The 258,085-nt window shown below is 43.9% G+C and overlaps 3 protein-coding genes across 10 annotated transcripts; 1 reads left to right on the top strand and 2 right to left on the bottom strand.

Moving 5' to 3' along the window:
* The first annotated feature begins 6,273 nt into the window (after nucleotides 1-6,273).
* Nucleotides 6,274-19,484, top strand: LOC129832456 (guanylate cyclase soluble subunit beta-2-like). Its single transcript, XM_055896533.1, has 16 exons — nucleotides 6,274-6,554; nucleotides 6,835-6,908; nucleotides 7,180-7,274; nucleotides 7,696-7,856; nucleotides 8,061-8,160; nucleotides 8,312-8,541; nucleotides 8,851-8,950; nucleotides 9,105-9,208; nucleotides 10,762-10,978; nucleotides 11,250-11,570; nucleotides 12,366-12,514; nucleotides 12,685-12,831; nucleotides 13,184-13,338; nucleotides 13,627-13,835; nucleotides 14,146-14,277; nucleotides 14,529-19,484. The coding sequence occupies exons 1-16, from the start codon at nucleotides 6,462-6,464 to the stop codon at nucleotides 14,696-14,698; spliced, it is 2,457 nt and encodes an 818-aa protein (XP_055752508.1). The 5' UTR covers nucleotides 6,274-6,461; the 3' UTR covers nucleotides 14,699-19,484.
* On the bottom strand, nucleotides 19,409-22,104 carry LOC129832457 (uncharacterized). 2 transcript variants are annotated; one of them, XM_055896535.1, is made up of 3 exons: nucleotides 21,284-22,104; nucleotides 20,884-21,109; nucleotides 19,409-20,736 (listed from the first exon to the last, which is right to left on the bottom strand). In XM_055896535.1, exons 1-3 carry the CDS (start codon nucleotides 21,834-21,836, stop codon nucleotides 20,622-20,624), a joined length of 894 nt encoding a protein of 297 aa, XP_055752510.1. In that variant the 5' UTR covers nucleotides 21,837-22,104; the 3' UTR covers nucleotides 19,409-20,621. The 2 variants fall into 2 exon arrangements, with proteins under 2 accessions (XP_055752510.1, XP_055752509.1); XM_055896534.1 differs by having other exon boundaries at nucleotides 20,851-21,109; nucleotides 21,284-22,100.
* A 35,366-nt stretch (nucleotides 22,105-57,470) lies between these two features.
* dock10 (dedicator of cytokinesis 10) lies at nucleotides 57,471-230,566 on the bottom strand. Of its 7 annotated transcripts, none has more exons than XM_055896528.1 (56): nucleotides 229,957-230,566; nucleotides 159,345-159,464; nucleotides 158,015-158,104; nucleotides 153,403-153,485; nucleotides 132,359-132,431; nucleotides 131,662-131,784; nucleotides 130,296-130,430; nucleotides 129,601-129,799; nucleotides 125,987-126,072; nucleotides 125,775-125,858; nucleotides 124,358-124,516; nucleotides 122,144-122,377; nucleotides 121,688-121,810; nucleotides 119,006-119,088; nucleotides 118,616-118,738; nucleotides 118,225-118,304; nucleotides 117,731-117,918; nucleotides 117,062-117,127; nucleotides 116,868-116,960; nucleotides 116,274-116,397; nucleotides 115,623-115,744; nucleotides 115,225-115,308; nucleotides 114,808-114,900; nucleotides 113,505-113,623; nucleotides 113,261-113,330; nucleotides 111,771-111,884; nucleotides 111,122-111,193; nucleotides 109,761-109,907; nucleotides 108,980-109,063; nucleotides 108,249-108,345; nucleotides 108,082-108,114; nucleotides 107,457-107,635; nucleotides 105,455-105,571; nucleotides 102,202-102,319; nucleotides 101,927-102,042; nucleotides 101,560-101,674; nucleotides 100,257-100,323; nucleotides 93,862-93,909; nucleotides 89,283-89,387; nucleotides 84,921-85,030; nucleotides 84,480-84,595; nucleotides 83,572-83,709; nucleotides 83,077-83,259; nucleotides 82,579-82,689; nucleotides 80,385-80,600; nucleotides 76,534-76,591; nucleotides 75,521-75,619; nucleotides 74,523-74,629; nucleotides 74,197-74,319; nucleotides 73,984-74,097; nucleotides 70,304-70,450; nucleotides 67,413-67,623; nucleotides 65,503-65,693; nucleotides 59,765-59,865; nucleotides 59,312-59,450; nucleotides 57,471-58,597 (listed from the first exon to the last, which is right to left on the bottom strand). In XM_055896528.1, exons 1-56 carry the CDS (start codon nucleotides 230,062-230,064, stop codon nucleotides 58,550-58,552), a joined length of 6,486 nt encoding a protein of 2,161 aa, XP_055752503.1. In that variant the 5' UTR covers nucleotides 230,065-230,566; the 3' UTR covers nucleotides 57,471-58,549. The 7 variants fall into 7 exon arrangements, with proteins under 7 accessions (XP_055752503.1, XP_055752504.1, XP_055752501.1 ...); XM_055896529.1 differs by having other exon boundaries at nucleotides 159,345-159,461; XM_055896526.1 differs by lacking the exon at nucleotides 229,957-230,566 and adding an exon at nucleotides 180,483-180,948.
* Between the last annotated feature and the right edge of the window lie 27,519 nt (nucleotides 230,567-258,085).

The raw sequence follows: 258,085 nt of genomic DNA, 5'->3' as shown, positions 1-258,085 counted from the left end.
CGCACTTCTGTATGTTGTAAAAGAGTTACATGGTCACTGCCCATATCACTGCATAATGAGGAAAATACACGAGAGTTCAGGGGCCTTGCTTTAACAAAGTTAACTATTTTCACTGTAGTGTCCAAAACGTCTTTCAAGCTGTCAGGCATTCCCTTGGCAGCATGAGCCTCTCGGTGGATGCTGCTGTGTACCCAAGTGGAGTAGGGAGCAACTGCTTGCACCCATGTTACCACTCCACTATGTCTCCCTGTCATGGCTTTTGCGCCATCAGTACAGATACAAACACATCTTGACCACCAAAGTCCGTTTGGTGTCACAAAGCTGTCCAGTACTTTAAAAATATCCTCGCCTGTTGTCCTGGTTTCTAGTGGTTTGCAGAAGATGATGTCCTCCTTAATAGCCCCCCCCCCCCCCTATAAATGTAACGGACATATACCAGAAGCTGTGCTAGGCCCGCCAAGTCTGTTGACTCATCTAGCTGTAACACATAGAATTCACTAGCTTGTATGTGAAGCAGTAATTGTTTCAAAACATCTCTTGCCATGTCACTGATGCGTCGTGTTGTTTGATGACGGCATTTTGGCCTTTTCACCCAGCATTGTCCAACCCATATCCGCGGCAGCAGGAAGAATTAAGTCCTCCACAATAGTACGGGGCTTGCCTGTCCTAGCCACTCGGTAGCTCACCATACAGTGGGGAGAACAAGTATTTGACACACTGCCAATTTTGCAGGTTTTCCTACTTACAAAGCATGTAGAGGTCTGTAATTTTTTATCATAGGTACACTTCAACTGTGAGAGACGGAATCTAAAACAAAAATCCGGAAAATCAAATTGTATGATTTTTATTAATTTGCATTTTATTGCATGACATAAGTATATGATACATCAGAAAAGCAGAACTTAATATTTGGTACAGAAACCTTTGTTTGCAATTACAGAGATCATACGTTTCCTGTAGTTCTTGACCATGTTTGCACACACTGCAGCAGGGATTTTGGCCCACTCCTCCATACAGACCTTCTCCAGATCCTTCAGGTTTCGGGGCTGTCGCTGGGCAATACGGACTTTCAGCTCCCTCCAAAGATTTTCTATTGGGTTCAGCTCTGGAGACTGGCTAGGCCACTCCAGGACTTTGAGATCCTTCTTACGGAGCCACTCCTTAGTTGCCCTGGCTGTGTGTTTCGGGTCGTTGTCATGCTGGAAGACTCCAGCCACGACCCATCTTCAATGCTCTTACTGAGGGAAGGAGGTTGTTGGCCAAGATCTCGCGATACATGGCCCCATCCATCCTCCCCTCAATACGGTGCAGTCATCCTGTCCCCTTTGCAGAAAAGCATCCCCAAAGAATGATGTTTCCACCTCCGTGCTTCACGGTTGGGATGGTGTTCTTGGGGTTGTACTCATCCTTCTTCTTCCTCCAAACACGGCGAGTGGAGTTTAGACCAAAAAGCTATATTTTTGTCTCATCAGACCACATGACCTTCTCCCATTCCTTCTCTGGATCATCCAGATGGTCATTGGCAAACTTCAGACGGGCCTGGACATGCGCTGGCTTGAGCAGGGGGACCTTGCGTGCGCTGCAGGATTTTAATCCATGACGGCGTAGTGTGTTACTAATGGTTTTCTTTGAGACTGTGTTCCCAGCTCTCTTCAGGTCATTGACCAGGTCCTGCCGTGTAGTTCTGGGCTGATCCCTCACCTTCCTCTATCATTGATTCCCCACGATGTGAGATCTTGCATGGAGCCCCAGACCGAGGGTGATTGACCGTCATCTTGAACTTCTTCCATTTTCTAATAATTGCGCCAACAGTTGTTGCCTTCTCACCAAGCTGCTTGCCTATTGTCCTGTAGCCCATCCCAGCCATGTGCAGGTCTACAATTTTATCCCTGATGTCCTTACACAGCTCTCTGGTCTTGGCCATTGTGGAGAGGTTGGAGTCTGTTTGATTGAGTGTGTGGACAGGTGTCTTTTATACAGGTAACGAGTTCAAACTGGTGCAGTTAATACAGGTAATGAGTGGAGAACAGGAGGGCTTCTTAAAGAAAAACTAACAGGTCTGTGAGAGCCGGAATTCTTACTGGTTGGTAGGTGATCAAATACTTATGTCATGCAAATTAATTACTTAAAAATCATACAATGTGATTTTCTGGATTTGTGTTTTAGATTCCGTCTCTCACAGTTGAAGTGTAGCTATGATACAAATTACAGACCTCTACATGCTTTGTAAGTAGGAAAACCTGCAAAATCGATAGTGTATCAAATACTTGTTCTCCCCACTGTATAAGACGCTTCTAGCCCCTTCTTATTAATGGTATCTGTTGCTTTTATACATGTCTTATTATTCGAAAGTCGTCTTAAAAAAATGTGACTGTTTCGTTTCTAAATATCTGCGCAAAAGTGAAGGTTTCCCGCGATAGAGTAACGGTTAATGTGATTTTAATGTGATTGGATGTTAATTATTTGACCAGACTACCTGTATTTGACTTTGTGTTGTTATTTCGCTGAACACTGCATGGTTTAATTTTATTTTTTGGGCAGTGAAACGAGGCTACTCAGACGAGAGAAAAAAAACAAATCAGTCGACGTTCCTTCATGTCCTAGACTATGGCGACATCATCTACATCGGCTATTTCCCCGCCGGGGGTACGCCAAATAAAAATGTGATTCACATTTCAAAGCAGTCCATTTAGATTTTCCAACGGGGCAATACATTTGAGTGAACTGCATTCTACTATTTAGTGAGAGGCTTAACCTACAGCGCCTTCAGAAAGTATTTACTTGACTTTTTCCACATTTTGTTGTGTTACAGCCTGAATTTAAAATTGTTTCAATTGAGATTTTGTGTCACTGACCTACACATGTCAAAGTGGATTTAAAAAAAAAAATTAATAAAAAATGAGAAGCTGAAATCTCTTGAGTCAATAGGTATTCAACACCTTTGTCATGGCAAGCCTAAATAAGTTCAGGAATAAAATGTGCCTAACAAATCACATAATAAATTGCATGGAGTTATTTTGTGTTCGATAATAGTGGTTAACATAATTTTTGAATGGCTACCCCATCTCTGTACCCCACACATACAATTGTCTGTAAGGTCTCACAATCGAGCAGTGAATTTTAAGCACAGATTAAACCACAAAGACATGAAAACCCCACAACCATGGGTGAATGAGGAGACTCCAGGAGCAGAAACTGCATAGACTCACTGTGGTTTTCTGACACTCGCAGGTGGATATGAACGGTATTGTGGGTGACTGCCGATAGAGCGCCCATCCAGCGCTCTGACGTCTATCCGGATGGAATGGGGTTGAGTCGAGATACCCAGCTCCGACACCAAGGTAGTGGCCCCAGAGTCAATGAGCACCCAGATGGATTTAGACTGGCCTTCGCACAACAGGGTAGCATAGATAGGGTTACGAGTAGTGCGAGATTGAAAACTCCCCGTACGGCTCACCAGTCTACTCGTACCAACTGATGAGCCTGGTCTTTTAATGGGCAGGTAGTTAAGAAATGTCCCGTAGCTCCACAATACAGACAGCTCTTGATGTCTGTATTGTGGAGGTGATTAAAGACGAGCTCGCAGCCCGGGACACTTACATGAATTAAAACTGATTAAAATCGTTGAAATTGTTGCATGTTACGTTAATATTTTTGTTCAGTATATTTCCTTTAACATCCTGTGTCGTGTGATAATTATTTTAAGATTGATAAATTCTACGATATTTTGAGACCTTTAAGGAGCATCAGGACTACTGCTGGAGTGTCTACCAATGGCATGTCCATCCTTTTGTTAAAAAATACACTGGTCACACTTTAGATGAGTCCACGCAAAAAGACTTAACTAATGATTAGTAAATAGTTTATAGGGACCTATATTAAACAGCTTATGAATGGAGTAATGATTAGTAAATACAATATTTACTAATCCATTATAAATGCTTTATTACGCAGAGTTATCATAAATTGCTACCCCAATTGAGTACCTTACTGAGATTATTTTTTGACCATTTTAAATCAAAACAAACAAAATAGCTTCTTAGCAAGAGTAATTTCTCAAGCAAAAATTTAGGACTGTCTGGGAGTGGTCTGAGTAGGTAGGGGAAAACTGGCTACTAGCTGTTATTGATGGAGAGGTTTGGAAATCTCTTTCATCTCTCTGTTAACAAATTTACGGCCTGGTGATGTCACCAGGCAGGCCAAAATTCCATCCCACCAAAACAGGCTGAAATTTCAGGTGGTCTTTTCAAACAGCTCTTACAATAAAAGGGCATTATCATAATTTAACAATTTCACAGATTTATTCCAATCTCATAGTGTGGAAATATATACAGTTTAAAACACATTATTTTGCTGGTGTGTGTGTGTGTGTGTGTGTGGTGGGTTTTGGAAGGGGGGGTAATGAGGTGGGATCATGTAGATTAATCTGATAATAGTCAATTGATATTGCGTATTATATTGAAATGGCACTCAACCATGAAACCGGGGCCCTTTGTACACCGATATGATTTTCTGACAACAACATTGGTGTGAACATATGCCTATTTAACTTTTCAAATAAAGTCACTTATGAACCTTTTTTTTAAGATGTTTGTACTACGCTGTTGGTGAGCATGACAGGTGTGGCATATGAAGAAGCTTATTAAACAACATTACGCAGGTGCACCTTGTGCTGGGGGCAATGAAAGACCACTCTAAAATGTGCTGTTTTGTCACAAAACAAAATGCAACAGATGTCTCAAGTTTTGAGGGAGCATACAATTGGCATGCTGACTGCAATAATGTTAACCAGAGCTGTTGCCAGAGAATTTAATGTTAATTTATCTTCCATAAGCTTCCTCCAACTTCGTTTTAGAGAATTTGGCAGTGCGTCCAACCGGCATCACAACCGCAGACCACGTGTAACCACGCCAGCCCAGGACATCCGGCTTCTACACCTGCAGGATCGTCTGAGACCAGCTGATGAAACTGTGGGTTTGCACAACCAAAAGATTTCTGCACAAGCTGTCAGAAGCCGTCTCAGAGAAAGTTATCTGCGTGCTTATCGTCCTCACCAGGGTCTTGACCTGACTGCAGTTTGGCGTAACCAACTAAAGTGGGCAAATGCTCACTTTCGATGACCACTGGCACGTTGGAGAAGGGTGCTCTTCAAGGATTCATCCCTGTTTCAACTGTACCAGGCAGATGGCATACAACTTGTATGGTGTCGTGTGGGAGAGCAGTTTGCTGATGTCAACGTTGTGAACAGAGTGCCCCATGGTGGCGGTGGGGTTATGGTATGGGCATAAGCTACGGATAACGAATACAATTCCATTTTATCGATGGCAATTTGAATGCACAGAGATACCGTGACAAGATCCTGAGGACCATTGTTGTACCATTCATCTGCCGGCATCACCTCATGTTTCAGCAAGATAATGCACAACCCCATGTCGCAAGGATCTGTACACAATTCCTGGAAGCTGAAAATGTCCCAGTTCTTCCATGGCCTGCATACCCACCAGACATGTCAACCATTGAGCCTGTTTGGGATGCTCTGGATCGACGATTTCCACAGTCTGTTCCAGTTCCCGCCAATATCCAGCAACTTCGCGCAGCCATTGAAGAGGATTGGGACAACATTCCAGAGGCCACAATCAACAGCCTGATCAACTCTATGCAAAGGAGATGTGTCGCGCTGCATGAGGCAAATGGTGGTCCCACCAGATAATGAATGGTATTCTGATCCATGCCCCTACCTTTTTTTAAGGTATCTGTGAACAATGCATATGTGTATTCACAGTCATGTGAAATCCATAGATTAGTGCCTAATTAATTTATTTCAATTGACTGCTTTCCTTATATGAACTGTAACTCAGTAAAATCTTTTGACATTTTTGCATGTTCTGTTTTATATTTTTGTTCAGTGTATTTGGTTGTTTGTATTTTTTTTTTTTTTTTTTTACAATTATTAGTTGTTATTGTAATTATTCCTGCTTTTTTTGTGTGAAAAGTTTGTGACGCTAAATGTTTTCATCTATCTGCCTAGGGTCTTGCTGGCTAAATCCAGCACATTTACAGAAATGTTAATTGATAATGTTCTCCCTACCAAATAAATCAATTAGTCGTTTTATTTAAAATATTTAATCTAAACCATTTGTTGAACGTCACATTGGTAGCCTAATGCGAATTAGAATTTCTGCACCTAGATGCCCCTGCGTGTACGGAGTTGAGCTCAGCACATCTATCGCCTGAACAGCGCCTTTGACGCTCATCTGTACCGCACCGCGCACCAACGCTCTCGCCAACAGCTGGAGATGGGTGAACCGCTTTCTTCAGTCACTGTTCGATGCGCAGCGGCAGAAGTGACGGAATAAGGAGCTGAAGCTTTTGTGTATATACAGGATATAGGCCTAGGCATATCACTTTAATGAAATATTTTCAGACAGGCTGTCGACTGAGATAATGTTGTGCGTTAGAGTATGTGGTCAATTTGGGGTCGTGTTCGTGCAAGGATACATTGGGAATTAAGGTTTTTAAACAAAGTGTCGGCAGAATTCAAACCAAAAGAGATGGTAAGTTGTGTGTCGACCCATAAATGAACTCATAGTGATAGATAGTCTAAACTGATATGTTACAGTATAGGCAAGCATATGTTGTATGGGTCACTGGACTGAACTGATCGAAAATTATGACTCAATGTGTATACAGCCTGTAGGCCTACTCATTAGGCTTATTAGGCCACATGGACGATTCAATAGGCTGTGTCACTCTTACATATATAAATATAGCCTATATTTTATGAATGGCATCAAAATCAAAAATGCTGCTAAATTTGCAATGCTCTCTCTGCAGTATGGATTTATCAACACCTGTTTGAAGTCGCTGGTTGTTGACAAGTTTGGCGAGGAGACATGGATGAAGCTCAGGTAACAATGTTATTAATTAACAGTGGACTCACTAACATCATATTAGACGACATGAATATCTCCTGATAATTGAATCATTGTAATAATATGTTGCGTAATTCCAGAAGGTGGCGTTAAAGGCTAGCATTGAGCCCGGCCCCTCAGCGTGAACCTATATGCTAGCTAATTGATGGATTCATTCACTGCTTTCTGTTTATTGGTCATCAATGGTATGTGTAACCTGCTGAAATGAGCTCATCGTCATCATCATCATCCTCATAATTATATGCAGAGATGAGGCCGGGGTTCAAGATACATTCTTGACATATGAAGTGTACAAAGACGACATCACCATGCAACTGGTGGCTGCGGCCTGCAAGCTACTGGGTAGGCTAATTTATCACTATTTGATCAATAACCTGCGACATCATATCAATGTAGCTCTGGACCAGTAACGATCTGCACCGGAGCTAATATATATTCTGAGAGGTGTTATAAAAGCGTACATGTCCATGCCAATCACGGTTACTTCCAGATCATGAATTATAATTCAAGTCATGGATTGAGAAATAGCTACAAAAGAATTAGGATTCATTTTAGAATAGTGAATTTCATGCACTGCATGGCTTGATTTGAAATGGAATCGAAACTCTGTTGCTGACAGGCAAAATACATGACTCAAGATGATGATACAAGTACATATAATGAATATTACATGATAGAACAAAATGTGTTTTATGTGATGTTTTACGTACATGTTGGTATTAACCTATATATTCATTAGGCCTACTTTCTTTTCTGTTCGAAGATGTTAAACCAGAGGTGGTGTTGAGACAATTTGGGGAATACTTTTTTGACTTCTGTAAACGATCTGGATACGACCACATGTTACGGACTCTGGGAGGTAACCTGTTCGAGTTTATCGAGAATCTGGATGCACTGCACAGCTACCTCGCCCTTTCTTACAAGGTATAATGTGTGTGTGGGGGGGGGGGGGGGGGGGGGGGGGTTCAAATGATTCGGTCAAGGCCTATATTATATAAGAAATCTATAGCCTACTCTATTGATATAGGTCTATATATGATAATCGATCTATAAATAGTGGACAATGGACACACGTCATATTTTGGACAGAAAAGAACTGTGTCAAATGATTTGGAAATATGCTTGCAGGAGATGAACGCGCCGTCATTTCGAGCGGAGAGGAACGGTGACGGCACGATGTTTCTTCACTATTACTCCGACCGCCAAGGCCTATGCCAAATTGTACCCGGTAATTATGCTGAATGCTGATAGATTAAATTATTGACGTTAAGAACAAATGTGTTAAACAACTTAATATACTCAATATCGTGAGATTTTAGCGTGCGTAAAAGTAGGGGCTTTGTGCGTAAAAGTGAAACGACTGTTTCCCATTTCCACAGGTATCATTGAAGCTGTAGCAAAAGACTTCTTCAACAGCGAGATAACGATGGAAATCGTCAACCAAATAGAGGAAGTAGAGAGGACAGGAAAGAAGGAGCATGTAGTATTCCTCGTCACTCAGAAACCGACATTTTCGAATGTAATGTGCAGTAACACGCTCTCACAGACACCGCCATGTTTGTCCAGAGGCCCCAGGCGCAACGCAATGCACTGGAACCCAAACAAGGAGGTAAAATCCGGGTCAGGACAGCAGATGACCCACAAATCATTGGCTTGCATCCTAAATGGCACCCTATTCTCTTGATAGTACACCACTTTTGACCAGGGCTAGGTAATAGGGTGCTATTTGCGATGCACACATAGGCTACAGAAACAAGCAGATGCCATCTCTGAGGATCTCCAAAGAATTGTCCCAAAACTATCTCAATAACCCAACCCAACACAGCCAATTTTTCCATATGGTTTAAAAGTGAACCTTTTTATGCAATTTAACCATAACACAAATTTCCTCCAATGTGTCCCTCGCCCCATCTATCAGGACATACAGAAATCTTTGCAGAGGAAACTCCAATCTCGGGGATTTTCCATGTGTAGGAACCACTGGGAGACTGTGAGGGGGCTGGTCCAGCTTGGGAATGGTAAAGCCCAAACATCTCTTATCATTCCTTTTCTAATGGATTGGCTCAGTCCGCCTCAGATATCGATAAAGCCTGTCTATTCCATCTTGCTTGTCTTGACATCTCTAAGCTTGATGTCCTTACTATCATTAATAGATGTTTACTTCAATCATAGGCAAACTCTTGAGAGGATTTGAGCCAGTCTACCCGAAGAACCTTTGCATCGACCTGAAGACATTTTGCAATGCCTTTCCCTTCCATATAGTGTTCGACAAGGAGGTACAAAAGTATTATCTCCCAGATTCCCTCTTAATACCAAGAGGGAATCTGGGAGATAATACAGAAACACACACATCCCCCCTCCATATATATATATATTTGGATCAGCCTAAAAAAAAATTAATTTTTTTTTGTAAATTTGTTTGGTTTTCTCAATTGAAAAAAAAACAACATTTGTTGAAACCAAATATATTATTCAATGCCAACTGTTACAAATTTTCCCCCATTGGTTTAAGCCGAATATATAACATAAATACAAACTAAATGGCTACAACCCATTTTTTTATGTTGTACCAAGTGGATTTTTCACTTTGGAGTTACCTATCCATATGTCTTCAATTGGGTTACAATTAAATCAGTTTCCTGTTAATCAAGATATCAAGATGGTTCCATAACATGAAATAATGACTCCAAAACACTTTCTTTCCGTAAGAATTTCACATGAACTGGTTACCAATATTGTAACCAAATGGTGACCGTCTCATCAATTGAAACCTTTCCAGGCTCTTTAGAGTCACAGTACTTACATAGATATCATAGAAAGAGAAGTGTCAACATTGTTCAACTTCATATTCATCATCTCCAGCACCACCCCAACATGTGAAAACAGCACGATTTTATATTTTGTAGTGAAAAAAAATATAGGAAGTTGAGTGTTTCCAATAATGTCATCGGTGTGCATCATGGGATTTTAACCAATCATGAGGAGGCATTGCCTACTTATTGCCTGTTAATTGTCTACTAATTGGTTGATGATGTCATTGGAAACACTTACCTTCTATCTTTTTAACTTCAAAACATAGAAATGTGCCATTTTCACATATGTTGATGTTGGGGTGGTCCTGGAGATGATGAATATGAAGTTACATTTTTTTTTCCTTTAAGATTCAGTGCTGGCAGTGAACATATAATCATAAAAAAAATTGGAATGACATTCACTCTCACAGGTGGCCAAAAATAACAAACTGAAAGCCACGCCCCCAGTAGGCCATTCCTCCAACTCTTCTGATAGGCTGCCACTGCTACATTGCACCCACCGCTATGTGGTGTTGATAGCAATTTATAAGCTTTCATTAAAAAAAATAAAAAATCACATAATCTGTCAAATCCCTTATTTGATTCATACAAATTGAATAGAACAGGTTGAACGAACCAAAGCGCAATTTTGGATCATGTCAATCAGAAAAAGCACTTCAGATGAACAACAGTGCCGTCCCACTTTTTAGAGCGTGGTTTAGTAATGCCAGATAATCACTGGGATGTTTTCCTGGACACAGATTAGGCCTAGTCATGGGCTAAAAAGCATTCTCAATGGGGAATCTCAATTAGAAGTGCTTCTTAGTCCAGGACTGAGTTTAATATGTGTCCAGAAACGGACCCTTTATGTAGATATGAATTGTAATCTTAATACCTGGAGTAAGGCTGCTGAAGTGCACTGCTTTTGACCAGAGCCCTATTGACCCTTGTTAAATGTAGTGCACTGCAGTATATAGGGAGTATGGTGACATTTGGGACCCAGCCTGAATCTCTGCTCCCTGGTCCGACCCCTGCAGCTGATGGTGAGACAGGCAGGGGTGAACATCCAGAAGATCGTCCCCGGGCTGCAGACCATGAGCATTCACCTGGACCAGTACTTCAGTATCGTCCACCCCGAGGTCACCTTCACCATCTCCAGCATCAGGAAGTTCATCAACAGCCACTTTGTCCTGCAGACGCGACGGGACATGATGCCCGAGGCCTGGAGGGATAGACCCATGCTGGAGCTCAGAGGTGGAATGAATGAACGAACGGATGAATTAATGAATGAGCGGATGAATGAGCGGAGGAAGTAATGAAAAAATGGATGGATGAACGGATGAATGCATGGATGGATAATAGAAGGAAGGAAGAAATACATGAATGCTTTATTTGCAATTGAGTCATGCCACTTATGCAACCTATCCCACCATAACCATTTAACAGAAACACACACATCCCCCCCTCCATTTAATTTCCCCCCATTCACTCTCTTTATCTCCACCCCTTACTCCCCTGTTCCCAGGTCAGATGTTGTGGATGGAGTCTCTGCAGTGCATGCTGTACCAGGCCTCCCCTTTGCTGCGAAGCCTCCACGAGCTGGAGGAGCGGAGCATGCACATCTCTGACATCGCCCCTCACGACGTCACGCGGGACCTCATCCTGCTCAACCAGCAGCGGCTGGCCGAGATGGAGCTCTCCAACCAGCTGGAGAGGAAGAAGGAGGAGCTCCGACATCTGTCCCAGCATCTGGAGGAGGAGAGGACCAAGACGGAGAACCTGCTGTACGCCATGCTGCCCAAACATGTGGCCAACCAGCTGAAGGAGGGGAAGAGAGTGGAAGCAGGTGAATGACACAGGGAGAGGAGAGATGGGGAGAGTAGAATAGAGGAGAGGAAAGGTGCAGAGACGCGAGTTGAGGAGAGAAGAGGAAAGGAGGGGTGGGGGGAGGGAAGAAGTGGAGAGGAGATATGGGGAGAGGAGAGGAGAGTAGGGGAGAAAAGGTGAGGAAAGGAGAGAAGGGAAGAAAGTAGAGAAGATGAGAGTAAAAAAGAGGAGTGAAAAGAAAATAATTGGTGAGAGGATTGGTGGTGTGTGAAATGTCCTAGTAGGGCCAAAAACCCCTTTGCCAATTCCTGTACACAGTAGCCTATGCCTCCCTTGCTCTAACACACAACAGACAGTAGAGATGTACAGAGTGGAATTGGGGGGGGGGGGGGTTTGAAGGATATTTCCCTGCCTTGCTGCAGTGTATTACATATTTAATGACGGCATGAATTACAGATTGAAACAGCACCACGACAGACACAGCCAGCGGCTCCCAGACACATCTGTCTTTGAAGCACAGACCACAGACAGACAGACAAACAAACATAGGCGCAGACAGACGGACACAGCCAGCCAGAATGACAGACAGACATACAGAGATACAAACAGACAAACTCCCCAGCATGAACAGCACACACACATGCGCACACACATAATTGATTGATACGAATCAACAGGCCCCGCTACACGTGGTTTAAGTATTAAGCAGAATAACTCGTTTTCACTATTGTTCTCGACATTGTTAAAGGACTGAAACAGTGGTATATTTATGGAAATGGCCATATGGTCGGTTGTGGTTATGTTTGCTCTGAAGGAGAGTTCAAGGAGTGTACCATCCTCTTCAGTGATGTGGTCACCTTCACCGACATCTGCTCGGAGTGTGAGCCCATCCAGATCGTCAACATGCTCAACTCCATGTACCTCAAGTTCGACCGGCTCACCACAGTACACACAGTTTACAAGGTAACATGACATTTGTCAGATAGGCTAAACATTTATCATTCATCATTGAAACATCGTGCAAATTATTCTACATATCCATCTACTCATCCATCTAGACCAGGCAGCCTGGGATAGCCATTCCAGTACTTTACTCATCGATATCAATCTGCCTGTGGTTGTGTCTGCATCAGGTGGAGACCATAGGTGATGCCTACATGGTGGTAGGTGGCGTGCCCATCCCGGTGTCCAGCCATGCTGAGAGGGTGGCCAACTTTGCCCTGGGCATGATCATAGCAGCTCGGGAGGTCATCAACCCCATCACAGGGGGGCCTATCCAGGTGAGACTCACAGATGGCTGGTGTGTTTGAATGCTGGATTGACTTTCCCCAATATTTTTGTAACATCATTGATCCAAATCTAAAGGGTTGTATTTCCCTGCCCCTGTCTTTCTTTTTTGAGCTGATCTTTCTCAGTTCTCCTGATAGTTTATTATCACAATACCTCTCTCTGTGTCTGAGACTGGTCTAGTGGGTAACGCAGCTGCCAGCAGCACATAAAGGTAGAAGTCCCCCAGTGTGGATACGAATCCTTCCACTACTCAATGCTCATTTCCACCTATTTCTGTCTCAATAAAGTAGAAATATCCCACAAAATATATTTTAAAAAACAAACAATACCTCTCTGCTGTAGATCCGGGTGGGTGTACACAGCGGGCCGGTTCTAGCTGGTGTGGTGGGGGAGAAGATGCCTCGGTACTGCCTGTTCGGAGACACAGTAAACACGGCGTCTCGCATGGAGAGCCACGGCCTCCCCAACAAGATCCACCTCAGCCCCAGTGTTTACCTGTAAGACCTCAGCTCATGTCACATGACTGAACTGCAGGGAATGAAATCAATCAAGCAGTCGATCAAGAAAGCAAGCCAGCAATTTTATTTAGAAAGCCCTTTTTACATCAACTGTTGTCAAAAGTGCTTGATTATTGGTTGGTCAGTTGGTTGGATGATGGATTGATTTATTAATTGAGTGCTTGGTTGGTTGAGCCCATAGGGCTCTGTTCAAAAGTAGTGCACTATATAAGGAAAAGGGTTCCATTTGGGATGCAGGCTTTGTTTTTATATGTCTTCCTCCTCCAGGGTTCTGAAAGACAAGGGCTTCATGTTCCAGGAGCGAGGGGAGATCGATGTGAAGGGGAAAGGCAGGATGTCCACCTACTTCCTGGAAGGGAACCTGACCGTCACGGAGCACGAGCTCATGGGCCGTTCAGTTAAGGAGGCCGACTCGGGCCGTGCGTCTGTCCAGTCGGCACGGGACTGCAACACAGAGGCAGCCCTGTACAGACCGGGTAAACAAGGTTCACCTGTCTGTCTGCCTCTCAGCTACTAAAAATACACAGTACACCTGAGAAAATGTCTTAGATGTGTGTCTCACCTTGTTGCACCTTAATTCTGTGTCTAATTCTTTGAGGTAGCTCAGCCTCAGTGTGCATTATCTCAACAGGTTTTCTGTTCCCCGATATATTTATGGCGCATTTAGCCATAATCACCACAGAGACAAACACTAACCCCATTCTAGCGTCCCTCTCATGGCTGTGCTATATTGTTAATGCCTCACTCTAAAGCTAGACCTCTTTGTTGTACTCTATAATCCCACAGCCATCCAGAGGGTGCAAAGTGAGGACAGGAATCCTGCAGTGCCCATGGAGTATGGAGACGGCCTGACCGACCCGCCGCCCTCAGTCCAGCTCACTGACCCCCAGCCACAAGCCAGAGCCAAGAGCCTCAAAGGTGCCTCCTCCTCTTTCTTTTATTCGATCATTCGTTCCTTCTTTCTTTCTTTTTATTGAATGATATTCTTTAATATGTACATTTTATTTAAGTATTATATTCGTAGTATCTTGCATTCTTTATCTTTTTCTAAGATGATCTTTAAGTCACAGGTAAAAGACATTTCTTTTACATTTCTCCTATTCGTTACCTCCATTGCCTTCCACTCAAGCCTGCAGTGGTGACTCTCGGGAGGTGTGTGTGTTTCACAGGAAAACCTCGGGACTCAGAGAGCTACGGCAGTCTCTACAGTGACAACAAGTCAGTGGAGGGAGGTCTCCTCAACCCAGACCACCAGCTGTCCCAGAGTCCCACTCCCATAGAGGCTGAGGCTCCTCCTTCCACCAAACACATCCGGACCAGTTTCTGTGTTGTCCTCTGAGCTGTTGTAGTACTATCCAGACTAGTCACTGTAGACCCGTTTATACCTGGTGCTAACACATACGTCCTTGCTCCTGATCTTGTCATCATTCTGATTGTGCCCACATTTTAGCTGTTGCATCTACACATGATAAGAGACACATAGTAAAATGTGTCTCTTGTCCTTGTGACCAGATTTCCTGGTCCCTCCCGGTATGCAATACAATAATTTAAGACACATGTTGATAAGTCAATGGTGCCAACTGTCAATGATATTAGAGGGAGGGATAATGATGATTTAATACGTTTTACTGTCCAGATCCGCCTAAGATATTCATACACAATGCATCCCTAACTACCTCCAGAGGTTGTCAGGAGCATCAGATCACAATACATATTCTAATCGTCTACACCTGTCTAAAAAGGCGGGCACAATTCGAATGTGGACAAGATCTGGCAAAGGACGCATGTTAGCACCAGGTATAAACTGAGCTCAAGTGACCCACCCATTCAATTGGATCATAACTGCTGGAAAATAGGACATTCAATTAAATTGGACTCTCTCTGCTGATGAGCCTATACTCTGAGACTACAGTGTTTTATGAATATTGAAATTACAGTGTCTATGGTCATCTTGCTAATGTTTCATTGAATGTGATCTCTCCCCCAGAGCACTGCTATCTATGTGATATATAGAAGTCAACTGTAACCAGACTAGTACCTCTGGTCCAGGGCACTATGAACCAAGATGGCGGAGCAGTAAGACGTGTTTGTCAGACAAGTACCTCTGGTCCAGGGCACTATGAACCAAGATGGCAGAGCAGTAAGACGTGTTTGTCAGACAAGTACCTCTGGTCCAGGGCACTATGAACCAAGATGGCGGAGCAGTAAGACGTGTTTGTCAGACTAGTACCTCTGGTCCAGGGCACTATGAACCAAGACGGCGGAGCAGTAAGACGTGTTTGTTTCCGTCCTTGTAAATATTGTCTTTTTCTTTCTTTTTTTTGGTATATATTTCATTATATTTCAATCTCTTTTTTCCATTTTTTTCGAATTAAATATACCTTCTTGCAACCCGCCTCACCCAATGTGGTACGGATCTGCTAATTTTTAGACCTTATAACTGGAACCTTCATCAGCAGCCAGCAAGTTAATAAGCTACTAGCTTTTTAGTCATTGTTAGCCACTGCTAGCGGTCATTATCTTTAGCTCGGACTCCAGCCGCTTTAGCCCGGATAGCCTGGATAATACCTGCCAGTCTGCACAGCACGATATCAGCCCTGAGCACATCGGACTGCTTTTTTCCTTCACTACATCACCGGATTCCTGCCGCAAGCTCTGGACTATTACACCGGATCTTCGCAGCTAGCTAGTTGTTACCGAGTGGCTATTGTGGCTAACGCCCTTTTCCAGAAGCATGCACCAGCTAGCCTCGAGCTAGTCTCGAGCTAGGCCCATGTCCCGGCTAACAAACGAAGTACACCAACTACAATACCTCTCTTGCCAATTGGCCTGGACCCTTTGTCCAAGCCCCGCCGATCCGTCACGACTGGTCTGCTGACGTAATTCGGCCGATGTGCTCTCAACCGGCCTCTGTGTCGTGGATGTTGGTGTTGATCTATCTGCTAGCCCCGACCTGCTAGCTTCCTGAACGCCGTGTCTCCCACACGCCTTGCGTAGGAATCTACTACCGAACGACTTCCTGTTTCATCTTTGCTGCTCATTGGACCCTATGATCACTCGGCTACACAGCTGATGTCTACTGGACTGTTCATTAACACGATACTTCATTTTGTTTATCTGTCGGCCCTAGCCTCGAACTCAGGCTCTGTATGTAGCTAACTGACACTCTCTGCCCATTCATCGCCATTTACCCGTTGTTGTTGTCCTAGCTGTTTACCCGTTGTTGTCTTAGCTCTCCCAATCAACACATGTGATTGCTTTATGCCTTTCTCTAATGTCAATATGCCGTGTATACTGTTGTTTAGGGCAGCGCTCATTGTTTTATTTTACTGCGGAGCCCCTAGTCCTGCTCAACATGCCTCAGATAGCCCCCTTGTCTCACCCCCCACACAAGAGGAGACCGCACCTAGCTTAACTGACGCCTCCAGAGATGAAACCATTGTCACTCAGTGCCTAGGTTTACCCCCCACTGTACTCACACCCTAACATACCCTTGTCTGTACACTATGCCCTGAATCTATTCTACCACGCCCAGCAATCTGCTCCTTTTATTCTCTGTTCCCAAAGCACTAGACTGCCAGTTCTTATAGCCTTTAGCCGTACCCTCATCCCAGTCCTCTTCTGTTCCTCTGGTGATGTAGAGGTTAACTCAGGCCCTGTGTGTCCCCAGGCGCTCTCATTTGTTGACTTCTGCAACCGTAAAAGCCTTGGATTCATGCATGTTAACATCAGGAGCCTCCTCCCTAAGTTTGCTTTATTCACTGCTTTAGCACACTCCGCCAACCCTGATGTCCTAGCCATGTCTGAATCCTGGCTTAGGAAGGCCACCAAAAATTCTGAAATTTCCATCCCCAATTACAACATTTTACGTCAAGACAGAACTGCTGAAGGGGGCGGAAATGCAATCTACTGTAGAGATAGCCTGCAGAGTTCTGTCATACTATCCAGGTCTATGCCCAAACAGTTCAAGCTTCTACTTTTAAAGATCCGTCTCTCCAGAAATAAGTCCCTCACTGTTGCCGCTTGTTATAGACCCCCCACAGCTCCCAGCTGTGCCCTGGACACCATATGTGACATCAGCTGATGTAAGAAGGGCTTTATAAATAAATTTGATTGACATGTGAATTGATTGCCATCCCATCTATCGTCAGAGTTCATACTGCTAGGTGACCTAAATTGGGATATGCTTAACACCCCGGCCGTCCTACAATCTAAACTAGATGCCCCCAATCTCACACAAATTATCAAGGAACCTACCAGGTACAACCCCAAATCCGTAAACATGAGCACCCTCATAGATATTATCCTGACCAACCTGTTTTCTCATTACACCTCTGCTGTTTTCAACCAGGATCTCAGCAATCACTACCTCATTGCGTGCGTCCGTTATGGGTCTGCGGTCAAAAGACCACCCCTCATCACTGTCAATCACTCCCTAAAAGACTTCTGCGAGCAGGCCTTTCTAATCGACCTGGCCCGGGTATCCTGAAAGGATATTGACCTCATCCCGTCAGTAGAGGATGCCTGGTTATTCTTTAAAAGTGCTTTCCTCACCATCTTAAATAAGCATGCCCCTTTCAAAAAATGTAGAACTATGAACAGATATAGCCATTGGTTCACTCCGGACTTGACTGCCTTTGACCAGCACAAAAACACCCTGAGGTGTACTGCACTAGCTTCGAATAGTCCCCACGAAATGCAACTTTTCAGGGTAGTCAAGAACCAATACACACAGTCAGTTAGGAAAGCAAAGGCAGCTTTTTCAAACAGAAATGTGCATCCTGCAGCACTAATTCCAAAAAGTTTTGGGACACTGTAAAGTCCATGGAGAATAAGAGTACCTCCTCCCAGCTGCCCACTGCACTGAGACTAGAAAACACTGTTACCACCGATAAATCCATGATAATCGAGAATTTCAATAAGCATTTCTCTATGGCTGGCCATGTTCTCCACCTGGCTACCCCAACCCCTGCCAACAGCTCTGCACCCCCCGCAGCAACTGGTAGGTATATTTCACTGGTCATCCCCAAAGCCAACACCTACTTTGGCCGCCTTTCCTTCCAGTTCTCTGCTGCCAATGACTGGAACGAATTGCAAAAATCACTGAAGTTGGAGACTTACATCTCCCTCACTAACGTTAAGCATCAGCTGTCAAAGCAGTTTACCGATCGCTGCAGCTGCACACAGCCCATCTGTAAATAGCCCATCCAACCAACTACCTACCTCATCCCCATATTTGTTTTTCTGATCTTTTGCACACCAGTATTTCTACTTGCACATCCTCAATCTGCACATATATCACTCCAGTGTAAATTGCTAAATTGTAATTATTTCCCCACTACGGCCTATTTATTGCCTTACCTCCCTAATCTTACTTCATTTGCACACACTGTATACAGATTTTTCTATTGTGCTATTTACTGTACGTTTGTTTATCCATGTGTAACTGTGTTGTTGTTTTGTCACACTGCTTTGCTTCATCTTGACCAGGTCACAGTTGTAAATGAGAACTTGTTCTCAACTGGCCTACCTGGTTAAATAAAGGTGAAATAAAAATAAAAAAAATAGTGTGCATAGGTAACTCGTTGTCGTTGTGTGATGGGACCAGAGCTACCAGACTGCAGGGTGAACGTATACCAGACCTGTGTTCAAATAATATTTAAGGCATTTCAATTACTTTCAAAGACATTTCAAAGTGAGTATTTTATAATTTATTTTAATTTTCAATACAAATAGTTGAATATTGGAATGAATATGGAAATGCTGGAAATACACATGGCATGTATTTGAAAAATACTCAAATATTCAAATCCATGCAAATCCACTCGGGAGCCCCTATTTATAGGAAGTTATTTGAAAATACTTCAATTAGAAGTAGCTGATTTGGCAACATTTTTTAAAAAATACTAAAATGCACAGAAAATTAGTATTTAAATAACAAAGAGTGTGCAAAGCTGTCATCAAGGCAAAGGGTGGCTACTTTGAAGAATCTAAAATCTATTTTGATTTGTTTAACACTTTTTTGGTTACTACATGATTCCATATGTGTAATGTCATAGTTTGATGTCTTCACTATTATTATACCGTGTAGAAAATAGTCAAAATAAAGAAAACCTTTGAATGAGTAGGTGTGTCCAAACTTTTGACTCGTACTGTGTATATATATATATATGAGTAATAGACATACTACGGTTGTCCATTTACATACATATCATTTGTATTTCCTGATGAGGTATTTGACAGTCCTGTGCCAATATTATATTGTCTATGAAGTTTTAATGCGTTAAAAAAGAAATGTAGCCTCCTATTAATGTTTTTTTAAACAGTTGAAGACTATGTTTAAGCCTAAAATATTAAAATACCCAAGCAATAAGATTATATTATGAAAAAGTCAATCATGTGTGTAAATATTATATCTAGAAAAAGAATGAACAAACCTTAACATTTATAATAAGACTGAAATATTTAATAAAGACAAAAGGATATTTAAAGTTAGACAAAATAAGTAAGTACTTATTGACTATTTACAAATGAGATAATGTATGATATAGTCCTACTTTTCATTTCAGCAGAACCAAAGCAGATAAAATAACTTGCACTGGGAATTAATTTACTTCATTTACTGTACATGAATACCAAGGAAAAGAAGGGACAATATTAATTTTGAGAGAATAAAATAATATCTGTAAAAAGGAACAGCCTGGTTCTAATGAATTTGTGTTCTCTCTGTCTTGACCCAATGCAAAATATTGATAGGCCAATAGATTTTTTTCTCAAAGGCACCCTACATTACATAGTTAAGAAGGACAAGTGATGACCCTGAAATTCACCAAGAGGCTGCATGCCCATTGTTCTGGAAAAAAGAGACCACACTGTCACTAAAACGATCGTCACCTGCAGCGTTCTCAAGGTTCCGATTGACACGATGGGCTGCAGGGCCGGACATCTGATCCGCGGAGGGAGTGTTGTGTTTGTGTTGCAACAGAGGGAGCGCTGGCGGCTCATCACTGACTACCGGGCGTTGGATCACCTCCGCCGTATGGAAACGACACCTGTAACCGGAGTCTCCGTGTGTGGAGTTCGGGTCAGGTGCGATAAAATCAATCTTCTGGCTGACCTAAAAAAACATGTTAGCTGACACTCTGCCTTAGATACTGTTTGTGTGACAGGCCCATTTATATAGGCCTAACTCCCTGCTCTTCACATATTGATGGGCTATAGATTAAATATTGTCCCGCCACCTGTCGCCATCCATCTTCACTTTACGAATCCGTCTCCGCAATCGCATCCACATCTGGCAGATGGTTGGCCAGAACTGGTCGGTTGGTGTAGATGTTATCCACGGGCAGAAGAAATGTGACCGTCTTTACTTTGGTCCTGCAAAATAAGAGGGAATGAATAGCAACCTAAGCGATATTCTACATTTAGTTTTAAATTAGGTTATATAAAGTTCTGGTGAGGTTGGATGAGAAGGCCCACTGGGCCTCTCACCTGTTTTTGTGCACATATTCTTGGAGAAATAACCTGTTGGTTAACTTCTTTGCAGTGGTGCTGAACTCGTCTCGCGTGGAATTCCCGAAGACGGATGGGGCCCTTCCATGGACTTCCTCGTGAAGTTGACCCCAACTTGAGTTACTTCCTTTCGCAACCTCTCTATTCTTCGACACCCTATCTTCGCTCTCACTCTTCCTGATTACACTTGGCATGTTGGAGGCGATTGAGTATCTCCGGACAGTCATTACAATGTTCTCTGTGAAATAAATAAACCAAATTGATCAGATTATTTTGTTCAAACTAGGCCCATCTTTATTAAATAGCCTAATTTCAAACAATGTTGATATATTACAATTGTTTGCTTTATCTTGCTGCTAAAAACGAAAAAAAAATGCCGTTACAACATAATAGCCTAATAGTGCGACTTTACCCTTGTATTGCCGCTCGAGTGCGGGCGCGGACGCATTTCGTCTCAGGTTCATGTGGGATGGGTTGTCGTCAGCCCCGGTCCTGGGCTGTCCTGCCGGTGAATACGGATTCGGTTCCCCTTGCTCAGTCCCAATCGTCGGCTGACCGATTTCCCCCCTTAGCACACTGTTCTCGGTCTCGAGCTTCTTGATTTCGTTGCTCATCTCCATGATCACCCGCGCGAGGCTCCGGCTGCTCTCCATGGTGCTGGAATTCCGCTGCCAGAACCACGGCTTCCCATACAACCGCGACTCGTGCAAGAGGAGCTCGCTTTGCTGGGGTTTTAACATGCTGTCTGTACTAGCTCTCTGCCAGTCTCTGTCTGTGTCTCTTAATCTCAATCTAGATCTTGTGCAAAAACGATTATGTCGCCTTTCACCACATATACAGCCGAAAGGGCTCGGGTGATCAGCCATCTGCAATGTTTTATTAATTGGCGCGGGGTGTCGTGTTTCAGGAAAAGCATGCTGCGGAATGAACAATGGACAAGGAGGTGAAATCCTTGGTCCGAACATTTCAGCAAAGCAGGTAAACTATAATATCCTGTTGTCTTGAATTAAACGTAGGCTAGACCATTGTGTGAATCTGATCACGAGGCAGATTACAATTGTACCCTGGGGCAAATTATGTGTATATCCTTCCCACCACCCACAACACCTAAAATATTAATTAGCTCTGTCAACAAATAGCAACTATTAATCTAGGGTGGAAAAATAACCTGCAGACACGTTATAGTTGCTCTCTTTTATTGAATGAAACGCCTCAATAAAAAGTTGTCATAAATGGACGAGAAGGTTCTATTAGGCTACTATAGGTTTTGATGGGTTTAGGTCGGATGACATCAGGTTCTTTTACCTGTTACCAGAGAGACTGCAGTCGCCAGAACCAAACGAAACATTACACGTTTACACATTGCAGCACGTGCACAGCAAAGTAGACACATGCTCATGTGATATCGCTCACAACAGGTTGGTTGTCACAGGTTGGTTGGGTCCCATTGTGATAATAAATATGAAACAAAAAATACACGGTTATCACTCACGTTCATTAATAGCCTGAGAAGTCGCCCGACGACCTTTTTAGGCTGCTCAAGTACTTTATATATATTGTTTCTGATATTGCTATGTAGCCCAGGCTGTTGTCTCTTCCCTACTATATACGACGTGTGAATTAAAACATTTTTATGCTCTTTTATATATTCCTATGGGTTGCCTTCCTATTCGCCAGGCTCTAATTAACTATCTGCTACATGACTTCAAGAAGGCATAAGGCCGAAAGTATGCTCAGTTTATCTTCTTTTTTTTAAATCAGCACCTTGCACTTTCTTTTTTTGTATTCTTATGAGCATTGACTACATTAATTATATTATTTTTGTATTTCGGCCTCCTTTGGTCTAATTTATTTATTTCAATTGACTGATTTCCTTATATTAACTGTAACTCCGTGAAATTGTTGGAATTGTTGCATGTTGCGTTTATATTTTTTGTTCAGTGTATTTGCTATTTTCTCATCCAATGTGAGAAAAGTGCACGGATCTTTATTACATGGTCCCAGCCATTAACAGGTGAGAGACAGTAGCTGTGCGTGGGTAAAATCACTGGGGAGCCAGAAAAAAAGCCCTATTATAACCTATTTGGTGTGATAATTGCGTTGTTTGCTCTACAACCTGTTCATTCATATGCCTTGCGACGGTGATGTATAGGCCTAAAGGCCGAGACGATGCGATGACACAGTGGCAGAATAAATTCACAAAACCGGATAGCAGCCTCTGTCAGGTTCAGTCCACAAACCATATTGCATGTAACAGACATTAGCATTCTACTAGCTACATATTGAACTTCCATCCTCTCAGGCCAGGGGCACTAAAATGTATGAATTAATGGCTGGATCAGAATGGCCTTTATAATCATTGATCAGTACGGAGAATTAAGTAAAACCAAATATCTATCTTCATCCGTGGCTAATTTAGGAAAGGGCCAACTTTAGGTAGCTAGCTAGCCACCGGAGGACAACAAAAACACAATGAGACACAACAATTCAAGTCGTTTCTGTCAATGATGTATGCTAGTGCTCTCAATGCTTTTTGATAGGAGTGACGCTGGCTTCCCTTGACGAATTTTTAGGGTTTACAAGGACCTTCACACTTTTTGGGGCTTGCTCAGTTTAGCCATTTTTGAAATATTTGTTTTTATCAAGGGAGGCCAAATGCTAGCTGGCTTCCCTTGCGTCCCATTCAATTCTACTGGTGGCAACAATGTCATACTCGTTTGGACCAGACAGCATCATATTGACGGCCTACATGTAGAGACGGAGGGGCGCTGTTTCACTCGCTTGAATGCTTTCTCTGGTGAGATACATTCAGCCTCTTGCCAATTGAAGGAAAATTCTTCTTCATCTTTTTTTTCTTGGTATTATTATTATATTTTTTTAATTGGTATAGAATTAGATTGATCCCCTCTGTCGAAGACGCTTGGACCTTTTAAAAATAGATAATTTTTTTGGGAAGCCCGGCTTCCCATGGCATTCATGAATACACGCCACTGGTGAAGGATTGTTTTTGTTGTTGTAGGCAACAATTTTCCTTGAAACAGACCGACAGGTCAATATTGTTTCAAAAAAATCTTACTACCACTATGGTATCAGATATTCTAGAATTTTGGCAACATCATGGACACAAGCTGGTTGAAGCTGTCTCCACGTTATTTTAACTCAGGCTATTGGACTTGCAACCAAAAATTCATTTTGAATACATTTGAGTTGATAACAAATCAAATAATCAAACTGATTCCCAGTGGGATGACGACACACAAACGCTCCAAAGCAATTTTTGTGCAATCCGAAGTAAAATGGTAGGATAGCGCAGTAAATGCATAATCTATTTAATCAAATTGGCAGGCATCTTTCAGCATAACCATTTAATTGAAAATGTCAATTTTGTTTGTTTTCTAGCCATGCAGCTCAAACATTGGAGGAAGGAAGAAAAGGTAGGATAGCCTAAACAATGCTGAGCTAAATTACAACGCTGTAATGAGCTAGGCTATTACATGTAGGTCTATCCATATAAGATAGGGTGCCTTTAGAAAGTATTCAGACCCCTTGACTTTTTCCACATTTTGTTACGTTACAGACAGAATTGAACATTTATTAAATTGAGATTTTGTGGGACTGGCCTACGCACAATACCCAATGATGTTTTTGGAAATGTTTACACATTAATAAAAAATGAAAAACGGAAATGTCATAAGTCAATAAGTATTCAACCCCTTTGTTATGACAAGCCTAAATAAGTCCAGGAGTAAAAATGTGCTTAACAAGTCACATAATAAGTTGCATGGACTCACTGTGTGAAACAATAGTGTTTAGCGTGATTTTTGATTGACTACCTCATCTCTGTACCACACACATACAATAATCTGCAAGGTCCCTCAGTCGAGAAGTGAATTTCAAACACAGATTCAACCACAAAGAACAGTGAGGTAGATGGGTAAAACATTTAAAAATCGGACTTTGAATATCCCTTTGAGCATAGTGAAGTTGTTAATTACACTTTGGATGGTGTATCAATACATCCAGTCACTACAAAGGTACAGGCGTCCTTCTTAACAGTTGAATGGCTGTGATAGGAGAAAACTAAACTGAGGATGGATCAGCAGTGTAGTTACTCCACAATACTAACCTAAAATGACAGAGTGAAAAGAAGGAAGTCTGTACCTAATAAAAAAATATTCCAAAACATGCATCCTGGTTGCAATTAGGCAAAACTGCAAAAAAATGAGGCAAAGAAATTAACTTTATGTCCTGAATAGAAAGCATTATGTTTGGGGAAAATCCAACACAACAAATCACTGAGTACCACTCTTCATATTTTCAAGCACGGTGTGTGGCTGCGTCATGTTATGGGTATGGGATAAAAATGAATGGAATAGCGCTAAGCACAGGCAAAATCCTAGAGGAAAACCTGGTTCAGTCTGCTTTCCAACACAACAGACACTGGGAGACAAATTCACCTTTCAGCAGGACAATAACCTAAAACACAAGGCCAAATCTACATTAGACTTGCTTACCGAGACGACATTGAATGTTTGTGGCCTAGTTGAACTTACAATAGCTAGCCCAAAGTTGTTGTATTTTTTATTGTGCTTTATGCTCTTTGCCTCGTGACTCCTGCGTGCTTTGTTGATTATGAACTTGCTTGTTAAATCTTCTTATGGCTTGGGGGCAGCATTTTGACGTCTGGATGACACGCGTGCCCAAAGTAAACTGCCTATTACTCAGACCCAGAAGCTAGGATATGCATATAATTGGTAGATTTGGATTGAAAACACTCTAAAGTTTCCCAAACTGTTAAAATAATGTCTGTGAGTATAACAAAACGGATATGGCAGGCGAAAACCTGAGAAAATCCATCCAGGAAGTGGGATTCTTTTGATGTGGGTAGTTTTCAATTGAATGCCTATTGAGTATCTAATGGGTTAGGACCCAGATTGCAGTTCCCATGGCTTCCACTAGATGTCAACAGTCTTTAGACATTGTTTCAGGCTTGTTTTCTGAAAAATGAAGAAGAATGAGACCTTTGTCAGTGGACTGAGGAAGCATGCAGTCCAGGTTTGCGCGTGTGACCGTGTGCACGCCCTTCGTTGTTTTTCCTTTCTATTGAATACGCTATTGTCCGGTTGAAATATTATCGATTATTTAGACAATTGACAACCTGAGGATCAATTATGAACATCGTTTGACATGTTGAGAAACTTTACCGGTACAATTGGATGTATTCGTCTGCATGTTATGACCGCCTTTGAGCCAGTGGATTACTGAACAAAACACGCCAACAGAACAGAGTTTTAGGGATATAAAGAGGAACTTTATCGAACAAAACAAACATTTATTGTATAGCTGGGACTCTTGTGACTGCCACCAGATGAAGATCTTCAAAGGTAAGTGATTAATTTTATCGCTATTTCTGACTTTTGTGACTCCTCTACTTGGTTGGAAAATGTTTGTATGCTTTTGTAAGCGGGGCACTGTCCTCAGATAATCGCATGGTATGCTTTCGCCGTAAAGCCTTTTTGAAATCTGAAAAAGCGGCTGGATTAACAAGAAATGAATCTTTAAGCCAATATATAACACTTGTATTTTTATGAATGTTTATTATGACTTTCTCTGTATTTTGAATTTGGCGTTCTGCAATTTCACCGGATGTTGTCGAGGTGGGTCGCTAGTGGCACGCCTGCGCCAGAGAGGTTAACCCGACCATGGGACAGACTATGTTTTTTACCACACTAGGGACTCTGACTCTCTATTGGTTAAATGGACTCTCCCATCCTATTCGAACCACCTCTCGACGGCTTTGTATTCATGTTACCTGATGAAATTGCTGTACAATATGATCTTGTTGCCCTCTGATGCATATTCAAATGTTCAAAAAAAATCAGCGCTGCAGATGTCTCCCTGTCCTCAGCCGTGCCCTGATTGTATTTGTTACGGCAGATTTCCTCCTCTTTGTCTGAAGAGGAGGTGTAGGGATCGGACCAAAACGCAGAGTAGAAAGTGTCCATGTTTTATTAACGAATACTGAACACTACACGAAACAAAATAACAAAAGATAATCTAACCGACAAACAGTCCCGTGTGGCACAACTACGGACACGGAAAACAAACACCCACAAACCACACGTGAAACCCCGGCTGCCTAAGTATGATTCTCAATCAGGGACAACGATTGACAGCTGCCTCTGAGAATCATACCCGGCCGAACACAAAAAACCCAAAATAGAAAACACACATAGACAACCCACCCCAACTCACGCCCTGACCATACTAAATAAATACAAAACAAGGGAAAATAAGGTCAGGAACGTGACAGTATTACTGCTGATGATATCTGGAAATGTGCATGTACACCCTGGCCCATCTACTGTTGCTAGCCTCAATTCTGACTTGTACTCTGATATCTGTTTCACTGATTTCTGCTCTCATAAAAGCCTGTGTTTTCTGCACGTTAACACTAGAAGCTTATTACCTAAAATTGATACATTTCAAGTGTGGGTTCACAAGTCCAATCCAGATGTGTTGGTCATTACTGAGACGTGGTTAAAAAAATTGTGTTTTGAACACTGATGTTAACCTTTCTGGTTATAACCTTTTTCGGCAAGACATATCTTCCAAAGGTGGTGGAGTGGCAATCTTCATCAAGGAACACCTTCAGTGCTCGGTTGTCTCCACCAAGTCTGTCCCCAAACAATTTGATTTGCTGGTTTTAAGCATTAAACATTCAAAACGTTCTTTGTTGACTGTTTCTGGGTGTAATCGTCCACCATCAGCACCGGCCTGTACTCTACCACTAAGTCTGAATTTGTCCTGATTGGTGACCTAAACTGGGACATGCTTAAACCACCTGACTAAGTCAGATTATTACCAATCCCACAAGGTATGACTCCATACACCCAGACAAGGCTACTCTCCTTGATGTTATCCTCACAAATAATCCTGATAGGTATCAGTCTGGTGTTTTCTGTAATGACCTTAGTGATCACTGTTTTACAGCCTGCGTTCATAATGGCTGCTCAGTGAAACGTCATGACCTGATTTGTCATAGACGCTTGCTAAAAAACTTTAATAAGCAAGCCTTCCTTCATGACTTGGCCTCTGTAAATTGGTATAGAATTAGATTGATCCCCTCTGTCGAAGACGCTTGGACCTTGTAAAAATAGATATTTTTAGTGGTATTGTTAACAAACACGCCCACATAAAGAAAATGAGAATTAAAAACAGATTCAGCCCCTGGTTCGACCATGATCTGGCTCTCATTCAGGCAAATGACAAATAAGTGCACTCAGGCTATCCGGACGGCCTAAGTTAATTACTTTAAGGAGCAGTTCTCTCTGAGGATCTAACCCCAAGAAGTTCTGGAAAACGATAAAAGACCTGGAGAATAAACCGTCCTCCTCACAGTTGCCCATGTCCCTTAATGTTGATGATGGGGTTTTTACTAACAAGGAGCACATGGCTGAGCTCTCTAGTCACCACTTCATTAAGTCAGGATTCCTATTTGACTCAGTCATGCCTCATTGCCCGTCCAACATTTCCTCCTCTCCCACCCCTGTTAATGCGACTAGCCCCGATTCTCTTCCCTCTTTTTCCCCTGCCCCAACACAAAGTTTCTCCCTGCAGGCAGTTACTGAGTCTGAGGTGCTAAAGTACCTCCTTAAACTTGACCACAAAAAAACATCTGGGTCAGATGGTTTAGGTCCTTTCTTCTTTAAGGTTGCAGCCCCTGTCATCGCCAAGCCGATCTCTGACCTTTTAACCCTGTCTCTCTTCTCTGGGGAGGTTCCCAATGCTTGGAAGGCAGCCACGGTGCATCCTTTATTTAAAGGGGGAGATCAAGCTGATCCTAACTGTTATAGGCCAATTTCTATTTTGCCCTGTTTATCAAAGGTGTTGGAAAAAAGTGTCTACAATCAACTGACTGGCTTTCTTGATGTCTATAGTATTCTTTCTGGTATGCAATCTGGTTTCTGCTCAGGTGATGGATGTGTCACCGCAAGGTTAATGGTCCTAAATGATGTCACCATTGCCCTTGATTCTAAGCAATGTTGTGGTGCCATTTTTATTGACTTGGCCAAAGCTTTTGATCCGGTAGACCATTCCGTTCTTGTGGGCCGGCTAAGGAGTGTTTGTGTCTATGAGGGGTCTTCGGCCTGGTTTTCTAACTACCTCTCTCAAGAGTGCAGTTTATAAAGTCAGAACATCTTCTGTCTCAGCCACTGCCTGTCACCAACGGAGTACCCCAAGGCTCGATCCTAGGCCCCACGCTCTTCTCAATTTACATCAACAACATAGCTCAGGCAGTACGAAGCTCTTTCATCCATTTATATGCAGATGATACAGTCTTATACTAAGCTGGCATATCCACGGAGTTTGTGTTAAACGTTCTACAACAAAGCTTTCTTAGTGACCAACAATTTTGCTCTACCCTTAAACCTTTTTCTGAACACCTCCAAAACAAAGGTAATGTGGTTTGGTAAGAAGAATGCCCCCCCCCCCCCCCACCGGTGTGATTACTACCTCTGAGGGTTTAGAGCTTGAGGTAGTCACCTCATACAAGTACTTGGGAGTATGGCTAGATGGTACACTGTCCTTCTCTCAGCACATATGAAAGCTGCAGGCTAAAGTTAAATCTAGACTTTGTTTCCTCTATCATAATCGCTCCTCTTTCACCCCTGTTGCTAAACTAACCCTGATTCAGATGACCCTCCTACCCATGCTAGATTACGGAGACCTAACTTATAGATCGGCAGTTAAGGGTGCTCTCGAGCGGCTAGATGCTCTTTACCATTCGGCCATCAGATTTGCCACCAATGCTCCTTACAGGACACATCACTGCACTCTATACTCTTCTGTAAACTGGTCATCTTTGTATACCCGTTGCAAGACACACTGGTTGATGCTTATTTATAAAACCCTCTTAGGCCCCACTCGCCCCTATCTGAGATACCTACTACAGCCCTCATCCTCCACATACAACACAGGTTTTGCCAGTCACATTCTGTTAAAGGTCCCCAAAGCACACAAATCCCTGGGTTGCTCCTCTTTTCAGTTTGCTGCAGCTAGCAACTGGAACAAGCTGCAAAAAACACTCAAGTTGGACAGTCTTCATTCAAAGACTGAATCATTGACACTCTTACTGACATTTGTGGCTGCTTCGCGTGATGTATTGTTGTCTCTACCGTCATGCATTTGTGCTGTTGTCTATGCCCAATAATATTTGTACCATGTTTTGTGCTACTACCATGTTGTGCTCCTGCCATGTTGTGTTGCTACCATGTTGTGTTGCTACCATGTTGTTGTCATGTGGTGTTGCTACCTTGTCATGTGTTGCTGCCATGCAATGTTGTTGTCTTCGGTCTCTCTTTATGTAGTGCTGTGGTGTCTCTCTTGTCGTGATGCGTGTTTTGTCTTATATTTGAATTTTTAATCCCAGCCCCCGTCCCTGCAGGAGGCCTTCTGCCTTTTGGTAAGCCGTCATTGTAAATTTGAATTTGTTCTTAACTAACTTGTCTAGTTAAATAAAGGTTAAATATATATATATTTTTTTATATAGTTTGGACATAAATTGATTTGAAAATCTATGGCAAGACTGGAAAATGCAGTGATCAACAACCAAGTTGACAGAGCATAAAGAATAAAAAAAGAAATAATGTTCAAATATTGTGCAATCCAGGTGTACAAAGCTCTTAGAGACTCAGAGCTGTAATCACTGCCATAGGTGATTCTAACAGGTATTGACTCAGGGGTGTGAATACTTATGTAAATTAGATATTTAGGTATTTAATTTTCAATACATTTGCAAAAAAAATCTAAAACATGTTTTCACTTTGTCATTATGGGGTATTGTGTGTAGACGGATGAGAAAAAAAATATTTTTGCAATTTTAAAATCAGACTGTAAAACAACAAAATGTGGAATAAGTCAAGGGTTATGACTATTTTCTGAAGGCACCGTAAGAAGCTGATCATGATCATTACACAGGTGCACCTTCTTGGGGACAACAAAAGGCCACTAAAATGTGCAGTACTGTCACAACACAATGCCACAGATATCTCAAGATGAGGGAGCTTGCAATTGGCATGCTGACTGCAGCAATGTCCACCAGAGCTGTTGCCGGATAATTGAATGTTAATTTCTCAACCATAAGCCGCCTCCGTCGTTTTAGAGCATTTCGCAGGGAGTCCAACCGGCCGCTGACCACGTGTACGGTATCTTGTGGGCGAGCGGTTTGCTGATGTCAACATCGTGAAAGAGTGCCCCATGGTGGTGGAAGGGCTATGGTATGGGCAGGAATAATCTATGGACAAAGAACACAATTGCATTTTATCGATGGCAATTTGAATGCACAGAGATTCCATGACGACATCCTGAGGACCATTGTCGTGCCATTCATCTGCCACCATCCCCTCGTGTTTCAGCAAGATAATGCACAGGCCCATGTTGCAAGGATCTGTACACAATTTCTGGAGTCTGAAAATGTCCCAGTTCTTCCATACTCAGACATGTTACACATCGAGCATGTTTGGGATGCTCTGGATTGATGTGTACAACAGCATGTGCCAGTTCCCACCAATATCCAGCAACTTCGCACAGCCATTGAAGAGGAGTGGGATAACATGCCACAATCAGCTGATGTGAAGGAGATGTGTCATGCTGCATTAGGCAAAATGGTGGTCACACCAGATACTGAATGGTTTTCTGATCCACGGCCCTAACTTTATTTTAAAGGTACAGTAGCTGTGATCAACAGATGCATATCTGTATTCCCAGTCATGTGAAATCCATAGATAAGGGCCTAATCAATTTATTTCTGTAACATATACACTGGGAGTCAGAAAGTGCAGGTGGTGAGTTTAATAATAAACGGAACACCGAACAACAAACCCGAGTAGCATATAGAAATGAAACACATAAATTATACTGACTGGGGAAAGACCCAAAGGGAGTGCCAGATATAGGGAAGGTAATAAGTGAGGTAATGGAGTCCAGGTGTGTCTGATGATGATGTGCAGGTGCGTGTAATGATTGATGCCAGGTGTGCATAATGATGGATAGTATACAGGCGACGTTGAACGCCAGAGGGGAGGAGCGGGAGTAGACATTAATTTAAATGAACTGATTTCCTTATATGAACTGTAACTCAGTTAAATCTTTGAAATTGTTGCATGTGGTGTTAATATTTTTGTTCATTATAAGTTTGGCTAGACAATGACGACAAGGGAGTAGACAAGACCACAAACAGATCTGGGACCAGGCTAGCAAAAGAGCTGTTCATCACGTGTGGCAATTGCAAAGGTTGGATATTGAGTGAATATAAATGGAAGCTTGCTGCCCTGTTCCAAGATGGCGTAGCAGTGCAGACGTTGTTTGTCGTTCTCCCGTGTAAATTTTCTTTTTTTTCTTTTTTGGATATATTTCAATATATTTTCAATCTCTTTTTCCATTTTTTTTAATTAAATATACCTTCCGGCAACCCGCCTCACCCAAAGTGATATGGATCTGCTATTTTTAGACCTTATAGCCAGAACCTCCATCAGAAGCTAGCCATCAGAAGCTAACCAGCTAATTAGCTGCTAGCTATTTAGTCATTGTTAGCCACTGCTAGCAGCCTTTACCTTTAGCACAGACACCAGCCGCTTTTAGCCTGGATAATACTTGCCTGCCTGCCAGTCTGCATATTGGACTGTTTTTCTCCACTACAACACCGAATTCCTGCCGTAAGCCCTGGACCATTACTCCAGATCATCGCAGCTAGCTAGCTGTCACCGAGTGGCCCAGCCTCGAAGCTAGCCTTGAGCCAGGCCCATGTCCCGGCTTGCTCAGTGGACCCTATGATCACTCGGCTACACAGCTGATGCTTCCCGGACTCTTCACTAACACGACTAGAATCCACTAGACCACCGGATACCTGCCGTAAGCTCTGGACGTTTGCATCGGATCATCGCTAATGCCCTTGTTCCGAAGCTAGCACCAGTTAGCCACGAGCCAGGTGAATCTCCCGGCTAGCAAACAAAATTACTCCAGCTACAATACCTCTTTTGACAACTGGCCTGGACCCTTTGTCTACACGGACATTCAACGCCATTTTACCTGTTGTTGTCTTAGCTGATTAGCTGCTGTTGTCTTAACCGTTATTGTCTTAGCTAGCTCTCCCAATCAACACCTGTGATTGCTTTATGTCTCGCTTTGTCTCTCTCTAATGTTAATATGCCTTGTATACTGTTGTTTAGGATAGTTATCATTGTTTTAGTTCACTGCGGAGCCCCTACTCCCACTCAACATGCCTCAGATACCTCTTTTGTCTGGGTGGCCTCACCCAGCATAACTAGTACGTCCAGAGATGCAACCTCTCTTATCGTCACTCAATGCCTAGGTTTACCGCCACTGTACCCGCACCCTACCATACCCCTGCCTGTACATTATGCCCTGAATCTATCCTACCACGCCCAGAAATCTGCTCCTCTGTCCCCAACGCACTAGACAACCAGTTTTGATAGCCTTTAGCCATACCCTTATCCTACTTCTCCTCTGTTCCTCGGGTGATGTGGAGGTTATCCCAGGCCCTGCGTGTCCCCAGGCGCTCTCATTTGTTGACTTCTGTAACCGTAAAAGCCTTGGTTTCATGCCTGTCAACATCAGAAGCCTCCTCCCTAAGTTTGTTTTACTCACTGCTTTAGCACACTCCACCAACTCTGATGTCCTAGCCATGTCTGAATCCTGGCTTAGGAAGGCCACCATAAATTCTGAAATTTCCATCCCCAACTACAACTTTTCCATCAAGATAGAACTGCCAAAGGGGGAGGAGTTGCAATCTACTGCAGCGATAGCCTGCAAAGTTCTGTCAAACTTTCCAGGTCTATGCCCAAACAGTTCGAGCTTCTAATTTAAAAAATGTATCTCTCCAGAAATAAGTCTCCCACTGTTGCCGCCTGTTATAGACCCCCTTCAGCTCCCAGCTGTGCCCTGGACACCATATGTGAACTGATTGCCCCCCATGCTTAACACCCCAGCATCAGCTATCTGAGCAGCTTACAGATCGCTGCAGCTGTACATAGCCCATCTGTAAATAGCCCATCCAATCTACCTACCTCCCCATATGGTTTTTATTTACTTTTTGCTCTTTTGCACACCAGTATTTCTACTTGAACATCATTATCTGCACATCTATCACTCCAGTGTTAATTTGCTGAATTGTAATTACTTCGCTACTATGGCCTATTTACTGCCTTACCTCCTCACGCCATTTTCACACACTGTGTATAGACTTTTTCTATTGTGTTATTGACTGTACATTTGTTTAGTCCATGTGTAACTCTGTGTTGTTGTTTGTGTCGCACTTCTTTGCTTTATCTTGGCCAGGTCGCAGTTGTAAATGAGAACTTGTTCTCAACTGGCCTACCTGGTTAAATATCAAATCTCTATCAAATCAGCCGCTGGTCCAAAATGTTCACAAGCTCTCTCTTTTCTTCTCTTATTTACTTTAGCTTTTTTGTACAATTAAGATAATGGAATTATAGCAATTGGCCTAAATTGATTGGCCATGTTTGGTCAAAACAAAACCCAGCAATGAAAGTAAGTAGTTAGATCCATCCAATCATCTAATCAGAGGCTGTGCTATCAGGTGGGTGTAATTAGGGTCCATGTATGGGCCGGGGGCGTTGCTATTATGTTCTTATGATGTTCTATTATGTTGTACTGATAGTTCAGTTCTATGGTCCTGGCTTTTGAATATGCATGTCCCAACTATATAAAGCCAGGGGTCAGGGGTCAGCCCAATGATTACAGACAGCGTATGCCAAAATACATACAAAATTAAACTGGGCTTTTGATAAAAACAAGAAAACAAATCCTGGTGATAAACATCAAATAAAAGCACACTGCAAAACACACAAAGGAGAAAATTACAGGTAATTACACTAATATGCATAGTCTCTGAATCACGGTTTCCCCGTGCAGTGATAGAAGTTGTGTGGTCAGGTATTGTAATGCAGGTCATGTGGTCAGTAGCTCAAACAACCAGTGAGAAATCATGACCATGGTAACTGCTCATTTGATTTATCTATTGATCGTTACAAGACACATTTAGGTTTAACGATGGTAACAAACCATATAACACAAAAATCATGCAGTACTGAAATTGTGCAAAACAACATGTGTCAGACTTTGTACTACTACACCAGTCACACATAGCAGTATAATGATTTCGATGAATATGATCGGTAGTTAGTTTACTAGCCACGGCTGCATCCCAAATGGCACCCTTCTCTCTATATAGTGCACTATTTTTGACCAGGGCCCATAGAATAGGCTGCCATTTGGCATTCAACTCAGTTCTGCTGGCTCAGAGCAATCAAACCCCCCTGCTTGTGCCTGCAGAGTCCAGGCCAGTGTGTGAATCATACATGAGCCTGTCTGTGTGGGAGAGAAACCCAATCGCTTTTACACAGACTGACTGACTGCCTGCCACTCAGACCTATGGACACAGGAGACAAGGAGGGGTGGAAGGGAGGGAAGGATTTTGTGACACCCCTATGATTCATTTCAGCCTCTCTCTCCCTCCATCCACCCCACTCAGGGCCCTTATCGCTAAGCCACGGAGACACTTAACCCTGTTTTCATGTGTGCTGCTCGAGCATGAGGCTTAGCGTTAATAAGTAAAGAGGCACTCTGCTCCTCGTCTTTCCATGGGCAGTAATTATACTTGCAGCCAGATGGAAAATATTAGGTCTGTGTCCAAAATGGCACCCTAATTCCAGTCTAGGACTGTTACTTTAAGACTAAATGCTACTGTATCATAGATAATCGAAAATGAAGAGTTTATCATTTAAGAGTAAAATTACAATAATGTCTAGGTGTATCACATTCAGACACATTACATGTCTTCAGACATAGTTCGTTTCAACACTCCAGTTCACCCTCTCTTGGATTAAAGCATTGCTCCGGAAATGAGCCCACACAACAAATAGAGATGACCACTGAATAATTGAGGACTCATCTTCATATTCTTGTTGAAGTATTAGTCTGGTGGATAAATGTTTTAAGAGCCTGGCACACTGATGCAGTGATGACATCCCTAATGATGATCCTTATCTTCCCTTTGAGCCTGGCAACCATTGACAGAGACAGAGACAGAGACAGAGACAGAGACAGAGACAGACAGACAGACAGACAGACAGACAGACAGACAGACAGACAGACAGACAGACAGACAGACAGACGAGAGCGACACAGTATCAAACCCACATACTTACAGAGAAAGAAAGAGAGAATCAAAGGAAACATTCACAGTAACCACTCCATATGTCAGCTTAATTTAATTTTAAATGCCCTTTAAATAGTGCATCGACAAAGCACGACACACACTTAATCTACACATTTTTTCATCTTTGTAGTTATATTTAGATAATTCTAATACGAGTTCATTCAACAAGCTTCAAACACACATGTTTTAAGTCCTTTAACAATGTGATTAGGTGTGGAGCGAGGAAAGACAGTACAGGAGAAATACAGAGAGAGAGAGAGCAATGGATTGGGCCTTTGGGCTCTCACATCTCTCTCCAGAACGGCTCAGTCCTAATTGAATGTGGTCTCTGACTTTGTTCTACTTTGAAGTGGAAATCAATCAGAAAGCTAACCTCAGAGAGACTGCCCCCCCATCCCCTCTCCAACCTCCCCCTGTCTCTCCAGGACACACCACTGAAATATACTTAATACATATAGTCAGGTCTAAAAAGTTTTCTATGGGGTTCAAGAATGGAGACTGAGATGGCCATTGCAAAATGTTGATTTGTGGTCAATTAACAGTTTCTTTAGGGATTTTGGGGTCATTTTTAAAAAAAAAAGTAATTTATTTTTATCCTATTTTCTCCCCAATTTTCGTGGTATCCAATCGCTAGTAATTACTACCTTGTCTCATCGCTACAACTCCCGTACGGGCTCGGGAGAGACGAAGGTCGAAAGCCATGCGTCCTCCGAAGCACAACCCAACCAGCCGTAATGATTCTTAACACAGCGCGCCTCCAACCCGGAAGCCAGCCGCACCAATGTGTCGGAGGAAACACCGTGTACCTGGCCCCCTTGGCTGGCGCGCACTGCGCCCGGCCCGCCACAGGAGTCGCTGGAGCGCGATGAGACAAGGATATCCCTACCGGCCAAACCCTCCCTACCCCGGACGACGCTATGCCAATTGTGCGTCGCCCCACGGACCTCCCGGTCGCGGCCGGCTGCGACAGAGCCTGGGCGTGAACCCAGAGACTCTGGTGGCGCAGTTAGCACTGCGATGCAGTGCCCTAGACCACTGCGCCACCCGGGAGGCCCCCTTGGGGTCATTTTCTGTCTGGAAGATCCACTTGCGGCCAAGTTTCAGTCTCCTGGCAGAAGCAAGCAGGTCTTTAGCTAAAATGTCCTGGTACTGGGTAAAGTTCATGATGCCAGTGACCGTAACGAGGGCCCCAGGACCAGTGGAAGCAAAATAGCCCCTTAACATCAAAGATCCACCACCATATTGAGGACATTTCCATACATTTTAACGTGGATCTTCCGCAAGATTAAATCTAGCCCTAAATCTAGTCCTGCAATAGCACGCTCAATAGGGATTCTCCATTGAATATGCTTTTTAGTCCAGGACTAGGCTTGACTATGTCTGAGAAACCAGTCTATAGAGTCTGCATACGATATAAGGGGTAGGGTTGCAAAATGTCGGTATCTTTGCCTAAATTCCCAGAGATCCCTGTTGGAATATTAGTGAAATCGAGGGATTAAGCAGGAAATCTAGGAATCCTCAAAACGGGATTTATGGAAAACCTCATTGTCTTACGTCAGATAGCACGCGACAAGCCGTCTGAGGGACAAGCGTTGCGTAGGAGTGACGCCATCTGACATCAGACAACGGGAAAGCCGACGTTCACAGTGCACAGCTTTCCTTAAGCCTGCTGCCCATCACCGCCCAAATCAAAGGACTCCGAAAAATGTCCCTTTCAAAGGAAAATAGATCAATAGAGACAAACACGGCAAAGGAGGAAAAGTGTCCAAATCACTTCAGCTCAAAGATTTCATACATCATATTATCTTTCCACTTTCACACATGGAAAGTATTGCCAGACTCAGGGCGCGCCGCACACTCCAGCGGCTGTGAGAAGAGACTATACAAGTACACTGACTTTCTTATGCCCACTTGTCAGCCAATCAGTAGGGGAGAGTGGGGTAAGTTGAGCCATTTTTTTACATTCAGTGTCACTCCGTCAAGGGAAATATAGTATTCTTTCTAACAAAGACATTGTGAGGGTTCAGTGAACAGCCGGAGGGAGACGACGCGACAGAACCCTCCTCGTGGGATCGGGACTCAGTGTAAAGCCAATTAGTACACAGCTGGGCCCACTAATTGGCTTGGTGTTTCCCTCTATATAGGTGTGCCAGGAGGTGAGTTCGAGGGGGGATTGGGAGCGGACACTGTGACCTGTGAGGATGTCGGACATGACTACCTCAGAGAAAATGACTTTATACTTGGGGTCTGAAATGTACGCTGTGGCATGTATGGGCTTCAGGCAGAAGTCTTCATGCTTTTTGATCTATTTCAGAACTGCAGTTTCCTCTGCTTGGAGCAACAGTGACTCTGCAAGCAGAGTCTGAACAGGGTCTGAACAGGATGGCAGAGTCAGACAGGATGGCATTGTCTCCCTCAATCTGTGCAATGGCTACTGCTATAGGTTTCAGGATGCTTACCACTCTCTCCCAAAATACATCACCCAGGAGGATCCTTGTTACGCACGCCTCTGAGAAGAGGGAACGCAACTCCCTGCTATAACTCAACTCTCTGAAGTGCAAGAGGTATGGACTGTAGGTGCGAGTAAGGATGACACAAAAGCAGAATTTACCGTTTACTAGAATTTATTTTCTTACACGGTAATATGGGGAAAAGGGGCTGGACGGAACCAAAGCAAAGAAAGTAAATATCAAAGTTCCCCCTCTCCTATCTAACCTGCCTACCCACTTAACTTACCTAACTTAGCACCGTCTGGTGCCCTAACCAAAATACAGGGGGTGGTCCGCCCAGGTCTTACCTAGTGTGCCTAGACAGTAAATATACTACGGGTATATGTATGCCCTCGGGCCTCTTGCCTAAGCACTCCCAAAGTGCCTTCTCCTTCCCCCCTGGGAACAAATGAATCAGAGTAATTATTAATGATTTCACAAACACAGGACTTAGCAAAACTGCTACCAACAACAACAGTACATACCACACTTTCTGATACACAACCCACACTATATCACAATCTAACTTTTCTTTCTCTCAATCTCCAAATCTCTACTCCTTATCTCATCTCTCTCATCTCTCTCCTCTCTCTCAATCTCCAAATCTCTACTCCTTATCTCATCTCTCTCCTCTCTCTCAATCTTCACTCTCTTGGGCAGAACACTGGCTTTTATCTTCAGGTGGCAATGGTGATTAGAGTCAGCTGCTTCTTGACGAGGGGGCGGGGTCAGCTCCAATCACCAATTAGCCTGGGGTTGACCAATCAGCTGGTTGGGGAGTACTTCAGGAAGCCATCTCCTGAAACACACACTCAAATACAAAACAGAACACAGAAACTGGGGAACGTAACAATCCTCTTGATGGGGCTCTCCATATCGGCAGACTGTGATATGGCCATTTCTTGGAGAGACTCCTTCCCCTCCAGGAGACTGTCAAACATGATGACAACACCACCCCAACGGGTGTTTCTGTGCAGCTTCAATGTGGTGCTCTTATTCTTCTCACTTTGCTTGGTGAGGTAGATTGCTACTATAACTTGATGACCCTTCACATACCTAACCATTTCCTTGGCTCTCTTGTAGAGTGTATCCATTGTTTTCAGTGCAATGATGTCCTTTAGGAGCAGATTCAATGCATGAGCAGCACAGCCAATGGGTGTGATGTGAGGGTAGGACTCCTCCTTAGACCAAGCAGCCTTCATGTTCGCAGCATTGTCTGTCACCAGGGCAAATACCTCCTGGGGTCCAAGGTCATTGATGACTGCCTTCAGTTCATCTGCAATGTAGAGACCGGTATGTCTGTTGTCCCTACTCTTGTGTCTGTGCTCTTGTAGAATACTGGTTGAGGGGTGGAGATGATGTAGTTAATTATTCCTTGCCCACTAACATTCGACCACCCATCAGAGTTGATTGCAATACAGACTGCTTTCTCTATGATTTGCTTGACCTTCACTTGAACTCTGCATCCAGCAAATGAGTAGATAAAGCATGTCTGGTTGGAGGGGTGTATGCTGGGCAAAGAACATTCAGAAATCTCTTCCAATACACATTGCCTGTGAGCATCAGAGGTGAACCAGTTGCATATACAGCTCGAGCAAGACATTCATCTGCATTTCTCTGACTATGTTCCTACAACTTCTGATTCCAGGAGGACCATGAGCTGTTGCTATCAATAAGGTGTCTGATTCATCATTTTCACCTTGAATAGAAGTAGAGGGACTTTTGTCAGAGGTTGCTTGTTGTGAGCGCTGAGGGAACTTTATGCACTTGGCCAGATGATTCTGCATCTCTGTTGCATTCTTCACATATGATTTCCCACAGTATTTGCAAATATACACAGTTTTTCCTTCTACATTAGCTGTAGTGAAATGTCTCCACACATCAGGTAGTGCCCGTAGCATTTTCCTGTAAAGATTAGGAAAAAAATACAATTTCATGTACAGATAAATAGTTAAGCAGTTAGATTAAACAACTCCATTGTAAGATACATGTTTTAAAATGAAGCATGTATGGAAACAGGTGAATTAACACTCCTTCTCCTCAGTTAGCAAGCTAAAACCCACATGGTAGCAAAAACTAACTAACAGAAATTGTTAATAAGTTAGAAATTATTTAAACACACTTTGCTGTAGGCTACTATTTACTAACAAAAAATAATGTCATATAAAATATATTCACCCCACCCAGTATTGTAATCAAAACTTACTAGAAACATGTAGTCCTTGGCTCAGACAATGTAGTAGTGTGGGCTCAATAAAGGTTCCAAGATGGCTTAGCAGTTCAGACGTCATTTCTGTTTCGTATTGTCGTGTCCTGTATATATATATATATTTACACCTTTCTTCGCATATCTTTTATATATTTTATTATCCAAGAACTCAACTACAAAAGCTTTCCTGCAAAAGCTTTCCTGCAACCCGCTTCACCAATTACAAAAAAGTATTATTTACCTCAAATCTGAAAATCCACCGTGGAAGCTAGCCAGGGGCTAATTCAGAAGCTAGCCAGAAAGCTAACCAGAAGCTATCCGATAGCTAGCCAGAAGCTAATCTGTAGCTGCCCAGAAATTAGCCGGTCTGCTGGCTAGCGTTGGTGTTTCAGCTGCCCACGTTTTGGGGTCATCAGCTATTCCTTTAGCTCGATAATCTACCGGCACCTTTGTGCAACGCGACTCGGACCGGAGCATTCCGGGACTTTTTTTCTCTCAGTTTCCCCGGATTTCAGCCGCAGGCTCTGGACATTTGCAGCTAGCTAGCTGCAAACCGTGTGACTATTGGCTTACGTCGATCCCGGAGCAAACTCAAATCATTCCGGAGCTAGCCAGCTGAGGAGTTCCATCAGCCATTCCTGGGCTACAGTCACCTATCCGGACCCGTTTTTTTTGTTTTTGTTTTGTTGTTGCTGCAGATACGGAGCCCCACCGGGCCTTCACGACTGACTGCCGACGTTATCTGCCCGAGGGAGTTATCCAACTGGCACCTCCGTCCCGACGTTACCTGAACGCTCATCTGGGGCCCGCTAACCGTTAGCTGTCTTATCGGCTGCTATCTGAATAAGTATATCGGACAATTATTATTATTATTTATTTATTTATGTATTTATTTATCATTATTATTTTTTTTTCTTGGGTCACTATATCTATTTTGCCAATTTGGATCGATCCCCTCTACCACACGGAACCCCACTAACCTACCGACGGAAACGCACGAGGTATCTACAAATAGACTTCCATACTATGCTATCTTGCTACCGATAGCCATCTACCCGGCCAGCTGTCTGGATCGCCATGACCCCAACCAACCTCTACTCACTGGACCCTTATTGATCACTCGATTAAGCATGCCTCTCCTTAATGTAAATATGCCTTGTCCATTGCTGTTCTGGTTAGTGTTTATTGGCTTATTTCACTGTAGAGCCTCTAGCCCTGCTCACTATACCATATCCAACCTCACAGTTCCACCACCCACATATGTGATGACATCACCTGGTTTCAATGATGTTTCTAGAGACAATATCTCTCTCATCATCACTCAATACCTAGGTTTACCTCCACTGTATTCACATCCTACCATACCTTTGTCTGTACATTATTCCTTTAAGCTATTTTATCGCCCCCAGAAACTTCCTTTTACTCTCTGCTCTAGAAGTTCTAGACGACCAATTCTCATAGCTTTTAGCCGTACCCTTATCCTACTCCTCCTCTGTTCCTCTGGTGATGTAGAGGTGAATCCAGGCCCTGCAGTACCTAGCTCCACTCCTATTCCCCAGGCGTTCTCTTTTGATGACTTCTGTAACCGTAATAGCCTTGGCTTCATGCATGTTAACATTAGAAGCCTCCTCCCTAAGTTTGTTTTGTTCACTGCTTTAGCACACTCTGCCAACCCGGATGTTTTAGCCGTGTCTGAATCCTGGCTTAGAAAGACCACCAAAAATTCTGACATTTTCATCACCAACTACAAGATTTTCAGACAAGATAGAATGGCCAAAGGGGGCGGTGTTGCAATCTATTGCAAAGATTGCCTGCAGAGTTCTGTTTTACTATCCAGGTCTGTTCCCAAACAATTTGAACTTCTACTTTTAAAAATCCACCTCTCTAAAAACAAGTCTCTCACCGTTGCCGCCTGCTATAGACCACCCTCTGCCCCCAGCTGTGCTCTGGACACTATATGTGAACTGATTGCCCCCCATCTATCTTCAGAGCTCGTGCTGCTAGGCGACCTAAATTTTAACATGCTTAACACCCCAGCCACCCTACAATCTAAGCTTGATGCCCTCAATCTCACACAAATTATCAATGAACCTACCAGGTACCACCCCAATTCCGTAAACACGGGTACCCTCATAGATATCATCCTAACAAACTTGCCCTCCAAATACACCTCTGCTGTTTTCAACCAAGATCTCAGCGATCACTGCCTCATTGCCTGCATCCGTAATGGGTCAGCGGTCAAACGACCTCCACTCATCACTGTCAAACGCTCCCTGAAACACTTCAGCGAGCAGGCCTTTCTAATCGACCTGGCCGAGGTATCCTGGAAGGATATTGATCTCATCCCGTCAGTAGAGGATGCCTGGACATTTTTTTTAAATGCCTTCCTCACCATCTTGAATAAGCATGCCCCATTCAAGAAATTTAGAACCAGGAACAGATATAGCCCTTGGTTCTCTCCTGACCTGACTGCCCTTAACCAACAGAAAAACATCCTATGGCGTTCTGCATTAGCATCGAACAGCCCCCGTGATATGCAACTTTTCAGGGAAGCTAGAAACCAGTATACACAGGCAGTTAGAAAAGCCAAGGCTAGCTTTTTCAAGCAGAAATTTGCTTCCTGCAACACAAATTCAAAAAAGTTCTGGGACACTGTAAAGTCCATGGAGAATAAGAACACCTCCTCCCAGCTTCCAACTGCTCTGAAGATAGGAAACACTGTCACCTCCGACAAATCCACTATAATTGAGAATTTCAATAAGCATTTTTCTACGGCTGGCCATGCTTTCCACCTGGCTACCCCTACCCCGGACAACAGTACTGCCCTCCCCTCTGCTACTTGCCCAAGCCTTCCCCATTTCTCTTTCTCCCAAATACAGTCAGCTGATGTTCTAAAAGAGCTGCAAAATCTGGACCCTTACAAATCAGCCGGGCTAGATACTCTGGACCCTTTCTTTCTAAAACTATCTGCTGAAATTGTTGCCACCCCTATTACTAGCCATTTCAACCTCTCTTTCGTGTCGTCTGAGATTCCCAAAGATTGGAAAGCAGCTGCGGTTATCCCCCTCTTCAAAGGGGGGGACACTCTTGACCCTAACAGCTACAGACCTATATCTATCCTACCCTGCCTTTCTAAGGTCTTCGAAAGCCAAGTCAACAAACAGATTACCGACCATTTCGAATCCCACCATACCTTCTCCGCTATGCAATCTGGTTTCAGAGCTGGTCATGGGTGCACCTCAGCCACGCTCAAGGTCATAAACGATATCTTAACCGCCATCGATAGGAAACAATACTGTGCAGCCGTATTCATTGACCTGGCCAAGGCTTTTGACTCTGTCAATCACCACATCCTCATCGGCAGACTCGACAGCCTTGGTTTCTCTAATGATTGCCTCGCCTGGTTCACCAACTACTTCTCTGATCGAGTTCAGTGTGTCAAATCGGAGGGTCTGTTGTCCGGGCCTCTGGCAGTCTCCATGGGGGTGCCACAGGGTTCAATTCTTGGACCGACTCTCTTCTCTGTATACATCAATGATGTCGCTCTTGCTGCTGGTGATTCCCTGATCCACCTCTACGCAGACGACACTATTCTGTATACTTCTGGCCCTTCTTTTGACACTGTGTTAACCTGTTGAGGCTGGGGGCGCTGTTGTCACTATTTATGGTAATCGTGTAATTTTTGAAACGGCTTCCTACAAAATTCTTGATCGTACAATATGCATATTATTATTATTATTGGATAGAAAACAGTCTATAGTTTCTATAGGAGTTGAAATTTTGTCTCTAAGTGGAACAGAACCCATTCTACAGCAATTTCCCTGACATGGAGTCAGATTTCAGAAATTTTGGCCACTGTTCTGGAGTCAGTTTTAAAGCCAATGTTATTCCTATGAGTATACGGACACTGCTTACGTCTTCCCCTGGATGCCTTTACGTGATGACGATTTGAATGGGGTCGATTGCGCGTTTACAGGCACTATAAATTAAAAAACCCTGTAGCTAGTCACTCTTTTGGAGCTGCGTCATGCGCCTGGAGGACACCGACCCGCACCTGTTCCAAGCATTAGTGTTGGGAGTAATCTTTCTCCGGTCATGTTAAGACTCGTTATAGGAGTTAAAAACATCATAAGGTAGTTAATTTAAAGCGTTTTATAGCAATTTATATCCGTTTAGTGCGATTTTGGGACATTTATTTCTGAAACGCTGTGAATCGCTGGGCACGCTTCCAGTTCATGCTGAACGCAGTTGGCATTTCCACATGGCAAGAGGACAGCTTTCCACCAAAAGACGATTAGACCCAAGAAAGGATCCTTTGCCCAAGATACTGATGGAAGAACAGCTCAAAGTAGGACATTTTTATTATGATAAATCGTGTTTCTGTCGAAAAATGTTAGTGGCTTAGGACGCCATGTTTTTTGACGTAGCTTCGCTTGGCGCAAACTGTATTGAAAAGTAAGGATAATTTAAAAAATGTAATTCCGCGATTGTATTAAGAATTAAATTGTCTATCAATCGCTGTCCACCCTATATTTTTTAGTCACGTTTATGAGTATTTATGTATACGAGTAGATCACTGTCTAATATGGAGCACAGACATTTTCTCACCAGCTGGGCTACTTTCCCCATTGTCTAACCATGATTTTGGTGGCTAAATATGCACATTTTCGAACAAACTGTATATGCATGTTGTAATGTGATGTTACAGGGGTGTCATCTGAAGAATTCTGAGAAGGTTAGTGAAAAAAATAATATATTTTGGCGATGTTTACGTTATCGCTCACTTTGGCTAGAATTAATGCTGGGGTAATGTTTGCACATGTGCTATGCTAATATAAAGATTTATTGTGTTTTCGCTGTAAGACACTTAGAAAATCTGAAATATTGTCTGTATTCACAGGATCTGTGTCTTTCGATTAGTGTATGCTGTGTATTTTTACGAAATGTTTGATGATTAGTAAGTAGGTAAACACGTTGCTCTATGTAGTTATTCTAGTCCATTTGTGACGGTGGGTGCAATTGTAACCTATGCCATCTACCTGAAATATGCACATTTTTCTAACAAAACCTATCCCATACCATAAATATGTTATCAGACTGTCATCTGATGAGTTTTTTTCTTGGTTAGGGGCTATAAATATCTTAGTTTAGCCGAATTAGTGATAGCTACTGTTGTTGGTGGACAAAGAAAAATGGTGGATTATGCTAATGAGTTTTTAGCTAATAGATTTACATCTTTACATATTGTGTCTTCCCTGTAAAACATTTTAAAAATCGGACATGTTGGCTGGATTCACAAGATCTGTGTCTTTCATTAGCTGTATTGGACTTTAATGTGTGAAAGTTAAATATTTAAAAAATATATTTTTTTTGAATTTCGCGGCTCTGCCTTTTCAGTGGGGGTGGGGGGGGAGTGCCGCTAGCGGCACCCTCATCCTAGACAGGTTAACAACCCTCCAGGCGAGCTTCAATGCCATACAACTCTCCTTCCGTGGCCTCCAATTGCTCTTAAATACAAGTAAAACTAAATGCATGCTCTTCAACCGATCGCTGCCTGCACCTGCCCGCCTGTCCAACATCACTACTCTGGACGGCTCTGACTTAGAATATGTGGACAACTACAAATACCTAGGTGTCTGGTTAGACTGTAAACTCTCCTTCCAGACTCACATCAAACACCTCCAATCCAAAGTTAAATCTAGAATTGGCTTCCTATTCCGCAACAAAGCATCCTTCACTCATGCTGCCAAACATACCCTTGTAAAACTGACCATCCTACCAATCCTCGACTTCGGTGATGTCATTTACAAAATAGCCTCCAAAACCCTACTCAATAAATTGGATGCAGTCTATCACAGTGCCATCCGTTTTGTCACCAAAGCCCCATATACTACCCACCACTGCGACCTGTACACTCTCGTTGGCTGGCCCTCGCTTCATACTCGTCGCCAAACCCACTGGTTCCAGGTCATCTACAAGACCCTGCTAGGTAAAGTCCCCCCTTATCTCAGCTCGCTGGTCACCATAGCAACACCTACCTGTAGCACGCGCTCCAGCAGGTTTATCTCTCTGGTCACCCCCAAAACCAATTCTTCCTTTGGCCGCCTCTCCTTCCAGTTCTCTGCTGCCAATGACTGGAACGAACTACAAAAATCTCTGAAACTGGAAACACTTATCTCCCTCACTCGCTTTAAGCACCAGCTGTCAGAGCAGCTCATAGATTACTGCACCTGTACATAGCCCATCTATAATTTAGCCCAAACAACTACCTCTTTACCTACTGTATTTATTTATTTATTTTGCTCCTTTGCACCCCATTATTTCTGTCTCTACTTTGCGCTTTCTTCCACTGCAAACCAACCATTCCAGTGTTTTTATTTTTTATTTTACTTGCTGTGTTGTATTTACTTCGCCACCATGGCCTTTTTATATTTTTATTTATTTATACATATATTTGTTTGCCTTCACCTCCCTTATCTCACCTCACTTGCTCACATTGTATATAGACTTATTTTTTTTTTTCACTGTATCATTGACTATAAGTTTGTTTTACTCCATGTGTAACTATGTGTTGTTGTATGTGTCGAACTGCTTTGCTTTATCTTGGCCAGGTCGCAATTGTAAATGAGAACGTGTTCTCAATTTGCCTACCTGGTTAAATAAAGGTTAAATAAATAAATAAATAAATAAAAATCTCAATAGTGTGCAAGATCTTGAGAATCAGCTGTACATGTGATGGAAGAATGCACTGTGCATGCAGAGGGTTGTAATTCCATTGAATTGGGGATAGTTTAACCAAAATATTCCACAAGACCTAGATTTGCCATGTGTATCCCACAAAAAAGGTTCACTGTTATAAGCTAACTTTTTAAATGAATTTTAGCAAAATTCTGAGCTTAACTTCCCATGGAAATTTACCGGAAAGTTGGCAGCTTTACGACTCTTGGGTAGCGGAATGACTTTGGCTTCGCTCCAGGCCTGAGGACAAAGACTTTCCTTTAGGCTCAGATGAACGATATGACAGATAGGAGTGGCTATAGAGTCAGCTACCATCCTCAGTAGCTTTCCATCTAAGTTGTCAATGCCAGGATGTCTGTCATTATTGATCGATAACAGTAATTTCCCCCTCTCCCACACTAACTTTACAAAATTGCTTTTCTTACATTATTAGTTTTTTTTATGCATGAGTAGGTTGGCTCACTGTTCGTTGTTGACATTTTTTGACTAAGTTTTCCCACTTTGCCAATGAAGCAATCATTAAAATAATTGCCAACGTCAAATGGTTTTTTAAAGAAAAAGCCATCTCATTTGAAGTACTCAAGTTGTTTCCATCCTTCTTTATATCATTGACCTTGGCTTCATAATACAGTTTCTTCTTTTTGTTGAGTTTAGTCACATCATTTCTCAATTTGCAGTAAGTCAGCCAGTCAGATGTGCAGCCAGACTTATTAGTCACTCCTTTTGCCCCATCTCTTTCAGTCATACAGTTTATACATTTCTCACCAATCCATGGAGCCTTAACAGTTCTAACAGTCTATTTCTTAACAGGTGCATGTTTATCAATAATTGGAAGAACAAAATTCCATAAATTCATCAAGTGCAGCATCTAGATGTTCCTTATTAAACACATCAGACCAACAAATATTTTTAACATCCACATAAGAGTCACAGCAAAATCTTTTTTATGATCTCTTATACACTATTTTAAGCCAAGTTTTTGGAACTTTGGCTTTCTTGGATATAGCCACTATATTGTGATTACTGCATCCAATGGGTACGAATAAAGCTTTAGAACAGAGTTCTACAGTATTAGTAAAAATATGATCAATACATGTGGATGATCTTGTTCCTTTAGTGTTTGTTAACACCCTGGTAGGTTGATGAGTAACCTGAACAAGCCTGAACCTGAACAGGCACTGGTTACAGTGAGAAGTGTTCCTCTTGAGCGGACAACTTGATGAAAACCAGTCAATAGTCAGGTCCCCAAGAAAGTAGACATCTGTTTACATACAATTTGTGCACAAAAGTTGAGAGAAATAAGCTTTTTGTGTGTATGGAACATTTCTGGAATCTTTTATTTCAGCTCATGAAACATGGGACCAACAGTTTACATGTTGCTTTTATATTTTTGATAAGTGTATTGTTAGTAAGACAAAATCAAATCTGAAATTTCAAAGTGGAAATTACAAAACTTCAGAAGCCTTTTTATACCTCAAATACACTACAAGGTTTAAATTTCCTGCATTGCATAAAAGTTAACCTGGAACAGGGTGACCACTTTTTCCATGTGATTTCTTCCTTCACAGACCATGAAATAATCACCTCTTCCTAAATATTTGGTAAAATTATAAATTTTGTGTATGGTTTCCCAGAAACAAGGGTGGCTCAACTTACCCCACTCTCCCCTAACCGTCAGGAAGCAAAAGAGTGGTTGTTCCTTTGACAGAGAGACCCCCCTATTCCCTATTTAGGGCACTACTTTTGACCTGGGCCAATAGGGTGGGAATAGGGTGCCATTTGGGACACATCCAGAGAGACAGAGTGCACGCACACGCACACACACACACCTGAATTCACAGTGTCCTCTCTTCCTCTATCAATGAAAGGTCAGTGAGAACTCTGCAGCACGTCCATTCCTCCAGGTCAGTCTGACATCCAGCAAGCTAACACCATCTCTTCCTCTGCATCACGATACAATACAGTCCCTCTTCTCCAGGACTCAGACCTATGAAAAAGGGGGGTATTGGAGAAAGAGGGACTTGGATAGCTAATGTTTTCTGGAGGAGATTTTCAACACTGCTAATTGTCATCAATGTTCAGCTACGTGTGAATTGTTCAGTGAAATCCCGGCCCACTTCTTCCTGACCAGTTCTGTTCAGAGAGCAGAATAGATTTGTAGTGTTGTTTCTGCAGCAGCCGTGCGGATAAGTGAGAGTGAGAAAGAGTGAGAGAGAAAGTGTGTCAGAGAGAGAAGAGAGAGAGAACAGGGAGAGAGAGCAGAGAAACCTCATTGTTGTCTTGTTTCTCAGAGGCTCTAGCAGTCAGATAGCATAAAAGGAGGTTTTCTGATCACACGCTCCCCACTTCACACGCATCCCTCCCTTGATACAGGTGAAGGCCCTGCAATTATCTACTGTATAATGACGGTGCGGCCCTGTCTCCTCACACACTCAACGAAAAGGAAATGAGGGCGTTGTCCCAAATGGCACCCTATTATAGTGCACTACTTTTGACCAGAGTCAAAATCAGTGTACTTTATATGGAATAGGCTGCCATACGGGACGCAGTCGAGGAGCGGAGCAGGCAGCGGCGCAGCTGGGAGAGTGCAGCTGGCTCAGTCCTCCTCTCATTCTCACAGAACAACAGGACAGAATGTGTTGCCTCCGATAGTGTTGTGAATGCAAATGACCGTTGGACGAATGAAGAACCCCATTCTGAGGTGAGATCAGAAAGGAGGAGGTGGTGAAGGAGAGAACGAATGAGAGAAGGAGGGAGGGTGTGAGGTAGGGAAGGTGGGCTTGTAAATGCATTGGGTACATCAAAACTCTCTAACTTCTTGCTTGGCTAATCCTAAAGTTTAGCTTTATCGTAATTGTGGTACTGTAATCGTTTGTATTTGTATTTATTAAGGATCTCCATTAGCTACTCTTCCTGAGGTCCATCAAAATTAAGGCAGTTATATTTTTTTAAAACATTACAATACATTTTACAACACATTACGTGTATGCCCTCAGGCCACTACTCTACAACGCAAAATCAATGTGTGTGTTTAGTGAGTATGTTATCATGTATCTATCTTTCTTTCCAAGATGGCGTAGCAGTCGGACGTGTGTTTGTCTTGTCCCGTCTTGTCCCGCGTAAATAGTCCTCGTATTTTTCGTATACATTTCGTATATATTTTAATTTCACTTTCCATCTAGGAACTGAATATACATTCCTGCAACCCGCCTCACCCAATGTGGTACGGATCTGCTATTTTTTATACTTTAGAACCGTAACCCCAATCAGAAGCTAGCCAGATAACTAGCTACTAGCTAGTAGTCAGTTAGCCACTGCTGCGGTCTTCACCCTTAACTCGGACACCAGCCAGCTTCAGCTCGGGCCAATACCTGCCAGTCTGCAGGCGCGATATCAACCCAGAGCATATAGGACTGCTTTTTCTCTACCACATCACCGGATTCCTGACGCAAGCTCTGGACAATTACACCGGATCATCGTAGCTAGCTAGCTGCAACCGAGTGGCTACTACTGGCTAACACCTCTGTCCCGAAACAAGCACCAGTTAGCCTTGAGCTAGCCTCAAGCTAGGCCCATCTGCCGGCTAGCCGAAGAGGTCTACCAGCGAATTCTTGGGCTACAATACCTCTTTTGCCAATTGGACTGGACCCTTTATTGCCGACACGGAGCCCCGCCGATCCATCACGACTAGTCTGCCGACGTAATTGTCCGAGGTGGTTTCAACAGGCTTTTCCATTGCGACGTTTCTGAATACCCATCTGCTAATTATTAGCTGTCTTATCGGCTGCTATCTAAATAAGTATACCGGACAATTTTTTTCTTTTTTTTCTTGGGTCACTATATCTATTTTGCCAATTGGATCGATCCCCTCTACCACACGGAACCCCACTAATCTACCGACGGAAACGCACGAGGTGACAAAAAATAAAAATAAAAATACACCTCCATCCTATGTTATCTTGCTACCGATAGCCAGCTACCCGGCCAGCTGTCTGGATCGCCGTGACCCCAACCAACCTCTACTCACTGGACCCTTATGATCACTCGATTAAGCATGCCTCTCCTTAATGTAAATATGCCTTGTCCATTGCTGTTCTGGTTAGTGTTTATTGGCTTATTTCACTGTAGAGCCTCTAGCCCTGCTCACTATATATCCAACCTTTCAGTTCCACCACCCACATATGCGATGACATCACCTGGTTTCAATGATGTTTCTAGAGACATAATCTCTCTCATCATCACTCATTACCTAGGTTTACCTCCACTCTATTCACATCCTACCATACCTTTGTCTGTACATTATTCCTTGAAGCTATTTTATCGCCCCCAGAAACTTCCTTTTACTCTCTGTTCTAGACGTTCTAGACGACCAATTCTCATAGCTTTTAGCCGTACCCTTATCCTACTCCTCCTCTGTTCCTCTGGTGATGTAGAGGTGAATCCAGGCCCTGCAGTACCTAGCTCCACTCCTATTCCCCAGGCGCTCTCTTTTGATGACTTCTGTAACCGTAACAGCCTTGGTTTCATGCATGTTAACATTAGAAGCCTCCTCCCTAAGTTTGTTTTGTTCACTGCTTTAGCACACTCTGCCAACCCAGATGTTTTAGCCGTGTCTGAATCCTGGCTTAGGAAGACCACCAAAAATTCTGACATTTTCATCCCTAACTACAAGATTTTCAGACAAGATAGAACGGCCAAAGGGGGCGGTGTTGCAATCTACTGCAAGGATTGCCTGCAGAGTTCTGTTTTACTATCCAGGTCTGTTCCCAAACAATTTGAACTTCTACTATTAAAAATCCACCTCTCTAAAAACAAGTCTCTCACTGTTGCCGCCTGCTATAGACCACCCTCTGCCCCCAGCTGTGCTCTGGACACCATATGTGAACTGATTGCCCCCCATCTATCTTCAGAGCTTGTGCTGCTAGGCGACCTAAATTGGAACATGCTTAACACCCCAGCCATCCTACAATCTAAGCTTGATGCCCTCAATCTCACACAAATTATCAATGAACCTACCAGGTACCATCCCAATTCCGTAAACACGGGTACCCTCATAGATATCATCCTAACCAACTTGCCCTCCAAATACACCTCTGCTGTTTTCAACCAAGATCTCAGCGATCACTGCCTCATTGCCTGTATCCGTAATGGGTCAGCTATCAAACGACCTCCACTCATCACTGTCAAACGCTCCCTGAAACACTTCAGCGAGCAGGCCTTTCTAATCGACCTGGCCGAGGTATCCTGGAAGGATATTGATCTCATCCCGTCAGTAGAGGATGCCTGGATATTTAAAAAAAATGCCTTCCTCACCATCTTGAATAAGCATGCCCCATTCAAGAAATTTAGAACCAGGAACAGATATAGCCCTTGGTTCTCTCCTGACCTGACTGCCCTTAACCAACAGAAAAACATCCTATGGCGTTCTGCATTAGCATCGAACAGCCCCCGTGATATGCAACTTTTCAGGGAAGCTAGAAACCAGTATACATAGGCAGTTAGAAAAGCCAAGGCTAGCTTTTTCAAGCAGAAATTTGCTTCCTGCAACACAAACTCAAAAAAGTTCTGGGACACTGTAAAGTCCATGGAGAATAAGAACACCTCCACCCAGCTTCCAACTGCACTGAAGATAGGAAACACTGTCACCACCGACAAATCCACTATAATTGAGAATTCCAACAAGCATTTTTCTACGGCTGGCCATGCTTTCCACCTGGCTACCCCTACCCCGGTCAACAGCACTGCCCTCCCCTCTGCTACTCGCCCACGCCTTCCCCATTTCTCTTTCTCCCAAATACAGTCAGCTGATGTTCTGAAAGAGCTGCAAAATCTGGACCCTTACAAATCAGCCGGGCTAGATAATCTGGACCCTTTCTTTCTAAAACTATCTGCTGAAATTGTTGCCACCCCTATTACCAGCCTTTTCAACCTCTCTTTCGTGTCGTCTGAGATCCCCAAAGATTGGAAAGCAGCTGCGGTTATCCCCCTCTTCAAAGGGGGGGACACTCTTGACCCAAACAGCTACAGACCTATATCTATCCTACCCTGCCTTTCTAAGGTCTTCGAAAGCCAAGTCAACAAACAGATTACCGACCATTTCGAATCCCACCATACCTTCTCCGCTATGCAATCTGGTTTCAGAGCTGGTCATGGGTGCACCTCAGCCACGCTCAAGGTCATAAACGATATCTTAACCGCTGTCGATAGGAAACAGTACTGTGCAGCCATATTCATTGACCTGGCCAAGGCTTTTGACTCTGTCAATCACCACATCCTCATCGGCAGACTCGACAGCCTTGGTTTCTCTAATGATTGCCTTGCCTGGTTCACCAACTACTTCTCTGATCGAGTTCAGTGTGTCAAATCGGAGGGTCTGTTGTCCGGACCTCTGGCAGTCTCTATGGGGGTGCCACAGGGTTCAATTCTTGGACCGACTCTCTTCTCTGTATACATCAATGATGTTGCTCTTGCTGCTGGTGAGTCTCTGATCCACCTCTACGCAGACGACACTATTCTGTATACTTCTGGCCCTTCTTTTGACACTGTGTTAACAACCCTCCAGGCGAGCTTCAATGCCATACAACTCTCCTTCCGTGGCCTCCAATTGCTCTTAAATGCAAGTAAAACTAAATGCATGCTCTTCAACCGATCGCTGCCTGCACCTGCCCGCCTGTCCAACATCACTACTCTGGACGGCTCTGACTTAGAATATGTGGACAACTACAAATACCTAGGTGTCTGGTTAGACTGTAAACTCTCCTTCCAGACTCACATCAAACATCTCCAATCCAAAGTTAAATCTAGAATCGGCTTCCTATTCCGCAACAAAGCATCCTTCACTCATGCTGCCAAACATACCCTTGTAAAACTGACCATCCTACCAATCCTCGACTTCGGTGATGTCATTTACAAAATAGCCTCCAAAACCCTACTCAATAAATTGGATGCAGTCTATCACAGTGCCATCCGTTTTGTCACCAAAGCCCCATATACTACCCACCACTGCGACCTGTACGCTCTCGTTGGCTGGCCCTCGCTTCACACTCGTCGCCAAACCCACTGGCTCCAGGTCATCTACAAAACCCAGCTATGTAAAGTCCCCCCTTATCTCAGCTCGCTGGTCACCATAGCAGCACCTACCTGTAGCACGCGCTCAAGCAGGTATATCTCTCTGGTCACCCCCAAAACCAATTCTTCCTTTGGCCGCCTCTCCTTCCAGTTCTCGGCTGCCAATGACTGGAACGAACTACAAAAATCTCTGAAACTGGAAACACTTATCTCCCTCACTCGCTTTAAGCACCAGCTGTCAGAGCAGCTCATAGATTACTGCACCTGCACATAGCCCATCTATAATTTAGCCCAAACAACTACCTCTTTACCTACTGTATTTATTTATTTTGCTCCTTTGCACCCCATTATTTCTATCTCTACTTTGCACCTTCTTCCACTGCAAACCAACCATTCCAGTGTTTTTTTACTTGCTATATTGTATTTACTTCGCCACCATGGCCTTTTTTATATTTTTATTTATTAATATATTTTATTTGCCTTCACCTCCCTTATCTCACCTCACTTGCTCACATTGTATATAGACTTATTTTTCACTGTATTATTGACTGTATGTTTGTTATACTCCATGTGTAACTATGTGTTGTTGTATGTGTCGAACTGCTTTGCTTTATCTTGGCCAGGTCGCAATTGTAAATGAGAACGTGTTCTCAATTTGCCTACCTGGTTAAATAAAGGTGAAATAAAAATAAAATAAATCAAAATGTGTGCGTGTATGAATGTGTATGTGCCTCAGATTTGACTGCTTACATGAGTTACTTGATGTCGAATTGAGTTACATGTAGTCATGGTTCTATGTAGTACTGTGCGCCTCCCATAGTCTGTTCTGGACTTGGGGACTGTGAACAGATTTCTGGTAGCATGTCTTGTGGGGTATGCATGGGTGTCTGAGCTGTGTGCTAGTAGTTTAAACACACAGATCGGTGGATTCAACATGTCAATACTTCTCTCAAAAAAAGTAATGATGAATTCAATCTCTCCTCTACTTTGAGCCAGGAGAAACTGACATGCATATTATTAATGTTAGCTGTCCGTGTACATTTAAGGGCCAGCCGTGCTGCCCTGTTCTGGGTCAATTGTAATTATATATATTTTTGGCACCTGACCACACGACTAGACAGCAGTCCAGGTGCGAAAAAACTAGGTCCTGTAGGACCTGCCTTGTTCATAGTGTTGTTAAGAAGGCAGAGCAGTGCTTTATTATGGACAGACCTCTCCCCAACTTAGCTACTGTTGCATCAATATGTTTTGACCATGAGAGTTTACAATCCAGGGTTACTCCAAGCAGTGTAGTCTCCTCAACTTGCTAAATTTCCCCATTATTCATTACAAGATTTAGTTGAGGTTTAGGGTTTGTGAATGATTTGTCCCAAATACAATGCTTTTAGTTTTTGAAATATTTAGGACTAACTTATTTCTTGCCACCCATTCTGAAACTGACTGCAGCTTTTTGTTAAGTGTTACAGTGATTCACTTGCTGTGGAAGCTGACGTACATAGACACTCGGGCTTTACTCTGAGTCAGTGGCAGGTCATTAGTAAGGACCGAAAAATTTAAGGGGCCTAGACAGCTTCCCTGGGGAATGCCTGGCTACCTGGATTATGTTGGAGAGGCTTCCATTAAAGAACACCCTCTGTGTTCTGTTAGATGGGTAACTCTCAATCCACACAATAGCAGAGGATGTAAACCCATAACACATACAAGACCAGTCAAAAGCTTGTACACACCTACTCATTCCAGGGTTTTTCTTTATTTTTACTATTTTCTACATTGCAGAATAATAGTGAAGACATCAAAACTAAATACAGAAAAACCCTTGAATGAGTAGGTGTGTCCAAACCTTTGACTGGTACTGTACATTTTTCCAGCAGCAGATTATGATCAATAATATCAAAAGCCACACTGAAGTCTAACAAAACAGCTCCTACAATCTTTTTATTATCAATTTCTCTCAGCCAATCATCGGTCATTTGTGTAAGTGCCATACATGTTAAATGCCCTTCCCTATAAGCGTGCTGAAAATCTGTTAATTTGTTTACTGTGAAATAGCACTACTAAAGGGTTGGTAACAGGCTGATTGGTCGACTGTTTGAGCCAGTAAAGGGTGCTTTGCTATTCTTCGGTAGCAGAATGACTTTTGCTTCCCTCCAGGCCTCAGGTCACACACTTTCCTGTAGGCTTAGCTGGAAAATAAGAGTGACAATATCGTCCGCTATCATCCTCAGTCATTTTCCATCCAAGTTGTCAGACCCAGGTGGCTTGTCATTGTTGACAGACAAAACTCACTTTACGGAATTCAAAATTACAATACGTGTCTTTCATAATTTAGTCAGTTATGCATGGATGTGTAGATTCAGAATTTGTTTTTGGTATGTCATGCCTAAGTTTGCTAATCTTGCCAATGAAAAAAGTATTGAAGTAGTTGGCAATATCAGGTTTTTTTGTGATAAATGAGCCATCTTATTCATTGAATAATGGAGCTGAGTTTGCCTTTTTGCCCAAAATGTAATTTAAGGTGCTCTAAAGCTTTTTAATATCATTCTTTATATAATTTATCTTTGCTTCATATTACAGCTTCTTATTTTTGTGCAGCCAAACTTATTGCATTAATTAAGTTGGTCTTCTACCCGTGCATTAACACTGTAATTACTCTAGTAACATTGTATTGACACATTGTTAACTTCAGTAATTGCATAGTATTGGAGTTCAACTGTTATTCTCAAAGGGGAATAAGGAACAGTTCCTATATATACATATATGTAGCCCCTATGTATGTTTGTACCGGTATGTAAAGAAAAATATTTCTAGAGAGAAATGGGCACTTACCCTGTGGTTTATGGACGTTAACAAATTTTATTTAAATGTTATACATAAAACTTTAGTTTGTTCATTCTTTTTTTTATTTAGCCAAACAAAAAATCATATATTTTTTTAAATATTAATTCTTATTTACAATTTAAAACAGTACAGTAAATAATAACAACATTATCAATAATAAAAATGTTATAAAACATAAACTTTCCATTTGAAAATTTGTGAGCTGGGAATTCCAGAATGTTAGGATACAAAGTAGCTATACGAGAGTTGTTCTACATTCAAACAGGAACTAGAGGTGTGTTCAATCAAATAAGAATTCGGCTACATGTCAATCTGTTCAGCAGGACACAACGATGTGGAACATTCTGATAGAAATAAATGATGTGGAACAAACATGACTCTCTGCCTTATAGAGGAAGTAATCATGTTGGCTGTATTCATGCTATTTCTATCTGCAACATTCAACAATGTTTGACTACTGAATGTGACCCTAATTTCCTTTATAGAATTCCTTGAACTGTCATTTTACAATACCTTTTGGAATTGCTAACCACACAGGTGGCAAACATTTGCGGCATAAAGATAACCAACAGAATATGGACAAATTATGATCGACATGGTTGTGGCCAGAATTACAACCAAACGTTTGCTCTGTTGAACGCACCTCGAGCTCATTAAGGTCACCATTTTCTAAAGGAACGGGGCTGGGGAGAGAAGGCGTGTGTTGTCTGTGTGTGTATGTGTACAGAGTAAGGAGATGAGACGGTCGGCAGGGGAGCGAAAACATGGATTGAGCAAAAACAAAACAAAGTAACAGTACAGCAACCTGGTCTACTGGACATCATCATCATCATCATCACCAGGACTGGACGCCATACTACCACAACTCCAGACTACCATGATCAAAGTCTGCAGACTTCTGGACTTCCCCATCCAATTCCCGTTTTTCCAGGTCCCATAAAGTCACAGTTCCAGTCCCCTGCTCTTTCCTGTATAATTCCTGGCAGGAGGAAGAACGACATCTGTCATCAGGAGCCATTTTGGGGAAACGTGTCCTCCTGGGCATTGGCAGATTCCAGCATGCCTACTGGCTGCTCAGAAGGCGCTGTGTCGTTCTGTTCCTGGTGGTCTTGTGTGAGGGATCTTGGCATGGAGGAGAGACATAGATAGTAATTTCATGTTTCAAATCACACAAAAAGACATTTTATGAATGTATGATGCGATCACACACGCAGGCACACACACACAAATATATATGCTGAGAGGTTAGTATAATGCACAGCACAGTGCCACTTGCTCCAAAATGGTAAAGTGGGGGGGGGGGGGGGGGGGGGGATTGTGTGACGTACTAGTCTTAGAAATGATAGTGAGGGAGATGTTAAAAAGAGAGGAGCAGAAACTGAATGAGAGGATGTGTCTATGCAGCTGAGATCCAATGAAAGAACAAATGAACAAAGAGAACAACACAAAGAGATGAGACAATGAGACAAAACTCTGGTTAGTCCAGAAATAGATCATGCGTAAAAATAAATATTGAAACAATGATATCAGATCAAGTAATGACGGATTAAAAAGAGTGTACCACACGAAAGTGAACAAAAACATTGATGAGATGAGTGTGAAGGATAGTACTGTAAGTAGCTGGCGTGATACATGCAGCCCAATGACCACATGTATCAAGTTTCTCACAATAAGAGTTCTGATATAGGGTCTTTGAATTTTTTTAAATTAACATCACAATGAATAAGGTGACAAAGGGGGGGTAGCACTCCTGTTTTGAGACATTTGATGCATACAGCCTCAGTTCTCTAAAGAAACAGCAGTTTCTACGTTTTCTGGGCTTGTGTTTTCACAGACCTGCTCGTTCATGACAGTGGAGAGCTCGGTGAGCATGTCCCTGTAGTGGGCCCTCATCTCCTCCTGGTACTCCAGCTGGTCCTCCTTGATCAGCCGCTCGTTGACGTCCAGCGCCTGGCCGCACGCCTCCGCAAACTGCCTGCAGGGCCAGACAGAGATTGTTAGGGCACTAAAAGGGCCAAGAGTTTTCCCTGTCCTGACCATGTGACCTGATCTGGAAAAACTCTGGGTTGACCCCAACCCTTTTGCTTAAGATGTATCAAATGCATCATCGATCTCTGTGTGGCGCAGTTGGTAAGAGCGTGGCTCTAGCAACGCCAAGGTCGTGGATTCAATTCCCACAGGGGTCACATACACATACTAAAAATTTTCTTTTTGGATAAAAGCATCGGCTAAGTGGTGCATGAAGGTATTTTCTTTCATTCAGGTCATGCAAAGTGTTGTGAAGAATACCTGAAAATCTCCTTGAGCAGTTTGACTTGGTTGTCAGGGTATTTCTTGGCATTTTTCTCTTCCAGGAAGGCTCGGGCATAGGCCATGGGCCCTGCATTCACCTGTAAAGTAAGTTCATGGTTATTCACCTGCATCATTTTCAACAGACAGCACAGTATGGAGAAATTAGTATTGAGGGTAAGGCTAATAATACTAGTGATGGAAGAGGCTAATGCTAAAGATGCAAGACGCTAATGATAATAGTGACGTTTGAGGCTAATGCTAATTCCGTGGTTGCCATGGCGCCATGAGGTCACTTAGGCAGAGAGCTCCTGTACATTTTGTATATAATTAATACATTTCCCTGCAAATCTTTTGTTTAAAGAATGAACAATTAATATACCCAATTTTTTTAACATTTATTTAACTAGGCAAGTCAGTTCTTATTTACAATGACGGCCTTCCGAGGAACAGTGCCTTGTTCAGGGGCAGAACGACAGACTTTTACCTTGTCAGCTCGGGGATTCGATCCAGCAACCTTTCAGTTACTGGCCCAACGCTCTAACCACTAGGTTACCTGCCGCCCCAGAACCCACCACAGACTTTTAAAACTGAAGCTGGCTAGTCATTTGTTTGTTGTATTTAATGTCAGCTAGCTAGCTGGTAATTCTTTTGATTCGAATGCCAGCCATGTGTCCGGAGGTTGAGGTTGGAGAGAATCCTGAATGCAATACGGCTGAGGTATGCAATGATGAGGATCGTATAAGGAGGACAAGGTTACAAGGCTACTTTTGAAATATTATTGAAATGTGGTGTGCTTTCTGGCGCCATGTAACTGCCGTATTAGCTTCACCCAAGTGGGTGCTTCATTTTGGTAGTCGTGAAGGACTAGATAGCTAGCTACACCAACTATAGAGTCCATGAACTGCAGTGGCTGAGCTCAAACTTCATCCGAGTCCTACTATGGAGAAGCCAAACAGACGGCAAGGATGGCGAGACACCTTGATGACACCGTGCTGCCTGCCTGCCTGCCCCCGGACTTGCTCCAGAGACTATCTTTGCTTGCTCTCCCCCTTTGACCACCTCCCTCCAATGACCACTCAAGCCATGAATTTTCTGACCCTCTCATGACCTTCCCTTTCATGACTGATGATCAAATTAAATCAAATTGTATTAGTCACATGCGCAGAATACAACATGTGTAGACCTTACCGTGAAATGCTTACCTACAAGCCCTTAACCAACAGTGCAGTTCAAGAAAGAGTTAAGAAAATATTTACCAAATAAACTAAGGTAAAAGAATTATAAAATGTAATACAATAAAATAACAATATACAGGGGGTAGCGGTACCGAGTCAATGAGTCAATGTGCGGGGGTACAGTTTAGTTGAGGTAATTTGTACATGTAGATAGGGGTGAAGGGACTATGCATCGATAATGAGTAGCAGCAGTGTAAAATAATCATTTAGGCAGATTACCGTCGCTTCCTTGGGCACAGGGTCTGCTTGAAACATGTAGGTATTACAGACTCGGTCAGGAAGAGGTTGAAAATTTCAGTGAAGACACTTGCCAGTTGGTCCGCAAATGCTTTGAGTACACGTCCTGGTAATCCGTCTCGCCCCGCGGCTTTGTGAATGTTGACCTGTTTAAAGGTCTTGCTAACATCAGCTACCGAGAGCGTTATCACACAGTCATCCAGAACAGCTGGTGCTCTCATGCATGCTTCAGTGTTGCTTGCCTCGAAGGCATTTACAGTTGAAGTCGGAAGTTTACATGCACTTAGGTTGGAGTCACCAAAACTCGTTTTTCAACCACTCCACAAACTTCTTGTTAACAAACTATAGTTTTGGCAAGTCGGTTAGGACTACTTTGTGCATGACAAGTCATTTTTCCAACAATTGTTTACAGACAGATTATTTCACTTATAATGCACTTACAATTCACAATTTCAGTGGGTCAGAAGTTTACATACACTAAGTTGACTGAAAATTCCAGAAAATGATGTCATGGCTTAGAATCTTCTGATAGGCTAATTGACATCATTTGAGTCAATTGGAGGTGTACCTGTGGATGTATTTCAAGGCCTACTTTCACACTCAGTGCCTCGTTGCTTGACATCATGGGAAAATCATAACAAATCAGCCAAGACCTCAGAAAAACATTTGTAGACCTCCACAAGTCTGGTTCATCTTTGGGAACAATTTCCAAATGCCTGAAGGTACCACGCTCATCTGTACAAACAATAGTACGCAAGTATAAACACAACGGGACCACGCAGCCATCATACCGCTCAGGAAGGCGACGCGTTCTGTCTCCTAGTGATGAACGTACTTTGGTGTGAAAAGTGCATATCAATCCCAGAACAACAGCAAAGGACCTTGTGAAGGTGCTGGAGGAAACAGGTACAAAAGTATCTATATCCACAGTAAAACAAGTCCTATATCAACGAGTTCTTTACCGCTCAGCAAGGAAGAACCCACCGCTCCAAAAAAAGCCAGACTACGGTTCGCAACTGCACATGGGGACAAAGATCGTACTTTTTGTAGAAACGTCCTCTGGTCTGATGAAACAAAAATAGAACTGTTTGGCCATAATGACCATCGTTATGTTTGGAGGAAAAAAGGGGAGGCTTGCAAGCCGAAGAACACCATCCCAACCGTGAAGCACGAGGGTGGCAGCACATGTTGTGGGGGTGCTTTGCTGCAGGAGGGACTGGTGCACTTCACAAAATAGATGGCATCATGAGGCAGGAAAATTATGTGGATATATTGAAGCAATATCTCAAGACATCACTCAGGAAGTTAAAGCTTGGTCACAAATGGGTCTTCCAAATGGATAATGACCCCAAGCATACTTCCAAAGTTGTGGAAAAATGGCTTAAGGACAACAAAGTCAAGGTATTGGAGTGGCCATCACAAAGGCCTGACATCAATCCTATAGAAAATTTGTGGGCAGAACTGAGAGAGCGTGTGCGAGCAAGGAGGCCTACAAACCTGACTCAGTTACACCAGCTCTGTCAGGAGGAATGGTCCAAAAATTCACCCAACTTATTGTGGGAAGCTTGTGCAAGGCTATCCGAAACATTTGACCCAAGTTAAACAATTTAAAGGCAATGCTACCAAATACAAATTTAGTGTATGTAAACTTCTGACACACTGGGAATGTGATGAAAGAAATTAAAGCTGAAATAATAATAATAATAGAGAGAATGATTTATGACATTTGACATACTTAAAATAAAGTGGTGATCCTAACTGACCTAAGACAGGGATTTTTTACTAGAATTAAATGTCAGGAATTGTGAAAAACTGAGTTTAAATGTATTTGGCTAAGGTGTATGTAAACTTCCGACTTCTACTGTAGCTCGTCTGGCAGTTTCGCTTCACTGGGCAGCTTGCGGCTGGGTTTCCCTTTGTAGTCTAATAGTTTTCCAGCCCTGCCACATCCGATGAGCGTCAGAGCCGGTATAGTAGGTTTGAATCTTAATTCTGTATTGACGCTTTGCTTGTTTGATGGTTCGTCAGAGAGCATAGCGGGATTTCTTATAAGAACACGGATTATTGTCCTGCTCCTTGAAAGTGGCAGCACAAGCCTTTAGCTCGATGCGGATGTTGCCTGTAATCCATGGCTTCTGGTTGGGAGATATACGTACGGTCACTGTGGGGACGACGTCGTCAATGCACTTATTGATAAAGCCGATGACTGAGGTGGTATACTCCTCAACATGTTGTTGTTGTTTTCTAATTTGCTCGTCTTTTTTGTGTTACTTTAAAGCGCTTTGAGATTCTTTATGTAATGAATAGTGCTATAAAAGTTTAATAAATTATGAATATTATTAGAGGCTAATGCTAAAGATGCAAGAGGATAATTCTAAATAATCTAGAGGCTAATGCTAGAGATAGAGGGCTACATAGAGGAAGCATGCGATGATAGACATTAAGTATCTTGTGCCGCTTCACCATGACAGATAATCCAATATCTCTCTCTGTTACCGCAACAGCGTATTACGTTTAGCCTGCATCATGCTGTCACTCTGAGCCGAGCTGTTTTCACACATTTCACTGTATTTACAGGGGATTAGGGCTGGGAAAAGCCTGAGAAGAGGCAGGATTATGGAGAGCATTGGTCTCAGCATAGACTGTTTGGTAATAATATACCACGTGTGGATAAGTGCAAGCGTGTGTGTGCGTTCGTGTTAGTGTGTGACCAGTGCCATGGGGCAGTTTTATGAGCAGTGCTTAATTTGAGACGGATCCTGATGGAACTTTTGGGTGTTGGGTCGGGGGGGAGGGGGTTTGTGGTTTGCTCAACATTGTAGCCTAGAGACCAACGCATTGTTCTTGCTGTGGTGAGAGAGAGAAGCATACCTGCAGCCTATCTATCACAGGCCTTTTTAAAAACGTTGTATTATCTCCCTCGCTCTGCTCTGATAGACATGAGCCTGCAACTATTATCTCTCCAGCGTTGCAATTCATCATCATCATCATCATAGAATCATAGCGGCGGAAAAGGGTACTGCAGCACCCCTGACAAATTTCAATACATTTGCCAAAGTTATGTAATTACTGCTGTCTGTTCAGAAATAAATGTAATAATTCAGAATACTACACCAGGAGTAGGCCTATTATCTAGCCACAGCCACATTTGTATTGCCTAGCTGTGGATTGTGTATAGCCCAATTACAATGCACAGCCTACAGTCCGGAATGTGCGTCAAGTCTGTCAGTGAACAGGCTTTTCCCAATATTTATAATGCAATTGTGGGAAAACATAGGTTGGAAAGCAAATGGCTCTTGTTGAAAAAAGAAGCCTCTAGTCTGTCTGTAGAGGCTAACAAAATGTTCTATCAACTTCCAAACAGGTATATTGAGCGAGCAACATTGTTTTACAAAGTAGGCCTAAAAAAAAGGGGAGAGATATGCTTTTGGCTCGAGCGTGTCGGCCTTGTTCCGTTGCGTGAGCGAGTCAGTGAAACTGGAACGACTTTTTTAGAACTATAATTTCTTCCTCATATCGTACAATATGCGTGTCTCCACACACCCGCTGTAGGCCTAGGGTGTTGATGGATTCAAGACAAGGTCTTTTCTATTGATCTTATATTCTCAGTTTGTCAGTGTCAAAGTAGCCTGCCATTTTAATCATATGTACGGTATTAAACAATATTACGCTAAAGTCTCCAGTCGTTATAAAATGCTTTTATAAAAGCAACACTTTCCTCATGTGTTCAACTTCTGCGAGCACCTCTACTCAACTGCTCTATGCCACTATGCAAATGCGATGATATTATTATTATTATAAAGGTGTTTTTTTCATGCGTTCTTGTACCTCAGAGCCCCCCAGGACACCCCACTCCCCACTCACACTTAGGAAAACAGCTAACTTCCTACACGTTTTGCCATTGCAATTTCATAGCTGCCAATTATTTTGGTTTGGGGGGTGCATCCTACGCCAGGGTGTGTGACTGTGTGTGTGTGTGTGTGTGTGTGTGTGTGTGTGTGTGTGTGTGTGTGTGTGTGTGTGTGTGTGTGTGTGACTGTGTGTGTCAGCTCAGCTATGTCTGAACTCACTTATGAGTGTATGCGTGTTGTTGTGTGTGAGTGTGTCTGTCTGTCAGTTGTGTCTGACTGTCAGCTCAACCCACCTGAGTGGTGGAGTGTGTGCTTGCGCGTGTGTTTGTCTGTACAGTATGTGCACGTCTTCTCAACTCAACCCTTCTGTGTGTCTCTCTACATCTTTCTCCTCCTCCACCCCTACCCTTACCTTGACGCTGACGCTACCCTGCAGTTTGAGCTGCAGCCGGATCATGTCCACCTCTGCCATGGCACACAGCTGGTTGAGCTCGGACACCTTGCAGGACATCTCGTCGATGGCCACCTCGATGGGGTTCATCTCCGTGCTCTGCTGCTCCACCACCTGGATACGCTTTTTCAGGTAGGGGAAGGTGGAGTTCGCTGGGTGGGGGGACAGAAAGGGGGGAGTAGACACAGGGCATGAGGAACCAATTGGTTAAACCTTGTGGTCCTGGGTGGCTCAGGCATGAGTAGGGAGCCAGGACTGGGTTTGATGCCCGCTGGGGCTACCAATATGAAAAAAATGTATGCATACACTACTGTAATAACTCGCTTTGGATAAAAGTGTCTGCTAGATGGGATATCTTTTATTGTATTAATCCAGAACTGTTGGGTTTGTTTGGGAATTGTTGTCCGATCTTTCTTTCATTTTGAAGGGAAAACCATTGCACCTACACCATAACTTTACTGATCAGAATAGGTCACCAATTACAGCACTGGTCAGTATACTAGTCATTCAGACAGTTACGGCTCAGTATTTACTGGTTATTCAGACACTTCCTAGCTAGTATAGTATACTACCATAAAAGCTAATGGCTCAGTGACTATTTCAGCCACACCCGTTTCTGACAGGTGTATAAAATCAAGCACACAGCCATGCAATCTCCAGAGACAAACATTGGCAGTAGAATGGCCCGTACTGAAGAGCTCAGTGACTTTCAATGTGGTACCATCATAATGGCCCGTACTGAAGAGCTCAGTGACTTTCAATGTGGTACCATCATAGGATGCCACCTTTCCAACAAGTCAGTTCATAAAATTTCTGCCCTACTAGAGCTGCCTCGGTCAACGGTACGTGCGGTTATTATGAAGTGGAAACGTCTAGGAGCAACAATGACTCAGCCACGAAGTGGTAGGCCACACATGCTCACAGAACGAGACACCCGAGTGCTGAAGCGCTTAGCATGTAAAAATCGCCTGTCCTCGGTTGAAACACTCACTACCGAGTTCCAAACTGCCTCTGGAAGCAACATCAGCACAATAACTGTTCGTCGGGAGCTTCATGAAATGGCTTTCCAAGCCTAAGATCACCATGCGCAATGGCAAGCGTCGGGTGGAGTGGTGTTAAGATCGCCGCCTTTGGACTCCGGAGCAGTGGAAACGCGTTCTCTGGAGTGATGCATCACGCTTCACCATGTGGCAGTCGGACAGACGAATCTGGGTTTGGCGGATGCCAGGAGAACGCCACCTGCCCCAATGTATAGTGCCAACTGTAAAGTTTGGTGGAGGAGGAATAATGGCCTGGGGCTGTTTTTCATGTTTCGGACTAGGCCCCTTAGTTCCAGTGAAGGAAAATCTTAATGCTACATTATATAATGATTTTCTAGACGATTCTGTGCTACCAACTTTGTGGCAACAGTTTGGGGAAGGCCCTTTCCTGTTTCAGCATGACAATGCCACGGTGCACAAAGTGAGGTCCATATAGAAATAGTTTGTTGAGATCTGTGTGGAAGAACTTGACTGGCCTGCAGAAAGTCCTGACCTCAACCCCATCGAACACCTTTGGGATGAATTGGAACACTGAATGCGAGCCAGGCCTAATCGCCCAATATCAGTGCCCCACCTCACTAATGCTCTTGTGGCTAAATGGAAGCCCATGCAGCAATGTTCCAACATCTAGTGGAAAGCCTTCCCAGAAGGGTGGAGGCTGTTATAGCAGCAAAGGGGGGACCAACTCAATATTAATGCCCATGATTTTGGAATGAGAAGTCCGACGAACACGTGTCCACATACCTTTGGCCATGTAGTGTATTGTGACAGTAAGTGTTGACAGTTCTTTGGATACAAATATTAGCAAAAATTATATTTTTAATAACTCACTGGTTAGTATGGTACGTCTCTTGCACTGCTCCTCCACGTCGCCATGTTTCTTCCCCAACAGAGTGAACGGCGTCTCAAACACGAAGCGATTGATGTTGTGATGTCGCTCGAAGTCCGTCTTCTTCTCCTGCTGCTCCTTGTCGTCAAAGTAGGGCACTACGTAGGTCACCTGGATGTAGGCGTACTTGGGGTCCAGGTCTTTAGGGTTTACCTGGTGGGTTATATCAAACAGCACAATCAGTTCACAGTCTGGGTCCTATTCTTTCGTTCACTACGTAGAAAACCATGGCAAAACATTTTTGCAATGGAAAAAGAGAGAGTTACTTATTGGACAAATTCAGGTAGTCTCTCCCCATTTTGGTCCGTTTTCTACCATTTGGTGTCGAACAACGCTGCTCTCTTAAAAAAAAAATCTGTCAAACGAATTGTGTTGGTCTTTTTAGTCTTGTTGAGTCAGTCTCATAGTCAGTCAGCTGTATTCTTGCTCTACCTTGAAGCCTGGCATGCAAGGCTACTGCCTACTGGCTGTAATCACTGCCAAAGGTGCTTCAACAAAGTACTGAGTAAAGAGTCTGAATACTTCTGTAAATGTGATATTTGAAATATTTATTTGTTATAAATTTGCAAAAAAATCTCTAATCCTGTTTTTGCTTTGCCGTTATGGGGTATTGTCTGTAGATTGATGAGGGGGGAAAAACGATTTAATCCATTTTAGAATAAGGCTGTAATGTAAGAAAATGTGGAAAAAGTCAAGAGGTATGAATAGTTTCCGAATGCACTGATATATGGTGAACGATGGAGTGTATATATAGATTTTATTAGGATCTCCATTAGCCGACGCCAATAGAGACAGCTAGTCTTACTGGGGTCCGACACATAACGAAAAAGACATTACAGACAAAATACTTTACAATTTAAATACATTAACATGTAGTGTGTGTGTGTATGTACAGTATGCATCTATCAGTTACACATACATGTCAGTACATACAGATGTCGTATCTTAATTTGATCATCCTGTTGTTGCAGGAATTTTCGTGCACCACTGAACACGCACATTTGTAGTGTATTTGAGGTTTAAAAGGCTTCTGAAGTTTGTCATTTCCACTTGAACATTTCAGACTTGATTTGCCCTAACGAAAAAATGTATCAACCCCTACACATAAAAAAAAAAGATAAAACACACAATAATTGACATCTCCTGTTGCTGCAGGATTATTATCCTGCTGTAGCGAATTGCCTCAAATGAAGATCCTACATAGGTGTTGCTTTATTCGTTTTTTGAAAACAGGTTCTGGAGACTGTCAAAAGGTCGCTGGTGCCATGTCTGGTGGGGTAAGTGTGTGTGTCAGTGTGTAAGTTGACTATGCAAACAATTCCTGTTTCTTATAAGAAGAAGTGACGAAGTCAGTCGTTCCTCAACTGTTAGCCAAGAGAGACTGGCATGCACAGTATTGATATCAGCCCTCTGATTACAATGAAGGGCAAAACGTGCCGTTCTGTTCTGGGCCAGCTGCAGCTTAACTAGGTCCTTCTTTGCAGGTCTTGACCATATAATAATATATAATTGTAATTGTTTTTTATTTCACTCGGTCCCCGCACCACCTCAACAGTCTTTATTCTGGAAAATTATTTATTAAATCACTGCTACAGTTATGATGTATATAGTGCTATTTCTGATTGATTTTCTAATACCATTTTCATTATTTTATTTCACTTGCCCTGCATGTTGGAGCTCGGAGCCTAAGATTTTTTTACCGTACCCTGCAATCACACCTGCAACCCCTGTACATGTGACCTTTAAAAAACACTCTGAATCATATGACTGAATCATATGAATAATCCAGATAAGATTCAACTAAAGCCTGCAGGACTTGCTTTGTGGAGCGTGGTGTCAAAAAAGCTAAACATCTCTTTACCACGGATCTTTACAACCATTGAATCTACAGTATATGTTTTGACCATGATCATTTACAATCTAAGGTAACACAAAGTCATTTAGTCTCCTCAACTTTGTACCAAATACAATGGTATTATTTTTTTTAGAGATGTTCAGGACCAGTTTATTACTGGCCACCTTTTTTAAAACTGACTGCAACTCTTTGTTCAGGGTTGCAGTGACCTTACTAGCTGTGGTTGCTGATGTGTATATGCCTGGAAGAATTTAGATTTTTGAGTGTAATGCTCCATTAATTGCACATCTGACCCTTTAATTGCGCATCTAGCGAGTGAGGAATGTACAGTCTAATGTGCTGGTCTAGCGATGCTGCCGATGCTCATTTCATAGAAAAGTTAGCAAAGAACAAATAAAAGATACAAATTAAATACTTCTGCCAGGTAAACCTACCTTGCAGTTAACATTTCATTTAAAGGGTTATCACATCAACTGCCTACACAAGGAGAGATAGACCAACGCGCGCACCACACGGACAGACTGGGGCAATATTGCTGGAAATTAATTAGCAGATATTGTGTTAGGTTTGGTTTTTTAAGCCAATAGTTGCTAACCAGGGGTGGAATAATGTCAAGTCGCGTTGATTACATAGCAGCTGGGAGATTGCGGTGTCTGATACTTGTGAGATTTGTTTATGGCAGTTTGCGATGGAAAACGTGAAAATTGCATATACTTTCAGAATTGTTTGGCGCGCAATAGACCTGTTGGAGACCCATGGTCTAAATGAATCACTACTTCACTGGCTGCTTTTCTATGGAGAAAGATTGCTGCCCAAATGTAGTAGTACATGAATTCATTTACAACATTTTGACAGCAATCTTTCTATGAAAGTCACAGAGGCAAGGACTAAAGAGGCCCGATACACTTTCAATAATACTGTCTATGAAACATATAGATGTGACAGTGTTTGGAAGCTGGGGGGAGGTAGTAGACTGACCTTGTTGGAGTCCTGGATCATCTTGATGTTGTCGGCCCCAAACTTGTCCGAGTAGAGTTTGAGGAGCCTCTGGGAGATCTCGGACAGCCCTGTCAGCTTGGGCTCCTTATAGATGAACTCTTTACTCTCCTCCTCCTCAAAGAAACCCTGTTACAGAAACACCATGTTACCCAACCACCTGTGTGTGTGTGTGTGTGTGTGTGTGTTTCTGACTAAGTCACTCTGAATAAGAACTTCTGTTATATGACCAATCTGTAAAATGCAATGCCTGCTTCAATACTTTTGACGAGTATGTATATGTGCGTGTATTGTTTACAACTGTGGCCCATTGATTTCTGTTTCCATCCCTTAGCTGAATACGAATAATCCTTAGCTGGAAAATCTAGGCTCACATCACCCCCTAGTGGTTTACTACGCTTCCCTATCAGTCTAGTCGTGTGTTTCTTAGTGTTAGGTCAGCTTGTTAGAACACATTCGTAATCATAAAAGGCACTGGCAAAATTGTAATGTTATGTTCTGGATGAAACAGAGGCCATTCAGATGTCAGAGGTCATTCTCAAAGCACCGTTGGGTCAAAGGGCAATGAGGATTATTTTCGGACAGTGTGCTCTTTCCTTAAGAATCAACTCCTTGGCTCTGTCTCGATGAGTCTTTCTTCGATTCCTTGCATCCTATGTCCTCGTCTCTTTCTCAACCGTAGCGGAGGAAAAGGTCCAAGGTGGGAACCCGGTTAGCGAGATTTACCGCCCAAAACCACTCCCTTTTCCCGGGATAAATAACAGCGGAAAACCGGTAAATTACAATAAATGATTTATATCAACAGCATGACGTGAAATGGAGCAGTCTTCCCCTCTCGCTCATCAATTCCATTAAAATTGCATCCAAAATAGATAATCCTGTTCAAGATTGATATACAGCTCTGGAACAAATTAAGAGACCACTGCAAAATGATCAGTTTCTCTGGTTTTACTATTTATAGGTCTGTGTTTGGGTAAAATGAAAATGTTTGTTTTATTCTATAAACTACTGACAACATTTCTCCCAAATCCCCCCCCAAAATATTGTCATTTAGAGCATTTATTTGCAGAAAATGACAACTGGTCAAAAATAACAGGAGTGGCATAAAGTCACTCAACATCAATGTGAAAGACTGGTGGAGAGCACGCCAAGACGCATGAAAGCTGGGATTGACAATCAGGGTTATTCCACCAAATATTGATTTCAAAACTCTTCCTAAGTTAAACCATTAGTATTGTGTTGTTTAAAAATGAATATGAACTTATTTTCTTTGTATTATTCGAGGTCTGACAACACTGCATCTTTTTTTGTCATTTTCTGCAAATAAATGCTCTAAATGACAATATTTGTATTTGGAATTTGGGAGAAATGTTGTCAGTAGTTTATAGAATAAAACAAAAATTTTCATTTTACCCAAACCAAATTCACGGCACCAGAATCACGTGTTCTCTCAGCTTTATCATGGTTTGAACAAGATGTGTAATTCCAGTCCAATAATACAATACAGTACAGTAATACAGTTGGCACTCAAAAATATTTGCCTACTGGAGCTAGTTTCATTTATTTACCCAAGAGAGCATATTGGTAGCTACTTCTATGGGATTTCATGTTTTTGTTGTTGTGTGTAAGTAGCCTATATATCATATATGTATTGGATAACAGCACAATCATTTGGGCTTTTTTGGGCTAGGGCTCATAAAATGTCTTTAATGTATGGCTCATACATGAAATACATTTTATGAGCCCAAGCCCAAAAAAGGCCAAATGATTGTGCCGTTATCCAGCATCAGGCTTGAATTTTCGATCAAAGCTCTAATAAAAACCAGATATAGGCCATTTATATGCTTTATATGCATTTTTTTTTTTAAATGTCCCCTCTTTCTCCCCAATTTTGTGGTATCCAATCGGTAGTTGGTCTGCAACTCCCTTACGGACTCGGGAGAGGCGAACGTTGAGAGCCGCGCATCCTCCGAAACATGACCTTGCCTCTTGACACAATGCCCACTTATCCAGGAAGCCAGCCACACCAATGTGTCGGAGGAAACACCGTACACCCGGGGACCTTGTCAACGGACATCCCGGCCGTTCAAACCCTCCCCTAACCTGGACGACGCTGGGCCAATTGTGCGCCGCACCATGGGTCTCCCGGTGGCGACCGGCTGAGACAGAGCCTGGACTCGAACCAGGATCTCTAGTGGCACAGCTAGCACTGCGATGAGGTTCCTTAGACCTCTGCGCCACTCAGGAGGCCCTGCTTTATGTGCTTTTGAATGACACTTCCGGTTTTGGCAGGAAATACTGGGATACCCGGGAAGAAAGTGATTTACTCTAGGGATGGAACATTTGTAAAATCCCGGGAATATATTCAAACCCTAGTCCAAGTTCCCTCCACTCGGACTCTAGGTTTGGAGAAGGAGGCTGCGAGGAGAGGGGATGCGAGGAATCGAGGAGAGATGAATTGAGAAAGAGCCCTCCATTCCAGCATTCATTACCAGGGCCGTATTCATAAAGTGTCTCAGAGTAGAAGTGCTGATCTAGGATCAGGTCGCCCCTCTAATTCATTATGACTTAAGAGATCCTAAAAGCAGCAGTCCTACTCTGAGATGCTTTGTGAATACAGGCCCTGGTCTGGCCTGCCTGCATGTATGCTGCTATGTCATCTTGACACCAACTGTTCTAAGATCTGTTCACAGGAGCTAGAGATTAGAGATTGGGATCGTTGAAGGGAAAAAATATTACTGAAGATTATAGGATGTGGGTATCGGGGTAGGTATCAGGGTTGGGATAAATTCTATTTAAACTCCTTCAACTCAGGAAGTAAACTGACATTCCAATTCCCTTATTCATTTCCTCATTTATTTTCAACGAGGGACATTTTCATTCCGCTTTATTCTGAATTGATATAGAATCAACCCCAAACCCCGGTAGGTATACATATCATATAGAAGATCATATCAATATGTATACAGCATATATTTTAGAAGACAGGTTAGAGAAGTTACTACAGGTGAAGGGAGAAGAGAGAAGGCAGGAAACAAAAAGAGAGACAAAAACTTACCGCAATCTTGATACAGAAAAACCAAAAGGAAGAAAAGAAAAAGAGCAGATGGAGGAATTAAAGAGACCGACTAGAGACAAGTTGTGATCCACCCCTCTCCCCATTCACCAAAGATTAAATGTCTAAAGGATTCAGGCTCTTCTAAGATGAGTCCAACCAGCTTACTGAATGTAGGAGTTATGCGACAGAAGACAGATACTCGGTGAGAATACCTATGGGACTGGGTTTGTACCAGAGGGCTATAGCTATAGCATGTATGCTGCAGATGTGGAGGCTATCAAGCTCGTCAACGCTAGTAGAAGCTAGTTGAAGCTAGTAGAAGCTAGTTGAAGCTAGTTGAAGCTAGTTTAGCATTGCGGTGTGACGTCATTTCTCCTCCCGAGACCTGAAAGATTGAATCCCGGAGCAGGGATGGTACACGCTAGCCTGAGTGCCAGTCTGTGTGCGCGATCCAGATCGATGCCAAACATGACAATGAGTAACAAGGAGTTTGTATGATAGCACAAACAGACTGGCACTCAGGCTAGGAACATGGTAAACACACACCTTTCTATAAGGTGTGTTTGTCATTGTCATTGTTTTCCGTAGCTCTGATGGCACTTACCAGTCCATAGAACGCCACGCGGTAGTATCGGCCAAAAAGACGCTTCTCAGAGTTCACGACCTCTGTCACCTTCAGGTAGGAGCGGTGGATGTCGTAGTACAGCTCCGATAGCCTCTGTGGATCACACACAAAATGTCAATCACAACTATCCCCTCCCTGTCCGAGTGTCTCTGGCCTGGTAAAGAAACAACCCTGTCCGATCCACCCAGTCACCTTGAAATCTCGTCTCTTCTCAAAGACGGCAATGACGGGCTTGTTGATATCGGCGATGAGCTCGTGCCTCTCAGACTTCCACAGGTAGTCCACACACAGCTCCAGCTGCTCCACTAGAGTGTCCTACATACACAGGAAGTATAGGGCGCAAGTTACAGAGAAGAAAAGTAGATAGATAAATCTATACAAGAAACTACATGGACGGACCTCAAATATCATCCTTCTCTTGTCAGGTTCTGCATTGTATTGTCATTGAATGAGCTTTCAAATCTGAGCTGAAAAATATATACAATTCTTTGTACTGGACCCAGTAGGGGTGAGGGTACCTCAGTGTAGGGGGTATCTTGAGTCCCTGTGTCCTCTTTCATGGCCCCCTCTTCCTTCACGTTCGGTGAGATGCACAGGAAGGCCGCCCAGCCCATGGAGAACGACGCTGAGGTTTAGACACAGGATATGACATCAGAGAAGGAGGGACACCACGGAGCGAGAGCTCAAAGGAACAACATGTTGTCACTCTTCTTTATGCATGTGTGCATGTTAGCATCCGATGGTATGAACCCATACACCAGACACTCTCGCTAACACACACACACACACACACACACACACACACACACACACACACACACACACACACACACACACACACACACACACACAACAAACACACACACACTATGACTGTGGTACTTAACATTTCTTGTGTTCCATATCAACAAACCTCAAACAAAGAGCAGTAACTCCATTGATTGTGAACGTGCTTTCTTTACACATATCAAGTGAAACTTGGGTGGACATCAATATAGGCATCTCTCAAAAGGCAAGGTAGACCACAGACATCCAGACATCTTTCAATAGCAAATTCAAAATCAGTGGACTTCAAAACATTATACCTGCCTGTACTCCATTCTGTTAGTCTTTTGAGTCATAGTGTTTGTTCAGCATACCACTTAGAATACATGTCCAATACATTGCTTCATTCTAAGTGGTATTGCAAAGCCATTTCAGTGGACTTCAAAACATTACACTGTGCACCTGTAAAAATGTGGACTCCATTCTGCTAGTTGCAGTCAAAGATTGGTCCTAGTGTTTTTAAGTAAACTAGTTTTCACTATCTACACTGTATACTGTATGTAGATTATGTGTACGTTCTATATACTCTGTTTATTGCTGTCAGCACCATTTCACAACGTTAAATTCCTGGTAGATGTAAATGTACTTGGCGAAGAAAGTTCTGATTCTGGAGTAATCGTAGCTTGAATCCCCCCCACCCTTTGCGCATCCCTGTTCCATGCATGGCCGGCCCCAGGGTCGGCACACTCACTTTCTCCATCTCGGGGGGTTAGTAAGGGGCTACAGTTATTGACATTGGGCTCCTCAGGAACCACACTTGACATCCTGGCCTTGTCAGGTTTCCAGTAGCCTGCGTTATAAGGAGGAATATAGGAGTTTACTCGACACAATTTAACTTTCCACTTGCTGTTCTGACCTCTCTTCACTTCACGACAAGCCAGTGCTTTACAGGGCATGCTTTCCACACACGGCGAGCGGCGACGGAAAGCAAGAGATGGCGGCTCATGCTCTGGAACGGTGAAGCGCGGGCTAGGAAACACACACACACGTGCAGATGGAGACACCGCGTCCCCATGTCGTAGTAGTGCATACTAGACATGAGAGGAGGGGAAGTCGCACTCACAGCAGCAGACGCTGGCTACGTCCCAAATGCCACCCTATCCACTCTTTACCCGCTCGTAGTCTGCGTCCCATTAGAGCACCCTATGTTTGTGTACGAGAGAGTAAAGAGTAGATGGCCAGTACTGTGGCACATAGAGGTCTCTGTGCGCTGATTGGACGATGTCATTGTTTTCCAGACAGTGGGGTTGTGACACACAAAAACTCAGCTCTGACTAACCTCTCTTCTCACACCCAAATAAGTCATATGCCAACACACAAAAGCATGCACAGTGTATAACAAATCCACAAGCGTATACATGCGTACACACACCCGCGCACGGGACACAAGCATGCCCGCACAGGCACACGAGCACACACACATCGACCCACTCGCACCATTTCCACCCCTACACGCGCAGACAAAGGCGTTAGGAACAAATGTTTGTGCAGAGAGGCGACAGTAGCCGTATGCACACGGTGCTGAATGATGATGTCACACATGCTGTCCAGCCAATCGGTGGGCAGAGGGGCCAGAAGACTCACAAGCAGTGGTTAGAGGTTGTCCACACGCACACGCTAGAGAGCAGACACACGCGCACACACACATCTGCAGAAGCTTGTCAGCAGCACTGGCATGTTGGCGGCCCACCGGGCTGTGCTCACCTCTCCTCTTGAGGGACTCAGCGATCAGGGCGGAGATGTGGATGTAACACATGGCCGCCTGAGGGACAGAGGAACAGGAGGAAAAGAGGTGAACAGTTTAATCACAGATACCAACACATCAGTAACGAGGTGTCCCATAGTAGGAGTGCTGATCTAGGATCAGTTCTAACTTTGAGATCAAAATTAATAAGATTACATGAACAGGGGAGAGATGATTCTAGATCAGTACTCGTACTCTGAGATGCTCTGATATGGCCCCTGAACACTATCACAGTTTAACAACCCTAGTCTTGGCAAGTGCATTATAAACACTGTGGCAGTCTCAAGTAGTTTGAATTACCCCCTAAAAACGTTTCAATGTTGTTAGAGGTGGGTTGGTACAGTGGGTATCATAAGTATCTACCCCACTTAGATTTCTTAACATTTTCTTGTATTACAAAGTGGGCTGTGAAGGAAAATGTTATGTTTGTGCTTTTCTAATAACCAATTTGACTGGGTTCATGCAAGTGACTTTGGGAGGAAGCCTCACTGTCAGTATAAGCAATTTGGCTGTATGCCCAGAACATTGCACTGAGAACGAATAGGGATATCTCAGTTTTAAGATGAAGTCACATGCATGAACCAAAAGTTAATGATGAATTCATTATGAATAATGAATCATGTAAATCATGTAAATATAACTTAAGCTTACTGTGTAAGCAGTATATAACTAACAGGACTGCCCCGACGGAGCTCCCGACTAACATGTACTATGGTGCATTAAGTTTCTCCAGCTTGCTGATAATAAAGAATGATTCATTTAATATTGACTTCAGGTGTCCCTGGTGGTAATTTCCACGACAGAGCTTAAAATTGATTTAATTATTTAAAAAATTGGCAGCGATCTACACAAAATACTCTTTAATGTCAAAGTACAGAAAAAATTCTAACATTTCTTAAAAAGTAATGAAAAATTAAACACTAATATTGCTTGATTAGATCAGTATTCACCCCCGAGTCAATACATGTTAGAAACACCTTTGGCACCGATTACAATTGTGAGTCTTCCTGGGTTAGTCTTTACACCTGGATAGTGCAATATTTGCCCATTATTATTTTCTAAATTCTTCAAGCTCTTGTCAAGGTTGTTGGGGGTCATGGCTACAGCAATTTTCAAGTCTTGCCATAGATTCTCAAGCAGATTGAATTCAAAACTGTAACTTGGCACATTCACTGTCTGCTTGGTAAGCAACCCTAGTGTAGATTTGGCCTTGTGTTGTAGCGTATTGTCCTGCTGAAAGGTGAATTTGTCTCCCAGTGTCTGGTGGAAAGCATCCTCTAGGATTATGCCTGTGTTTAGCTCCATCTTTTTTCTTTTTATCCTGGTCCCCGCATGCATGAGCGCACCAGCTGTTCAGGATGACTGTGTGATAACGTTCTCGGTAGCTGATGTGAGCAAGACCATTAAACAGGTTAACATTCCCAAAGCCGCGGGGCCAAACGGATTACCAGGACGTGTACTCAAAGCATGCGCGGACCAACTGGCAAGTGTCTTCACTGACATTTTCAACCTCTCCCTGACTGAGTCTGTAATACCTACATGCTTAAAGCAGACCACCATAGTCCATGTGCCCAAACAAGCGAAGGTAACCTGCCTAAATGATTACCGCCCCGCAGCACTCACGTCGGTAGCCATGAAGTGTTTAGAAAGGCTGGTCATGGCTCACATCAACAGCATCCTCCCGGATATCCTAGACCCATTCCGAATTCGCATACCACCCCAACAGATCCACAGATGACGCAATCTCAATTGCACTCCACACTGCCCTTTCCCACCTGGACAAAAGGAACACTTATGTGAGAATGCTGTTCGTTGACTACAGCTCAGCGTTCAACACCATAGTGCCCTCAAAGCTCATCACTAAGCTAAGGACCACGGGACTAAACACCTCCCTCTGCAACTGGATATTATTATTTGACCATGCTGGTCATTTATGAACATTTGAACATCTTGGCCATGTTCTGTTTTAATCTCCACCCGGCACAGCCAGAAGAGGACTGGCCACCCCTCATAGCCTGGTTCCTCTCTAGGTTTCTTCCTAGGTTTTGGCCTTTCTAGGGAGGTTTTCCTAGCCACCGTGCTTCTACACCTGCATTGCTTGCTGTTTGGGGTTTTAGGCTGGGTTTCTGTACAGCACTTTGAGATATCAGCTGATGTAAGAAGGGCTATATAAATACATTTGATTTGATCCTGGACTTCCTGACGGGCCGCCCCAGGTGGTAAGGGTAGGCAACAACACATCTGCCATGCTGATCCTCAACACTGGGGCCCTTAGGGGTGTGTACTTAGTCCTCTGTAGTGGAGCGGGTCGAGAGTTTCAAGTTCCTTGGTGTACACATCACCAACAATATATCATGGTCCAAACACACCAAGACAGTTGTGAAGAGGGCACGACAAAACCTTTTCCCCCTCAGGAGACTGAAAATAATTGGCATGGGTCCTCAGATCCTCAAAAAGTTCTACAGCTCCACCATCGAGAGCATCCTGACCAGGTGCATCACAGATCGGTATGGCAACTGCTCGGCATCTGACCGTAAGGCACTACAGAAGGTAGTGCCTATGGCCCAGTACATCACTGGGGCCAAGCTTCCTGCAATCCAGGACCTACATAAAAGGCGGTGTCAGAGGAAAGTCCATCAAATTGTCAGACTCCAGTCACCCAAGTCATAGACTGTTTCTGTGCTACTGCACGGCAAGCGGTACCAGAGCACCAAGTCTAGGACCAAAAGGCTCCTTAACAGCTTCTACCCCCAAGCCATAAGGCTGCTGAACAATTAATCAAATGGACACCGGACTATTTACATTGACACCCCCCCATTTGTTTTGTACACTGCTGCTACTCACTGTTTATTATCTGGAGAAGTTTCAACTGTGCCGGACAGATGGCGTTGTGCGGGCAAGCGGTTTGTTAATGTCAACATTGTGAACAGAGTGCCCCATGGTGGCGGTTGGGTTATGATATGGGCAGGCATAAGCTAAGGACAACGAACACAATTGCATTTTATCGATGGCAATTCGAATGCACAGATATACCGTGAAGAGATCCTGAGGCCCATTGTCGTGCCATTCATCTGCTACCATCACCTCATGTTTCAGCATGATAATACATCAAGGATCTGTACACAACTCCTGGACGCTGAAACTGTCCCAGTTCTGCCATGGCCTGCATACTCACCAAACATATCACCCATTGAGCATGTTTAGGATGCTCTGGATCAACGTGTACAACAGTGTGTTCCAGTCCCTGCCCATATCCAGCAACTTCTCACAGCCATTGACGAGGAGTGGCACAACATTCCACAGTCCACAATCAACAGCCTGATCAACTCTATGTGAAGGAGATGTGTCGTGCTGCATGAGGCAAATGGTGGTCTGATCCACGCCCCTACCGATCATTACGGTATCTGTGAACAACAGGTGCATGCATATCTGTATTCACAGTCATGTGAAATCCACAGACTATGGCCTAATTTATTTATTTAAATTGACTAATTTCCTTATATGAACTGTAACTCAGTAAAATCTTTGAAATTGTTGCACACTGCGTTTATCTTTTTGTTCAGTGAATACTTATGCTACGCCTATATTTTTGTTATTTAATTTGTAAACATTTGTAGAATTTACTTTTCACTTTCACATTATGGAGTATTTTGTGTAGATTATGAGAAAAAATAAAGCAACAAAATGTGAAAAGGGGGGGGGTGACTACTTATGATACCCACTGTACACATCTCTGCACCCTATACATAACATAACATAACATCACATAACATAACCTATAACATATCCCAGTAACCCAGTCGTACTGTACCTCGGAGAGGTCTCCGTTGCGGACGTGTATCTTGGCCATGCTCTCCAGCCAGGTGCGCCGGAGCTCAGGCGTGCTGGCGTAGGAGTTGGCCAGGCTGTACTGCAGGTCCACCAGCATCTCCGGGTCCTTCTCGTGCTCCTTCATCTGGGACGTGGCCATCAACACCGTGCGGATCCGCTTGGTCAAGTCTTTCACCTCGGCAGGGAACGGTGTGTTCTGGGAGTGCGGATGGATCATACTGACATCACACTTCAAAAAAGGTTGATTATTCTTTTCGTGGTAATCAAGGACAAAGGGTTTTTGGCTTCTGTGAGGCTCAGTTACAGACACAATGTACATGACGTCACATCAGATCAAACACGGGCAGTATGCACAATCGCAGCATATACAAACATTATTAGTCACTAGAGGGAGTTAAGAGAGGAATCAATATATGCAACAATGCAGGTTCTACAAGCCCTGTCTTTATTTCGCGCCTGGACTACTGTTCAGTCGTGTGGTCAGGTGCCACAAAGAGGGACTTTGGAAATTTGCAGTTGGCTCAGAACAGTTGGTTCAGAACAGTTGGCTCAGAACAGGGCCGGACGGCTGGCCCTTAAAAGTACACGGAGCGCTAACATTAATGACATGCATGTCAATCTCTCATGGCTCAGAGTGGAGGAGAGATTGACTTCCTCATTACTTGTTCCTGTAAGAGGTGTTGAGAAGCTGAAGGTACCGAGCTGTATGTTTAAAATACTAGCACACAGCTCGGACACCCATGCATACCCCACAAGACATGCCAGAGGTCTCTTCACAGTCCCCAAGTCCAGAACAGACTATGGGAGACGCAAAGTACTACATAGAGCCATGACTACATGGAACTCTATTCCACATCAGGTAACTGATGCAAGCAGTAGAATCAGATTTAAAAAGCAGGTAAAAATACACCTTATGGAACAGCGGGGACTGTGAAGTAACACAAACATAGGCACAGACACATGAATAGACACACATGAGAACACGCACTATACACACAAGTACACATGGATTTTGCATTGTAGATATGTGGTAGTGGAGTATTGGCCTGAGGGTAGACAGTGTGTTGTGAATGCTGTAATGAATGCATTGTAATGTTTTTAAAATTGTATAACTGCCTTAATTTTGCCGGACCCCAGGAAGAGTAGCTTGGCAGCAGCTAATTTGGATCCATAAGAAATTCAAGTACAAATATATGCAGTGTCAGAGGAAGGTGGTAAAAATTGTCAAAGACACGCGAGTTATAGACTGTTCCCTCTGCTACTGCACGAACTCTTTTGACTCATCACATACGCTGCTGTTACTGTTTATTATCTATCCTGTTGCCTAGTCACTTTATCCCTACCTATATCTACCTACAGTATCTACCTCAATTACCTAATAGTCCTGCACATCAACTCGGTACTGGTACCCTGTGTATATAGCCAAGTTATCGTTACTCATTGTGTTTTTATTCCTCGTGTTATTATCTTTCAATTTTTCCAGGTTTTTTCTCTTTGCATTGTTGGGAAGTAAGTAAGCATTTCACTGTTTGTCTACACCTGTTGTTTATGAAACATGTGACAAATACAATTACATTTTTTTGCCATGGGGCGGAGAGGAAGATTTGCAGTTTACAACAGATTTATAGCAATTCTACACATTTTGCCATAGGAGGGAGAGAATATTTTGCTTTTTTAAAGCTAGTTTGCTGCAATTCTACACATTTTTCCATGGTGCGGAGAGAAGATTTAGCAATTGTATAACTCATTTCATGCACTATTTTTAGTTTTAGAGTTCATTTCTTCCAATTTGACTAATTATGCCATCGGGTGGAAAGAAATGTGTGCATTTTTTAAATATGATATCTGAGTGAGACTGACTACTAATTGGACCTTGGTTACTACAAGTTAAGATAGCTGGCCGCTAGACTAACTTACCAATCAAATTTTTATGTTGCTGACGTGGGCTAATTGAGTGACTATCAATGACTGACATAAGAGAAAAACTGCTGAACAACCAAATTTAGAAATTGCACCTTGTGTATTCTACTATTCTACCTCGGAACAGTAAGTTGAGACCCCGACTGAGATCCCCCGCCAGTTGCCCACCCCTGATTTATACAGTAGTGGATTATAAAGGGAATAGGGTGCCATTTAGGACGCAACACAATTCTCAGTCCAGTCCCTGTTCTCACCTTGAGAGGAGCATCTCCGTTGGCAAAGTTATTGATGATGGCCAACGACTGTTGGAAGCGTGAGCCCCCGATGCCAGCATCCGCTATCAGCTGACTCACTGCCTTGATCAACTGAAAGGACGGAGAAGCGAGAGGAGAGAAAGAGAGTGAAGGGGACGCTAATCACAACCGCTCTGAAACAGGGTGGCGACGGGTGTGCGTGGTCTCTGATCGGCTGCTAAACAGTCTGTTTCAGAGGTAAACGCAGCCATAGAAACATCCCGGCCTTTATCTATCTAGGCCCTGTGTTCACCGCACAAAACAGTGAAAATAAAGATCTGGTGCGCGCGCACACACACACACACACACACACACACACACACACACACACACACACACACACACACACACACACACACACACACACACACACACACAGATACCGCCTCCCCACCCCCACCCACCTCCACCCCAAGAACCACAGCCCACATGCACATCCCCCCACCCCCGCTGGCTGACCTGTAGGTGGGAGCGGACGATGGACTTCCCCTTGGTGAACTCAACGTTTTTCCTCATGAAGAAGTAGAGGAGTGCGGAGGCCTCAGTCTGGGTGGAGCTGGAGCGGTGGTTACAACACTTCAGGATCTCGTAGCACAGGCCGCCACACAGGTCCGCTTTACCCTGGAAGAACGCAGAGGGGAACTAGAGCGAGAGAGAGAGAGGGGGCGCAAGGAAAGAGACAGAGAAGAGATGAGGAAGAAAGAGAAAAAGCAAGAGGGAATAAGTAGGGAGAGAGAGAGAGAGAGTGGGGGGAATAGGGAGGGAGGGAAAGGAAGAGAACGAGTGAGAAAGAGCGAGAGACAAGGAGAGAGAAGAGAGAGACGAGGAGAGAGAGAGCTCAGCATCAGTAATGTACTATGAATACATTCTGTGTCCATAAATTCAGTTAGTGTGTGTGTGCACATGTGTATGAGTGCGTGTATGTGTGTGAGAGCTATCAGCTACTGCAGAGACCTTCTGTATGAAGAGGCGCAGGGCAGCAAAGACGTGTCTCAGGGTGCTGGTGGACTGATTGATCTGGAAGAACAGGAGGTAGGTGTCGAACACCTTCTTCATCAGCAGGTTCTGACCCTCGTCCTGCAGCAACTGTTTCTGTGGGAGAGAAAGAACAACAATCAACATATGTCCTTCCCAAATGGCATCCGCTTCCTAATCTCGTCCACCAGATGGCGCTGCGGTACAAATTGAGTCTGGGGACAAGGTTACCCTATTCCCTATATAGTGCACTATTTTTGACCAGGGCATATAGTGCTCTTGTCAAAAGTAGTGCACTATATAGAGAACATGGTGCCATTTGGGATGCGACCATAATATGATTTACAAATGGCTCCGGTCAAAAGACAGACAAAACAGCATGTCTGGGTTGCTTTACAGAGTATAGCAATTGTAGGAATTCTGGGGCAGCCAACTTGAGAATTGAGGAGTGCACAGTAACCTACAAGAACAACAGAAGATAAAATCACCAACTTGGAATACAAACTGAATATCTCGGATTGAGTGAAGTGAAACAATAATGATTAGTGAAACAGAGCGGTATTTAGTGTGGATTCCATGTGGAAAAGTCACTGTAGTTCTTAGTAATAATCACAAGGTGGCAGTGGCGTATTAAAATAGGCTCTCATGATTGGCCGGTCTAGGATTGCAAAATTCCCCCACAATTCCCAGGTTTTCCAGAAATCCCGGTTGGAGGACTCACAGACTTCCTGTTTATTCCCTCGTGATTCCATTAATCTTCCAACTGGAATTTCTGGGAAACCTGAGAATTTTGAGAAAGTGTCCAGAATTGAGCAGCCGTATCATGTCTCTAGGTTGTAGAGATCGGTGTTGGACCATTCAGACAGTGGTCAGTGTTGTCGTCTGACCTTGTGGTGATGGACAAAGAGGCCCAGAACATCCAGTACGATGAGGGCCACCTCGGTGGACAGATTGGCCTCGATGTCCGTCGGGCTCAGGTGGTCACCCTCTGGGATGTTCCCATCTGAGGGAAGGACAGGAAAGGGGCAATGATACAGCAGCACAGCAAGAAACAACACAAAATCCTAACCCTAGCAGTAACCCTCACACACCTAACAACAGAACAGTAATAGCTAAGTACTGTTAGCACTGTAATGGCTGAGAAATAGCACAATTGACAGTTGGTAAGAATAAAAACGCTATTGGCCTAGGACAACAAAAGCTAACTAACTAACCACATTAGTGTGAACTATGTGAATTAAACAGTTTTAAAATGGGACCGGGGTGGCAGTGCCCAGTGATGTTGGGTGAGTGGACGTAATTGGGGGGGGGGGGGGGGGGCAAATTACCTGTCTCCATCATCTGCAGCAGCTTGGGGTTGGTCAGGGCGTTCTTGGCCCGGATGATGGGCATGGTCTGGGAGCGTGCGTGCCGATGGCCGTCCTGTCCTGACATCATCCTGGTGACCAGAAGGTCAGGGGTTAGAGGTCAGAGGGTCAACACATGACTCTCAACCTCGCAAGTCGGGGTGGTGTTCAGCAGGGATGAAACGGGTGCAAGTGGTTTGAAACGAAGGAGATACTCTGTGAACTTGACCAATATGAACGCTCATTTTATACGTTTTATCCGCCTTGAAAACATCCTGTAATTCTGCACTGCGGTCTAATCCCAAATGGACCCCTAGACCCTACGACCTGTGCTCTTGTCATCACTTGTCATCTGAGAGGATGTGATTGGTAGAAACAATCCACTTAACCTCTCAAAGGGCAAGTAGGAGCACGTATTGATAGCACCTGTCAAATCCAAATCAGACCTCCACAAGTGCATAGGATGTAGTCCAGGGGTCCATTTGGGATTGGTCCTAAGTGTGTGAAAATGTCTAAGGAAACATTATCACCTGTAACGTGACAACAAACAGGTTAATGCAACCATATAGTTAAAAGGGATTGCTGTTAAGACAGGGATTCTATTTTTAATGGGGGAGGATTTGCAGACAAAGGACTAGCCAATTACACCACGCCACACGTATGGTAGACACTGAGGGGCATGATGAGAAAACAGAGTGGCCGCCACACTATCACATGACACACTCACAATGTCCACCATGGATGGTCACGTGTTCAGGACCATGAAGACGACACTGATGAACAGCAATGATGAACTGAACTCATAACAGGACGAATGGTGAACACAAACTCAGCTGTTTTAAGTCCTACTTATAGTTCACTGGACTAAAAATGTATAGTTTACTGGAGACATTATTTATATATTACTGGACAAAAAAGTCAAGTTCTAAATAAATCCTTTCCATCTCCATCACTCAACTCCATGTTAAAACCACCTGGCTACTGTTACATACAGTTCCTATAGAAAGTCTTGAACTTTTTTCACCTTTTGTTGCTTTACAAAGTGGGATAAAATTGATTTAACAGTATTTTTTTCCCATCAATCTACACAAATTACTCTAATGTCAAAGACAAATGTTTAAAAAAACGTTTTGATTCATGACAAATAAAACACAGTTGAAGTCAGAAGTTTACATACACTTAGGTTGGAGTCATTAAAACGTGTTTTTCAACCACTCCACAAATTTCTTGGTAACAAACTATAGTTTTGACAAGTCGGTTAGGACATTTACTTTGTGCATGACACAAGTCATTTTTCCAACAATTGTTTACAGACAGATTATTTCACGTATAATTCACTGTATCACAATTCCAGTGGGTCAGAAGTTTACATACGCTAAGTTGACTGTGCCTTTAAACAGCGTGGAAAATTTCAAAAAATGATGTCATGGCTTTAGAAGCTTCTGATAGGCTAATTGACATAATTTGAGTCAATTGGAGGTGTACCTGTGGATGTATTTCAAGGCTTACCTTCAAACTCAGTGCCTCGTTGCTTGACATCATGGGAAAATCAAAAGAAATCAGCCAAGACCTCAGAAAAACAATTGTAGACCTCCACAAGTCTGGTTCATCCTTAAGGAGCAATTTCCAAACGCCTGAAGGTACCACGTTCATCTGTACAAACAATAGTACGGAAGTATAAACACCATGGGACCACGCAGCTGTCATACCGCTCAGGAAGGAGACGCGTTCTGTCTCCTAGAGATGAACGTACTTTGGTGCGAAAAGTGCAAATCAATCCCAGAACAGCAGCAAGGGACCTTGTGAAGATGCTGGAGGAAACAGGTACAAAAGTATCTATAGCCACAGTAAAACGAGTCCTATATCGACATAACCTGAAAGGCCGCTCAGCAAGGAAGAAGCCACTGCTCCAAAACCGCCATCAAAAAGCCAGACTACGGTTTGCAACTGCACATGGGGACAAAGATCATACTTTTTGGAGAAATGTCCTCTGGTCTGATGAAACAAAAATAGAACTGTTTGGCCATAATGACCATCGTTATGCTTGGAGGAAAAAGGGGGAGGCTTGCAAGCCGAAGAACACCATTCCAACCGTGAAGCACGGGGGTGGCAGCATCATGTTGTGGGGGTGCTTTGCTGCAGGAGGGACACTCTTTCTCTTCCTTTCTCTCCCTCCCTATTCCCCCCACTCTCTCTCTCTCCCTACTTACTACCTATTTCTCTCTCTTGCTTTTTCTCTCTTTCTTCCTCCCCCATCTCTTCTCTCTATCTCTTTCCTTACACCCTCTCTCTCTCTCTAGTTCCCCTCTGCATACTTCCAGGGTAAAGCGGACCTAAAGGCAATTTAAAGGCAATGCTACCAAACACTAATTGAGTGTATGTAAACTTCTGACCCACTGGGAATGTGATGAAAGAAATAAAAGCTGAAATAAATAATTCTCTCTACTATTATTCTGACAATTCACATTTTTAAAATAAAGTGGTGATCCTAACTGACATAAGACAGGGAATTTTTACTAGGACTAAATGTCAGGAATTGCGAAAAACTGAGTTTGAATGTATTTGGCTAAGGTGTATGTAAACTTCCGACTTCAACAGTACCTTGATTAGATAAGTATTCACCCCCCTGTGTCAATACATGTTGGAAACACGTTTGGCAACAGTTACAGCTGTGAATCTTCCTATGTAAGCTTCTTAAGAACTTTGCACACCTACTTGTATTGTCCATTATTCTTTAAAAAAATTCTTCAAGCTCTGTCAAGGTGTTGGGGATCATGGCTAGACAGCAATTTTCAAGTCTTGCTATATATTTTCAAGCATATTTAAGTAAAAATGGCAGTTTGGCCATTCAGGAACATTCACTGCCTTCTTGGTAAGAAACTCCAATGTAGATTTGGCTTTGTGTAGGTTATTGTCATGCTGAAAAGTGAATTCCTCTTCCAGTCAGTGTCTGGTGTAAAGCAGACTGAAGCAGGTTTTCCTATTCTTAGCACCATCCCATTTCTTTTCATCCTGAAAAACTCCACAGTCTTTGCTGATGTCAAGAATACTCATACCACGATGCAGCCACCACAATGCTTGAAAAAAGGAGGTAGTTACTCAGTGATGTGTTTTGTTGGATTTTCTCCAAACATAAGGCTTTGCATTTTGGCCAAAAAGTGTATTCCTTTGCCATTTTCGCTTCTTCTTCAGTATTACTTTAGTGCCTTGTTGCATGGAATATTTGTATTATGTATATTTGTATTCTTCTATTCACTCTGTCATTTAGGTCATTATTGTAGAGTCACTACAATGTTGTTGATCCATCCTCAGTTGTCTCCCATCCCAGCCATTGAACTCTTGCCCTTTAACACATCATCCACAGCATAATTATTAACTTGACTGTGCTTAAAGATCTGTGCTTGAAATTCAATACTTGACTGAGGGACCATATAGATATTGTATGGGGGACAGAGGATGGGGGGGTAATCATTCAAAAATCATGTCAACCCCTGTTATTTCACACAGAGTGAGTCCATGTAAGTGATTATGTGATTTGTTAAGCCAAATTTGACTTCTGAAGTAATTTAGACTTGCCTAAACAACGTGGGTGAATACTCATGCAACGACTATATTTTAGTTATTTAATTATTTGTAAAAATGCGTAGAATGTCCTTTTCACTTTGACATTATGGAGTATTTTGTGTAGATCAAAATTACAATGAAATCAATTTTAATCCCACTTTGTAACGCAACAAAATGTTTAAAAAAAAAAAAAAGTTGAAGGGGATATAGACTTTCTATAGGCACTGTAAATAATATTTCTAGTATTACTGTAAGTCCAGTGATCCTTATCTGACATGCATAAGAACATGTAGTTCACAACTAAATTGCAGTTTTCTGAACTACTCTACACAGCTCACTCAGTGTTTTACGACGTAATTACCCACCTAATTATGATGAACAATTACAATTAATAAAACACATCTGTATATTATTACCTTTTCACACTATCGTACCAACCTGAACTATATTGTACTGGCTCGGATACTCTCTTTTCACATTGTCCTCTCCAGCACGGTTCCAGCAACTATCGTGGACGCGTAACCAGGCCAGCGGAGTACAGCGCATGTGTGTGAGTTGTGTGTGAGTGTGTGTGTGTGTGTGAGTTCGTGTCGGACGCTGTGTGGCGCTCCGAGGTGAAGTTTCCCCTAGGTACAGATCTAGGATCAGCCTCCCTGCCCCCAATCCTAACCATAACCATTAGTTGGGCAAATGTTAAACTGATCCAAGATCAGGGTGTAGGGGAAACTTCACCTTGCTCCCTGTGTGGAGGGAGCGCACAGGTGGCGACTGTGCGTTTACCATTGAGGGAGCAGGCCTGAGGAGGACTGGGTGGAATGGTTAGAGCCCTTCAGGGTGCCATTGTTCTGGGTGGCCTGGGCCAGCTTTACCGCGGCTGCTAGCTTCCTGTTCACAAGCCAATGACACCAGCGTTAAGTCACACCACCGTCACCATTATCATCATACTCCTCCTCCTCGTTGTCGAAACTGAACATCACTGCCCGTATTCATCCAGCGTCTCAGAGTGTGAGTGCTGATCTAGGATCAGTTTATCCTTTTATATCGTAATCAATCCGAATATTATGGACAGGGGGGGTCCTGATCCGAGATCAGCACTCCTACTCTGAAACGCTTTTGATAAATACGGGCTCAGGTGGGCTAAAGGCATCAAGCCAAGCAGACAGAGGAGGGGGTCATTTCAGCATGGGACACAGCCATAGCGAAGTAGCGGGGTTAGTAGTGTTACATAAAGAAAAATAATATTTTTTCCAATGTTAGGTTGACGTTGCCGTTAGTGTGGAAGTATTTATGGGCTATAGAGAGCATTAGTTGGAAGTAAGGGGTCAGAGAGCTTTAGTAAATGCCACCTGTATTAGCAACAAGCAAACTAGTAGCCACTGTATGTGGTGACAGAGATTAACGTGAATTGAGCTAAATGCTTGGCCTAACCATACCAGCTAATGCTATATCAACGAGCAGATTTCTTAGCGGTCAGGTCACTGATTCTACTACGGCCAGTAAATCCCAGAGAATGTAGAGCAGCGGGCGGGTGGATGGACGAACGGCGGGATGACGGATGGAGAGGAAGATGGCCGCCATGCTACATGATCATTAGCTTACATGTGACAGCAGCAAAAGCCATGCAGTAGCTACACACACACACACACACACATCACAGCAAAAGTTTCAGGGTTAAAAACAGTACGAAATCAGTCCAAATTCATCACACGTGTGGCCATCAATAAATGTGCAGTCACATGGACCTCTATTAACACGTCAATTACACACATCAGTACATGGAGTAGACAACACACAGGGGGAGGCAAGACACACAGGGGGAGGCAAGACACACAGGGGGAGGCAAGACACACAGGCACACGTTCCAGTGTGATCAGTCTGTTAACATGTCATATCATTGTTTACGGGTGTGTTTAATGGTTAATATTACAGATTGCAGTAGAAAACAGCCGTTCAGTGGATGCCTTTCCAAATGGCACCCTATTCCCTTTGTCAAATCACATCAAAGTTAATTGGCCGCGTAGACAGATTTGCAGGTGTTATAGCGGGTGCAGCGAAATGCTTACGTTTCTAGCTCCAACAGTACAGTAGAATGTCTCGCAAATACAATACAAATAAACAATCAAGAAACAAAAAAATCTAATTAAGATATCAAGAAATGACAGAACTGGTCCAATTAATAATCCAGGGGTTAAAGATATTCGAGTGAGCCTGTGTCAGGATCTAGAATATAAATACATGTGTGTATAGACAGTGTATCATTTGGAAAGAAAATGGTATGTATTGGCCTCCCGAGTGGCGCAGTGGTCTAAGGCACTGCATCGCAGTGTTGCGGCGTCACTACAGCCTGGGGTTCGATCCGTGACCGGTAGTCCCATAGGGCGGCGTACAATTGGCCCAGCATTGTCCGGGTTAGGGGAGGGTTTGGCCGGGGGGGGCTTTACTTGGCTCATCACGCTCTAGTGACTCTTTGTGGTGGGCCGGGCGCCTGCAAGCTGACTTCGGTTGTCAGTTGAACGGTGTTTCCTCTGAAACATTGGTGCAGCTGGCTTCCAGGTTAAGCAAGCGGGTGTTAAAAAGCGTGGCTTGGTGGGTCATGTTTCGGAAGGATGCACGACTCGACCTTCGCCTCTCCCAAGCATGTCGGGGAGTTGCAGCGATGAGACAAGATTGTAACAGGATTTCATGAAATTGGGGGCGAACAAGGGGGGTAAAATTATAAAAAATGAATAAGAAAATGGTATGTACAGTAGAAGCTAGGTATATTAGGATAGGCTATGTCGAGAATACAGTATACATAGAGTGAGTAAACAACAGTATATAAACAGAATATGAGGTATATGGGGCATTAGTCTCAAGGTGCAAGGCAGAGTACTGGCCAGGTAGCTGACTAGTGATGGCTGTTCAACAGTCCGAGGGCCTGGAGATAGAAGCTGTTTTTCAGTCTCTCGGTCCCGGCTTTGATGCACCTGTATCGTCTCGGTCTGCCAGAAGGAAGCAGCTCAGATGGCTAAGGTCCTTGATGATCTTCTTGGCCTTCCTTTAACACTGAGTCCTGAAGGGCAGGCAGCGTGTCGCCGGTGATGCGATAGGCTAATGGCACCACCCTCCGGGTTGAGGGCAGTGCAGTTGCCATACGAGGCGGTGACGCAGCCCGACAGAATACTCTCAGTGGTGCATCTGTAGAAATGCGTCAGGGTCTCTAGGGGCCATGCTGAATGTCTTCAGCCACCTGAGGTTGTAGAGGCGCTGTTGTGCCTTCTTCGCCACGGTGTCGGTGTGGTGAGACCATTTCAGGTGCTCGGTGATGTGCATCGCCAGGGACCTTGAAGCTTTTGACCCTCTCCACTTCGGCCCCGCTGAGTGAATGGGGGCGTGCTCCCTCTGCTGTCTCCTGTAGTCCACGACCAGCTCCAGTTGCACAGGGAGGAGTTCAGACCAAGGGCCCTGAGCTTAGTGACAAGCTTGGAGGGCACTATGGTGTTGAAAGCAGAGCTGTAGTCAATGAACAGCATTCTCACATAGGGATCCTCTTGTCCAGGTGGGATAGGGCGGTGTGCCCTACTACTTTTGCCGTACTACTGCCCATAGGGTTCTGGTCAAAAGTAGCGCACTATAAAGGGAATACATCTTGGCCAAAGGTAGTGCACTATAAATGGAATAGGAGCAGGGGCCATAGGGCTCTGGTCAAAAGCAGTGCACTATAAAGTGAATATGATGCTATTTGGGACACAACCAGTGTTACAGGTGTGCTGTGTGTTAATGCATCACTGTATGTATTGCTCCTGCTAGGCTGTATCCACTCAACAGAGAGATCTGCTGGATGAGGTTAAAAGAGGGAAATAAAAATCAATGAGGCGCAATTGAAACAGAATACATTATAGGAATGTCTCGGTCGAAACCTTCAAACGGCGATGTGGATGCACAGCGTGCGAGTCATCGGAGTACTTCAAAAAAGAGCTCACACTCGGTTCAGACAGGCATCAAAGGCTTGGCACCTCGTAGAAGGAGAGAGAGAGCGAGAGAGAGAGCGTATTCAAATCCCCCAGCAGCCTCTCGGATTAAGGTTGCATGTTACTTACCAGCCCCAGACAACGTCTGTGACCCAAATGGCACCCTATTCCCTTTATAGTTCCCTTACGGGCTCTGGTCAAAAGGAGTGCACTAGGCTGCCATTTGGGACACACTCACAACATCTTCCAGTCCCTTCGTGTTTATTCTACTAATGCCTGACGTAGCTAAACAAACCACATTCCCAGCCTTTTGTTGGTTCCGACAAAAAGAGAACAAGAAGAAAAAATAAACGTCACTGCTTCTTCTTCTTCACACTGAAGAGGAAATAAAGACTAATTAAATTAGCGGAGAGGAATTCAAATCCAGGCGAAGAGAAAAAGTCTGTCTGGGAAAGCCATTGGCTCTGCTCCAGGATCCACGTACACACACACACACACAGAGAAAACATGCATACACACACACACAGAGAAAACATGCGTACACACACACACACACACACACACACACACACACACACACACACACACACACACACACACACACACACACACACACACACACACACACACACAAAGTGTACACCAATACCTAAGGTGTGTTGGTTTGAGCTCACCAGAGTATATCCAGGTGATCAGGCTCGTCACCAACAAACAGACAGACACACCATTACTAAACTACCCCCCCCCCCCTCAACTACCATACTCTTGGCAACCACGACAGTGAGAAACATCCCAGTTCGCACACCTCGCAGTCAACATCTTTGTGTGTCTGCCATTAATAATATTTTCCCCCTTGTCTCCGCCCTCTCTCTCTTCTCCCTCTCTCGACTGCAGCAGGATAACTATGGTGTTGGCAGGGGATCCACCCTCGTTCTTGTCTCCCCAGTAGACGCAGACAGACAGAGACAGACAGACACACACACACACACACACAGCGGCAGCTGGGGAGAAAGTCAGAGAGCCCCACCCTGCACCCTGGGAGCAGCCTGGGTGTGTGTGCATACTCATACACGACACATATTACGTTTGTGTGTTTGTGTGTGACCGAAGTTTGCGTGCGCCTTCATTATGCACATCAAGTGTGTGTGTGACTGTGTGTCAGTAGGGGGGGAGGGTAGTTGAACATGTGTGTGTGTGTGTGTGTGTGTGTGTGTGTGTGTGTGTGTATCTGGCTGTTGAGCAAACATTACATTTCACACCATCTGAAAGAAGGTTCTGTTGCATGTCTATCATTGGTAAAAAAACAAAACAATGAACACACACGGACGCACAACCTCTGAGTGGGATAGGAGGAACAGAAGCAGGTACATAGTATCAGGGAAAAGCCCCTGTGGAAGGCTAACACTGACCTGGCTATGTGGCGCTTCCCCAGGAATCTGAAGTGCTGGAGACACAGCCTGAATAGAGGAAGATGAGAGAGTGTGTATTAGGGGTGTGTGTGTTCGTGTTGTGCGTGCCGTCACGATGCATGTATGTGTTTGTGCAATCACGATGTGTGTATGGATGGATGTATATGTGTGTGTGTGTGTGTGTGTGTGTGTGTGTCCACTGTGAGCTGAGGACAAGTACTACAGTACTGTGTGTCTTGGAGCAGTGTGTTCTAATAACAGAAGCTCCAGCAGAGACAGGAAACACAGTGAATTTACTGCAGAGCTGAGTGGAGGCTAGGGGAGAACAGTTGGGGCCTATCCCTCTATAAATCTCAGCAGTTTTACAGCCATACTCCCTCTCACTTTCTTTCTTTTTCTCTCTCTATTTTATCGGTCTCATCCGTTCCCCTCTGCCAAGTCTCCCATCATTCCCTTTCTCTTCTGTCTCTTTTCTGCTATGCCTACCTCCCTCCCTGTAATGAGAGGACAACGTTTATAGTTGAACTAATAAAGTTCGAGTTAGGTCGATTCAATCCGGACTGCGCGATTGACTTTTAAAGGCAATGTTATTCGCTGCATATGTCGCTGCATATGTCGTCTCAATCGGAAATGGCGCTCAAATGTAAATTGTGCTATAACGCAGATCTTCCGCGGTCCGGATTGAATATAGGCCTAAGACTACAAAAGTTCAACAACAACAAAAATACAATGTTGGGGGATCTCCCGAGTGGTACTGCATCGCAGTGCTAGAGGCATCTCTACAGACCCGGGTTCGATCCCGGACTGTATCACAACCGGCCGTGATCGGGGAGTCGCATAGGGCGGCGCATAATTGGCCCAGCATCGTCCGGGTTAGGGGAGGGTTTGGCCAGGGGGGCTTTACTTAGCTCATTGCACTATAGCGACTCCTTGTGTTGGGATGGGCGCCTGCAGGCTGACCTCGGTCATCAGTCGAACGGTGTTTCCTCCGACACATTGGTGCGGCTGGCTTCCAGGTTAAGCGGACAGGTTGGCGGGTCATGTTTCGGAGGACGCATGACTTGACCATCGCCTCCCGAGCCCGTTGGGGAGTTGCAGCGATGAGACAAGATCAAAATTGAGGAGAAAAAGGGGGTAAAATGAAAATATTAAATACAGTACCAGTCAAAAGTTTGGACACAACTACTCATTCCCAGGTTTTTCTTTATTTGAACTATTTTCTACATTTTAGCATAATAGTGAAGGCATCAAAACTATGAAATAACACATATGGAATCATGTAGTAACCAAAAAAGTGTTAAACACATCAAAATATATTTTATATTTGAGATTCTTAAAAGTAGCCGCCTTGATGACAGCTTTGCAGACTCTTGGCATTCTCTCAACCAGCTTCACCTGGAATGGTTTTCCAACAGTCTTCAAGGAGTTCCCACATATGCTGAGCACTTGTTGGCTGCTTTTCCTTCACTCTGCGGTCCAACTCATCCCAAACCATCTCAATTGTATTGAGGTCGGGTGATTGTGGAGGCCAGGTCATCTAATGCAGCACACAATCACTCTCCTTCTTGGTCAAATAGCCCTTACACAGCCTGGAGGTGTGTTAAGTCATTGTCCTGTAGAAAAACAAATGACAGTCCCACTAAGCGCAAACCAGATGGGATGGTGTATCGCTGCAGAATGCTGTGGTAGCCATGCTGGTTAAGTGTGCCTTGAATTCTAAATAAATCACTGACAGTGTCACCAGCAAAGCACCCCCACACCATCACACCTCCTTCTCCATGCTTCACGGTGGGAACCACAAATGTGGAGATCATCCGTTCACCTACTCTGTCTCACAAAGACATGGCGGTTGGAACCAAAAAAGCTCAAATTTGGACACATCAAACCATAAGGACAGATATCCACCGGTCTAATGTCCTTCGCGCGTGTTTCTTGGCCCAAGCAAGTCTCTTCTTATTGATGTCCTTTAGTATTGGTTTCTTTGCAGAAATTCAATCATGAAGGTATGATTCACACAGTCTCCTCTGAACAGTTGATGTTGAGATGTGTCTGTTACTTGAACTCAATTTTTGCAATTTCTGAGGCTGGTAATGATGGACTATCGTTTCTCTTTGCTTATTTAAGATGTTCTTGCCACAATATGGACTTGGTATTTTACCAAATAGGGCTATCTTCTGAATACCACCCCTACCTTGTCACAACACAACTGATTGGCTAAAACGCATTAAAAAGGAAAGAAATTCCACAAATTAACAAGGAACACCTGTTCATTGAAATGCATTCCAGGTGACTACCTCATGAAGCTGGTTGAGAGAATGCCAAGCAAAGCTGTCATCAAGGAAAATGGTGACTACTTTGAAGAATCTCAAATATAAAATATATTTTTTGGTTACTACATGATTCCTTATGTGTTATTTCATAGTATTCAGACCCCTTCCCTTTTTCCACATTTTGTTATAGCCTTATTTTAAATTGATAAAAAACAAACATTTGCTCATCAATCTATACACAATACCCCATAATGACAAAGCAAAAACAGGTTTTTATACATTTTGGCAAATTTATAACAAATAAAAAACAGAACTACCTTATTTACATAAGTATTCTGACCCTTTGCTATGAGATTTGAAATTGAGCTCAGGTGCATCCTGTTTCCATTGATCATCCTTGAGAAGTTTCTACAACTTAATTGGAGTCCACCTGTGGTAAATTCAATCAATTGGACATGATTTTGAAAAGGCACAGACCTGTCTATATTAGAGGTCGACCGATTATGATTTTTCAACGCCGATACCGATTATTGGAGGACCCAAAAAAACGATACCGATTAATCGGCCGATTTTTATATAAATATATATATATTTGTAAATGACAATTACACCAATACTGAATGAACAATGAACACTTATTTTAACTTAATATAATACATAAATAAAATCTATTTAGTCTCAAATAAATAATGAAACATGCTCAATTTGGTTTAAATAATGCAAAACACAGTGTTGGAGAAGAAAGTAAAAGTGCAATATGTGCCATGTAAGAAAGATAACGTTTAAGTTCCTTGCTCAGAACATGAGAACATATGAAAGCTGGTGGTTCAATATTCCCAGTTCTTCAATATTCCCAGTTAACTTCTCTGGGATATAGGGGGTGCTGTTTCGACTTAGGGAAAATTGGTCTCCAAATTAAACTGCCTAGTACTCAATTCTTGCTCATACAATATGCATATTATTGTTATTATTGGATAGAAAACACTCTCTAGTTTCTATAACCGTTGGAATTTTGTCTCTGAGTGAAACAGAACTCATTCTACAGCACTTTTCCTGCCAGGGAGTGAGATTTCAGAAATCTTGGCCCCTGCTCCCAGGTCAGTTCATAAGTCCCTGTGAATGCTATGATGCTACAAACACTGCCTACGCCTTCCTCTAGATGTCAGTAAGCGGGGAGATCTTGAATGGAGTGGATTGCGCAATCCGGGCTCTATAAATAGACCCTGGAGCGGAAAGAACGCGCTTTTCAACAGTGCGCTCGACGCAGAGTGGTCGTCGGACTGGCCTCCTTCCAAGCTTTGGTTTAGCCACTTATATATCGCCGGTCATGTTTTTATTCGTTATAGGTGTTAAAGACATCATAAGGTAGTTAATTTAAACCGTTTTATAGCAATTTATATCCGTTTAGTGCGATTTTGAGGCATTTCTTTGTGATGCACTTGGAAGCGCTGGGCATGTTTCCAGTACCGGTCGAACGTTAGTGGCCATTTCGACAGGACAAGAGGACATCTTTCGACCAAAAGACGATTAGACCGGAGAAAGGATACATTGCCCAAGATTCTGATTGAAGATCAGCTCATAGTAAGAACAATTTTTGATGATAAATCGTTATTCTGTTAAAATGTCAAACGCATAAGCCGCAGTTTTGTTTTGTGTAGCTTCGCTTGGCGAACCCTGTATTGCACAGTAAGGATAATTTTAGAAATGTAATTCAGCGATTGCATTAAGAACTAATTTGTCTTTCGATTGCTGTCCACCCTATATTTTTTAGTAAAGTTTATGATTAGTTATTCATTACGCTAGATCACTGTCCAAAATGGCGCCCGACATTTTCAGCCCAGGTTGGCTACTATTCTCATTGTATAACCACGTTTTTTTGTGGCTAAATATGCACATTTTCGAACAAACTCTATCTGTATGTTGTAATATGATGTTACAGGAGTGTCATCGGAAGAATTCTGAGAAGGTTAGTGAAAAAATTAATATATTTTGGCGATGATAACGATATCGCTCTCTTTGGCTTGAATCAATGCTCGGGTAACGTTTGCATATGTGGTATGCTAATATAACGATTTATTGTGTTTTCGCTGTAAAACACTTAGAACATCTGAAATATTGTCTGAATTCACAAGATCTGTGTCTTTCCATTGCTGTGAGCTGTGTATTTTTAAGAAATGTTTTATGATTAGTAATTAGGTAATACACGTTGCTCTCTGTATTTATTCTAGTCGAGTTGTGATGGTGGGTGCAATTGTAAACTATGATTTCTACCTGAAATATGCACATTTTTCTAACAAAACCTATCCTATACAATAAATATGTTATCAGACTGTCATCTGATGAGGTTTTTTCTTGGTTAGTGGCTATCAATATCTTTATTTGGCCGAATTGGTGATAGCTACTGGTGGAGAAAAAAAAAGGTGGACAAAGAAAAATGGTGTCTTTTGCTAACGTGGTTAGCTAATAGATTTACATATTTTGTCTTCCCTGTAAAACATTTTAAAAATCTGAAATGGTGGCTTTATTCACAAGATCTGTATCTTTCATTTGGTGTCTTGGACTTGTGATTTAATGATATTTAGATGCTACTATTTAATTGTGACGCGATGCTAATCAGTGAGGGGGGGGTTGGGGGTGCTTGTCAGTTGGGACGCTAGCGTCCCAACTATCCCAGAGAAGTTAAGAAGTTTTAGGTTGTAGTTATTATAGGAATTATGACGCGTCAACTATTTCTCTCTATACCATTTGTATTTTATATACCTTTGACTATTGGATGTTCTAATAGGCACTTTAGTATTGCCAGGCTAATCTCAGGAGTTGATAGGCTTGAAGTCATAAACAGAGTGCTGCAGTGCGGCTTTGTTGGGTTGTGCCTCGGAGGACGCATGGCTTTCGACCTTCGTCTCTCCCGAGCCAGTACGGGAGTTGTAGCGATGAGACAAGATAATAATTACTAGCGATTGGATACCACGAAAATTGGGGAGAAAAGGGGAGAAAAAAAACAACAACAAAAAAGTAAATAAAAAATACAGAGTGCTGGCAAACGCAGTATAGTTTGAATGAATGCTTATGAGCCTGCTACCTCTACCACCACTCAGTCAGACTGCTCTATCAAATATCAAATCATTATAATATAATAAACACAGAAATACAAGCCTTTGGTCATTAATGTGGTCAAATCCGGAAACTATCATTTCGAAAACAAAACGTTTATTCTTTCAGTGAAATACGGAACCGTTCCGTATTTTATCGAACGGGTGGCATCCCTAAGTCTAAATATTGCTGATACATTGCACAACCTTCAATGTTATGTCATAAATATGTAAAATTATGGCAAATTAGTATGCAACGAGCCAGGTGGCCCAAACTGTTAAATCCGTGTGCAATCAATGCAAGAGAAGTGACACAATTTCCCTAGTTAATATTACCTGCTAACATAAATTTATTTTAACTAAATATGCAGGTTTAAAAAAATATACTTCTGTGTATTGATTTTAAGAAAGGCATTGATGTTTATGGTTAGGTACATTCGTGCAAAGATTGTTCAGGCTGTGATACAATGATAAATTAACAGGCACCGCATTGATTATACGCAACGCAGGACAAGCTAGTTAACCTAGTAATATCATCAACCATGTGTAGTTAACTAGTGATTATGGGAAGATTAACGGTTTTTGATATGATAAGTTTAATGCTAGTTAGCAACTTACCGTGGCTCCTTGCTGCACTCGCGTAACAGGTGGTCAGCCTGCCACGCAGTTTCCTCGTGGAATGCAATATAATCGGCGTCCAAAAATGCCTATTACTGATTGTTATGAAAATGTGAAATCGGCCCTAATTAATCGGCCATGTGTGGGTGGTTTGCGTGCATATACATCTGCGTGTTTGTGCGGTATGTTCAGACATATGTAATCATTTCTTCTCTTCCTCCACAACCAAGGTCAAAAGGGATGTCCCACTTCTGTTACACCATGTACAACAACGACTTATTTTAAAGTCTGATATGCGTAGCTGTGTCTTTGAAAATCAATGCAATGAATGTAATAAACCTAATGTATCCATCTACATATAGTGTCTGTCCATGCACACAGGCACAGAGGAACGGCTAACACTGAGGACACTCACTCCAGGATGTTGAAGAAGTCGGAGATCTCCTGGTGTATGGCTCGGTGCCAGTAGGAAACCATCACCTCTGGGGGGGGGGAAAAAATAAAAAATGTATTTTAAAAAAGGCAGTGTCCTTATCACATAAACCTGCACCACTTCACTGTGCAACTTGCAAGGACGTGACTAACAGTGCATACCAGTATCGCGATACGCTGAAGTATCATGGCAAGCAAACAAAACATGAAGCGGACCTAAACGTCTTGAGGAAAACAGTCCAAATGGTGGAAACAAACAAACAAACAACCTTATGTCGTCATCCTGAGTCACGGCTGTTTACTTCCCAAGCGTTAGCACAAACTATTTCACACGGCGCATAGTTCAGACTTCTTCCTTTTTTTCTTTCTGCCATGGAATGTTGAGTATCGTAACAACCCTACTGTAGGCTACGGTCCGGTATGGAAGAGGTTAACACCAAGGAATTGGCTAACGGGTACTAGCTACCCGGCTACTGTAGTGTAGGCCTAGCATATGGTCCGATTGATACCAGGCCATTGTACTGTTGCCATGCTCCGGTAGTGAAGGGGTTAACCATAGAATTTCACAAAGAACACATACACACTGCAGTCCAAAAGTATTGGGAAACATTTGGTGTTGTTTTGGCTCTATATTCCAGCACTTTGGATGTGGAATGATACAACGACTGTGACTTTAAAGTGCAGATGATATTTGTGCTTCTGTAACTTCCTCACTCATCAGTATTCACGATTCATTCAGGATTATCCGTAATCGTGGTAGAATCCACATTAATGTAGAAGTGTTTAGAAACATATTCTATTCTTATTTAAAATAAAAGTGACTTCAAAATGACACAACAAATTTTGTACCATTCATTTCTATTGGTCCCAAAATCATTTGAAACACAACCAAAACAAACAGCAAATGCATCCAACCAATTTGTAGACTCACAAGCTTGATGTAGTCATTGCGTGCTAAGAATATGGGGCCAAATACTGTGCCTAACTTTTGACTACTTTAATACATATATAAGTGAATTTGTCCCAATTCTTTTGGTCCCCTAAAATGGGGGGACGATGTACAAAAGGTGGTGTAATTTCTAAACGGTTCACCCAATATGAATGTAAATACCCTCAAATTAAAGTGGACAATCTTCACTTTAACATCGTGGTCATTGTATCATTTCAAATCCAAAGTGCTGGAATACAGAGACAAAACAACAATAAATGTGTCACTGTCCCAATATTTTTGGAGTTTACTGTAGTGAATTATAGGATCTGCATGGAGGTAACACTATGTGTCTCACCCTCAGATATGGTCTTCATGATGTGGAGGAAACACATGAGCAGACTGCGCGTCTCGGCCTGGTCCAGCTTGTCAAAGCGAGATCCAAAGCCTATCAGAGACTGAGGCCGGGCAAACTGACGACAGAGAGAGTGAGGGAAGGAAGGATGAGAGAGAAAAAGCGGGAGTTAGGGAGAGGGGGAGGGGAGGGGAGAGAGAGGTGGGAGGTAGAGTGAGGGGGGGGGGGGGGTTGGCAGAGAGAGAAGGAGAAAGACACACGCATTCTTCTTCATGCAATAGTGATAATATTTTTGTTCTTTCTTTAAGCCAGCACAGTCTGCACAACATTTCCGGATATGACATTCCGCTGAGTGAGTCATCTTTCACACCTTTTCACATCCGTCCATCTTCTCGCTGTTCCTGTCGCTGGGGTTGGACTCTATGCTAATCAGAGAACCCCGCGAGTCGGCATGGTTACCGGTGGAAACAGCCAGGGAGGAGAAGGCTGGGGGCAGGAGAAGCGTTAGAGGTTATGGTGCAGACACAGTTGCAAACACGCACACACACACACACACACACACACACACACACACACACACACACACACACACACACACACACACACACACACACACACTCACACACACACACACACACACACTACCTGTGATGGAGTTGAGCACTTCTTTAGAGAAGGAGGCATCCACCGAGTTACCATGGCGAATGACGTGAGCCACAGGACCTGCCACACCCCCTCCCACACTCAGGTCATCTCTTGAACCCTGGAGAGTAGGAAAGAGTTTACTGGAACACCACTAGGCTAGAGGGATACATTTCAGTGCGACACCACTAGACTAGAGGGATTCATTTCACTGTAGCCTTTTCTCATTTGGGCAAAAGTCCGTGCTCCACCCTCTCTCCTCCGTGTTACCTGGAACCCGATAAGTGGTCGAGGAGATGTCAATTCATTTGTCGACGAACTAAAGACTGTCCTACCCTCCTCGATAGCCACCTTTCATCGAGGATAGTCATGTGTATCCTACCCGAGTCCTTCGCTGAAGAGTTTGAAATCTGCCATACCCCCTCTGAATCAGCTTTGGTTTTGTCAGAGGAGAAAAGCAAGCACACGTTTAAAAACAATATGCTATCCCTTTAGGGCTGACCCCAATTAGGTGACTGGTCGATTGTTTGGTCGATAGACTGCAAGTTGGTCGACCAAGATTTTTTGGGTCGAGCAGTAGCATATATACATACACACAGTTGAAGTCGGAAGTTTACATACACTTAGGTTTGGAGTCATTAAAACTCGTTTTTCAACCACTCCAATTTCTTGTAAACAAACTATAGTTTTGGCAGGTCGGTTAGGACATCTACTTTGTGCATGACACAAGTACATTTTCCAACAATTGTTTACATTAAATAAACTCTGTTTTTCACAATTCCTGACATTTAATCCTAGCAAAAATTCCCTGTTGTAGGTCAGTTAGGATCACCACTTTATTTTAAGAATGTGAAATGTCAGAATAAATAAATGATTTATTTCAGCTTTTATTTCTTTCATCACATTCCCAGTGGGTCAGAAGTTTACATACACTCAATTAGTATTTGGTAGCATTGCCTTTAAATTGTTTAACTTGGGTCAAACGTTTCGGGCATCCTTCCACAAGCTTCCCACAATAAGTTGGGTGAATTTTGGCCCATTCCTCCTGACAGAGCTGGTGTAACTGAGTCAGGTTTTAAAGGCCTCCTTGCTCGCACACGCTTTTTCAGTTCTGCCCTCAAATTGTCTGTAGGATTGAGGTCAGGGCCTTGTGATGGCCACTCCAATACCTTGACTTTGTTGTCTTTAAGCCATTTTGCCACAACTTTGGAAGTATGCTTGGGGTCATTGTCCATTTGAAAGACCCATTTGCGACCAAGATTTAACTTCCTGACTGATGTCTTGAGATGTTGCTACAATATATTCACATAATTTTCCTGCCTCATGATGCCATCTATTTTGTGAAGTGCACCAGTCCCTCCTGCAGCAAAGCACCCCCACAACATGATGCTGCCACCCCCGTGCTTCACGGTTGGGATGGTGTTCTTCGGCTTGCAAGCCTCCCCCTGTTTCCTCCAAACATAACGATGGTCATTATGGCCAAACATCAGACCAGAGGATATTTCTCCAAAAAGTATGATCTTTGTCCCCATGTGCAGTTGCAAACCGTAGTCTGGCTTTTTGATGGCGGTGTTGGAGCAGTGTCTTCTTCCTTGCTGAGCGGCCTTTCAGGTTATGTCGATATAGGACTCGTTTTACTGTGGATATAGATACTTTTGTACCTGTTTCCTCCAGCATCTTCACAAGGTCCTTTGCTGTTGTTCTGCGATTGATTTGCACTTTTTGCACCAAAGTACATTCATCTCAAGGAGACAGAACGCGTCTCCTTCCTGGGCGATATGACGGCTGCGTGGTCCCATGGTGTTTATACTTGCGTACTATTGTTCGTACAGATGAACGTGGTACCTTCAGGCGTTTGGAAATTGCTCCCAAGGATGAACCAGACTTGTGGAGGTCTACAATTGTTTTTCTGAGGTCTTGGCTGATTTCTTTTGATTTTGCCATGATGTCAAGCAAAGAGGCACTGAGTTTGAAGGTAGGCCTTGAAATACATCCACAGGTACACCTCCAATTGACTCAAATTATGTCAATTACCCTATCAGAACCTTCTAAAGCCATGACATCATTTTCTGGAATTTTCCAAGCTGTTTAAAGGCACAGTCAACTTAGCGTATGTAAACTTCTGACCCACTGGAATTGTGATACAGTGAATTATACGTGAAATAATCTGTCTCTAAACAATTGTTGGAAAAATGACTTGTGTCATGCACAAAGTAAATGTCCTAACCGACTTGCCAAAACTATAGTTTGTTAACATGAAATTTGTGGAGTGGTTGACGCAATTGCGGAGCCTCCGGAGCCATGCAGAGGCCAAATCAAGCTCCGTACCTAGTCGCCGTGCGCCTCTCAAATTGTGTAAGGAATAGCTCCGCATTGACTGGTTGACGGTAGGTGGGGGCGGCACGTCCAGTATAAACACAAACTCACTTCCTTGACAACTTCCTTCACAATGGCTCTGCTCTGCTCCGTTAAGCGCAAGAAGTTTGAAAGCCCAGACGTTTGCGGAGGCTGCATTGCAGTAAACGATGCTGTACGACCACTTCAGACCCCTGATTGACCATGCAGAGCCTTTAACACAACTGGTCCAGAGGCATACATTTCACTGTGACATTACTATGCTAGAGGGAAACATTTCACCTTGACACCACTAGGCCAGAGGGAAACATCTCACTGTGACACCACTAGCACAGAGGGAAAAAATTCACTGACACCACTAGGCTAGAGGGAAACATTATACTGTAACACCACTGGGCCAGAGGGAAACATTTCACTTTGACTCCACTGGCCCAGAGGGACACAGTTCACTGCAACACCAGTGAGCAAGATATTGGAGTCTGAGAGTCTAGAGAGAGTCTGCCTGGGTAAAGCTCGATTCCACTACCTGTCAATGATGAATATAAAAACAAAACATTTCCCTTCCAGGTTCTCCCGAGGCACGTCTAATATAAATGGGAACCATAAATGCAGGTTTCCCTTATTAAAGCTTAATTACCGTTTCCTGTGTTTAAAAGTAACATTAGCGGCTGTGCCTGTGTAAACGTTTATCCCTGCCCTTCCTCTCTCTCTCTCTCCCCCTCCCTCCACCGCTCCCTCCCTAGCCTCTGTGAACGGTGCTGTGACTGGACATACATGACCCTAAAGTAGCACTGCGGGCCGCGCCAAACTATGACATCACTACAACAACAGTGGCTTTGTGGCACTTTGCTTGGTCGTGGGCAGGGCTGCAGTCAATCAGGGCTGCAGCGGAGGCTCTTACTTGGTCACTGGAGGTGAAGTAGATGGGGAAGAGGTCTCGGAGGAAGAAGCGAGGCATGTTGTCCAGGATGAGGCCGTACAGAGGCAGGTAGAGGGACGCTATTCTCGCCTGCTTATCCTGGAGAATATGACGAGAGAGGGAGGAGAGAGAGGGGGAGGGGCAGAGGGAGGAAAGAGAGCGGTGGCAGAGAGAGAGAGGAGAGAGAAATAGAGAATGGGAGGAGAGAGAGAGAGAAGTTTGAGGGTGAGGGAGAAAGGCAGGGAAGAGAGAGAGAGAGACAGAGAGAGAGAGAATTTGAGACAGACAGAGAGACAAAGAGAGAGAGAATTTGAGACAGAGAGCGAGAGAGGAGATAGAATGAGACAGACAGAGAGACAAAGAGAGAGAGAAAGACCGATAGTGAGCAACAGACCTACAGAGAGTAACTATCAGGGGTTTTAAACTCTACGTGATTGAGAGAGCGAGAAACAGAGATCTGTCAACAGTTGTACAGTGTTGGGTTTGGCAGGCTCCTAATCTCAGATGGGATCTGGCTGTCTGGGGATGAGTCCAAAATGGCACCCTATTCCCTACATGGTGCACTACTCTTGACCAGAGCCCTATAGGAACTATAGGGAATAGGGCGCCATTTGGGACGCAACCTGGATCCTTCCCAGCACCACTCTCCAAGCCACCTTCTCTCCTCGAGTGCTCAGAGGTCCCAGTGGGAATGGCGCATTACATAGTCTGCTTCCTGTACACAGGACCGCAGGATAGGGTGTGTGTGTGTCAGAGAGCGTGTGTGCCCAGTTTAATGATTTCCTGCTGTTTCAAATCCTCATAGCCATCACTGTAATGTGCCTCTCGCTCCTAACACACACACACACACCACACACTCACACACACACACACACACACACACACACACGCTTTAAGTCAACCCAATATCTGTGAGAAAATCTTGACACCGAAAACACTCCTGGAAGTGTGAAGTGATGACAGGCAAATATCTAAAAATGTATTTTACTGTGAATATGTTTCAGTCAGCTATAGTACATCGTACACTGTCCAATCAAAATATTTCAGTTTCCTGTGTGGAACATCAATATTGGAACAGTCTGGTCCCAGAACTGTTTGCGCTTCAGCCAACTCACCATTTTTTTTATTTCACCTTTATTTAACCAGGTCAACTGTCAACGGTAATCAGAGGAGTTGGCTAAACTAAAACATGTCTGGAACCAGGCTAATATTGCTACAAGACCCTAGCTTACATTCACATCTCTTTCTTACAGACATACACTTTGTAAGTGTAGTCGGACTGCCAGACGGTCCGTCGGACTGCCAGACGGTGAAGCGTGACTCATCACTTCAGAGAACGCGTTGCCACTGCTCCAGAGTCCAATGGAGGTGAGCTTTACACCATTCCAGCCAAGCACTTGGCATTGTGCATGGTGATCTTAGGCTTGAGTGCGGCTGCTCGGCCATGGAAACCCATTTTATGAAACTCCCGACGGACAGTTCTTGTGCAGACGTTGCTTCCAGAGGCAGTTTGGAACTCGGTAGTAAGTGTTGCTAGTAAGTGTTGCAACCGAGGACAGATTATTTTTTACGCGCCTCAGCACTCGCCGGTCCCGTTCTGTGAGCTTGTGTGGCCTATCACTTCGCGGCTGAGCCGTTGTTACTACTAGACGTTTCCACTTAACAGTTGACCGAGGCAGCTCTAACAGGGAAGAAATTTGTCGAACTGACTTGTTGGAAAGGCCATTCTATTGCTAATGTTTGTCTATGGAGATTGCATGGCGGTGTGCTCAATTTTATACACCTGTCAGCAATGGGTGCGGCTGAAATAGCCAAATCCACTCATTTGAAGGGGTGTCCATATACTCTTGTATATACAGTGTACTTCTAGGCTATAGGGCTCTGGTCAAAACTAGTGCACGATACAGAAAATACGGTCCCATTAGGGACACATGTTATATTATCATCTGGTGCCCGCTACATGGTGCTGGCGTGCGTGGCGTACCTTCATGGCGTAGCGGGCGTCCAGCGAGTGCTTGGCCATCAGGTTCTTGAGGCTGGCGAGGGCCAGGTGGCGCAGGTCCTGCTCATCCTGCAACGCCAGGCCCAGCTCCCGTAGCAACAAGCCCGTCAGGAAGTGCTTCCGGCAGAACTCGCCCGTCAGGCTGTACTCCGGCACATCCACTAGGGTGGAGAGTAAGGAGGGAGAGAGAGGGGTTTGGGGGGGAAGAAAGGGGGAGAGAAAGAGGCAGAGAGAGAGAGGGGGATGAAGAGAGATAGAGTTCGAGAGAGAGATATGGAGAGGGGGTTGTGGGCGGCAGAGCGAGAGAAAGAGAGAGAGAGAGAGAGAGAGCTCAGTGCCCTAAAAGCATCCAAGTCTCATTTACCAGTGTTTCTCAACTTGCTTTATAGCAGAGACCAGACAGCTGTGGTTCTTCCTTCTTGGAGGAATCCTTACATGAAAACTAACACTTTAGAATTGACTACATTCATGTCACCTAATCATTTTAGGGACCGGTTGGCAACATCTCAGGGACCAGAGCTGGTCCTCGTACCTAGTACCACTACACTAAACTAAATGATGGTTTGTGAATATCACAAAATATCATAAAAAGGGGACCGATAGTTACCCTGAGCACTTTGCGTTTCTTGTGATGCGTTGTCTGAAATGGACAGGAAAGAGAAAGAACAGAAAAGAAAAGTGTTAAGCGGTGCAATGAATGAAGATGAATGCAACGGTGTTAATACCTAAGACGCACTTCGATTGGGTCCCTGTGAACCCTAGATGACTTCTGACCTGTGATGCGAGCGGAGGGGAGGGGCAGACTGAGAGGGATGTAGTGCTCGTGGTTGCACACCTCTCGCAGGAACTCAAACTTAAACTCACACAGCACCTGTTGAGAGAAACGTCGGGGTCACAACCTGATTGACTGAATAAAAACACCACAACATATCTGAAGTACATTGTTTTCTATTCTAGTATCTATTTCATTGTTTTCTATTCTAGTATCTATTTCATTGTTTTCTAGTCTAGTATCTATTTCATTGTTTTCTATTCTAGTATCTATTTCATTGTTTTCTATTCTAGTATCTATTTCAGTGTTTTCTATTCTAGTATCTATTTCAGTGTTTTCTATTCTAGTATCTATTTCAGTGTTTTCTATTCTAGTATCTATTTCAGTGTTTTCTATTCTAGTATCTATTTCACTGTTTTCTATTCTAGTATCTATTTCAGTGTTTTCTATTCTAGTATCTATTTCATCGTTTTCTATTCTAGTATCTATTTCAGTGTTTTCTATTCTAGTATCTATTTCATTGTTTTCTATTCTAGTATCTATTTCAGTGTTTTCTATTCTAGTATCTATTTCAGTGTTTTCTAATGCTTTCTATTCTACAGTGAGTGACATTGGCTGTTACACCGACGGATAAGCAAATGCTTTATGCACACAATTCTGTGAATGAGAGACAGAATGAGAAGAACGTGTGTATGTGTGTGTGTTTGTACGTGTATGTGAGTGTGTGTGCAACCTTGTTGTCAGTGGCTGTGATCATGTTGACATAGTTGCTGATCAGCTTGAAGGTGAACCCTCGGTCCATGAGGGTGAAGCAACGCTGGAGGGACGGAGGAAAAGAGGGAGGGGAGAGGGGGAGGGAGATAGGGAGGAGAGTAGGGAGGTAGGGAAAGAGGGAGTGATGGATGGAGAAAGGGAGAGATGGAGAGTCGGGGTCAGCATTAGTTAATGAAGAACATGAAAGAGAGAGACCATTTCATAATTTCACAACACAGTTAAAAACATGCTCCGGAATTTTGGAGACTTCTAAGTATCTTTTAAACCTCCGGCTTTCGGCTAGATGAGTCAACATGTAGTTCATCCATGCATAATCTATAAGCAGAATTACTGTTTTACCTCCCTAGCAATTCAAGTTCTAGCCAATGAGCTTCAGCCCCTCGCATTTGAGTGACATCTAGCAAGAGGCACATCATGCACCCAGAGCAGACAGAGAGAGAGCAATGAAGTGGTGCACATATGTGACGTACTATGCAATTTTCGGGGACCACTTGTGGCTCACGAGTCTACAAAAGTACACAAAATACCGGAGAATCTCTTTAAGGAAATCAATATCGAACAATAGTTAGCAGCGGAAGACATTTTCAATTTACAGTTAGCTTAATTGCGTTCATCTCCGCTTCATTAGTCAGGGAACACAAATGTATTACCATTGGCAGCATTGGAGCTCGATCTCGACAAGTGATAAGGACAGCTCCCTAAGCATGTACTGTGTGTGTGTGTCAGTGTATGATGCTCACCTTGACAAAGGCTGCCACGGCCAGGTTTGCACTGCGGGTCTCCTCTGCCAGCTCCTTGTTCTTCCAGAAGATGTGGTCGGACACGGTCATGACTAGGCTCTCCAGACGACTCAGGTAGGTTGAAGGGAACCTCTGTGGTCGAGGGAGCTGAGGCACACGTAACATGGAACTTAACATATAAGCCTAATGTATAAGTTCCATTAGCAACACTAAGGTCGTAGGTTCAATTCCAGCAGGGATCGTATGTACATACTACAAAATGTATGCAGTAACAGCACTGAATGGTACAGTGGGACATAAGACAGATGCAGGCCCAATATATGGTTCGGACGGTAGGAGAGAATCTGAATTTATGAGACTTGAGTACTAACTTGAGTACTAACTTTTTTTTTGTATCGTACTGTAAGTCGCTTTGGATAAAAGTGTCTGGTAAGTGGCATATACACACACTGGCCAGTTTATTAAGTACACCCCCCCCCCCCCCCCCCCCCACCCCCCGTTCATGAAAATGGATCGCTCCTACAGACAGTGAGTCATGCGGCCGTGGTTTGCTATATAAAGCAGCCACCAACGTTAGAATGGGCAAAACAAGTGACCTAAGAGACTTTAAGCGTGGCATGATCGTTGGTGCCGGGCGCGCCGGATCCAGTATCTCAGAAACGGCCGTCCTCCTGGGCTTTTCACGCACGACCGTGTCTAGGGTTTACCGAGAAGGGAGCGACAAACAACAAACATCCAGTTAGCGGCAGTTCTCTGGGCGAAAACAGCTCGTTGACGAGAGAGGTCAAAAGGAGAATGGCAAGAATCGTGCAAGCTAACACTCGGGCCACAAACAGACACATAACAGAGCCGTTACAACAGTGGTGTGCAGAACAGCATCTCGCAATGCACAACTTGTCGATCCTTGTCACGGATGGGCTATTGCAGCAGACGACTACACTGGGTTCCACTCCTATCAGCTAAAAACAAGAAGAAGCGGCTCCAGTGGGCACGCGATCACCAACACTGGACAATTGAGGAGTGGACATCACCTGGAACATGACAGCGAGTTCAGTTTACTTTAGTGTCCTGGTCAGTGCCCAGACCTCAACCCAATAGAACATCTTTGGGATGAGATGGAACAGGCGGTTCGCAGCATGAATGTACCGCCGTCCAATCTGCAGCAACTGTGTGATGCCATCGCGTCAGCATGGACCAACATCCCTGTGGAACGTTTCCGAAACATTATAGAATGCCCCGAAGAATTCAGGCTGTTCAGAAGGCAAATGGGGGTCCGACCTACTACTAGTTGGGTGTACCTAATAAACTGGCCGGTGAGTGTATATGTACATATTATACCTTCATATGTTATGTTTCTATACCTTGACATTGTCTGAATCCATTAGATGCTGGGCCATGGACTTGACAATGAGTTCGAAGAAGAACCAGGAAAACTGCAGCAGACAGGGGTAAAAGGTCAAACAGGGGTCAGATTATGCGGGTCACGTTCAGTTAAGCACTCAGGGTCACATTCAACGGCACAATGAAATATATAATGTAGAGCATACAGACTGCTTTGCTATGTAAGATAAGGCATCCTATCATGTCTATGCATGACATTTCTACGTATGACTTTATTTGGATAGTCCCAAATAGGTTTGTAGATGTTCAGTAGATGTCCAACTAACTCTCAACATTTCAATTAACTATTCACTAACACTAACACTAGACCTAACCCTTAACCCTTACTCTAACCCTAAACCTAACCTTAACCCTAGGCCTAACCCTTACTCTAACCCTAAACCTAACCGTAACCCTAGCAAGCAGTTGCATGTCAACAGAGTTGCAGTTGACAGTTTGTTGATCGTGTGAGCATCTGTAGATCATGGGACTATCCACCCTATTCCCTTTACAGTGCACTTTTCACAGACCAGAGCCCTGTGGTTTCCTTCATGGGAATAGGGTGTCACTTGGGACTGGGTGTCATTAGGGTGTCATTCGGGGCTGGGCGTGGCGGCCATCTAGGCTCACCCTGAGGATGTTCCTGACGGCCGGCTGCTCGTTGCTCTTCAGGTCAGAGGTCATGCCCTTGGCCAGCTCCTCGTGGACCGTCCGGAAGCCGTGCGACTCCGCCTTGAACACAAACTGACCACCGCAGAGGAGAGAACAAGGTCAGTGAGACAGACGGCCAGACACACAGAGAGTCCGACAGAGACAGACACAGAGACAGACATAGAGACAAACAGACAGAGACAGACACACCTTTTCTCTCTCTCTACTGTACACGCATTACTAGCATCAAGGGAACCAAACATGCAACATGCTTGGCTCTGCATTTAATTAAACCTACATATTAACATAACAACACCGAGTAAGGTTGATGTAATCAGAGTTATGAGGAATAAGAAAAAGTTGAGTCGGACAAAATTAGCTTATTTTGGCAATCAATCTCTTTTTCTCTTTTTGTGAGAAATGTTCCACCCACACTGTATGTGTGTGACACACACCTCATTACCACTGACGTCACCCAATTGAGTTTGGTAATGAACTATGGTAACCACACACACATGCACACACACACATTTGCATCGACGCACGCACACATGCACACACACTTCTGTGCACCCAGGCACACACCCACACGGCGAGAAAGCACTGGCCGAAAATTGCTTGCTGCTAGCCCCCACCCCCGAGCAGCATGCCAATCAGTTGCCATAGTAACAGCAGTTCCATTACAGTGGCCCTCCCATTCTTTCCCCTCCTCCTCCTCCTCTCCTTCCACCCTCCCTCCATTTCTCTTTCTGTCCCTCTGCCCCTCTTAAAGATCAATTGCAGGATTCTCGTTTTCTTTCTACCAGACATGAAAAAGCTGGTGGTAAACTGGTTCTATTCTCCATTTCCCTTTCTCACTTTCAGTCTCTTCCTCTCTCTCTCTCTCTCTCCGTCTGTCGGTCTCTCTCTCTCTATCGCTCTCTTCTTAACAAGCATGCCTTGCTTCTTTTTATTGAAAAGGCTCGGTGTCCTTGTTTGCCTTCCACCAGACACCCCCCTTTTCTCTTCCCCACAGCCATGCTTATCTGTGTGTTAGCTGAGAGCCGTGTGTGTGTGGCAGACTCTCTCTTCTCTCTGTGTCCACAGTGTTCTGGGCACATTACCCTAGCCCCTCAGCCACGCTCCTGCACTCACCACACCCCAAAGCCCCCACCTCTGCCCACACACACACACACCACGTACGTACACACGCACACACACTCTCACGTGTAAACGTGCACACACACAACGCCTCCTTCTCTGCCTTCACAAATGAAGCTGTCTGTGTGCTACTCTCTTCCCCTCCCCTCTGCTCTCCTCTCATGCCATCCCTTCTCTTCTCCTCTCCTCTCCTTTCCCCTTCTCTCCTCTCCTCTCATCCCAACCCCTCTCCTCCACCCTATGACACTACCCGGCTAAACAACTGCAGAATCGGAGCCTCGCTCTTCCTGCAAGACAGGGCTAACATCCCAATGAAATGAGCACCATACCTTTATGTAGGAGTGCAGGTAGTGGTCTAGGTTTTCTTCATGGCACTTAGCAACAATGTGGACCAGCACCCTGGTGAAACACATGCCAACAAGGTGGTCACTCAGTCGTCATCATTATCTGGCAACATTCATAACCTGGCAACATTAATAGCTAATCTGGCAATATTCATGATCTGGCAACATGTATCCCTGCAGGATCCTGTAGCAGTGAGAGTGGTCTGTGGCCTGCAGTGCCCCATCCTACCTGGTGGTGGTGGTGGTGACTTCGTCGTTGTCGTTCTGGGTGAGGACCTTGAACAGCTGGTTGAAGAGCACCGGCAGGAAACGAATTATCACTGGAATCTTCTCAATGCTCAGTAAGCCCTGTGGGAGAGAGAGAAGGAAGAGAAAGAGAAACAGAGACAGCCATAGACAGAGAGAGCGATAGAGAGATAGCCATAGACAGAGAGAGCGATAGAGAGATAGCCATAGACAGAGAGAGTGATAGCCATAGACAGAGAGAGTGATAGCCATAGACAGAGAGAGCGATAGAGAGATAGCCATAGACAGAGAGAGAGATAGCCATAGACAGAGAGAGAGATAGCCGTAGACAGAGAGAGAGATAGAGAGATAGCCATAGACAGAGAGAGAGATAGCCATAGACAGAGAGAGAGATAGCCGTAGACAGAGAGAGAGATAGCCATAGACAGAGAGATAGAGAGATAGCCATAGACAGAGAGAGAGATAGCCGTAGACAGAGAGCGAGATAGCCATAGACAGAGAGCGAGATAGCCATAGACAGAGAGCGAGATAGCCATAGACAGAGAGCGAGATAGCCATAGACAGAGAGCGAGATAGCCATAGACAGAGAGCGAGATAGCCATAGACAGAGAGCGAGATAGCCATAGACAGAGAGCGAGAGATAGAGAGATAGCCATAGACAGAGAGAGAGATAGAGAGATAGCCATAGACAGAGAGAGCGATAGAGAGATAGCCATAGACAGAGAGAGAGATAGCCATAGACAGAGAGAGAGATAGCCATAGACAGAGAGAGAGATAGCCATAGACAGAGATATAGATAGAGAGATAGCCATAGACAGAGAGAGATAGCCATAGACAGAGATATAGCCATTGACAGAGAAAGAGATAGCCATAGACAGAGAGAGAGGTAGCCATAGACAGAGAGAGATAGAGAGATAGCCATAGACAGAGAGAGATAGAGAGATAGCCATAGACAGATATAGATAGAGAGATAGCCATAGACAGATATAGATAGAGATAGCCATAGACAGAGATATAGCCATAGACAGAGAGAGAGATAGCCATAGACAGAGAGAGAGGTAGCCATAGACAGAGAGAGAGGTAACCATAGACAGAGAGATAGCCATAGATATAGAGATAGCCAGACAGAGATAGAGAGATAGCCATAGACAGAGAGAGAGATAGAGAGAGGGAGGGAGCGAGAGAGAAAGACAGTCAGTGATGGGGTGTATAGTATGGGAGCAGAATGCAGAGATGTGAAGTCATCCATCTATCCTCCCTCCCTTCCTTCATTAATTTCTCCAAACCTTCAGGCAGTTGAGGAAGTTTGAGGTAGGTGATTGGGAGAGGTCCGTCTCTCGTTTTTGGCACTGCTGGAAGAAGCGATTCAGGTGGGGCTCCTGGCGATCAAAGAGAGAAGACACGGTCACAACCAGAACCAGAACCAGCATCACTGAGTGGAGATGAGGACTAATTGAATCTGCATCCCAAACGGAACTCTACAAAGTGCACTAGTTTTGACCAGAGCCCTATGGTCAAAAGTAGTGCTCTAAATAGGGGATAGGGTTCCCTTTGGGGCACAATCCTAAAATCACGATGGGATAACAAGGATTGCCTTGCTGGAGTTGAGACCCGTTAATGTTCGGTTAAGTACACTTTTTTATTTCAAGAACAAAGTTGACTTGTGGCGCTTCCAAGGAGTGGCAGGGTGAAGCCAGACTTACCTGAGTGTAGACTGTGGAGAGGACGTTGGTGGAGACCTTGAATATGGGCTTACCTCCGTCCACCCACTTCAGATCTGAGCCGTTCTGGGGGGAGAGAGGGAGGAAGGGTCACTGAGCACCAGGGTGCTTGCTTCACACTTTACTGTTGTTCCCTTGGGTGTGCTCTCTTCATACCTCTCTCTCTCTCTCTCTCTATCAATTCAATTTTATGACATGACAAAACTCACATTTGCATTAACAAAGCAAAAATGCCTTCTCTTTCAATTACTGTATCTCCTTCCATGCAAATATTCTCTTTCTACTTTCCCCCCTATTTTCTCTATTAACTCCCTCCCTCCCCCCTCGCTCGCTCCCTTCCATTCATCTCACCCTCCCTCCCCGTCTCCCCCCTCCTATACCTTAGTAGATCCGGGTTCTTTGACGAGCAGGTATCCAGGGGGCAGGCTACAGGACACAGGGATGTTGAACTCCTGTGAGGCCAGGCGACCCTCTCTGAGCAGAGGCAGCCACGAGTAGCCCACTGCAGTCACACACACGCACACACACACACAATGCACAGGGCGTACACACACACACACAGGCGAAAGAACACATGGGAAAACACTATACTGTATGTAATGTGTAAATCAATCAATCAGATGTATTAATAAAGGCCTTGTTATATCCGCAGTTGCCACAAAGTCCTTTTACAACCTGGCCCAGATGCCAAAGAGCAAGCAAAGCAAGAGCACGGTAGTAATGGCCTGTAGATGTAGCATGCGCCACCACACTCCTGGATTCGCTAACACAATCAAAACAGTATCCCCTACCGCGAGGCGATGTTGCTGCACAGTGATAGGCCTACGCCGACTAGCCAGCATCCACTGCATTGACAGACTTGCCTCAAAGGCAGTATTAATACATGCCACCTAACAGATGCTTTTATACAAGCATATCTTTTCAGACTGCTGGCCCCAGCGGGAGTCAAACCCACGACCCTGGCGTGTCGCAAACGCCACGCTCTACCAAGTGAGCCACCCAGGACCACAGTATTTCTCCTTCCTCCCTACCTGGGGTCTCCAGGGCCTCCTTCTTCTTGGAGTTGGTCTTGGCGTTGATGTCACAGGTCACATGGTAGAAGGAGAAGAGTAGATGGTGCTTCTCGTGGAGCTGGGTGGGCAACTCAATCTTCACCTGGCACGCAGAGGATGAAACAAAGGGACCATTTCACAAACAGGCACAGAAATCAAATCAAATCACAATTTATCGTGCGTTAAAACAAACGCCTCAATACGTAAAAAAAGAAGATGAATTGACAACTGGTGTCACAGTGGTGAACAATCAACTGAGCCACTAAATTCCAGGGTGAAGGTTCCCCTGGGTACAGATCTAGGATCAGCTTCCCCTTCTGGGGGCAACTTTATCCTATACCAGCCACTACACGGTGAGGGCTCTAGCCTGGTACGCACATGTCTGATTGTGCTTCAACCCCTCTCATTCATGATAATGAGCATCAGAGGAGTTGGCCTAAGCACAAACAAAACCGGCTGCCAGGCAATAAGAGCCCTGCGCGCACCCCGTCCAATCAATCTCTTCCCGTGCCTCTCCCCCTCTCCTTCCATCTCTAGCCATATACCTCTTCAACCGTCTCCTTCCGCACTCACCTCATCATAGAAGTCTGGGTTCTGGGAGTGGTGAAGGACTATGGAACAGGCTGCTGTGGTGTAAACTGGACCCCCAGGCTTGCCGTATATGCACTGAGGCAGCAAGTAAAAAAAAAAAAAGAGAGAAAGTGAAGTTTTTCCAACAATCCACCATGATACTCTAAATGCTATCAATGACAGAGGAGATACTACACCTTCAAAGGTTTGGCAACTTCCTCATCCGAACTCCGAAACTCCACATAGACTGCAAGGTTACGAGCCTGTGAACGAAAATAACATTGTGACATTTGTGGGCATACAGTGTTTCACGCGTGTCTGCAAAGAGGTCCCATGTAAGTCAAATCTAATCAAATTGTATTGGTCACATACACATATTTTGCAGATAATATTGCGGGTGTAGCGGTATCTAACAATTCACAACAATACACACCGATATAAAAGTAAAATAATGGAATTAAAAAATAGATAAATATTAGGAAGAGCAATTTCTGAGTGACGTTGCCTAAAATACAGTAGAATAGAGTATATACATATGAAATGTACAGTGTGACTTGTGTATCTACTACATGTTCTTTCCTTAGTATCTAGAAGAGTTTTCACAATACCAGTATCACAACACTACATTATTCCATGGCAAAAAAAAAACATTTAGTAAACCTGCTTTATGTCAAATATTGTGTGCTATAGCTGGGAGGGTAAACAAACGTGACTCTGGGTGACAACATATGGCTTTTTCCTTTCCAACATGAGGTCGGTTTTCCTCAAAATTAAGTTTGCTTCAAATTTTGCTTCCTTGCCATGATATTTCTGAGTATATCTAGTGTACATTACATGCGATGTGTGGGTTTGGGTGTGTACGGTACCTTGGCGAAGCTCTTCTGGCTGTCGTATTTGAGGTGTCGGGGGTAGACGTAGACGTGGTTCTTGTAGACGCGGTGTGGCTGGGTGAACTTGGTGGAGTCCTGGACAAACTCCTCCACCTCCACGGTGGCCTGGTGCTGGCTGCAGTCCTCGAAGGGCTTGACCGGCACGTAGGATGACGTCACACAGTCTGCAGGCAGACAGGCAGACGTCTTTAGTATTTGGGGAATTTATGTGAGTGTAATGTTTACTGTTAATTTTGTATTGTTTATTTTATTTGTGTGTATTATCTATTTCACTTGCTTTGGCAATGTAAACATATGTTTCCCATGCCAATAAAGCCCTTAAATTGAATTGGAGAGAGATAGAGATGGAGAGAGAGAGGGGTAGAAAGAGAGATAGAGGGGGAAGAGCTAGAGAGAGGGAAAGAGAAAATAAAGAGAGAGGAGAGACATGAGGGGTGTCGAAAGAAAGAGAAAAGAGTGTTCCGACTTACTTGGATGCTCCATAGGGACATAGTCCACAGTGATGTCCAGGTTCCCTGGAATGGTCTGCAGTTTACTGGTCTTCTCAGCCCTGCAAAGACACAGAGAGAGCCAAGGAATTGGGTGAGCAGTGAGCACCATACATTCACTATGACTAGGGCCAGGAGTTTTCCAGGTCGGGTTAGATGGCCATGACAAACTCTATGACTCTGACCTAAAAAAGGGATCTGGACCATGGGGTCGAACTGACATGATTTGGCCTGTATCCCAAATGGCAACCTATTTCCCATATAGTGCTCTACTTTCAACTCGAGCCCTATGGGACCTGGTCAAAAGTTGTGCACTAAATAGGGAATTGGGTGCCATTTGGGATGCAGCCTTGATATCCTTTCGGTGGCCTACCTCCTGTACTCAGACACCAGCTTGATGAGATCTTCGGTGGAGATCTTGTTGCTCTCCTGTTTGAAGAGGGGCGAGAAGCGAGACTCCCGGTCCACTGTCCCCTGATTGTCCTTAAACACAGACCTGAGACAGACAGCAAGGCAAGACAGATAGACAGACGGGCAGGCAGGCAGGCAGAACAGACGAGGCAGACAGACGGACGGATGCACAGACAAGACAGACAGGACAATAGATTTGAGTGTAAGATACAGTGAAAAGTGATCAATTACCTTTATAGACATTCCTTGCGATGCAGTAACGGCAGTTTGATCATTAAAGGAGAAAAGGTCAATAAAAGGATATGGAGTGAGTAGGATACCAGAAAACACAGTGTGCCTCAGTGTCCCTCACCTGATGGACCAGGCAAATGGCATGTGGTACTTCCCCAGTTTACTGCAGAACTGCTTGTTGGATTTCAGCATCTTTTGAACCGTCTTCAAAGGGACAGGAAGTGAAAGAGAGAGGGAGAGAGAGAAAGGGGGGCAGAGAGAGAGGGAGAGAGAGGGGGGGGGCAGAGAGAGAGAGACAGAGAAGGAAACATTACTTATAAAAGGGGCCGCATAGTTGATATTTTTTAAGTCTGCCGGCGGGTTTCAGAAAACACACAAATAAATGATCCTTGACGTAAGATAAATCTAAATCAACAGGGGTGTCAGGAACCTGGCAGGAGGCGCAGCGCTCCCCGTCTGCTCATCTACTCAACTTGAGTAGCCAGGATTTCAGAATCCCACTCTGAATTCTGTGGGGGCATCTTGGACAAAAAATATCTACAGTATGAGGAGAAATGACTTCCCTGTGTGATTAAGGGGCATTTAAATAGAGCTTGACATGAAATCTCACTGGAAAGACCCTGTAAAGGATGTGCATACCGCTGTTTTACTACTAAGGGCTTGGGAAAAACAAGCTGTGTTTTACTGTACATTGTTCTACACATTAACTCCCGTCCCCTTACGCGACATAGATTTTCAGAGACATAAGTCTTCCTGGTTGGAGGATTCACAAATTGGATTTGCAGTTTTTATTAGTTTTAAGTCAATAAGTAATTTTAAAAAAAATCGCTGTTAATGTAAGTAAAAAAAAAAAAAAAAACATGATTTAATTATTATTATTATTATTATTATTATATAATTACTACTACACAGTTATTATTATTATTATTATTATAATTACTACTACACAGTAGTTGCCATATTATTCTTGTTTCTAAGTATTCTTATATATATATATATATATATATATATATATATATATATATCTCAAGTGCCTCCCCCAAAAATGCATTTATATATATATATATATATATATATATATATATATATATATATATATATATATATATATATATATAAATTGAAAATGAGATGGTGCATCTCAAGATATTTCATCCTACAAAACTAAACTCAGCAAAAAAAGAAACGTCATCTCACTGTCAACTGCGTTTATTTTCAGCAAACTTAACGTATAAATATTTGTATGAACATACCAAGATTCAACAACTGAGACATAAACTGAACAAGTTCCACAGATATGTGACTAACAGGAATTAAATAATGTGTCCCTGAACAAAGGGGGGGTCAAAATCAAAAGTAACCGTCAGTATCTGGTGTGGCCACTAGCTGCATTAAGTACTGCAGTGCATCTCCTCCTCATGGACTGCACCAGATTTGCCAGTTCTTGCTGTGAGATGTTACCCCACTCTTCCACCAAGGCACCTGCAAGTTCCCGGACATTTCTGGTGGGAACGGCCCTAGCCATCACCCTCTAATCCAACAGGTCACAGACGTGCTCAATGGGATTGAGATCCGGGCTCTTCGCTGGCCATGGCAGAACACTGACATGCCTGTCTTGCAGGAAATCACGCATACAACGAGCAGTATGGCTGGTGGCATTGTCATACTGGAGGGTCATGTCAGGATGAGCCTGCAGGAAGGGTACCACATGAGGGAGGAGGATGTCTTCCCTGTAACGCACAGCGTTGAGATTGCCTGACAATGACAACTATCTCAGTCCGATGATGCTGTGAAACACCGCCCCAGACCATGACAGACCCTCCACCTCCAAATCGATCCCGCTCCAGAGTACAGGCCTCGGTGTAACGCTCATTCCTTCAATGATTAACGCAAATCCGACCATTATCCCTGGTGAGACAAAACCGTGTAGAGCACTTTTTGCCAGTCATGTCTGGTCCAGCGACGGTGGGTTTGTGCCCATAGGCGACATTGTTGCCGGTGATGTCTGGTGAGGACCTGCCTCACAACAGGCCTACAAGCGCTCAGTCCAGCCTCTCTTAGCCTATTGCGGATCACTGATGGAGGGATTGTGCGTTCCTAGTGTAACTCGGACAGTTTTTGTTGCCATCCTGTACCTGTCCCACAGGTGTGATGTTCGGATGTACCGATCCTGTGCACGTGTTGTTACACGTGGTCTGCCACTGCAAGGACGATCGGCTGTCTGTCCTGTCTCCCTGTAGCGCTGTCTTCGGCGTCTCACAGTACGGACATTTCAATTTATTGCCCTGGCCACATCTGCAGTCCTCATGCCTCCTTGCAGCATGCCTAAGGCATGTTCACGCAGATGAGCAGGGACCCTTGTCATCTTTCTTTTGGTGTTTTTCAGAGTCAGTAAAAAGGCCTCTTTAGTGTCCTAAGTTTTCATAACTGTGACCTTAATTGCCTACCATCTGTAAGCTGATAGTGTCTTAACGACCGTACCACAGGTGCATGTTCATTAATTGTTTATGGTTCATTGAACAAGCATGGGAAACAGTGTTTAAACCCTTTACAATGAAGATCTGTGAAGTTATTTGGATTTTTACGAATTATCTTTGAAAGAAGGGGTCCTGAAAAAAGGACGTTTCTTTTTTTGCTGAGTTTACATGCATTTCTGGAAAACCTGGGAATTTTGGGAAAGTTGCCAGAATTTTGCAACCCTATCCATAGGTAATAGGCTATAAAGGGAAACCATACATTTTCATGCTATAAGGTGAGGGGTGGTAGTTAGAGTGAATTTAACGGTGTTGTAGAGTTGCGTCACCTTGCTGGAGTCTGTGTTTTTGATGTACGGCTCTGTTCCCGCGGCAATATTTCCCATCAGCACCTTCTCCACCCTCACCAAGAGAACAATGTCCGTGTGGGGATTCGTCACTGAGAAGATGGCCTGCGCACACACACACACACACACACACACACACACACACACACACACACACACACACACACAGGAAAGGAGTAAGTATGCCATCTCTCTTTTGACACTTCTCCCTATGACATTCCCAGTTTTGCCCCACCCCTCTGTGTGTTTCTGTACCCAATAGAAATAGAATGAGTAAAACGGATGCATGGGTACACTTGGCTGATTCAACTTCTATGACTGATCTTGAGTCAGTTTTGCATGTTCCCCACTAATGGTCAAGGTTAAGATCGGGGGAGGGGAACTGACCCTAGATCTGCCCCTTGGGGAAACTTCCTCCGGAGCGTTGCTGTAGCCTACCTGTTTGGGGAAGCGGAGCCAGTCGTCCAGGTCCAGGCTGAGGTGACAGTCTCCAGGTCTCTTCTCTGCAGGGGAGCTCAGTCCATTCTCCTGCCCCGCCCCGGGCCCACCCGACCCAGCCCCACCCAGCATCTGACGCACCGTCTCGTGGTTCAGGTCAACATGGAAGTCGGCCGACACCTTCCTCCCCTCACGCACATCCAGCAGGGCCAAAGTCACAAAGAAGGGCTCAATCTGATGGGAATACGTTACACGTGATGAGCACCGTAAAGCCTAATTTAACCAAGGGATTCATCAAGGTTTTCCAGCACACAGCTTTGACATGCTTGCTATGTTGTTCTACAATATGTAGGCAGGTTGATTAGGATTCAAACCTTCTCTTATTCCTACTCTCGTAAGCGTTCGCATAAGTATTGCACCAAGCAAATCATTCGAAAGATTAACACTATTCAATTTCCAGTGACCACTGCACTCATTAGCTGATGTAGGATCAGCCACTGCAGCAGAGTAAACAACAGAGTGATAAGTGTAGTGACCACTGCACTCATTAGCTGATGTAGGATCAGCCACTGCAGCAGAGTAAACAACAGAGTGATAAGTGTAGTGACCACTGCACTCATTAGCTGATGTAGGATCAGCCACTGCAGCAGAGTAAACAACAGAGTGATAAGTGTAGTGACCACTGCACTCATTAGCTGATGTAGGATCAGCCACTGCAGCAGAGTAAACAACAGAGTGATAAGTGTAGTGACCACTGCACTCATTAGCTGATGTAGGATCAGCCACTGCAGCACAGTAAACAACAGAGTGATAAGTGTAGTGACCACTGCACTCATTAGCTGATGTAGGATCAGCCACTGCAGCACAGTAAACAACAGAGTGATAAGTGTAGTGACCACTGCACTCATTAGCTGATGTAGGATCAGCCACTGCAGCACAGTAAACAACAGAGTGATAAGTGTAGTGACCACTGCACTCATTAGCTGATGTAGGATCAGCCACTGCAGCAGAGTAAACAACAGAGTGATAAGAGTAGTGACCACTGCACTCATTAGCTGATGTAGGATCAGCCACTGCAGCACAGTAAACAACAGAGTGATAAGTGTAGTGACCACTGCACTCATTAGCTGATGTAGGATCAGCCACTGCAGCAGAGTAAACAACAGAGTGATAAGAGTAGTGACCACTGCACTCATTAGCTGATGTAGGATCAGCCACTGCAGCACAGTAAACAACAGAGTGATAAGTGTAGTGACCACTGCACTCATTAGCTGATGTAGGATCAGCCACTGCAGCAGAGTAAACAACAGAGTGATAAGAGTAGTGACCACTGCACTCATTAGCTGATGTAGGATCAGCCACTGCAGCAGAGTAAACAACAGAGTGATAAGTGTAGTGACCAGTGCACTCAAAAGCTGATGTAGGATCAGCCACTGCAGCAGAGTAAACAACAGAGTGATAAGAGTAGTGACCACTGCACTCATTAGCTGATGTAGGATCAGCCACTGCAGCAGAGTAAACAACAGAGTGATAAGTGTAGTGACCACTGCACTCATTAGCTGATGTAGGATCAGCCACTGCAGCAGAGTAAACAACAGAGTGATAAGAGTAGTGACCACTGCACTCATTAGTTGATGTAGGATCAGCCACTGCAGCAGAGTAAACAACAGAGTGATAAGAGTAGTGACCACTGCACTCATTAGCTGATGTAGGATCAGCCACTGCAGCAGAGTAAACAACAGAGTGATAAGTGTAGTGACCAGTGCACTCAAAAGCTGATGTAGGATCAGCTACTGCAGCAGAGTAAACAACATTAGAGTGATAAGTGTAGTGAACATTGAGCACCATCAGTTATGTAATGCATGTTAAAAAATGGTTGTTTCTGAACCCTAACCACACCCAATGAGACGTGTATGTGTGGTTTTAAAGGTAGACTCAGCCGTATGACGTTGAATGCACAAAGTACACACAGTGGGTCAATTTCCGCAACAGCTAAGTGTGTTGAAGAGCGAGCCTAAACCTTTCCCCTGTTTTGGTCCAGTAGTGACTATTTTGTTGCAGCGTGAAGCACAGATACCCTGCATGATTGTGTGATAGCAAAGTATGGCATCGAGCTCACCTCAATATCATGCGGCGCTGTTCATTGAAACGTCATCACGGTAAGTCTACCTTTAAGCTTGTGTGTTTGTACTTGTTGTTTTAAGGGGGTCTTACGTTGGTGACCGGACCAGTCTCGGTCTCATTGATGCAGCCCTGCAGCGTCAGGTTGAGGGATCGACAGGCGATCATCAGCCTCCTCCCCAGCTTCTCCTCGAAGGGACGGACTGGGTGGCCTTCACCCCTAGGGTGCTCGCCCCGCGGACTCCTCAACACCTGACACACGAACAGACAACATCAGAGGGGCACACAATTGGACTATCTATCGGTGGGCTGAAGTTGAATGTGATGTGTAAGCACTGGTCTGGACCAGAAGCCTAAAGACACAGAGGCCCTCCTGGGACAGAGATGCCCATCCCTTACCTAACAGTACTTAATTAACAGGTGAACTGTGCAGTAGCAACAACTGTTCTGCACAAGGTGTGTTAACACACCCTGATAACCCCTACAGGGGACCTACATGGGTGTCAGGGTGTGTTAACCCCTACAGGGGACCTGCATGGGTGTCAGGGTGTGTTAACCCCTACAGGGGACCTACATGGGTGTCAGGGTGTGTTAACCCCTACAGGGGACCTACATGGGTGTCAGGGTGTGTTAACCCCTACAGGGGACCTACATGGGTGTCAGGGTGTGTTAACCCCTACAGGGGACCTACATGGGTGTCAGGGTGTGTTAACCCCTACAGGGGACCTACATGGGTGTCAGGGTGTGTTAACCCCTACATGGGACTTACAGGGTATCAGGGTGTGTTAACCCCTACATGGGACTTACAGGGTATCAGGGTGTGTTAACCCCTACAGGGGACCTACATGGGTATCAGGGTGTGTTAACCCCTACAGGGGACCTATATGGGTGTCAGGGTGTGTTAACCCCTACAGGGGACCTACATGGGTGTCAGGGTGTGTTAACCCCTACAGGGGACCTACATGGGTGTCAGGGTGTGTTAACCCCTACAGGGGACCTACATGGGTGTCAGGGTGTGTTAACCCCTACATGGGACTTACAGGGGTACCAGGGGGTGTGTTAACCCCTCTACAGGGGACTTACAGGGGTATCAGGGTGTGTTAACCCCTACAGGGGACCTACATGGGTATCAGGGTGTGTTAACCCCTACAGGGGACCTACATGGGTAACAGTGTATTAACCTCTACAGGGAACTTACATGGGTATCCGGGTGTGTTAACCATTACAGGGGACCTACATGGGTATCAGGATGTGTGGTAACCCCCACAGGGGACCTACATTGGTATCAGGGTGTGTTAACCCCTACAGGGGACTTACAGGGGTATCAGGGTGTGTTAACCCCTACAGGGGACTTACAGGGGTAACAGGGTGTGTTAACCCCTACAGGGGACTTACAGGGGTAACAGGGTGTGTTAACCCCTACAGGGGACTTACAGGGGTAACAGGGTGTGTTAACCCCTACAGGGGACTTACAGGGGAGTCAGTGTATTAACCCCTAAAGAGTACCTACCGGGGTGTCAGGGTCCAGGGAGAACAGGTTGAGCCTCTCTTCTCTTCTGGCCGATCGGACCACCTCCTCAGTTTCAGAGATATACTGAGAGAGAGAAAGAGAGAAGACATAATAAAATACAGAATATGCATTAAATGAGCACAATACAAGTAAAAGCACTGATCATTTTTTAATGGGTAATTGTAGAGCAAACTACATCTCCACACACCCACCTTAGCCAGCTCAGGGTTGATGCCACTCTCTGTCGTCTCTTCATTCTCAGGTAAACACACGTCGCTTATAGACAGATCACACACGTCTGGTGGGGAAAGAGACAGACAGTTACAGTCAATATCTCCGGTGAAATTCATGTCTACCAGTCCTGTTTTTAGTATTGGCTTATTTCCTCTGGTCTTCAGTGACGGCTATAGTATGAGAGGGAGACTGCAAGGCTGGTTGTCATGGAAGCAGCTATACCTGAGTGTGTTCTGAGTGGGGTAGAGGTGGGGAGGAGAGGGGGAGTAGGGGAGCGCTTTCTCTCTCTCTCACACTGGCCTTTTCCTGGCCTCTAATGGAGCTTACTGTACGTGTTTATCCTTTCACTGCCATCCCTCCATTTAGCCAGTGTAGGTCAACCTTTTATGTGGTACTGTAAAAGAGGCCCCACACAAAGAGAGGGATGGAAATAGACAGCTGTATTTCTTTCACAGAGAACGTGAGAGAGCGGGTGGGGGAGAAAGGGAGGGAGAGAGAGCGGGTGGGAGAGAGGGAGGAGGGGAATAGAGAAAGAGAGAAAGAAAGAAAGAGAAAGCGAGAGGGTGGGAGAGAGGGAGGGAGTGAAAGAGGGGGGAAGAGAGAGAGAGAGGGAGAAAGAGAGAAAGAGAGAAAGAGAGAGAGAGCAGAACTAGTGCAGAGGCCTGAATGTGTATTAGTGCTCTGAGGTCTGCTGATCTGGTCTGCTGATGCTGCTCCTCCTCTCCTCTCATTGCATGGTTAACCAGAACAAATACGACCTACGAAGATCGATCGGGATGGCGAAAGGCAAGTATTGGGACAAAGTGGAAGAGCAATTCAGCGGGTCGGATACTAGGCATATGTGGCAGGGGTTTCTAACGATCACGGATGACAAAAAGAAAGCCAGTCACGTCACGGACACCAACGCCGCCCTACTGGATGAGCTTCCTTTATCTCATGCTTCGTGCAAAACAACTCTGAGCTGCCGAGGAGAGCTCCCGGGGACAACGAGGGCTACGTGTTTACGGTCTCCAAGGAGGTCATTCATTGTTTACCCTCACAAGGCTGGCGGCCAGACGGCATCCCTTAGCCGCGCCCTCAGAGAATGTGCAGACCAGCAAGCTGTTGTGTTTTTGGACATTTTCAATCTCTCTCTAGCTCAGGCCGTTATCCCCACCTGATTCAAGATGTCAGCTATCATCCCTGTGCCCAAGAAAGGGAAAGTAACTGAACTGAATGATTACCGACCCATAGCACTCACTTCCGTGAGCATAAAGTGCTTCGAGAGGCTAGAAAAAGACTACATCACCTTCTCCAATTCGCCTACCGCCCCAAAAAGATCCACGGACGACGCGAATCGCCATTGCACTGCCCTCACCCATCTGGACATGAGTACTGATGTTAGAAGCATGAGAAGATAGAGAGAGGTTTTTATTAGCTAGAGAAGAATGGATTCACTTTTGCAATGCTAGTTAAGGATACTATTGGACTAGTTATCAAAATCAAATAAAATTTTATTTGTCGCATCCGCCGAATACAACAGGTGTAGACATTACAGTTAAATGCTTACTTACAAGTCCTGAACCAACAATGCAGTTAAGAAAATACCTAAAAAAAAGTAAGCGATAAGAATAACAAATAATTAAAGAGCAGCAGCAAAATAACAATAGCGAGTCTATATACAGGGTGTACCGGTACAGAGTCAATGTGCGGGGGCACCGGTGTCGAGGTAATTGAGTTAATATGTACATGTAGGTAGAGTTATTAAATTGACTATGCATAGATAATAACAGAGAGAGCAGCAGCGTAGAAGAGGGGGTGGGGGTCAATGTAAATAGTCTGTGTAGCCATTTGATTAAATGTTCAGGAGTCTTATGGCTTGGGGGTAGAAGCTAGACTTGTCGGACCTAGACTTGTCGCTCCGGTACCGCTTGCCGTGCGGTAGCAGAGAGAATAGTATATGACTAGGGCCTTCCTCTGACAACGCCTGGTATAGAGGTCCTGGATGGCAGGAAGCTTAGCCCCAGTGATGTACTGGGCCGTACAGTTATCATGTTTATCGTTGGACGTATTACCTACAAAAAGGTAAGATGGGATTTTAATTCTGGTGCCGCTCTACACACACAAGCTTGTTAGCTTGAGAGCTCAAGATGCCTAGGGCTTCAAGCCTGCTCCTCAACCGTCTCTCTCTCTCTCCCCACCCGTAACATTTCAGTTACATCTTGCGCCATAGGCTACACTTGTCTGTCCGTCACACATGTAAACAACTAGCTTGCCTGCTCTAGCCGTACTGATTGGCGAAGTAATTTCATGAGCTAAATGTAAAAACAGTAGATTACTTTTTTTGGGTTGAAACCATTTCAGAACTTTATTTTTCTGGTTGGAACAGTGGAACGGAATGAAAAAAAGTGTGATTCTATTCAGAACGAAACGATTAGAAAATTATTTTGGTTCAAACCCCAAACCCCTCAACACAGGGGACCAACAAGGCTGCGTACTCAGCCCCCTTCTGTACTCCCTGTATAACCACGAATGCGTAGCCTCAGGTGATATTATATGGCAGTTAATGGCTAATAAGGGTCAGGTCAGTTCGTACACGCACTTGATTTAGCACCATGTTAGTACAGCAACACAGAACCATGATGACTATGGCTCTTACAGCATTCGTAGTCATTTTTACAACCGCAATTCTCCACGGTCCAGGGTGGTGTGTGCAATTTGTTTGGTTATATTCCACACGGAGGCTTTTTTACTACGTTTAATCTCTAAAAACCAAGGTGGAGTGTTTTGCCTTGTATCCGGTCTAATTTCCTGCACGGTCTAATTTCCTGGTGGAACACTGACAATGAGGATCAAGTCATCGCACATTAAGTCTCCCATTAGCCATGGCAGAATATCCTACAACCATTATGAATACCAGACTCCGATTACAGCAAATGTGCTCTGCCACTTCGTTAAGTCTGTTGTTATTTCATTGTTATGGTTCTGTAATCAACCCTAGGGTTCTGGTAGCCTGGTCCCAGGTCTGTTTGTGCTGTCTTGCCAACTCCTATTGGTTGTTGTCATCCCGAATACATAAGATGTTGGCTAGACAGCACAAACAGATCTGGAACCAGGCTAGGGTTCTGGTGGACACATTTGAATCTCTATTCTAAGCTCTCCTACTCTTTCCTCTCCCGCTCGGGGGCTATGAGGCTTAGGTGTCAAAGATCTAAGTTAAAACTTAAGACTCATCATTTGCTGCTCCCATAAGTTATTTTTAAGGAAACTCAGTGATACTCCATTAAAAATCCCTTTTGGGAGAACATCTTCATTAAGTTGTTGTTTTCGGGCCACATTCGGATGTGTGTGTCTCTTATGATCATAAGGTTCGTGTTCAGTAGGCACATGAAATTAAAAAACAATTCAAAATGCAGTGAGGTACGATCTGGGCTGGTCCAACAAGACACTGTGCTCTAATGAACAGGAACCAGGTCCGGAGTAGGTGTAGGGTGAAGTTGCCTCTAGACGCTGTTCTTGGGTGAGTTTAGCATTTTCCCCACTGATGGTTGCGGTTAGGATTGGGGGAGGGGAAGCTGATCCTGAATCTGTACAATAGGTCCAGAGTGCTCACCCTGCCGTGTGTCGGTAAGGTCTACACTCTTGCGGTCCAGCTGCGTCAGCGGGGCGGGCCCGTCGTGGGGGCTGATCTGGAGGATCCGGGTCAAGGTACTGATCCACTCCTCCATGTCCTGCTCGCTCTCCGCCGCCAGCACGAAGTACGTCACCTCGTTCATCTTCAGCTCAAAGGCATGCTTCCTCAGACGGTTGTTCTAGAGGGGGTGTTTTCGTTAGTGTTAGTGTGCACAGAAATCTGAGACTAGCCAGCGAATTTGTGAATGTTGTGCATTTGAGTAGTGCACTCACTAACAGGGATGTAAACAAATTTGTGCACGACATTTGAGAGAAATACGCTTTTTGGGCTGGGATTTTTTAAATTTCAGCTCATGAAACATGGGACCAACTCTTTTTATGTTGTGTTTATATTTTTGTTCCGTGTATTTCCTCTCAAGTGTCTTAGCCAGGGAAATTTTCAACACGCCGAGCTCCTCAATCGGATAGTCTATCGGCAACTGGTTTTGATGTGTGCCAGAGGCGTTTTACAGCTGAACATCAGCAAGTGTGTTTATCTATATGTGTGGTGTGTGTGAATGTGTGTGTGTGTGTGTGTGTGTGTGTGTGTGTGTGTGTATTTGTGCATGCGCGCACGCATGCTTGAGTGTAAAACACATTTCACAGTACATTGGTACTCCATCATCCTCTACTCACCTGAACCACACCGGTACACGAGTCCAGGAAGATGCAGCCCTTGGGCTCTTTGGAGATCTTCTCATCTTTGTAAAAGTTCATGATGTAGGAGTTATCAGTCAGCTGCGTCAGCTGGAAGTACCTCCTCTTGAACGACTACAGGGACGTCAAGATAAAAATACAACCCCATCAAAATCAATTACAGGCAATGAAGACGTAGTCACCCTAACCCGGACAATAACACCCTCCGTTCATCACTGAACGTGTCACTACACTACGTGATGGCACCCTATTCCCTATAAATTACACTTCTTTTGACCAGGGCCCTATAGGTAGGGCTCTGTATAAAGGTAAGTACTAGTGCACTATATAGGGGGGAAAGTAGTGCAAAAGTAGTGCTCTACATAGGGAAAAGGATGTAAATTGGGACGCAGCCCTGACTATGTGACCTGTGTGACAGCAAATTGGTAGCGGCCTGGGCCAGTGGCGCTCTACATTACCACAAGGTCTCCGTAGAAGAGACAGGCCATAACTTAAAGAGAGCCAGAACCCTACAGGGCCGGTCTGACTAAGAGTCTGCATTGTTAGAAGACAGGATGGGAGGGAAAGGCTGGGAGGGAGACCAGGAAAAGAGTGAGATGATAGAGAGAAGACAGAGAGTCAAGAAATGTGTGTGTGTGTGTGTGTGTGTGTGTGTGTGTGTGTGTGTGTGTGTGTGTGTGTGTGTGTGTGTGTGTGTGTGTGTGTGTGTGTGTGTGTGTGTGTGTGTGTGTGTGTGAGAGAGAAGTAAGGAATGTAGTAGAAAACAGCACTACGACGCAAGGTAAAAAAATATTGTGGAGAGAGGGGAAGAAACGTAAAAAAGATAGGAATACAGACATCAGAAAGAGAGTGAGTGACAGAGAGGTAGAGAGAGGAAAACAAGCATTAAAGAGAGCGCGAGAGACAGACCCAAAGAATTGGAAAACAAATCCAATTTTAATAAACTCCCATATCTACTGGGTGAAATACCACAGTGTGCCATCACAGCAGCAAGATGTGTGACCTGTTGCCACAAGAAAATGGGAACCAGTGAAGAACAAACACCACTGTAAAAACATATTTATGTTGATTCATTTTCCCTTTTGCACTTTAACCATTTGCACATCATTATAACACTGTACATAGCCATAATATGACATTTGAAATGTCTCTATTCCTCTGAAACATTTGTTAGTGTAATGTTTACTGTTCATTTTTGATTGTTTATTTCCCATTTGTTCATGATCTATTTCACTTGCTTTGGCAATGTAAACATATGTTTCCCATGCCAATAAAGCCCTTGGAATTGGAGAGAGAGAGAGAAAAAGTAGGGGATTGTGGGGGAGTCTGTGGCACACTTCCTCACCCGAACAGTGATGCTGTTGTTGACAGTGCTATTGAAGTTCCCTTTATAGAGCCACCCCGATCGGAACACACCGATCCCTCCTCCTCCTCCCCCTCCTTTAGAAGAGGACAAAGACGTTGTGTCCTGCAAAAACCAAAACGGACATCTTTAAATCAGGCTCGATGGCTACGTCCCAAATGGCAACCTATTCCCTTGAAAATGCACTACATTTAGGGAATAGAACTCAAAAGTAGTGCACTACAAAGGAAATAGAGTGCCATTTGGAACTAACCCATGTCTCAATAACCAAGGTCTAAATATGTCTGCCATTGAGATACAATGTGATACTTTGTTCTGTTTCATTCTATGATGCCTGATTTGTCATGAACATACACCTGTAGTAACAGAGCCGTGACCTGGATGAGCCTTAGAGGATACTGTTTTTGGAGAGTCATTGATTTTTTCTCAGTTGAACTCAATTGAATTAAGCTTGTATTCAATGGCCCTCGACCAAAAACAACAGAGTAGAAATATGTGAGCAGACGTGCATTATGACAGTTTAACAGTAGGGCTAATCAATGGCCTCATCATACTCAGGCTACGTCCCAAACGGCACCCTATTCCCTACATAGTACACTACTATTGACCAGAGCCATATGGGCCCTGGTCAAAAGTAGTGCACTTTTAAAGGGAATAGAATCCATGAAACAGGCCTGACCTCATCCTTGTCCGCGTCCTCATTGTCAATCTCAAAGGAGTGGGAGGGCAACTTCTCCGCCTTGTACAGCTTCCTGTGAGGGAGAGAGAGATTTGATATGTTTCTTTATGTTTGCTTTGGCAATGTGATTAACACTTTCTGTTATGTCTTGCTTCATAACCACATCTTTATAACAATTCAATAATGATGAAACGGGAGACAGGGAACAGCTCCAGTGGTATAAAGTAAGTAGGTAAAAATACTTATGTCATTTTTTGGGGTGTCTCTACTTTATTTTACTATTTATATTTGACTACTTTTACTCCACTACATTCCTAAAGAACATATGTACTTTTTACTCCCGTACATTTTCCTTGACACCCAGAAGTACTAGCTACATTTCGATTGCTCAGGCAGGACAGCAATATGATTCAATTCACGCACCTATCAATATAACACGCTGACATCCCCATTGCCTCTGATCTGGCGGACTCACTAAACACAAATACTAGGTTTGTAAATTATGTCTGAGTGTTGCAGTATGCCCCTGGCTGTCCGCAGACGCAAGATTATACGGAATTTGACGTATTTACTTTTACTCAAGTACTTTTTCCACCACAGTACTTAAGTACATTTAAAACCAAATACTTCTACTCAAGTAGTATTTTACTCAGTGACTTTCACTTTCAATTAAGTCATTTTCTATTTAAGTATCTTTACTTTTACTAAAGTATGACAATTAAGTACTTTTTCCACCACTGATCAGTTCAACCATTTATCTGAACGCGCTCATCCACAACATTCAACACCCATGATGCTTTGCGCATACAACTAAGGTAAGTACGGCAGTACGGAAGGTACAACCTTCATATACAACATCTCCTCCCCTCTTACACGAATTGTCCCCATTATGAACAGTCCTTCTGCAGTCTGAACCCACTCCAATTTGCATACCGCCACAACAGATCCACAGATGATGCAGTCTCTATTGCACTCCACACTGCCCTTTCCCACCTGGACAAAAGGAACACCTATGTGAGAATGCTATTCATTGATTACAGCTCAGCGTTCAACACCATAGTGCCCTCAAAGCTCAACAATAAGCTAAGGACCCTGGGACAAAACACCTCCCTCTGCAACTGGATCCTGGACTGCCTGACGGGCCGCCCCCAGGTGGTAAGGGTAGGTAACAACACATCCGCCACGCTGATCCTCAACACAGGGGCCCCTCGGGGGTGCATGCTCAGCCCCCTCCTGTACTCTCTGTTCACTCATGACTGCATGGCCAGGCACGACTCCAATACCATCATTAAATTTGCCGATGACACAACAGTGGTAGGCCTGATCACTGACAACAACGAGACAGCCTATAGGGAGGAGGTCAGACACCTGGCCGTGTGGTGCCAGGACAACAACCTCTCCCTCAACGTGATCAAGACAAAGGAGATGATTGTGGACTACAGGAAAAAGAGGACCGAGCACGCCCCCCATTCTCATCAACGGGGCTGCAGTGGAGCATGTTGAGAGCTTCAAGTTCCTTGGTGTCCGCATCACCAACAAACTAACATGGTCCAAGCACACTATGACAGTAGTGAAGCGGGCACGACAAAACCTATTCCCCCTCAGGAGACTGAAAAGATTTGGCATGGGTCCTCAGATCCTCAAAAGGTTCTACAGCTGTACAATTGAGAACATCCTGACTGGATGCACCACTGCCTGATATGGCAACTGCTTGGCCTCCAACGGCAAGGCACTACAGAGGGTAGTGCGAACGGCCCAGTACATCCCTGGGGCCAAGCTTCCTGTCATCCAGGTCCTCTATACCAGGCGGTGTCAGAGGAAGACACAAAAAATTGTCAAAGACTCCAGCCACTCTAGTCATAGACTGTTCTCTCTGCTACCACACGGCAAGCGGTACCGGAGCGCCAAGTCTAGGTCCAAGAGGCTTCTGAACAGCTTCTACCCCCAAGCCATAAGACTCCTGAACATCTAGTTAAATGGCTACCCAGACTACTCGCATTGCCTCCCCCCTCCCCTCCCCTCTCTACATCACTGCCACTCTCTGTTGTCATCTATGCATAGTCACTTTAATTAACTCTACCTACATGTACATACTGCCTCAACTAACCGGTGCCCCTGCACATTGACTCTGTACTGGCACCCCCCTATATATATTGTTATTTTTTACTGCTGCTCTTTAATTACTTGGTACTTTTTCTCTTATTCTTAGGTAAGTAGGTAGGATTGGGTTATGAACAGATAGTTCAGAACTTCTGCTCTTTTCTATAACCTGTAGGGAACACAATAAACAGTGCCTTCAGAAAGTACTTAGACCCTTTGACTTTTTCCACATTTTGTTACATTACAGCCTTATTCTAAAATGCATTGTCCCCCCCCCCCCCCTCATCAATCTACACACAATACACCATAATGACAAAGCAAAAACTGTTTTTTTATTTGTGCAAATGTATTACAAATAAAAACGCCTCTTTTCCGGTCAATCCCATGGATGAAGGTACTTTGCAAACCTTCTGACATAATGAACATGTTTTCGCTTTCACATCAATGCTTCCATCCAATCCGGTACACCAGAAGTAGCTTTGTGCAAATTATTCCACAATGACCTGCGTGTAGCTTTTGCAACACTGGTTTCCTCAGTGAAGGCAGAATGATAAATCTCCTCCCCCACAGCAAACAACCGTACTGTACTGACAGCTCAGTTCTCCTGGAAAGTTAAGGTTTCAGTTTCGGAAGCATCTCCCGTACCTTTGATGATGATTGTCCATCACTTCAGATAACACTAGGTCCTTTCTGGTGTTTCTCCGCACTTGTGTTGAAGTGACGGGTGCGTTTTCCACTTGTCTGAAGTACAAGATGTCCACTTGACGTGACTGGCTTGACCACAGGTAGTGCCAACCTGGAGAGTCCATCTGTGTTGTAGTGAAGTTCTGACTTGCGGTACTTGATGTCATAGGTGTGTTGACAACAACAAAGCCCAACTTTCCATTCTGCTTGCAGCAAGTGACGGAATCCCAGTATGCGGTCCAAAGATGCTCGTCAGCAGATGATGATCTGTAAGAAGGGTGAATATCCGCCCGCACAGGTACTGGTAAAACGCCAAAATCTATGCCTCGGGCTTCTCGCTCTATTGGTGCGTAGTTACTTTCAATGTCCTCGACGCGAAAGTGATCAGCTTCCCTTCACCTGAAGGCATGATATGGGCCACGACTGCTGCCACACCATATGGACTAGCATCACAACCTAGTTGGAGGGGCAATGACGGGTCAAAGTGTGTGCCTCAGATTTCAGGAGTGTTCCCTTAGTTTTCATGAATGCTTCCTCACATTATTCTGTCCATTTCCATGTTTTATCCTAACAAAGCAACTGGTGCAGTGGCTTCAACTTCGTAGCTAAGCTCGGGATAAAGCATCCACAGTAATTTAGTAACTCCAGCAGAGAAAGTAGTTTTCCTCACGTTCTGAGGAGCTGGGGTGCCCAGGATAGCATTGACCTTGAACGGATCCTTGTGGAGGCCCGTAGCGTCGATGACGTGTCCAAGGTATTCAACCAATGGTTGGAAGTATGCACCTTTGGCCTTGTGAACTCACAGTCCATAGTCCTTCAATCTCTGTAAGGTCACATCCAAAATGTGGAGATGGTCCTCTTCGTCCTTTCCAGTAACGAGGATGTCATCCAGGTAGCATTGTACTCCTCGCAATCCACTCAAGATCTGGTCCATCGCCCTCTGGAAGAGCGCTGGCACACTTGTGGTTCAGCTCCTTTGACTTTTCATCCATTTGAAAGTAGACTTGGCATATTTTGCAGATTTTTTTTACCCCCGGCTAAACTCGCAAAAGGGTCTTTGATGTGTGGTAGGGGATACTGCTCAGCGGACGACACAGGGTTAACTGTGACTGTAGCCATTTCCTGCAGTCAAATGACCAAATCTCCCTCTATGGCCGCACGAGTGGAGTGTTATTAATATTTTTCATAATTAATAAATGTTTTTTTTTTTTTACCAGATGAAAATCCGTTGTTTCTATGTGAAACAGTTTTGTTATATTTCAGTCTTCTGTGATGTATATGCAGTGCAATATTGGGATGCAAACTCAAAAGTGAATACATTTGAACTCTATATCTGACATGGTACAGGTGTCTGTAACTGTCACGCCCTGGCCTTAGTATTCTTTGTTTTCTTTATTATTTTAGTTAGGTCAGGGTGTGACATGGGGAATGTTTGTGTTTTGTCGGTTTTGGGTGATTATATGGTAAAGGGGGTGTTGGGTGTAGTGTATGGGTTTGTGTTGAGTGCATGTGTCTAGCTGTGTCTATGTTGGTTTAGTTGTCTAGGAGAGTCTATGGTTGCCTGAATGAGTTCCCAATTAGAGACAGCTGATTTCTGTTGTCTCTGATTGGGAGCCATATTTAGGGTAGCCATAGGCTTTCATTTGATGTGGGTAATTGTCTATGTTATACGTTTGTAGCCTGTGTGTGCACTTCGTTCATAGCTTCACGATCGTTTTCTTGTTTTGTTTAGTGTGTAAGTGTTTTTGTTTCGTTTTGCCTTCGTCATCAAATAAATTAAGATGGCTTATTTTCCTCATGCTGCGTGTTGGTCCGTCTCTCCTCCACACGATCGTGACAGAATTACCCACCAATACAGGACCAAGTGGCATGTAAAGCGGCAACAGGACCCACCTACACAGGATTCTTGGACATGGGAGGAGATACTGGATGGTAAGGGGCCGTGGGCACAACCGGGAGAATATCGCCTCCCTCGTGAAGAGCTGGAGGCAGCGAAAGCCGAGAGGAGGCGATATGAGGAGGCAGCACGGAAGCAAGGCTGGAGACCCGTGAGTAATACCCAAAAATTTCTTGGGGAGGGGCTCATGGGGAGTGTGGCGAGTCCAGATGGGAGAACTGCGTCAACTTCCCGTGCTACCCGTGAGGACTCTAAGAGGGAACCTGAGCCAGTCGGGCTGATATTGGAGGTGAGCAATGGGAATGATACAGAGACTGTTAAGGATTTATTGGGGAGGTTGGAAGAGAGTGAAATGAGGGAGCTGCTGTGTTGGTGCGTGAGGCACAAGATCCACCCGACAGAGCGTGTGCGGGATGTGAGGTTACCTGAGTCAGCTCTCCATGCTCGTCCTGATGTGAATGCTAACCGTCTGGGAATGACAGTCCCACGAACCAGGCCTCCTGTACGCCTCCCTAGTCCTGCACCTCCTATATTAGCCCCACGTACTAACTCTCCTGTGACAGTCCCCAGCCCAGTACAACCAGTGCCTCCTCCACGCACTAGCCCTATGGTGCGTGTCTCCAGCCCTTTACCACCAGTGCCTAAATCACGCACCAAGCCTCCTGTGTGTCCCCAGAGTCCTGTGCGTCCTGTTGCTGCTCCCCGCACTAGCCCTGAGATGCGTGTCCCCAGTCCGGTACCACCAGTTCCGGCACCACGCACTAGGCCTAATGTGCGCTCCCAGGGTCCAGTATGCCCTGTTCCTTATCCCCGCACTAGCCCTGAGATGCGTGTCCCCAGCCCGGTATCACCAGTTCCGGCACCACGCACCAGGCCTACAGTGTGCCTCAGCCGGTCAGAGTCTGCCGTCTGCACAGCGATGCCTGAACTGCCCGTCTACCCAGCGCCATCTGAGCCATCCGTCTACCCAGCGCCATCTGAGCCATCCGTCTACCCAGCGCCATCTGAGCCATCCGTCTACTCAGCGCCATCTGAGCCATCCGTCTACCCAGCGCCATCAGAGCCATCCGTCTACCCAGCGCCATCAGAGCCATCCGTCTGCCCCGAGCCATTAGAGCCGCCCGTCTGTCCCGAGCCGTCAGAGCCGTTCGTCAGTCAGGAGCCGCCAGAGCCATTCGTCAGACAGGATCTGCCAGAGCCGCCAACCAGACAGGATCTGCCAGAGCCGCCAACCAGACAGGATCTGCCAGAGCCGCCAACCAGACAGGATCTGCCAGAGCCGCCAACCAGACAGGATCTGCCAGAGCCGCCAACCAGACAGGATCTGCCAGATCCGCCAACCAGACAGGAGCAGCCAGATCCGTCAGCCAGCCATGAGCAGCCAGATCCGTCAGCCAGCCATGAGCAGCCAGATCCGTCAGCCAGCCATGAGCAGCCAGATCCGTCAGCCAGCCATGAGCAGCCAGATCCGTCAGCCAGCCATGAGCAGCCAGATCCGTCAGCCAGCCATGAGCAGCCAGATCCGTCAGCCAGCCATGAGCAGCCAGATCCGTCAGCCAGCCATGAGCAGCCAGATCCGTCAGCCAGCCATGAGCAGCCAGATCCGTCAGCCAGCCATGAGCAGCCAGATCTGTCAGCCAGCCATGGGCCGTCCCTCAGTCCGGAGCTGCAGTCCCTCAGTCCGGAGCTGCCGTTCCTCAGTCCGGAGCTGCCCCTTATCCTGGTGCTGCCCCTTATCCTGGTGCTCTCCCTTATCCTGGTGCTGCCGTTCCTCAGTCCGGAGCTGCCCCTTATCCTGGTGCTGCCCCTTATCCTGGTGCTCTCCCTTATCCTGGTGCTCTCCCTTATCCTGGTGCTGCCCCTTATCCTGGTACTGCCCCTTAGTCCGGAGCTGCCCCTTAGTCCGGAGCTGCCCCTTAGTCCGGAGCTGCCCCTTAGTCCGGAGCTGCCCCTTAGTCCGGAGCTGCCCCTTAGTCCGGAGCTGCCCCTTAGTCCGGAGCTGCCCCTTAGTCCGGAGCTGCCCCTTAATTCAGTGGGGTTAATGTGGAGGGGGGTCATTTGGAGGAAGCTACGGAGGCGGTTAGTGACTGTGGTGGGGTGGGGACCACGACCAGTGCCGGAGCCACCACCGTGGAAGGAAGCCCACCCAGACCCTCCCCTAGACTGTGTGCTGGTGCGCTCGGAGTTCGCACCTTAAGGGGGGGGGTTATGTCACGCCCTGGCCTTAGTATTCTTTGTTTTCTTTATTATTTTAGTTAGGTCAGGGTGTGACATGGGGAATGTTTGTGTTTTGTCGGTTTTGGGTGATTATATGGTAAAGGGGGTGTTGGGTGTAGTGTATGGGTTTGTGTTGAGTGCATGTGTCTAGCTGTGTCTATGTTGGTTTAGTTGTCTAGGAGAGTCTATGGTTGCCTGAATGAGTTCCCAATTAGAGACAGCTGATTTCTGTTGTCTCTGATTGGGAGCCATATTTAGGGTAGCCATAGGCTTTCATTTGATGTGGGTAATTGTCTATGTTATACGTTTGTAGCCTGTTTGTGCACTTCATTCATAGCTTCACGATCGTTTTCTTGTTTTGTTTAGTGTGTAAGTGTTTTTGTTTCGTTTTGCCTTCGTCATCAAATAAATTAAGATGGCTTATTTTCCTCATGCTGCGTGTTGGTCCGTCTCTCCTCCACACGATCGTGACAGTAACACCATGTGTTTCAAAGTAGATTTGTTTAAGACGACCAAGAAACACCGTGTGACGTTTACAAACATATATTTTTATAGATAGAATTAAAAGTTCTGTCTCATTATGGTAAGTGGTGAAATAAGTATAGCCAGTTACAACTGTAATGGCTTAGCAGATAATAAGACGATCAGTATTTACCTGGCTAATAGAGAAGGAATATAATAACTCATTTAACAATTTTAGATGAAGTTTTGTGGAAAAAGGACTGGGGGGGTGAAATATATTTCTCCCATGGGCAAAGAAATTCAAAAGGGGTGATGGTTTTAAATAACAGTAATTTCGATCTAAATGTGCAAATTGTACAAACAGATCATCAAGGTAGCCAGCAGCATACCACCCTGCATACCACTGCTGGCTTGCTTCTGAAGCTAAGCAGGGTTGGTCCTGGTCAGTCCCTGGATGGGAGACCAGATGCTGCTGGAAGTGGTGTTGGAGGGCCAGTAGGAGGCACTCTTTCCTCTGGTCTAAAAAAATATCCCAATGCCCCAGGGCAGTGATTGGGGACACTGCCCTGTGTAGGGTGCCGTCTTTCGGATGGGACATTAAACGGGTGTCCTGACTCTCTGAGGTCATTAAAGATCCCATGGCACTTATCGTAAGAGTAGGGGTGTTAACCCCGGTGTCCTGGCTAAATTCCCAATCTGGCCCTCAAACCATCATGGTCACCTAATAATCCCCAGTTTACAATTGGCTCATTCATCCCCCTCCTCTCCCCTGTAACTATTCCCCAGGTCGTTGCTGCAAATGAGAACGTGTTCTCAGTCAACTTACCTGGTAAAAAAATAACGGTAAAGGTAGATGGATTATTTTAAATATGTTATTGGACAATAAACAGATATGGCTTATTAACCTATACGGTCCAAATAATAATGATCCAAGCTTCTTTGAAAATATATATATAAGAATTTATCAACTCTACAAGCAACACTAGACTCTATTATTATGGTGGGAGAATTTAATACCGTCTTAAAATACCTCTATGGATCGGAAAGGAAATCACACTACAAACTATCACCCTCAGGCACTTAAGGAAATCATGAATGTTATGGATATATTGGAATTAGTGGATATATGGAGACTTAAATACCTTGACCTAGTGAGATATACATGGCGGAGGATTAATCAAGCTAGTTGTCTTGACTACTTTCTTATGCCATTCTCTCTGGCACCAAAAGTTTAAAAAGTGTTGATAGGGGACAGAATGCGGTCGGATCATCACATAATTGGCATATATATTACTCTTACAGAATTTCCACGTAAGCGAGGATATTGGAAATTTTATCAAAGTCTACTAGATGATAAATTGTTTAGAACTAGGACAGAAGAATTTATAACTGACTTTTTCAGACATAACATAGGTACAGCAGATTCCCTTATTGTATGGGACACTTTTAAATGTGCCTTAGAGGCCATGCAATTCAGTATTCATCTATAAAACAATAGCAATTTAGATCAAAAGAGTCCATATTAACAAAGGAAATTGAAGGACTAACAGTACAGTTAGATAGCAGTAAAAACTGTACCATAGAGGCACAGAATAAGTTAGAGGATAAACAAAAAGAAATGGAGGAACTTATTCAAGAAAGATCCAGTGTAATATATTATAAAAATAAAGCGAACTGGATGGAATATGTGGAAAAATGCACCAAATTATTTTTCAATCTTCAATATGGAAATGCTAACAAAACAATGCATTGTTACAAATGGAGTCACGCATGATTCACCGAATTATATTTTGAAAGAGGAAGGAAACTTTAAGAATATGTTTTCGTTTCAGTCTCCTCCATCTCCACTAACTGAAACTAATTGTATGGATTTTTTCCCCTAATAATAATGTAAAATTGACATCTGTACAGAAAGACTCATGTGAAGGCCAAATTACAGAGGAGGAACTTCTTGATGCAATCAAAGACTTGGCTGGGAAAACTCCAGGGCTGGGTGGCATACCAGTGGAAGTATACAAAACTTTTTTATATATACTCAGAGGACCATTATTAGCAAGTTTGAACCACTCCAATATAAATGGTAGATTATCAGACACGCAACAAGAAGGCCTGATATCATTATTACTAAAACAGGACTCAAGTGGTATATATAAAGATCCAGTCCATTTAAAAAAATTGGAGAACTAGCAAAATGCTTGTCGCATAGAATTAAAAAAATATTGTCAGATATTATTCATCCTAATCAGACAGGTTTTTTACATGGACGATACATTGGAGATAATATAAGACAAGTACTGGAAACAATAGAATACTATGAAATATCGGGGACTTTGAAATGGCTTTTGATAAAGTACGACTGGAGTTTATATATAAATGCCTAGAATATTTCAATTTTGGGGAATCTCTTATAAAATGGGTTAAGGTTATGTATAGTTACCCTAGGTGTAAAATAATAAATAATGGCTACATCTCAGAAAGTTTAAAACTATCTAGAGGAGTAAAACAAGGTTGTCCACTATCGGCATATCTATTTATTATTGCCATCGAAATGTTAGCTGTTAAAATTTTATCAAACAATAATATTAAGGGATTAGCAATCCGTGGCTTAAAAACTAAGGTGTCATTGTACGCTGATGATTCATGTTTTCTTTTAAAACCACAATTAGAATCTCTCCACAGCCTCATAGATGATCTAGACACTTTTGCTATACTCTCTAGATTAAAACCAAATTATGATACGTGTACTATATTACATATTGGATCACAAAAAAATGCTAATTTTACATTACCATGTAGTTGACCAATTAAATGGTCTGACGGAGATGTGGACATACTCAGTATACAAATCCCAAAAGAAAGAAATGATCTCACTCCAAAAATGTTTTTATAGAAAGTTGGTAGCAAAAGGAAAATACCTGTCTATTTGTGGAAATATCACCCTGATTAACTCTTTAGTCATATCACAGTTTACCTATTTGCTTATGGTTTTGCCTATACCTAGTGTCCTGCTTTTTAAATGATATGAACAAAAAATATTCAATTTTATTTGGAATGGCAAGCCAGACAAAATTAAAAGGGGCTATTTATATAACGGATATGAATTCGGAGGGCAAAAATTATTAAATATTAAAGCATTAGACCTCTTACTAAAGGCATCAGTCATACAAAAGGTATCCTTAAATCCAAACTGGTTCTCTAGTAAATTGGTAGGAATGTCTCATCCTATGTTCAAGAATGGCCTTTTTCCCTTTATTCAGATTACACCTGCTCACTTTCGGTTGTTTGAAAAGGAAATAATCTCCAAAATATTGTTATTTTCTAAACAAGCCTTAGAAAGTTGGTTGCAATTTCAGTTTAATCCACCAGAAAAGACAGAACAAATAATACAACAAATATTGTGGTTAAACTCAAATATACTAATTGATTTAAAAAAACATATTTTTCTAAGAAAAAAAAAGAAAAAAGTATACTTTTTGTGAATGATATCATAAATAGGACTGGTGGAGTTATGTCACACATGCAGCTAACGCAGACATATGGAAATGTCTGCTCTTCCCAAAATTACAACCAACTAATTGCAGCATTACCACAAAAATGGAAGAGGCAAGAGGGAAAAAGTAAAGAACTTGTATGTAGGCCTTATATTAAAGAACATGAATGGTTAAAGAAAAGTGTGATAAATAAAACAAATACCAATTTCATTTAAGGACCAAAAAACTGACAGGTGTGCCATATAAACTGCAAAATAGTTGGGAAGAGATCTTCGATGTACCCATTCCATGGCACATGGTTTATGAATTGATACGCAAAACAACGCCGGATTCAAAACTTTGAATTTTTCTATTTAAATTACTACACAACCAATATAATGTTATATATATGGGGGATACAATCTTCCCAGCTCTGCATATTTTGCTATGAGGAGGTAGAGTCATTAGATCATTTATTTTGGTATTGTCCATATGTAGCTCGTTTTTGGTCACAGGTCCAGGAATGGCTGAAGAGTTGCAACATTTGCCTAGAACTAACGCTGCAGATAGCAATACTGGGTGATTTAAAAAGCCATAGTCAATCAATCAATATTATAGAAAATGATTTTAGCAAAACATTTTTCTTTAAATTTACAATCTGTCGACGCTATGAGAATAGAAAGGTTCAGTACTTCTGTCAAGCATCACAGTTGAAAAATATATGGTAGATTATAAGAAGCATCTCAAGGTCCTGGAGTGGCCTAGCCAGTCTCCAGACCTGAACCCAATAGAAAATCTTTGGAGGGAGCTGAATGTCCGTATTGCCCAGCGACAGCCCCGAAACCTGAAGGATCTGGAGAAGGTCTGTATGGAGGAGTGGGCCAAAATCCCTGCTGCAGCGTGTACAAACCTGGTCAAGAACTACAGGAAACGTATGATCTCTGTAATTGCAAACAAAGGTTTCTGTACCAAATATTAAGTTCTGCTTTTCTGATGTATCAAATACTTATGTCATGCAATAAAATGCAAATTAATTACTTAAAAATCATACAATGTGATTTTCTGGATTTCTGTTTTAGATTCCGTCTCTCACAGTTGAAGTGTACCTATGATAAAAATGACAGACCTCTACATGCTTTGTAAGTAGGAAAACCTGCAAAATCGGCAGTGTATCAAATACTTGTTCTCCCCACTGTATATAGGTAGGATATACAGAATGTCGTTTTGATGAGGTTGGACATTTACAAGCGAAGGTGAATGAGAGACATTATGCAAATGAACAAAGTTTTGATGCATGCTTGTCTTAAGGAAGAACAGTGCTGGCTCTGGAGCAGCATGTGTACAGTTGTGTCTGTGTGGAGTCTAGAGTCGCTAGGGCAATGGGCCTGCCTGCTCTGCTCGGTGAAGATGGGGGAGGAGCAGATGGGCCAAGAACGAAGAGGTGAAAAAAACGCAAGGAAATCAAGATAGCACTGGCAGCTATACAGATAACTCATCCAAAGGGCTTTAGCTTTCTGCTTTGTTTGAAAAGACAACACAATAGGATGCCCTGTCACCTTATTAATTCAGCCACTTACTTAGATAACTAGCAAGTTAAACATAAGGGTTGAGTTAGCGCAGAACTCTGCGTAACAAGTCTCTTGCTGCGTTTTGTAAATGCAGATCTAAAATGCTTCTTATTGCAATTTCTGCTAGGCATCAGACTATTTGTGACTCGTTTCAAGAAACTAGGTGAATGTCGCACGTCACTACTTCACAGGAGAGGCATTTGAACGTAAACATGAATTTTTATCAAATTAGCTTTTTTGCAGAAATGCCTTCTGGAACATGTGAACTTTCATGTGTCTTAATAAGAGACGTGTATTCCATCCGTAAATACAAATAAAATTGTTAAATTACGAGCTTAGTTGGTTTAGCCACGGAAAAAGCAGGCAAACTTCCCGCTAGCCATGACTGGCTGAGATAATGTATGGGCTGGACTTGCCGAGAGATGAGTTTGGATTGGTCTGCCATGTAGCATGCTTCTGTCTATACCGTGAGCTGCTCAGTATGTGTTGATAGTCCTTTCTACTGCACCGTTTTTGAAAGATATAAAGTTAACCATCAAGAACTACAAATCTTTTGCTACTTCTCAACAAAATTTAAGCCCTGAATTTAGCAGGCGCTATAGACAGATCTGTTGGAAAAAGTGATGGGCTACTTTCTGCACACGCCACCGTCAGTGTGAACCAGAGTGACTTGACACCATGCTGACCAAACAAGATGTAGCTACAAACAAAACGGAGTTAAATGGTTCCAGTCTGCCGTGAAGCGTTCACCCATGTATATGGGTAAAAGTCGAGCTACATTTTCAGATATTATATGTTTCAAATTTTCTCAGAAAGTAGTTTTTTATTGCAAGTTCAAGCTTACTGTTAGCTAGATATATAGATCTCCCAGTATCTCTACTTGCACATTCATCTTCTGCATCTATCACCCCAGTGTGTCACGTTCCTGACCTTATTTTCCTTTGTTTAACTTTGTTTAGTTGGTCAGGACGTGAACTGGGTGGGTAGTCTATGTTATGTGTTTCTATGTTGGGTTCAATGTGTTGCCTGATATGGTTCTCAATTAGGGGCAGGTGTTTGACGTTTCCTCTGATTGAGAACCATATTAAGGTAGGCTGTTCACACCGTTTGTTTGTGGGTGAGTGTGTTCCTGTGTCAGTGTTTGTGCCACACGGGACTGTTTCGTTTGTGAGTTTGTTCCTGTTCGTGCGTTCTTCGTTGTCTGTAAGTTCTCATGTTCAGGTCTGTTTACGTCGTTTGTTATTTTGTAGTTGTTCAAGTGTGCTTCGTGTTCGTCTTTCTTTATTAAACGGATTATGTATTCAACCCACGCTGCATTTTGGTCCGATCCTTGCTGCTCCTCAGACGAGGAGGAGAACATTCGTTACACAGTGTTTAATTGCTATATATTGTAATTATTTTACCTTACCTATTCATTGCCTTACCTCCCTTATTTGCACACACTGTATATAGACTTTTTCTATTGTATTATTGACTGTATGTTTGATTATTCCATGTGTAACTCTGTGTTGTTTGTGTCGCACTGCTTTGCTTTATCTTGGCCAGGTCACAGTTGTAAATGAGAACTTGTTTGCAACTAGCCTACCTGGTTAAATAAAGGTGAAATAAAATAAAATAAATAAAATAGATAGCAAATGTTAGCTTGCTAGCTGACATTATGCGTATGATCTGTGTATTAATATTATTCAAATCAGACATCCATTTGCATTGCTAGTTTTAGCTAGCTAACATTGAACCTAGTTAGCATTAGCTACCTGCAGATTCATACTACAGCTATGACAATGTTTGTATTGGTAGTAGTCATTGTTCATTGGTCATTGTTTAGCTAACTAGCTACATATCTAAACAAAAGACTCTACTTCGCCAGATGATTACATGACCCATCAAATTAGCCAGGTGTGTCTGGGGGTGATTACAGCCATCTATTGTATTTTATGTATCTAGACAATAGTGACCCATCCACTTAGCTAGTTGTGGCTGGGTGGTGGTTATAGCATTTCCTTCACATGACCCATCAATTTAGACAAGTGTGTCGGGTAAGAATCATCTAATAGTTATAAAATATTTTATCTGGACACTTTCTATTTTTGATATTGAGACTATGCAAGTAACCATTTCACTGTACCGTTTACACCTTCTGTATCCTGTGCATGTGACAAATAAACTTTTCATATAGTGTGTGTTTACCAGAGACAGTAATGTGAAGAACAACATGACCTGCACCAAAGTCAGATTAGGATATAAGCCAAGGACTAGTGTATTTTTACCTGGAGTTTCCCTTATTGTAGGCTTCTACTTTAACCACTTTTAGCCTTGAAATCTTTGGTTGTTTACTAAACCACTCACTCTGTTTAGCACATGGCCTCACATGTGAATCCTTAAAGAGATGAGTGGGGCTAAGGCTTAAGGGGGCGCTGTTGTGACTATTTATGCTAATCGTGTAATTTTTGAAACGGCTTCCCACAAAATCCTTGATCGTACAATATGCATATTATTATTATTATTGGATAGAAAACAGTCTATAGTTTCTATAGGAGTTGAAATTTTGTCTCTAAGTGGAACAGAGCCCATTCTACAGCAATTTCCCTGACATGGAGTCAGATTTCAGAAATTTTGGCCACTGTTCTGGAGTCAGTTAAAAGGGCACTGTTATTGCTATGACTATACGGACACTGCTTACGTCTTCCCCTGGATGCCTTTACGTGATGACGATTTCAATGGGGTCGATTGCGCGTTCACAGGCACTATAAATTAAAAAACCCTGTAGCTAGCAAGTCTTTTCTTGGTGCGTAACGCGCGTGGAGGACACCGACCCGCTCCTGTTCCAAGCGTTAGTTTAGCCTGTTATATTTCTCCGGTCATCTTTTTACTCGTTATAGGAGTTAAAAACATCATAAGGTAGTTAATTTAAAGCGTTTTATAGCAATTTATATCCGTTTAGTGCGATTTTGGGACATTTATTTTTGAAACGCTGTGAATAGCTGGGCACGCTTTTCAGTTCATCCCGAACGCAGTTGGCATTTCCACATGGCAAGAGGACAGCTTTCCACCAAAAGACGATTACTCCCAAGAAAGGATCCTTTGCCCAAGATACTGATGGAAGAACAGCTCAAAGTAGGACATTTTTATTATGATAAATCGTGTTTCTGTCGAAAAATGTTAGTGGCTTAGGACGCCATGTTTTTTGACGTAGCTTCGCTTGGCGCAAACTGTATTGAAAAGTAAGGATAATTTAAAAAATGTAATTCCGCAATTGTATTAAGAATTAAATTGTCTATCAATCCCTGTCCACCCTATATTTTTTAGTCACGTTTATGAGTATTTATGTATAAGAGTAGATCACTGTCTAAGTGGCGCAAGGACATTTTCTGACCAGCTGAGCTACATTTCACATTGTCTAACCATGATTTTGGTGGCTAAATATAAACATTTTCGATCAAACTCTATATGGATTGTGTAATATGATGTTACAGGAGTGTCATCTGAAGAATTCTGAGAAGGTTAGTGAAAAAATTAATATATTTTTGGCGATGTTGACGTTATCGCCCACTTTGGCTAGAATCAATGCTGGGCTGCTATGTGCTATGTGCTATGCTAATATAACGATTTATTGTGTTTTCGCTGTAAGACACTTAGAAAATCTGAAATATTGACTGTATTCACAGGATCTGTGTCTTTCGATTAGTGTATGCTGTGTATTTTTACGAAATGTTTGATGATTAGTAGTTAGGTAAACACGTTGCTCATTGTAATTATTCTAGTCCATTTGTGACGGTGGGTGCAATTGTAACCTATGCCATCTACCTGAAATATGCACTTTTTTCTAACAAAACCTATCCCATACCATAAATATGTTATCAGACTGTCATCTGATGAGTTTTTTTGTTGGTTAGGGGCTATAAATATCTTAGTTTAGCCGAATTGGTGATAGCTACTGGTGTTGGTGGACAAATAAAAGATGGTGGATTATGCTAATGTGTTTTTAGGTAATAGATGTACATCTTTACATATTGTGTCTTCCCTGTAAAACATTTTAAAAATCGGACATGTTGGCTGGATTCACAAGATCTGTGTCTTTCATTAGCTGTATTGGACTTTAATGTGTGAAAGTTAAATATTTAAAAAAAATATATTTTTTTAATTTCGCGGCACTGGTTTTTCAGTGGGGGGGGGGGGGGGGTGTGCCGCTAGCGGGGTGTGCCGCTAGCGGCACGCTCATCCTAGACAGGTTAAGAGGGTGTGAACGATGCTTAACGGGTGTTGACAAAAACGAGCTCTCTAGTAGGTGTACCAAAACATTCAAGGGCCATTTTCTCAAAAGTGGGGTTTATCAACTTTCAAAGCAGAATTACTTTCCCATTGTTCCTCAACTGCAGTGTATGATATACAGTACATTTTTTTTTTTAGCTCTGAGTCTCTACTTTTATCCAATGTAAAAAAACACAAATTTCAAATGTTGCTACATAGACCGAATCAAGGCATTTGGTCACATTTGTGCTTCAGTTGCACTTCTCCCCTCGAATAAGAATTCACTAACAGGCATCACCAGACAGTGCTCTGACTAATGTGTAGCTACTTTGTCTCTGCTGGCGATACACTGTGCCTAGACTGTACCACGGAATAGAGACAGACAGAAAGGGAAAAAAGGGAGCGAGAAGAGAGAGTGGGAGAGAGAGAGAGAGAGAAAGGGAAGAGATGAGATAGAGACAGAGAACAAGAAAGAGACAGACAGGGAGAGGGATAAAGAAAGAGAGAATGAGGCCTATGACTGCAGACTGTCTTCTACCATCATTTGTCTGCTTGGAGGAGAGAAAGGGGAGGGAGAAGGAAGGAGGGAGGGAGGGAGGGAGGAGCTCCACATCCTCCCTGTCCAAAGCTGTGAGTTCTAGCTCGCTCTGTCTGTCTGCCTCTAGGGTGATAGGGCCTAAAAATCATATCTTGATTTTTTATAAACTTATGGGCGATTCACGATATATATATCGATTTCTTTTGCAATGGCTTTCAAGTCTGTCTATGAAAATGCCCTTTTTGTTACAAATTTAACTAGAACCATGCATAGTGCACTAATTCACTAATAATGACTAACTTCTTATAGCAGAGGCATTAAGATATAGAAAATTAACACAGATCAACAATCTCTCAAGCACACGTGCTGTGTGATTAGCCAACTAATCTTTATATTTCAAGTTTAGCCAACTTGGGTCTATTTGCTAGCTAAAAATGTTCAACAGATGAATTGCTATGAACACACCCTTCTGTCTGTCTCCAACTGTTTGAAAAGCATGCTAGCCTGTCCACTTTGTTCATATGTTGAAAATCAAGTGGCCTACCTTATTTCTAGAACGAGTTGCCAATTCCTTATATACTTGTGTTTTATGCTTATTGCACATTTATTGCACAGCTAGTATAATAGACTTTGGCTAAAATGATGCTCTCTGAACCACTTTTCAGAGAGGAAGAAGATGTGATCTCTGAATTTTGTTGGCGTGAGAGGTGGGGGGGGGGGGGGGGGGGGGGGGTGCTTGGTGTGTGTAAACCATAGAGGGGGAGGCGAAGTGAGAGTGAATCTGTCCAAAATAAGCCCAATGCCTTTTTATGGGTTTATTTTGGACCTAAGCTTGTCGCTTGCCTTCTCACATTTGGGACAACAACTCTCGTTGTTAGGGCGGAGACCTGCATCTCTTCATTATATATAGATCTCTGATGTAAATGGGGAGGTGCACACAGCACAGAGGAGCAAAAGAGACGAGACCAAAAATACAACATGAGAACAAGTGGACATAAACACTCAAAAACGGAAAATAACAAAACCTTGATTCTTGCAATACAGGCATTAATTAATTTGATATACCACCACCCCCCCCCCCCCCCAATCACCTGGATGAAGTGTCCCGCCTGTTCTAGTCTACTTCCCACCCTCCCCTCCTCCACTCACCTCATTCTGCCTCTCTCCCTCTCCCCTTCCCTCCGCTCTCCTCTCTCCCCCCTCAACTCCCTCACAGACAGTCAGAGTGACACATGATCAGGATGTAACCTCGTTTGACTCGTTCACTTCGAGGAGCTCTGTTTTATCCTACAGGTCTGCCTCTTCCATTAGGGATGTCAAGAGGGAGAGGACTACACTTAAAAAGCCTCCAGGCAGAGAGAGAGAGAAGGGTTGCGTTCCAAATGGCCCCCTATTACCTACTACATAGCGCACTACTTTTGAACAGGGCCCATAGGGTTCTGGTCAGAAGTAGTGCACTATGTAGGGAACAGGGTGCCCTATGGAACGCAGCCAAGGGAGGATGTCCTCTCTCTATGTCCTCTATCATCAGATCGTCGATGTACCACACTTCAGTTATGACGTTCAAGCTCAACTCTAGTGTTGATACATGTACTGTGATAGCCACAGAACAGTCCAGCAGTGTATTGTAGTAGTAGGGCCTGCTTAACTGCACAGGCATGGGCTAACTCGAGCCCAGAGATTTTTCTGGCCAGGTCTCCACGGCTAGGCGTAGTGAACATTTGTGCTTGCATACTCTCTTAAAATACCTTTGCTTGAAAAACTAGAAAAAAGCGGCAATATTACTGTTTATCCCTCTGTTGAGACGCCATAGCGACAAGTACACTTCCTCAAAATAGTCAGAACGAACCTAAGATAAATCAAGAGATCTGTATTTAATGTTGATGTTTTTACAGAGGAAGTCTATGTCACGCAGACGTAACTGCGTGACTAAGATGTTCGGTGCAGTATTTCTCGAGTGAAATGTGCATGAAAACTAGTCGTCTGTCATTGAATGACAACACAGACACCTACTTTTGGCCAATCACTGACGAAGGGGTGTAAACTTTGGCTGCCGAACTTCGACAAGCCTCAAGAAAAAAATGTGTGTGCGCGAACAGCCGGAAAAAAACCCAGCTGAATGCTGCCGAACACCAAAACGTCAAAAAAGTGGTCTAATATATGCGCAAACTCTTTCGAATGGGAAGCATACGGTAAGTTTTACTGTAGAGGTGCTGGGTGCATGGAGTTGGATAGAGGGCAGACTTGCTACAAAGCTTGTTATAGCATGGCAGAGCCATTGAGGGCTTTCTCCATTTTAAATGGGTTAAAGGGGCACTATTCAGTTTAAACAAATCAAAGTGGGAACCCCGCCACTGTTTTGGTAAACAGCAGATTTCCCCTTGGAGGGATCATCGTAGCACAGATAAGGGAGTGTTCTCTCTTTTCCATCTCTATGGCTGGGTGTCTGAGCTGAGCCCCGACTTGTGTGGCCGAGTCCTATCCATCTCCTCCCGAAAAGGAACCAACAAAGACTTGCCCTCGCTCCAGTGCGTTCATGAGCCGCGATGTGTTTGTGCATGTGCTCTGAGCTGGAGACACAAAGGCTTCCCTCTTTTATAAGGATAGCAGACCAAGCACTGCAACTAGTCTCAGCTAATAAATTATTCATGGCCTCTTTTTAAAAGTGTCTCCAAGAGGCTAAACATTTTTTAGGGAATCTTCAGGAACACCCCTGTGTTTGGACCTAACAGTTAGAATAGCCTTGCAACATGTCAGACTTCGAGGCTCTTCTATGTGATTTCTGGAGAGACACCGCTCGTGAAGATTACCAGCTCAGAGCGAACTGAGCTGCCAGTCTGTCAACTGGATCATAGAGATATAGTATGAGGAGCCCGAACTGATCCTAGGTCTGATGCTAACTGTGTGTACGGGGTATCTCACCAAGGCTAGCGGTACCTCCCATACTGATCCTAGACCTGCTGCAAACTCCAGGGAAAGACAGAGGTGCTGATTCAGAGAGAGAACTCATATCACGTGGATCATATGGATCAGTTTTTAGAGTTGATGTACAGAGTATGATGTTGAACTTAAAACTCATTTTAAATTCAACAAACTCAGAATGGTCATGGGAACTGAACTAGAGGACTGCAACATAACCAACCCATGGGAGACCAGGAGAACATTCCGGTGGTCTGGAGAGGGGTCAGAAATCAAAGAGGCTCTGCTGTGATGTTTGGTCTCCCTGGGAGTGACCGATACACACAACCTGACATCGCTGCTGCTGCACAGCGCAGCTCGCCACTCAACAACACAGCCCACCGATGTCCGTCGTTTTGTTTTTTGTTCCCATTGTTGACATCACAGAGAACTATTTTTCCCGAGAGGCCCGCTGTGTAACCCGCAGACCACCGCAGCGCAAATGGCACCCTATTTCCTATTTAGCGAACTCTGGTTTAAAAGTAGTGCACTAAATAGGGAATAGGGTTCCATTAAGGATACAACCCCTGGATCTTATGGTCTAGCTGAGGTTCTCAGCTGCGTCTTTCCTCGTGTTTACGCGAAGTACGCCTTTGGAAAGTCTGGAATGCGTTCCTGACAAAGACTCTGTCAAAACCGTTAAGCCCCGGAGTGGGCCCTGTCAAACTCAATACCGTCATGACACTTAGTACATGCAGTGGCGAAGTACTGTTTTCTGACGCGGAACAATTCAAATATGTAAACACTGCTTTGAAACTAAACCCATGTAAATGTACTGAATACATAAGTGTAATCATAGACAAGGGCTGCAAAATTCTGGTAACTTTCACAAAATGTATGGAAAACCTGGGAATTTTGGGAAAGTTGCCGGAATGTTGTAACTTTCATAGACTATTCTGTACCTGGGAAGTAGCCGGTAATCTCCTGCGTACTCGTCATACTTGTAATGGACCACGTGTAGTTGGGAGTTGTAGTACTTGCAGGCCTGGAACAGAGGAGGAGAAAGAGGAAGAGGAGGGGAGAGAGGTTCTGTTAATGCCTGTGAATAACAGACAGTTGATTCTGTCTGTATACTGTACATGACTGTGTGTGTGTGTGTGTGTGTGTGTGTGTTATTTCATGTATTTATTTGACCTTTATTTTAACAGGGATTGAGACCATTGAGACCATGGTCTCTTTTGCAAGGGAGCCCTGCATCTTACAACTACACAACACATTACACATAGGAAATACACCGGAAAATAAAAAATACCAAGAGAATACAAAAAACAATAGAAAACACACACATGAAAAACAAATCGCATTCCTCAGCAAAAAGGTCCTCAATCAACAAAAATAGATTTGTGTGTGTGTGTTTGTGTGTGTGTGTGTGTGTGTCTTGGCATGGGCAGTTGATGCTTGATATCCCCTCTCGGTCACAACGTGGAACTTATACAGCTCTACAGTAGTCACACACACACATCTCTCTCCATTGAAATCAGTAGACCCAAGTTACAGTAATGGTAATGTACAGGCAATGCACAGCTTTGTTTTACACGAGTAGCAGGCCTCATACAACCCAACGTGACGCAAGCCAGGGCTGCAGAGTCTGCCTCCCTCTGCAGCATTAAGGGTGTGTCCCAAATGGCACCCTATTGCCTATTTAGTGCACTACTTTTGACCAGCGTCCGCAGGGGAAAGGGTGCCATCCGGGACACGGCCTTGGTGTTTATGTAGCTGATCCAGCGGTGACAGAGTCAACACAGGAAGTGAGGTGGTAGCTCTAAGCTCGTTTTTTGGTGCCTTGCAAAAATATATATTTTTTTGGAGGGAGGCAGGCTCTGCAGCCCTAGCTTGCTTCACACAGGTCGTCTTGGAGCCCCATAAGCTGAACGAGTTATAATATTGAATCCATGATTAGATGATTCAAACCATGGGAAGAATTGAATTAACATTCTGTCCCACGGGCTTGAGTTACAGACTTGCTTTCTCTCCCTCCCTCTCTTCTCTCGGTCTCTCACGTGCACACAAAACGCACATATGCGAGCTCAGCTGCGCACAAGCACTATCTCTCTCACGCGTAAACACACACACACACACACACGCTCGCTCACGCACTCTCTCTCTCTCTCTTTCTCTCTCCACTCCCTCTCCACTTAATTCAATTTCAAATCAATTTTCAATTTAAGGGCTTTAATGGGATGGGAAACATATGTTTACATTGCCAAAGCAAGTGAAATAGATAATAAACAAAAGTTAAATAAACAAAAAATTAACAGTAAACATTACACACGTTCCAAAAGAATAAAGACATTTCAAATGTCATATTATGTATATATACAGTGTTGTAATGATGTGCAAATAGTTAAAGTATGAAAGGGAAAATAAATCAACATAAATATAGGTTGTATTTACATTGGTGTTTGTTCTTCACTGGTTGCCCTTTTCTTGTGTCAACAGGTCACAAATCTTGCTGCTGTGATGGCACACTGTCGTATTTCACCCAGTACATATCAGAGTTTAGCAAAATTTGATTGTTTTCTAATTCTTTGTGGGTCTGTGTAATCGGAGGGAAATATGTGTCTCTAATATGGTCATACATTTGGCAGGAGGTTAGGAAGTGCAGCTCAGGTTCCACCTCATTTTGTGGACAGTGTGCACATAGCCTGTCTTCTCTTGAGAGACTGGTCTACCTTAGGCGGGCTTTCTCAATAGCAAGGCTATGTATATACATAGACAAATATTTCCTTAAGTTTGGGTCAGTCACAGTGGTCAGGTATTCTGCAACTATGTACTCTCTGTTTATGGCCAAATAGCATTCCAGTTCGCTCTGTTTTTTGGTAAATTCTTTCCAATGTGTCAAGTAATTATCTTTTCCCCCCCTAATGATTTGGTTGGGTCTAAATGTGTTGCTGTCCTGGGGCTCTGTGGGGTCTGTTTGTGAACAGAGCCCCAGAACCAGCTTGCTTAGAGGACTCTTCTCCAGGTTTCTCTCTCTGTAGGTGATGGCTTTGTTATGGAAGGTTTGGGAATTGCTTCCTTTTAAGTGGTTGTAGAATTTAACGGCTCTTTTCTGGATTTTGATAATTAGTGGGCATTGGCCTAATTCTGCTCTGCATGCATTATTTGGTGTTTTACGTTGTACACAGAGGATATATTTGCAGAATTCTGCATGCAGAGTTTCAATTTGGTGTTTGTCCCATTTTGTTTGTCCCAGTTGGTGAGCGGACCGCAGACTTCACAACCATAAAGGGGAATGGGTTCTATATCTAATTCAAGTATTTTTATGCCAGATCCTAATTGGTATGTCGAATTTTATGTTCCTTTTGATGGCATAGAAGACCCTTCTTGCCTTGTCTCTCAGATCGTTCGCAGCTTTGTGGAAGTTACCTGTGTCGTTTTTTGTGTGCTCTAGGACAAGGGTGTCTAGATGGAATTTGTATTTGTGGTCCTTGAATTGGACCTTTTTTACAACACCATTATTTTTGTCTTACTGAGATGTACTGTCAGGGCCCAGGTCTGACAGAATCTGTGCAGAAGATTTAGGTGCTGGGGACAGAAGCACCAGATCGTCAGCAAACAGTAGACATTTGACTTCCGATTCTAGTATGGTGAGGTCGGGTGCTGCGGACAGTTCTAGTGCCCTCCACTCTCTGTACTCTCAGCAGTATGTGTTCTCTGTGGTTCTGTGGATTCTCATCGTCTTTCCACCGGAGCAGTGGCTGTATTATTCTGTATCACTTCAACACAGCTCCACTGACAATCATTACATTTATTATTAAAGACGCTCAAAGCATATTTACTTCCCACAAGGCAATAACACATTTCTGCGAGCACATACTTAAAAAAGCCATTCTCTTTCGTCCAGCTCGCTCGCTCTCTCACACACACACCATCTTCTGTACGCTGTGACGGTGTGGTGTCTGGTGTGTTTCCGTGTGCAGTGATGCTGCTACAGTAGGATGTGAGTGAGACTACGGGTGGCTAATTTGATCACTTCCTCCTAGCCAGCATGTGCTGCAAGTCTTTCGCTTCAGCCTCGCCATCAAACATTACTTGTCGCCATAAGAGCATGAAAACAGGTGCACACGCAGTCTGTATTTGCGTCCCAAATGGCACCCGATTCCCTATAGTGCATTGCTATGGACCAGGGCCTATAGGGTACCACCCCAAACTATTGCACTATAAAGGGAATGGGGTGCCATTTGGGTCACAGTCGAGATCCACCTCTTCATAGTGACAATACAATAGGGGAAATGTACGCAACATTTTGTTCACGCTGGTCGTCATCATTTGCATTTGTGAAGTTCTCTCCCCGTCGCCGTCTCTCTCTCTCCCCCCTTCCTTCCCATCTCTCCCCCCCTCCCTATCCTTGTCTCTCTCTGTCTCTAACTCTGTCTCTCTCCCCCTCTCTCTCCCCTCCTTCTCTCTCCCTCCCCCTCATTCCTTCTCCCTCTCTCCCGCCCCTTTATTGGCACTCTCTGTTTAGGGCCAAATAGCATTCTAGTTTGCTCTGTTTTTTTGTTAATTAGTTCCAATGTGTCAAGTAATTATCTTTTTGTTTTCTCATGATTTGGTTGGGTCTAATTGTGTTGCTGTCCTGGGGCTATATGGGGTCTGTTTGTGTTTGTGAACAGAGCCCCAGTTCCAGCTTGCTAAGAGGACTCTTCTCCAGGTTCATCTCTCTTTAGGCTTTGTTACGGAAGGTTTGGGAATTGTTTCCTTTTAGAGTGGTAGAATTTAAAGGCTCATTTATGGATTTTGATAATTAGCGGGTTTCGGCTTAATTCTGCCCCCCCCTCTCTCTCTCTCTCGCCCTCTCTGGCCATTAGGCAGCCTCAGATGATTCAGCTGCATAGATGAGCTCATTGGAAGCATCAGTCAGCAGTCCAGTCAGCTCAGCCACACAGCTCCAACAACACAGCTGGGCTCCCCCCCCTCACCTTCCAGATGCTGTTGATTCCCACGGAGAGAAACATGATACAGCAGCAAGCTGCACAACTTTACTTCGCTTTACCTCTCGTTCAGAAGGGGAGCAGTAACGTCAAGACATGGGTACGGAATACATGTTCGGCACTTTCTCATATATGGGCCAAGGAGTGAGTGAGTGGGTGGGTCTCTCTCTCTCTCTCTCTCTCAATCATAGAGCTAGCTGGAAACCATCCCTCTCTCTCTCACACGCACGTGCGCACATACACACATGCTCGCAGGCACACAGAAACACACACCGCTCCTGGAGGAACAGAACACATCTGTGCTCCTGATGTCACTGCCTCATGGGCTCATGATGTTGACCTCTGTGTTGAGGATAAGTAAACTAACCACCACATTTAGTCCTGACCCTTACCCTGACCCTTACCCACACAACCACCACGCCTAGCTGCCAGCCTGAATGTGGAGTCAGCCCTGTTCAATAGCCCTCCACTGCACCCAAGCTCAGTCACACAACTAAGCATGGAGCTCTCCCACACACACACACACACACACACACACACACACACACACACACACACACACACACACACACACACTCACCTGTCTGACCAGCAGACACTCGGCCTGGAGCTCGGCCCCCTGGGGCACGGTGGACTGCAATGTCCGTCTCTCCAGATGCACTGTGGACACCTGGGAGACAGAGGGGGAGGAGACATTATTGGGGGTGAACCATCAAGGCGGGAGGGACAGTTTGATGTCAGGTAAAAGGTTGTCTCTTGTGAAAGACTGTCGGGGTGGAAGAGGGTGTGGACTTGACATCTCAGCCTTTTCCCCTAGAACCAAATTCACGAGCTGGCCAGAGGTTAAAGTTCACGCGATAGCTGGCTTTTTGGATCACTGAGATTAGGTAAAAGATGACACATGCAGAGTGGGATAGGATACATGTGCAGGTTTGAAGATGAAAATGCTTGAGGGGGACATATGAAATATAAGGATACAGTCTTTACCACTATGATGTACAGTCAGATCACTGAGCCCTATTCCAGTGCGTCAGCACTTGACGAATAACATCTGACCAAGAGCTTTGTTGCTGTTATAATTCATTCATAAATATTGAGGTCAAAAACAGCACATGGCTCAAATATATCATCCATACCGAACAGTAAAGATTTTTGGAGAAATACTGCTCTGACGGATGTGTCCCAAATGGCACCGTATTCCCTATGTAGTGCACTACTTGTGACCAGGGCCCAATAGACTCTAGTCCAAGTAGTGCACTATATAGGGGGATAGGGTGCCATTTGGGACGCAACACACAGAGAACAGCCAAGTCCGCTCCCTCTCTGATCAACGCTTGGTTCTGATTTACTGGGTCTGCAGTCAGCTGTTTAAAATGCAGCACACTCACAGGCAGGAAGGTGTTCCAAAACGTTATTAGGTTATGGAAGCGAATTAGGTTTGTCCATTAGCTAATGAATCGGAATTTCCATTAGGTTGAGCTATGGGAGAGACAGCAAATGAAATAGAGACTGTTTGGTTGCTGGCCCTGTGTGTGTGTGTGTGTGTGTGTGTGTGTGTGTGTGTGTGTGTGTGTGTGTGTGTGTGTGTGTCACGGTAGCAGAGTCAAACATTTAAAAATCAACTCAGGGATCGAGAGCCGAGACATTTCCTTAAAACCAATTACAACCAGTTGATGTGAAGTGGCGGTCTTAAGGAGTCACATTAGCGCACTAATTAAGTCACTAATGAGCAAACAGCCACAGTACATTGTGGGAGCAGAAGCACTGGGGGAATGAGGGGTTCAGAATGCAAGTGTGCGTGTGTCTGTCTGTCCTTCCGTCTTGTCGAAAAACATTGGAGCCAGACACACGCACATACAGTCATCCCACCCCCCCCCCCCCCCCCCCTCCCCAAACACGCTCGCACCCACCGTGAAGTCATTGTCGGGGAAGAGGAGCAGCTCTCTGAGGGGGTCTTCCTTCAGCTCATCTCCCAGGTCACAGATAACAGCCTCATAGTCCAGAGGGTCTATCAGCTTGGGTTTGTCCTGCTGGAACACACACACACAGACAGACATTTCACTTGACTAATCCCATAAGGAAGTGAAATAAACACTTGGGTACTACTTGGGGGAACACAGATGAGAAAGCGCATATGCAGGATTCAAATCCCGGTCCAAACACACACACACACACACACACACACACACACACACACACACACACACACACACAGAATTGCACAGTCAGTCATACATATGATGACTACTGTAACAGTCACACCATGGAATATCCAACATATTCAACTATTAGGTCACACAGAAAAGTATTCTACATCTAGGACTTATCCTGCTGTAACACACTGCGAGAAAGACAGACAGACACAGACAGACAGACAGACAGACAGACAGGCGCACAGTTAGCGACACCACGCTAACATTTTTCTTCTATACTGTTCTTACAATCCTGACTTATAAACCTCTCTGACCTGCGCTGATACCCAAAACACTCCACAACCACGTCATACACTGAGAAAAGTCAGCCAGTCAACAAGTGTTCTTCAAATCGAACGCGAGACAAACGGTGTAGCTGGGCAAATAGTCTAAACCCCAGGACATCTGTTTATCTTTCACTGGACGGGCATGAATCATTTTCTTTGCAAGGCATGGGGAGAAGAAAAGAAAAAAAACGAGCTAGAGCTACCACCTCACTTCCTGTGTTTAGACTGTCGCCATTGGATCAGCTACATAAACACCAAGGCCGTGTCCCGAACGGCTCCCCATTCCCTACGGACCCTGGCCAAGAGTAGTGCACTATATAGGGGAAGAGGGTGCAAATTGGAACGCGGACCCAGCCTAGAGGATGAAGTGGGTTACACGTCGTGTGCCAAACCAAACCAAAAACATGTCGAGGGAAACCGCTTTACCGGCAGATGGAGATCATATCACATTGGCAGTGATCACAACAGCTCAGAAAAACATATTTAAAATGGTATGTTCAACCTATTCCTTTTCGTCTCTGGTGCTGAAAAGTATTTCAATGGATTACATCAGAGATTCAAGCTCTGAAATGACCGTAGGCTGCTAGAGTACAAAGCCAGACGTTTACAATACGTTTTAGGTTAAGGGTTAGGCTGCACATCTGCACAGCAAATGGTCTCAACAATCCCATCCAGACGGAGCGTTTCACAGAAAGCGAAATGGGACTGCACATGATGAGACGAGGCTATTTCCGTCCTCAAAGGGAAAGCAGTATGTCTTACTCATCCCCGCTAACGCAAACTGCGGTCAGAGAACTGATGACCTGTGTTCTCTCTGTCGACACGCCCACTGCGGGAGGTTTTCTCCTGCGTTCCCGACCACAAGCCTCTGTTCAGTTAGACCAGGGGTTTATTCTTTAGTGCACATCGTAGCAAAACATTTTTTTTTTTTTTAAAAGGAAAAGTTCAGCTAGGTCCCACACCGTTTGCTTCAGTTTGGTTCCTAGTGAATACGCCCCTGACGCGTACGGGAAAGAGGTAGAACCAGGCAGTCAGTGAGGAATAAAAGCATGCCAAAGAATGTGACAGAAAAACGAGACTGAAAAACACCCAGAATCATAACAATCTTTGTTGTGAGGAAGGATCTTGTTGTGATTCCACTGTAAAAATAAAATAAAAAAATGTAAAAAAATTGTATTAACTGTACCCGACGGTAAGAGGGAATTACCACTCAGGACAATTGAATTTGTCAACCTCACAGAAGTATCTACCAAGACAATATATTTTGCCTGAGTGGCCTGCGGATAGTGCGGCGTACCCACCCCGGGACACACGTTTGGCCAACGCTACCAGTCGGCATGGGTTTCAAATCTGCCTCCCAATCTATCCTACCTTTGATGTCTCCTCTAGACCTCTTCACTGTCCAATCTCAATATAATAAATAAAACCAACAAAAATATATATCTAATGTCATATTCCTGAAGGTGGTCTTCAGCCGATATTTACAAATGAACATTTAAACAAATATGAACTTCCCTTTGTGTTTCCGGGTCAGTAGGGATCTTACCTTACAGACGGACTGGTGGGAGGGGCAGAGAAACACATGAACAACAGTCTTTCACACTCAGCATTCATTCACACTGTTGCCAAATCACTTGATCATCCTACTCAGCAGCACTGACTAAACTGTACAGTGGCTTGCGAAAGTATTCACCCACCTTGGCATTTTTCCTATTTTATTGCCTTACAACCTGGAATTAAAATGTATTTTTTTGGGGGGGTTTGTATCATTTGATTTACACAACACGCCTACCACTTTGAAGATGCAAAATATGTTTCTTGCGAAACAAACAAAAAATAAGACACAAAAACGGAAAACTTGAGCGTGAGTAACTATTTACCCCCCCAAAGTCAATAATACAGTTGAAGTCGGAAGTTTACATACACTTAGGTTGGAGTCGTTAAAACTAGTTTCTCAACCACTCCACACATTTCTTGTTAACAAACTATAGTTTTGGCAAGTCGGTTAGGACATCTACTTTGAGCATGACACAAGTCATTTTTTCCAACAATTGTTTACAGACAGATTATTTCCCTCATAATTCACTGCATCACAATTCCAGTGTGTCAGAAGTTTACCTACACTAAGTTGACTGTGTCTTTTAACAGCTTGGAAAATTCCAGAAAATGATGTGATGGCTTTAGAAGGTTCTGATAAATGATGTCAATTAGCCTGAGTCAACTGGAGGTGTACCTGTGGATGTATTTCAAGGCCTACCATCAAACTCAATGCGTCTTTGCTTGACATCATGGGAAAATCAAAAGTAATCAGCCAAGACCTCAGAAAAAAAATTATAGACATCCACAAGTCTGGTACAAAATTCACCAAACTTATTGTGGGAAGCTTGTGGAAGGCTACCCGAAACACTTGACCCAAGTTAAACAATTTAAAGGCAATGCCACCAAATACTAAATGAGTGTATGTAAACGTCTGACCCACTGGGAATGTGATGAAAGAAATAAAAGCTGAAATAAATAATTCTCTCTCTACTATTATTCTGACATTTCAAATTCTTAAAATAAAGTGGTGATCCTAACTAACTTAAGACATGGAATTTTTACTCGGATTAAATGTCAGGAATTGTTGGAAAAACTGAGTTTAAATGCATTTGGCTAAGGTGTATGTAAACTTCTGACTTCAACTGTATGTATAGCCACCTTTTGCAGCTATTACAGCTGCAAGTCTCTTGGGGTATGTCTCTATAAGCTTGGCACATCTAGCCACTGGGATTTTTGCCCATTCTTCAAGGCAAAACTGCTCCAGCTCCTTCAAGTTGGATGGGTTCCGCTGGTGTACAGCAATCTTTAAGTCATTCCACAGATTCTCAATTGGATTGAGGTCTGGGCTTTGACTTGGCCATTCAAAGACTTTTAAATGTTTCCCCTTAAACCACTCGAGTGTTGCTTTAGCAGTATGCTTAGGCTCATTGTCCTGCTGGAATGTGAGTCTCAAATCTCTGAAAGACAAACGGGTTTCCCTCAAGAATTTCCTTGTATTTAGCGCCATCCATCATTCCTTCAATTCTGACCAGTCCCTGCCGATGAAAAACATACCCACAGCATGATGCTGCCACCACCATGCTTCACTATGGGGATGGTGTTCTCGGAGTGATGAGAGGTGTTGGGTTTGCGCCAGACATAAAATTTTCCTTGATGGTCAAAAAGCTACATTTTTGTCCCCAACCCTGATCTGTACTTCTCCAGAACTTTGTCCCTGACCTGTATGGAGAGCTCCTTGGTCTTTATGGTGCCCCTTACAGACTCTGGGGCCTTTCAGAACAGGTGTATATATACTGAGATCATGTGACACTTAAATAAAGTCCACTTGTGTGCAATCTAACTAATTATGTGACTTCTGAAGGTAATTGGTTGCATTAGATCTTATTTGGGGCTTCATAGCAAAGGGGGTGAATACATATGCACGCACCACTTTTCCATTATTTACTTATTTATTTATTTTATGAACAAGTCATTTTTTTCATTTCACTTCACCAATTTGAACTATTTTGTGTATGTCCATTACATGAAATAATGCAACAAAATAGGAAAAACGCCAAGGGAGATGAATACTTTTGCAAGGCACTGTAAATGGCCACTCCACTGGATAGAAACTCCGATACACATAGGGAGCAATTCTATGTGTATCGGTTACAGATATCAACACACCGATCAGATAGTCAAATAGAGAGTCACTGGCTAACTAGTATTATGAAAAGGCTAGCAATGTCTAACTCCAACCTGAGCCATATTGGTTAACCTCATATTGACAGACAGATGCGGTGTAGAGTGAAGTTACCAATAGAGACTTGGGTCAGTTTTGCCTTTCACCCACTCATGTTTAAGGTTAGGAATTGGAAGCTGATTCTAGATCTTTACCTAGGTGAACTTCCCCCCCAGATCGACAAGTGCAACAGAGAGGAAAAGGAAGCCCAGGGCAATAAAAACACAAAGATACGGCACTGCACGAGAGAGACAGCATACATACGACGCTCATCCGGTTGAAATCGTTCCGCACACGCCTGCTCTTATCCCTGGCCTTCCTTCGGAACGTGATCTTACTCCTGAAACTCATCCTGATTCAAAACAGGAGACTACTGCACATGGATACCGATGGCAGGGACCCCACTGACACGGGTAGAGACGGGGACACGGACAGGACATGTGTTCCAGCAGGCAGAAGCAGAAGGTCCATTGAAGGGTGTCGGAGCGGGTGGTGCCCAAGGAGGAAGTAGATGCTTGATGTCACACGGTGACAGAGGAGGTGCAGCAAGGGGAAACTGAAGAAAAAAAAATCCAACCACCAAATCTGTCTCTCTTCCGTTTCTCTCTGAAGCCTCTCTCTATCTCTGTTCTTACTCTCACCACATTTTTGGGTTGGGTTCCCGATGGGGACGCCCATGTGAAAATGTATGCAAGCACTACTATAAGTCACTTTGGATAAAAACATCTGATAAATGGCATTCATTGAATCATCATTATTAGTATAGTGTATTAGATACAGTAGCCAATGTAACATTACAGGGCAATACTTAGTAGTGGAAGTACAGCTCCGTAAGACTGACACTACAGTACGTAGACACGTTGGTCTAGACTAGACTGACATCTCCCCGCTATGTCACACAAACTGAATTCTTACAAACTGCCATTCTGACACTCTCAGTTATGATCTCGTCTCCTTGGTTGCAATCAATGCCACACCCTCTCATTCGCTTTCTTTTCACAAACACGCACGCACACTCACAAGCAGGACCGATACGCGTGCCTCCGATGTGTGTAAAGGACACGCATTTACATGTGAGTTATTTAGCAGACGCTCTTATCCAGAGCGACTTACAGGAGTTAAGTGCCTTGCTCAAGGGCACATCGACATCATTTTCACCTAGTTAGCTCAGAGATTCAAACCAGCAGCCATTCGGTTTCTGGCCCAACGCTCTAAACCTCCAGGCTACCTGCCACCCAAATATACATACACTTTCTTCAGAAAGTACAAGATTTATTCCAACTGTTTTGTTGGACAGCCTGAATTAAAAATGGGTAAGTCTCGGTTGTTGATCATTGCTAGGCAACCATTTCCAAGTCTTGCCATAGATTTTCAAGCAGATTTAAGTCAAAACTGTAACTCAGCCACTCAGGACATTCACTGCCTTCTTGGCAAGCAACTCCAGCGTAGATTTGGCCTTTCCCCCGACTGAAAGGTGAATTCATCTCCCAGTGTCTTGTGGGAAGCAGACTGAATCAGGTTTTCCTCTTTGATTTAACCTGTGCTCAGCACCATTCCATTTTTTTTTAATGCTTAACGATTACAAGCATACCCATAACAAGATGCCACTACTGTGGTGGAAAATATGGAGAGTGGTACTCAGTAATGTGTTGTATTGGATTTGCCTCAAACGTAACACTTTGTATTCAGGACAAAAAGTGAATTACGTTGCCACATTTTTTGCAGTATTACTTTAGTGCCTTGTTGCAAAGAGGAAGCATGCCTTGTAATATTTTTATTCTATACAGGCTTCCTTCTTTTCACTCTGTTGTGTAGGTTACTATTGTGGAGTAACTACAATGTTGTTGATCCATCCTCAGTTTTATCCTATCCCAGCCATTAAACTCTAATTGTTTTAAAGTCACCATTGGCCCCTGAGCGGCTTCCTTCCTCTTCGGCAACTGAGTTAGGACGGACGCCTGTATCTTTGTAGTGACTGGGTATTGATACACCATCCAAAGTGTAATTAATAACTTCACCATGCTGAAAGGGATATTGAATGTCTGCTTTTTTTTTTTTTTTTTACCTCTCTACCAATAGGTGTCCTTCTTTGCTAGGCATTGGAAAACCTCACTGGTCTGTGTGGTTGAACGCGTTTGAAAGTGACGGGCATTACAGATCATTTTATGTGTGGGGTACAGAGATGAGGTAGTCATTCAAAAATGTTAAACACTATTATTGCACACAGAGTGAGTCTATGCAACTTATTATGTGACTTGTTGAGCAAATTTTTACTCCTGAACATATTTAGGTTTGCCTAAATACTTGAATACTTACTGACTCAAGACATTTCAGCTTTTCATTTGTTATTCCTTTGTAAAAGAAATCGAAAAACATAATTGCACTTTGACATTATAGGCTATTGTGTGTAGGCCACTGACAATAGATCTCAATGTTATTCATTTTAAATTCAGGCTGTAACACAACAGAATGTGGAAAAAGTCAAGGGGTGTGAATACTTTCTGAAGCACTGTACATACATACAGTCCCTGTCAAAAGTTTGGACACACCTTCTCATTGTAACGCTCGTCGGAAGGATGAGACCAAGGTGCGACGTGGTACGTGTTCATGCTTCTTTATTAAAACCGAACACCAAACAATACAACAACAAAACAACGAACGTCACGTCTTGAAGGCTACACAGAGCTAACAAACAAAACAACATCCCACAACCTAAGGTGGCAAAACATGCTGCCTAAGTATGAATCCCAATCAGAGACAACGATAGACAGCTGGCCCTGATTGAGAACCATACCCGGCCAAAACATAGAAACACAAATCATAGAAGAACATAGAATGCCCACCCAAATCACACCCTGACCAAACCAAATAGAGACATAAAAAAGTCTCTCTAAGGTCAGGGCGTGACACTCATTTAAGGGTTTTTCTTTCTTTTTACTATGTTCTACATTGTAGAATAATAGTGAAGACATCAAAACTACGAAATAACACATATGGAATCATGTAGTAACCAAAAAAGTGTTAAACAAATCAAAATATATCTATATTTGAGATTCTTCAAAGTAGCCACCCTTTGCCTTGATGACAGCTTTGCACACTCTTGGCATTCTCTCAACCAGCTTCATGAGGTAGTCACCTGGAATGGGGGGATAGCGTGTCCAAACTTTTGACTGGTACTGTACATACATACAAGCACGAACGCGCGCACAGTACCCCCCGCCCCCCCATCCACACACACACACACTACCTTTGATGAAATTTCATTGCAGAACTGAGAGCGGTCAGCTGCCAACTAGTTTGAGGAACTGACCCTGTTGCGTCACAGCCTCTGAGCCTTTGTCCCACGCCCTACATAGTGTACTACTGTAATTTTGACCAGGGCTTGTTGAGCTCTGTCAAAAGTAGTGCACTATATAGGGAATAGGGTGCCATTTTGGAAGCAACCTGAGTCTGAGTGCTGTTAACCTGATTACATAAGCTACTGTAAGATCTGTTCATGTTATTGATCATTTAAAAAGAGGAGAAAATGCAATTGATTTTACTCTCTCCATCCATTGGTGGTCAATACAACACCAGGGAAAAGCACCAAAAATACACCACCGTGGCACAAGAGTTTAAAGCTGTAATGCAGCATGACTTTGACACAAACCAACACATAAGAAGAATGATGCAGATAGGGGTTACAGGAAGAGTCATTGACAGACACTGAATGGGAGAGATGAGATGAGGGTTACATCCAAAATGGCACCCTATTCAATACATAGTGCATTACTTTTGACGAGGGCCCATAGGGACTCTAGACAAAAGTAGTGCACTATATAGGGAATAATAGGGTGCCATTTGGGACACACACCCAGCTCAACAACTCTCCAGGCATATGTTAGCATAGGGCTATTGCCATTAGATTTCAGTCACGTTTTGATGCCAAAACATTCAGGAGATAAAGGTGCTCAAAATTGACCCATTTTGCATACCTCACCTACAATGAGACTGCCATGTCTTCATCACTGTCACGCCTACTCTCGCTCCGGCTCTACTAACCACCGGTCTTGGCATCATCATTACGCACACCTGCTCCCCATCGTTACACACACCTGGACCTCATCATCACCATGATTAATCTCCCTTTATGCCCTCAGGAGCCTCAGTCATCAGGCCGTTTTGGTTTTGGTCACGTTCAGTACGCTTCTCCTGTTATTGTTTATCTGTCTTTCTTATCACTAAACTCACCTTCTGCACCTGCTTCCTGACTCCAAGCATATAGAGAACCTGTCAAAAGTTTGGACACACCTACTCATTCAAGGATTTTTTATATATGTTTTACCATTTTCTACAGTGTGGAATAATAGTGAAGACATCAAAACTATGTAATAACACATATGGAATCATGTAGTAACCAATAAAGTGTTAAACAAATTTAAATATATTTTGGATTTTAGATTCTTCAAAGTAGCCACCTTTTGATGACAGGTTTGCAAACTCTTGGCATTCTCTCAACCAGCTTCACCTTGAATGCTTTTCCAAAAGTCTTGAAGGAGTTCCAACATATGCTGAGCACTTGTTGGCTCCTTTTCCTTCACTCTGCGGTCCAACTCATCCCAAACCATCTCAATTGGGTTGAGGTCGTGTGATTGTGGAGGCCAGGTCATCTGATAAAGCACTCCATCACTCTCCTTCTTGATCAAATAACCCTTACACAGCCTGGAGGTGTGTTGGGTCATTGTCAGGTTGAAAAACAAATGATAGTCCTACTAAGCCAAACCAGATGGGATGGTGTTTCACTGCAGAATGCTGTGGTAGCCATGCAGGTTAAGTGTGCCTTGAATTCTAAATAAATCACAGACAGTTTCACCTGGAAAGCACCCCCACACCATCACACCTCATCCTCCATGCTTCACGGTGGGAACCACACATGCGGAGATCATCCGTTCACCTACTCTGCGTCTCACAAAGACATGGCGGTTGGAACCAAAAATCTCAAATTGGACTCATCAGACCAAAGGACAGATTTCCACCGGCCTAATGTCCATTGCTCGTATTTCTTTGCCAAAGCAAGTCTCTTCCTATTATTGGTGTCCTTTAGTAGTGGTTTCTTCGCAGCAATTTGACCATGAAGGCCTGATTCATGCAGTCTCCTCTGAACAGTTGATGTTTAGGTGTGTCTGTTACTTGAAAGGTGTGAAGCATTTATTTGCGCTGCAATTTCTGAGGCTGGTAACTTTAATGAACTTATCCTCTGCAGCAGAGGTAACTCTGGGTCTTCCTTTCCTGTGGCGGTCCTCATGAGAGCCAGTTTCATCATAGCACTTGATGGTTTTTGGGACTGCACTTGAAGAAACTTTCAAAGTTCTTCACATTTTCCAGATTGACTGACCTTCATGTCTTAAAGTAATGATGGACTGTTGTTTTTCTTTGCTTATTTAATATGTTCTTGTCATAATATGGACTTGGTCTTTTACCAAATAGGGCTATCTTCTGTATACCCCCCCCCCCCCCCCCACCTTGTCACAACACAACTGATTGGCTCAAACGCATTAAGAAGGAAATAAATTCCACAAATTAACTTTGAACTATTCACATCTATTAATTGAAATGCATTCCATGTGATTACCTCATGAAGCTGGTTGAGAGATTGCCAAGAGTTTGCAAAGCTGTCATCAAGGGAAAGGGTGGCTACTTTGAAGAATCTCAAATATAAAATATATTTTGATTTGTTTAACACTTGTTAGGTTTCTACATGATTCCATGTGTTATTTCATAGTTTTGATGTCTTCTTCGTGATCGGTGTCCCTTCCACAGGGCGGTTGAGCTAACGTAGGCTAATGCGATTAACATGAGGTTGTAAGTAAAAAATTAAATTTCCCAGGACATAGACATATCTGATATTGGCAGAAAGCTTAAGTTCTTGTTAATCTAGCTTCACTGTCCAATTTACAGTAGCTATTACAGTGAAATAATACCATGCTATTGTTTGAGTAGAGTGCACAATTTTGAACATGCAAAGTTATTCATAAACAAATTAGGCACATTTGGGGAGTCTTGATACAAAATTTTGAACAGAAATGCAATAGTTCATTGGATATAACAATTTGCACATACACTGATGCCATATAGTGGCCAGAATCTAAATTGCACCTGAGCGGGAATAATACATTATGTCCTTCCTCTTGCATTTCAAAGATGGTACAAAAAAAATACAAAAATACAAAAGATCTATTGTGTTATATTCTACTATATTAATTTCACATTTCCATAAACTTAAAAGTGTTTCCTTTCAAATGGTGCCAAGAATATGCATATCCTTGCTTCAGGGCCTGAGCTACAGGCAGTTAGATATGGTTATGTCATTTTAGGCAAATATTGAAAAAAAGGGGATAATCCTTAAGAGGATGTAGAAAATAGTAAAAATAAGAAAAACCCTGGAATCTGTAGGTATGTATGTTACAATCACTCAAAAGATAAACGGTTGAGTTTGATATCACTTGAAAGCTTAGAAATCAGGGTTGTAAAGCTATTTCATAATTTCTAGATTTTTTTACAAAACATTTGGATTTTTTTTTTTCTTTAACCACCAATTATCTAAAAATGTGTAAAACATACTTTTTTTCATTTTCACTTATGTTGTAGCTTAGATCCTATTTGACATAATCTGAGGTGTTCGTGTTGTGCCGGCCATCGGTTGAGACACGGCATGCTCTTGAATAAATGGTGGGTTTCATGTCTTGGCTGATAAATGTAGCTACTAAACATTACAATTTTAACTTTCAAATCAAATCTAAGTTTGTCACATGCACAGGTGTAGACCTTACTGTGAAATGCTTACTTACAAGCCCTTAACTATCAATTCAGGTCAAGAAATAGAGTTAATAAAAACTTTACTAAATAAACTAAAGTCAAAAATAAAATACAAAAAGTAACACAATAATATAACAATACCGAATCTATATACAGGGGGTACGGGTACCGAGTCAATGTGGGGCGGGGTACAGGTTTGTCGAGGTAATTTGTACATGGAGGTAGGGGTAAAGTGACTATGCATAGATAAACAGCGAGTTGCAGCAGTGTAAAAACAAAGGGGGCGTGTCAATGTAAATAGTCCGGGTGGCCATTTGATTAATTGTTCAGCAGTCTTATCGCTTGGGGTTAGAAGCTGTTAAGGAGCCTTTTGGACCTAGACTTGGCGCTCCGGTACCGCTTGCCGTACAGTAGCAGAGAGAACGGTCTATGACTTGGGTGACTGGAGTTTTTGACCATTTTTTGGGCCTTCCTCTGACTATATAGATCCTGGATGGCAGGAAGCTTGGCCCCAGTGATGTACTGGGCCATATGCACTACCCTCTGTAGCGCCTTACGGTTGGATGCTGAGCAGTTGCCATTCCAGGTGGTGATGCAACCGGTCAGGATGCTCTCGATGGTGCAGCTGTAATTAGTACCACAAAGACGGTTGGTGGTCCACACATCAGGGAATATTTTACTTGATTAGGAATACATGTTGTTTTAAAACTTCCATAGATAATAATAAAAATATAGATAATAGAAAAAACATCTTTGTGGTAGTAAATCAAAGCTAACATTTTAATTACATTTCAATGTCAATGGTGTAACAGCTAATTGCAGGTCCATTCTATGGACTCTATTTCTATGATTTAATTGACGCCTACCCTGTGTTCAAGAGCATGCTGTGTCTCAACCGATGGCTGGCACAACACAAACACCTCAGATGATGTAAACTAGGATCTGAGCTACAACATATGTGAAGAAAAAGAAAATCAGTTTACAAACGTTTTGATAATTGACGTTAAAGGTGTCTCACACTCCATATGTTATGTACCTCTCTATCTTCTCTCTAGCTAGCCCCCTCTGCTGCTCTTAGCAACAGTTAGACCACAAACCACTTTTCTCTGGCAGATCAGGGAAACAGTGTCACACACACACAATGTGAGATGAATGATTGACACCTCTAAACTTCCAGTAAGTGATTTGCCTCCAATGCTCCTTATAGAACACATCACTGCACTCTATACTCCTCTGTAAACTGGTCATCTCTGTATACCTGATGCAAGACCGACTGGTTGATGCTTATTTATAAAACCCTTTTAGGCCTTCCTTCCCCTCTATCTGAGATACTGTACCTACTGCCGCCCTCATCCTCCACATACAACACCCATTCTGCCAGTCACATTCTGTTAAAGGTCCCCAAAGCACACACATCCCTGGGTCACTCGTCTTTTCAATTCCCTGCAGCTAGCGACGAGCAGCAAAAAACACTCAAACTGGACAGTTTTATCTCTTAAAACTTCATCGGGACAGGGGGCAGCATTTCCACTTTGAACAAATTGCGTGCCCAAACGGAATTTCCTCCTACTCTGTCCCAGAAGGTAATACATGCATATTATTACTATTGTATAGAAAACACTCTGAAGTTTCTAAAACTGTTTGAATTATGTCTGTAAGTATAACAGAACTCATTTGGCAGACAAAAACCTGAGAAGAAGTCCAAACAGGAAGTGAGAACTCGATTTTCAAAACAGTGCCAAATGATACCCCTTATAGTTATGGATGAGCAAACACTTCCTAGGGCTTCCACTAGATGTCACCGTCTTTAGATTTTGGTTATATGATTCTACTATAAAGGAGGGGCTCATAGGAGCTATTTTACTGAGTGGTCTTCAGAAATTCTCAGTCTCATTTTGCGCGCGAGCGAGAGAGAGTGCTCTCGTTCCAATGCTCTTTCTTCAGACAATGAAATTCTCCGGTTGGATCCTTATTGATGATTAAAGTTAAACACATCCTAAATATGGATTGCATACATCATTTGACTTGTTTCTACGACCTGTAACGGAACTTTTTTAGTTTTTGTCTGGAGGGATTGCTCGTGCGTCATGAAAATGGATTAGTGGGCTGAACATGCTAACAACAAGTGGCTAAATGATGGGCTTTATGGAACTTTTCAGTCATTTATTGTCGAACTGGGAATCCTGGGAGTGCCTTCTGATGAAGTTATTTGAAGGTAAGTGCATATTTATAGTGTTTCTGTAGCTTCTGTTGACGCCAAAATGGCGACTATTTCTTTGGCTGGATTGTGCTCTGAGCGCCGTTCTCAGATTATTCTTTTTCCGTAAAGTTGATTTTGAAATCTGACTCAGCGGTTGCATAGAGGATAAGTTTATCTTTAATTATGTGAATAACACTTGCATCTTTTATCAATGTTTATTATGAGTATTTCTGCAAAATCACCGGATGTTTTGGAATCAAAACATTACTGCACGTAACGCGCCAATGTAAACTGAGATTCTTTTATATATATATATATATATATGCACATTATCGAACAAAACATAAAATGTATTGTGTAACATGATGTCATATGACTCATCTGATGAAGATGTTCAAAGGTTAGTGATTCATTTTATCTCTATTTGTGGGTTTTGTGAAAGCTAAATTTGCTGTGAAAAAATGTCTGTGCTTTTTTGGATTTGGTGGTGAGCTAACATTAATATATGTTGTGTTTTCGCTGTAAAACATTTTTAAAAAATCGGAAATGTTGGCTGGATTCACAAGATGTTTATCTTTCATTTGCTGTATTGAACTTGTTAATGTGTGAAATTTAAATATTTCGGAAAAATATTTTTGAATTTCCCGCGCTGCCTTTTCAGTGGAATGTGGGGGGGGTTCCGCTAGCGGAACGTGTGTCCTAGACAGGTTAATTCAAAGACTCAATCATGGACACTCTTACTGACAGTTGTGGCTGCTTTGCCTGATGTATAGTTGTCTATCTTCTTGCCCTTTGTGCTGTTGTCTGTGCCCAATAATGTTTGTACCATGTTTTGTGCTGCTACCCTGTTGTGCTGCTGCCATGTTGTGTTGCTACCATGCTGTGTTGTCATGTGTTGCTGCTATGCATGCTGTGTTGTTGACTGAAGTCTCTCTTTATGTAGTGTTGTCTCTCTTGTCGTGATGTGTGTTTTGTCCTACATTTTTATTTTTAATCCCAGTCCCTGTCCCCGCAGGAGGCATTTTGCCTTTTGTTAGGCTGTCATTGTAAATAAGAATTGGTTCTTAACTGACTTACCTAGATAAATAAAGGTTAAATACAAAAATACAGAAATCAGTCACTTGAAATGAATTCATTAGGCCCTAATCTATGGATTTGACTTGACTGGGAATACAGATATGCATTTGTTGGTCACAGATACCTTTAAAGTGGATAGTGGCTCAGAAAACCAGTCAGTATCTGGTGTGCCCACCATGTCCCGCATGCAGCGCAGCACACCTCCTTCGCATAGAGTTGATCAGGCTGTTGATTGTGGCCTGTGGAATGTTGTCCCAATCCTCTTCAAAGGCTGTGCGAAGTCGCTTGATATTTGCAGGAACTGGGACACTCTGCGTACACGTCGATCCAGAGCATCCCAAACATGCTCAATGGTTGACATGTCTGGTGAGTATGCAGGCCATGGAAGAACTGTCCCATTTTCAGCTTCCAGGAATTGTGTACAGATCCTTGCATTATCATGCTGAAACATGAAGTGATGGGACAATGGGCCTGAGGATCTCGTTACAGTATCTCTTCAAATTGTTATCGATAAAATGCAATTGTGTTCGTTGTTCGTAGCTTATGCCGGCCCATACCATAACCCCACCGCCACCATGGGGCACTCTGTTCACAATGTTGACATCAGCAAACTGCCCGCCCACACGAGGCCATACATGCTGTCTGCCAGCTGCCAGGTACAGTTGAAACCGGGATTCATCCATGACGAGCACACTTCTCCAGCGTGCCAGTGGCCATCAAAGGTAGGCATTTGCCCACTGAAGTCGGTTACGACTCCGAAACTGCAGTCAGGTCAAGACCCTGGTGAGGACGACGAGCACATGGATGAGCTTCGCAGAGACGGTTTCTGACAGTTTGTGCCAAAATGATTAGGTTGTGCAAACCCACAGTTTCATCAGCTGTCCGAGTGGCTGGTCTCAGATGATCCCGCAGGTGAAGAAGCCTGATGTGGAGTTCCTGTACTGCCGTGGTTACACGTGGTCTGCGGTTGTGAGGCCGATTGGAACGTGGTCTGCCAAATTCTCTGAAATTACATTGTAGGCGGCTTATGGTAGTGAAATTAACATTAAATTCTCTGGCAACAGCTCTGGTGGACAATTGCACACTCTCTCAAAACAGGAGACATCTGTGGTATTGGGTTGTGTGACAAAACTGCACATTTTAGAGTGGCCTTTTATTGTCCCCAGCACAAGGTGCACCTGCGTAATGATCCTGCTGTTTAATCAGCTTCTTGATATGCCACACCTGTTAGGTGGATGGATTATCTTGGCAAAGGAGAAATGCTCTCTAACAGGGATGTAAACAAATTTGTGCACAAAAGTAGAGAGAAATAAGCTTTATGTGAATATGGAACATTTCTGGGATCTTTTATTTCAGCTCATGAACCATGGGACCAACACTTTACATGTTGCATTTATATTTTTCTTCAGTGTATTTCGAGTTCCATAATTGCTCAATATTAGAAAATCTCAGTCAGTGTGTATCAACAGGCTCTGTTACATACCAGCCCATTAAGTCCTTTAACGAGCTGCTAAAACACCTGCAGCCCATCAAACATCCAACCACCCCTCTCTCTCTCCCGCCCTCCCTCGCCCCCCCCCTATTCCGCTCCAGCTGTCTGGGCTGCTTCCATCCCTCCATCTCCCCCTCTTTCTTCTCCAGCCTCACTCACTTCCACATCCCACCAAACAGACCCATTCTCCCTCTTTTCTCCCGTTCTTTCCATCCACCCCTGTGCTGATTCTCAGTAAACTGCAGCTGTGCAGTATCAAAATAGAATGAGCGCAGGCCTTTAGCAACTGCTAATCAAACAGGGGCGTGAACGAGAGAGCGAGAGAGAAAATGTAAGAGAGAGAGCGAGAGAGAGAGCGAGAGAGAGAGCGAGAACGAGAGATAGATACAAAATAGAACGAGGGAGGGAGAGAGAGAGAAAATAGAGAGAGAGAGGATGCGAGAAAACACATGACAGAAGGAAATTGATGAAAAGGAGAGCTGACAAGGAAGGTCCAAGGCCATATAATATCTCAGAGTTTGGCCACCAGTAGAACCTGGTGAATGTCTATCTCAATTACAATCTCTGTTTACATCCAAAATGGCACTCTATCCCTTTATTGTGGACTACTTTTGACCAGGACCCATAGGGCTCTGGTCGAAAGTAGTGCACAGTACTATGTAGGAAATAGGTTGCCGTTTGGGAGGCAGTAATAATCTGCTGTGTAATGGGAGCCAGAGTGTGTATGTTTCCTAGTGCTGAGACAGCACAGGACAGGGTCCAGGATCAGACTGCAGCTATCGCCATCTGGATCACATCTACTGCAGAGAGGGAGAAATAGAGGGGGGAGAGAGGGTGGGGAGAGAGAAAGGGTGGGGGGAGATCGAGGGACAGAGAGAATGAGAGGGGGGAGATGTGGACGGAGAGGGTGGAAGAGAGTAAAGAGAGGGCTAGAGAGTACAGAAAGTGAGAATATCATACTCCTATGAACATGGGAAGGAGGCAGATAAAAAAAGAAATATATTATTGTCACATAAACCAGATAGTTGCTGGGAAATGTGTTGTTTTACAGGTTCAGCCATAGTAGTAAGGTTTCCCTGGAGAAAGTTAGGGTTAAGTGCTTTGCTTCAGGGTACATCAACAGATTCTTTACCTTGTCGGCTTGGGTGTTCAAACCAGCAACCTTTTGGTTACTGGCCCAACACTCTCTGCCGAGAGAGGGAGGAGATAGAGAAGCAGAGATGAGGGAGAGGAATGGCAGGGACTGCAGTCTACTGAACAAAAATATAAACACAACATGCAACCATTTCAACGATTTTACTGAGTTCCAGTTCATATAAGGAAATCAGTCAATATAAATAAAATAATTTGACCCTAATCTATAAATTTCACAAGACTGGGCAGGAGCGCAGCCATGGGTGGGCCTCGGAATAGTCACACTAAGTGCAAGCCAGATGGAATGGCATATCGCTGCAGAATTCTGTGGTAACCATGCTGGTTAAGTGTGTCTTGAATTCTAAATAAATCACAGACAGTGTCACCAGCAAAGCAGAATGCCAAGAGTGTCCAAAACTGTCATCAAGGCAAAGGGTGGCTACTTTGAAGATTCTCATTTTGTTTAACACTTTTTTGGTTTCTACATGATTCCATATGTGTTATTTCATAGTTTTGATGTCTACAATGTAGAAAATAGTAAAATAAAGAATGACCTTTGAATGTGTCCAAACTTTTGACTGGAACTGTATATTAAGCGAGCCTACCCGAAGAGTCTCCATAAGAAGTGGGAGAAAAGCCAGCAAAGAAAGAGACCAATAGCAAAGTTCAAAAAGCCCCAGTGCCAGAAAAAACTATTCATCTAAATAGCATCTGAAGATAGACCCTTATGCACAGTTGTGACCCACTTTCTCAACCTTGGTGAGAGGACACCATGCCCCTCATTTTTTCATAGCGTGCTATACTGATCTTACAAACTTTCCTGGTACGCAAAATAAAGCTTCAAGACGAACCTTTTACCCTTTAGTCTCATGTACTTTGACCACTCTGCCTGACTGGCTGTCAGCTCTGGACCCATTGATGAGGAGTCTGGGGGAAAAAAGCCTAATCATCGTCCTCTTCCTCAGATTCACCTTCCTCCTCCTCATCTCCATCTCCCATTCTGACCACCTGACCTTTCTCTCTAGTCAGGGCCCCCCCCTAACAACAGGCAAAGGTTCCTTAGTACCTTTGACCACACACCAGCCTCTCCCCTCCCACCTCCTTTCTTATCCCCTTTTTTCTTCCTCCGCTTGACACCCTCCTCCACCGCCCCTAGTCGCTAGCCCTTCCCCACTATACTCTCCTCGTCCACTAGCATAACCTGACTAGGCCCTGCCTCATCTACACCACCATCCATGACCTGACTAGGCCCTGCCTCATCTACACCACCATCCATGACCTGACTAGGCCCTGCCTCATCTACACCACCATCCATGACCTGACTAGGCCCTGCCTCATCTACACCACCATCCATGACATGACTAGACCCAGCCTCAGCTACACCACCATCCATAGCATGACTAGACCCAGCCTCAGCTACACCACCAACACATCCCTTACAAATATTCCACTAGCAATCAACCTACCCACCAAACTCACTCTTTTCATGAACACAACCACAGCTTTGTTCATTCTGGATGCGGAATGTATAAACTCAGCTCCTACCTGTTCGCCGACCATGAGCAGAACCTCCTTCACCTTAACTCCATTCTCAGGAACACACCTGAATCCATGCCGTAATGACAGCGTCTCCTTCGCCCAAGGCTGCGAAGCCATCGTGCACACCACACCGTTCAAACCCCAGGAAACTAAAACTGTCTTCTTCCTCCCTAACTTTGAAAAAAACTAACTAACAGTGTGTTAACTCTCCACCATAGAAAATAAATATTGAAAGAAAGTAAGGACAGAGCCCTTTACATGGCCTCTCAACTACAAAACACTCCCGGCAGAGAGAGATAGGCAGAGAGAGAGAGAGGCAGAAGGGCAGAGAGATAGGCAGAGAGAGATAGGCAGAGAGAGAGAGGCAGAGAGAGAGAGAGGCAGAAGGGCAGAGAGATAGGCAGAGAGAGAGAGAGGCAGAGAAAGAGGCAGAGAGAGAGAGGCAGAGAAAGAGGCAGAGAGGCAGAGAGAGAGGCAGAGAAAGAGGCAGAGAGAGAGAGGCAGAGAGAGAGGCAGAGAGAGAGAGGCAGAGAGAGAGAGAGGCAGAAGGGCAGAGAGATAGGCAGAGAGAGAGAGAGGCAGAAGGGCAGAGAGATAGGCAGAGAGAGAGAGAGGCAGAGAAAGAGGCAGAGAGAGAGAGGCAGAGAAAGAGGCAGAGAGGCAGAGAGAGAGAGGCAGAGAGAGAGAGGCAGAGAGAGAGAGAGGCAGAGAGAGAGAGAGGCAGAGAGAGAGAGAGGCAGAGAGAGAGAGAGGCAGAGAGAGAGAGAGGCAGAGAGAGAGAGAGGCAGAGAGAGAGAGAGGCAGAGAGAGAGAGAGGCAGAGAGAGAGAGAGGCAGAGAGAGAGAGAGGCAGAGAGAGAGAGAGGCAGAGAGAGAGAGGCAGAGAGCGAGAGGCAGAGAGGCAGAGAGGCAGAGAGGCAGAGAGGCAGAGAGAGAGAGAGGCAGAGAGGCAGAGAGAGAGAGAGGCAGAGAGAGAGAGAGAGAGAGAGGCAGAGAGAGAGAGAGGCAGAGAGAGAGAGAGAGGCAGAGAGAGAGAGAGGCAGAGAGAGAGAGAGGCAGAGAGAGAGAGAGGCAGAGAGAGAGAGAGGCAGAGAGAGAGAGAGGCAGAGAGAGAGAGAGGCAGAGAGAGAGAGAGGCAGAGAGGCAGAGAGGCAGAGAGGCAGAGAGGCAGAGAGGCAGAGAGCGAGAGCGAGAGCGAGAGCGAGAGCGAGAGAGAGAGAGAGAGAGGGAAGAAAGCGGAGAGAAAAGAAAGAGGGGACTTTATGGTTGCCTGGTTCCCCAAACTCCTTGCTCCGGCCAAATGCTACATCACACCCACGGACAACATCTCCCCTACGATGTCTAGAATGGAAATACGTTCTACACCATCTGATTCGGCCCAGAAAACGATCAGTTAAGCAAGAGCCAAAACACACGTGTTTAAAGCGACATTTAGAAAATTCGTCATTAACTTTGATACTTAGGTCCAATCGCTGATGACTTTGTTTTTGTACAACACCCCTCATTTTGAGTCGTCAGGCAAACTTTATGGCTCACACGCCTGCCAAAATGAGCCTGACATTTTTCCATTTCTTCAATGTCACCATGCATTCAGCACTCAGGAAACAAAGGATTTCTGGGAATATGGAAGCCTGTCCCCGAGATGGGGAATGGCCCTACAATGACCAGGCAGAGGGATGGTTGGACAGACGGAAGGACATTGAAATACAGATACAGCCAGGATTGTTGTCACCATTCAACATGGGTAACTATTAAATATCTGTACACCCCTGTTCCTCAGCACCGCCTTGCCACCCTGAGTATAACCTCACCCGTCAGTCTCAGACTCACCACTGATTTAGTTCACAATCATGAACCAAGCGGTCACAACTCATTACTGCCTTCATAAACTTTGGGGTGAAGCTTTTCCTCGGTACAGATCTTGGATCGGCTTCCCTTCCCAAATCCTAACCTTAATAGAGAAAATGCTAAACTGACCCAAGAGCAGGATATAGGGACAACTTCACCCTACTGCTCCTAATAATGGATCCAAAGGGTATTGCACAATCAGTATCGCGTTCACTCACAGACAGAAACATAAGAATATTGGCCAGTCCAGTACAGTATCCTACATTTGTTAATTTGCTCATTCATTCACCCATTGACTTAGACAAACACTCACATCATGTTATCAGCAGCCTATTAGATGAAACATGAGGAAAGAGACACATTTTTCCCACAGAAACCATATTGCCCTGGACTGACCCCCAGCCACCCCCCACCACCCTGGCAGCCCCCTGCCTCTGTTTCCGTCCCTCTCCCTCTCAGCTGAGAGGGAATAACACACAGCTCTGTTCACATCATGCGTCGCTCCTGGATAATACATTACCCTCCACACACACACACACACACACACACACACACAGAGGACACATTCTCCCCTCGCTGTATGTTAAAACCACATGGCAAACACTCCTATCCAAAAACAGAAGGAGCCAAAACAGATTCCATCTAGCCCTCTTACACTCCGCCCGCCCCCAACAAAGGAAGAAGGGAGGCTGCAGCCTACAGCTCCGCAGTCTGATGTTAGTTACCATAACAACGATGGTGAGGGCTCTACTTCCCCCGGTGGCGGCGTGGCCCTTGCCGGGAGGCAGGGCGTCCAAGGATAGCTGGTCCTGGCGGGAGCACATGTGGGCACAGTTGGCCCGGCCCACGGAACGCAGGGCCTGGAGGAGCACCAAGCTGGCCGAGCAGCCCATACCCAGGTACCCAACCACGTCACCCCCAGACAGGGCCCTCTGCCCTGGGTTCACCACCCAGCCCTGGCCCCCCGGACCTTGGACCAGCCTAATGGAGCTCAGTGAAGCTAAGTTCAGGAAACCCCAGCTACAGCCTAGTCCTGGTTAGGTTAGCCCAGGTTAGTCCCTAAAGCTCCGGTGCTCCAGCTCTGCCTGCCTACTTCGTACTGCTCTCCTCTGGTGCTGAGCGCTGGGACCCTCCAGCTGCAGCAGACAGAGGCTGCCTTGTCGCTCCACTCTCCGCACTGATCTGATCTGCCTACACTGTAGCAGAACACAGCTGGCTCCTCCAATCGAAGCAGGACACGGTCGTCAGCTGACCAGAACTGACAGCCAAAAACACACACTAGCACCCAGTCTCGCCCGCTCCCTCGAGTTCTCGTGCACGCTCTCTCTCTCTCGTCCACACATACTGTTCACACAAATATTCCGCCGTGATTTAGAGGGACATGGTAAAAAGACAGTCCAAGCTGGAGTGAGCTCTGGGAATTGCACTAAGCAAAGGAGTAAGTGTGTGTGTGTGTGTGCATGTATGTGTGTGTCTGTGCATGCGTGTCCAAACCACCAGCTGTGTTACACCAGCCGTAACAGCGTCATTCAACTATTCAGACCAGCCACCTACTCCACACACTATGTCTCGCTCCGTACTCCCTCTCTCCCACTTAAGAATTTGAAATCTAGCTCATACTGTACACTCACTTAGCGGTACCTAAAGTGCTGCAGTCTGCACCGAAAAGCTAAATAGCACAGAGAAAGAAAAGGGAGAGTGAGGGGAGATAAATATAAATCGAGAGACAGAAAAGAAAGAGAGGAGGGAAAACGAAGAGAGCGAGACTAGAGTAGGGGAAAAAGAGAGAAAGGGAGAGAGAGGACAGAGTAAGGGAGAAAGAGCCAGAGCAAGGGGAGAGAGAGAAAGAGGGTGTGAGTAGGGCTGTTGCGGTGACCGTATTACCACCACATCAACAGTCATGAATCATGACCGCAATAAAATGCACACTGGACATGCAATGGTAGTACCCAACTCACTAACGACCATACAGGTCCTAAAGGCTTGGTACTCAGGGCTATATTGTCCCTCTAACCAGTCTGACATTAATGCAAATTCCATCGAAAATCACATCAAAACAGTGCTTTAAAAACTCACCTCACTGTGATTGATCCATTTGAAGAAAGAGGTTTAAAAACAGGTTGAAACTAAGTGGAAAATATGGTAGTTGTGGATGTTGTTCCAAGGCCTAACAACGAAATGACAGTGCTTTCTAAGGTGATGATTAATTCAAAAAGCCCATACGCATTTTAAACCTGTTATGGCTGCATGCTGAATATTGAAAAAACTGGAAAATGTGTGCACATTTTCAAACGGCCTCCTAAGAAACTTTTTATTTTCCAATATGCATATATTTACTACTGTTGGATAGATAACAGTCTGTAGTTTCTAAAAAGGTTTGAATTGTTTCTCTAAGTCGAACAGAAATATTTTTACAGCCATTTTCCCAGCCGAATTGAGTTTTCCAAAATGCGATGTGTCTCTTTAAGACCTTCTCTATAAAAGGCCCTTTGACTTAGGACCATAGGGACACGTCACAGGCGTTCGTCAGACTGTAATGCGGAAGTGAGAATTGAAAGGAGTCGAATATCTCGTCCATGGACTGAATAACACACCTTCTTGTGAGACCTGCGCAGTTAAAAAAAAATTCCGGGCGCGAAGGATCATTTGTTCTCGGCTTCTGGAACAAGGTAGATAACGTTGAATATGATGCCTGACTACGATATTATTTGATACATGTCACAAAATCATCCTAAAGTATGTTTTTTCAATATACTTTAATTATATTATTGCAATTTATTCTGGACTTTAGATGTGAAACGACATGAAACGACGTTTTTTTGAAGAAACGCTTTCTAGCGCCGCAATGCTATCGTGCCTGCTAACCAAAGAGGGAAATAATTCGTTCTGGAACCCAACTAAAGACTCTACTGGACATTGGACCCCGTTACAACATTCTGATGGAATATCAAGAAAGATAAGACCCAATTTGGGATGCTTTTTCATATATATGTCGAACTGTTGTATGCTAACTCTGCTAACAGTGCTAGGCTAGCGCTTGACTAGAATCAATGCTGCCTTATGCTAGCTTATGTTGTTAGCTAATATAACGATATATTGTGTTTTCGCTGTAAAACACTTCAAAAATCGGAAATGTTGGCTTTATTCACACGATATCTGTCTTTCATTAGTTATCCACCATATGTTTTTCTGAAATGTTTTATGAGGTGTAATTAGTAGCCGACGTTGGTGTATGTATTTTCTCTGGCTACTCCCGGCTGGATTCAGACTCTAGCTATGTATTAGCATTTTTGGGTAGCATCAATGTAAAACTGATTTATAGCTAAAATATGCACTTTTTATGAACAAAACATAGATTTATTGTGTAACATGTTATATGACTGTCATCTGAGGTAGTTTTTTCTGGGCTCTTTAGGTTGGTTTTAGTTTATTTCGGTTGGCTTGTGCATGCTACTTCAATCATAATTCATACTTCATAATCATATTCATACGTGTCTGTCCACTTTTGTATTTGGTGGTGAGCTAACATAAATATATGTGGTGTTTTCTCTGTAAAAAATTTAAAAAATCGGACATGTTGGCTGGATTGACAAGATGTTTATCTTTCAAATGCTGTATTGGACTTGTTAATGTGTAAAAGTTAAATATTTTAAAAAAATAGATTTTGAATTTCGCGCCCTGCAGCTGTTGTCATTTTCGGCCGATTTCGGGCTTGCACCCCAAACAGGTTAAGAGCTTACTCACACCCAATGGATTAAATACAACGATTTCCTCATCAATCTACACAAAATACCCCATAATGACAAAGCGAAAACTGGTTTTTAGAAACTTTTGCACATTTATGAAAAGTAAAAAACATATACCGTATTTCAATAAGTATTCAGACCTTTTGATATGAGACTCAAAAATGAGCTCAGGTACATCCTGCTTCCATTGACCATCCTAGAGATGTTTCTACAACTTGATTGGTGTCCACCTGTGGTAAATTCAATTGATTGGACATGATTTGGAAAGGCATACACCTGTCTATATTAGGTCCCACAATTGTGGGTAGAGCTTCGAGACAGAATTGTGGCGAGGCACAGATCTGGGGAAGGGTTCTAAAAAATTGCTGCAGCATTGAAGGTCCCTAAGAACACAGTGTCCTCCATCATTCTTAAATGAAAGAAGTTTGGAACCACCAAGACTCTTCCTAGAGCTGGCCGCCCTGCCAAACTGAGCAATCGGGGGAGAAGGGCCTTGGTCAGGGAGGTGACCAAGAACCCGATGGTCACTCTGACAGAGCTCCAGAGTTCCTCTGCAGAGATGGGAGAACCTTCCAGAAGGACAACCATCTCTGCAGCACTCCATCAATCAGGTATTTATGGTAGAGTGGCCAGACGGAAGCCACTCCACAGTGAAAGGCACATGACAGCCCGCTTGGAGTTTGCCAAAAGGCACCTAAAAGGACTATCAGACCATGAGAAACAAGATTATCTGGTCTGATGAAAACAAGATTGAACTCTTTGCCCTGAATGCCAAGCGTCACCTCTGGAGAAAACCAGGCACCGCTCAACACGTGGCCAAAACCATCCCAACGGTGAAGCATGCTGGCAGCGTCATGCTGTGAGGATATTTTTCAGCGGCAGCGCCGCTGCGGGCTGTCATGTACCTTTTACTGTGGAGTGGCTTCCGTCTGGCCACTCTCCCATAAAGACATGCTGCAGAGAAGAGTAGTCAGGGTTGAGGGACCTCAGACAGAGAGATAGTTGATGAAAACCTGCTCCAGACCTGAAAATAGCGGTGCAGCGACGCTCCCCATCCAACCTGACAGAGCTTGAGAGGATCTGCAGAGAAGAATGGGAGAAGCTCCCCAAATACAGGTGTGCCAAGCTTGTAGCGTCATAAACAAGACTCAAGGCTGTAATCGCTACCAAAGGTGCTTCAACAGAGTACTGAGTAAAGGGTGATATTTCATTTTTTTTATTTGTAATACATTTGCAAGATAAAACAAATACCTTTTTTTACTTTGTCATTATTGGGTATTGTGTAGATTGATGAGGGAAAAATATTTAATACATTTTAGGCAAGGGGTCTGAATACTTTCCGAATGCACTGTATTACTGGAAACTAGATTATCTTATGTTTCACCGAGTCGTGAATGACGACAAAGATAATATACAGTTGGCTGGATTTTCTGTGCATCGGCAGGACAGAAGTCCGGTAAGACGAGGGGTGGGGTGTGTGTCTATTTGTCAATAACAGCTGGTGACAGCTAATATTAAGGTATTAAGGTCTCGAGGTATTGCTCACCTGAGGTAGAGTACCTCATGATAAGCTGTAGACCACACCATCTACCAAGAGAGTTTATCTATATTTTTCATAGCCGTCTATTTACCACCACAAACCAACGCTGGCACTAAGAACGCACTCAAGGAGCTGTATAAGGCCATAAGCAAACAATAACATGCTCATCCAGAAGTGGCGCTCAAAGTGGCTGGGGATATTAATGGAGGCTAACTTAATCAATTTTACCTCATTACTACCAGATGTCAGAGGGCCACGCCGCCACCGGGGGAAGTAGAGCCCTCACCATCGTTGTTATGGTAACTAACATCAGACAGCGGAGCTGTAGGCTGCAGCTTCCCTTTACTCCATACAGAGAGACGCGCACAAAGCTCTCCCTCGTCCTCAATTTGGCAAATCTGACCACAATTCTATACTGATTCCAGCTTACAAGCAAAAACGAAAGCAGGAATTACCAGTGACTCACAATACGGAAGTGGTCAGATGACGTGGATGCTACACTACAGGACTGTTTTGCTAGCATAGACTGGAATATGTTCCGGGATTCATCCAATGACATTGAGGAGTATACCACCTCAGTCACCGGCTTCACCAATAAGTGTATCGACGAAGTTGTCTCCACAGTGACCGTACGTACATATCCAAACCAGAAGCCATGGATTACAGGCAACATCCGCACCAAGCTAAAGGCTAGAGCTGCTGCTTTCAAGGAGCGGGATACTAATCCGGATGCTTATAAATAAATCCCGCTATGCCCTCAGACGAACCATCAAACAGGCAAAATGTCAATACAGGACTAAGATTGAATCCTTCTACACCCGGCTCTGACACTCGTCGGATGTGGCAGGGCTTGTAAACTACTACGGACTACAAAGGGAAATCCAGATACGAGCTGCCCAGTGAAGCAAGCCTACCAGGTGGGCTAAATGCCTTTTATGCTCGCTTCGAGGCAAGCAACAGTGAAGCATGCATGAGAGCACCAGCTGTTCCAGATGACTGTGTGATCACACTCTGCGTAGCCGATGTGAGCAAGCCCTTTAAACAGGTCAACATTCACAAAGCCACGGGGCCAGACGCATTACCAGGATGTGTACTCAAAGTGTGGCGAAATCCTGCACGGAGCCTTCACCGTGCGCTGCCACTTTAAGAGCGCATGAGCAGTAAGGAAGGAGGAAATAAAGACAGCTCGTTCAGCTCTTTGAGGGGCTCTTGGGTGGCACGACAGTTTGATTGTGTGTGCTATGCTGCAGAAGTTTTGTTTGTTTTCAGCGTATGTAGTTATAAAGTATTTAACTCAATCATCGGTGTGATCGCTCTACGTCGTGGTTGTTTTCGTTTGGGACCGCGCCGGTTATGGATCGCATGGATTAGTAGCAACATTGTTGCGAAGCTTTAACCTACAAACCAACAAACCATCAGACAGTCAGATAGTACACCGGCACGCCTGAAGACCACAGCTAAGATCTCTCTTGTTCCCTTTCTCTCTTTCTCTTCCCTCCATTGTTCCAGCGGTTTATCCTGAAACAGACTCTATTTTCCTAATGCACTTCCCAGTGAAGTTTATTGGAGCTGGACTATTATTGCCCTGTCAGAAGTATTTGGGAGGACATTTTAGTTAAAAGGGAGGTTGCTTTAAAGTTGTGTATTGTTATTTGAACTGTATTGAGGTGGGATGAACTACTGACATGTGGCCGAGAAGATTGTGGACATTTTTAAGGCCTTTGTTGTGTCTATGAACACCCCCCACATTCATACCCTCTGCACTCATCCACTGGAAGATAATACAGATTATTGCAAATCCTCTGTTGATGACTGGGTTCTTTCTTGTATGAAGTTGCTGTTGAATTGCTCTTCCATTATTATCATTATTATTATTGTATGAGGTAGTCTTGTTGGGGTGAACCCTGTGCTTTGGGTTTTATAGGGTGTGTATTCTCTTTTCTCTCCACTGGCTATCTGGTAAACAGGCTACACTCTAGGCAATCTCTTCTGCTGATGTGTGTGGGTCTGGTAGTGGTACTCTCTCTGTTCTACTCTTTTCCTTTCGGCATGGTTAATACCGGCCTGGCGCCCGAACAAAATCTTTCTTTACCCATCTCTAATAAATACCGCTACAAAAGCATCCGCAGACCAACTGTCTTCACTGACATTTTTAACCTCTCCTTGACCGAGTCTGTAATAGCTACATGTTTCTTGTGCCCAAGAAAGCAAAGGTAACCTACCTAAATGACTACCGCCCCGTAGGCATCATCCCGGAAATCCTAGACCCACTCCAATTCGCATACCGCCCCAACAGATCCACAGATGACGCAATCTCAATCGTAATCCACGCTGCCCTTTCCCACCTGGACAAAAGGAACACCTATGTGAGAATGCTGTTCATTGACTACAGCTCAGCATTCAACACCATAGTGCCCATAAAGCTCGTCACTAAGCTAAGGACTCTGGCACTAGACACCTCCCTCTGCAACTGGATCCTGGACTTCCTGACGGGCTGCACCCAGGTGGTAAGGGTAGGCAACAACTAATCTGCCACTCTGATCTTCAACACGGGGGCCCCTCAGGGGTGCGTGCTTAGTCCCCTCCTGTACTCCCTGTTCACCTACGACTGCGTGATCAAGCACGACTTAAACATCATCATTAAGTTTGCTGACCACACAACGGTGGAGGCCTGTTCAATGGTAAGACAGCCTATAGGGAGGAGGTCAAAGACCAGTCAGTGTGGTGCCAGGACAACCTCTCCTTCAACGTGAGCAAGACAAAGGAGATGATCGTGGACTACAGGAAAAAGGAGGGCCGAACATTCCCCCAATCATTCGACGGGGCTGTAGTGGAGCAGGGTGAGAGTTTCACGTTCCTTGGTGGCCACATCACCAACAAACTATCACGGTCCAAACACACCAAGAAAGTCATGAAGAGGGCACAACAATGCCTTTTCCCCCTCAGGAGACTGAAAAGATTTGGAATGGGTCCCCAGATCTAAAATAAGTTCTACAGTTGCACCATCGAGAGCATCCTGACCGGTTGCATCACTGCCAAGTGTGGCAACTGCTCCTCATCTGACTGTAAGGCGCTACAGAGGGTAGTGCATACGGCCCAGTACATCACTGGGGCCAAGCTTCCTGCCATCCAGGACCTATATACTAGGCGGTGTCAGAGGAAGGCCTAAAAAATTGTCAAAGACTCAAGTCACCCAAGTCATAGACTGTGTTCTCTGCTACCGCACAGCAACCGGTACCGGAGAGCGACGTCTAGGTTCAAAAGGCTCTTTAACAGCTTCTACCCTTAAGCCATAAGACTCAATAATTAATCAACCCTGTATACAGCCTCGTTGTTATTTTTATTGTGTTACTTTCTTTCTTTACTCTATTTTCTTACTACTGCATTGTTGGTTAAGGGCTTGTAAGTAAGCATTTCACTGTAAGGTGTTGCACTGTTGTACTCGGCACGTGACTAATACAATTTGATTTGATTTGATTTATAATCACCACATCACAATATATTACACTAAGTGCTGGGTGAATAATTCTGCATATAGAAAATGCACAATACAGTATATTGCTCCTCTCCCTACCAACCAATCTCATCAGTTTTCCTCCACCACAAAGATGAGATGAGGCCCCTTCTCTCTCTCCCTCTCCTTCCTCAGCAGAAAACCAGTTTGCTGTGTATACCAATTCAATTCTTCTGGATTTATTGTCTGTGAAGTGCAGGAGCCTAGAGAGCAGGGAGTTGTTTTTGGACTGGCCCACAGCCTCTGGCAGCGTCCCTACATCAGTGTCTCTTAATCCTGGTCATGGAGACACAAAGAGGGGTACATTTTAGTTATTGCCCTCTAGCACTACACACCTGATATCACTATTCAAAGGTTTAGTGATGAGTTAATTAATGGAATCAAGTGCGTAGCACTATGGCAAAAACTAAAATGTGCACCTCTTTGGTTCCCCCACTTTGGTTCCCCACTACTTTTGACCAGAGGACTATGGGCCCTGGTTAAAAGTAGTGAAAACCATCATTGTTCAATAAATGTTAAAGAGAAAAAGTTACTTTACTATATAATATTAATAATCATTATTATTATTATTTTGGATGGGGGCACGCACGCTTTGCAGCGGTGTGTGCTACGCCACTGCTTATTTAAGTATAACTATAAGAAATCTAAGATGTGTCAAATAAATGATCTCCAGCTCAGGGCTCCAGCTATGCATTTGGTTTGCTGACTTGCTAGCTAAGTGGCTAGATGGCAAGATCAAGCGTCTTGGTTACAGCAGAGACATTCAATCCCCTCATGGATCAACATCCCTGTTGGCTAAATTGTTTTCTGCGGCACTTCCGGTAATACAGTATACCCGGTATGGTCCAGAAACGGTATGAAAATCTGGATACTGCCCAACCCTAACAAACGAACGCACACAGGCACCGTATAAGCTGTAATGTTTAGTAGTTTCGTAGAATCCGTATGCGTTTAGTATAATCCATAGAATTTGTTCAGGGTGTTATCTTGGCCCTAAACAACAGGCCATCTTGGGAAGCTGTATACATCCCATGATTAAGGCTTTCAACATCTGTGTGACAGCAACACACACCCACCTCCACGAACACACCATTACAATTAGGGCTGGGCGGTATACCGTATTTTACTATACACACACACACACACACACACACCGGTATTGATGCATGTTGTGTCATCTCTCTCCGCTCTCCCAATTCAATTTCAATTTAAGGGCTTTATTGGCATGGGAAACATATGTTTTTGAAAACTTTGTTTTACACACAAGACAACACAAAACAATATAAATAATATACTCAACTAGTAAAATAATAAATAAATAAATAAATAATTAGCTTTAAAGATAACGTACTTTAGACAAGTTAAACACACCGGGCAGAAGGCTACAAAGGTTAAAGGGCAATCTGTAGTACAGGGACAGAGCAAACACCTCACCATTGTTCCTGTAAACAGTCAAGGGATAGGGGTGGAGAAATGCCACCAATCACAGACAGTCATGGACACAGACCGACCATCCACTGGACCAAAAATAAAGTTTACAAAGCTTTAAAAGAAAAAAATATATAATAATCATTTTATGTAAGCGTGAACAAAATGTTAAATAATTTTTTTTTTTAAACAGGGAAAAAGCTCACATTTTAGTCTCTGACCGGGCGAGATGAACAAGGCATCCACAGGTCACAATCAGGTCACAATCAATAAGCACATCATCAATCTTAATGCCCCCGTCTAGCTAAAAGAGTTGTATAAGCAACAGTGTCCAACTGGATTCTTGACAGGGGGGCACCTATGGGCAGTACTCCAAAAAGGGCTGTAAGGGGAGACGGATCTATAAGTGTCATATATAAGTCAGAGAAACATTTAAATATTAATTCCCAGAAACCTGACAGTTTATGACAGCCCCAAAACATAAGCAACAGTGTGGCTGGTTCCGTTTTATATCGGACACAGGTAGGATCAAAATCAGAGAATATTCTTCCAAGTTTGGCCCCAGACCAGTGGATACGGTGAACCACCTTGAATTGAATGAGGCTGTGTCTAGTGCTAAAAGAGGACGAATGCACCCTGTGCAGCACAGATTCCCAGGTGTCATCCAAGTTCCTCCCTCAAATTTTTTTCCCATCGAGTCTTAAAAGGCACCAAAGAATGGTTCTGTAAGTAACTAATGATTGCATATACATCTGAAATTGCACCCCTAGGAAGCTTGTTCAGCTCAAATATGCTCTCTATAGCTGTATTCGCATGCCTATGGGGAAATGCAGGTGTGTTAGCTCTGACAAAGTTCCTAGTCGGGAGATAGCTGAAAAAGTGGGATTGGGGGAGGTTGAACTTTTCCCGTAGCTGAGCAAAAGAGGCAAATGTATCATCAAAGAATAATTGGGCTAGTGAGGAGAGGCCTAGTGAGTGCCAGATGGCAAAAGCCCCATCATTCAAAGATGGAGGAAATAAAATGTTCTGATTGATTGGGCCTGATAGAGAAAAGCCTTGGAGGCCAAAGGCTAAACGGAACTGATTCCAAATTTTAAGAGACTGCTTTACAATTGGGTTGACCCACCTTTTGCCTTGGGACACTGGGAGAGACGAGCACAACACAGAAGAAAGTGCAGCAGGTTGACACGATTCAGACTCCATCTGGACCCAGAGTGGTCTAGGGCCAGTAGGATCAGTCTGCAGCCAGTAGAAAAGGGCTCTGAAATTTGTATACCAATAGTATGTCTGAACATTTGGTATAGCTAAACCACCCAATGTGTGCCTTAGGCTCCTGTAAATGTTTTCTACCAATCCGCGGTACCTTGCCATCCCAAATAAAATACATTAATGTTTTGTTCCAGTGAATTAAAAAAAGATTTTGGAATAAAAATGGGTAAACATTGAAATAAATATAAACATTTGGGCAACACATTCATTTTAATGACATTAATCCTTCCAATAAGAGAAAGAGGTAGCGAATTCCAAAAAGTAAAAGATTGTTTCAAACTGTTTGCTAGAGCAACAAAGTTTTCCTGAAACAAATTTGAATATTTCCTTGTCACTTTAACTCCCAAGTAGGTGAATTGATCCAGGACAATCCTAAACTGAAAACTTGTAAAAGAGCACTTTAAAAGAAGCCTTATTTACAGGAAAAAGCTCACTCTTGCCTAGATTCAGCTTGTACCCTGAGATTGATCCAAACTTTTTAAGAACAGATAAGACACGTGGCAATGAGGTATCAGGGTTGGAGATAAACAAAAGGAGTTCATCAGTATATAGCGAGACTTTCTGCTCTAAGCCCGTCCTGATTATACCTTGAATGGCATCATTAGAGCGTAGTGCAATGGCGAGAGGCTCGATTGCCAAAGCAAACAACAAGGGGGAGAGTGGACAACCCTGTCTGGATCCACGGTGCAAGGGAAAATAGTCAGAGGACAAGTTGTTAGTCCGTACCGAAGCCATGGGAGAAAAATAAAGAATCTTTATCCATGCAATGAATTTGAGGCCAAAGCCAAATCTATATAGGGAAGCTGTTAGACAGTCCCACTCATCGTGGTCAAAAGCTTTTTCCGCATCAAGTGAGACCACCACCTCCGGGTCCCCCGACGCTGGGGAGTACAGTATATTCATAAGGCGTCTAATATTGAAAAACAAATGCCTATTTCTCACAAAGCCAGTCTGGTCAGAGTGTATTACTTGATGCAGCGAGCCTTCCATATGGATGGCTAAAAGCTTGGCTAGGATTTTGTAATCACAGTTTAAAAGCGAGATTGGGCGATAGAATCCACATTCCAGGGGGTCTTTGTTTTTCTTTAATAGTAATGAAATTGAAGCCTGATAAAGACTAGGCGGTAGCTTTGAGGTATTAAGGCACTCTGCAAATAAATTGAGACAAGAATGGGCAAAGCAGACCAGAAAACGTCCTGTAAAATTCGGTTGGAAAACCGTTCGGACCCGGTGATTTACCACTTTTCATTGCGGACACTGCTGTTGCAATCTCCTCAGGTGTAAATTCTTCTTCTAGACCGTCATGGGAGTCTGTATCAATTGAAGGCATATTCAGGCCATTAAAGAATTAATCAATCAGCAAAGGGTCTTGAGGAGATTCAGAGGTGTATAGCGCAGAGTAAAATTGTTTGAATTGATCATTGATCTCTTTATGTATAACTGTGGTGGCAACAGTCAGGGTCCTTATTTATGGGATTAAACGTAAGGCCTCAGATTTACAGATCTGATGTGCAAGGAGTTTACTGGCCTTGTCGCCTTGTTCATATATCGAGCTCGCAAGAGTAACTGTTCAGCTTGCCTGGTAGAAAGCTCATCAAATTCAGATTGGAGTAGTTGGCGCTCTTTATGTAGATCAGAGGAAGGATCCGTAGCATACTTCTCATCCAATGGGGCTATGGACTCGCTCAGGTCCCGAAGTCGCTGAGAGGTAGCTTTGTTTTGGTTGGCTGTATAAGAAATAATTTGGTCAAGTAGGTATGCTTTGAGAGACTCCCATATGGTAGAGCAGGATATACCTGGAGTTGAATTAGTTTCTAGGAATAAGGTGATTTCAGAAGAAATGAAATTGACACATTCCTTATCTGAGAGTAAAATGGGGTTAAGATGCCATTGATAACACATAGGAGGTCGCTGGGGAAACTCTAGTTCAAGCACTAATGGTGAATGGTCAGAAATAACAATACTCTCGTAAGTACACCGCCGAAAGTTAAGCAGACGTTTTTTGTCCAAAAATAAGTAATCAATGCAGGAGTATGTTAGATGAACATGAGAATAAAAGGAATACTGTCTGTAGGGTGTAGGAAACGCCAGGCCTCACACATAGCATATTTCTGAAGAAAAGATTGAATAAGTAGGGCACATTTAGATGGGCCTGTAGTTCTTCGTAAAGACTTGTCAAGAACTGGGGACATTGTACAGTTGAAATCCCCCCCTAAAATCAACAAATGGGAATCTAAATTGGGTATAGCAGATCAAAAGGAAGAAATTAAACTTGTGTCCCAGTTGGGAGCATAAACACTAGCCAAAACAAGAGGGGTAGAAAACAGTTTACCGGTTACTATGACGTATCGTCCCTTAGAATCAGCAATAACCTCAGCAGCTACAAAGGGAGTAGATTTATCAACCAAAATGGCAGCACCTCTTGATTTACTATGAAAGTTAGAGTGGAACATGACCAACCCAGTCCCTACGCATCCTAAAATGCTCACCAGTCCTCAAGTGAGACTCTTGTAGAAATGCAACATTTGCATTCAAACCCTTTAAGAAGCAGTGAGGCTTGGTTGGGTTGTGCTTCGGAGGACGCATGGCTTTCGACCTTCGTCTCTCCCGAGCCCATACGGGAGTTGTAGCGATGAGACAAGATAGTAATTACTAGCGATTGGATACCACGAAATACTAGCGAATGGATACCATGAAAATTGGGGATAAAATGGGATATTTTTTTATATATATATATATATATATATATATATATATATATATATATATATATATATATATATATATATATATATATATATACACTGCTCAAAAAAATAAAGGGAACACTTAAACAACACAATGTAACTCCAAGTCAATCACACTTCTGTGAAATCAAACTGTCCACTTAGGAAGCAACACTGATTGACAATAAATTTCACATGCTGTTGTGCAAATGGAATAGACAAAAGGTGGAAATTATAGGCAATTAGCAAGACACCCCCCAAAACAGGAGTGATTCTGCAGGTGGTGACCACAGACCACTTCTCAGTTCCTATGCTTCCTGGCTGATGTTTTGGTCACTTTTGAATGCTGGCGGTGCTCTCACTCTAGTGGTAGCATGAGACGGAGTCTACAACCCACACAAGTGGCTCAGGTAGTGCAGTTCATCCAGGATGGCACATCAATGCGAATTGTGGCAAAAAGATTTGCTGTGTCTGTCAGCGTAGTGTCCAGAGCATGGAGGCCCTACCAGGAGACAGGCCAGTACATCAGGAGACGCGGAGGAGGCCGTAGGAGGGCAACAACCCAGCAGCAGGACCGGTACCTCCGCCTTTGTGCAAGGAGGTGCACTGCCAGAGCCCTGCAAAATGACCTCCAGCAGGCCACAAATGTGCATGTGTCAGCATATGGTCTCACAAAGGGTCAAAGGATCTCATCTCGGTACCTAATGGCAGTCAGGCTACCTCTGGCGAGCACATGGAGGGCTGTGCGGCCCCACAAAGAAATGCCACCCCACACCATGACTGACCCATCGCCAAACCGGTCATGCTGGAGGATGTTGCAGGCAGCAGAACGTTCTCCACGGCGTCTCCAGACTCTGTCACGTCTGTCACATGTGCTCATGTGCTCAGTGTGAACCTGCTTTCATCTGTGAAGAGCACAGGGCGCCAGTGGCGAATTTGCCAATCTTGGTGTTCTCTGGCAAATGCCAAACGTCCTGCACGGTGTTGGGCTGTAAGCACAACCCCCAACTGTGGACGTCGGGCCCTCATTCCACCCTCATGGAGTCTGTTTCTGACCGTTTGAGCAGACACATGCACATTTGTGGCCTGCTGGAGGTCATTTTTCAGGGCGCTGGCAATGCACCTCCTTGCACAAAGTCGGAGGTAGCGGTCCTGCTGCTGGGTTGTTGCCCTCCTACGGCCTCCTCCACGTCTCCTGATGTACTGGCCTGTCTCCTGGTAGCGCCTGCATGCTCTGGACACTACGCTGACAGACACAGCAAACCTTTTTGCCACAGTTCGCATTGATGTGCCATTCTGGATGAACTGCACTACCTGAGCCACTTGTGTGGGTTGTAGACTCCGTCTCATGCTACCACTAGAGTGAGAGCACCGCCAGCATTCAAAAGTGACCAAAACATCAGCCAGGAAGCATAGGAACTGAGAAGTGGTCTGTGGTCACCACCTGCAGAATCACTCCTGTTTTGGGGGGTGTCTTGCTAATTGCCTATAATTTCCACCTTTTGTCTATTCCATTTGCACAACAGCATGTGACATTTATTGTCAATCAGTGTTGCTTCCTAAGTGGACAGTTTGATTTCACAGAAGTGTGATTGACTTGGAGTTACATTGTGTTATTTAAGTGTTCCCTTTATTTTTTTGAGCAGTGTATATATATATATATTTATATATTTTTTTTATTATTTGTTTACTGCATCCATTTGTACAGACCCAGTAAACAGTAAATGTTCCCGAGGCTATACATTTTTGGGGGTCTTCACTTCAATTTTGAAGATTTTGAACGTCATTTATGCCCAGCAAACGTTCAACGTTGCGCACACATAGTTTTTTGGTCTTGGCTGTAAGTTGTCTTATCGTCAAACTAGACAATTATTATTATTTGTAATTTTTTTGATCGTCTTACTACGATTTGCTTATTTCAAATTAGGTTTTTGGTTGAGAGCCTTTATACACTTGATTTATTTTCTCTCTCAATGCCTGTTATAAGAATGGGAATATAATTATATACATCTACAAGTGGTGCTTTTGTAATTTCGTTTGCACAAAGGATTCCCTTTTATTTTTCTCTCTTTTTGCTGCTTGATCCACTAACACAAAACGTGACTTTATAAAGAGCGGGACTGTGGTTTTGGGTTTATCACCGCACTCTCACAGACATACTGTGTGAAGAGAACATGTTCTGTTTAGGCTTGTACCTCGTTTGGGGAGGTACTGCCTGGGATGGGGGGAGGTAGTTGGGGGGAGGAAGGAGGTTGAATTGTTCAGTTCTAATGTTGGCATTCTGTCTTTTTAGTTTCTTTTCTGTACTTTTTTTCCAAATATCTTGCACTGTACATTATTACTCTGAGACAAGTTATTCTGGGGTTTTTGGGTACTCATTGCTTTTCCACTCTATGGTCTAATGACAGGGTTGTATAACGGGAGTGCTCAGGGTGGCTGAAATAATACGATCAAGTACATTTCGTGGAACATCAAAGGGGTTAACACAGCGCGCCTCCAACCCGGAAGCCAGCCGCACCACTGTGTCGGAGGAAACACCGTGTAACTGGCCCCCTTGGTTAGCGCGCACTGCCCCCGGCCCGCCACAGGAGTCGCTGGAGCGCGATGAGACAAGGATATCCCTACCGGCCAAACCCTCCCAAACCCGGACGACGCTATGCCAATTGTGCGTCGCCCCACGGACCTCCCGGTCGCGGCCGGCTGCGACAGAGCCTGGGCGCGAACCCAGAGACTCTGGTAGCGCAGCTAGCACTGCGATGCAGTGCCCTAGACCACTGCGCCACCTGGGAGGCCTAACAAAAAATATTTTGACTCACTGAGACACTATGTAAACAACCTGAATAGGTGAATGAGATAACTCCTTTGTTTCTAGGCTAAGTAAAACCATAATACGATGACATTCAAATGACTGAATGCTTGTAAGGCAAGCACACTAGATGATCAAAACATTAGATCACATCAAATAAGCCTGAATGGGTTCGCCAACTCCCCAACTATACAAGAATAGTATATTATAACTAAACATAATTGTACCACAGGTTGGCTACATATCCACAGTTCGCAAGCAACAGTTGCTGATCTATGAGCAAGTTCAAGACTTCTTGATGTGACGTTGAATGTGAGCCATAGCCTCATCCGGAGACTCAAATGTGTAGTCTTTACCATCATGAGATAGCCATAAACGGGCCGGGAATCGCAGTCCATACTTCACACCTGGATGGTCCCGTAGTAGTCGTTTGGCCTGCCTGAAAGCTGCACACTGCCTGGAAACAGTGGGGGAGTAGTCCTGGTAGATAGAGAAGCTCTGTCCTTGAAAGCTCAGAGTGGTATTGCGGGCTCGTCGGAGAATCTCCATCTTCTCATCGAAAAAGTGCACTCGAAGAATTGTCACGGGGCCTCTCACCATCCCGGGACTTTTAGCGCAGCGACCGGTGGGCACGATCAATCAGGGGCTTCTCATCCAAGGCAAGAACATCCTTCAGCAGCCCAGAAACGAAATCCGTGGCGCGAGGCATTTCCGCTGACTCTGGGACCGATACCAGTCTCAGGTTATTGCGGTGAGAGAATCCCTCTAAACTCACACAACTCTCCTGCACCTTTTTCAAATCCGCAGCCAGGCGTTTCACGTCAGCCTCCAGGGAGGTAGTTAAGTAGGAGACATTGGTAGCGGAGGTCTCCAGTGCTGCAATCGTTGTTGTTTTGAGTGATGTGATTGCTGGCACCGTCTCGTTCCGCAGGATGGTTAGATCTGCTTTTAAAGTATCAGAAACCTCCTGTATTCGGGCCTCAATCGTAGTAACTACCTCCGTTTTCATTTCAACTATCTCAGAGCGTAGTAGTTTGATGGCCTCGAGAATGTTCATTTCAGCGCCGCCAGGCCAAGCCGCACCCCTGGGTAAAGTGTGAGTCTGGGTGATGAGAATGGGTCTTGTAGGCCGGGTTCTCTCAAAGTCATGTTTTTGGCCTTATGTTTCGTCGACATGCTGACATTCGAAAGCAAAGTAGTCTTGGTTTTTACGGAAAGGGATCACCAAACGACTATTTGAAAATAAATACGGTTCTGCTGCAAAATTCACATAAACTTTAAGAATACTGCGGGAGCAAACGGAAAACACGTCAGTCGCACATGGCGTCGCTCCAATCCTTCTCCTGGGAAACATATGTTAACAGAAGCACCAGATCATCAGCAAACAGTAGACATTTGACTTTAGATTCTGGTAGGGTGAGGCCGGATGCTGCAGACTGTTCTAGTGCCCTCGCCAATTCGTTTATATTCATGTTGAAGAGGGTGAGGCTTAAGCTGCATCCCTGTCTCACCCCACGGCCCTGTGGAAAGAAATTGTAACGGTTGTCGTTGGTGGAAGGAGAAGAGGACCAAAGTACAGCGTGGTACGTATTCATAATAATTTAATAAAGAATGAATACTGAACAAAAACAACAAACCGACAAACGAACAGTTCTGTAAGGTGCAAACAAAAACACTAAACAGAAAATAACTACCCACAGTGGGAAAACAGGCTACCTAAGTATGATTCTCAATCAGAGACAACGATCGACACCTGCCTCTGATTGAGAACCATACTAGGCCAAACACATAGAAATATAACGACTAGAACAAAACATAGAAAAACAACATAGAATGCCCACCCCAACTCACGCCCTGACCAAACTAAAATAAAGACATAAAAAAGGAACTAAGGTCAGAACGTGACAGAAATTTGTTTTTTGCCAATTTTAACCGGACACTTGTTGTTTGTGTACATGGATTTTATAGTGTCGTATGTTTTTCCCCCAAGGGAAAAACCCCCAGGGTTGAGTGGTGGGCCAGGTAAACATTTGATTTTGAGGCACAGTCACGGGAAATACTTGTGTTTACTCGCTGTTTGGTAGCAGCGTGGACGTCTTTTCGTGGTAGCAGGGTGGAGATAACCACTTGTGCCATGGGGAAAGTAGAATAAGCTTTTTCAAATCACTCCCTTGAATGCTGTGGCCACCCTAGTTCACTACACATGGTTGATGATATTACTAGTTTAACTAGCTTGTCCCTGCTAGCCTACTTCGCCAAGCAGGTGATGATTTAACAAGCGCATTCGAAAAAAGCACTGTCGTTGCACCAATGTACCTAACCATAAACATCAATGCCTTTCTTAAAATCAATACACAGAAGTATATATTTTTAAAACTGCATATTTAGTTAAAATAAATTCATGTTAGCAGGTAATATTAACTAGGGAAACTATGTCACTTCTCTTGCGTTCTGTGCAAGCAGACTCAGGGTATATGCAGCAGTTTGGGCAGCCTGGCTCGTTGCGAACTGTGTGAAGACCATTTCTTCCTAACAAAGACCGTAATTAATTTGCCAGAATTGTACATAATTATGACATAACATTGAAGGTTGTGCAATGTAACAGCAATATTTAGACTTATGGATGCCACCCGTTCGATAAAATATGTAACGATATTTCACTGAAAGAATAAACGTTTTGTTTTCTAAATGATAGTTTCCGGATTTGACCATAATAATGACCTAAGGCTTGTATTTCTGTGTGTTATTATATTATAATTAAGTCTATGATTTGATAGAGCAGTCTGACTGAGCGGTGGTAGGCAGCAGCAGGCTCGTAAGCATTCATTCAAACAGCACTTTCCTGCATTTGCCAGCAGCTCTTAGCAATGCTTGAAGGACAGTGCTGTTTTATAACTTCAAGCCTATCAACTCCCGAGATTAGGCTGGCAATACTATAGTGCCTATAAGAACATCCAATAGTCAAAGGTATATGAAATACAAATGGTAGAGAGAGAAATAGTCCTATAATAACTACAACCTAAAACTTCTTACCTGGGAATATTGAAGAATCACGTTAAAAGGAACCACCAGCTTTCATGTGTTCTGAGCAAGGAACTTAAACGTTAGCTTTTTTACATGGCACATATTGCACTTTTACTTTCTTCTCCAACACTGTGTTTTTGCGTTATTTAAATCGGTATCAGCGTTGAAAACACCTCTAATAAGGACCCAGATGATGAGCTCATGTTCTACACTGTTTGTACACGGTGTCTGTCACTGGTGTAGGAAGGGTTCTAAACGGGGTGGACATTTTATTATGCTGACCCCTACCTTTGTGCGTGGTGCCAGCGTGATGACTGTCCTATCTGTTGTAATGAAGCTTGTGTGTGATGTTCATTTTATGGGTTTTATTATGTTCCAAATTGATTGTGTTTTGATAAAGACGGTATTAAGCTCATGTCACAACTTCCGCCCAAGTTGGTCCCTCTCCTTGTTCGGGCGGCGTTCGGTGGTCGAAGTCACCGACCTTCTAGCCATCCCTGATCCACTTTTCATTTTCCATTGGTTTTGTTTTGTCTTCCATCCCACCTGGTTCCAATTCCATCAATGACATGTGTATTTAACCCTCTGTTCCCCCCCATGTCCTTGTCGGTAATTGTTTCTTGTAGTGCTCATGCACAGTATGCTGGTATTTACCGGGTTTTGATTGGCCCATTTATTGCTCTGTTGACGGTGGTTTATGGATATTAAACGACACCGTTGTAAATCAGTTTTCCCTCTCCTGCGCCTGACTTCTCTGTCGCCAGTACGCACCTCACTACAGCTCCGCAACCCAGAGGAAGGTTGTTTACCATGGATGAAATGTCAGGCATCATTTTGTTAGTTTAAATGGGATGTATTTTGTTAGTTTAAATGTATATTTTACAATCTTGAATTTTTCGAGAAGAAACTGAGTTTCTTGAGGGGAATGTGAGAGAAAAATGATATATTTACTTGATTTGTTTGATATAAATATTTAGCGATTAATACTTTACTAATAGTAAGACATTTCTGTCCTACTAGTGTCTGTTATTATGGTCTCCACTCTCGTTCCCTGCAGCCAATCTGGGCGTACGGTCACCAGAGATGGGATTGAGCTGACAAATTAGTTAAAGACTGCATTACATAGACAAGAATGTGTTTTACTGGAGCTAGCTTAGGGGTAGAACAATCGCTCATTGTCTCAAAATCATTATTGCATCTGGGAAACTAAGCCAAGTTGGGGTTAAGAACATACACCCCCATGCAGTCAAGACTGTTGGATTGACCAGTCTCATTTTTGCAATAATTAATCGATATTGAACAAAGATGATTGTTTGAAGAAATGACAAAGTCTTTCTCACTTGATTAGAATATTCCATGACAAGTAGTTGAGAGAAAACATTTAACGTACCTGAAGTGTATAGGGTCCCCTGGGAAACACTGACCAACACTTTGGTTCCTACCATGTCACAATAACTCCTCCCTGGCATTTTCATTTGTTGTCATCTCAAACAACACTGCATTTAAAGTGCTCACTATTATAATAATCATTCCATTTCCATGATTCCAACAGTTCACCCAAGTGTTTTGATCTAAATCGCAAGTCAAATCGCCATTGCAACATTTGGTTAAAAATAAGGCCTATATTTTATTGCCAGTATCGTGCAGGCCTACACGGCAGTGTGGAAATGATCTCAAATGAGTGCAGGAAATGCAGGTTAATTTAACAGTACAAAACCATCAGAATGGAGAAAGAACCATTGAAATCACTTAGAATGTATGGGTTGCCACCCAAGGATCACATCCTACTCATAAAGCAAATGTACAATTTCTATTATTCAAAAACATCAAATACCAAAATTGAAATACAGTTCTATGATATTTTGGCCATATCGCCCAGCCTAATTACAATGCCTTCTTGAGAGGTAAATATAGGTAAATATAAACATACCCGCACATACGCACACACGCTATAAATCAGGTCGCCTCTCTATCTCCTTGTGTTAGTGTGGGTTAGAAGGAGCATCAATAAGTAACACGGTGTAATGTGAGGGTGTTAGCTTGACAAACACATTACAGGGATCATGTCAGATCCTCTGACGAAGTACCGGTACACACACTGCTCATCCCTAATGACAATGAGACTAAATGCTTTATACTCCCACTCTCTCTCTCTCTCTTTTGCTTGTCCTCTCCATCATTATTGTCTCATTAACTTGTTTCTCTCTCTCTTGCTCTCTCGCTCCTAAATTACCCTTCCCCCCCCCCCCCCCCTCTCTCTCTCATTGTCTCAATAACCCCTCCCATCATCTCCACCCTTGGACTCTCTCTGCTTTACATCATCAACAATGAGGAAAATAAACCACTGCTGCTGAGTGTGTGTGTGTGTGTGTGTGTGTGTGTGTGTGTGTGTGTGTGTGTGTGTGTGTGTGTGTGTGTGTGTGTGTGTGTGTAAGCTTGTGCGTGTGTGCTGCGCATGCAACTTGTATGATTCCCAGTCGGGTTACAACAGTCATCACGTTGAATAGAAACAAGCTTGTCTCCAACGTGGATTTAACGTGTTACAGCTGCCCAGCCTGGCCCTGGCCCTGGCCCTGGCTCCACAACCACAATAACCAAAGCACTCCCAGCCTAACTGGACTGTGTAGCCCAAATGGTGGCACAGACCGAATAGACTTTAGCAGTACTGTGTGTGTATGAGCAAGTGAGTGAGTGAGAGAGGGTTTGTGTGTGTGTGTGTGTGTGTGTGTGTGTGTGTGTGTGTGTGTGTGTGTGTGTGTGTGTGTGTGTGTGTGTGTGTGTGTGTGTGTGTGTGTGTGTGTGTGTGTGAGAGAGAGTTAGAGAGGGTGTGTGTTTGTGTGTTAACCCCCTGATGTGATTAAGTTCCTTACTATGAGCTCTCTCCCCTCCCTAGTCTCCAGTCTTCATGCTCTCTGGTTGCAGTGAATAGGAGGCCCTGCCTGGACTGCCGGCTGCAGTCTGCAGACTCAAGGCTCAATGGCACCCTATTCCCTATATAGTACACTGCTCTTGACAGAAGAAGTGTAGTGAATATGGTGCCATTCAGAACGCAGAGTCAGTGTGTGTGAGTCATCGCACGACGGGTTGATGTGGCAAGGGGGGCTGGGGTTTACATGGGGAAAACATTTGCTGTTGCCATGACGACCTCAACAGGATGCTGCCACTCAGAGCTGGGAATTCTCAGTGGCAAACTTCTGCTTTGGCCTCTGGGTCTCTGACAGGGCAGTGCAGAGGCACAAAAGGTCCCGCTCGCTCCCTTTCTCCGCTCTCTCTCTCTCTCTCTCGCTCTCTTTCTTTCCCTTTATTTCTTTCTTTCTCTCCCTCTCTCAGGAAGTAACATTCTCAGGAAGTAACATTTCACTCAGGCCGAAGACACGGGTGACAGGCTCGTGAGAGAGACTTGAGTAGGTTTACTTTGTAAAGTATGTGCTTAGATAATTAATGTCTTAAAAATCATAATATGGTGGAATACTGTAATAGTATTATTATAACAGTAGTATTATTATTATTATGTTATATTTGTATTATAATATGCAATGTAGCAGGCGCTTTTATCCATTTTACAGCTGGGTGGCCCCAGCGGGAAGCAAACCTGCAAGCCTTGGCGTTGCAAGCACCATTCTTTACCGACCGAGCCACACAGAAGCTATTTGTGACAACTTTAACAGTGGAAGATAACAGCTTACGTTCCACAAGTTTGAGTTTAAGTTTGAGCTTAAGTTTCAGTTTAACGTTGAGTTTGAGTTCAAGTTAGGTTTTACCTAAAGTCAAAGAGGGTTGAAACCTGTAACTTCTCAGTCTGCTTAAACACTGCTGTTGGCTGCTTTTTCATGCACCACAAATAGAACTATATATCTGTTGTGCACAGCGAGCTGTTAACAGGTTGTGGTGAGTGGGACACACACACACAAACGTTACACAGGCACACCCACCCACCCACACCCACACGCAAACCTCTGCTCTGCAGAGTCGATGTCATCAGTGGTATGTTAGACGGCAAGCTCTTCAAACCCACAGCCTTCCTTCCATCACAACATGTATTCTGTAAAAAACACCATTACCGGATATAGCACACCTCACCAGTGTTCTCTGAAATAGAGCCTTGAATTAAACAAGAAGATAGCCTTGCTAGGTGGACAGACATCTCTCTCGCTCTCACTGTTTTCTTTCTCTACCCTTTCTTTCCTCTACAGAGAAAGTTGTATTTTTCCTCCGGGAACATACTATGTTCCCTCATGTGTCAACAGCGAAACGTTGTAGAGAGGTTTGACGCTGACTTGGGGCCAGCCTGTAACAGTGATGACTAGGGTGGAGAACAAACTATGGCCGCTCTGCTAGAAGAGGTCAGAAGGGGGACGGCTGTAGTGGTCTAAGGTCTACAGTACAGTCAGTACAGTACTCTGCCATTGCCATCTAGTGCCGAGCCCACAATACAACATGCACAAACACAGATCAGGACTGTGTGTAGGGGTCTGTGTATGTGTTTTAATGCACCTGTTTATATTCATATATTTTTGTGAGAGTAACGTGTGTGTGTGTGTGTGTGTGTGTGTGTGTGTGGGGAGAGTCATAATAGCACTGATTGTGAATCAACGTTTATATTTATGTTCACTCTTAAGGATCCTTTGCATTCGTGAGTGATAGATGTATAAACCCGGCCTCTCTGTAACGCCCTCCAGGTGGCGCCCTAACCCAGAGATGTATATCAGGGAACTCGCTGAGCGTTTGTTTACGGAAAGAAACTATTAGTGCTGAGTGGAGAATTAAGGTCCTGGGCGGGGGGGGGGGTGTAACAGAGGAACAGGGGTTGGTGAAAACAGAGGATGTTCAAATCTCTCCCTCTCTCTCCCCAGGCCAGCCGTCCCAACCGGGGGAGGAGGAGAGAACCACAGATCACAATCATCAGAAGGAAAAGAGGAGAGGGGAGCAGAAATGGTCAATACATGAGGCTGGACGGTGGTGGTAGTGCAGTGACAAGGTGTTGAGCTGAGAAGCAGACAGGCAGGGATCACACTCGTCTGTCTGTCTGCCTGCCTGTCCGCCTGAATGCCTTTCTGCCCCATGGTAAACATGAAGACATTAGCTTTGCTAGGGGTTACGTAAACCCAAAAGTAGTGCACTATATAGGGAATAGGGTGCCATATGGGATGTACCACTGGGGTTTCCAACAGTAGCAGGCCAGAGAGAACAAGAGACGAGCAAGACTAAACACTGTTATAAGGACATACAGTACTTGCACGGCAAGGCACTCATGGCACGCGCACACACACACACACACAAATATCCAGCTATCGGCGGAGCGGAGACACACAACCCTACTGTCAGAGATAAGGCAGGGTCTCATTACTTCCTCCACCCCCCCCTTCCTCCTCACCCAACCCTGCTGCAATCACACGACACATAGCTCAGACAGTACAAGGAAGTGAAGACAGGGCCTTGTAATCTAACGCCCTCTCTTTTCTCTACTTCTGCCCCCCCCCCCCATCTCCCTCATTCTCTCCAAGGATACAGCTCTCATATGAATCTCAGCTTCTCTCTCCCCCCTCTCTCTCTCTTTCTCAGTCCGACAAGGAGTTAAATGTTTCTTTGGATCTAAACTTATGCCATGTTTCCCGCTAATCAGCTGGTAGCAGGAAGACAAAGCGGGCCAATGATGAGCATGCTGGGACACACGGGGTACGGAATGGAAAGGGACGTGGAGGTCCAAAATAGAGAATGGGGGGGGGTTGGAACAGGGGTTCGGTCCAAACTTAGCCCCTCTTTCCTCTCTGCTCCTCTGACCTACTTTACAGTACCAGTGGGACCCACACCCAAATATGAACCCTATTCCCTATATAGTGCACTCGTTTTGAACAGGGCCCATATGTACCCTATTCCCTATTTAGTGCACAACTTTTGACCTACTTTAAATAGGTAATAGGACGCCATTTGGGACGCAGGCCAGCTCCCCAGTGCAGAGCAGACCTCCTAACGCCTACCTGGGACAGACTCAGTGCGGCTAGGGGTCTGGAGACGAGCGCTACTGCAACTGTAAACGCCACAGTGACAACTACCGCACTGCTACGGGAATAACCACTGTTATATCAGCCGTATAACACACAACAACCACGGTTCCAACGTGTCACAGAACAGCAACTCCGCTGAACACAACAGCGCCACCCGGTGTCCTTATCTGCAGAACAACTGCAGCAGAGCAACTAGCGACAGTAGAGTACAGTACCACAGTAAGACCCGCAACAGCGACAATAACAGGCAGGTAGCCTAGCGGTTACGAGCGCCGGGCCAGTAAACGAAAGGTCGCCGGTTGGAATCCCCAAGGCGTCTAGGCGAAAGTCTGTGTATGTGCCCTCAGACAGGGCACTTTAACCCTAGTTGCGCCTGTCAGTCGCTCTGGATAAGAGTGTCTACTAAACTACTAAAAATGTCAACTAAAATGAAATGTAAACAACGGTAGAGGTAAGAAGTAGCAGGAGGAGCTTTTCCAAGTAGCAGGGAACAACTAGCGAGCACAACGCTGCTGTGCTCTTTGTCTTTTTCCATCCGGGAGAACAGAAAAGTAATGCGAACCAGACTGTTAGGGGGTCGGCGAGGAAAGCCAAGCCCCGCATGCGTTCCAAATGGCACCCTGTTCCCTTCGTAGTGCAATCATTTGACCAGGGGCGCCCATAGGGTTTCCCCATAGGGTTCTGGTCAAAAGTAGTGCACCATGTAGCCCGGCTAAAGCGTTATCCTCTGCACTGACTGAATGGGAATTCACCTGGGAAGACGGCAGGGAACGAGAGAGGAAACGAGAGAGGGAACGAGTGAGGAAGATGCACTTTGGATGCACTCAAATCTCACCCCCCGCATCCTTCATTATGCTGATACCGAAAGTCACAGGTTTCATCCCGAATGGCACCCTACTACCTTCACAGAGCACTACTTCTGACCCGGGACCCTGGGTGCTCAGAATACAACGATGAACAAAGTAAAACACGCCACCAGGATTGTGTGCATATGGGGAGCTCTTCGCCGCCGTGTGCATGAGCATTTATTTGCTTAGCATCGCCGTTGATGCATGTCGGCTTATATGCTGTGTTACAATATTGCCCATTTCCATTTAAACAGCTGGCTGTGGTCCCCAGGCCAGTTAGGTGCCATCAGCTTTCAGTACAGACGAAATGAGCCACACACACACACACACACAAAATGGTGGAGAAAGTACCCAGTTGTCCTACTTGAGTGTAGATACCTTAATAGAAAGTTACTCAGTTAAAGTCACCCAGTAAAAACCACCCAAGCAAAAGTCTAAAGTGTTGTATCTGGGCTGTAGCACAACCGGGCCGTGATTGGGAGTCCCATAGGGCGGCGGACAATTGGCCCAGTGTCGTCCGGGGTTTGGCCGTCACTGTAAATAAGAATTTGTTCTTAACCGACTTGACTAGTTAAATAAAAGGTGAAATAAAATACATTTGGTTCTAAGTACACGTAAGTATCCAAAGTCTATGGAACTGCTCAAACATACATTATCAAAAGTAAAAGTATAAATCATTTCAAGTCCCTTTTATTACGCAAAGCAGACGGCAGCATTTTCTTGTTTTGAAAATGTACGGATAGCCAGGGGCACACTTCAACACTCGGATATCATTAACAAACGAAGCATGTGTGTTTAGTGAGTCCGCCAGATCAGAGGCAGTAGTGACGACCACGTGTTCTCTTGATAAGTGTGTGAATTGGACCATTTTCCTGTCCTGCTAAGCATTCAAAATGTAACGAGTACTTTTGGGTGTCAGTGAAAATGTATGGAGTAAAAAGTACATGATTTTCTTTAGGAATGTGGTGAAAGTAAAAGTTGTCAAACATAAACAGTAAAGTACAGATACCCAAAATAACTACTTAAATAGTACTTCTACTTAAGTACTTTACACCACTGCATGCACACACACACGCACTCTATCCTGGCTGAAGTACAGACCATGTCCTCCTCCACACACCCTGAGAGCACCACGCACTGTACGAAACTCCTGCCCTAAAAACGCCCACATAACCTCCATACAAACCGCTGCACAACCTCCACACAACGCCCACACAACGCCCACATAATGCCCCGAGCCTGGATGAGATCCCAGCTGTACTGAGCACTTTTCCTCATGGTTCTTCTCTTTTTGTCTCTTACAAATAGTATTCTCTCTTGCTCTGCCTCCTCCTCCTCCTCCTCTATCCCCCTTTCTCTTATTCTTTTTACAGATCCTCGTTGAGATTTTTGGCAAGAGTTACACACGCGCACACACACACACACACACACACACACACCGCTAGCATGGAGCCCCAGAGACAGAGTAGAAAAGACACAAAACCCTCTGGCTCTCATCATAATATCAGTTTGCAGAAGCGTGAGAGCATTATTCATCTCTCTCCATTGTTCCCTCTGCCTTTCAAGTCAGCGGATCCCTTCTCTACTTATTGTTTATCTTGCCTGGGCAGAGGGGGACGTTTATCAGCGTGGCACCTCCCCGAGTCTGTCAGCTGGAAGTGGCATTGGCACCGGGTCAGGGGGGGCTGGTTTGAGACGGGCGCACATCGCTTCACACAGACCAAAGACCTTGAGCCCAGTTGAACTCTCTCTCCTTCTCTTCTCTTCCCCTCCATCTGCTGTACATTCGTTTTGGTCGTTAACTCACTAAATGTTATTTTTAGAGCTTCTGTGACATGTTCTGCTGTCCCAACATGTACATAAGAAAATACTTTTGGGAGTCACAGACACAGACAATCATATCTCAGCTGGGCTGCAGTATGTCTGTGCTGATATGCCAACTCGTGTTCATCCAGTGTGCCAATGCTGTTGGCACTGCCGAAACTGCCCTGCCTGCCTTCACTATACCACCCTGCCACACAAGCAGCCTGTGGCTCAGCACAGGCTGACATCACCACCATTGATGCCAATGGAGAGACCCACACACACACACACACACACACACACACACACACACACACACAGTCACTGGTTGGGGCCTGGGTGTCTTAGCTACAGGGGCTGTGAGCGAGGTCTGTTCACATCGTCCAATCAGCAGAGTCCGCTTTAGCCCCTGTCCTATCAAAACACTTCCCCTCCCTGTCTAATCAGCAGTCTGTATAATGTGCGATTCATGCAGAGAGGAGTGGTACGTGACCATAACCAACAATGAGCAGTAGGGCTAAACCTGTGTGTATGAGTGTGTGTATGTGTCAATACACATGGATGTGTGTGTGTGTGTTTCAGCTATATATATGTGTCTGTGTCTATGTGTGTCAATACATATGGATGTGTGTGTGTGTGTGTTTCAGCTATATATATGTGTGTGTGTGTGTGTGTGTGTGTGTGTGTGTGTGTGTGTGTGTGTGTGTGTGTGTGTGTATGTGAGTGTGTCAATACACATGGATGTGTGTGTGTGTGTGTGTGTGTTTCAGCTATATATATGTATGTGTATGTGTATGTATGTGTGTGTGTGTGTGTGTCTCTCTGAGTGTGTGCTCTGTGCTGGTGCTGAGCTGCTAGTGTATTCAGTATGCATAGAGCAGGGGGGCGTACAGTAATTGCAGCAGCAGCAACTGCAGCATACTCCGGCCTCCTACTGCACTCAGGAATGCAAGCGAGTCCCTCCCGAAGCCCTAAGAACTCTGGAGAGAGAACTCACTCATCAACGGGCTGCGTCCCAAATGGCAATCTATTCCCTACATAGACAAAGCAGAAGAGTCCTAAGTCTGATATGGATCCCCCCCATTCCCTAGAAAGCATCTTTAGATTGTGGTAACTTTTGGAGTAGGGGTGTTTGTAAAACCGGTGTAGGGGCTGTGTGTGTGTGTGTCTGTCCGTGAGAGAGAGAGAGACCTAAAATGTAGGAAAGCTTTGACTATGTACAGACTCAGTGAGCATAGCCTTGCTGAGCCTACTTGTTGCCACAAGAAAAGGGCAACCAGTGAAGAACAAACACCATTGTAACTCCCCCCCCCCCCCCCCCCCCCACCCTTCTTTCTCTCTCTCGCTCTCTCTGCATCTCAGTCAAAACAGCCATGGCCAAGGACATTTCACCCCCCCCCCCCCCCCCCCCCCCCCATCCCCTCTCTACCCATTGGGTTTAGTCCTCTGCCATCAGAGAGTTAATCCCCTAAAGCTGTCACACACACAGCGTGGAGCGGGGATTACAGCGCCTGGGGATATTGAGAGGTACACACACACACACTAACAGAGGCACCTAGACTCATGTGGTCAGGGCAGACACACACAGACACACAGCTGAGATCACTGTGCATGGCACCAGCCCCTTGCCACCCCCCCCCCCAGTGAGATCACACAGAGTTCAAACACTGGGGCGATTCAGCCATGAACATAAAAAAAGAAAAACAATGTCAGACAAGCTCCAGTTCTCTCTGCGGCCTCTTCTCCCCTCGCCTTGATTTCTCTCTTTCCTCAATGAGGCATTCAGGGGGAGAGACACATCCACACCGTACGTGGTTCCAAACATGTCAAAGTGAGTCTGCGGTTCAGTCAAAGAGCCATTCATCGACCGTAATCCCCATCTCTTCTCTTTCAATGGTGTACATAAACTGTTGACAGTGACATAAGCAATAGCCACCCGCTCAAGTCCGACAGAGGTTCCGAGGTCAGAAAAGCTCAGAACATCGTTGCGAGGCTTAGAAACTCTCCCGCTGTCGCACTGTTACTTCATTCACACTGTGGGGCCGACCCGACTCTTACCGCGCGGGCCGGGATATTTCGTCTCACGTCGTTATTTCAAGTGCGGTTCCAGCGACTATGGTGGATGGGTAACCCGGCCAGCCCCAGTACTGCTCAATTTGACTCCGCACCGTTTTGGCGAAGTAGCGTGTAAAGGGTCAAAAAAGGATGATATTTTATTCAGTACCCATCATGTGGTGTAATCACACCCGGAGTTTTACATGACCTGCCCAGGAGAAATCTATGAGCTCAGGTCACTGCACTGTCCGCGTCATATTTTTGAGGAGGTCAATATTTTGGCGGCTGAAGCGTCAGTCTGGGAGTAGCAGTCGGTAGGACGGGGAAACAGATTAGACAGAAATGAAGAAAAAAACAGGGAGTGAGTTTTTCTTCTTCTGATGTAGCACTGTGCTTTGGCAACGTGTCATTGTGTCGTGCCAATAAAGCAAACTGAAATTGACTGAACACACAGACCGGCTCACGCGCTTCATTCGATAACGAAATCCACACGACGCTCTCTGACATCCTGTTGACGCGAGACGAGACACATACGCCCACTTTTGACGGGAACCAACCGCCTACTCTTTAGGCCAAGGTGATATTTTGTCTGCGTCCCAAAATGGCAATATATAGTGTGTTCATTTTGATAACAGTGAAACCATCTGTGGCAGAGAGTGTGTGTGTGTGTCACAAAAGCAGTGCACGAAATATGGAATAGGGGGTCATTTGGTATGTAGACTTTGTGTAAGTGGATGAACGTTGTAAGAGAGACCTGTAAGTACCAGTGCAGAGCCTTGCCCTCTGACTGAAGCTAAAGACAAGCCATCATTGTCATGTTCATTAAGCACCAAACGAAGGAAGATTGGACTGAAGCAAAGAGGGACTAACTGCACTTATTGAATGAGAAACCCTTGTTTTCGTTTACCGCTACAAAACGTTTTGTTATGGTGAGCACCAATGAATACGACCCAGGCTGGATGGCACGGTAGAATGGTTGTGATATTAATGGCATTGGTTTCCACAGTCCCAGTGAGCCTGTACAGCTGTGTAGGTAATGGTCTGGTTTCTCCCTCACAAAGCTGGGACACAGCTGCTCTATCCATCACTGCACAAACGGACAGGCAGAGAGGCAGACAGACAAACAGACATGTATGTGGGAAGGTAGGAAGGTAGACAGACAGGCCACCACCACACATAGACCTAGAGCAGATAGATCTGCATGGACCACCACCTCACATAGACCTAGAGCAGACAGATCTGCATGGACCACCACCACACATAGACCTAGAGCAGATAGATCTGCATGGACCACCACCACACATAGACCTAGAGCAGATAGATCTGCATGGACCACCATCACACATAGACCTAGAGCAGACAGATCTGCATGGACCACCACCACACATAGACCTAGAGCAGATAGATCTGCATGGACCACCACCACACATAGACCTAGAGCAGATAGATCTGCATGGACCACCACCACACATAGACCTAGAGCAGACAGATCTGCATGGACCACCACCACACATAGAGCAGATAGACCTAGAGCAGACAGATCTGCATGGACCACCACTGCCAGTACAGACAGACAGACACTGATTGAAGAGCCCTTTGGGGCTTTGGTTCATAATAACCCATTGGTCAGTTTTACATGGTGGCTGGCAGGCATTGGTCCCTCCCCTAATTACTTTGGGTGGGATTGAGTCACGCTGTTGGTCTGGCTTATAAACTTGTTTGGGTTCCCCTCTCTAAACTCACAGTTTATGTAAGGAAATGGCAGTGCTGGCATGCAATACGCAACAGCAGGCCTCAGTCATAATGCGGATCCATCTGGGACTAAGAGGAATAGTGGAATAACTACTTTCTTCCATGTATCTAGTAGTTCTACAGATGCTAGCTTTAATTGGCGGAGTGCTTGATTTGTCGGACTCGGGAAGGCAGGAATTCCTGGAAAATGGGAAACGGAATGACTGCTGGGCCTCGGAGTAGACGGCACTGAAGCTTGGCCTTGCACGTGCAGGCAGACAGAGGCAGACACACACGTACACACAGACGAACACACACTAGAGACAAAGGTGTGGTGTGTCAGCAGGACGAGCCAGAAGCATGATCCAGTACAGAACGTTGATGTGGCCCAGAGAGATTAGAGAGACACACAGTCACATAGTATCAGATGGAAACTGGGTTGGCACTAGGGTAGGTGACACAGCTCTGTGACACACGCATCCTGTGGTTTAACAGGCAGCAGCGTGTGTGTGTGTGTGTGTGTGTGTGTGTGTGTGTGTGTGTGTGTGTGTGTGTGTGTGTGTGTGTGTGTGTGTGTGTGTGTGTGTGTGTGTGTGTGTGTGTGTGTGTGTGTGTGTGCGTGCGTGCGTGCGACAGCGCTGTCATCAGCCCTTTTCAGTTCAGCGATAACAAAGCGCTAACCTGGCTGGCTGCTAAAACATGACTTCCTGCTACGCAGACAAAGGCCACGCACACAGACACACCATCTGTGTCCCAAAAGGCACCTGATTTCCCTGTACAGTGCACTACTTTTGACCAGGGACCATGGGGCTTTGGTCAAAAGTAGTGCACTGTGTAGGGAATAGGGTGCCATTGGGACACAGTCACAACATTTAACAGGCCCAGAGGACCAATGAAATTCCCTCAACAAATAAGCACATGATGAATGATTTAGCTGCCCTCAGAACAACGATTGAGAAGTTAGACATTTTCAGGAAACTAAGAGCGTTGGACTAGTAACCGTTGCAAATTCAAATCCCCGAGCTGACAAGGTACAAATCTGTCGTTCTGCCCTTGAACAAGGCACTGTTCCTAGGCCGTCATTGAAAATAAGAATTTGTTCTTAACTGACTTGCCTAGTTAAATAAAGGTAAAAAAATAAATAGATACATACATACAGGGGACGGTGTGTGTTTGGATGGATAATTAAGCATCTCTGAGCAGTAGGAGGCTGAGGACATGCTCTTCAGGGAGGGGAGGATCTGAGAGACAAACTGATAGCTGTCATCTCTCTCCATTCCTTCTCTCTGTCTCTGGAGCTGGGACACAAGCCAGATGTCTGACCCAATTATACCCCCCCCCCCCCCCAATAGCATCTCCATAATCAGTGCTCCGGGGTGAAGTTTCCCCGAGGTACAGATCTAGGATCAGCATCCCCTAACCTTAACCATTAAATGGAAGAAATCTTGGGGCAACTTCACTCTACACGCAGTCTACTGGAGCCACAAAGACAAGTCATCCATCTCCTCTATGGTCAGAGCTTCTCTGATCATAAGGAGAGCGAGAGAAGAAGAAGAAAAGATAACGAGGAGAAAACGACAATCTTGTTACGATTACAACTACTATAAAAAGAGGGCATTTCGACATGTGCATTTCGACTTGATCTGACAGCGTGAGAGAACCAAAGTAGAACCAGATGTCCTGGAGATAGGCTGCGTAGCTGCAGGGAGGAGGAGAGATATGATAGAAGTCAAAGTGACACAAACATTTCCCTTAGTTACATATTCATAACTGAGCCCTTCTCTGTAGCGCTCTCACACCATTGACTGGACAGTGTCCATGTCCCAAATGGCAATGTCTGAGGATTGGTGAGAACCAGACTCAGTCCAACTGTCTGAGACCAAAAGCTCTGGGCCCAGGTCAAAAGTAGTGTACTATATAGGGTATAAGGTGCCATTTGGGATGCACACAGGCACAAAGTAATGACCAGGCAAACTTGAATTTTTCCCTTCACTGGTTATAAAATGGGCCCCTGATAAACAGCTGATTTTGGTGTCAGACATTGAGACCGAGTCTGGTTCTCACTGATCTTCAAAAATGGTCCAAATGCAAATTCCTAAACTCCATATGTATTTTTGCAGTATAAGGTGTTCCATCCTTGCCATGGCAGACCTGGGATTCGAGCCCACGCCACGACGCACTCCGGAAGCTAGCGTGCTAATCACTAGCCTACCAAATTCATGACCGTGGTGGACCAGGGGCGGCTTTCTCCTCGCTACAAGTCTCTAGTAAGGAAGGCGGTAGCGATGCTTACTTAGCCATCCGCTAGACACGCGTGTGGCTTTATGCATGTTTATACACTATCAAAACAGTATCCTACTACTTCAAAAACAACCCCAAGTGGCATTCATGTGAAGAAAACGGCTCCGGGGTGAAGTTTCCCCTGGGTGCAGATCTAGGATCAGCTTCCCCGCCCGCAATCCTATCCTTAACGATTAGCGGGGGAAATGCTACACTGACCCAGGGTCAGCGAAACACAGAACAACACACACAGATGATGACTACAGTACGAACAGACGAAGTGTAACCAGTCAGACAAGTCCAAATGGTCTGGCGCGGAGTGATGACGCGTCACGGATAGGGAGCTGAGCAGGGATGACAGCAGCTCACGTCCAACCACCAAACGAGCCTCTGTTTGGCACACATTCTTAGTTCTGAGTCCCAAATGGCACCCTATTCCCTACATAGTGCACTGCTTTTGACCAGAGCCCTACAGGAACCTTATAAGCCCTGGTCAAAAGTAGTGCACAATATAGGGAATAGGGTGTCATTTTAGACATATCTGCAGCTCTGAGACTCAGGGATATAAACATAGAAAGAGACCCAGGGCGTAGTAGTGCTAGTACCATCACATGGTCGGTAACGCACCAGCTAACCTGTCTGAGCCCTCTGGAACTCAGACTGACATGACTGGTGACCGTGGAACATGGGGTGAACTGGTGGTCACTGCTCTGTCTGTCTGAGTGTCTGACTGACTGTTGATCCTCTGTCTGTCTAACTGTCTGTCTGACTGTTGATCCTCTGTCTGTCTGACTGACTGACTGTTGATCCTCTGTCTGACTGACTGACTGACTGTTGATCCTCTGTCTGTGTGTGTCTGACTGTTGATCCTCTGTCTGTCTGACTGACTGACGGTTGATCCTCTGTCTGTCTGACTGACTGACGATCATCTGTCTGTCTGACTGACTGTTGATCCTCTGTCTGACTGACTGACTGTTGATCCTCTGTCTGTCTGTGTGTGTCTGACTGACTGACTGTTGATCCTGTGTCTGTCTGTCTGTGTCTGTCTCTGTCTGTCAGTCAGATGCACTGCGTTATAGAATTGTTAATAACTTTTGATTCCTGCCACCCAGAGACATTGATGGAGAGCTTACTGTGAGTGTGTGTGTTACACCCATACGGTGTGGCATTTAGAGGGTTTAGTAGGAGAAACCCGCAGCACCTCATCTCAATAACATAGAGAGCTCCCTCTCTCCATCCCTCTCTCCCTTCCTTCCATACTTATCCTCTTCTCCCACTCCCTCACACCATAATTACACTGCGAGCGGAGGACATTCCTCTGCTCTCTCTATCTGTGGCTTTTGTCCCAAATGGCACCCTATTCCCTATTTAGTGCACTACTTTTGACCAGGGCCCAGAGGGAACAGGGTGCCATTTGGGACGAGGCACATGTTTAACATCAATATTCTCTAATGCATGTACAGTATTGTATTTTTCCTGTCACTTTATTGTGTGTACATTACACCCTATAGGCATGTTCTATTCGGGTCACAAGTCACTGTTTCTACTGTGTTACAGAGTGCAGCAGTGAAGGAGGACAAGACCCCAGCAGAGAGATGGTTTTACTATCCTTGTGGGGACCAGAAGTCCTCAAAAGGATAGTAAAACAAGTATGACAAGTTGGGACATTTATCCTCACAAGGAAAAATACTATTTTAGGCTGAGAGGTTTATGGGTTTGGGTTAAGGAAAATCGGATTTTGATTGGGAATCAATGAAATAGTAAAACAAACACGTTTGTGGTGTGAAAGAAGAGAGGAGACCTTTTCAGAGTCCTGTGGGTTGAGGTTTGGACTGGACCAGACCCGGTTGGAAAAACAATGCTGCCCTGGCATCCTGTTGCCCACTCGCACTCACACACACATCACTGGGGGAAAGGGTCAGCGAGAGAAAGAGGGCAGGAGAAGGAGAGAAAGAGAGCAGTCTGCATACAGATGTGGTGGGAGAGCAGTGGAATTCCTCTCGTCATTCCCCCTCCGCTCCCCCTCCCAGAGTGAGAGAGATTGCAACCCCCAGAGTGAGAGGAGAGACGAGGGCCCCGTCACTGAGCCCTTTTCATCAGGGGACACAGAGGAAGAAGAGAGGAGAGGAGAAGGGAGGAGAGAAGAGGAAAGGAGTGGAGAGGAAAGGAGGAGAGAAAAGGAAAGGAGTAGAGAGGAGAAGAAATTAGAGAAGAAGGGAGAGGAGGAGGGGGATCCTCCACATATGCACATCCTGCCCTACCCATCTGCCCTTCCCCCTTTCCCCATCTCTGCTCCCAGGGCATGCAGTGAGAGAGGGCAAGAGAGAGAGAGAGAACGAGAACGATAGAGAGAAAAAGAGAGAGAGACATAATATGACGGAGAGAACGACATAATACGACAGAGAGATTAACCTAGAGAAGAGGCTCCTTAGCAAGCTCGTCCTGGGGCTCTGTTCACAAACAGACCCCACAGAGCCCCAGGACAGGAACAGCAACACAAATAGACCCAACCAAATTATGAGAAAACAAAAAGATAATTACTTGACACATTGAAAAGAATTTACTAAAAAACAGAGCAAACTGGAATGCTAGTTCATCGTAAACAGAGAGTACACAGTGGCAGAATACCTGACCACTGTGACTGACCCCAAATTAAGGAAAGCTTTGACAATGTACACACTCTGTGACCATAGCCTTGCTATTGAGAAAGGCGCAGTAGGCAGACATGGCTCTCAAGAGAAGACAGGCTATGTGCACACTGCCCACAAAATAAGGTGGAAATTGAGCTGCACTTCCTAACCTCCTGCCAAATGTATGACCATTAGAGACACATATTTTCCTCAGATTACACAGACCCACAAAGATTTCGAAAACAAATCCAATTTTGATAAATTCCCATATCTACTGGGTGAAATACCACAGTGTGCCATCACGGCAGCAAGATTTGTGAGCTGCTGCCACAAGAAAAGGGCAACCGGTGAAGAACAAACACCACTGTAAATACAACCCATATTTATGTTTATTTATCGTCTCTTTTGTACTTTAACCATTTGCACATCATTATAACACTGTACATAGCCATGATATGACATTTGAAATGTCTCTATTTCTTTGAAACTTTTGTGAGTGTAATGCTTACTGTTAATTTTTGATAGTTTATTTCACTTTTGTTTATTATCTATTTCACTTGCTTTGGCAATGTTAACATATGTTTCCCATGCCAATAAAGCCTGTTGAATTACAGAGAGAGAGAGAGCGAGAGAGGGAGGGAGACAAAGAGAGAGAGAGAGAGAGAGAGAGAGAGAGAGAGACACACACACACACACACAAAGGGGAGGGCAGAAAGAGTGATGTAGAGAGAGATGAAAGGAGAGAGGCTCACACAGTCACACCAGTCCTGACAATGTGCAGAGGACAAATACAGACTAAAGAGCATGGAAACCAGAAGAGGGGGAAGAAAAAAGGCAAATCATTTTTGACCTTTTAAGAGTTATGTGGCCTTTCCATATAAAACAGATGTATGATCTTATTTTGAGCCAGTTTGCTACTGCAGGAAAAAAATGCTGCAGCAAAAGAAAATGATCATTTTCATGTGGATTATAATTAACGGACATTTTTGAAGGAATCTACAGATTTTCTCATAAACCTCAAATACACAACAAGTTTAAAATGTCCTGCATTGCAGGAAAGTATTCCTGCAACAGGGTGATCAAATTAAGATCCTACATCTGTACTATGTCTACTTGGAAGATGCTGTGGGTTCTCTGCCTCAGCCTGGCGGCCAAAGAACACGTATTGGTCTCGTGTCAGTCAGCCCGTCAGTCCGCCCGTCAATCAGTCCAGCCTAGTCTTGGCCTGCCAATTCCCATACAGCCCTGCCAGATCATGAAACGAGCCAGGATCGGAAGACACATGGGGAGACGGTGTGCACCACAAGGGGCAGGAAGATTTCCTGTCTGAATCCAAAATTACACCCTATTCTCTATGTATTACGTCCGACCCAGAGGCCCATGTGGGAGTTCTGTATAAATCGCTGTCTCTGGTCAAAAATAGTACACTATAGAATGAACACTAGGGTGTCTTTTGAGACTAGGCATTTGGTCTGGCATGGCACTGTGCCCAGGCATCCTCTGGAAATCGTCTGGGCACAGGGCAGGTTCAACGCAGCAGTTAGGCGTGGCCTCTACATGACTGACAGCTGTCACCTAGTTACAGTTTCCAGATCATGATGGCGGAAGAGGATTCAGTCCAAACAATGACAATCTGGTACCAGCACGCGCACACACACCCACCCACCCACAAACACACACACGTGTGCGGACACACACACAATATGTCAACTCGCCCGGAAACACATGCATACCCACCCACCTCACACACACCCCCCTCCACACACACATTCCCATTAGGCCCCACAGAGAGTTTGACCTGCCTCAGCTGCCTGCAGAGGATGTTGGGTGCATTTCCTGGGCACTCAAACCAACACACACACACACACACACACACACACACACACACACACACACACACACACACACACACACACACAAAACACCTTTCTATCAGCCTGAGCAAACCCAGAGCATGACCCATGTGTTGTAGCTGTGGAAGCTGCAGGACAGGACTGAGAAAAACACAGAGAGGAACATTTGAGGGGAAAGACAATGTGAGACAGGAAGTGCCAATGGAGAGGGGAAGAGAGAGAGGGGAAGAATGAGAGGGAGAGCAAAAGAAGAATAGAGATAGCGAGAGATAGCGAGAGAGAGAGAGGGTCGTTCCATGTCATTTCATCAAGCCATGACACCCACCATCTCAGATTGATCTGAAATCATTTGTGCAGTTAGGTGAGATTAGCATTCCTACAACATTATTTTGTAGAAATATAATTTGATCTCTGAGAAATTAAGCTAATTGGCTGCACCCCAATTGGCCTTTTTAAATTTATAGAATTCATATAATATTCAATAAATATAGTACCTAACATTCGATTTGGACCAAACTTTTTTCAAACATTGAGCAAAGCAAAGAAATGCTCAAAAGCCACCCATGGACCCATAACACCCCATGTCAATCCCACCCTAACAACGAGTATACAGTATCAGTTCTCTATGTCTGACAAGTAGTATGGAACTGCGGCTTGGAGTATTGTTTCTTCATCCTATGTAATGTATTCTCAGTGAATTTGGTGACGTCCCCCCCCCCCCCCCCCCCCCTGTCACAGGACTGGCAAAAAGTGCTCTTCACAGACGAGTCACGGTTTTGTCTCACCAGGGGTGATGGTCAGATTCACGTTTATCGTCAAAGGAATGAGCGTTACACAGAGGCCTGTACTCTGGAGTGGGATCGATTTGGAGATGGAGGGTCCGTCATGGTCTGGGGAGGTGTGTCACAGCATCATTGGACTGAGCTTGTAGTCATTGCAGGCAATCTCAACACTGTGCGTTGCAGGGAAGACATCATCCTGCCTCATGTGGTACCCTTCCTGCAGGCTCATCCTGACATGACCCTTCAGCATGACAATGCCACCAGACATACTGCTCGTTCTGTGCGGGATTTCCTGCAAGACAGGAATGTCAGTGTTTTGCCATGGCCAGTGAAGAGCCCGGATCTCAATCCAATTGAGCACGTCTGGGACCTGTTGGATCGGAGGGTGAGGGCTAGGGCCATTCCCCCAAAAATGTCCGGAAACTTGCAGGTGCCTTGGTGGAAGAGTGGGGTAACATCTCACAGCAAGAACTGGCAAATCTGGTGCAGTCCATGAGGAGGAGATGCACTGCAGTACTTAATGCAGCTGGTGGCCACACCAGATACCGACTGTTACTTTTGATTTTGACCCCCCGTTTGTTCAGGGACACATTATTCAATTTCTGTTAGTCACATGTCTATGGAACTTGTTCAGTTTATGTCTCAGTTGTTGAATCTTGTTATGTTCATACAAATACTTACACATGTTAAGTTTGCTGAAAATAAACGCAGTTGGCAGTGAGAGGACGTTTATTTTTTTGCTGAGTTTATTTGAAACCGTGTAAAACAAAACCAACACATGGATTGCTGTCATACCATAGACTGCTTACAGGGTAAGGAAACCAATATTTAATTTTGTCATATGGGTGAACTATCCCTCTAACATTGAGGGGGGATTCTTAATTTTTTTTATTTTTTTTAATCGCCTTTAACAGCACCATCTAGTGGTCAGACGTTGGTAATATCAGGATGTAGATTTGGACCTAAAGCTAACAACTTCAATGACTAATTTCTCTGAACGGGATACTACTTGTCAGACATAGAAAACGGATTCTACTGTATGTACTCATTGTTGGGGTGGGATTGGCATGGGGTGTGGAGGGTCCGTGGATGGCTATTGACCATTTCTGTGGATTCCTCATGTCTAAGTTTGGTACAAGTCAGATATTATAATATATAATATTAGATATAATATTTACTGAATGCTATATCAATCCTATAAATTAAAAATGGCCAATTTGGGTGAAATCAATTAGCTTAAATTTCTCAGAGATCAAATTATATTTAAACAAAATAATGTTGCAGGAATTCCAATCTTATCTGTTTCTAACCACAGAAACAATTTCAGAACAATCTGAGATGGTGGGGACCGAAATCCTCTTTCTTGTGCTTTTTGAGGTGGAAGACCCGGGAGAGAGCGAGAGGGGATAAAGGGAGGGATAGAGGGAGAGTGTCTCACGCCCCAGTGAGCGATCCCCCATAGGGCCTGATTCTGCTGACCTGATTTCCTTTATTTTATCTTCCACTATGTTCTCAGGGCACTTGAAGTACATGAGAAGCTGCCTGTCCTAATCAAATCAAAGTGTATTGGTCGCGTACACAGTTTAGCAGATGTCGTAGCAGGTGCAGCGAAACGCTCGGGTTACTAGCTCCTAGGTCACTTGAAATGAAAGACAGTCAATCTAGGAAGTGATTCGAATTTCAAAAGAAAACATGGCTTGATTGAGAAGTCTTGATTGAGAGAATAAAAATTTAAAAAATGAAATTTCAGGTTACCTCCTGAATTGAGTAACTTCAATTCCAATGGACCATAATCCCGCTACAGGAGTAGTTTGCCTGGGCTGTTTCCTCCATAGAATTACAAATAGAACCTCTATGGTCCCCTCCGCCATAGAAACAGACTCTAGATGATATTTCTATGCCTTCCACTCCTCCCTGTCCTCTGGTCTGATGACACAGTGAAGCTGATCAACCTCAGGAGGCTCAGGACCCAGCAGGCCCTATGGGGAAAGATGGAGGGTGACTCTGACCTTTATCTTGGTTCAGCTGCAGGGAAACTAGTCATGAGGGATGTGCATCTTTCCCTTTCAAGAACATTTTGATTCGTATCTAGATACCAGGGCTACGATACAGGAACAATACGTTTTAGTTTGAAACGATTCCGTGCGATTCGGGTTGGATTAAAGAACGAATCGATGCGATACGATTTCACACATTCACCATTTGTTGCATAAAGATATTCATTTTCCATTCTATATTCAAATCTACTGCTAATGAGCTGGGCCTCTCTGAGCTGGATATGTCTGAGATGACTTGTGTGTGTGTTTTTGTGTGTAAAATGATGTATGTCTATAAGGAATACTATGTAGACACCTGATCTGAGCCATAAGGGAGACTAGGCATCCATCACCCCACTACCACTATTAGATTATGGGGGGCAATGCAGGCTGTTTTTTTTACCCACTAATTAACTTGTAATTTTTGCAGATTAATAGTTTGAGCTAGTAATGTATCAATATTTATAGTCAGTGGGGAACAGTCAGGGCCCTCTAAGCCCTCAGAGAGAGCCTAAGGAAAGATACAAATCTGTATATATTTAGAAATATTATAATTTGTCATTTTGTTTTCATTGATTTAATCTTTTTGGCTTATTTGTAATGATATCGCTATTGAATTTCTTCAGTTTGTGTTGGAAAAAGAAGGGTAAACATCCAAGAGAAAAAAATATCCAATCAGAATTTTTCTTTGGTGGTCTCACGGTAGAAATAATCTAGCTGGGCTCAACGCTCATTGGCTAGGCCCTCAGGCTTTGAATAGAAGGCACCAGCCAACATCATTCACATTGACTTCAATTAGAGCAGCCTTTTGGAATGACAGTAAAATCGACCAATCACAAATTGTCTTATAATAGGTGGGACAATTGTATGATGGCTCAAGGCCCTCTAGAGGGCCTAAGTATACATCACTTATTCAGAGCCAATAGTGAGACTTATCTTGTTTTCTCACGCTTGAGCCTAGCTAGCTGGCTAGCTTTTTGCGGTGAGTGTATGTAACAATGACAATTGCAGAGAGAGTAATTGAGGACGATGTGGTGGCTAAATTGTTAGCGTCTCCCTTTTCAAGACTAACTTTGAATGAAAAGTTCAATCTTGTACAGACCAGGAGACCAACTCCTGGTGCAACGAGGAAAGAGTTTTGAAAGGCATTGCCAAGTTAATAATTATGAGCGCTATCCGTGTATAACCGGCTGTGAGCTGACAAAAAAGCTTTACTGTTGGAATTGCCTACTCTTCAGCAACGATAACAGCTCAACCTGGACAACTGGTTTCAAAGATATAGCCTGTTTGACAAAGTCAGCACTTCGACACCAAAACTCACCTTCACACCTGCGAGCTACAGTGAGTTTAAAAACATTTGGGGGGGCCTCCCGGGTGGGGCAGTGGTCTAGAGCACTGCATCGCAGTGCTAGCTGCGCCACCAGAAAAATGAAAATTAGATTTAATCTACGAGAACTCTGAGTGAGACCGGAGTTCCAAGGGGGAGCAGGACACATAAGCAAGGAGACGTTCGCGGCCCAGTATCAACAGCTACACAGTGCGCGATCATCGACAACATTGTCACTCAGCTAAGAAACAGGTTCAATGACAATGGAAGGCTCATGTTCCTTGCCCTCCTTGACCCACAAAGGTTCCCAATATTTAGGGAAATGCCAAACTTTCCAAACGCTGCATTCTCCTGTCTCGAGGAAAGCTATGGCCCTAATTTCGATTTGCCGCGGCTTTAAACAGAACTCACCGTTATGTACTCAATGTCTGACTTCGAGGGTAAGAGTCCGGGTTGATCTGCTCAACTTTCTCCAGCAGAAGAGATTAACTAATAGTATGCACCAATTGTATCTGCTTACCTGTCTAGTTTTGAACATTCCAGTGTCCACTGAATCAGCAGAAAGACCATTTTCTGCACTAAAAAGGATCAAGACATATTCCAGGAACACCCCTGGACAGACTGTCAGCCCTGGCCTTGATCTCAATCAAAAAACAACTTCTTTCAGATTTAAAATCAAAAGACAAGCTATATGAACCTGCCATTGCCCATTTTCATAAAGAAGGACAGGAGAATGGACTATCGTTTTTAAATAGATAATCATAATGGTGAAGGGACTTTTTGTTTTCATCTACAGATTGCTTTTTTTCTGCCCTCTCGTTCATATCATTTTGGATACAATGTGTAAAATATTCTTTCAACTTTACATCACTGGTTGTGTGGTTAAAAACAAAGGTAATGACGTTGCAGTTGGAAGTACTGGATACTTGGTATTTTTTTGTTTGTTGCTGCATGCTGGAGAACATCGAATGCAGCGCAACCCTTTCCTCTCTGACAGGATGTACTGTCGTGGTCTTGAAACAATGTGACTAGTCGTGTGGTTGAATTCATTCCGGCCACTATTTGAGTGACAGTTTGTTTTGGCGAATGTTTCTTTGAAACGGCGCACCCGTATTTTCTTCTAACGTGGTTCCTGCTATCGATATTTGCAAAAGAAAAGGTCTCAAGTCATGCTCTGCATACACAGGCATCCGAGTTCACCCAACCTAGCTCCAATAGTCTGCTATTAATACATAGCCCAACTTTGGATTTCAACCCTATATCAAAATTTAAATGGTTTTGACTGTTTGGAAGTTTTTAGTGCGCTTCTTTTCCTCCCACTTCGGCCTTACAGTGCGCCTCGCAAAAGTGATTCATCTTTATGAAATTATCAACTTCACCCCGTATATATCTAAAAATACACACCATATACACTTCTTGTTTAAAGCAAAACTAACAAAACTACCGCTGATGGTGGGCCTGCAATATTGAAATAAAATCTATTGTAAGCCCTGTTCAACACGGCAGGTAGCCTAGCGGTTAAGCGAGTTGGGCCAGTAACCGAAAGGTTGCTGGTTTGAATCCCCAAGCCGACTAGGTGAAAAATCTATTGATGTCCCCATGAGCAAGGCTCTTAACCCATATATTGCTCCTGTAAGACGCTCTGGATAAGAGTGTCTGCTAAATTACTAAAATGTAAAGCCAGCCACGTCGCGGACACAGAGACCTCGCTCCCGGGTAGGAAAACACCTTCTATGCCTACTTCGAGAATAACAATGCGACTCATGAGGACTGTGTGCTCCCGATCTCTGTGGCCGGCATGAGTAAGACATTTAAGTGTGTTAACCCTCGCAAGGCTGCCGGCCAAAGCCGCATCCTCAAAGCATGTGCAGACCAGCTGGCTGGAGTGATTACGGACATATTCAATCTCTCCCTATCCCAGTCTGTTGTACCCACTTGCTTGATGATGTCCACCATTGTTGTGGATATGCAATCTCTGGAGTGATGAATCACGCTTCACCATCTGGCAGTCTGACGGATGAATCTGGGTTTGGCGGATGCAAGGAGAACTCTACCTACCCCAATGCATTGTGCCAACTGTAAAGTTTGGTGGAGGAGGAATAATGGTCTGGGGCTGTTTTTCATGGTTCAGGCTAGACCCCTTAGTTCCAGCAAAGGTAAATCTTAACACTACAGCATACAATGATATTCTAGACAATTCTGTGCTTCAAACTTTGTGGCAACAGTTTGGGGAAGGCCCTTTCCTGTTTCAGCATGACAAGGCCCCCGTGCACAAAGCGAAGTCCATACAGAAATGGTTTGTCGAGATCAGTGTGGAAGAACTTGACTGGCCTGCACAAAGCCCTGACCTCAACCCCATCAACTACGTTTGGGATGAATTGGAACGCAGAATGCGAGTCAGGCCTAATCGCCAAAAATCAGAGCCCGACCTCACTAATGTTCTTGTGCAAGTCCCTACAGCAATGTTCCAATATCTAGTGGAAAGCCTTCCCAGAAGAGTGGAAAGCCTTCCCAGAAGAGTGGAGGCTGTTATAGCAGCAAAGGGTGGACCAACTCCATATCAGTGACCAGGTGTCCACATACTTTTGGTCATGTAGTGTGTATCTCTTATGTGGGTGAATTTTGATTTCCAAAATTAAAATCACTTGGAGCTGATATGCTGGTGTTTTTGGTCTTTTTAATGCCAGTATCCCGGAGTCGCCTCTTCACTGTTGACATTAGTACCCGCGAAACACAGGTCTCATTTAAAGAAAGCTGCCAGTTGAGGACTTGTGAGGCGTCCGTTTCTGAAACTAGACACTCTAATGTACTAGTCCTCTTGTTCAGTTGTGCACCGGGGCCTCTCACTCCTCTTTCTATTCTGGTTAGAGCCAGTTTGCGCTGTTCTGTGAAGGGTGTTGCACGAGATCTTCAGTTTCTTTGCAATTTATCGCATTGAATAGCCTTCATTTCTCAGAACAAGAATACACTGATGAGTTTCAGAATAAAGTTCTTTGTTTCTGGCCCTTTTGAGCCTGCAATTGAACCCACATATGCTGATGCTCCAGATACTCAACTAGTCTAAAGAAGGCCAGTTTTATTGCTTCTTTAAATCAGCACTAAAGTTTTCAGCTGTGCTAACATAATTGCAAAGGGTTTTCTAATGCTCAATTAGCCTTTTAAAATGATGGACTTGCATTAGCTAACACAACGTGCCATTGGAACACAGCAGTGATTGTTGCTGATAATGGGCCTCTGTACGCCTATGTAGATATTCCATTAAAAAAAAATTTTTTAAATAAAGAATTTAAAATGTAGCTGTTTCCAGATACAATAGTCATTTACATTTTACAAATTTTACAATTTACAACAATAACAATGTCTCCACTGTATTTCTGACCAATTTGCTGTTATTTTAAATGGACCAAAAAAATTGCCTTTCTTTCAACAAAAAAGAACATCTCTAACTGACCACAAACTTTTGAACGGTAGTGTATTCCGGAATCTGGCATTGCTCGTTCTCATATTGCTTGTTCTGATATTTCTTATATGTATTTACATTTTTAGTCCATTTAATTTCTAGATGCTTATGTTTCTAGCTCCAACAGTAACATTTCAATGCACCTGCATTAACATCTGCAAATCTGTGTACGCGACTAATAAACTTTGATTAGATTTTGACACACACAATGTACGACTGCATGAGCACACACTCACACACACACACAACCCCACACAGTCACACACACAAAATGTATGCTCACACACTCAAACACAAAGAGGTAAAGAGGATTTGTCCTGTCCGGTGAGTCATCAAGGAGACTAGGCATCACAGACAAGCAACCCCACAGTCACTCACACACACACACACACACACACACAAACAAACAGAGAGAAAGGAAAGAGGATTTGTCCTGTCCTTTACCTGTCAGGTGAGTCATCAGAGGGATAACATGTGTCAAACACTGTCACATCCTAGCACTGTGTGTGTGTGTGTGTGTGTGTGTGTGTGTGTGTGTGTGTGTGTGTGTGTGTGTGTGTGTGTGTGTGTGTGTGTGTGTGTGTGTGTGTGTGTGTGTGTGTGTGTGTGTGTGTGTGTGTGTGTGTGTGTGTGTGTTACTATGCAGGCTTGGCACAACTGGTGGGCAAGGACCTGTCATAATGAAAGTGAGTGAGTTTTCCCACTCCTCTATAATTGTCGTTGCCCCTAGGTACAGATCTAGTATCAGATACCCCTCCCCCAATCTTAACCTTAACCATTACTGGGGAAAATGCAATACTGATCCAAGATCTGGGGGAAACTTCACCTTAAACCACAAATGTCATTTCAGAGCTGTGGTGACAGTAACGTTAAGACTTGATTTGACAGTCAGGGTGACAGATACCGCAGAATCATGTGTACCATCTCACGCATCCAACACTGATGTACTGCTAAAATCAGAGAGAATAGCATAGAAACCCATAGTGAAGATCTGTCACAAAAAGAATGATTGAAAATGAAATGAGAGATGAGAAAAATAAGAAAGATTTGAGAATCAAAGCTGAGATATTAGTATGCACCTCAAGCACAACACACGTGCACACATACACACATACACACACAGGCCAGCCCTATAGATAGGCACCAGTGGCGGTCGGTGCCGTTTAAGATGAGGGAGGAAAAAAAATAAATAATAATCTTCATAAGCATGGCCTTATTTCTATTACAGCATATTGGATGACTGTCATTCATATTCCATTCACCCAGTTCAATGTAACATTGATAGGTTCAGGCTTACTATATGATACTCAAAATTTCCCTATGCCCATCATGAGGTTGCTACAACCTAGCCTACTAATCAAAGTTTAGAAAACATGTGGAAATATTTTAGTAATCAAGGAGCTAGACAGTGACACATTCAATACCAAACAAGAGTTTCTGTAGGACAAATTCAGGTATGATTATCCCTATTTTGTTCCCTTTGCTTCCGTTTAAGGATTTTTTTTTAAACAGAATTGGTGGAATGAATACACCCCCGATCACCCGTAGACACAGTTCACGTGCATAGCAGCCACATTGCTCATTGTATATTCCTTCTTGCATCTACACGCTCTACAGTGCTCACAGCCTACATTGTTGTCACCATATTAGCGAACGTCATAGTCAACATAGCTACTAAAACGTTAGAACACAATCATGCAGTGCGCTGAAAGCAGTGTAGCAGTTACACCGGTGGGCCCTGGTGGCAACACATTTATAAAACCAAAAGCCTACCTTGACTTGCAAAAGTTCCACTGTTGGATAGCCATGGCCAGCTAGCTAACATAGCATCACTTGCTGTTTGAGCCGGGTGTTTGACTAGGCTAAACTAGCTAGCTGCATTTGCTGGCCAAGTAGGTGATTTTTTATTTTTTATTTTTTTAAATACAACAAAATATAGCTCTCTGCTTCTAATTCGCTTTTTAAAGAGAAGAATTTGTTCCAAACTGTTCAACTATTGTCTTTTTCTTTGAGTCAACTACTCACCACATTTGATGCACTGCAGTGCTAGCTAGATGTAGCTTATGCTTTCAGTACTAGATTCATTCTCTGGTCCTTTGATTGGTGGACAACATGTCAGTTCATGCTGCAAGAGCTCTGATAGGTTGGAGGACGTCCTCCGGAAGTTGTCATAATTACTGTGTAAGTCTATGGAAGGGTGAGAACCATGAGCATCTTAGGCTTTGTATTGAAGTCAATGTACCTAGAGGAGGACTAAAACTAGCTGTCCTCCGGCTACACCATGATGCTACCCAAGAGAGTGCTGTAAAAGCTACCGTGGACCTTCATTGCAAAACAGTGTGTTTTAATCAATTGTTTGGTGACACCAAACTATATTAAATATATTCCTATCACAATAGAATATCTTTTTTAATATTTCACTATTTTTATCAAATTCACTGAGGATGGTCCTTCACTTCCTCCTCTGAGCAGCCTCCACTGGTACGCACTACACAAACATCTGCCAGAGCCAATTAATGTTAATTAAATTCCACTTATTATTATTTATTTTTTTAATTAATAATAATTACACACAACTGGGCTGATGTTACTGCTGCGTACGTCATTCAGTATCTTCGGCTTGAAGCAGGAGGGCATTTCCCGCGGAAAGACAAGGACTATGCTACAACCAGGTCCAATATTTATTTATTTCCCGGAGGCAGCATGGAAAATACCGAAACCCACTAGAGAATACACGGCTGCTTCGATTTTAGCTGCAAATCTCCTTACATTTAAAACGTTGAGGTGGGCAACGCTAAGAATACACATTCACAACCTCGACCCATATCCTCCGAAAATCACTGGAGAATACACGGCTGCTTCGATTTTAGCAGCAAATCTCCTTACATTTAAAACGTTGAGGTGGGCAACGCTATGAATAGGCATTCACAACCTCAACTCGTATCCTCTTCAAATGCAACATTGTAGCCCATTCAAGAAAATCATTTACATGAATGCAACATTGTCTCGCGCAGCATCAAGACAAACTCCCCTTCACCGAAAACTTGCAGGCATATATCACAGTTGACATCACAATTCAAAATTTAGCAGCTGTGTTCATTCAACCCAAATCGCGTTAACACAATTATGAATGTCAAGTTCTTCAGGATCTGGTCGCAATGGTGCGGCTCACATCTCCAACAATCAATTCACAATCAATGGGTGCCCATAGCGTCATTGTAGGTACAGGGGGGGCGGTGAGTGAAAAAAACCTACACATTGAGCTCTACAATATAGGCCTACTCAGCATTACTGAATAATGTACAGTCATAACCTTTGTTTTTCCCATTGACCCACCGTCACTGCCGAATGCCTGACAGCATTGGATGCCGTCTGCCTTATCTCCGCCGCACTCCCGGGCTTGAGCAGGTTCTTCGTGAATCTCCGGGTCGATTCCGCTGCCATTTCAGAACGGTCCACACTATTCCTCTGGTTCAAGCGCCGACGTTCGCCCAGATTTCCAACGCGTTTGTCTATTGCAAATCCAATGTATACGCCAGCAACGGCTCCCCTCCTCGTCTCGCTGCTGCTTCTACTGGGCTACTAGTACTACACAGCAGCCGTGCTTGCGTAGGCTACAGATGCCTATTCAGCGAGGTTCTACCAATGCCCGTGCGCTACAGAGTCAAAGGAAGCGGAACTAATGGCCCATCTCTCTCCAACCCCTGGGCTGCAAGAAGCCTTTAAACTATTAACGTTTTAATAATTTAACATAGGCTGGGTTTTCCCAAACATAGAACGCCCAAAAGCCCTGCTACTGATGAGGAGTATCTGTTGCTATAAGTCTACGAAACGTTCAAATTGGTCATACAACTCAATTCTAAAAGGCTTGCAATAACAGTGACCACTATGTCCATAATTTGGCCTCTGCCACAGGTCAAGGAGAGAGGAGAATAACCTCCAGAATGTCATCAACTCATCAGCAGTCCACTCAGGACCATCGTTGGAGAGGGAGGAATAATGGTCACACAGCGACCTCATGTGGTGGAATAGGCTAGTACTAGTCTTTTATTAATGTTATTTTTTTTATATAGGTAGCATTATCATAATAGGCTACACAACGCTGTGGCATGGTTGCAACATTGTTGGGCACTATACTGTATATCCACATTGAATACAAGCCATCGTCGGATATGATCAATTTGCCTATCTGGTATTTTCGCATTGAACCTTTAACAAGTCCTACTTTGCATGAATGACAACGTTAGCTGGCTATCAGTAAGGAATAAACGCAAAAAGTCCTACACATTTGACAAGTCCGAACCATAGCCTATGTCCTTCTGAAAACACGATTCCTATATGATTATGGCAATCCAATAGACATACATTCGTCCACTCGTGTCCTTCTCGTGCATCTGCACAAAGCATTCAAGTGAACCATCCCATCCACGGATGTTAACATGTCCAGATGTTTTGGTTTCTTGAGTCAGGATTGCAAAGTGAGGACACATCAACCATCACGTGGGTGTTTCCCGTCTCCAAAATAGCCATGGAGACCTAGATAATAGACTTCTTCATAGGCCTACCATTTGGCTTTGGTAATTAATGGGAAATGTGGTTTCCATGGAGATCTTGGCAGTTAAGCCCTATGGAGTTGTATCTTACCTTAAGGCAACAGAGCAGGCATCCGCAGACGAAGGCATTTTTAAATAGTTGGATGATATCTAAGGAGACCTACCGCATAAGTTTCCATAAAACACGTGTCCAACTTAGCTTAGTTGATTCTAAAGAAGATTTATCACAGTTGTTTGATGGAATAAGGAATCCGGACTAATCTATTGTACTCTGGCTCCCCCGTTTGTCCACTATACAGTACTGCAGTTGTATGAGAAATAATAATTACACCAAATTTGCAATTGTATGCATTACCTTCATTTCTTAATTTTCTTGAAGATGTTTGGTGCTTTGAAGGCTTTCAGGACTTTGCCGTTTTTCAAGGACGGCTTGTTGGTCTTGTTTGTTTTCAGGGGCTTGGGGGGGGGTCTTGGTCAGGAAACCAGGTTCGCTTATTTTCTGCTTCTCTGAGGTTAGTTGAAAAATCCTAGAAAGAAAATCACAGCACTTAGAGACAACTGCCCACAATGTCCCTATAAGAGTAGATATTGACTAATGCCAAGTTCACGGGCTATCGGAAATTCCTAGTTCCAACAAGGAAGGTTCACTTGAACGACTCTCCAAGTCGAAATTACATGTGGGAAACTGAGAGAGGTATGTTTTCAGAGTTTTGACGTTTCACCACTGTCTTTTTACCTTTTCAACCAAAAGATAACTACAACCTTATCAATATGGATAATTAGGCTACATTTGATAATGTAGCTAGTTTGGCCATACTGTCAATGTTAAGCAAGCTAGCTAACTTTATTATTACCAACGTCACCTAGCTTGTCAAGCTAACTAAAGTTGTATTGGTTGAATAATTATTCCGACCAAAAAGCACAGGAATGAAACAAAGTCGTATTTTCGACATCACAACTAGAAAGTAGGAAGTTTCCGACGAGCACGTGAGCTCGGCATTGTAGTATCTGGGATCTACATCTGTTTATATTAGTTACTATGCTGTTACTAAGCAGTGATGTATTACGACAGTGTTATGTTACTACACCTAATAGGAAATGCACATACGCACTAGTGTGCCCGGGAACTGGAGAGCACGAGAGGTTTTGACTAAACGAAAACTAACTGTACTCCCGTCTCCTGCCTGGTCATTTCTCCACAACACAAATATTACAGTGGCGACGAGGTGATTAAACTTCTTTAACGGACATTGCTTGAAGGGAAGAATGTTGCGTGAGTAATGAAACTCAAAATAATTATGTAATTCGTCAGTTATTTTTTATTTTCTTTTGCCAGTAAAAAAAGGCTAAGCACTGCTAGCAGGAACAGCGTTCAGGAGCTGCCAAGTAGCAAGACTATTGGAGTCCAGAATAGCGACACTGCCCTCTGGTGGTTAAATAAAAAGAAACTGTCATTGAACCCATTGAAATTAGGCGATCTCAGTGGAGAAATATTGTCAAGAAGGGGAAAAAAAAGGAAGAAGGAACGTAACACGGTGTGTACATTATTACAAATGAGTGCAGTGAACGAAGTAATTGCAGAAACTTCTGAAGTGAAGAATTAGATGAAAATTAAGGAATACAAGGAATAAGGAAACTGAACAATTAACTGTGAAAATGGCAACCATTGGTCGAGTACCAGAGTTTGAGGCTACAAAAGAGGATTTTGATTCCTATTTGGAGCGTTTTGAGCGTTGGCTGGCTGCAAATGAAATCAAGGATGGAAAGAAAGCAGACGTATTTCTCAGTGTTTTGGGTCCAACTGAGTATGGATTGCTGAAAGGTCTCATTGAACCAATAAAAGCAGTGGAGTTGAACTATGCAGAACTGACTGAAACTCTTTCAAGGCATTTCAAGCCTAAGCCAATTCTCATTGCAGAACGTTTCAGATTTTACCAACGTCACCAGAGTCAAGGGGAAACCGTGGCTGACTACACATTGCTTTGAAAAGGCTGGCAAGTACATGTGAGTTTGCACAATTTCTTGATGATGCTCTTCGAGACAAGTTTCTATGTGGTCTCACAGGTGAAGCATATCACAGAAGGCTTCTGTCAGAGAAGGACCTGACCTTTCGGAAAGCCTGTGATATCGCACTTGGACTCGAGCTTGCCCACAGGGATACTATTGAGCCATTGGGATATGCAGAACGTCAGAAAGGTGTTCACAAGGTCAGTGATGCACGTGGTGAAAAAGGCTCACAAAAGTCACACTTTTCTCAGTCCCGTCCTCAAGGTTACACAAGAACAAAGCAGCCCACATCTCAAAGTTCTAAGCCAAGTTGCTACAGATGTGGGGGAGATAATCATCAGCACAGTGAATGTCGATTCCAAAATGTAAAGTGCCACAATTGTGGAAAGGTTGGACATTTACAGAAAGTGTGTAAAGCCTCAAAACACACAGCAAGAGCGCACAAAGTGTCAGACGCAGCACAAGAAGAGGAAGGTACAACTGAAACAGTATTGGAACTGTCCACAGTGTACACAGCTCAACAACAACAAGATGGAATCTATCTCAACATGGAGTTAGCGGGAAAACCGGTAAAAATGCAGCTGGACACCGGAGCGTCTGTATCTCTGGTTCCAGAGAGACTCTACAAAAAAAACCTGAAAGAGTGCCCTCTTCTGCCAGCGTCCATCCGCCTTTCTTCATACACTGGTGACAATATTCCTGTGTTAGGGCAGATCCAGGTACCAGTCCGGTATGAGGGGAAGGAGTGGACGCTACCGCTTGTCATTGTTAAAGGAGAAAAATCAGCCTTGCTAGGCAGAAACTGGCTACAAAAGATCAAGTTGAACTGGGGAGAAATCTTCAGTCTGAGAAAGGACAAACCAGGGAGTCAGGCTACACTTACTAACATGCTGGAGAAGCACAAAGAACTTTTCAAAGATGGCTACGGTGAAATACAAGACTTCACAGCAAAAGTCAGAGTGCAAGAAGGAACCAAGCCTATCTTTCACAAACCACGTCCGGTTCCCTATGCTCTTAAGGAAGCAGTAGAGAAGGAACTGGACCGCCTACAGAAGAATAACATAATCACGAAAGTAGCGAGGAGCGACTGGGCCGCTCCGATTGTTGTACAGTGATCCCTCGCCACTTCGCGGTTCACTTATCGCGGATTCGCTATTTCGCGGATTTTCATAATGCATTTTTTTTTTGGTGCATTGTGCTCTGCATTCTGATTCGCTAAAAACTCACTCCCGCTTCTTGTATCAAAACATGCTACGAATTGTGCTATCATTTTGTCGTCTCGTGCAGTTATGTGTACGTACATAAAACAGCTTGGCAAATTTACATTAAGTTGGCCAAATTATCTTGTAATTTCGAACATCTCCTAAACCCATAATGTCGACGAAACGCTCTGAAGAGCAGTGAAACGGCCTACACGTGAGTCACTGTATTTGTATACATGTAATAGTTGCTAATTGTAAAAAAAAAAAAAGTTTTCTATTTCGCGGATTTCACTTATCGCGGGTCATTTTCGGAACGTAACCCCCGCGATAAACGAGGGATTACTGTAGTTCCAAAGAAAGATAAGACTGTCAGAATGTGCGGTGACTACAAGGTCACAGTAAATCGCTGCATACTACCAGAGGAATATCCACTACCAAACACTGAAGATCTGTTTGCCACTCTAGCTGGTGGGAAGGTTTTCAGTAAGCTGGACCTGGCATTCGCTTATCAGCAACTGAAGTTGGATCTGGAGTCAGAACAGTGTCTGACCATCAATACACACAAGGGGATATTCAGATTCAATCGCTTGGCCTATGGAATCTCGACAGCTCCAGCGATATTCCAACACACAATGGATCAGATCTTGGACGGTATAGACAACGTTGTGTGCTTCATGGACGACATCCTCGTGTCAGCACCAACCATTGGAGAGCACCTTGCTCCTGAACTATTACGGAAAGTTTGTGGCAAACTTGTCCACATTGTTGCATCCGCTTCACCAACTGCTGCAGGCCGATACAAAGTGGAATTGGTCCCCACAATGCGAAGAAGCATTCAAGACTTGCAAACAGCGTCTGCTAAAGAGCAAGTGGCTTGCCCACTACAACACAGAGATGAAGCTGAGACTCGCGTGTGATGCATCTCCATACGGAGTAGGAGCCGTCATCTCACATGTTCTATCGTCAGGTGAAGAACACCCTATTGCATTTGAACCACGGACTCTGTCACCAAGTGAGAAAAATTATGCTCAAATTGAGAAGGAAGCCCTGAGCATAATATTCGGAGTGAAGAAGTTTCACAAATACCTGTACGGAAGGAAGTTCCAACTGCTGACAGATCACAAGCCTCTGTTGGCCATCCTTGGACCAAAATCAGCTATACCAACCCTTGCTGCACTTCGAATGCAACGTTGGGCTCTGATATTGTTAGCCTACGACTACGAGATTGAGTACAGACGATCCAGTGATCACGCAAATGCAGATGCACTATCAAGACTACCATGCAATAGTGACTCCGACAGTGAAGATGATAGAGCAGTCTTCCAGATCTCTCTCATTGACGAACTGCCCATATCTGCTTCAGACATAGCAGAGGCAACAAGGAAAGATCCAGTGCTTTCCAAAGTCTTGGACTTAACATTAGGAGGTTGGCCAAACTTCGTAAATGACGATAACCTTCGTACATTCATCAACAAGAAAGACCAGTTGTCCACTGATCAAGGATGTGTTCTGTGGGGATCAAGGGTGGTAGTACCTCACAAATTCCAGAGGAGACTGCTATCTGACCTGCATGAGGGACATCCAGGGATCACTCGAATGAAAGCACTCGCTCGCAGTTATCTGTGGTGGCCTGGACTGGATCAGGACATTCAACAGCATGTAGGCCACTGCTCACCTTGTGAAGCTGTTCGCAACAAGCCTGCTGCTGCACTTCTTCATCCATGGTCCTGGGCTGCGACACCTTGGGAACGCATCCATGTGGATCATCTGCTACGGTCCAACGCCCCAGCAGAGAAACGCTGAGAGAACAAAAACAATAACGACCCCCAGGACTATTCTCCTGACTGTGGACGTACGGGAGAGACAGAGCCTGACCTTCCACTTGAACCTGGCCCACCACCAGAAGCCCAGGAGGAGCGGAGATATCCTATTCGACAGCGAAGGGCACCTCAAAAGCTTGACCTGTGAGTTGAGCTGTTTAAGGTAACAGACAGTAAAACAAACAAACACTTTAATATGTCCTAGATAAAAGGAAAGAAAAAGGACATTACCTGGGTTAGTTATTAGGACACAAACTCCATCTTCGGGGCAGAATAATCCCCTGGATTTGTGCTGGGCTCTGAAAAGTCTGCTTCAACCCAGTAGTTGAAAAATGTTAAGAATGCATTGTTCAGATATTGCATTAGTAGTTCCCTAACATATTTACCTTGTTCTCTGGGAGTTAAACACTATGGGGGAGGAGTGTAGTATCTGGGATCTACATCTGTTTATATTAGTTACTATGCTGTTACTAAGCAGTGATGTATTACGACAGTGTTACGTTACTACACCTAATAGGAAATGCACATGTGCACTAGTGTGCCCGGGAACTGGAGAGCACGAGAGGTTTTGACTAAACGAAAACTAACTGTACTCCCGTCTCCTGCCTGGTCATTTCTCCACAACACAAATATTACAGGCATAAACACTCAACAGCCCAAAAATGGGTTGTTGCTGTAGGTTTAAGTCTCATATAATGTAAAGTACGTTTTAGGGTTAAAGATGGGATGAAATCCCTTTCTATAGGATCCATTCAAATGTACACTCATCAATAATCTTTTCTTATGTTCTTATTTTTTTTAAAGGAGACCGGGTAGTCCGATCTCCTTCTGTAGTAGGAAGTAGAAGCTAGAGAGAGACAGGTATGTAGATGAAGACCGAGAGGAAGGACACGGACAGACACCGAGTCGTGACTAGAACCCTTTATACAGATTACAACTCCTCATTACTGATTTATTGAAAATAAAAAGTTAAGTATCGCCTTTCTTAAACAAGCACGTAAAAAGCTGGTTAAAATTGCAGTTTTATCCTCCATTAAAGATAGAACAAATATTACAACAAATTGTATGGTTAAACTCAAATATAGTGATGAATTAAAAAAACATTCTTTATGGAATAAAAAAAAGTAATATATTTATTAACGATATTAGGAATAGAAACGGTGGAGTTATCGAAAATATATCAGAATGTTTGCTCAATCTGTCACGTTCCTGACCTGTTTTCTGTTGTTTTGTATGTGTGTGATGGTCAGGGCGTGAGTTTTGGGTGGGCAGTTTATGTTTTCTGTTTCTATGTTGGTTTTGGGTTGCCTGGTATGGCTCTTAATTAGAGGCAGGTGTTTTGCGTTTTCCTCTAATTGAGAGTCATATTAAGGTAGGGTGTTCTCACTGTTTGTTTGTGGGTGATTGTCTTCCGTGTCAGTGTATGTGCGCACCATACGGGACTGTTTCATTGTCGTTAGGTATTTGTAGTCTGTTCCTGTTCGTGCGTTCTTCACGTTGTATGTAAGTTCGTGTCCAGGTCTGTTTACTTCGTTTTGTTGTTTTGTAAAGTATCAAGTGTTCTTCGTGTGTTTAGTTTCGTCTTGTTTATTAAAATTCATTATGTATTCACAACCCGCTGCATTTTGGTCTTTCGATCCTTCTCTCCTCTCCTCGTTTGAGGAGGAGGATTACGACACCCGTTACACAATCCAAACTTATAACCAACTGATTGCAGGATAATCACAAAAATGTAGGAGGCACGTGGAAAAGGGAGAAGGTAGGGAATTTGTTTGTCTGCCATATATTAAAGATACAAATTGGCTGAAAAAAATTGGCATAAATAGAAAAATATACCAGTTTCATTTGAGTACAAAAATGTTGACAGCTGCGCCATAGAGGTTGCAAAATAAATTGGAAGAGATTTTCGATGTACCAATTCCATGGCACATGGTTTATGAACTGCTACAAAAAAATAACACTTGATTTAACACTTTAAGAAGGAAAGAAATTCCCCAAATTAACTTTTAACAAGGCATGGCACACCTGTTAATTGAAATGCATTCCAGGTGACTACCTCACAAAGCTGGTTAAGAGAATGCCAAGAGTATGCAAAGCTGTCATCAAGGCAAAGGGTGGCTACTTTGAGGAATCTAAAATCTAATTTGATTTGTTTAACACTTTTTTGTTACTACATGATTCCATGTGTTATTTCATAGTTTTGATGTCTTCACTATTATTATACAATGTAGAAAATAGTACAAATAAAGACAAAATCTTGATTGAGTAGGTGTGTCCAAACTTTTGACTGGGTACTGTAAGTATTCAGACCCTTTACTCGGTACTTTGTTGAAGCACCTTTGGAAGCGATTACAGCTTTGCGTCTTCTTGGGTATGACGCTACAAGCTTGGCACACCTGTATTTGGGGAGTTTCTCCCATTCTTCTCTGCAGATCCTCTCAAACTCTGTCAGGTTGGATGGGGAGTGCCTGCACATCTATTTTCAGGTCACTCCAGAGATTTTAGGTCGGATTCAAGTCCGGCCTCTGGCTGGGCCACTCAAGGACTTGTCCCGAAGCCACTCCTGCGTTGTCTTGGCTGTGTGCTTAGGGTCATTGTCCTGTTGGAAGGTGACCCTTGTGGTGGAAAATCGTCTTACAAATATAACACTTACAAGAACTTGTGAATTCAATAAAGGCTTTTAATACAAAATATCAGAAGCCGTGCTTGTCCGCGGAACAACCCACTTCCCTAAGCACTGGCTCTTGTCTTATACACATACAGCATATGAGTCCACCCTATATGCAAATGAAGTTACTTCCCTCAGTCCATCTGCCACTATTATCTTTTAGTTTAAGCTTCCTGCTTGTTCATGCCCAATAACGCCCATATCTGCTTTCAGTTAGGTTATAATGGTGGCAGGACCCCTTCATGTCCTTAAAATAATATATGTCCATCTATCCTATGGGCCTATGTCTTTGGCCTTCGTACTTATGTTTAGCTTGGTGTGCTCTTCGGTATGTTTGCCCTTATTAGGACTAGTAGACTATGTGTCCCTCTAACATTAGTATGTCCAGCTGTCCTATGCACTTAAGTGTCGCCTTCTCCTCCTGTGGTCTGATGTACATATGTTTTTGCTCTATAGTATTATATCTGTCCCTATATGTGACAATAACTACCACACCCTTCGCCCCAGTCTGAGGTCAGGAGCGCTCTGGAGCAGGTTTTCATCAAGTATCTCTCTGTATTTTGCTCCATTCATCTTTCCCTCGATCCTGACTAGTCTCCCAGTCCCTGACACTAAAAAACATCCCCACAGCCTGATGCTGCCATTACCATACTTCACCGTAGGGATGGTGCCAGATTTCCTCTAGATGTGACTCTTGGCATTCAGGCCAAAGAGTTCAACCTTGGTTTCATCAGACCAGATAATCTTGTTTCTCATGGTCTGAGTGTCCTTTAGGTGCCTTTTACTGTGGAGTGGCTTCCATCTGGCCAGTCTACCATAAAGGCCTGATTGGTGGAGAGCTGCAGAGATGGTTGTCCTTCTGGAAGGTATTTATTTTTTATATATATACATTTGCAAACATTTCTATAAACCTGTTTTCGCTTTGTCATTATGGAGTATTGTGGGTAGATTGATGAGGATTATTTATTTATTGAATCCATTTTAGAATAAGGCTGTAACGTTAACAAAATGTGGAAAAAGGGAAGGGGTCTGAATACTTTCCGAATGCACTGTATGGCAATGGACTATTTGCATATAGGCCTACTGCAGCTCTGATTGGTTATGCTGCACTGGTCTAGAGTACGGGCTGAGTCGTGTGCAATAGAATCCTACTTCGATGGGTTCTGCCTACAACAAATAGTTAGTTTTGTTTCGGTATGTTGCATTGAAAGTGGCTAATGAGTAAAGGGAAACGTTGATAGTGTTAACTAACAGGGAAAACTCTAGAAAGTTGAGTGAAGTTCAATCTGGTGCTTCTCTCTGTTGGCTAATATTTCTGCGCTCTGCTGGGCAGTCTTGAGGAGCTGCACGGCAGTCTCTGGTAACTGCACTCCCGCGCACCCATACAGCTTAGAGGGAGCATTGGTTTTGATACTTAAGTATATTTTTGAAATTACATTTACTTTTGATACTTAAGTCTATTTAAAACCAAATACTTTTAGACTTTTACTCAAGTGGTATTTTACTCTGTGACTTTCAATTTTACCTGATTTTCGGCCCAATACATCACTGGGGTCAAGCTTCCTGCCATACATGACCTATAGACTAGGTGGTGTCAGAGGAAGGCCCAAAAAAGTGTCAAAGATTCCAGCCACCCTAGTCATAGACTGTTCTCTCTGCTACCGAACGGCAAGCGGTACCGGAGCGCCAAGTCCAGGTCCAAAAGGCTCCTTTTACAGCTTCTACACCCAAGCTATAAAACTGCTGAAGAATTAATCAAATGGCCACCTCGCTGTTTATCTATGCATAGTCACTTTACCTCAACCTACATGTACAAACTACCTCGACTAACCTGTACCCCCGCGACTCGGTACCCCCTGTATATAGCCCCGTTATTGTTATGTAATTTTATACTGTTACTTTTTTTTTTTTACTTTAGTTTATTTAGTAAATGTTTTCTCAGCTCTGCTTTATGAACTGCATTGTTGGTTAAGAGCTTGTAAGTAACAGTGGCACACCCCCACCTGTTTTGAGACCCACATTTTTAGCAAAAAAAGTTATTTTTGCATTAATACATGTCACATATCAGTTTGCAAACAATGTACCAAAAAATATATAATTGAGTTAATATAGCCGCATACAAGCATGGTCTCTTTTTTGTGTTCTTGAATAAGGCAGCTCCAAAATGCAGGTGTTTCAGCCTAGCTCAGTGCTTTCTGTGGTGTTGCGGCAAGCTAGCAGAAAATACAGAGCGTTGCGCCGTGATTGTCTCAGTGTTCTGTCACTCATGGGGACACTAAGTCACCACCAAGTCTAAGGGTAGACCTCGAAAATTCTAGCGCCCTGGGTGCTGCCATAGAGTTACATCAGAATTGCCAATCCAAGAAGGCTCAATGTCATTGGCCACAGATAAAATGACATCAAATCACATTATATGTACAGTAGCTTTGATTGAACTGATCATGTCAACATCATACTTTCAAAATCTTAGCTAGCAGTCATCATCATGAATCATGTCAACAATCTACTGGTAAATCCTTTTTAATAATGACAAGAAATTATAGACAAAACATATCGGTGCTCCTCAGCCATTGGACATAAACATTACACAAAATGTTGGAAATGTCAAATTCAGCAATGTGTGGTCCTAAATCTGGGATTAAGAGGCGCTTTCCATGTTTAAAATGGTAAACATTCAACATTAGCCATGCTGTCAATGAAGCATGATTTGTGTCATGCTCAAAAAAACTGTTACCTCAGACCTGCGAAAACTTGACTTCAGTGAGTTCAAGACAACTGGGAAGTTGAGAATAAACGAGCCCTGACTGGGAAGATGCGTTTTGAACGGTCATCTAACTCGGAATTGTAAATCCATCCTCTTTCTAGAGCTACGAGATCACTGACATCATCATGATTCAACCTTGTTTTTTTTTCAGAGTTCCAGGTTGTTTTGAAAGCGCCATAAATCCAGAGAATGCCAGACTTTGATGAAAAAATTTGCCCACGAAGGACCACCGCACCACCTTCCTGTTCAAGTGAGCACAGCACATCTATCTGCATAAATTATGTCATATGCCAGGAAGATATGCACACTGTAGCTAAGAACGTAATACTAAGTGTATGTTGTGTAGTAAGCTGTTAGTAGCCCATGTGCCTCACCCTAATCCTTTGGTCTATTTACCCCTCTTAACTTTGCCTACTGTTCTGACTTGGTGGTGCACATGTAGTCTATAACCTGTTTTAGAGAAATGTAATCACCGAATATTGTAAGAGCTTTCATTGTCTGCTTATATGCCCCCTTTATTATTTATCCAAATTCTTCCAAGACGGCGTAGCAGTGTAGACGTCTTTGTCCTGTCGTGTCCCGTGTCCCTTGTATATATCTTTTTACATCTTTTTCTTCGCATATCTTTTAAAAATACTTTCTTAAACCTCAACTTCTAAATACTCTCCTGCAACCCGCCTCACACAATGTGGCGTGGATCTGCTTTTTTCTAAAGTATTTCTATTTACTTCTGATCTGGAATCCATCTACTGAAGATAGCCAGCTAACTGCCTACCAGCTATCAGTTAGCAAACCATTGCTAGCGGTCATCAGCTAACCTTTAGCTCGGAAAGCTCTCGCTAGTTCGAACAACGTGACTAAAACCAGAGCATAACGGACCTATTTCTCTCCATATCCCCGGATTCCTACCGCAAATTCTGAACATTTTCATCTGGATCTTCGCAACTAGCTAACCACAATCCCGGGTGACCACTCCTGGCTAGCGTTTCCATCCCGGAGCAGGCACCGGAGCAGGCACCAATTAGCCTGAAGCTAATTGGCTAGGGCTCCTGTGCTATCACTGAAGCCCACTCCTGGGCTACAAGACCCGGACCCATTTACTGCCGGTACGGAGCACGGAACCCCGCCTATCCTCTACGACTGGAATACCGACATAATCTGCCCGGGGACTCCAACAGGCCCCTCAGGCGTGACGCCCGCTGAAGGCCCATTCTGCTAACCTACTAGGTCTGTTAGCTACCTGGAAAACCTACTAATTCCACGACTGGTCTATCGACGTCACCGCACGAAGAGGCAAAAACAGACTTCCCCCCCATCGCGACGTCCCCCAAAGGCTAACTTGCCTGCCCCGGTCTGCTAACTGCTAGCTTATCTTGCAGCTAGCGCAGCCAGGAAGCTAGCACCAGTTAGCAAACACAATTCTACAATTCACAACCTCTCTTTCGCCATCGCTATCCGGCTTGGATTCTCTGTCGACACGACCACGTCTGGTTTGCAGACGTGCCCTCAACCGGTGCCCTCAACCGGCCTCCGTCTGAGCAGACCCCCTCCGTCTGAGCAGACCACCCCCCCGGGCTACTAACTTTAAACGCGTGCTAGCTTAGTGGAGGCCTCACTACTCCATCTACGGCTGCCCCCTGGACACTATGATCACTTGGCTACATAGCTGATGCCTGCTTGACTGTCCATTAATTCACGGTACTCCATTCTGTTTATTTGTGTTTTATCTGTCGGCTCTGTGCCTTAACTCAGGATCTGTGTGTAGTTAATCCGACCCTCTCTGCCCAGTCGTCGCCATTTTTACCTTCTGTTGCTGTGTTAGCTGACTAGCTGCTGTTATCTCACCTGCTGTTTTAGCTAGCTCTCCCAATCATGACCTGCAATCACTTTATGCCTTATTGTATGTCTCTCTCAAATATCAATATGCCTTGCATACTGTTGTTCAGGCTAGTTATCATTGTTTTGGTTTGCAATGGACCCCGTAGTTCCACTCTCCGTACCTCTGATACCTCCTTTGTCCCACCCCCCACACATGCGGTGACCTCACCCATTGAGACCAGCATGTCCAGAGATACAACCTCTCTTATCATCACCCAGTGCCTGGGCTTGCCTCCGCTGTACCCGTGCCCCACCATACCCTGGTCTGCACATTATGCCCAGAATCTATTCTACCACGCCCATAAATCTGCTCCTTTTATTCCTTGTCCCCAACGCTCTAGGCGACCAGTTTTGATAGCCTTTAGCCGCACCCTCATCCTACTACTACTCTGTTCCTCGGGTGATGTGGAGGTAAACCCAGGCCCTGCATGTCCCCAGTCACCCTCATTTGTTGACTTCTGTGATCGAAAAAGCCTTGGCCTCATGCATGTCAACATCAGAAGCCTCCTCCCTAAGTTTGCCTTACTCACCGCTTTAGCACACTCTGCCAACCCTGATGTCCTTGCCGTGTCTGAATCCTGGCTTAGGAAGGCCACCAAAAACTCTGAGATTTCCATACCCAACTATAACACTTTCCGTCAAGATAGAACTGCCAAAGGGGGAGGAGTTGCAATCTACTGCAGAGATAGCCTGCAAAGTTCTGTCATACTTTCCAAGTCTATGCCCAAACAGTTCGAACTTCTAATTTTAAAAATTAATCTCTCCAGAAATAAGTCTCTCACTGTTGCCGCCTGCTACCGACCCCCCTCAGCTCCCAGCTGTGCCCTGGACACCATCTGTGAATTGATCGCCCCCCATCTAGCTTCAGAGTTTGTTCTGTTAGGTGACCTAAACTGGGATATGCTTAACACCCCGGCAGTCCTACAATCTAAGCTTGATGCCCTCAATCTCACACAAATCATCAAGGAACCCACCAGGTACAACCCTAAATCCGTAAACATGGGCACCCTAATAGACATTATCCTGACCAACTTGCCCTCCAAATACACCTCTGCTGTCTTCAATCAAGATCTCAGCGATCACTGCCTCATTACCTGTATCCGCCACGGGTCCACGGTCAAACGACCACCCCTCATCACTGTCAAACGCTCCCTGAAACACTTCTGCGAGCAGGCCTTTCTAATCGACCTGGCCCGGGTACCCTGGAAGGATATTGACCTCATCCCGTCAGTTGAGGATGCCTGGTCATTCTTTAAAAGTTACTTCCTCACCATATTAGACAAGCATGCTCCGTTCAAAAAATGCAGAACCAAGAACAGATATAGCCCTTGGTTCACTCCAGACCTGACTGCCCTCGACCAGCACAAAACCATCCTGTGGCGAACTGCAATAGCATCGAAGAGCCCCCGTGATATGCAACTGTTCAGGGAAGTCAGGAACCAATACACGCAGTCAGTCAGGAAAGCAAAGGCCAGCTTTTTCAAGCAGAAATTTGCATCCTGTAGCTCTAACTCCAAAAAGTTCTGGGATACTGTAAAGTCCATGGAAAACAAGAGCACCTCCTCCCAGCTGCCCACTGCACTGAGGCTAGATAACACGGTCACCACTGATAAGTCCGTGATAATCGAAAACTTCAACAAACATTTCTCAATGGCTGGCCATGCCTTCCACCTGGCGACTCCAACCTTGGCCAACAGCCCCGCCCCCCCCGCTGCTACTCGCCCAAGCCTCCCCAGCTTCTCCTTTACCCATATCCAGATAGCAGATGTTCTGAAAGAGCTGGAAAACCTGGACCCATACAAATCAGCTGGGCTTGACAATCTGGACCCCCTATTTCTGAAACTGTCCGCCGCCATTGTCGCACCCCCTATTACCAGCCTGTTCAACCTCTCCTTCGTATCATCTGAGATCCCCAAGGATTGGAAAGCTGCCGCTGTCATCCCCCTCTTCAAAGGGGGAGACACCCTGGACCCAAACTGTTACAGACCTATATCCATCCTGCCCTGCCTAGCTAAGGTCTTCGAAAGCCAAGTCAACAAACAGATCACTGACCATCTCGAATCCCACCGTACCTTCTCCGCTGTGCAATCCGGTTTCCGAGCCGGTCACGGGTGCACCTCAGCCACGCTCAAGGTACTAAACGATATCATAACCGCCATCGATAAAAGACATTACTGTGCAGCCGTCTTCATCGACCTGGCCAAGGCTTTCGACTCTGTCAATCACCATATTCTTATCGGCAGACTCAATAGCCTCGGTTTTTCTAATGACTGCCTTGCCTGGTTCACCAACTACTTTGCAGACAGAGTTCAGTGTGTCAAATCGGAGGGCATGTTGTCCGGTCCTCTGGCAGTCTCTATGGGGGTACCACAGGGTTCAATTCTCGGGCCGACTCTTTTCTCTGTATACATCAATGATGTTGCTCTTGCTGCGGGCGATTCCCTGATCCACCTCTACGCAGACGACACCATTCTGTATACTTCCGGCCCTTCCCTGGACACTGTGCTATCTAACCTCCAAACGAGCTTCAATGCCATACAACACTCCTTCCGTGGCCTCCAACTGCTCTTAAACGCTAGTAAAACCAAATGCATGCTTTTCAACCGCTCGCTGCCTGCACCCGCACGCCCGACTAGCATCACCACCCTGGACGGTTCCGACCTAGAATATGTGGACATCTATAAGTACCTAGGTGTGTGGCTAGACTGCAAACTCTCCTTCCAGACTCATATCAAACATCTCCAATCCAAAATCAAATCTAGAGTCGGCTTTCTATTCCGGAACAAAGCCTCCTTCACTCACGCTTACCCTAGTACCCTACACTTACCCTACACTCAAACTTACCCTAGTAAAACTGACTATCCTACCGATCCTCGACTTCGGCGATGTCATCTACAAAATAGCTTCCAATACTCTACTCAGCAAACTGGATGCAGTTTATCACAGTGCCATCCGTTTTGTTACTAAAGCACCTTATACGACCCACCACTGCGACCTGTATGCCCTAGTCGGCTGGCCCTCGCTACATGTTCGTCGTCAGACCCACTGGCTCCAGGTCATCTACAAGGCTATGCTAGGTAAAGTGCCGCCTTATCTCAGTTCACTGGTCACGATGGCTACACCCACCCGCGCTCCAGCAGGTGTATCTCACTGATCATCCCTAAAGCCAAAACCTCATTTGGACGCCTTTCCTTCCAGTTCTCTGCTGCCTGCGACTGGAATGAATTGCAAAAATCTCTGAAGTTGGAGACTTTTATCTCCCTCAACAACTTTAAAAATCTGCTATCCGAGCAGCTAACCGATCGCTGCAGCTGTACATAGTCCATCTGTAAACTACCCACCCAATTTACCTACCTCACCCCCTGCTTTTATTTATTTACTTTTCTGCTCTTTTGCACACCAGTATCTCTTCTTGCACATGATCATCTGATGATTTATCACTCCAGTGTTAATCTGCTAAATTGTAATTATTCGATTTATTGCCTACCTCATGCCTTTTGCACACATTGTATATAGATTCTCTTTTTTCTACCATGTTATTGACTTGTCTATTGTTTACTCCATGTGTAACTCTGTGTTGTTGTCTGTTCACACTGCTATGCTTTATCTTGGCCAGGTCGCAGTTGCAAATGAGAACTTGTTCTCAACTAGCCTACCTGGTTAAATAAAGGTGAAATAAAAATTAAAAAAAATAAAATCCTACGGTTCTGACTCAGTGTACAGGGAATACACTGTAAGAACGGGCCATGTTCTGAATTCTGTCTCTGTACATTTCAAAAGTGCTAAACAAATAGTTATATTGACTACGTTCATCCTAGCTCGCTCATTAATGTCTTACCAAAATTATGAATTGCCTCTTATCCTCTTATCATCCCCTTATGCCATAGTTTGTACATCTCAATTGTCAGTAGAAACCACATTTGTTTAAGCAATTCAGCCATATCTGCTATGTTTTTTAAAAGGCAGTAAATGAGGCTCAATGAACTGTTTCGCTGCCAGACAAGGCTCCGCTGATAGCCAGGTGTAGCAGTGGTAAGGTGTTGGGGACTGTTGTTGGGACAGCTTTATGTAGGCCCTAACAGTTTGTGGGCACCGTTATAGTGCATTTAATGTATTGTTTAGTGTTGTGTTGTGTAGTGGCTTTGCTGGCATGCATCCCACTTTAAATGTTTTTGCCCCATCAAGGTTTACATGCTTAAATCGCCACTGTAAGTAAGTATTTCACGGTAAGGTCTACCTACACCTGTTGTATTCCGTGCATATGACAAATAACATTTGATTTCAATAAAATTAGTTTTATTCTACTACCCGCTAATAGCCGACAAGCAAGCACACACATTATATTCAGGAAATGTGCTTGTCTAGTTTTGTACTCACAGTATGCCTAAATCCTTTAGTCCTCCAAGAAAAAGCGTGAAGAAAAAGGTAAATTGGTCAGTCATTCCTTGGTCGGGCATCGTCATGGCGGGCTAAGGAGCACCACACTCTGGTAGACCTACTTCCTCATACACATCCATATCGATGACTGAACCAAAATACACAAGACTATAATTTTCACCTGCATGCCATGTAACGTCCTAATAGAGCCATTATCCAGCCGCGCCCCTTAGTTACTGTTGCGAGGTCAGTCACTTTTTTCCTGCGAATCGCGTTTCCCATTGAAATGGATGGAAGGGCCTAACAGTCAAAATGATGTCCAACTGCGTTGACACAGATTATGAAATTAAACCCATTGTCAAAGAATGTTGGGCTCTTGATTGAGAAGTTGACGCACCAACTATTGTATGATAGGCCTAATTATCATCATTCTATAGCCAGCAGCCAAAGGTTCTGATTGCATTTTTTTTTTACAAAAACAGGCAGAGTTTAGGGTATTTAACACTTTCTTATTTAGTAATATACTCCTATTCAAAACCATAAGAGAATCATAACACTAGCCTAATAAGCTATTTAAAAAAACATCAGGAAATAGGCCTGCAGAACAAAGTAGCCTAAGATCTTTTGGTTTAACTCTTCAACAGTTGACCTTCGACAGTAGCCTAAGCCCCCGCCCCCTGATTTAATTTAGTTAGTCTAGCTAGCTTTAATTTGTTACGCAGTGCCTGGACACAGCCCTTAGCCGCGGTATATTGGCCATATATCACAACCCCCAAGGTGCCTTATTGCTATTATAAAGTGGCTACCACTGTAATTAGAGCAGTTAAAATAAATGGTTTTGTCATACCTGTGGTATACGGTCTAATATACCACGCCTGTCAGCCAATCAGCATTCAGGGCTAGAACTACATAGTTTATAATTTCACTTATACTGTTTGGGCGCGTTCTTATCTCTCTATTTAGTATTTTGTTTCCCCAAAGCAGGCTACATATTTTTATTTTTTTTTATTGCCAGTATCATGAGAATTTACCATGCGCAAGTCTAATGTGTTGTGGAAATGTGCTTCTGCTTCTTCTCGTATTTTCCGTGAAACATTTCAATTCATTAATTTACCCGTTTGCAATCCTCCAAGATAAGTTGTTGCGATGTTCAAGTGCACGAACACCTGCAACACTCACAAGAAAGAAGATTTGTTTTTGTGTGTAGGCTAATTTTCGAGTCTCGAGCTCCATGTCTTCTGTCATTGTCACTATCAAGTACGCCATTATGCGTATGTAACTGATGTGAAATGGCTAGCAAGTTAGCGGTGGTGCGCGCTAATAGCGTTTCAATCGGTGACGTCACTGGCTCTGAGACCTTGAAGTAGTTGTTCCCCTTGCTCTGCAAGAGCCGTGGCTTTTGTGGAGCGATGGGTAACGATGCTTCGAGGGTGGCTGTTGTCGATGTGTGCAGAGAGTCCCTGGTTCGAGCCCAGGTAGGGGCGAGGAGAAGGACGGAAGCTATACTGTTACACATACGCACTTTGGTAATGGAATCTAGGCTTACTACAGGAAATAGACCTCTTATTTTACTACATATAACTGTTTCAGGTTCTCCTCAGCTTAAATTAAACCTTTAATAATTAGTCAATAACAATTTAACTACCATAAAAAAGAGATAGATACCCTAATAGATACCCTAATAAGCATCCCTTCTCTGTTTCCATCTATAGTTGACCTTTTTTGACATCAACGTTACAGCACAGTGTTGGCCACAAGCTGGAGACAGAGTAAAGGAAATGGACATATCAAAATGGAAATAGATTCTCAAACATACAGGAATGTTACTACTACAGGTTGCTGTAACTCATTTCAGTATGTGAAGTATAGCAACTTGTTTGCACATAAAAGTAATGAATAGGCTTGTGTGTCCTTTGCTGGAATGCATTTAGCACCATAACCGACAGTGTAACTATACAGCTACACTGGAGTGTTTCCTTCCATGATTTGTATTAGAGAAAGAGTCTTAGTCAAATAAAGAAGACGGAGAGATGTACTGTCCTAAAATTAACCTTGCTCCTATCGGCTGTTTTTCCTGCATGTCTGAGCACACACACACACACACACACACACACACACACACACACACACACACACACACACACACACACACACACACACACACACATGCACGAACATACACTCTCTCTCTCTCTCTCTCTCTCTCTCTCTCTCTCTCTCTCTCTCTCTCTCTCTATCTCTCTCTCTCTAATACACCAGATGTTTTATTGGGAGGTATCACATGAACATGTGCAGTCTGACAGGCCATCTAGTCTCACCCCAGCGTTGAGGACAGAGCCAGGCCAGCAGTTAGCCGCCAGGGGAGGAAGAGGGAGAGGAGGAGGAGGGGAGGCTGGGGCCCGAGGGAGCCCAGGCAGGATCACATATCTCTGGGCTAATTTCTCACATGGTGGAGGAGCCTTCCATCTCATTTCCTCCTCCAAGCCCAACATCCTCCCAGGAAAATAATTTACAAGGTAACAAAACAGGATTGTGTGTCTGACTGAGAGCAATGTTGTCCTCCCACCCAGTCCGGAGAGTGTGAGTGAGAATGGGAGGGAGAGAGGGGAGAGATGGTGTGCAGCGCTGCCAGAGAAAGACAAGCTGATGGTGGATATACGACCCTAGAGCGAGGGAGAGGGGGAGCGAGACAAAGGTGAGAAGGGAGAGCGAGGCAAAGAGGCATATGGAAATAGAGAGGGAGAGACAAAGGGATTGAGATTGAGAGGGAGAGAATGAGAAAGAAAGAGAGACAGATCATGTAGTCTATTGTCTCACACCTGAGGCCAACATGGTGGTAGGAGTGTGTCAGAGTTGAGCAACACTCCTACACAGACTGGCTGGAGGGTCTCTCACCTGCACATCCTATCAGTAGACATAGCACCAGTTGTACGAAACATTTGTACATAGTCATGCAAAATTAAATTTAGGTTATGGGAAGGTAAACGATAGAGAGTGGATTTAGATTTTAGATTTCAATTTAGTATTTTGAATCATAATTATTTTTGCAAAACTGAGAAAGTCAGATTGCATCCCTAATGGCACCCTATACCCTATATAGTGCACTACTTTTGACCAGGGAGCAAAGGGCTTTGGTCAATTGTAGTGCACTATATAGGGAATAAATAGGGTGCCATTTAAGACAGAACCTACTTCTCCTGGACAGGTATTATCACCTGCATTTTCATCAACAACCCATGTGGAAGAGGGGAGGCTAGATAAAATGCCAGGGTTTAAGACTTCCACGTTTCTCTCAATGCTGAGTTGCACATTTCAGATTCTTCTAATGTCCCTAAAACAGCACAGACAGGCTGTGAACAACCCATAGACCTGCTTTTCCACTTAGGAATGGGATGGGGATGAATGAAATTATGTCAACACGGGAGAGGTGTGTGTATGTGATTCCATACTCTGAATAAATATAGAAGAGACAGATAAGTATTTACATAATAAAGTTTGTGTTCAGTTAAAAGAAGACAAAAAAATGTTTGTATGAAGGTAATTGGGATACTTAAATTACAGAATTTTGATGAGCAAACTTTAGGATGGAAGGTTTACCCATGGAGATAGTATAATTCAATGGGTTTACCTCTCTTTTTATTGATAATGAATAATCCACTCTTTTTTTAAGAGCGCCTCCTGGCTGCAATATGAGGAATTGCAACCAGCAATGTGAGCACTTTTAACAGTTCATGGTGCATTTTTAAAAATGAATAACAAACCAATTTTTCTAATAACTATGAATATGCTATAGGTCTATTGTTTTACTTCATCACCCAGTTTGAGTCCATGACCATCTGTGTGTGTTAAAATGGAATGGAATTAATTGTAAATCATTGTCTTACTGTAATGTAATAATAACACAGCCCACACCCTAGTCCTGCTCTATGCATTAAACTGAGGCCGTCAACTGACAGGTACTTCAATACTCCTCTGTCTCTGTGGAACTCATTGAGGGACTCAATTAATCCCAAACACACACAGGTGAAGAGGTATTTCAAGGCTAAGCAGAAAATCCCTGAAGTCTGTGTGTCTGTGAGCCAAGCCAGATGTGGAGAAATGTGCACTGGGATTTATTTTATATTTAACCTTTATTTAACTAGGCAAGTCAGTTAAGAACAAACTCTTATTAACGACGATGGCCTTCCCCAGCCGAACCCAGATGACGCTGGGCCAATTGTGTGCCGCCCTATGGGACTGCCAATCACGGGCCGGATGCAGCATCCTCTTGCACTGAGATGCAGTGTCTTAGACCAGTGCGCCACTCGGGAGCAGGGATAGCAGCAGAGAACACACAGGAGAGGAACCAAAGTGTGGGTTATGACAGTAAGGTTAAGCAAACACACACACACACACACACATCCACTCCAGTGTGCACTGAGTCTCAGGTGTGTTTTAACTGCAGCACCAGCAGCAGTAATTAGGGATGTCTCAGAGTGTGCCTTCACTTTTAAACGTGTTAATTAATAGGAATCCCACTCCCATCCCAGCCCTGTTTGTTTCTCAGGGTACGGGCTTGCCTGATTAGTGTTCCTCAGAGCCAAAGGGATTCATGCATAAGTGTTCTTGTCACCTACCGAGTCTCCAACCGGCCCTGAGGGTACTGGTACAGAGATAAGCTATGTTTCTTAAACATGCTTAGTGTGTGTGTGCGTGTGCGTGTTTGTACCGCACTACTGTAATATCTGAGTCTAGAATACTTGATTAATATACGGAAGGATCCACATGTAATCAAATCATCACACTCGTACTAGAATGTGACCTCTTTTCTATCTCTCCCGCTCTCTCTCTCTTTTTCTCTCTCCCCCAACGCTCTGCTTGGCTGGTGATTGAGCGAAATGTGTTATTTTAAAGACTCAGATCACAGAGAGACTCTCGCTGTCTCTGTTTGCATTAGAGCCCGAGCCTGGGAATGCAAATGGGCCTTCGAATGCCGATCGCGCTCAATTAGACTGCCATTCTGACGACGTGCTCATGTGGCCCTGTTCACGTGTGGACTAGACAGATAGACAACTAGTGTAGTCTTTGGTCGAGTGTGGCAATACATTGACATTCAGAGACAGAGACACACTCCACAGACATGCCCATACTGACACACGTACACATGTACGTGTACGCACACACAAACATATGGAAATAGATCGGTGCCAAACGACTCTAACAGGGAAAAGCAGAATATTTGACTGGTTTCTGTCCTCTGTGTCACTGTCATACTCACCTGAGTGACACCCTTTTGCTCTCTGCTCTAATCAGGGAGAGGCGGTTGTCCTGTGCTGCAGAGGTTTGTGTGCGTGTGAACGGTGTGTGTGCGCATGCATGTGAATACGTGTGTGTGTGTGAATGGTGTGTGCGCATGCGTGTGAATACGTGTGTGTGTGTGAATGGTGTGTGCGCATTGCGTGTGAATACGTGTGTGTGTGTGAATGGTGTGTGCGCATTGCGTGTGAATTCGTGTGTGTGTGTGAATGGTGTGTCTGGTGCCTGGGGTGAAATCAGCCAGATGAAAGTTGATGATAAGGTCTGGCTGCTCAGTATAGTGACAGCTGTAGATTAATCTAAAGAAGTTCTGACGAATCAAACAGATATTTTTTCTCACGCCCCTCTCCACTCCCCGTAACCCCCCCTAGAGCTCTCATCATCCAGCAGAGGTACAGGACTTGAAACAAAATGTATTTCATCTTTAAGGGGATGGGTCTGCTTTGAAAGAGCACCAGCTGCCGGTGATGCATGACTTTTCTTTTTAAACACTTCAACAAACTTGAGCCATATTGTGACAGATAAAGACCTGAACGTTAGTACTTCAAACTCATTTTGTAATTGAGAGTTGAATCAGACACATTTTGCAGGTTCTGAGAGTCCCGGTCGGACCGGGAACATCAATGAGCCCTGCCGGGGAGTGACACAGGGCATTGTGCGGCTCCTAGAGGATTTGAGCACAGTTGCACAATAGCTTATGTAAATATTACTTAAATGGGATACAGGATACAGTATTAGTCAAGGGCATGCTGCCCTGTATTCATAAAGAGCCTCAGAGTAGGCGTGCTTATCTAGGATTAGTTTTACCTTTAACATCCTAAGGAATAAGATGACATGGACAGGAGGGCCCTGATCCTAGATCAGCACTCTTAGTCAGATGCTTTACGAGTACGGGCCACTGATTCTACCAGGGGTGATTTCACGCTACTGTATTCACATGGAACATCTAGGCCTACTGTCTCTCAGTCCCTGCCTCTCCTCAGATGAACAGTCTGTGGCCCTCTGGTGGCCATTTGAATCACACACCTCTACAGACAACTACAATGTCAAACACATGCAAGTACTATAACACAGTCCTAATGTTACGGCTGTCCTCGCTGACAGAAGGTGTGGACCAAAACGCAGAGTGGTTAGTGTTCATTCTTTTAATGAGAGTCAACAAAACAATTCAAAATACAAAAACAACCAACGTGACAAAACCGAAACCGTCCTGTGTGGCAACAAAACCTCCACAGGAACAAACACCCACAAAACACCAGTGAAACCCTGGCTGCCTTAGTATGACTCTCAATCAGAGACAAACGATACACACCTGTCTCTGATTGAGAATCATACCAGGCCGAACACAAAAACCCAACATAGAAATAGAAAACATAGACTGCCCACCCAAAACTCACGCCCTGACCAATAAACACATACAAAACAAGAGAAAACAGGTCAGGAACGTGACACCTAATAAATGTTCATAACAGACATGAATCAAGTCATATGCCACATTAAACAATCATATCAACTATCATATCTAATTAATTGATACAATAAAAACAATTGTTTTTATCTTTGTGTTTATTTTTTGGGGAGCGCACTTGTTACAATAAGTGGCTTATCATCACGATCATCACTGGAAATTATCGTAATAAACAAAACAAGCAAATAATAAAACACACGGTGACACATTTGACACATATTAGCCATTCATTTGTTGAATATAAGTGTGTATATAAGTAGCTAATAAGGTCTCTGTTATGTCTTATTAGCCGTATATTAGGCCTTAATTACTGTAAGTGTTTCCTTATTAAAACATTATAAGTACTGCGTTACTGGCCAATCCTTAATAACCTATTTGTTAGCCATAATAAATACATATTAGTATTTAATAAAGAGCAAGTTACGCAAGAAACAGATTCTAAGTCAGCTGTCTCAATGTGGGACTAATAACGACATAGTACCTTAAAATGTGTTCCCTATTCTAAAGTGTAACCCTATTTTTACTTGCAGAAATATTGTCCAGAAATAACCTCATTGGACAGAAAGGGGCACATTCCCCACACCCATGAGCTAAAGCATATCATGTTTGCCCGAAGTGGAGGATATGTGTAGTTTCGTGAAATAAGACATTTAAATCAAATCAAAGTTTATTGGCCGCGTACAGAGATTTGCAGATATTATTGCAGGTGAAGTGAAATGCTTGTGTTTCTGGTTCCAACAGTGCGGTAATAATACCTAGAAATACAAAACACTACTCACATAATACAAAAAGTTCAAACAAAAAAATGAAGCAATATCAGAACATATATTCTAGATATATACAGTACCAGTCAAAAGTTTGGACACACCTACTCACTCTTTATTTGTACTATTTTCTATGTACTGTATGTGACCAATAAAATTTGATTTTATTTAATTTGAGATGCAAAGTAGGTGAACGTATGATCTGTGCATGTGTGGTTCCCACCGTGTGTCACACCCTGATCTGTTTCACCTGTCTTTGTGATTGTCTCCACCCCTCTCCAAGTGTTGCCCATCTTCCTCATTATCCCATGTGTATTTATACCTGTGTTCTCTGTTTGTTTGTTGCCAGTTTGTTTTGTTTCGTCATGTCTACCAGCGGTTTTCCCCTTGTTCCTGTCTCTTGATTGTTCCTGTTCTCTAGTTTCCTGGTTTTTACCTTTTTGGCCTGCCCTGACCCTGAGCCTGCCTGCCGTCTGGTACCTTTGCCCCAACTATCTGGATTATTGACCCATGCCTGTCCTGGACCTGTCTTTTGCCTGCCACGGTTGGATTAATAAACTGTTGTTAATTCGACGTTGTCTGCATCTGGGTCTTACCTTGAAACGTGATACCATGAAGCAGAGAGGAGATGATGTGATGGTGTGGGGGTGCTTTGCTGGTGAAACTGTCAGTGATTTATTTAGAATTCAAGGAACACTTAACCAGCATGGCTACCACATAATTCTGCAGTGATACTTCATCCCATCTGGTTTGCACTTAGTGGGACGATCATTTGTTTTTCAACAGGACAATGACCCAAAACACACTTCCAGGCTATGTAAAGGCTATTTGACCAAGAAGGAGAGTTATGGAGTGCTGCATCAGATGACCTGGCCTTCACAATCACCCGACCTCAACCAAATTGAGATGGTTTGGGATGAGTTGGAGCGCAGAGTGAAGGAAAAGCAGCCTATGTGGGAACTCCTTCAAGACTTTTGGAAAAGCATTCCTCATGAAGCCGGTTGAGAGAATGCCAAGAGTGTGCAAAGCTTTTTGTGTGCAAAGCTGTTTTTCCAGAGCGAGTTCTACAGTCAATGTGTTGGTAGAACTTTGGTAGCGTTTTCCTAAAATTTGCCTTGTTAAAATCCCCAGCCACAATAAATGCGGCCTCAGAATATGGGGTTTCCAGTTTGCATAAAGTCCAGTGTAATTCTTTGAGGGCCATCGTGGTATCGGCTTGAGGGGGAATATACACGGCTGGGATGATAACCGAAGATAATTATCTTGGGAGGTAATACGGTCGGCATTTGATTGTGAGTTATTCTAGGTCGGGTGTAATCAAATAAAATGTAATTTGTCACATGCACCGAATACAACAGGTGTAGACCTTACCGTGAAATGCTTATTTACAAGCCCTTAACCAACAATGCAGTTCAAGAAATAGAGTTAAGAAAATGTTTACTAAATAAAATTTAATAAATAATAAAATGGACTTGAATTTCTGTATGTTATCACAATCACACCATGAGTAGTTAATCATGAAACATGCATCCCCGTCTTTCTTCTTCCTGGAAAGTTCTTTATTCCTGTCTGTGTGATGTACTGTGAACCCAGCTGGCTGAATGGACGGGGACAGTATTACATTTACATTTGAGTCATTTAGCAGACGCTCTTATCCAGAGCGACTTACAGTAGAGTGCATACATTTTATTACATTTTTTACATTTCATTACATTTTTACATACTGAGACAAGGATATCCCTACCGGCCAAACCCTCCCTAACCCGGACGACGCTATGCCAATTGTGCGTCGCCCCACGGACCTCCCGGTTGCGGCCGGCTGCAACAGAGCCTGGGCGCGAACCCAGCCCAGCCTGGGCGCGAACCCAGAGACTCTGGTGGCGCAGCTAGCACTGCGATGCAGTGCGCTAGACCACTGCGCCACCCGGGAGGCTATATCCCGAGTATATCCGAGTATATCCGAGTATATCCAGTATATCCCGAGAGAGCCATGTTTCTGTGAAACATAGTATGTTACAATCCCTGATGTCTCTCTGGAAGGAGATCCTCGCCCTGAGCTCATCTGCTTTATTGTCCAGAGACTGAACATTAGCGAGCAATATACTCGGAAGCCGTTCATGGTGTACACGCCCCTTGAGTCGGACTAGAAGTCAACCCTGAATACTTCTTCTCCACCGCCGGTGTTTTGGAACAGCCTCTGGAATAAGTTCAATTGCCCTGGGGGGTACGAACTATCCGGGAAAGTCGTATTCCTGGTCGTAATGCTGGTGAGTTTCCGTCGCTCTGCTATACAAAAGTTATTTCTGTCTGAATGTAATAACACAAAACAATCTGGGCTAATAACGTAAGAGATAACACACACAAAAAATACCGCAAAAGTTGCTTAGGAGCTAGAAGCAGAGCTGCCATATCTGTCGGCACGACAGCTCACTTTTTTTTAATGATTGCGTTCAGGTCCTTCTTGTTATTGGAGGGTGGAGTTTGCCTTTTTCTTTAAATGCCAGTGTTTCCCTGTGCCAGGAAATGACCTTTACCTGTGAAGGCTGGCATGCCTTATGAGGACAACAGCGGTGAATGTGCCTTTAGTACAAATTCCAGTGTGGCACCCTAATCGTAATGTACAGTGCCTTCAGAAAGTACACTTGGACTTGTTCCATATTTTGTTGTGT

Source organism: Salvelinus fontinalis, chromosome 33 (assembly GCF_029448725.1).
Source record: "Salvelinus fontinalis isolate EN_2023a chromosome 33, ASM2944872v1, whole genome shotgun sequence".
Taxonomy (NCBI): domain Eukaryota; kingdom Metazoa; phylum Chordata; class Actinopteri; order Salmoniformes; family Salmonidae; genus Salvelinus; species Salvelinus fontinalis.
This window is presented reverse-complemented; position numbering and strand designations above follow the sequence as displayed.

Excerpts from the sequence above, each read along its gene's own strand:
- LOC129832457 (XM_055896534.1), bottom strand. The coding sequence starts at position 21,836 with ATGTTCGGACCAAGGATTTCACCTCCTTGTCCATTGTTCATTCCGCAG. Across the intron at positions 21,110-21,283 it reads ACTCGAGCGGCAATACAAGG|AGAACATTGTAATGACTGTC; the intron begins GTAAAGTCGCAC and ends TTTATTTCACAG. Across the intron at positions 20,737-20,850 it reads GAATATGTGCACAAAAACAG|GACCAAAGTAAAGACGGTCA; the intron begins GTGAGAGGCCCA and ends CTTATTTTGCAG.
- dock10 (XM_055896526.1), bottom strand. The coding sequence starts at position 180,650 with ATGGGCTGCTCGGCCAGCTTGGTGCTCCTCCAGGCCCTGCGTTCCGTG. Across the intron at positions 159,465-180,482 it reads CCCTCACCATCGTTGTTATG|CAGGACAAACCCAAGCTGAT; the intron begins GTAACTAACATC and ends TGTGTGTTCCAG. Across the intron at positions 153,486-158,014 it reads AGTGTCTGCTGGTCAGACAG|GCCTGCAAGTACTACAACTC; the intron begins GTGAGTGTGTGT and ends CCTCTGTTCCAG.
- LOC129832456 (XM_055896533.1), top strand. The coding sequence starts at position 6,462 with ATGTGGTCAATTTGGGGTCGTGTTCGTGCAAGGATACATTGGGAATTA. Across the intron at positions 10,979-11,249 it reads ACCCATGCTGGAGCTCAGAG|GTCAGATGTTGTGGATGGAG; the intron begins GTGGAATGAATG and ends CCCTGTTCCCAG. Across the intron at positions 13,339-13,626 it reads CTCAGCCCCAGTGTTTACCT|GGTTCTGAAAGACAAGGGCT; the intron begins GTAAGACCTCAG and ends TTCCTCCTCCAG.